The sequence below is a fragment of the Neoarius graeffei genome, chromosome 23 (assembly GCF_027579695.1).
Source record: "Neoarius graeffei isolate fNeoGra1 chromosome 23, fNeoGra1.pri, whole genome shotgun sequence".
Classification (NCBI taxonomy): Eukaryota; Metazoa; Chordata; class Actinopteri; order Siluriformes; family Ariidae; genus Neoarius; species Neoarius graeffei.
Genome location: NC_083591.1, coordinates 22,326,790 through 22,549,289, shown reverse-complemented (window position 1 = coordinate 22,549,289; position 222,500 = coordinate 22,326,790). Strand labels below are relative to the sequence as shown.

At 43.0% G+C, this 222,500-nt stretch overlaps 3 protein-coding genes across 3 annotated transcripts in view; all 3 read left to right on the top strand.

Moving 5' to 3' along the window:
* The window catches only part of esyt2a (extended synaptotagmin-like protein 2a), a 138,961-nt gene extending 127,953 nt beyond the window's left edge, over window positions 1-11,008 (top strand). Inside the window, exons 19-22 of the mRNA XM_060905937.1 lie at window positions 7,901-8,032; window positions 8,135-8,240; window positions 9,405-9,454; window positions 9,542-11,008. Coding sequence (XP_060761920.1) covers window positions 7,901-8,032; window positions 8,135-8,240; window positions 9,405-9,454; window positions 9,542-9,584 — 331 coding nt within the window. The 3' untranslated portion in view covers window positions 9,585-11,008. The remainder of the gene's footprint in view (window positions 1-7,900; window positions 8,033-8,134; window positions 8,241-9,404; window positions 9,455-9,541) is intronic.
* Window positions 11,009-35,071: 24,063 nt separating this feature from the next.
* Window positions 35,072-171,246, top strand: slco5a1b (solute carrier organic anion transporter family member 5A1b). Its single transcript, XM_060905291.1, has 23 exons — window positions 35,072-35,244; window positions 53,157-53,207; window positions 76,310-76,423; window positions 77,452-77,542; window positions 102,442-102,553; window positions 105,504-105,828; window positions 106,258-106,569; window positions 106,675-106,718; window positions 118,915-119,237; window positions 119,326-119,412; window positions 121,469-121,548; window positions 121,644-121,708; window positions 123,830-124,042; window positions 124,488-124,685; window positions 125,085-125,232; window positions 125,482-125,555; window positions 127,430-127,507; window positions 128,148-128,267; window positions 128,734-128,900; window positions 142,914-142,967; window positions 143,078-143,142; window positions 170,488-170,561; window positions 170,634-171,246. The coding sequence occupies exons 1-23, from the start codon at window positions 35,157-35,159 to the stop codon at window positions 170,700-170,702; spliced, it is 2,952 nt and encodes a 983-aa protein (XP_060761274.1). The 5' UTR covers window positions 35,072-35,156; the 3' UTR covers window positions 170,703-171,246.
* A 27,476-nt stretch (window positions 171,247-198,722) lies between these two features.
* lactb2 (lactamase, beta 2) lies at window positions 198,723-218,331 on the top strand. The gene is made up of 8 exons (XM_060905936.1): window positions 198,723-198,791; window positions 198,915-199,230; window positions 199,506-199,669; window positions 211,631-211,751; window positions 211,874-212,052; window positions 214,163-214,311; window positions 214,405-214,492; window positions 214,629-218,331. Exons 2-8 carry the CDS (start codon window positions 199,109-199,111, stop codon window positions 214,661-214,663), a joined length of 858 nt encoding a protein of 285 aa, XP_060761919.1. The 5' UTR covers window positions 198,723-198,791; window positions 198,915-199,108; the 3' UTR covers window positions 214,664-218,331.
* Window positions 218,332-222,500: the final 4,169 nt, after the last annotated feature.

The following is a 222,500-nucleotide window of genomic DNA, read 5'->3' as shown; positions in this document are numbered from 1 at the left end:
TATTTTACAAGGTTTGGAAGTCAAAGATTGCTGCATACTCTTTTTATGAGTAACAGGACTAAAAGTAACAGGACTGAGTTTTTAGCCTAGGATTAGCTAATACATGGAATTAAGCCACATGGCGTCATCGCTAATAGCATGATCACACTTGGCACATTCTAGTGATTTACCAAAAATCTGTATTTTTAAAATAAACATCATCTAAGAAATAATTTAAGTAACAGGACAGTATGTTGACATTTAACTTTGATAAGGTCAAAAATCATCAAATATACAGAAAAGTAAATGAGAGAACTAACTTTTGGTCTTCCCATGGCCTTCAGAAGACACAACTGATGTAACTTCCTGTTGAGCATGTGATTTATGGAATGTTCCAAATTTGTCAGATGGGGTAATATATTTAGGTAACAGGACTGAGTGAAAACCCAGGGACACGACTAAAATGTGTATTTTAACCAAGATATTGTGGATTTCTTATGAAAAAAATATATTTAAACCATGGATGGGATATGGAGTCACACAACAGTGCAAAAGAAGTACTGTTTCTGAAGGATTTTAATCATAATATTTCATAGTTAAGTATAAAGTTAGAGTGCAGGGACAGGTAACACGTGCTATTTTTCAGTGTTTTAGGTAGTTTTTATTAATCAATTTATCAATTATATGTCTTAAATTTGAAATCAGATCAATGTGCAAGACATTCTGCGTAATGAAGTGTATTTTAAAGTGCATTATGTGCATTTATACATATAATTTTCTAAGGATGGAAATGGCACCGATTCCGTGGAATGGCTCTTCTATTAAACAAATTTCCAGTGCAAATACTTGCATGAAATGTTGAACAGACATTGGTATTAATGTAGTAAAACTACACAGATAAAGAAACTAGCGCATTCAAAGTGCTGGGCATCAATATCCAATTACCATATTTTTAGCTTCAAATAATAATTCGGTGTATATATATTTCTGTTGGATATGCATCTGATTGCTGGTGTCACGTGCCAATCAGTCTGAGAAAACAAATCTAGCACTAGGGTATGTTGGAGCTACCAATTGCAAATTTTTTCATCATTATAAAACTGCTTCTAAAAAGGTTTATGTTCTTCAATGTGTCATGGTATGAAAAAAAAATAAACTCAACACTGAGCAAATTATTTCTTAGGTCCTAAACAAGCTACAATTATATGCTTGAGTCCAATGTAAATGTGTAAAGTTGTGCAAGAAAATTGATTATCCTGGCACAGAATGCCAATTTAATCAAAGGCTACTGATACTACATCAGGAGAAAGATTGTGTGCCCACTTAGATTTTTCATCCTTTCAGTATATACTTTCAAAAAATACAACATTTGTATTAAAATGGGACAATGTGTTTTTCAACAGTGCTGTTGCACTGTTGATACCCAGCATTATGGACACACTCAAATCATATCATCAATCCATAAAAACATTGCATGCAATACACAGGAAAAAAGTATTGAGCATGCGAACTGAAACTTATTTAATACTTTGTGGAAAAGTCTTGCAATGACGGCTTCAAGATGCTTCCTGTATTGAAAAAAATGAATCTTTCATGGTGTTCTGGGGGGATTTTGGCTCGTTCTTCTACACCAAGCCTTTAAATGAAAAGATGACTCATGATCTTCAGTTCATTCTCCACATTTTATATTGGGTTTAAGTGTGGTGACTGACTGGGCCATTCCAACACCTTTATTTTCTTTCTATGGAACCAACTGAGAGTCTCCTTTGCAGTGTATTTTGGATCATTGGCCTGCTGCAAGGTCCACTAAAGTCTCAAGCTCATCCTAGTGGATGGCAACAGATTCTTGTCAAGAATTTTCTAGCACATGACCCCATTCATTTTTCCTTTGGTAATTTGGATTCTGCTGGTACCATGAGAAGTGTGTGTGTGTGTGTGTGTGTGGGGGGGGGGGGGGGGTCTGTCTCAGAAACTGGGTACTGTGGGGGTACCCCACTAAAATATTCAGTCAGTAAACTATACAGTTTTGAATGGTGATGTTGGTTTTAATTTGAAATAAAATGATGAAAGAAATAATACAGATAAAACTAAATCTTTGATGTGAATATTCAGAATTTGGCAAAAATTCTGCAAATTTGTGGAAAAATGGCAGCTTGATCTGGGACATAAATGGTTGACTATATCGCATTCCCTTAAGGTTGTAGTCCACTGAAAAGTCTACAGTTATCACTAATTGTATTTTAAGTTGTAACTTTTATACACCTAAGGATTGGTGCGCTCACAGAATAATCGGAACTGTAATAAAACATCATGCAAAATATTTGATCACCGTTGTAACTCCATTTTCCGCAGACCCAAAACCAATACGATCGTGTGTTTTGATTGAAACAGAAAGTCTCAGGGTCAAGGTCACTACCTCACCAAAAGTAATAACTTAAAATCACTACACCATATAAAAATTTAGTTATAAATCTGCGATTTTGTTTTTTTAAAACAAAAGCTGAAAGTTAGGTATAGAATGTTTCTTACAGAATATGTTACAATGGTAGCTGGTCTTGTATGAATTTCTGAGCTATAAAATGAGTTGTGGTCTATTTTTTACCGTAGCGTGTTTTGTGTTCGGGGAAGGACACACTAACAATTTGCATGTGTAGAATGGAATTTTCCACTCCAACAGTTAGAAGTTGATTGTGAATCCATTTGCGGTCTTTGTTACACGAGTGATCTGTTCAGACGTTATCACTGAAAAGGTGAGTTTTGACAGTTTTATTTTGCAGTGTAAGGCAACAGAATATTTCTTTTTCATCTTGCTTTCATATTTCGTAGTGTTTACATACTTTTGGCCAATATTTTGCAAATATGGTCAATTTAGATCGAACTTTTGATAGAATCTATGGCCAGTCATTTTGCCCCGCCTCGTGCTCCGTCCGGTGTGGTAGTGATGTCCCGTTGCTCGCGTGCCGCAGCAGAAACCCATGTGACCTTCAGCCGGTACAGTCGTTGTTCTTTTACCACCGCCGTTATTCTCATCTTTCCGGCGTGTTCTTGATTTTTCCATTGTGTCCTATTTCGCCATATCAAATACCCAAAATGTATCATATTATTCATATTTAAATGAATAATCAATTCAGTCATCATAACTTGCCATTTTTAACCCAAGCAATCATCTCATCTCATTATCTCTAGCCGCTTTATCCTGTTTTACAGGGTCGTAGGCAAGCTGGAGCCTATCCCAGCTGACTATGGGCGAAAGGCGGGGTACACCCTGGACAAGTCGCCAGGTCATCACAGGGCTGACAGATAGACACAGACAACCATTCACACTCACACCTACGGTCAATTTAGAGTCACCAGTTAACCTAACCTACGTACATGTCTTTGGACTGTGGGGGGAAACGGGAGCACCCGGAGGAAACCCACGCGGACACGGGGAGAACATGCAAACTCCTCACAGAAAGGCCCTCGCCGGCCACGGGGCTCGAACCCGGACCTTCTTGCTGTGAGGCAACAGCGCTAACCACTACACCACCGTGCCCCCCCCCCCCCCCCCCCCCCCCAGCAATCAAAAAGAGGAAGTTTATTCAATATTTTCACTCATCTGTGAAGGAGGGGCTTTAATTCTTCATGCTGTAGTTATTGTATATGTAAATCAATTTTACAAAAGCATTTGAATTGTAATCAAAAAAATTTTCCACAGTGGAGGCCAGATAAAGCAAGATACTATCTTTATTCTTATTAAACATAAAAGAAACATTGAGTTTTAGGTAAATGCAAAAAAAAAAGGAAAATTAGAAAATGTATTTTTTGACCATGATGTCCCAAATGAGAGACCAGTTTCTGAGATGAACCAACATGTGTGTGTTTGTTTCGTCTGAGCCCATTACATTCTCCCAGTAATCTACAGGCTTCTCCAATAGCAAACTTTAACATGCCTTTTCTTCAGTAATGGAGTCTTCTGTGGAGATTGAGAATGGAGACTGTGGCTGTTGTGTGCATTGCCTATTATTTTCCCCGTGATTGCTATACCCACTGCTTCCAGCTCTTCCTAAAGCTCTCTTCAGGTGACCCTTAGCTCTTGAGCTACTCTTCTGACTGACCATTCAGAAATCTTGCGAGGAGCTCCTGCACGTGGCCTGTTGATGTTTGAGTGATGTTCCTTATGCTTGCAGATAATGGTCATGATAGTGTTTTACTGGAACATTTAGGAGTTGAGAAATCCACTAGTAACCAGTGCCATTGCTATGCTGCTCAACTGAGGGGTTTCTTGTATGACGGCTTGGTGTCAAATGATTACTTGTATTCAGAGGTGGGTTCCGATTTGCAAAGAGTGGAAGTACTAACCTACCAACATGCACTAACCCAGCTGATTCTAATTAATACAGGTAGGAGAAATAATTTGTGCAATTTGCTGGGTTTCTTACTGTTTTCAGTACTTTTTTTCTTGTGACGTTCCACTTTATTGCATATAACTTTTTTTTATGGATGCAAATATTAAAATTTTTTCTGGGTTGTTTTATTGCATTAATACCAATATCTGTTCAAGACTTCATGTGAATAGCAGCATCGGAAATATGTCTCATCTCATTATCTCTAGCCGCTTTATCCTGTTCTACAGGGTCGCAGGCAAGCTGGAGCTTATCCCAGCTGACTACGGGTGAAAGGCGGGGTACACCCTGGACAAGTCACCAGGTCATCACAGGGCTGACGCATAGACACAGACAACCATTCACACTCACACCTACAGTCAATTTAGAGTCACCAGTTAACCTAACCTACATGTCTTTGGACTGTGGGGGAAACCGGAGCACCCGGAGGAAACCCAAGCGGACACGGGGAGAACATGCAAACTCTGCACAGAAAGGCCCTCGCCGGCCACGGGGCTCGAACCCGGACCTTCTTGCTGTGAGGCGACAGTGCTAACCACTACACCACCGTGCCGCTTTGGAAATATGTATAATATAAAAATAGTTGATGTGTTGAATACTCATCCCCCCTGTAAATGCATGGTGCTGGGTATGAAGATGTGCTACAGAAACTGCAATGATTCATTTTTGAAGTTACTGGACTTCAGCCACTTTTTTACACACCTATATGGCCAAAGTTTGTGGACTCCTGAACATCTCACCCACATGTGGGCCTTCCCAAACCTGTTGCCAAAAACTGGAAGCACACAGTTGTATAGAATGCTGTAGCTTTACAATTTCCCTTCACTGGAATTAAGAGGCCCAAATCTGTTCCAGCATGAGAGCCTGTGTGCACATAGTGAGCTCTATGAAGACAGGGTTTGCCAAAGTCGGAGTGGAAGAACTCGAGTGGTCTGCACAGATCCTTGACCTCAACTCCACTGAACATTTTTTAAAATAAAGCGGATTCCCAACTGAGCCCCGGGCTTCCTCACCTGACCTCAGTGCCCGACCTCACAAATACTTTTGTGGCTGAATGAGCAAAAATCCCCACAGCCCAACTCCAAAGTCGAGTGGACAGTCTTCCTAGAAGAGAGGAGGTTATTATAACAGCAAAGGAGGAATAAATCTGGAATAGGATGTTCAAGAAGCATACATGAGTGTGATAGGTGTCCACAAATGTTTAGCCATCGAGTATCCATTTGTTATATATTGTTAAGTAGTCTGTACAGTCCAGTGGAATACTTTGTGTCCATCTGCTGATGACCCTTACTATATGCAAATCGCATGTGCGTGCACGCACACGCGTGCATGCACACAGAGCCTTAAACTTTCTTGCACCAAAATACACAAACTTATGGTCTGTACACATTCAAACAAACGAGTTTATTCCTGGTGAGGAAGTTGCAGTGTGGACAAATTAACTTGTAACCTGATTCAGCTAATCAGGATCATGTAAATGTATTAGAGCCACATGTTGGAATGCAACCCTAATCAACACGTTTCTTTAGTGGGTTGGAGAATGTCCATGGGTAGGGTTAGACATTATGCTCTATGTATGTACGTACAGTGGTGCTTGAAAGTTTGCGAACCCTTTAGAATTTTCTATATTTCTGCATAAATATGACCTAAATTTTCACACAAGTCCTAAAAGTAGATCAAGAGAATCCAGTTAAACAAATGAGACGAAAATATTATATTTGGTCATTTATTTATTGAGGAAAATGATCCAATATTACATATCTGTGAGTGGCAAATGTATGTGAACCTTTGCTTTCAGTATAGCCTAGGTCACAACCGGACGTACGATTTTTTTGGCCATACAATTTTTGGCGTTTCCCAAATTGCTGCGTTTTTTTTTTTGTTGTTGTTGTTGTTCGTGGAGAAAGACGCACGTTGGCCGTAAGTTTGTCTTGCAACCTGAAAAAAACGTAAGCGCCCGTAGAGTTTGTTTGACATGACAAAGAACCTCTGCGGCCAGTCTATGGCTTGAAAATCAGCACGTCACACGCGCGCCCTCCGTGCGTTTCTTGCGTTTTTTGCACGTAGACCGGCCGTGGGAGCACGTACGGCCGGTTGTGACCGAAGCATATCTGGTGTAACCCCCTTGTGCAGCAATAACTGCAACTAAACGTTTCCAGTAACTGTTGATCAATCCTGCACACCAGCTTGGAGGAATTTTAGCCCATTCCTCCATACAGAATAGCTTCAACTCTGGGATGTTGGTGGGTTTCCTCACATAAACTAATTGCTTCAGGTCCTTCCACAACATTTCGATTGGATTAAGGTCAGGACTTTGACTTGGCCATTCCAAAACATTTAACTTTATTCTTCTTTAACCATTCTTTGGTAGAATGACTTGTGTGCTTAGGGTCGTTGTCTTGCTGCATGGCCCACCTTCTCTTGAGATTCAGTTCATGGACAAATGTCCTGACATTTTCCTTTAGAATTCGCTGGTATAATTCAGAATTCGTTGTTCCATCAATGATGGCAAGCCGTCCTGGCCCAGATGCAGCAAAACAGGCACAAACCATGATACTACCACCACCATGTTTCACAGATGGGATAAGGTTCTTATGCTGGAATGCAGTGTTTCCCTTTCTCCAAACAACGCTTCTCATTTAAACCAAAAAGTTCTATTTTGGTCTCATCCATCCACAAAACATTTTTCCAATAGCCTTCTGGCTTGTCCACATGAACTTTAGCAAACTGCAGACGAGCAGCAATATTCTTTTTGGAGAGCAGTGGCTTTCTCCTTGCAACCCTGCCATGCACACCATTGTTGTTCAGTGTTCTGATGGTGGACTCATTGACATTTAGCCAATGTGAGTGAGGCCTTCAGTTGCTTAGAAGTTACCCTGGGGTCCTTTGTGACCTCGCCAACTATTACACGCCTTTCTCTTGGCGTGATCTTTGTTGGTTGACCACTCCTGGGGAGGGTAACAATGGTCTTGAATTTCCTTCATTTGTACACAATCTGTCTGACTGTGGATTGGTGGAGTCCAAACTCTTTAGAGATGGTTTTGTAACCTTTTCCAGCCTGATGAGCATCAACAATGCTTTTTCTGAGGATCTCAGAAATCTCCTTTGTTCGTGCTACGATACACTTCCACAAACGTGTTGTGAAGATCAGACTTTGATAGATCCCTGTTCTTTACATAAAACAGGGTGCCCAGTCACACCTGATTTGTCATCCCATTGATTGAAAACACCTGACTCTAATTTCACCTTCAAATTCACTGCTAATCCTAGAGGTTCACATACTTTTGCCACTCACAGATATGTAATATTAGATCATTTTCCTCAATAAATAAATCACCAAGTATAATACTTTTGTCTCATTTGTTTAACTGGGTTCTCTTTATCTACTTTTAGGACTTGTGTGAAAATCTGATGATGTTTGAGGACATTTATGCAGAAATATAGAAAATTCTAAAGGGTTCACAAACTTTCAAGCCCCACTCTGTCTGTGGTGTGTGTGTTTTATTTATTTTACCATTTTGTTTGTTTGTCTGTAGGAATCTGATATCATTCACAGACAGCGGTTCTGACCCATATGTGCGTCTGTATCTGCTCCCGGATAAGCGGCGATCTGGACGTCGAAAAACGCACACAATCAAGAAAAACCTCAACCCAGTCTACGACCAAACGTTAGCTGGTTATTTATTTCCTCCCTTTCATCCTCTTTTCATTTCCTTCTCCGTTTTTTATAATTGCTAATCAATTTTGAAACCATGTGTGTATTTGTGTAGCTTTGAGTTCAGTGTGTCACTGGTGGAGCTGCACAGGAGAACTTTGGATGTAGCAGTGAAAAATGGAGGAGGACTTCTGTTTAAACACAAGGGTCTTCTGGGCAAGGTGAGAGAGAAGAAAACAGATATTACATGATGTACCTTTTCAGCAGTTTCTTTTTTTCCTCCAGAAAAATCTTGTGAAAATGAAATAAAACCCCTCATCTCTTAAAGATAGACTGCCTTTCAGATTTTTCAAGTGTAGGTCATAAAAAGCTTTTTTTTTCCCTGACACCCAATTATTTTTGTTTAGTGGACCGAAAGCTACTGAATTCAAAGCAGATTTTCAATTTTATTAGTTTTTTTTAATAGAACAATTCATGAAATTTAGGGCCATGTGGCCCTAAACAACACCCCCCCCCCCCCCCCCCCCCCCCGCCCCCCGCTTCACCATGACCCAATCCAAGATATGTCATCATGCATCACGTGGTGGGCTTTCCCTGTTCGCGCAAGGCATTGTGGGATACAAATTTGAAACCAGAGAGAAAGATGGAGGACGTGAGTGTGCAAATGAAGCGTGAAAGACCGATTACAGTAATGGTAAGCGAGAAGCAAAGAAGTTATGTTGCGAAGGAAAGGAAACGCAGTACCAAACTAATAAATATCAGCAGTCAGTGAGCACTTGGGTGTGATCAGCTGTTTATTTAGCGACAGAATGATGCAACTGTTGGTGCACGGTCAAGGTAAACCTGTAGATGGCAGTAATACAACACTGCATGCCAGCTGCCGTAAAACCCAGGAAAAGAAGGTAAACCAGCGCATGCGCACACCGGACTTTCTCTGTCTGCTTGACTGTGCAAAGTGAGCGATTTCATGCACATTATATGCTAAGGAATCCCCTCAAATTAAATAACTTCCCAGCCACAGAATGGTCTTGGGGTTTTTTTGTGTGTTTTGAGATATTGCAGAAATAAACATGTATATAACAATGACCAAATTTCAGAGGGAACTAAATTTCACAGATTTTATGAAATCAAAAGGCCATTTAACTTTAAATAGTGAATACCTTTTTTTTTTTTTTATAAATGTTTGCAATAGTAGAAGGCTGTTGAATTAGATTGCAAAAAATAAGTCACAAAGGGACAGAGTAAATGTTGAGCAAAGCACTAAGACATAGAAATGCATTGGTTATTTATAAGCATTAAAATTGTTTTAAAAAATTAGCAGTCGATATGTAGCTATTATTTACTTATTCCTCTAGAGTTTACCTGAGATTTTTTGCATGTCTCAGGTGATCGTGGATTTGACATCCGAGGACACATCAAAGAGCTGGACCCAATGGTGAGATATTCTTGTATTTTTGTATGTGCAAACCTGAAAAGCGGAATTGACCCTGTGACTTTTAAAAATCACTTTTCTTTTTGGTAGGTATGAACTGAGTGAGGATGGACTGAAAAAACCATCTGTTTAATTGGAACACTTGGTTTCCTTCTGCTGGCCAAAAATCAAGACTTCCTGCATAGAGTCCCTGCACAGACTACAAATGTCAGCCATGTTTAAGTGCTATTTTGGTGGATGGACATTTATATATAATGTACAATATTCATTTTAAGATTTTTTTTTTTAAATTTAGATGACCTTCCAATAATGCTTTAGATCTGATTTAACATGCAGCTGCTGAGGTTGCTTTATGGTCTCATCTTTTAATTTGTACAATAGAAGGGTGTGTGTGTGTGTGTGTAAAGATTTAGTGATGGAAAATGAAAATTTACAAGTCAAATAAACATACATAATGACAATTTTATCAGAAGTCACAGCTGTGTGTGTGTGTGTGTGTGTGTGTGTGTGTGTGAGAGAGAGAGAAATTTTTATTTTTTAAATATATTTTCATGGATAAATATGCTTAATTCTAAACTAATTATGTACCTATCCCGTGTCCTAGTATGGCATATGATGCACTTGCAAATGTTTGTGTGCACTGGGTTTGGGGAGACCGATGGGGAATTTACATGTTACACAGGATTGTTTGGTTTTCTTTTTTTTTTTTTTTTTTGGGGGGGGGGTTACTTTTTTTAAAATAAATATTTACCATGATGTGTATTTGCTCACTTGCAAATGCCTTTAGAAAATACTTTTAAGGCTGTATAGATGCAAACCAAAGCGTAGTCTCTCCTGCTGGTTACTGCAGTCCCTTTAAATCCTCTGAACTGAGTTTTGTAGCAGACAGGGACACCTTCTAATTTTTTGTTTTTATCAACACAGGGGTTCATCATTAAGAATTACTATGTAGAGTGAAGTAGTAGCAAAATGCTGTTGAAAGGCTCCTTTGTGATGAGCTTTCAGGGGTGTGTGTATATATGTGTATGTATGTGTGTGTATATAGTGTGTGTTTATTTATATATATATATATATATATATATATATATATATATATATATATATATAATTTCATGTGCCTTAGCTCTGCTTGGGTGTATTGGTGGCAACTGCATGTCCCTGCAAATTTGTAACATCACATGTATTCATGAAGTAAATATTGTTGCAAATCCATATTGTTAATAATTAAGTAGGCTATAAATTGGGTACCACTAGAGGTCATCTGATGCATGGTTTGATGGACAAATAATGCACACTCTCTCCCAGTATGTAGGCAAAATGACACTTAATCAGACCTAAACTGAAAGCTACAAGATCAGGAGCAGGGCCATTTTGCCGATTTCATGATATTATTTATACCCACCCCATCTATTACTAGTCACAGAATTATTCGAACGCATTAACAGTTAATTGGAATGCTAACAGTAATTCGCCCAACATTAGCCAGATTCTCCAGACAAGTGGCTCTTACAGCATTATTCAGAATCTGAAACTCAATAAACTTAAAACCATTGTAAACTCTTGGCTTGTCTTTTATTCTTATTTATTAGTCATCTTTTAGTGGAGTACTGTTTTATAGGTGGTTGATTAACCTAGTAGTTTACAGGCAGCTGACTGACACGTCACCTAAAGATGCACTTTCTGCACTTGTGACTCACTCTGGATGGTCGCACCCTAAAGACTGCACTACCCAAGCTCAATTATCCGCCCTTTCATCAGTCAATAATCTATCCATTTATCTATACCACTTATCTGTCAAGTTTCTGGAGGAAGCTGGAGTCATTCCCAGCTCACTTGTGGAAAGAGGTGGGGTACACACTGGGCAGGTTGCTAGTCCATCACATGGCTAATACAGAGATGAACAATTTACACCTATTCCATATGTACAGGGGTTCTATAAGAAACTTCACGAAGTGGACAGTCACAAGATTCAGAAACCATGACCCCATACACAATCCAATGTGCTCAAACCCGTGCTTTAAATTAGCTATATCCAAATGTACAATATTTACAAACCACTGAGACGGCAGGATGGCCAGAGGCTGTCAGGCAGAAGGCGTTAGCTCGAGCCTCACTAGCCTTGGCATTTTGTGGGGCCTGTGATGGCTCTAGGCAATGCCTTGTGCCTGAGCACACGGTGGCAGCAGACAACATTTGCCGCAGGGATGAAAGGGTTAAGCTAGCCCACCAGGCTCAAGGATAACTGGAAATGAGTGGGATAATGCATGGGCCAAAGCTAAAAGAACTAATGAGGTTAAGCACTGGGTAGATTAATAGGGCATTAAGAAATGGATGCACTCGGCTGATTAAAAAAAATTCAAAAAGTGAGCACTACCTTCATTTACAACCCCGATTCCAAAAAAGTTGGGACAAAGTACAAATTGTAAATAAAAACGGAATGCAATAATTTACAAATCTCAAAAACTGATATATTCACAATAGAACATAGACAACATATCAAATGTCGAAAGTGAGACATTTTGAAATTTCATGACAGCAACACATCTCAAAAAAGTTAGGACAGGGGCAATAAGAGGCTGGAAAAGTTACAGGTACAAAAAAGGAACAGCTGGAGGACCAAATTGCAACTCATTAGGTCAATTGGCAATAGGTCATTAACATGACTGGGTATAAAAAGAGCATCTTGGAGTGGCAACGGCTCTCAGAAGTAAAGATGGGAAGAGGATCACCAATCCCGTTAATTCTGCCCCGACAAATAGTGGAGCAATATCAGAAAGGAGTTCGACAGTGTAAAATTGCAAAGAGTTTGAACATATCGTCTACAGTGCATAATATCAAAAGATTCAGAGAATGTGGAAGAATCTCTGTGCGTAAGGGTCAAGGCGGGAAAACCATACTGAGTGCCCGTGATCTTCGGGCCCTTAGACGGCACTGCATCTCATACAGGCATGCTTCTGTATTGGAAATCACAAAATGGGCTCCGGAATATTTCCAGAGAACATTATCTGTGAACACAATTCACCGTGCCATCCACCGTTGCCAGCTAAAACTCTATAGTTCAAAGAAGAAGCCATATCTAAACATGATCCAGAAGCGCAGATGTCTTCTCTGGGCCAAGGCTCATTTAAAATGGACTGTGGCAAAGTGGAAAACTGTTCTATAGTCAGACGAATCAAAATGTGAAGTTCTTTATGGAAATCAGGGATGCCGTGTCATTCGGACTAAAGAGGAGAAGGATGACCCAACTTGTTATCAGCGCTCAGTTCAGAAGCCTGCATCTCTGATGGTATGGGGTTGCATTAGTGCGTGTGGCATGGGCAGCTTATGCATCTGGAAAGACACCATCAATGCTGAAAGGTATATCCAGGTTCTAGAGCAACATATGCTCCCATCCAGACGACGTCTCTTTCAGGGAAGACCTTGCATTTTCCAACATGACAATGCCAAACCACATACTGCATCAATTACAGCATCACGGCTGCGTAGAAGAAGGGTCCGGGTACTGAACTGGCCAGCCTGCAGTCCAGATCTTTCACCCATAGAAAACATTTGGTGCATCATAAAACGGAAGATACGACAAAAAAGACCTAAGACAGTTGAGCAACTAGAATCCTACATTAGACAAGAATGGGTTAACATTCCTATCCCTAAACTTGAGCAACTTGTCTCCTCAGTCCCCAGACGTTTACAGACTGTTGTAAAGAGAAAAGGGGCTGTCTCACAGTGGTAAACATGGCCTTGTCCCAACTTTTTTGAGATGTGGTCTTGTCATGAAATTTAAAATCACCTAATTTTTCTCTTTAAATGATACATTTTCTCAGTTTAAACATTTGATATGTCATCTATGTTCTATTCTGAATAAAATATGCAATTTTGAAACTTCCACATCATTGCATTCGATTTTTATTTACAATTTGTACTTTGTCCCAACTTTTTTGGAATTGGGGTTGTAATAGATCAAAATCTAAATGACCTGAGAAAATTCTGAAAGTTGGTCAGATCAGCAGGAGATGTGGTGCCGCCTAATGTCTGTGAAGATTCTCAGTCATCCAGGTCATAGTAACTGTGGGTGGTAAAAGAGAGCAACTGGACTTGCTTGAAGATTCTTGAAGATGTTTCACCTCTCATCCGAAAGGCTTCTTCAGTTCTGTCTGACTAGTAGGGAGTATCAGGTATTTATCCACTCATGGATGAAAAGCTCATCTAAGGTGTCGTTGAGTCATCCTGTTGGTGTGGGTCAATGGGGGCTGGATGTGAATGGCCTTGAGAGTCGTTAGGGTGATCAATGGATTGCCCGTTAAGATGATCAATGGAATGCTGATTCTCTCTGTCCTCTTGTGAGTCACTGAAAACCGCTGGGTTTTGGTGTGCATTCAGTTGTCTGGGAAGTGTGCCAAGGACTGCATTGTAGGTGGCTGATAAATGATGTCTTAGACCCCCACCTCTGTTCGGTGATGGCCGTTCCAGGTTGACAAAAATGGCTTCTTTAACTCCTCGCTCATACCAACGATCCTCTCTGGCTAAAATGCGTACATTGCAATCCTGAAATGAGTGTCCTTTGTTGTTAAGATGAAGGTAGACAGCAGAGTCCTGGCCTGAGGAACTGGCTCTCCTGTGTTGAGCCATACGCCTGTGGAGCGGTTGTTTATTTTCCCCAATATGCGAGTCCGTGCATTCCTCACTGCACTGAATTGCATACACTACATTGTCCTGTTTGTGTTTGGGTATTCTGTCCTTAGGGTGGACCAGTTTCTGCTTCAGGGTGTTACTGGGTCTGAAATGTACCGGAATGTTGTGTTTGTAGAAGATCCTCCTGAGTTTCTCAGCTAGACCAGAAATGTAGGGAATGACAATGTTCTTGCGTTTGTTCCTGTTATCCTCCTTGTCTGTTATGTTCCTTTTTCTACTCTTGAAGAAAGACCAGTTGGGATACCCGCAGTTCTGACGTGCTTTCTTGATGTGATTCTGCTCCTTCTCTTTTCCCTCTACCGTTGTAGGGATGTTCTGAGCCCTGTGTTGCAAGGTCCTAATGTCCCCCAATTTGTGTTCCAGTGGGTGGTGAGAGTTGAAGAGTAGGTACTGGTCTGTGTGTGTGGGTTTCCGGTAGACCTCAATGCTAAGGCTTCTGTCTTGTCTAATGCGTACATCACAATCCAAGAAGGCTAGATTATTCCCAATGACGTCCTCCCGAGTGAAATTGATGTTGATATCCACTGCATTGATGTGCTTAGAGAAGGCTTCCACTTCATGGGTTTTGATTTTAACCCAGGTGTCATCCACATATCTGAACCAGTGGCTGGGAGCAACTCCTGAAAAAGTGGTCAAAGCTTTATGTTCCACTTCCTCCATGTAAAGATTGGCCACAATAGGGGACACCGGTGAGCCCATGGCGCACCATGCTTCTGTCTGTAGAAACTTTCATTAAACTGGAAATAAGTGGTAGTCAGGCAGAGGTCAAGCAAGGTGCAAATCTGGTCCGTGGTGAGGTTTGCTCTATCCAGTAAGGTATTGTCTTGAAGGAGTCATTGTCTAACAGACTCAACTACTTCTGTGGTGGGAATGCAGGTGAAAAGAGAAGTGACATCGTAAGAAACCATGGTTTCATCTAAGTCTAGTTTGAGGTCTGCAACTTTAGTAGCAAAATCTTGGGAGTTTTTGACGTGATGTAGCGTATTCCCAACAAGAGGAGCCAGGATAGTGGCTAGGTGTTTGGCAATGTTATAGGTGACCGAGTTTATACTACTGATGATAGGTCTGAGTGGAGCTCCTTCCTTGCGAATCTTGGGGAGTCCGTATATGAGAGGAATGGCTTCCCCAGGGTACAATCTGTAGTACAGAGATCGGTTGATGGCTTGGTCCTTTTCTAGTTGTTGCAGGCAGCTAACAACTTTCTTTTTGTAACAACTGGTGGGGTCCCGCCTTAAGGTTTCATACGTGGTTGTGTCGCTGAGGAGACTGGTCATCTTTGAGTGGTAGTCCGCTGTGTTTAGCACCACTGTGCATCTCCCTTTGTCAGCAGGAAGGATGGTGATGTTCCGGTCTCTTTGAAGCAATGTAAGAGCCCTCCTTTCTTGGCTGGTGAGGTTGGAGGGGGGTGCTTTTGCACTGGACAGAGCAGACTGAAGATATAAGTTAGACTGAAGATATAACTTAGACTGAAGATATCAGCTGCTCTGTCCACTGCAAAAGCACCCCCCTCCAACCTCACCAGCCAAGAAAGGAGGGCTCTTACATTGCTTCAAAGAGACTCCAGGGGGTCAAAGGGGTCACAGTGTTGAGTCTAGGACCAAGGCAGAACTGTAGGGGCTCTAGCACAAGCTCTGAGTCTCTAGGCCCCACTCAAAAATTGGAGATACTACAATCTTTAGAAAGCTTACCCTTCCTCACCTGGGTTGCTTTGATGGCCACCACCATACCTTTAAGGGTCAATGAAGCCTTCCCCCTGTCTAAATGATCCCGCAGAAACAGCAGGATTTCCCAAGATCCACATGTGTGTGGGTCTGTTTGGTTTGCCTCCCACCATAACTCAAACACCTGCCAATGGTATGAGCATGCCTCTCTCTTAGATGGGGCCTGTGCCCCTTGGAGGGTTTGTATCACCATACATGGCAGACCCATAACTAAGGGCTTGTCCTTTCAGGGACCAAGCCCAAAGCCAAAACCATTGGGGAAAAGGTAAAACAGAGCTCTCCAGACTGGGAGTTCCCATTGTGCTCCACATAACAATGGAATGTCTGAAAACCAAGCCATGTGAGGCCAGATTGAGACCATCAGGACTAGCCGCACTTCCCCTGCCTGAATCCTCTGCAGGAGGGGCGGAAGAAGACCAAAAGGGGAAATGAATAGGGAAGGCTTTTGGGCCACTGGTGGGTGATGCTGTCTATACTGAGAGGAGGGTTTTTCCATTCCAGGGAGGACAGGGAGCAGTGGCTCAACTCACTGGAGACAAACAGGTCCATGGATGCTGTCAAGTCAGCTTATTTGTATAGTGTTTTTAACAGTAGACATTGTCACAAAGCAGTTTTACAGAAAAATAAGACTTTTAAACATATGAACTAATAATTTTATCCCTAATAAATGTATTTAGCCCTAATGAGCAAGCCTGAGATGATAGTGGCAAGGAAAAACTCTCTCAGACAACATGAGGAAGAAACCTTGAGAGGAACCAGACTCAAAAGGGAACCCATCCTCATTTGGATGATAATGGATAGCAGGATTTTATAAATAACTTGCTTCTATGCATTTGGCCTATATAGTCACAGTGCAATTGTATAACTGGAAAGTTCATTAAAGTTTTTAATATGAAGTCTGTTTCGTTGAAGTTATCAACTGTTCATTGATTGAGATTTGAGTGCAAGACTGTTCATGACAACTGCAGTCCTGAAGTTATGATGGCAATTGTAGCCCTAAGTCACTGTAGCAAAACTGTAAGCATCCAGAGCCATCTTCTAAGTATGTCTTTCAACTGTCCATATGGGGCCATCCTCCACAGGAGCAATGTGATTAGAACTCTAGCCATCAGGATGGGTCAGGCAGGTCCAAAGAGCAGGAGAGGCCAGCATCACTGGTATCTCAGGATTGACATGTAACTTAAGAGAAACAGAAAGCACAGATTGTTGGGTATGCCCATTGTCACCTAATAGTTAAGAACAGTATACGTTGTGCACTGAGTGCAAGCAGGGACTCTGGCAAGACCAATTATGACAGCATAACTAAAAGGAAGAGCCAGAAGGTAACACAGACATGAGGGTGCCCTGGGATATAAAGCAACCAGCCACTCCACCGTCAACAAACCTGAATGAGAGTGGGGAGTGGGGGGAAGTTGGGGGTGGGGGGGGCATGCATACATCCTGGTGTACCAAATACTCTATACTCAAGAACCCTCCACATCTGCTCCTCAACCTAATAAAAAGCTATTGACAAAAAGCTTGACTCAATAAATACAGTTGTGGTTAGAAGTTTACATACAGTGACATGAATGTCATCTTGGATATGAATGTCATGGCAATATTTGGGCTTTCAGTAATTTCTTTGAACTGTTCTTTTTCTGTGGCAGAATGTGCAGCATACATCTTTAATAATAAAAAAACCACTAGGAATTTGGTGCACAAGTTTTAATTTTCTTTGGGTTTTCTGAAATCAACACAGGGTCAAAAATATACATACAGCACACCTAATATTTGGGTAAAATATCTCTTCGTAAGATTCATCTTGACCAAACATTTTTGTTTACCACGAACAAGCTTCTGGCAAAATTCTGGTTGGATATTTCATGACTCTTCATGGTAGAATTGGTAGAGTTCAATTAAATTTGTTTTTTTTTTCTTGGCATGGACGCAACTTATAAGCATGGTCCATATATTTTCAATAGGGTTGAAGTCAGGACTTGTTTTAAGCTTAGCCTGCTTTATCCTCCACAACCAGCTCTAATGCATGTTTGGGTTCATTGTCATGTTGTAACTCTCAAGTCCCAAGTCATGTTCAAGTTTCTGATGGTTTATGCTGAAGAAGTCTGAGGTAGGCCTCCTTCTTCATTATTCCATCCACTTTGTGCAATGAACCAGTTCCACTGGCAGCAAAACAGCCCCAGAGCATGATGATGATCCTACCAACACCACCAGCTGGTACTGTCCCTCTGTACATGGTGGTCATTGTGGCCAAACAACTCAATCTTTGTCTCATCTGACCATACAGCTATCCTCCAGAAGGCTTTTTCTTTGTCCATGTGGTCAGCTTCAAACTTTAGTTAAGCTTGAAGGTGTCAATTTTGGAGCAGGGGTTATTTCTTGGATAGCAGCCTCTTAGTCCATGGTGATCTGAACTGTAGACCGTGATCCATCAGCTTCCAGTTCATGGAAGGGCTGTGCCATGGTGGTTCCCAGGTTGTTCCTGACCATCCAAACCAATTTCCTTTCAGCTGAGGGTGACAGTTTGGGTTTTCTTGAAGCAAAGTGGCTTGGCAAAGTTGACTACACCTCACAATAACTTTCATACAATTGTTTGAACTGATCTTGGAATTTGCAGTTGTTTAGAAATGACTCCAAGAGACATTCCAGAGTTGTGTATATCTGTGATCGTCTTTCTCAGATCTGCAGTGAGCTCCTTGGACTTTCCCAATTTACTGTGTGTTGGTCAATCCATTGAGTGCTGTAAACAAACCCTTTTTATGAAGACACAGAGAAGCTACCAGCTGTAGTCAATCATAATCACTAACAGGAATTTAAGAGACCTTGGCCTTGGCAAGATAAGAGACATTTTGGAAGTTTCATCACCTCTGAATTAACAATCTAAGTGAGCATATGTAAATTTTTGACCTTCTATGTATAATTTTTCAATGTACAATTCAAAGAAATTACTGAAAGCCCAAATATTGCCATGACATTCATGTCACTGTATGTAAACTTCTGACCTCAACTGTATATTTTCAGCCTCGATTTATACACTGGGACTGTGTCTGAGACTCAAACATGACTTCGAAGGCTGTTCCATAACTGTGGGGTTTTGTAAGAAGAGATCATCTCTGTGCTCTACTATATGAGGTACCAACAAATAGCCTGATTCTTTTGATCTAAGTTGGCAAGGCGGGTCATAAAAGACCAGAAGTTTGCTCAGGTACTGTGGCACAAGACCATTCAGTGCCCTAACCCTAGTAGTATTTTACACTCAAAGTGAAATTTGATTGAGAGCCAATGCAGTGTGGATAAGATAGGGGGGATGTGGTCATCTCTTCTTGTTCTAGTACAGACTCTTGCTGGTGCATTTTGGACTAGCTGGAGCTTGTTTATGCACCTATTGGAACATCCAAACAGTAAGGCAGTACCTCTAGGTTAGGATTATGTAACCTAGAGGTAACGAAGTCTCATCTCATCTCATTATCTCTCGCCGCTTTATCCTGTTCTACAGGGTTGCAGGCAAGCTGGAGCCTATCCCAGCTGACTACGGGCGAAAGGCGGGGTACACCCTGGACAAGTCGCCAGGTCATCACAGGGCTGACACATAGATACAGACAACCATTCACACACCTATGGTCAATTTAGAGTCACCAGTTAACCTAACCTGCATGTCTTTGGACTGTGGGGGAAACGGGAGCACCCGGAGGAAACCCACACGGACACGGGGAGAACATGCAAACTCTGCACAGAAAGGCCCTCGCCGGCCACGGGGCTCGAACCCGGACCTTCTTGCTGTGAGGCGACAGCGCTAACCACTATGCCACCGTGCCACCCGGTAACAAAGTCATGAGTTTTTCTGCATCACGTAGTGACATTATATTTCTCATCTTAGCAACAGCAACGATCTTTATTATCCTTATTAGCGCTATTTATATTTTTTAAATATATATTTTTCATAAGTTTTAATAAAATTGACTGAGGGCACTGGCAACTTGAAAGAACCCTGGATGGCTAAAAATGCCAGGTTGTCAGCTTTCAGGAAAGTGTTTGCTATCTAAGGTCAGACATTTACACACTCCCTCCATAAAACACAAAAATGACACATACCAGATAACAATCAAATAAGCTTTGCAAAACAGTGGTATTATCCGAATGTGTATTCATATAAAGAATTAACTAGTTGCTGTTAAAGTTTTGTTTTAGTTTTTATTTAAACAGAGAAAATGATAGGCACTTGATATCAACACTGATACCATTCCAGACTATAGGGCCTTGAAAATGAGTGTAAAATTTTCCATAATTTGTTCTTACTTTAGGAAGATAGTACGACTGTTTTGCAGCATGTCTTGTGTTATAGGTGTAAATCTTATCCACTTTAGTGAAAAAAGTTTGGAATGCAGAAGGTAACAATTGATTATGAGATTTATATATGAAAATGGCAATGAGGAAGGTGACTAGATCATGAAATTTAATTATTTCTATAGACTTGAATAGAGAGCTAGAATGTTGGTCAGAACTAGAAAATATAATCACATGGATGGCTTTTTTTTCCTCTCAAAATCAATATTGGATTAACTGTGGACTCCAGTTAGACCGTATATCATGAAAGGATAAATTAAGGCATAATACAAACTTAACAAAATGTCCTGATTAACATAGTAACAGATCTTGCTTAAGATTCCAATACCTCTTTTAATCTTCTTCACAACATAACGAACATGTTTTTTCCAGCTTAAGTTAGAATCTATCTTTAGGCCTAAATCTCATCTCATTCATCTCATTATCTCTAGCCGCTTTATCCTGTTCTACAGGGTCGCAGGCAAGCCGGAGCCTATCCCAGCTGACTACGGGCGAAAGGCGGGGTACACCCTGGACAAGTCGCCAGGTCATCACAGGGCTGACACATAGACACAGACAACCATTCACACCTATGGTCAATTTAGAGTCACCAGTTAACCTAACCTGCATGTCTTTGGGGGAAACCGGAGCACCCGGAGGAAACCCATGCGGACATGGGGAGAACATGCAAACTCCGCACAGAAAGGCTCTCGCCGGCCACGGGACTCGAACCCAGACCTTCTTGCTGTGAGGCGACAGCGCTAACCACTATACCACTGTGCCGCCCTAGGCCTAAATATTTGATAAAATACACTCTTTTTAATTGCTTGCCATGAATTTTGAGTTTAAAATTGATATTGTCTATTTTCTTTTGTGGATGGAAAATTACATAGTTTGACTTGTCTCCATTAAGAGATAATGTATTTGCACAAAGTCAGGTGTGAACATTTCTTAACTCACAGTTAATGGTAACTTCAAGTTCTTTGATACAATTGTGTTCACAGAATAAATTGGAATCATCAGCGAATAAATGAAAATCAAAGAAATTAAAGCTGTTATGAAAGTCATTAATATATAATAAGAAAAGCAATGGTCCGAGGGGGTGGTGCGGTGGCGTGGTGGTTGGCGCTGTTGCCTCACAGCAAGAAGGTCCGGGTTCGGGCCCTGTGGCCGGCAAGGGCCTTTCTGTGCAGAGTTTGCATGTTCTCCCCGTGTCCGCGTGAGTTTCCTCCGGGTGCTCCGGTTTCCCCCACAGTCCAAGACATGCAGGTTAGGTTAACTGGTGACTCTAAATTGACCGTAGGTGTGAATGTGAGTGTGAATGGTTGTCTGTGTCTATGTGTCAGCCCTGTGATGACTTGGCGACTTGTCCAGGGTGTACCCCGCCTTTCGCCCGTAGTTAGCTGGGATAGGCTCCAGCTTGCCTGCGACCCTGTAGAAGGATAAAGCAGCTAGAGATAATGAGATGAGATGAGATGAATGGTCCGAGGACTGATCCCTGTGGAGCCCCACATGATACGTTACACTGCGATGATTGTTACTGAATTCATGGTTACAACTTGACGTCGATTGCTGAGATATGAAATAAACCACTAGTTATACCCCTAGTGTTCCAATTTCTTTAACAGAATTCCAAAATTAACAGTATCAAATGCTTTGCTGAAATCTAGGAAAATTCCACAGTAGTAGTTTTGATTATCAATTGCACTCTGTATTTTATCATTATAAAAAAGGACTGCGTGATCTGTACTGTGACCAGATTGAAAACCAAATTGCTTGTTAAAAAATAGATTATTCTTGTCTAGAAAATTGATTATTATACATAAGTAGTTCTAAAATCTTATTGAAAATTGACAATAAAGAAATTGGCCAATAATTAGATAGGCAAGTTTGAGAACCCTTTTTGTAAACTGGAATAATATTGACTAGTTTGAAATCATCAGGTACAATACCACTTGAAAATGAGGTGCTGAAAAAAATCTCTAATGGTTTAGAAATCACAGATTTGAGATGTTAAAGTACATGAATAGAGATGCTAAAGAGGCCAACAGCCTTTCCACTTTTTAAATTAGAAATTTCATCTTCTATTTTACAACTTCTTGTAGGAAAGATATAAAGGCTATTGCATAATGGCCTATGCAAGTATTCTACATGGTTTCTATTAACTATTGGAATTTCAGTTTCTAGAACTTTACCAACATTAGCAAAATAATTGTTAAATACATCAGCAATGTGCTTGGAGTCAGAAAGTTCATTGTTATTTTCTACAATTTTGATCAATTTGTGGTTTGTTGTGGGCTTAAAATGTATAATTTCTCTAATTCCTTTCCATAATTTTTTTTCCATTGCTAACATTTTTTAGAAAACATTGTCTATAATAATTATTTTTGCTTATCCTTAGTGAATGGATTGATTTGTTTATTTACACTTTAAATTTGCTATGGTAATAAATGGATTTGGTCTTAATACATTTTTATAGAAATATTTTTTTTAACTTGTATACAGTAGACTTTCTAAGTGCAGGGGTTATCCAGGATTTAGATTTCAGTTTAAACTCTCTCCTTGATAACTGCTTAACTGGTATATGCCTACGATACTGGAAACTTTAGAATTAAATGGACTCAACGTAGAACTAGGATCAGAATCAGATGAAAAAACTTTCTTCCAATCTACTGACTGAATTTCACTAAGAGCCTGCTGCTCAAGAATAGAATAATCTCGTTTGTAAAATTTCACAATAGATGGTAGTGAAGAAAATTTGTTAAAAATTAAGAAATTTGCTAAGTGATCTATGAGATAATACACAACATTGCCACTTAATGCTCTAAAGAATTGAAAAATATATTATCAGAGTGGCTGAATGGTCTGTAATTCTTGTTGGTTGTAGCATTTGAGGTTGAAAAATGGATGATCCAAGAATATTAAGAAAATCATCAGTTTCTTTGTGAGATTCTACTTACAAGAGGTCTAAATTAAAATTGCCCATGACTGCACAGAATTTACCATGATGCTTCATTGCTTTGGTTGTTATGCTAAGATATTCTAAGAATTCATTCAAATCTCCATTTGGGTGCCTATACATTACTCCACAAATTAGATTGGGATGGTCAATATTTTGTACTTCAATCCATAAAGCTTCAAAATGATCCGTAGTTGTAAATTCTGACAGCACTGTAAAATTTAAGTTATTAAAAACATAAAACCCTACACCCCCAGCATTAGACTTAGTAGGCTGTGATATAAAGGAATAGCCAGATAAATCTGTGTTAATTATTGGTAACTGGTCTACTTTGATTTTTGTTTCAGTTACCCCAATCAGAGAAAATTGATAATATAGCTCTGAAAGCATGTGAATAAAGTTATCAAAATCTGCAGAGAGACTTCTAATATTACAGGTACTTAAGGAGAATGATTGTCCATTCTTTGAGCTTTCAATTAGATCATAATTGCTATGAAAGTCATGAAAATGAAAAGTTGTGAAAAGTCATAAATCAGCATCAAGCTCAGTCAGGTGAGGAATATTAACCTCAGAAAAGACTGAGATAGTTCAATGGCCTTGGCAGAGTTTTGTGAGGCATTACTATCACAAACAAAGCACTTTGAACAGGTTGACATTAGCTAAACATGAGAGTTTAATATTGCATGAGTTACTTATCCACTCTGATGGCTCCAGTGCTTTTGAGTTCTTCAAGAGTAGCCTTGCTCTTGACCTGAATAACTGGTGAATTCTTATCTTCATGTAGGAAGATTTTGCTGTTGTACATCCAGACGTATTTGAATTCCAGGTGCTTCTTGACAGCAAGGTAGTCTTTGTAGAGTTCATGATTGAACTCTGTGAGGCTCTGCCAGGTATATGTTGTTGTTATCTGAGTATCTGAGATCAAGAGTTGTTTTGTCTCCTAGGTACCTTCTCATCCCATACAATCGTTCTTTCACACTTCGCCTTGTAAACTTCACAATAACTGGTGGTGAGCTACCATTTTTTCCCTCAAACTATTTGCTTTGAGGCAGGTGGTGGCTGACTAAAATGTCTTGGTCCATGATATCTACATCTACTAATTTGCTGACCATTTGATCTATAATATCAGTGTTTTCCTGTGATGGAGCAGCAGGTAGCGGAATCCCCCTCAATTCAAGACATTCCCTACATTGCCTCCCTAGTTCGAGCAGTCATAGTAAAGCAGTTTATGCAGGAGGCAGGGTCCTCCTGCCCTGCCATGATGGGGCTACAGCCCAGGCAGGACACAGAGACTGGGAGGAAGGTTCACATTCCAGCAGGCCAATGACCCTGTACTGTTAAAGCTATACTGGAGTGGTTTAAAGGGAAACATTTAAATGTCTTGGAATAACCTAGTCAAAGTCCAGACCTCAATCCATTTGAGAATCTGTGGCATAACTTAAAGATTACTATACACCAATGCAACCCATCTAACTTGAAGGAGTTGGAGCAGTTTTGCCTTGAGGAATGGGCAAAAATCCCAGTGGCTAGATGTGCTAAGCTAATAGAGACATACCCCAAGAGACTTGCAGCTGTAATTGCAGCAAAAGGTGGCTCTATGAAGTATTGATTTTGGAGGGGTGAATACCTATGCACACTCCAGATTTCTGTTTTTTCATCTTAATTATTGTTTGTGTTACAATTAAAAAAAACCAATTTGCACCTTTAAAGTGATAGGCATGTTGTGTAAATCACCCCCCCCCCCCCCCCAAAAAAAAATCCATTTTAATTCCGGCTTGTAATGCAACAAAACAGGACATACACCAAGGGGGATGAGTACTTTTGCAAGACACTGTATATTAGGCAGCAAGTGAACATTCAGTTCTCCATGTTGATGTGGTGGAAGCAGGAAAAACGGGCAAGTGTAAGGATTTCAGCAACTTTGACAAGGGCCAAATCATGATGGCTAGATGACTAGGTCAGAGTATCTCCAAAAGGGTCGGTATTGTAGGGTGTTTTTGGTTTGCAGTGGGTAGTACCTAAAGTGGTCCAAAGAAGGACAACCAGTGAACTGGTGACAGGGTCATGGGCACCCAAGGCTCAATGATGCATGTGGGGAGTGAAGGTTAGCCTGTCTGGTCCATTCCTACAGAAGAGCTACTGTAGCACAAATTGCTGAAAAAGTTAATGCTAGCTATGATAGAAAGGTGTCAGAAAATACAGTGCATCACAGCTTGCTGTGTATGGGGCTGTGTAGCTGCCATTCAGAGTGCCCATGCTGATAGCTGTCCACTGCTGAAAGCACCTACAGTAGGCCCATGAGCATCAGAACTGGACCATTCAGTAATGGAAGAAGGTGGCCTGGTCTGAATCATGTTTTGTTTTATATAGGGTGACCAGATTTACCTAGTCTGAAACCGGGACACTTTTGCGCGCGACTATACTCGTGCACACACACCTTTTTTTTACGTAAACGTGACACTCAGAGAGGTGCTCTTATCATTTTGTTGAAGCTCACATTTATCAACATCTCACATGAAATAAAACAAACAGGCATTTTGTTATCTAGTAGCATAGTGGTATACAGATCAGTTAAATTATGGTCAGACAACAGATTTTGTAATGGCTGAGAATAGGCCAGGCTATGTCCATAGGCCAAATTTAAACTGATTGATTTCACCTGTGTGTGAGAACACCAAGAAGAATGCATATGCACATGTAGGCTATATCTCTAAAATTGTATGCACTATAGCATGAACTTAAAAAGTAGATATGTGACCTCAACATAGCCTAGGTCAGAATCAACCTTACTAACCATTCCCCACAACTGAATGAATAAAGCAAGAAGATGTGTACAAAAGTGAACACTTTAATGGAAGGTGCAACAAGCTGTTCAACACATCAATATGGCCATGTCTGTGAAGATTCTCAATCATCCAGGTCATAGTAAACTGTGGGTAGTAGAAATGGGCAACTGGACTTGCTTGAAGATTCTTGAAAACGTTTCACCTCTCGTCCAAAAGGCTTCCTCAGTTCTGTCTGACTAATAGGGAGTATCAGATATTTATCCTCTCCTGAATCAGAATCAGAATTCTGATGACCAGCTCATCTAAGGTGTCACTGAGGCATCATGTTGGTGTGGGTCACTGGAGGCTGGGTGTGAACGGCGAGTCATTAGGGTGATCAAAGGATTGTCCGTTAGGGTGATCAATGGCAATCTGACTCTCTCTGTCCTCCTGTGAGTCACTGAAAACAGCTGGGTCCTGGCACACACACAGCCGTCTGGGAAGAGTGTCCAATACCGCCTTGTAGATGGTTGACAAATGATGTCTTAGACCCCCACCTCTGTTCAGTGATGGCTGTTCCAGGTTGACAAATTGGCTTCTTTAACTCCTCGCTCATACCAACGATCCTCTCTGGCTAAAATGCATACATTACAATCCTGAAATGAGTGTCCTTTGTTGTTAAGATGAATGTAGACAGCCGAGTCCTGGCCTGAGGAGCTGGCTCTCCTGTGTTGGGCCAAGCGCCTGTATAGCGGTTGTTTGGTCTCACCAATATACGAATCCGTGCAAGTCTCACTGCACTGAATTGTATACACTACGTTGTCCTGTTTGTGTCTGGGTATTCTGTCCTTAGGGTGGACCAGTTTCTGCTTCAGGGTGTTACTGGGTCTGAAATGTACCGGAATGTTGTGTTTGTAGAAGATCCTCCTGAGTTTCTCAGCTAGACCAGAAATGTAGGGAATGACAATGTTCTTGCGTTTGTTCCTGTTATCATCCTTGTCAGTTATGTTCCTTTTTATGCTCTTTAGGAAAGCCCAGTTGGGATAAACGCAATTCTGAAGTGCTTTCTTGATATGATTCTGCTCCTTCACTTTTCCCTCTAATGTTGTAAGAATGTTCTGAGCTCTGTGTTGCAAGGTCCTAATGACCCCCAATTTATGTTCCAGTCAGTGGTGAGAGTCGAAAAGTAGGTACTGGTCTGTGTGTGTGGGTTTCCGGTAGACCTCGATACTAAGGCTTCTGTCTTGTCTAATGTGTACATCACAATCCAAGAAGGCTAGATTATTCCCACTGACATCCTCCCGAGTGAAGTTGATGTTGCTATCCACTGCATTGATGTGTTTCGAGAAAGCTTCCACCTCCTGGATTTTGATTTTAACCCAGGTATCATCCACGTATCTAAACCAATGGCTGGGAGCAACTCCTGCAAAAGTGGTCAAAGCTATATGTTCCACTTCCTCCATGTATAAATTGGCCACAATAGGGGACACTGGTGATCCCATGGTGCATCCATGCTTCTGTCTGTAGAAACTTTCATTAAACTGGAAATAAGTGGTAGTCAGGCAGAGGTCAAGCAGGGTGCAAATCTGATCCGTGGTGAGTTTCGTTCTATCCAGTAAGGAGCTATCCTGAAGGAGTCGTTTTCTTACAGATTTGACTGCTTCTGTGGTGGGAATGCAGGTGAACAGAGAAGTGACATCGTAGGAAACCATGGTTTCATCTGAATCTAGTTTGAGGTCTGCAACTTTAGGAGCAAAATCTTGGGAATTTTTGACATGATATGGTGTATTCCCAACCAGAGGAGCCAAGATGGTGGCTAGGTGTTTAGCAATGTTATATGTGACCAAGTTTATACTGCTGATAATAGGTCTGAGAGGAGCTCCTTCTTTGTGAATCTTGGGGAGTCCGTATATGAGAGGCACGGCTTCCCCAGGGTACAATCTGTAGTAAAGAGATCGGTTGATGGCTTGGTCCTTTTCTAGTTGTTGCAAACAGCTAACAACTTTCCTTTTGTAACCACTTGTGGGGTCCCTCCTCAATGTTTCATAAGTGGTTGTATCACTGAGGAGACTGGTCATCCTGGAGTGGTAGTCCGCTGTATTTAGCACCACTGTGCATCTCCCTTTGTCAGCAGGAAGGATGGTGATGTTCCGGTCTCTTTGAAGCACTGTAAGAGCCCTCCTTTCTTGGCTGGTGAGGTTGGAGAGGGGTGCTTTTGCACTGGATAGAGCAGCTGATATCTTCAGTCTAAGTTGTTCTGACTCCGTGTTGGTCAGGTTGTTGTTCCTGATGGCTGTCTCTGTGGCTGTGATGAGTTCTACTACCGGTATCTGCTCAGGTGAAACTGCAAAGTTAAGACCCTTGGATAAGACATCTCTTTCTGGTTGGGTGAGTACCCTGTTGGATAAGTTCTTCACCCATTTCTCTTCTATGTCTGGTGGTATAGCCTGGTCAGATTTCTTCCTCCAAGACAGCCCTTCTGTCTTGTCGGAGGAGGTGGTTTTAGACAGCAATTTTTGAAATTTGCGCATCTGTCGTTCCTTACCTTTGGTGTGTTGTGAAAGCTGTGCCTTCTCAGTGAGATCAGAGACTCGTTCCAAAACTTCACTGGGAAGAAGGGCTGTCAACTCCTCAAACCTCAGCTTAGTCTTGTTCTGGAGAGCATCGATGGTGAAATGTACTTGTCTCACTCTCTCATTGAGAAGCTGCTTCTGGGCTTTCTGCAGGATTATCTCAGCTCTGTGTCCTTTAACCGTTGAAAATAGGCGTAGGCTAGTGGGGATAATGTTGGATTGTCGGCATCTCAGGTTAAAACGCAGGTGGTTTCTGTAGTCTGCCAGTTTTCTGGAACACTTCTCATACTCCCGCACCAGTCGAAGGGTTCTCATCCCAAAATGCATGGAAACATGTCTGTGAAGATTCTCAATCATCCAGGTCATAGTAAACTGTGGGTGGTAGAAATGGGCAACTGGACTTGCTTGAAGATTCTTGAAAACGTTTCACCTCTCGTCCAAAAGGCTTCCTCAGTTCTGTCTGACTAATAGGAAGTGACCTATTATCAGCAGTATAAACTCGGTCACATATAACATTGCTAAACACCTAGCCACCATCTTGGCTCCTCTGGTTGGGAATACACCATATCATGTCAAAAATTCCCAAGATTTTGCTTCTAAAGTTGCAGACCTCAAACTAGATTCAGATGAAACCATGGTTTCCTACGATGTCACTTCTCTGTTCACCTGCATTCCCACCACAGAAGCAGTCGAATCTGTAAGAAAACGACTCCTTCAGGATAGCTCCTTACTGGATAGAACGAAACTCACCACAGATCAGATTTGCACCCTGCTTGACCTCTGCCTGACTACCACTTATTTCCAGTTTAATGAAAGTTTCTACAGACAGAAGCATGGATGCACCATGGGATCACCAGTGTCCCCTATTGTGGCCAATTTATACATGGAGGAAGTGGAACATATAGCTTTGACCACTTTTGCAGGAGTTGCTCCCAGCCATTGGTTTAGATACGTGGATGATACCTGGGTTAAAATCAAAATCCAGGAGGTGGAAGCTTTCTCGAAACACATCAATGCAGTGGATAGCAACATCAACTTCACTCGGGAGGATGTCAGTGGGAATAATCTAGCCTTCTTGGATTGTGATGTACACATTAGACAAGACAGAAGCCTTAGTATCGAGGTCTACCGGAAACCCACACACACAGACCAGTACCTACTTTTCGACTCTCACCACTGACTGGAACATAAATTGGGGGTCATTAGGACCTTGCAACACAGGGCTCAGAACATTCCTACATTCCTTAGAGGGAAAAGAGAAGGAGCAGAATCATATCAAGAAAGCACTTCAGAATTGCGTTTATCCCAACTGGGCTTTCCTAAAGAGCATAAAAAGGAACATAACTGACAAGGATGATAACAGGAACAAACGCAAGAACATTGTCATTCCCTACATTTCTGGTCTATCTGAGAAACTCAGGAGGATCTTCTACAAACACAACATTCCGGTACATTTCAGACCCAGTAACACCCTGAAGCAGAAACTGGTCCACCCTAAGGACAGAATACCCAGACACAAACAGGACAACATAGTGTATGCAATTCAGTGCAGTGAGAATTGCACGGATTCGTATATTGGTGAGACCAAACAACTGCTATACAGGCGCTTGGCCCAACACAGGAGAGCCAGCTCCTCAGGCCAGGACTCGGCTGTCTACATTCATCTTAACAATAAAGGACACTCATTTCAGGATTGTAATGTACGCATTTTAGCTAGAGAGGATCGTTGGTATGAGCAAGGAGTTAAAGAAGCCATTTTTGTCAACCTGGAACAGCCATCACTGAACAGAGGTGGGGGTCTAAGACATCATTTGTCAACCATCTACAAGGCGGTATTGGACACTCTTCCCAGATGGCTGTGTGTACGCCAGGACCCAGCTGTTTTCAGTGACTCACAGGAGGACAGAGAGAGTCAGATTGCCATTGATCACCCTAACGAACAATCCTTTGATCACCCTAATGACTCGCCATTCACACCCAGCCTCCAGTGACCCACACCAACATGATGCCTCAGTGACACCTTAGATGAGCTGGTCATCAGAATTCTGATTCTGATTCAGGAGAGGATAAATATCTGATACTCCCTATTAGTCAGACAGAACTGAGGAAGCCTTTTGGACGAGAGGTGAAACATTTTCAAGAATCTTCAAGCAAGTCCAGTTGCCCATTTCTACCACCCACAGATCAATATGGCCAAACTGTCAGAATGGTATGTTAAACAAACAAAAAAGAGACAAGTGATTTGAGAATATACACTCAAACAAAACAGCAATAAAGGAGAAGAGGGGCGACAGCCCGAGGAAAGCCCCCACAGGAGTGCACATCATTTGCAACATAGGCTACCCAACTCAGTACAAGAACAAAGCACAGGAACAAAGCTAAGGCGACTGTCAATCCACCCACCCTAAACAAAATGCATTAGCCCTGCCTCAACCAACCGCTTGTGTTTAGCCGTTTTAATGTGATCCTGTATATCGGCGTTACCATCGTGGGCTACGGAGAAGGAACACTTACAGTGTGTGCAGTAGGCTTCGTGCTCATTGTTCTGCACCTCTCGGAGGAAGGGGTAGGTGCCCTGTAAATCTTTGGAAAAGGTACATTTTCTTTTCGGCATAATTGCTGCGGCATTACTGCTGCTAGCTGCTAGACAAAGAACATTCACGCCAGTTGATGTTTATTTTATTGTTGCATGGCAACACGTTCTGTTGTCTGGAATAACGTGGCTAAATAAACACCCATGCCACAGGGCCAGGGGCAGTAACCAGGAAAGTTTGCGATTCCTGTCAAGTCATCAAAATAGTAAATGCAGACATTTCTCCACTAATGATTCCCACGCTGCTCAGTTGCAAACATCGCGAGTGGCAAAAACCGGGACATATCCGTGTCCCGACAAACTTTTGTCGGGACTTGGGACACACAACCCCAAATCGGGACTGTCCCGGTAAAACCGGGACGTCTGGTCACCCTAGTTTTACATCATGTGAACAGCCAGTCTTGCTTAATCAGGGAAGATCCTTCAGACCAAGTACACCCCTTCATGGCAACAATATTCCCTAGTGGCAATGGCCTCTATCAGCAGGATAATGCTCCCTGCCACACTGCAAAAAAGTATCCAGGAATGGTTTGAGGAACATGACAAAGATTTCAAGGGAGGGAGGGAGAGAGTGAGCTTGTCTCACTTTCTTTTATATTTTTAAGAAGAAAGAAAAAGCCTTTATTTGTTACATGCACACTTCAAGCACAGTGAAATTCATCCTCTGCATTTAACCCATCTGAAGCAGTGAACACACACAGCAGTGGGCAGCCACAACAGAGCACCTGGGGAGCAGTCAGGGGTCAGGTACCTTGCTCAAGGGCACCTCAGCCCAAGGCCACCCCACATCAACCTAACTGCATGTCTTTGGATTGCAGGGGAAACCGGAGCACCTGGAGGAAACCCACACAGACAACATGCAAATTCCACACAGAAAGGCCCTCTCCGGCCGTTGGGTTCAAACCTGTAACCTTCTTGCTTTGAGGCAACCATGCTAACCACTACCAGTGTTGCCAGATTGGGCGGTTTCAAGTGCATTTTGGCGGGTTTTGAACATATTTTGGGCTGGAAAACGTCAGCAGTATCTGGCAACACTGACCACTACACCACCGTGCCTCATTGGGGTCCAAAGGCCCTCACAAGGATAGAAATATTTCACCGTTTTGACCTTATGGGGGGGCGGCACAGTGGTGTAGCGCTGTCGCCTCATAGCAAGAAGGTCCGGGTTTGAGCCCCGTGTCCGCGTGGGTTTCCTCCGGGTGCTCCGGTTTCCCCCACAGTCCAAAGACATGCAGGTTAGGTTAACTGGTGACTCTAATGCCGCTTTTCCACTACAAATGCGGCTGAGTCAGGCTGAGCCGTGCCGTGCTGAGTTGGGCTGAGTGGGGCTGTTGGAGTTGCATTTCGACTACAACCGCGCTGAACCGTGCTGGCTGGAAGTGGGTGGACACATTGGGTGGAGTTAGCGAAAGTGGGTGGACGTCAGGTGATGTCGTTAAGCAGCGCAAACAGTGACATCAGTGAGCTTTTAAGCGGTAGTCTCACGACCCGAATAGTAAACAATAAACATGGAGGACATGGAGTCGTTAGTGTTGCTGGTCTTGGTGCTGTGGCTTGTTGTCACCGACAACGCGGACAGATACTGGCAAGAGCGTATAGATGAGGCGAGGCGCATAAGGCTTCAGAAATTCTCGTAATTCGTAATTATTCTCCTTCCGGGTTTGCGGTGTTTACAGATCCCAGCGCGCTCGCGGGGCGTGTGTGGGCATGTGAGGACACTCCTCCTCACCAATCAGTGCACAGGGGAGTGTCTGCTCACGCCCCCAGCCTCACTTGGCTCGCTTTGGCTCGCTTCATCCCCACTCCAAAACGGTGCGAGTTTTAGGGGCTAAGCAGGGCTGAAGCGAGCTGAGTCGTGCTGGTTTTTGGTAGTCGAAACGCGAGCCGTGTCGGGCTGAAGTGAGCTGAAGCGAGCTGAAGTGAGCTGAAAAAGGGTAGTGGAAAAGGGCCAAAAATTGACCGTAGGTGTGAATGTGAGTGTGAATGGTTGTCTGTGTCTATGTGTCAGCCCTGTGATGACCTGGCGACTTGTCCAGGGTGTACCCCGCCTTTTGCCCGTAGTCAGCTGGGATAGGCTCCAGCTTGCCTGCGACCCTGTAGGACAGGATAAAGCGGCTAGAGATAATGAGATGAGATGAGACCTTATGAGGGACATTTGGCTGGACTCCTTGAGGAAACTTTTTTTTTAAACTAACTAACGAATTTAACTTCCTTCCTTCCTTCCTTCCTTCCTTCCTTCCTTCCTTCCTTTCAGAAACTGCAGGTTTTATTTAAAAAAAATCATCAACCTAACTGCATGTCTTTGGATTGCAGGGGAAACCGGAGCACCTGGAGGAAACCCACACAGACAACATGCAAATTCCACACAGAAAGGCCCTCTCCGGCCGTTGGGTTCAAACCTGTAACCTTCTTGCTTTGAGGCAACCATGCTAACCACTACCAGTGTTGCCAGATTGGGCGGTTTCAAGTGCATTTTGGCGGGTTTTGAACATATTTTGGGCTGGAAAACGTCAGCAGTATCTGGCAACACTGACCACTACACCACCGTGCCTCATTGGGGTCCAAAGGCCCTCACAAGGATAGAAATATTTCACCGTTTTGACCTTATGGGGGGGCGGCACAGTGGTGTAGCGCTGTCGCCTCATAGCAAGAAGGTCCGGGTTTGAGCCCCGTGTCCGCGTGGGTTTCCTCCGGGTGCTCCGGTTTCCCCCACAGTCCAAAGACATGCAGGTTAGGTTAACTGGTGACTCTAATGCCGCTTTTCCACTACAAATGCGGCTGAGTCAGGCTGAGCCGTGCCGTGCTGAGTTGGGCTGAGTGGGGCTGTTGGAGTTGCATTTCGACTACAACCGCGCTGAACCGTGCTGGCTGGAAGTGGGTGGACACATTGGGTGGAGTTAGCGAAAGTGGGTGGACGTCAGGTGATGTCGTTAAGCAGCGCAAACAGTGACATCAGTGAGCTTTTAAGCGGTAGTCTCACGACCCGAATAGTAAACAATAAACATGGAGGACATGGAGTCGTTAGTGTTGCTGGTCTTGGTGCTGTGGCTTGTTGTCACCGACAACGCGGACAGATACTGGCAAGAGCGTATAGATGAGGCGAGGCGCATAAGGCTTCAGAAATTCTCGTAATTCGTAATTATTCTCCTTCCGGGTTTGCGGTGTTTACAGATCCCAGCGCGCTCGCGGGGCGTGTGTGGGCATGTGAGGACACTCCTCCTCACCAATCAGTGCACAGGGGAGTGTCTGCTCACGCCCCCAGCCTCACTCGGCTCGCTTTGGCTCGCTTCATCCCCACTCCAAAACGGTGCGAGTTTTAGGGGCTAAGCAGGGCTGAAGCGAGCTGAGTCGTGCTGGTTTTTGGTAGTCGAAACGCGAGCCGTGTCAGGCTGAAGTGAGCTGAAGCGAGCTGAAGTGAGCTGAAAAAGGGTAGTGGAAAAGGGCCAAAAATTGACCGTAGGTGTGAATGTGAGTGTGAATGGTTGTCTGTGTCTATGTGTCAGCCCTGTGATGACCTGGCGACTTGTCCAGGGTGTACCCCGCCTTTTGCCCGTAGTCAGCTGGGATAGGCTCCAGCTTGCCTGCGACCCTGTAGGACAGGATAAAGCGGCTAGAGATAATGAGATGAGATGAGACCTTATGAGGGACATTTGGCTGGACTCCTTGAGGAAACTTTTTTTTTAAACTAACTAACGAATTTAACTTCCTTCCTTCCTTCCTTCCTTCCTTCCTTCCTTCCTTTCAGAAACTGCAGGTTTTATTTAAAAAAAATCTAAAAGAGCCAGAGTTTGAGGGATAGGCACAGCATTAGCTGCATTTTTGGAATTATGTCAATAATTCTCTCTCGCGCGCGTGTATGAGACAGATGGAGAGAAGGTGTTTGACGTCACTGTGAGTCAGGGAGGACTGCAGGAAGCGCGCTGACAGGGTTTACGTCGCCTCTTCGTCCCTCCTTCTCGTACGTCAATCGCTCCATCATTTCTCCCTTCACTGCACATCATTCTGGAAGAAAAAAATACATATATAGGCCTAAATATATACTGAAAACCAGCGAAATGGCTTTTTAGCGCGCGGGTCATGGATGTATGAGAGAAGGAATGGATCCTCTGTACCTGCTTCTGTCTCTTCTCGCTTTCCAAGCGCATCTCATCGCCGGGGCCGACAGCACATTCGGTGGGTGTGCGTATGTCTTCAGAGGAAAGGAGCAAAGGAAAAAAAAAGAGTATTTCAGGGTTTACCGGTCACTGGATAATATTGATTATATTTTCTTGGACAAATAGGCTAAATTTAGCATCGTCGTGCGTTTCTTATTCTAGATGAATCTACACTTGTACAGGCTACGTGTTTAATAACAGCGCTGTATGGTGAAGCTAAATCAGTGCAGACTTCAAGGGAAATGTTCTGCATGTGTTCTGTATGCATATATCTCGACAATAACCTGCTGTTAACGTGTTCAGCCAGCTTTATTATCAGTAATGTAGAACAGTAACGATAGATGAGGCTATTGGTTCATTATGCTGCCGTGTAGAATTTTTATTCACTCTCCGTCATTATGGAGAAGAAAGCACGATGCAACACACATTCAGCTGATTAAAAGCGATTTAGGAGACGCTGCGTAAAAAAAAAAATGAGAAGTGATTCAAATGCAAAACGTACTTTACATGTAGCGGAAGAAAAGTGCACGGCTGGGCCTGTGTGCTACACGCAAGCTCACATCCACACACAGGTACTCATACTAAGACCAGGCCTTGTGTCTTGCGCGTGATCTCGCGCTGTTGTTTATGTCTGTATGTAAATCATAGTGGTGTCTATAATATAGTGGTATCATAAGGTTCAACACGGCAAAATCCCTTTCAGATAAAGGTACTAAATGGGAAGTCTTTTTTTTGATGGAGAGAAGTGTGTGTATACGTGTGTGAGCAAAAGATTCAGACTGGAGCTGTTCTAAAGGTTACTCCATTCCGTGACCATAGCAACCGCTTTGCGCATCTTTAATTCATGGAAACGGCCTGTGATAGAAGGTGGGCGCTTGTTTCCCCAAATAGCCTTCTTGTGTCTTCCGTTTAGGCCACATGTCAATAAACGTTGAGGAGCTCTCAGTCACAAGATGTTCAGCAATCAGGACAGTGAAATCCTTACTAAATAAGCTAGTTACAGGGGCGGATGTCCTGCCCAGGACATTCAATGAACAGTGAATATACCCAGGTAAACTGAAGGAATGTAAGTGGTCACTTAAGACAGAGTTTAATACTGAGATAACTATAAACAAAGACTGCAAGAGTTGCATGGTTATAATACAAGGTCAGTAACTGCAATCTGAGCTCCTGAGTCTAATAGACTGTACTATCCAGCCGCTGTTGTAAAAATCAAAGTGAGGCTCACCCCCAAAACGGCACGTGCACCATGTACATAGACAGGGTACAATAAGTACAGGGATACCCTTTGAATACGGGCAGTAGCCAGACAGCCGACATGTGTGTACGCAGTAAACCTGCTGCAGCATCTTATCATTTTGGCTTGTGAACATGCGTGGTAACAATACCATAAACATAAAAGGATGGCACACACCCTTTATATTTAGTCTACAGTGCAGTCCGGGTATGTTATTATAGTGTGGGGAATAAGGAATTTTAAGCAGACTGTTACAGGACAGACAAGTCTGAATTGTTGTCTGTCTGTCCAAATTTCAGCCTGTCCAAATGATGGGCCAAAGGCCCAGAACAATGTGGCCGGGGGTCCGGGGCCTGCCTTCTGTCCCCAGAAGCTGAAGGGCTTTCGATGCCTGGAGATGGCTTCTCAGCTATTTCCAGACACATTTTTGTGATCTTCAAAGGCCAAATTACACTAGGTATTAGTTGCTAATTACACGTACAAATTGAATATAATTTACAAGAAAATGTCAGAAGATTCAAGAAAAACGTGCTTAAAGTTATACCCAAGAAAACAGTAGCACACACAGGTCAGTTCCATGTCGAGAAAAAAGTATGGGGTCAAGGATGTTCCAGTTGGTTACAACTTACTGGTACTCATATATAGGTACTATAATGACATTCATGAAACATTGTGTCAACAATGACTATTTTTATACTATGTTCATAATAAGTCTATAAGAAATGCACGGTAGTAATTAACAATACAACTATTCTTACGTAATAGAGTTAAAATTTTGAGGACGAGATTCCAAGTAACTTTGTAACAAAATGCCTTTTAAAATGACTCAAAACTAGACATGGTGATATCATTTGGCATTCAGATTGAAATCTGCTGGACTAGAATTTAGAAAACAGAAACCAATCGAAACCGAAAGAGTGAAAGTGATTATCCTGGCTTTACCATGTGAATAGTCTTTTATGAATGTGTAAGTGAGGGCTCAGTGCTCTGACTCCAGTGTGAGTGAGTAAGGTGATAAGTTTTATGTTTCATCTAATTTTAGGTAATTTTAAAAATATAATATTATTTGGCAGTGGGAACATAGGAAAGTGTAAAGTAGAAAGTTTCTGTCAATATGTTTACCATGCTTGTATGATAAAAACTTGCGAGATATTTATCTAAATACATGATTCTAAACCTGCTGAGCTTCGCCGGAGAAGCTCTCGACCCCAGAGGGTTAAAATACGATGGAAAAAATGCTTTGTCATGGTCCAAAGCCTGTAGTAGTCTATTTTCTTTCAATGTTTTCTGGGTAAACATGCCCAGCTGATAACAGTGTCGCGTGGTGTCATGCCAGAATGCACTCCTACTCGCTGATGAGAGGCGACTTGTCATTCATCGAGAATGTCTGCGATTGGCCAATCACAGACCATGTTACAACATAATGTATTCGCTAAGTGTAACGTTTGGAAGAAAATTAGAAGTAGATTAGACCCATATCTTTTTCATGGCCATCCAGTTTGATGCTTTTGAAATACAGATGGACACATTCGAAGGATTTTTTATCGGCCATCTGGTCCGATGCTTTTGAAATACAGATGGACAAATGCAAAAATTACTGGTCGATGTCCGCCGGTCCGGCCTTATTTCTCACACAGTTATTATGTTGATGCACGAAGTTCCCATGCCTTGTTAAAATCCAACAGGACTCACCCACCTTGCTTTTCACTGCATTCGTGTCACAAGTGAAAAAACCTAAGCTAGGACCTACTATTAAATACAAATTTATACCATAAACTCTTCAGCTCAATCCCACATAATGATTTATTTTGTTTATTTTTAAAAAATCTTATTAATTAAAAAAAAACTGCAGGCATATCTTGGTATCTGCAATGCTAAAACAATTTTTTATTGGGGGCGTGCCAGGAGCCCCCCTCCCCCCTTAAATCCGTGCCAGAGCACACCTTTTAAAACCAAGTGTTGAAAGCATGAAATCTGCTACAGGCATGTGTTCAAACACACAGCTTTTACTTAGCTCTCTCACAGAGACCTGTTACTGTAATCTTTAATTTTATACTTTTTTAGGGGCTTTTGCTGACTTAAAATACATCTCATAGTCAGTTTTATTTGAAAAGCTGTCTTCATTTTATGATCAAATTAATAAAATAACACCTGGAAGTTGGTGAATTGGTAATCAGCCCATATTTTCCCCAAATGTTTCACAATTCCATTCATCTTTGCATACAAATCATTTTCCAACATATTATCAGTTCAGTTCTGAATTTATTCTAAAAGCACAAAATGATCATACAACAACTCAACTCATATCATCTCATTATCTGTAGCCACTTTATCGTGTTCTACAGGGTCGCAGGCAAGCTGGAGCCTATCCCAGCTGACTACAGGTGAAAGGCAGGGTACACCCTGGACAAGTCGCCAGGTCATCACAGGGCTGACACATAGACACAGACAACCATTCACACCTACGGTCAATTTAGAGTCACCAGTTAACCGAACCTGCATGTCATTGGACTGTGAGGGAAACTGGAGCACCCGGAGGAAACCCACACGGACACGTGGAGAACATAATCTCCGCACAGAAAGGCCCTCGCCGGCCACGGGGCTCGAACCCGGACCTTCTTGCTGTGAGGCGATAGCGCTAACCACTACACCACCGTGCCGCCCCATACAACAACTTATAATAATAATATTAATAATAATAATAATAAGCGGCGGGGCGGCACAGTGGTGTAGTGGTTAGCGCTATCGCCTCACAGCAAGAAGGTCCGGGTTCGAGCCCTGTGGCCGGCGAGGGCCTTTCTGTGCGGAGTTTGCATGTTCTCCCCATGTCCGCGTGGGTTTCCTCCGGGTGCTCCGGTTTCCCCCACAGTCCAAAGACATGCAGGTTAGGTTAATTGACCGTAGGTGTGAATGTGAGTGTGAATGGTTGTCTGTGTCTATGTGTCAGCCCTGTGATGACCTGGCGACTTGTCCAGGGTGTACCCCGCCTTTCGCCCGTAGTCAGCTGGGATAGGCTCCAGCTTGCCTGCGACCCTGTAGAACAGGATAAAGCAGCTACAGATAATGAGATGAGATAAGATAATAAGCGGCATGGTGGTGTAGTGGTTAGCACTGTTGCCTCACAGCAAGAAGGTTCTGGATTCGAGCCCAGTCGCCGACGGGGGCCTTTCTGTGTGGAGTTTGCATATTCCCCCCGTGTCTGCGTGGGTTTCCTCTGGCTGCTCTGGTTTCCCCTACAGTCCAAAGACATGCAGGTTAGGCTAATTGGTGGCTCTAAATTGCCCATAGGTGTGAATGTGAGTGTGAATTGTTGTTTGTCTCTGTGTGTCAGCCCTGCGATGATCTGGCAACTTGTTCAGGGTGTACCCCACCTCTTGCCCATAGTCAGCTGGGATAAGCTCCGGCCTGCCCGTGACCCTTCACAGGATAAGCGGTTACGGAAAAGGGATGAATGGATAATAATAATAATAATAATAATGTCACTGCACCTGCTTGCATTCAAGACTCCACTTCCCAGCCTTCAAATATGGTTGCCACGGACTACAACAACCATTCTGCACCTCATTGCTCACAGTCTCCTCTGTTCTAATCACACACACCTGTACTCTATCAGTTCAGTTATACAGCCACAGTATAGAAGGACATTCAGTGCACTCACTCATTGTGAAGTATATGCTCAGTTCCTTGTGTCTGATTTTACCAAGTCTTTATTATTATGCTGCCTATTCTGGTTTATGACTTTGTGTTTTTGGAATTTACCTTTTGATATTACCTCTGACATCCTGTTTGTGCCTCACCTGACTATTACCTGTTTTCCTGACTCTGCTTTCTGCCTCATGGTTTGGATTTGTCTGCCAGTTTCCTGAATAAACTCTCTTTCAGCTTTTACATCTGTCTGTCACCTGCAATCCTGACATCATCATTATTATTATTATTATTATTATTATTATTTATTGCTGTTTTTAAACAGTTTTTTGAGGCATGTGGGTGGTAAAAGAGAGCAACTGGACTTGCTTGAAGATTCTTGAAGACGTTTCACCTCTCATCCGAAAGGCTTCTTCAGTTCTGTCTGACTAGTAGGGAGTATCAGGTATTTATCCTCTCATGGATGAAAAGCTCATCTAAGGTGTCGTTGAGTCATCCTGTTGGTGTGGGTCAATGGGGGCTGGATGTGAATGGCCTCGAGAGTCGTTTGGGTGATCAATGGATTGCCCGTTAAGGTGATCAATGGAATGCTGATTCTCTCTGTCCTCTTGTGAGTCACTGAAAACAGCTGGGTTTTGGTGTGCATTCAGTTGTCTGGGAAGTGTGCCAAGGACTGCATTGTAGGTGGCTGATAAATGGACCCCCACCTCTGTTCAGTGATGGCCGTTCCAGGTTGACAAAAATGGCTTCTTTAACTCCTCGCTCATACCAACGATCCTCTCTGGCTAAAATGCGTACGTTGCAATCCTGAAATGAGTGTCCTTTGTTGTTAAGATGAAGGTAGACAGCAGAGTCTATGAAACGTCTTCAAGAATCTTCAAGCAAGTCCAGTAGCCCTCTTTTACCACCCACAGTTACTATGAGCTGGATGACTGAGAATCTTCACAGACTTTTTTGAGGCATGTAACTTATCCTTCAAATCACAATTTCAGCAAACATAGCCTTCTAATATCATACAGGCTTCTGTTTTAACTGGTTTGATGTTAGAAGGTTTACTCCAAGTGAACTAATATTACTATACTGACCTCGGATCAGTTATACACAGCTATAGCTTTATGCATTGTAACTTGGATTCATACAAAACAACTAAGTCAAATGTTTTTTGTTGAGCAACAGTGGGTTATTCCATGTTTTTTGCAGATAACCTTTTTTTGTTTATACCTGTATTTACTTCAAAAACCACACACTATACACCAGTGATGTATAATTCAAACATATATGAATGCCTACATATTCTAGATATATTAAGGTCTGGTTATATATTTATATTACAAATGAACTTTAAATGAAAGTACATGCAAGTAATTTTAATTTTGAGGTAGTTTATTTGGTTCATTTGATTCAAATCTAAATAGGTTGTATTTTCTCTAATCATTAGACTCAGAGTTGCTGACAGGTACTAAATTTGTTTAATTTAAATCAAGAACATGAGTTCAAAGTGCAGGCTCTGAAACTATTTACATCCAAATCAGGTGAATGGTGTACACACACATCCTCCAGAAAGTATTCCCCCCCCCGCAAATACTGCTGTCTAATACACAATCCCAATTCCAAAAATGTTGGGACAATGTGTAAACTGTAAATAAAAACAGAATGCAATAATTTGAAAATCATGGAAGCCCTATATTTTATTGAAAATAGTACAAAGACAACATATCAAATGTTGAAACTGAGCAATTTCATTGTTTTTTTGAAAAAATATATATGCTAATTTTGAAGTTGATCAGAGTAACACATTTAAAAAAAAAGTTGGGACAAAGGCATGTTTACCACTATGTTGCATCCCTCTACTTTTAACAACACTCTGTAAATGTTTGGGAACTGGGGAGAGAAATTGCTGTACTTTTGAAACTGAAATGTTGTGCCAATCTTGCTTGATATACAAGTTCAGTTGCTCAGCATTTCAGGGTTTCCTTTGTCATATACAGTGGTGCTTGAAAGTTTGTGAACCCTTTAGAATGTTCTATATCTCTGCATAAATATGACCTAAAACATCATCAGATTTTCACACAAGTCCTAAAAGTAGATAAAGAGAACCCAATTAAACAAATGAGACAAAATTATTATACTTGGTCATTTATTTATTGAGAAAAATGATCCAATATCACATATCTGTGAGTGGCAAAAGTGTGTGAACCTTTGCTTTCAGTATCTGGTGTGACCCCCTTGTGCAGCAATAACTGCAACTAAACGTTTCCACTAATGCCGCTTTTCCACTACAAACGCGGCTGAGCCGTGCCGTGCCGAGTCGAGCTGAGTCGAGCTGAGCGGGGCTGTTGGAGTTGCATTTCGACTACAACCGCGCTGAACCGTGCTGGCTGGAAGTGGGTGGACACATTGGGTGGAGTTAGCGAAAGTGGGCGGACGTCAGGTGATGTCGTTAAGCAGCGCAAACAGTGACATCAGTGACAGTGGCGGAACAAGTCAGAGCCGGGCCGGGGGCGGGGCAAATGACCGGGCCCTTTATTAAAGCTTATCATAACATCATTTTAGGCTACAAAATGTCCGCAACTGCGGTGTTTACCAATTTCAACACTACCGGGTGCAACTATATGTTATTTAGTACATCAAGTCCTTCAAACGAACATGTAACTCAGAAACAAAAAACATTAGGATACTGTACATGGCTCATAATAAAACATCAATAGCCTATACTGCGCACATTATCTGAAGGGCATACGAATGAGCGCTCAGAGGCTGCAACGGTGACAGGAAGAGTCAGAAATAAAAGGAGGGCGGTGCAAACCTCACTGAATGCACTGTGTTTACCAATTTCAACACTACGGGGTGCAACGATGTTATTTTGTACATTAAGTCCTTCAAACGAACATGTAACTCAGAAACAAAAAAACATTCGGCGACATACTGTACATGGCTCATAATAAAACATCAATAGCCTACTGCGCGCATTATTTGAAGGGCATACGACGAGCCTTGCGCTCCGCGAACTCGTCCACGATGCTCTGTATGTCACTGATTCAGTGAGCTTTTAAGCGGTAGTCTCACGACCCGAATAGTAAACAATAAACATGGAGGACATGGAGTCGTTAGTGTTGCTGGTCTTGGTGCTGTGGCTTGTTGTCACCTACAACGCGGACAGATACTGGCAAGAGCGTATAGATGAGCCGAGGCACATAAGGCTTCAGAAATTCTCGTAATTCGTAATTATTCTCCTTCCGGGTTTGCGGTGTTTACAGATCCCAGCGCGCTCGCGGGGCGTGTGTGGGCATGTGAGGACACTCCTCCTCACCAATCAGTGCACAGGGGAGTGTCTGCTCACGCCCCCAACCTCACTCGGCACGGCTTGGCTCGCTTCAGCCCCACTCCAAAACGGTGCGAGTTTTAGGGGCTAAGCAGGGCTGAAACGAGCTGAGTCGTGCTGGTTTTTGGTAGTCGAAACACGAGCCGTGTCGGGCTGAAGTGAGCTGAAGCGAGCTGAAGTGAGCTGAAAAAGGGTAGTGGAAAAGGGCCATAAGTGTTGATCAGTCCTGCACACCGGCTTGGAGGAATTTTAGCCCATTCCTCCGTACAGAACAGCTTCAACTCTGGGATGTTGGTGGGTTTCCTCACATGAACTGCTCACTTCAGGTCCTTCCACAACATTTCAATTGGATTAAGGTCAGGACTTTGACTTGGCCATTCCAAAACATTAACTTTATTCTTTTTTAACCATTCTTTGGTAGAACGACTTGTGTGCTTAGGGTCGTTGTCTTGCTGCATAACCCACCTTCTCTTGAAATTCAGTTCATGGACAGATGTCCTGACATTTTCCTGTAGAATTCGCTGGTATAATTGAGAATTCATTGTTCCATCAATGATGGCAAGCCGTCCTGGCCCAGAAGCAGCAAAATAGGCCCAAACCATGATACTACCACCACCATGTTTCACAGGTGGGATAAGGTTCTTATGCTGGAATGCAGTGTTTTCCTTTCTCCAAACATTTCAACCAAAAAGTTCTATTTTGGTCTCATCTGTCCACAAAACATTTTTCCAATAGCCTTCTGGCTTGTCCACATGATCTTTAGCAAACTACAGATGAGCAGCAATGTTCTTTTTGGAGAGCAGTGGCTTTCTCCTTGCAACCCTGCCATGCACATCATTGTTGTTCAGTGTTCTTCTGATGGTGGACTCATGAACATTAATGGCCCTTTTTCAGCTCGCTTCAGCTCACTTCAGCCCGACACGGCTCGCGTTTCGACTATCTCAAAACAGCACGACTCAGCTCGCTTCAGCCCTGCTTAGCACCCAAAACTCGCACGGTTTTGGAGTGGGGCTGAAGCGAGCCAAACCGAGCTGAGTGAGGCTAGGGGCGTGAGCAGACACTCCCCTGTGCACTGATTGGTGAGGAGGAGTGTCCTCACATGCCCACACATGCCCCGCGAGCACACTGGGATCTGTAAACTGGGGATCTGTAATTATGAATTACGAGAATTCACACTGGGATCTGTAATTATGAATTACGAGAATTTCTGGAGCCTTATGCGCCTCGCCTCATCTATACGCTCTTGCCAGTATCTGTTGGCATTGTCGGTGACAACAAGCCACAGTACCAAGACCAGCAACACTAACGACTCCATGTCCTCCATGTTTATTGTTTACTATCCGGGTCATGAGACTACCGCTTAAAAGATCACTGATGTCACTGTTTGCGCCGCTTAACGACATCACGTGACGTCCACCCACTTTCGCTAACTCCACCCAATGTGTCCACCCACTTCCAGCCAGCACGGTTCAGCGCGGTGGTAGTCGAAATGCAACTCCAATAGCCCCGCTCAGCTCGACTCAGCCCAACTCAGCACGGCACGGCTCAGCCCGACTCAGCCGCGTTAGTAGTGGAAAAGCGGCATAACATAACCAATGTGAAAGAGGCCTTCAATTGCTTAGAAGTTACCCTGGGGTCCTTTGTGACCTCACCGACTATTACATGTCTTGCTCTTGGAGTGATCTTTGTTGGTTGACCACTCCTGGGGAGGGTAACAATGGTCTTGAATTCCCTCCATTTGTACAGTCTGTCTGACTGTGGATTGGTGGAGTCCAAACTCTTTAGAGATGGTTTTGTAACCTTTTCCAGCCTGATGAGCAGCAACAACGCTTTTCTGAGGTTCTCAGAAATCTCCTTTGTTTGTGCCATGATACACTTCCACAAACATGTGTTGTGAAGATCAGACTTTGATAGATCCCTGTTGTTTAAATTAAACAGGGTGCCCACTCACACCTGATTGTCATCCCATTGATTGAAAACACCTGACTCTAATTTCACCTTCAAATTAACTGCTAATCCTAGAGGTTCACATACTTTTGCCACTCACAGATATGTAATATTGGATCAATAAATAAATGACCAAGTATAATATTTTTGTCTCATTTGTTTAACTGGGTTCTCTTTATTTACTTTACGACTTGTGTGAAAATCTGATGGTGTTTTAGGTCATATTTATGCAGAAATATAGAAAATTCTAATGCACTGAAAGTTTTCAATGGGAGACAGGTCTGGACTACAGGCAGGCCAGTTCAGCACCCAGACTCTTTTACTATGGAGCCATGCAGTTGTAATATGTACAGAATGCGGTTTGGCATTGTCTTGCTGAAATAAGGAAGGCCTTCTCTGAAAAAGATGTTGTCTGAATGGCAGCATGAGGAGAGGGACCATATGGCTTGTGCAGTGCACAGTTCAAAAGCCAGCATCTGTGATGGTATGAGGGTGCATTAGTGCACATGGCATGGGTAGCTTATACATCTGGGAAGGCATCATTAATACTGAGTGGTATATACAAATTTCAGAGCAATATGCTGCCATCCAGACAAAATATTTTTCAGGGAAGGCCTTCCTTATTTCAGCAAGACAATGCTAAACCGCTTTTTGTATATATTAAAACTGCATGGCTCCGTAGTAAAAGAGTCTGGGTGCTAAACTGGCCTGTCTGCAGTCCAGACCTGTCTCCCATTTAAAACATTTGGTGCATTATGAAACACAAAATATGATAAAGGAGACCCAAAACTGTTGAGCAGCTGAAATTGTATATCAGGCAAGAATGGGACAACATTTCTCTTTCAGAACTACAGCAATCCTCCTCAGTTCCCAAACTTTTACAGAGTGTTGTTAAAAGTAGAGGTGATGCAACGCAGTGGTAAACAGTGCATCAGTGGTAACCCTGTCCCAACTTTTTTGAAATGTGTTGCTGACATCAAATTCAAAATGAGCATGTATTTTTCAAAAAACAATAACATTTCTCAGTGTCAACATTTGATATGTTGTCTTTGTACTATTTTTAATGAAATATAGAGTTTCCATGATTTGCAAATTATTGCATTCTGTTTTTATTTACAGTTTACACAGCATCCCAACATTTTTTGGAATTGGGGTTGTATATTCCATGCCTTGACAGGTGCCACTGTAATGAGATAATCAGTGTTATTCACATCACCTGTCAGTGGTCATAATGTTATGACTGATCAGTGTATAATAATCAGCATTAATGATGCCTTCCCAGATGTGCAAGCTACCCATGCCATGTGCACTAATGCACCCCATACCATCACAAATGCTAGCTTTTCAACTGTGCACTGATAACAAACCCGATGGTCCCTCTCCCCTTTAGCCTGGAGGACGCAGTGTCCATGATTTCCAAAAATAATTTCAAATTTTGATTTGTCAGACCACAAGACAGTTTTCCACTTTGCCTCAGTCCATCATAAATTAACTCAGGCCCAGGGACAGTAGCGGTGTTTCTGGATATTATTTATACAGTGTATGGTTTTAACTCGCAATTGTGGATGCAGTAATGAACTGTTTTCACAGACGATGGTTTGCGAAAGTGTTCCTGAGCCCATGCAGTGATATTCACTACAGAATTGTGTCTGTTTTTAATGCAGTGTCACCTGAGGTACCAAAGATCGATGTTGATTTTCAGCCTTGTCCCTTGCATACAGATCTTTCTCTGGATTCTCATTCAATATCATTCAATTAATGATTTTATGATGCTGTGATCCCCAAATTCTCTGCAATTTTACATTGAGGAATGTTATTCTTAAACTGTTGCACTATTTGCCTGCATATCTGTGAAGATTCTCAATCATCCAGGTCATAGTAAACTGTGGGTGGTAGAAAAGGGCAACTGGACTTGCTTGAAGATTCTTGAAAACGTTTCACCTCTCGTCCAAAAGGCTTCCTCAGTTCTGTCTGACTAATAGGGAGTATCAGATATTTATCCTCTCCTGTGATGGCCGTTCCAGGTTTACAAAAATGGCTTCTTTGACTCCTCGCTCATACCAACGATCCTCTCTGGCTAAAATGCGTACATCACAATCCCAAAATGAGTGTCCTTCATTGTTAAGATGAATGTAGACAGCCGAGTCCTGGCCTGAGGAGCTGGCTCTCCTGTGTTGGGCCAAGCGCCTGTATAGCGGTTGCTTCGTCTCCCCAATATACGAATTTGTGCAATTCTCACTGCACTGAATTGCATACACTACGTTGTCCTGTTTGTGTCTGGGTATTCTGTCCAGAGGAGCCAAGATTGTGGCTAGGTGTTTAGCAATGTTATATGTGACCGAGTTTATACTGCTGATAATAGGTCTGAGAGGAGCTCCTTCTTTGTGAATCTTGGGGAGTCCGTATATGAGAGGCACGGCTTCCCCAGGGTACAATCTGTAGTAAAGAGCTCGGTTGATGGCTTGGTCCTTTTCTAGTTGTTGCAAGCAGATAACAACTTTCTTTTTGTAACCACTTGTGGGGTCCCTCCTCAATGTTTCATAAGTGGTTGTATCACTGAGGAGACTGGTCATCCTGGAGTGGTAGTCCGCTGTGTTTAGCACCACTGTGCATCTCCCTTTGTCAGCAGGAAGGATGGTGATGTTCCGGTCTCTTTGAAGTACTGTAAGAGCCCTCCTTCTACAAACACAACATTCCAGTACATTTCAGACCCAATAACACCCTGAAGCAGAAACTGGTCCACCCTAAGGACAGAATACCCAGACACAAACAGGACAACGTAGTGTATGCAATTCAGTGCAGTGAGAATTGCACAAATTCGTATATTGGGGAGACGAAGCAACCGCTATACAGGCGCTTGGCCCAACACAGGAGAGCCAGCTCCTCAGGCCAGGACTCGGCTGTCTACATTCATCTTAACAATGAAGGACACTCATTTTGGGATTGTGATGTACGCATTTTAGCCAGAGAGGATCGTTGGTATGAGCGAGGAGTCAAAGAAGCCATTTTTGTAAACCTGGAACGGCCATCACTGAACAGAGGTGGGGGTCTAAGACATCATTTGTCAACCATCTACAAGGTGGTCTTGGACACTCTTCCCAGACGGCTGGGTGTACGCCAGGACCCAGCTGTTTTCGGGGACTCGCAGGAGGACAGAGAGAGTCAGATTGCCATTGATCACCCTAACGGGCAATCCTTTGATCACCCTAATGACTCGCCATTCACACCCAGCCTCCAGCGACCCACACCAACATGATGCCTCAGTGACACCTTAGATGAGCTGGTCATCAGAATTCTGATTCTGATTCTGAGCCAGGAGAGGATAAATATCTGATACTCCCTATTAGTCAGACAGAACTGAGGAAGCCTTTTGGACGAGAGGTGAAACGTTTTCAAGAATCTTCAAGCAAGTCCAGTTGCCCTTTTCTACCACCCACAATTTGCCTGCATAGTTTTTCACAGAGTGATGAACCCCTACCCATCTTTACTTTTGAGAGACTCAGCCTCTTTGGGATGCTCTCCCAGTCATGTTATTGACCTGTTGCCAGTTAACTTAATTAGTTGTTTTCTTTTTTCTTTTTTAAACATTACACAACTTTTCCAATCTTTTGTGGCCCCTGTCCCAACTTTTCTGAAACCTTGCTGGCACTAAATTCAAAAGGATATATTTTTCACAAAAAAAGTAATTTTTTTTTTCAAACTTTCAACATTTGATATGTTGTCTTTTTCCTTTTTGCAATGAAATATAGGGCTTACATGATTTGCAAATTCATGACATTCTGTTTTTATTTTATTCGTTTCTGTACATTTTACACAGTGTCCCAACTTTTTAGGAAATGGGGTTATATGTATACAGAAAATGTTTGGATGGTTTGTTGAAATTGAAACTGAAAACAATTATATTGTATATAATCTTTGACCTGTATTACATTCAAAACAACACAGCAGCACATTATTTGATATTTTACCTCATTAATTTAATTGTTTTTTCAAAATAAACACATTTCAATTTTGATTTTTGTAACACATTTAAAAAAGAGTTGGGATGGTAAAGCATTCACCACTATAATGTTGCCATTCCTTCTCACAACACTTAAAAGATGTTTAGGGACAGAAGGCACCAAGTAATGAAGTGTTTCAGGTGTTATTTTGTTCCATTCATCTTGTAAACAGGTCTTAAAGTGTGCAACAGTACAGGGATGTCATTGTCATATTTTTCTTTTTAAAATTCACCATACATTCTTTATTGGGGACAGAGGGGACAGGCAACCTCTTGTTCTGCAGCCATGCCTTTGTAATGTGTGCAGAATGTGCAATGTCTTGTTGAAATATCCCTGGAAAAGATGTTGTCTTGACAGCAGCATATGTTGCACCAAAACCTCAATGTACTTTTCTGCATTAATGCTGGCATCACAGATGTGTAAGTTACCTTTGCCAAGTTCACTGGCATAACCTCATAATGTGACAGACCTTGGCTTTTGGACTTGTTGCTGGTAACAGTCTGGATGATGATTTTTGATTTGGTCCAGAGCACACTGTCTATTTCTTGCAAAAAAGGCATGGAATACTGTTTCATCTGACCACAATAAATGTTTCCATTGTGTGATGGTCCATTCCAGATGTCTCTGAGCCCAAAGAAGTTGATAGCACTTCTGTCATAGTTAACATAAGGCTTCCTTTTTGCACAGTAAAGTCTTAACTGGCATTTGTGGCTGTAACTCTGCATTGTAGTGCTTGACAAAGGTTTGCCAAAGTAATCCTGAGCCCATGTGGTTATATGAGCTATAATAATAATCTGGATCCTTCAGTGTTAAATAATTACAGGCCAATGTCAAATCTACCATTTATCGGGAAAATCCTGGAAAAAATTAAATAATCTGGATCCTTCAGTGTTAAATAATTACAGGCCAATATCAAATCTACCATTTATCGGGAAAATCCTGGAAAAAATTGTCTTCAATCAATTAACTGCCTTCTTGATATCAAACAGCCGTTTTGATAATTTTCAGTCAGGATTTCGTGCCAATCATTGCACTGAAACAGCGCTGATTAAAGTTATAAATGACATACGTCTTAATACTGATGCAGGCAAAACATCGGTCCTGGTATTACTGGACCTCAGTGCAGCTTTTGATACTGTTGATCACAACATACTGCTATATCGACTTGAACACTGGGTTGGATTGACTGGTAAAGTTATCAATTGGTTAAAATCATACTTAAAAGATAGAAGCTTCTTTGTTACCCTGGGAAATTGTTCCTCAACGTCAATGCCCTTGACCTGTGGTGTCCCCCAGGGGTCGATTCTTGGACCATTACTTTTCAACCTTTATATGCTCCCACTTGGGCAAATTATCAATAAAAATTCAATTTTGTATCACTGCTATGCAGATGATACCCAAATTTATTTTGCTCTATCACCAAATGATTATGCCCCCCTTGAATGTCTCTACCAGTGTATCGATCAAATCAATAGCTGGATGTCACAAAATTTTCTTCAGCTGAACACAGATAAAACAGAAATAATTCTATTTGGAAAAAAAGATGAAAGACTCAGGATTACCACTATTCTTGACACAAAAGGGATTAAAACTAAAGAAATGGTTAAAAATCTTGGTGTTTTCATTGACAGCGAGCTAAACTTTGACAGTCACATGAAAGCAATCACTAAAATGGCATTTTATCACCTAAAAAACATTTCCAAACTATGTCAAAACATGATCTGGAAAAACTAATACATGCCTTCATCTCTAGTAGGGTTGATTACTGCAATGGCCTTTTCACAGGCCTGCCAAAAAAGACCATTAAACGACTTCAGCTGGTTCAAAATGCAGCGGCGAGGGTTCTCACACGAACAAAAAGAACAGAGCACATTACTCCAATTCTAAGGTCCCTTCACTGGCTTCCAGTAAGCTACAGAATTGACTTTAAAGCATTGCTGCTGGTGTACAAATCTCTAAATGGTACAGGGCCCAATTACCTCTCTGATATGTTGCAGCGGCCTAACCCAATCAGATCTACCAGATCGCAACAGAAAAATTTACTATTAAAACCAGTTGTTAAAACAAAGTGTGGTGAAGCAGCTTTTAGCTACTATGCAGTGCAGCTATGGAACCAACTGCCAGAGGACATTAAAAATGCTCCTGCTGTTGGCAGCTTCAAATCTAGGTTAAAGACCAAGCTGTTTTCAGATGCTTTCTGTTAAATAATTAATATTTTACATTTTTTATAATCTTTTTCTCTGCATGTTTTAAATTTATTTTAACTTTATTCTATTTTATTCTGCTAGGTTTTTTTTTTCTCTTTCTCTTTCTTTTTCTCCTTTTTCTTTTTGGCATTTTAATATTTTATTAAAATATTCTACTATTTTAATAGTAGAATAGTTCTACTATTGTTTAATTCTTATTATTTTCTTTTAATTCTTTTAATTCTTTTAATTAATTATTTTAGAATAAAGATAAAATGATTTTATGTAATTTTATTTCTCTATTGTTTACTGTTTTTGTTTTTACTTCTGTAAAGCACATTGAACTGCCATTGTGTATGAAATGTGCTATATAAATAAACTTGCCTTGCCTTGCCTATAATGAAGGACGGTTTCCGTTTAGGCTTGTGCCCTTTCCCTTTACACACTGAAATTCCTTCAGATTCCTTGAATCATTTAAGGACATTAGGCACTGTAGAGGGTGAAATACCCAAATCCCTTCCTATATTTCTTTGAGCAACATTGTTTTTAAACATTTCAATAATTTTCTCATGCATTTGTTGACAACCTGGAGATCCTTGTCTCATCTTTGCTCCTCAAAGACTAGGCATTTCCTGGATAGTGATTTTATACCAAATCATGATTACAATCACCTGTTGATATCACCTGTTTCAAATCAGATAATTATTTAATTGTTATACCTCATTAATAGCCCTAAATTGCTCCGTCCCAACTTTTTTGGAATGTATTGCAGGCCTGAAATGCTGGAATGGGTGTATATATACAGTTCAATTTTTACAATACTCAAACCAGCCTGTCTGGTCACAGTTAAAGTCACAGAGATCTTTTTTTTTCCATTCTGATGATTAATGTGAACACTACCTGAAACTTTGTATCTGCATGATTTACTGCACTGTGCTGCTGCTACACAATTGAATGATTGGATAACTGCATAAATAAGCAGGTGTACAGGTGTTCCTATTAAACTGGATGGTGAGTGTATGTACATGTAGGCATAGTGTTTGTGTGATCCATTCAGACTCTTAGCAGCATATAATGAAACACAAACTTTGCATTAGAACGTTACAAAAATAAACATGGATATGTGTTCAGTGGTATGACTCAAAACTGGATGTGTCTGAAGCACCAGGCTTTTCTAAGCTTTCTAAGCATTTGTGTGTGTGTGTGTGTGTGTGTGTGTGTGTGTGTGTATACACGCTTGTGCTCACATACAGCTGTATGTTTGCAGTATTAGCATTGTATTGTACACATACCCATCTCTTTTTACTCTTACATTACTTCACTTTAAGGACTGTGTGTTTTTCCAGTTACATACTGATTATGAGTATGCTACTCTTGATCTTTCTGCACAAAAATCAGTCTCTTTTGTAATGACTAAGAGTGCTTGCAAAGAAAATAGAAAACATTTTACTGTCTGACTGGTTTGTTTTATGTAATAATGAGGTCATGTTGTTGATTTAATGTTATTTTTGTACCATCTATGGTTCAGATACCCAACCAATAATACACAATAAAATGCTTTAAATTTTAAATTTTACTCTCTTCTTTCATCAGGTTGCCTGTTTGAGGAGCATCTTTGTATGAACTATGAGATTTGTGTCAATGGTAAGCCACATACACTTACATACATGAAATAGGAAAGGACTCACTCTAATCAGACAGGATGCTTCCACCCCAGTCTCTGCTATAGATCAGTGATACAGATCCGAACAAAGACACCTTATACTTTTCATTGAGTTTTATATGAATATGTATATCATTTTATTAGATATAATTACCTCACACTTTCACTCATTGGCTATTCACAGGTACATCAAACCATACAGAAGTAAGTGAAAAAAAAATTAAAGCGTGTTCCCAATAGCCACTGATCAAACCATAGAAAGTCATAATCTTTGCATGTTATATTGCTTAGCAGCCAAAGCTTACTGTTAATATACTAAATTGTGTAGCAGAAGAATATTATGTAAGGAATAACACACTCCACACCATGTGGTTATAAGAAAATAATCAATGCCAGGGTGGTGTAATGCCATTGCCACCCCAAATGTAATTATTTTCATATAACCACACAGAGTATGTTGTTCTGCTTATGCCACAGTGATTTGTCAATTATGAAAATGTTTCTTTTAAAAAATGCAGCAGTGCTGTGGTCAAAGAATAATTATTAATAATAATATATTCAGTATATGATCATTAATATATTGAATATTTTAGCATATTGGGCGGCACGGTGGTGCAGTGGTTAGCGCTGTCGCCTCACAGCAAGAAGGTCCTGGGTTCAAGCCCCGGGGCCGGCGAGGGCCTTTCTGTGTGGAGTTTGCATGTTCTCCCCGTGTCCGCGTGGGTTTCCTCCGGGTGCTCCGGTTTCCCCCACAGTCCAAAGACATGCAGGTTAGGTTGACTGGTGACTCTGAATTGACCGTAGGTGTGAATGTGAGTGTGAATGGTTGTCTGTGTCTATGTGTCAGCCCTGTGATGACCTGGCGACTTGTCCAGGGTGTACCCCGCCTTTCGCCCATAGTCAGCTGGGATAGGCTCCAGCTTGCCTGCGACCCTGTAGAAGGATAAAGCGGCTAGAGATAATGAGAATGAGATGAGATTTTAGCATATTGTTTTGACACAGTTTTACAAACGCAGTCAGCCACATGCCAAAGAACACTGTGATAAAAATCCATGACCTTATGGTTCAAGAAGCACCTCTGAGATCAAAAGGTTGCTGGTTTGATTCCCTAGACCAGCAAGAATGGTTGAAGTGCTCTTGAGCAAGGCACCTAACCCCAGGCTGCTCTGGGTATACTGTATGTCACTCTGGATAAGAGTGTCTTGTAAATGCCAGTAATGTAATAAAAATTAGTGTTATACATGCCCTAAAGTGGTTTATTGCTTTATTAGGTAAAATATGGAGGCGATTATAGGAAATCATGTCCGCTGATTAGTTGAGAAATTCTGACTATTTCTCAATAATCACCTCAAGCGACTTGGCGAAATGACAGGCAATCGCTTCATCACCATAAGTGAGGAAGAATGACAAATTATGAAAGAAATTGCTGTTCCTAAAAGCACTAACGATGTTTTGAAGTTTGGTCTAAAACTATTCAAAGATAAGGTGGAACTGTGATTTATTTTATCTGTTTCAAAACAAAGTATTTTATGTGAGTCAGCATAGATAAGTGATACAAGTCTGTGCCACACCTTTGTTACATTTGTATGCTGCTTTTGAAGTTTGAAATAAATTATTTTTAAAATACAATTAATTGTATTATTTTTTAATAATCACCTGTGTATTTATACTAAAACAATTATCTGCCTCAGGTTCAGTGAATCAGTGAATAATAACTTCGACTCTGTCTCGGTTATTATTCACCAATATTCACCTCACCTTCAGTTAATTATTATTTTTAAAAACCATGAAATTCAGCTCATGAAGGCCGTAGTAATTAGCAGACAATTTGAATCAGATGTGTTAAATGAGGGAGAAAGCTGAACTCTGCAGTTATACACCTTGTCAGAATGCAGCCACTTACAGATGCAGGCACAGGGGAGACTGGGGTCATGCAAACTGTTGGAAGTATCCAAATTGGTGTTCAGGAAGCGATGTCAGTAGACTAGTGTGGGTCAGGTGATCAACAAACAGGGCAGCGTAGAACGAGCGAAAAGACGAGGTTGAGATGAAACGGAAACAAGGTCAATAAACTGGAAAGGCTATCAGAAATCAAACAGCTCGGTATGAGTGGGAAAGAACACCAAATGATACTTCGCAACAGGCTGTTGGAGAATGAGGCTTATACTGTATGGGTGAGTGGTTGACTGTGACATGACCTGCAGATGGTATGATTAATCATCAGGTGACAGAGGGTGCTGTGGTTCTTGAGTGTTGTAGTTCAGAGAGGCCATGTTTGAATGCCACTCTGACCTTGTGTTCTCTGCGCCATTACTGACAGAACACCCCCCCGGAGGTTCCTTTGGGAGCTATTGATTTTCTGGGCCGTCCCCTTCCTCTGGGTGCTAGCTTGTCTGGGTGTAGGCTGTGGAATTCTTGTGTGAGTAGCGGGTCTAGTATGTCCTTGTGGTTTACCCAGCTATGTTCTTCTGGGCTGTAGCCCTCCCAATCTACCAGGTATTCCAGCTGATCTTGCCTGCAGCAAGAGTTTAAAATCTTCTTTACCTGGTAGATGGGCTCTTCTTCAGAGTCCGGGGGGGGGGGGGGGGGGGGGGTCTTGTGTGTGTGTGTGTGTGTGTGTGGCTAGGGGACCCTGTATGGCAGGCTTCAGGCAGGATACTTGAAATGTTGGTGCCATTCTGTTGTATGGTGGGAGTTCCAGTTTATATGAGACTCCATTGATTCTGCGTTTCACCTTGTAAGGGCCGATGTAGCGTGCTTGTAATTTCTTACAAGTGTTCAGTTATCTGAGGTCCTTTGTGGAGACCCATACCCGATCTCCTGGGGAGTATTCTGGGTTCTTGCCTCTATGTTTGTCTGCATAGTGTTTGTACTTGGTATTTACTTGTTCCAGTCTCTGATGTACTTCCTCCCACACTTGTTGACTTTTCTTAAACCATGTATCTACTGCTGGTAGTTGAGAAAGTGTGTTGTCCCATGGAAACGGGGGGGGGGGGGGGGGTTGGTAGTCGAGCATGCAGTGGAACAGTGTTAATTGTGTGGCAGAGTGCTTGAGAGAGTTCTGTGCATATTCGGCCCATGGAAGAAACTGTGTCCAGTTCCTTTGATTTTTCATGCAGAAGATACATAGAAAACATCCGATTTCTTGATTTGTGTGCTCCACCTGCCCATTAGATTGTGGATGATATTCAGACGTAAGACTTACAGATACGCCGAGTCTGTACATAAAATGGGTCCATAATCGGGAGATGAATTTGGGACCCTGGAATTTTTGGTATTAGGAATACCAAAATATCGGAATACATGGTTGAACAACAGTTTGGCTGTTTGGAAGGCTGTACAGTGGTGCTTGAAAGTTTGTGAACCCTTTAGAATTTTCTATATTTCTGCATAAATATGACCTTAAACATCATCAGATTTTCACACAAGTCCTAAAAATAGTGTCATGGTCCTACCTGTGGGTTGCCTCTCTTCAGGTAACATCTCCACTCCTCTCCACTCCACTCAGCATTACCGGCCACGCCCGCATACACTTCCTCTTATTAACTCTCAGTGGCTGTCATTGGCTGTTGCCTATCACCTGCTCCTCCTCTGTGTGTATTTAAGCTGCTGTCCTCCCAAGCTTCAGTGTCAGATCGTCTTCTAGGCATCGACTCCGTCAACTCTTCAGTCCTGGTAACCTGACCCTGCATTTCTGTCCCTTATCTTGCTACCTGATCTGTGACTCTGTGTTCCAGCCTGTTCCCTACTCCTGCCTGTTGTGCTGTCCTGTCTGTCTGCTGAGGGACTGCCTGAACACCTAGTGCCGTCAGCTTACAGCCTCCCTACTCTGACAACACCTGATCCTGTCTGATCTCTGAAGCTAAGCAGGGTCGAGCCTGGTCAGTGCTTGGATGGGAGACCGTAGACATCACCACCATGCTCCTGCCAGCTATCCCTGCCTCTCAGTCCTCCTGCCACTGAACTTTGCACATCCTCCCAACTCCCTTTCCCCTGTTATCAATAAAACTCAACATTTAACTTGTGCTCTTGGGTCCTCGTCTGTTTCCCCTGACAGAACGATCTGACCAGCATGGTGATTGAGCCTGGAGTGTACTGAGGGAGAAATAAAAGGGATGGCCGGTGACATTGCATCTCTGCTTCAGCTTAACCAGCAGCAACAACTATTTCAACAACATCAGCTAACCCAGGTCCTGCAAGTTCTCACCACTCCATCTGTTCATGTTCCACCTGCTCTGGCTCCCGGTGACCCGGAACTGAAGATCGGTAATCTGGAACATTTCAATGGTGACCCAAACCAGGTCTGGCCATTCCTGACCAGCTGCTGTATCCAGTTCTCTCTGCAGCCCAGGACCTTCTCGACGGAGGGAGCCAAGGTGGGGTATGTCATCACTCACCTGACCGGCCAGGCTTGGTGGTGGGGGACAGCTGAATTTGACCGGCAGACCCCGGCTTGTGCCTCCTTCAGTGCCTTCGCCGAGGAGATGTTAAAGGTGTTCGACCTGGGCTCATCACGAGCACTGATGAGTATCCATCAGGGCAACTGGATGGTGGCAGACTACTCCATTGACTTCCGCAACATGGCGGCGCTGGTGGACGCCTTCCTCCACAGTTTGGCGGACTACGTCAAGGACGAGCTCATTTCCCATGAGCAACCCCCGACACTCGATGAGGCCATTGCCATCACCGTATCCAGAGCCGCAGACGAGAGAAGGGGCATCCTAGTCAACCTGCCACCTGCACTCGGGGTGAGTCTTCCGCTGCCCAGTTCCCGCCTGTCATGCCCCAAAGCCGACATAATCAGTCTGAGCCCATGGAGATCGGCCGTGCCTCCCTCACCCCCGAGGAGCGACAGCACCACCTAACCTCCATCCATAAACCCCTGCTTCAGCTTCCCAACACCGCTTGTGCCCTGGCCGCCCTGGTGGACTCTGGAGCCGAAGCTAACATCATGGACACAGAGCTCGCACGGCAGCTGGATGTGGGGTGCCACCATCTTACTCCACCCGTTCCTGTACGAGCACTGGGTGGACATCATCTCGGCACAGTTACACACATCACAGCCCCCGTGACAATGCTGCTGTCAGGAAACCACCAGGAGTCCATCCAATTCCACCTCCTACATTCACCCGGCCAACCACTCATCCTAGGGTACCCGTGGCTCCATCTACACAACCCCCAACTCGACTGGGAGACTGGCACCATATGAGAGTGGGGAAGGGGCTGCCATCAGACCTGCTTGAAGGGAGCTGTCCTGCCAACCAACCAGGAGACCACCAGCTCCACCCCTGACATATCCAAGTTTCCTGTCAGCTATCACCACCTGAGGGAGGTGTTCAACAAGTCCAAGGCCATGTTGTTGACCCCACACCAACCATACGACTGTGCCATCAACCTCCTGCCAGGCACTGCACCCCCTAAGGGCCGTCTCTACTCCCTGTCAGCCCCGGAGAGAAAGGCCATGGAGGACTACATAAACGACTCTCTGGCTGCCGGCCTAATCCGTCCATCGTCCTCTCCTGCCGGAGCTGGATTTTTCTTCGTGGGGAAGAAGGATGGTTCTCTTCGCCCATGCATAGATTACCGGAGCTTGAACGACATTACGGTTAAGAACCACTACCCTCTGCCACTACTCTCCTCCGCCTTTGAACTACTGCAAGGGGCCACAGTGTTCACCAAGCTAGATCTCCGGAACGCTTACCATCTGGTGCGAGTGAGAGAAGGCGACGAGTGGAAGACTGCGTTCAACACCCCGATGGGACACTATGAATATCTGATCATGCCATTCCGTCTCACCAATGCCCCAGCAGTGTTCCAGGCGCTGGTAAACGACATCCTCAGAGACATGCTCAACAAGTTCATTTTCATTTACTTGGACAACATTTTGATCTTCTCTAAAACCCTGTCTGAACACACCCATCATGTCCAGTTGGTCCTGCGCCGCCTGCTTGAGAATTCGTTGTTTGTGAAAGCCGAGAAGTGCGAGTTCCACTCTCAGTCTGTCTCGTTCCCAGGATATGTGGTGACCGAGGGCAGCGTACAAATGGACCCTGCGAAGGTATTGGCAGTGATGTCATGGCCGGTCCCAGAGAGCCGTAAGAAGCTGCAGCAGTTCCTGGGGTTCGCCAACTTCTATAGGAGGTTCATCTGGAGCTACAGCACCGTGGCAGCCCCACTCACCGCACTGACCAGCATCAAACAGCCCTTCCAATGGACAGCAGCAGCTGACAAAGCCTTCGAAACCCTCAAGGCCCGCTTCACTTCAGCTCCCATCCTCCGGATGCTTGACGCCGAGCGGCAGTTTGTGGTGGAGGTAGATGCTTCAGATGTGGGAGTCGGGGCTGTGCTTTCCCAGTGGGCAGCTAAGGATGGAAAAATGCACCCCTGCGCCTTCTACTCCCAAAGATTGACCCCAGCAGAGAGCAATTACGACATTGGCAATTGCGAGCTACTGGCGGTCAAGCTCGCCCTCGAGGAGTGGTGCCACTGGTTGGAGGGGTCTAAGGTTCCATTTGTGGTCTGGACAGACCACAAAAACCTGGAATATATCCGGACAGCCAGGAGGCTAAACTCCCGCCAGCGCCGGTGGTCACTGTTCTTCACCTGCTTCAACTTTGTCCTTTCCTACCGTCCTGGCTCCCGCAACATCAAACCGGATGCACTCTCCTGGATGTTTCAGAGGGATGAGGCTTCCAAGGAGGAATTAACACCCATCCTCCCAAGCCCCTGTGTCGTTGCTGCCCTGACCTGGAACATCGAGGAGCAGGTTCGAGAGGCCATCAGGGACCAGCCAGGCCCCAGCGCTTGCCCCTCCAACCGTCTCTACGTCCCAGCTGACCTGAGGTCTCAGGTGATTCAATGGGGACACGACTCCCGCCTGGCCTGTCACCCCGGGGTCACATGCTCCCTCCATCTGCTGTCTCAGTGATTCTGGTGGCCGTCGATGAGGAGGGACATCCAGGATTTTGTAAGAGCCTGCCCCACTTGCAACCAGCACAAGTCCCCCAGGCAGCCCCCAGCCGGGTTACTCCAGCCCCTGCTAGTACCCATGTGTCCCTGGTCCCATGTCTCCCTGGACTTTGTTACTGGTCTGCCTCCATCAGAAGGTAATATGGTCATCCTCACCATCGTGGACCGCTTCAGTAAGATGACCCACTTTGTGCCTCTCCCAAAACTGCCAACTGCTAAGGAGACTGCCCGGGTCGTCTTAGAACACGTCTTTTGGGTCCACGGCCTGCCCAGGGATATCATTTCCGACCGGGGCCCACAGTTCTCTGCCAGTTTCTGGAGGGAATTCTGCCACCTCCTCGGGGCCACTGCCAGTCTGTCGTCCGGGTTTCACCCACAGTCAAATGGCCAAACTGAGCGCATGAATCAGGAACTGGAGAAGGCACTTAGGTGTGTGGCTTCGCGCAACCCCCACGCCTGGGCTCAACATCTGCTCTGGGTGGAATATGCCCACAACTCCCTCACCAGCTCTGCCACCGGACTCTCCCCCTTCCAGTGTGTGTATGGGTATCAACCACCTCTGTTTACCAGCCAGGAGGGAGAAGCCACCTGCCCGTCTGCTCTCGCCTACGCCCGCCGCTGCCGCCGCACGTGGGCCCAGGCCTGCACCACACTCCTGAAGTCCAGTACCAGCTATGCTATTGGGGCTAACCGGCAGAGGACCCCTGCACCCGTTTACCATGTTGGCCAGAAGGTATGGTTGTCGGCTCGAGACCTACCATGACGGGTGGAGTCACGCAAATTGGTGCCTCGCTACATCAGACCCTTTCCCGTACAGAAGGTCATCAGTCCCACGGCAGTTCGGCTGCTGCTGCCCAAGACCATGAGGATACATCCCACCTTCCACGTCTCCAAACTCAAGCCGGTGCACAAAAGCCCCCTGGTCCCGGCAACACCGCCGCCTCCTCCTCCACGCTTCATTGATGGTGGACCAGTCTACACGGTCCGGCGACTGCTCCGCTCGCGATGAAGGGGTAGGGGCATCCAATACTTGGTAGACTGGGAGGGTTATGGTCCTGAGGAGAGGGCATGGGTCCCTGCTGGAAGGATTCTGGATCCAGCCCTCATCGCCAACTTCCATTGACTACACCCTGACCAGCCCTCCATCCGACGGGGTCGATGTAGGGGTTCTCACCGTGCGGATCCCTTTACAGACCCTGCCCCTGCTCCAGTGCCTGAGCCTGACACTGAACCGAATCCTGGGCAGGGGCCCTTGGATGACGAGTCTTCCGACAGTGAAGATGGTGCAGAGGCTATGGACACTGACCGGTCAGAGGAATTCTGACCCTCTACCGGGATTCCCCCTCCTCCCTCCCGTCTTGGTGGATCTGTGGCTAGGGACTTCTGGAGCCATCCCTTGGGGGGGGGGGGGTTCTGTCATGGTCCTACCTGTGGGTTTCCTCTCTTCAGGTAACATCTCCACTCCTCTCCACTCCACTCAGCATTACCGGCCACGCCCGCATACACTTCCTCTTATTAACTCTCAATGGCTGTCATTGGCTGTTGCCTATCACCTGCTCCTCCTCTGTGTGTATTTAAGCTGCTGTCCTCCCAAGCTTCAGTGTCAGATCGTCTTCTAGGCGTCGACTCCGTCAACTCTTCAGTCCTGGTAACCTGACCCTGCATTTCTGTCCCTTATCTTGCTACCTGATCTGTGACTCTGTGTTCCAGCCTGTTCCCTACTCCTGCCTGTTGTGCTGTCCTGTCTGTCTGCTGAGGGACTGCTCGCTGGGAGACTGCCTGAACACCTAGTGCCATCAGCTTACAGCCTCCCTACTCTGACAACACCTGATCCTGTCTGATCTCTGAAGCTAAGCAAGGTCAAGCCTGGTCAGTGCTTGGATGGGAGACAGCAGACATCACCACCATGCTCCCACCAGCCATCCCTGCCTCTCTGTCCTCCTGCCACTGAACTTCACACACGCACATCCTCCCTTTCCCCTGTTATCAATAAAACTCAACATTTAACTTGCGCTCTTGGGTCCTCGTCTGTTTCCCCTGACAAATAGATAAAGAGAACCCAGTTAAACAAATGAAACAAAAATATTATACTTGGTCATTTATCTATTGATGAAAATGCTCCAATATTACATACCTGTGAGTGGCAAAAGTACGTGAACTTCCAGGATTAGCAGTTAATTTGAAGGTGAAATTAGAGTCAGGTGTTTTCAATCAGTTGGGATGACAATCAGGTGTGAGTGGGCTCCCTGTTTTATTTAAAGAACAGGGATTGACCAAAGTCTGATCTTCACAACACATGTTTGTGGAAGTGTATCATGGCATGAAGAAAGGAGATTTCTGCGGACCTCAGAAAAAGCGTTGTTGATGCTCATCAGACTGGAAAAGGTTACAAAACCATCTCTAAAGAGTTTGGACTCCACCAATCCACAGTCAGACAGACTGTGTACAAATGGAGTAAATTCAAGACCATTGTTACCCTCCCCAGGAGTGGTCAACCAACAACGATCACTCCAAGAGTAAGGTGTGTAATAGTTGGCAAGGTCACAAAGGACCCCAAGGTAACTTCTAAGCAACTGAAGGCCTTTCTCACATTGGCTAATGTTCATGAGTCCACCATCAGGAGAACACTGAACAACAATGAAAAGCATGGCAGGGTTGCAAGGAGAAAGCCACTGCTCTCCAAAAAGAACATTGCTGCTCTCCTGCAGTTTGCTAAAGATCATGTGGACAAGCCAGAAGGCTATTGGAAAACTGTTCTGTGGATGGATGAGACTAAAAATAGAATTTTGGTTTAAATGAGACGCATTTTGTTTGGAGAAAGGAAACCACTGCATTCCAGCATAAGAACCTTATCCCATCTGTGAAACATGGTGGTGGTAGTATCATGGTTTGGGCCTGTTTTACTGCATCTGGGCCAGGACTGCTTGCCATCATTGATGGAACAATGAATTCTGAATTATACCAGCGAATTCTAAAGGAAAATGTCAGGACATCTGTCCATGAACTGAATCTCAAGAGAAGGTGGGTCATACAGCAAGACAATGACCCTAAGGACACAAGTTGTTCTACCAAAGAATGGTTAAAGAAGAATAAAGTTAATGTTTTGGAATGGCCAAGTCAAAGTCCTGACCTTAATCCAATCAAAATGTTGTGGAAGGACCTGAAGCGAGCAGTTTATGTGAGGAAACCCACCAACATCCCAGAGTTGAAGCTGTTTTGCACGGAGGAATGGGCTAAAATTCCTCCAAGCTGGTGTGCAGGACTGGTCAACAGTTACCGGAAACGTTTAGTTGCAGTTACTGCTGCACAAGGGGGTCACACCAGATACTGAAAGCAAATGTTCACATACTTTTGCCACTCACAGATATGTAATATTGGATCATTTTCTTCACTAAATAAATGACCAAGTATAATATTTTTGTCTCATTTGTTTAACTGGGTTCTCTTTATCTACTTTTAGGACTTGTGTGAAAATCTGATGATGTTTTAGGTCATATTTATGCAGAAATATAGAAAATTCTAAAGGGTTCACAAACTTTCAAGCACCACTGTAGGTAGACCCAGTAAAGGGGTAAGTTGGAGCGCTTTGGATGGACAGTCTATGACTACCATGATGACAGTGTTGCCTTGAGAGGGTGGTAAATTGGTGATGAAGTCTATTGCTACATGTGACCAGGGTCTCTGAGGCACTGGGAGAGGGCATAACTTTCCTGCAGGTGGGGTGCGTGGTACCTTGGCTTAGGCACACTGCAAACACGGGGACACGAAATGGTTTATGCTGGACAACATGTTTTCCCACCAGTATTTATTCTTTATTAGCTGATAAGTGTGGTGACAGCCAGGGTCACCTGTGGAGGGTGAGGAATGGACCCAGGTGATGAGTCTACCCCTGATCTCCGGTGAGACATAGAGGAGTCCAGGGGGGCAGTTTTCAGGTGGGTTCTGGGTCTGAGACCGTTGAATGGCCTTATCGATGTCCCAGGAGATAGCCTGTACTGTAAAATTGTAAAAAGCTGTGTGACACTCAGCAGGTAGGATGGGCATGGGTTCAGAGCTGTGGAGTGAGGCATTGTGAATACGAGACAGAGTGTCTGCCTTGGTATTCTTGGAGCCAGCGAGGTAAGATATGGTAAACTGAAATCATGTGAAGAATAGGGCCCACCTGGCTTGGCATGGGTTCAGTCATTTGGTGGTCTTCAGATATTCTAAGTTCTTGTGGTCTGTGAGAATTGTAAAAGGCTGTGTGGCACCCTCCAGCCAGTGTCTCCTGTCCTCAAGTTCCAGGTTGATGGCTAAGATTTCATGGTTCCCGATGTCGTAGTTTCTTTCGGCTGGTGTGAGTTTTTTTTTTTAGAAAAGAAGGCTACTGGGTGTAGCTTGCTCTTTCCCCCATGACGCTGTGACAAAACCCCTCCTATGTCTGTCTCAGAAGTATCAACCTTCACAATGAATGGTTTGGTGGGATCTGGATGTTGTAGAATGGAGGCAGAGGTAAAAGTTGACTTGAGCTTTTTGAATGCTTCGTCTGCTGCTGGATTCCACTTGAGCCGACGTGGTCCATTTTTTAGCAGGGAGATCAACGGGCTGGCAATTGTGCTGAAACCTCTGATGAAGTGTCTATAAAAATTGGCAAAGCTGAGGAAGCATTGTAGTTCTTTGACTGACGTGGGGGTTGGCCATGATGCGACTGTGGCAACTTTAGATTGGTCCATGCTTACTCCCTCAGAGTTGATTACATAGCCCAAGAATGAGATTTAATTAACGTGTGTAGAATCAGACCAGGTGGGTGGAGCACAGAAGCACGGCAGGCCAGAACTGAGTTCTCAAAAACCCCTTTTATTTTAGCTTTTCAGCTTTTACATTTACACACACCAGCACACACAAGAGCTCTGGTTGGGGGAGAGCTCCCTTTCTCTGCTCTCTCTCTCTCCTTTTATAGGGCGCGGTCACTGGGGAAGACACACAAACACAGGTTAATTCCCATCAGGTGCAGTGATTCTACCACTTACCTTCCCTGATTTTGCCCTCCATTCACAGACCTACGCTTGACCATGCCCCTGCTGCCACATACCCCCACCTCCCGTCTTAGGCCAGGGAGCTGTCTGGCCTGCAGCCGACTCCCCCCCATTGACAGGAGAGGAAATCCGCCACGACCATCTGTGCCCTCGGCCTGTGGACCACCTCGAATTTAAACGGCTGGAGTGCCAGATACCAATGGGTGATCCACGCGTTGGCATCCTTCATGCGGTGGAGCCACTGCAGGGGCGCATGGTCCGAACAGAGGGTGAAAGGGCGCCCCAGCAGGTAGTAGCGGAGGGCGAGGACTGCCCACTTGATGGCGAGACATTCCTTTTCTATTGTGCTGTACCTGCCTTTGCGCACCAACAGCTTTCTGCTGATGTACAGCATGGGACGTTCCATACCCTCCACCTCCTGGGACAGAACAGCCCTCTGTCCGATGTGTCTGTCTGCAAAATAAAGGGGAGAGAAAAGTCAGGGGAGTGTAACAGTGGCCCCCACACACAGTGCAGCCTTTACCTCAGAGAAAGCCTGCTGGCATTGCTCCGTCCACTGGACCGGATCTGGTGCTCCCTTTTTAGTGAGATCAGTCAGCGGGCTGGTGACATCCAAATAATTAGGTATAAACCTATGATAGTAGCCAGCCAGCCCCAGGAACTGTCTCACCCCCTTTTTGGTCTTGGGCCTCGGGCAGGCCGCATTCGCTGCTGTCTTATTAATTTGGGGATGCACCTGCCCATTGCCCAAGTGGAAACCCAGATACCATACTTCTACCCACCCAACCCACTTGCCTCAGTGACCTAAGGACGGCCCTTAGGTGTTCTAAGTGCCGTGGCCAGTCGTTACTGTAAATAATAATATTGTCTAAGTAGGCGGCTGCGTAGGTGTCGTGGGGGTGGAGGACCCTGTCCATAAGCCGCTGGAACGTAGTGGGCACCCCAAACAGCCCAAAAGGAAGTGTGACGAACTTGTGTAAGCTAAACGGTGTGGAAAAGGCTGTTTTCTCTCAGGATAGAGGAGTCAAGGGGATCTGCCAATATCCCTTTGTCAAATCCAGTGTCGAATAAAAACGAGCTGTGCCTAGTCGATCGAGCAACTCGTCAATACGAGGCATTGGGTACGCATCAAATTTAGACACTGCGTTGACTTTTCTATAGTCCATACAGAACCGGACTGACCCGTCGGCCTTGGGAACCAAGACCACCGGGCTGCTGCAGTCACTGTGGGACTCCTTGACGATGCCCATTTCGAGCATGGCCTCGAGTTCTTCCCGAAGCACCTTTTTTTTGTGTTCGGGCAGTCTGTAAGGGTGGCTGCGCACTACTACCCCCGGGGGCATCTCAATGTGATGTTCTATGATGTGGGTGCGGCCAGGCCAGGGTGAGAACATGTCAGAAAATTCTGTCTGCAACTGGATGACCTCTGTGAGCTGGGTCGGGGAGAGGTGGTCTCCACAGGGGACCGGAGTGGTGGGCGATGTCAATTTTCCTTTTTGGACCTCCGGCCCCAGCTCTGCCTTCTCCAGAACCACTGACACCAACACCACGGGGACCTCCTCATTCCAGTGTTTTAGCAGATTGAGGTGGTAAATCTGTAATGCCCCGCCTGTGTCCGTTCGCCTCACCTCATAGTCGACGTCCCCGACTTGCCGTGTGACCTCAAAGGGTTCTTGCTACCTGGTGATCAATTTGGAGCTTGATGTGGGCAACAACACGAGTACTTTATCTCCCGGCATGAATTCCCTAAGGCGCTTGCCCCTGTCGTACAGGTGGACTTGACGTTCTTGGGCCTGCCGCTAATTCTCCTGGGTTAGGTGCATGAGTGTGTGGAGTTTGGCACGCAGGTCGATAACATATTGAATTTCATTTTTACTGGTTGAAGGTCCCTCCTCCCAGTTTTCACGTAGCACATCCAGAATGCCACGCAGCTTACGCCTGTATAGTAATTCGAATGGGGAGAACCCCATGGAGGCTTGCAGGACCTCTCGCACTGCGAATAACAGGGGCTCGAGCCATTTATCCCAGTTGCGTGCGTCTTCGATTACAAATTTTCTAATTATATTCTTGAGGATGCGATTAAACCGTTCGACTAAGCCATCCATTTGTGGGTGATAAATGCTGGTGCGGATAGGCTTAATTCCCAGTAACCCATACAGTTCACACAGTGTGCGTGACATAAACATCGTGCCTTGATCAGTCAGAATCTCTTTGGGGATTCTGACTCAGGAGATGACGTGGAAGAGCGCTTCTGCAATACTATGTGCTGAGATATTGTGAAGAGGCACTGCTTCCGGATATCGCGTTGCATAGTCCACTGAGGATATCCACGAGGATATTGCTAAAATAAAGCGATATCCTCGTGCTGACCGATCTAATGGCCCGACGAGATCCATCCCAATTCTTTCGAATGGGGTCTCGATTAATGGCAGAGAGCGCAAATGTGCTTTTGGAATGGCTGCAGGATTTACTAACTGGCATTCGCGGCATGCCGTACGCCACCTATAGACATTGCTGCAAATCCCTGGCCAATAGAACCGGGCCATTATTTGGGCTAGTGTAACCTACTTCAGCTCACACTATTAAGAGTAACCGCTGGAGGTTACAGATGCCTACACCACTATATGTTTACCTTTTGGACCAGCACATCAAAAGATTAGGCTCACTTCTGGAGAAAGGGGTATCAGAAATTGCATTGAGTAGAAGAGCAAAAACGCACACAACTCACAGGTAAGTTTTATGTGTATTGTATTAACACATAAACAAACAACAACAAAAATAATAATAATAAAATTAGAATGTCCTTCAGTGCATGAAAGGTCACAATATCATTCCAGAAATGAAATATATAGATCAACCGGGTGGATAACAAAATCACAGTTCTTATCTCCAATTTGGTTGGCTCGCCACAACTGCTGGAAGCTACCTCCACCTCTACAGTATGGAAGTGATCACAGCAGAAGAATCCATGCGCTGCTCCCGGGTTTACAGAAGAAGGAAAACCATAAAAAAGAAGAGACACACAAAAAAACCCGGCCAGAGATCAAAATCCTGTACACACATACAGTGGCACTACGATCACAGCTCACGCCAATCTAGCTTCCAACCGATTTCTTTTAGTGTCCTTTGCAAAAAAACAAACAAACTCCTCACTCAGCCAGCGGGCAAAATAATTTTTATGCTGTTGACTCTTACAATGACAGCAAAAGGAAGGTAAAATGTCGAAGTTTCAAGTGCTCAGTGAGCAGAATCTGCCGCGAATGTCAGCAAGCAGCCACCTCCAGAGAGGAAAACTAACAGCGTAAAGTCACTGGCGGCTTCTGATTGGCTCAGCTTGCGCATGTGAACTCCACATGTCACCCATGTCTTTATCCCATGAAAGAAGAGCACATTCGTCACTTTTGAGCTAAAATGAAGTGCATATGAATAAACCTGTGTGTGTTTATTCCTTTTTGGATTTATAGATCTACAACCCTGATTCCAAAAAAGTTGGGACAACGTACAAATTGTAAATAAAAACGGAATGCAATAATTTACAAATATCAAAAACTGATATTGTATTCACAATAGAACATAGACAACATATCAAATGTCAAAAGTGAGACATTTTGAAATTTGATGCCAAATATTGGCTCATTTGAAATTTCCTGACAGCAACACATCTCAAAAAAGTTGGGATGGGGCAATAAGAGGCTGGAAAAGTTAAAGGTACAAAAAAGGAACAGCTGGAGGACCAAATTGCAACTCATTAGGTCAATTGGCAATAGGTCATTAACATGACTGGGTATAAAAAGAGCATCTTGGAGTGGCAGCAACTCTCAGAAGTAAAGATGGGAAGAGAATCACCAATCCCCCGAATTCTGTGCCGACAAATAGTGGAGCAATATCAGAAAGGAGTTCAAAAGTGTAAAATTGCAAAGAGTTTGAACATATCATCATCTACAGTGCATAGCGTATAGTGAACACAGCTGGGAAGATCATCAATGCACCCCTCCCCTCCCTGCAAGACATATACACCACCCGCCTCACCCGCAAAGCTCTCACAATCGTGAGAGATGAGACTCACCCAGCACACAACCTGTTTAGCCTCCTGCCCTCTGGAAAGAGGTACAGGAGCCTACGGTCCAGAACCACCAGACTCACCAACAGCTTGATCCACCAGGCTGTCAGGATGTTGAACTCCCTCCCCTCTCTCCCATCACTGACAACTCCACCCACCAGACAGCCAAGAAGTTAGGATCTTGCCCCGCCCGCATGGGAAAGACTCTGACTCAGGAAACCCCCCCCCCATACACACACACACACGCACACACACACACACACACACATACATGGAAAGACTCGAACTCAGGAAAGACTCTGACTATGGAACTGCACTATGTGACTTTTGCACCTTTACCTGCACTACCTCACTTTTTTTTTTACACACCATACACTGTTTCTTGTTGCTGCTACCCTCCACGGAAAAGACTTCTCATTTGCACCTTTACCTGCACTACCTCACTTTTTTTACACACCATACACTGTTTCTTGTTGCTGCTGCCCTCCACGGAAAAGACTTCTTATTTGCACCTTTACCTGCACTACCTCACTTTTTTTACACACCATACAATGTTTCTTGTTGCTGCTGCCCTCCACAGAAAAGACTTCTCTATGGAACTACACATGTGACTTTGCACCTTACCTGAACTATCTCATAAGAACTGCCTTGGGCCCTGCAATATAACAACTTACCATATGCTGCTTCTGAATGCTGCTACACATTATTAACACATTATTATTTAACACATTATTCTACATAATGCTGCTACTGTGATAACCTCAACTGGACTGCCCTGGACTGTGCTGTACTGTACTGTGTGTCTTGTATACTAGTCTTGTTCTTATCTTCCTGTCTTTAGCCTAGATTATTTTTCTAAATGTTAAATGTCTCAAATTTTTTTTTAAATCATTATTTATTATTACTTATTGCTTGTTACACTGTTATTGGTCCTGTCTTGCGCTTTAATGTTTGTCTTGTTAATGTCAGTCCTATGTTTGTCTATGTCTTTACATGGGATAGAGAGAAACATAATTTCAATTTCCTTGTATGACCTGCACATATGAAGAAACTGACAATAAAGCTGACTTGAACTTGAATAATATCATCACAAGATTCAGAGAATCTGGAAGAATCTCTGTGCGTAAGGGTCAAGGCTGGAAAACCATACTGGGTGCCCGTGATCTTCGGGCCCTTAGACGGCACTGCATCACATATAGGCATGCTTCTGTATTGGAAATCACAAAATGGGCTCAGGAATATTTCCAGAGAACATTATCTGTGAACACAATTCACCGTGCCATCTGCCGTTGCCAGCTAAAACTCTATAGTTCAAAGAAGAAGCCATATCTAAACATGATCCAGAAGCGCAGACGTCTTCTCTGGGCCAAGGCTCATTTAAAATGGACTGTGGCAAAGTGGAAAACTGTTCTGTGGTCAGACGAATCAAAATTTGAAGTTCTTTATGGAAATCAGGGACGCTGTGTCATTCAGACTAAAGAGGAGAAGGACGACCCAAGTTGTTATCAACACTCAGTTCAGAAGCCTGCATCTCTGATGGTATGGGGTTGCATTAGTGCGTGTGGCATGGGCAGCTTACACATCTGGAAAGACACCATCAATGCTGAAAGGTATATCCAGGTTCTAGAGCAACATATGCTCCCATTCAGACGACGTCTCTTTCAGGGAAGGCCTTGCATTTTCCAACATGGCAATACCAAACCACATACTGCATCAATTACAGCATCATGGCTGCGTAGAAGAAGGGTCTGGGTACTGAACTGGCCAGCCTGCAGTTCAGATCTTTCACCCATAGAAAACATTTGGTGCATCATAAAACGGAAGATACGACAAAAAAGACCTCAGACAGTTGAGCAACTAGAATCCTACATTAGACAAGAATGGGTTAACATTCCTATCCCTAAACTTGAGCAACTTGTCTCCTCAGTCCCCAGACGTTTACAGACTGTTGTAAAGAGAAAAGGGGATGTCTCACAGTGGTAAACATGGTCTTGTCCCAACTTTTTTGAGATGTGTTGCTGTCATGAAATTTAAAATCACCTAATTTTTCTATTTAAATGGTACATTTTCTCAGTTTAAACATTTGATGTCATCTATGTTCTATTCTGAATAAAATATGAATTTTGAAACTTCCACATCATTGCATTCCGTTTTTATTTACAATTTGTATTTTGTCCCAACTTTTTTGGAATCGGGGTTGTATTTAATATATTTTTGTCATAAATTCTATTTATCCATGTGTCATGAACTGTGTGAATATATTTATTTTGCAAATAATCTATGGTCAACTAAACTAATGACTAGGATGCAGTGAGCAGGGCTACCCCAGGTGTCTGGCCATAGGATTAAAGTGAGCCGCCTGGAATATAAATTCCCGGCAGCTCTTTGGGATTAAAAGCTGTGTTATTGGTTCCTTAGTCTGAGTGTCCTGCGTCACTCGATATAATCTATCCTTAATAATGGAAAAACGGGGAAAATAGTGTGGCATTTGGCTGGAGAGTTTGACCATCGATTACTCTCACTTGGTCAAACGCATGCCACAGAGTCTCGTCTCGTGACTGCTCTAACAGGAAATCCACAAGGGAATCCCCGAGAGAGGGAGGAGGAGCAGGCTGCTCCTCACTCTGACATGGTGATGACTTAGACGGCTCTGTGATAGCTGCTCCCGCCAATGCCACTCCGGGACCTCCCCTCACTAAACTATGGCAGGCCCCACTCTTCACTAAATGCATCATTAATTCCCTAAATCCCAGCCAATCAGTTCCCAGAATTATCGAATGGATAAGGTGAGGATTAACTGCCGCCTTTACTCTAAATTTTTCCACTTGAAATAGAATGTGGACCGACACTAAAGGGTAGTTTTGAACATCCCTGTGCACACACAACACCTTCACCAATTGTGCTCTTCCCAATGCCTCATCTTGCACCAGGCTTTGGTGGATTGAGGTCTGATTACAGCCGGAGTCCACCAAAGCCTGATACGTATCCCCTTGGATACTCACCAGTATGCGATACACTCTGGCCCGATCGAGGGCAGTCCCTGGCATGTTGGGGATCCGGACCACCGCGCCCACCTCCATCGCTGAGCACTGATGCTGGAGGTGCCCCAGTTCCCTGCAGCACCAGCATACCGGCCCAGGCTCTCCCTCTGCACCGGTGTTCCGGACATCACTCACCTGAGGGGGGGAAGACATAGACAAGGAAGTAGGAAATGGTAGGGTACCGCAGGTGTGGTGGGCCGGCTGGGGTGGAGCCGGCCCCTGCCTCCACGGTGGGGGAATGGGGCAAGGATGAGGAGCAGAGAGAGAGAGAAGTGAGGGGAGAAGAGGAGACACGCTGTCCTGCCGTCGGAACGGCCACCATATGGTCCTCTGCCAGCTCGATGGCCTGATCCAGCGATGCCGGGCGATGGCACTGGACCCACTCCGCTGTTCCTTCTGGAAGTTGGGTGATCGATTGTTCCAGCGCCACCAGGTCGACGATTCCCTCAGCGTCGTGGTTGTCGGCCCTCAGCCACCTCCGGCAGGCGTCCCGGAGTTGCTGGTCAAATGCGAACGGCCGGCCGACCTCCTCTAGGTGCAGCGTGCGGAAGCGCTGCCGTTGCTGTTCCGGGGTGTGACCCACACGTTGGAGGACGGCCCTGTGGAGGTCCACGTAGACCAGCCAGCTGTCGACGGGGAGCTGTAGCATGGCCAGCTGTGCCTCGCCCGTTAGCAGGGGGAGGAGGCGCACCATGCGCTGTTCCACCGGCCAACCCCAAGCCTCTGCTGCCTGCTCAAAAAGAGCGAGGAAGGCTTCAGGGTCATCATGCTCACCCATCTTCGTTAGAGTGAGGTGGGGAGGGTCTGCGACAGTGGTGATCGTGGACCCCGCCGACGCGAGCAGGTGCTGGAACGCCTGGTGAGCTTCCTGCTGCGCCAGCACCAGGGCTTCGAAACGTTGTTCCTGCTCCTTCCGGAGGGTGATCAGCGCCTGGTGCTGGCTCTGTTGGGCCATGGCGAGGGCATGGATCAGGTCCTTGAAGGGGGAGGACTTCATGGGACTATTCCCTTCTGTACTCCTTCCCGGGTTTCAGCACCACTGTAGAATCAGACCAGGTGGGTAGAGCACAGAAGCATGGCAGACCAGAACTGAGTTCTCAAAAACCCCTTTTGTTTTAGCTTTTCAGCTTTTACATTTACATGCACCAGCACTCACCACAAGAGTTCTGGTTGGGGAGAGCTCCCTTTCTCTGCTCTCACTCTCCTTTTATAGGGCGCAGTCACTGGGGAAGACACACAAACCCAGGTTAATTCACATCAGGTGCAGTGATTCTACCACTTACCTTCCCTGGCTCTGCCCTCCATTCACAGACCAACGCTTGACCATGCCCCCGCTGCCACAACATGGAATTCACATTTTTCAGCTGTGGCGAAGAGGTGATTCTCAAGCAGATGGGTAAACACAGACCTGACATGAGTCTGATGACTGTCCATATCTGGGGAGTAGATCAGGATATCATCTATATAGGCTATGACAAATCTCCCCAGCATGTCCCTCAATATATCATTAATCAGACACTGAAAATAACTTGGCACTGAAGAAAATCCATAAGGCATCGCCAGATACTCAAAGTGGCCTGTTGTGGTGCTGAACGCCATTTTCCACTCATTCCCCTCCCTGATGCAGACCAGGTTGTATGCACTGTGGAGGTCTAATTTAGAAAAGACCTTTGCGGATCTTAGCTGTTCTAGGACAGATGGTACGAGTGGCAATGGGTAAGCATATTTTACAGGGATCTGCTTGAGTCCTCTGTAATCGATGCATGACCTGCGGCCCTCTCCTTTCTTCTCCACAAAGAAGAATCTGGTGGATACAGGGGATGGGGATAGTCTAATATAACCCTGTTTCAGGGCCTACTGAACATACTCCTCCATTGCAGAGTGTTCCTTTTGGGAAAGCAGGTAGATTCTGCCACAAGGTGGCATTGTGCCTGGGAGGAGGTCTATGGCACAATTGTATGGGTGGTGAGGAGGTAGATCACATGCCTTACCCTGGCTGAAGACTTCCCTAAGCTCAAGATAGCAGGTGGGAACATTGTCTAAGGAGTCAGGCATGGGGCTCTCCACAGAAGTGGAAGAGACCGAGACTTGAGGAAGATGGAGACAGTTCTGAAGACAGGCCGTTGGCCATTGCAAAATGTCTTTTTTTTGCCAGGAGATAAGTGGGTCGTGGTGCTGAAGCCAGGGGTATTCAAGAACTATGTCATGCTGAGCGGCTTAAGTGATGAGTAGAAAAATGTGTTCTGTGTGCGGGGCCCCCAGCTGTATTTGGAAAGGAGTTGTACATGCTGTTATGAGTCCATCTCCGATTGGGCCCTTTTGATGGATCTTACTTTCAGCGATCCTGGCAAGGTTTTAATCTCACAGTGCCCAGGTTAAATTTCTTGGCGACTGTGTAGTTGATGAGATTCCCTTCCACCCCTGAGTCTATGAGTGCAGAGAGAACATGTGTAGTGTCTGGTAGTTTCAAGAACAGCGGTAATTTAAGAGAGCAATTCATGGAGTTAAAAGCAGGACTCACCAGGCTGGGAGATTTGTTCTTGAGACACATCGGAGCTCCCCTGGGTGGATGGACTGGCCATTGGGTGATAACGTGACTGGACTCATCACAATAAAAGCATAACCCCTCTCTCCTCCTCCTCCTCTCTCGCTCTGATCGCTGCAACTTAGTGCAAGATACTTCCATGGGTGAAGATTCACCTATGACCTGAAGAGAAGGGTTGGAAGATGGCAGAGTTGGATGGTTGGCAATGAGATTATCTAAGCAAATGGCAAGGTTGATGAGGGCATTGAGGGACAAGTGTTCATCACGACATGCCCATTTGCTTAATACCTCAGCTTGTAGTCCTTGGCGAAATGTGGCTTTGAGTTCTGGTTTGTTCCATCCACTGCTGGTAGCAAGTGTGCGGAAGTCCAGAGCGTAAGCAGCTACTCTGTGGTCCCTCTGTTTTATGGAGAGGAGAGTCTCACCGATCTCAATTCCCTTGGGCTTATGATCAAACATTCTCTTGAACAACTCTAAGAAATGGCTGTAAGAGGTAGTGGGCTCGCCTCTGTGCTCCCACACTGCACATGCCCACTTAAGTGCCTTGTCTGTGAGGAAGGAGATAAACTTGGCAATCTTCTGATCTTCAGAGATTCCAGAAAGTGAGGTGAAATACAGGGAGCATTGGAGGAGAAATCCTCTGCATTGAGAAACCTTGCCCTAAAATTTTTCTGGTAGCAGAATGAGTGGCTGTGGGAGGAGTGGGGACATGTGATGGGAGGGTCTGCGTCACAACAGCAGCAAGCTGAGCCATCCTGGTGTTTAGGTTGCACAGCATCTGCTAATCTTCCCCAAACAGGCATTATTGCACGTTGAGAACAGTTTGCTTTGCCTCCTCTGCGGCATCCATGCTGTGGCAAAGTATCCTGACAGAATGCAGGCACTTACAGATGCAGGAGACTGGGGTTGTGCAAACTGTCAGAGGTATCCAAATTGGCATGCAGGAAGCAATGTCAGTAAACTAGCGTGGGTCAGGCGATCAACAAACAGGGCAGCATAGAACGAGCGAAAAGACGAGGTCAAGACGAAACGGAAACTAGGTCAAGAAACTGGAAAAGCTATCAGAAATCAAACGGCTTGATATGAGTGGGAAAGAACACCAAATGATACCTCGCAATGGGCTGGTTGGAGAGTAGGGCTTATATAGGTGAGTGGTTGATTGTGACATGATCTGCAGGTGGTGAGATTAATAGTCAGGTGACAGAGGGTGCCGTGGTTCTTGGGTGTTGTAGTTCAAAGCGGCCATGTTTGGATGACGCTCTGACCTTGTGTTCTCTGTGCTGTTACTGACACACCTATCCAGGACAGAAGTCTGACTTCATCTTAATCAGGATTTAGATGATGTGCCTACACAGTATGTTATGCATGCCATATTCCTAACCAGTGTCTGCAAAACCACTTCACTTTTTGGCAGGTTGTTGTGCATTCATACATGACATTCATTGTTTTGCAGATGGCATGTTTGGCCATTGTCAGACGATGATGGGAGAGGATGTATACACATATGATATCACACCAGCAACCCTACAGAAATTTCGTACAGTACTCCTGAAACTTTCACTTCGAGGTATGTACCAGCTCAATGACTACTCTCATGATATGCAGTCATATGATAAGGTGTCAGTGTGCCCAAGAGAATGAGATAAAGATCCTTTCACATGCTCCTCCACCTATCTTGGAATCTTGCTGACTGATAGCTGACTAATAATCATCCCTTATTCTTTCTTGAAGACAATTCTGTATTATAGCTTATTAGAACACTATTACTCTGGACTTTCTTGAGTGCATTCACCTAGGGTACAGGAGATTTAAAAAAATGACCCATAGGCCAATTAATTCCTTTTAAATAATGCATTAAAATTTCCCATGTGGGAAGTCCCAAGAGGTGCAACAGAAACGTGTTTGCTCTATTGTTGGGAGATTGTGATTTGTAATCCCTAATGGTGCCACACCCATTTGTGGTTGGGAGTCCAAGAAAGCATAACTGGCCCTAGTCTCTGGATGTTAAGAATGACAGTATTCTCTCTTCTGACAATTAGAGCAACACTAACCAATTCTAGGAGTTTGTGAGCTTATGTATACAGAGTAGGGCTTCCTCAGAGTGTTTGGCTGCCATGTGAGGTAACCTAAACAGCACTTTGAAGAGGTGGTGGCTGGCTTTATGTCCCTCAGAGAAGGAAGCATGTGCTAGCCTTCACCCTCTTATGGCTGGTAGCTGTCTTATGATGGGGGAGAGCAAGTGGGTGGCAGTGATTAAAACTGGGAGAAAAATTAGGTAATTAAAAAAAAAAATCCAATTAAAAAAAAATCCAATGTGCAAGTACATTCATTTCAACTATTCCATCAGGCAGATTATGTTCCAGAATGTTGATAGTGATAAAGATTTGAGTGTAGTATTCTCTTTAAGTTCAATTTTAGTCAATATTAACACATATTTATACACCAGAGCTAATGTTCAAGTGATTCCCTGGGCCAGAATGAAGAGGAATACTTAAGAGAAAACAGAATTCACAAAGGGAACATATTACATTGAGCAGTAAGATTAAAATAAAGCATTTATATGTCATAACTATGTGGCCTATTATGCTCCCCCAGGCCTGTCATGGGAAGATGACATCACTCAGCAGGTCCTGTCTAAAGAATTTTCTAAATTACAAAGGATCCCTCTCTCATTGCATGACTCAAGGTAGTGCACTCACACAAACAAAAATAAAAAGTTAAATGACAAGCAAACCGAGAAACTGTTGGGGCTTCTGGTAAAAGGAAGTTGTCAGCAGCATATATCAAGCCAAAAATATTGTGTATATTCATTCACTTCTGCTTAAATGTTGAAGACTTGCCAGTGTTGTACAGTGGTGTTTGAAAGTTTGTGAACCCTTTAGAATTTTCCATATTTCTGCATAAATATGACCTAAAACATCATCAGATTTTCACACAAGTCCTAAAAGTAGATAAAGAGAACCCAGCTAAACAAATGAGACAAAAATATTATTATATATTATACTTGGTCATTTATTTATTGAGGAAAATGATCCAATATTACATATCTGTGAGTGGCAAAAGTATGTGAACCTTTAGGATTAGCAGTTAATTTGAAGGTGAAATTAGAGTCAGGTGTTTTCAATCAATGGGATAACAATCAAGTGTGAGTGGGCACCCTGAACAGGGATCTATCAAAGTCTAATCTTCACAACACATGTTTGTGGAAGTGTATCATGGCACAAACAAAGGAGATTTTTGAGGACCTCAGAAAAAGCGTTGTTGATGCTCATCAGACTGGAAAAGGTTACAAAACCATCTCTAAAGAATTTGGACTCCACCAATCCACAGTCAGACAGATTGTGTACAAATGGAGGAAATTCAAGACCATTGTTACCCTCCCCAGGAGTGGTCGACCAACAAAGATCACTCCAAGAGCAAGGCATGTAATAGTCAGCAAGGTCACAAAGGATCCCAGGGTAACTTCTAAGCAACTGAAGGCCTCACTCACATTGGTTATGTTAATATTCATGAGTCCACCATCAGAAGAACAGTGAACAACAATGGTGTGCATGGCAGGGTTGCAAGGAGAAAGCCATTGCTCTCCAAAAAGAATATTGCTGCTCGTCTGCAGTTTGCTAAAGATCCCGTGGACAAGCCAGAAGACTATTGGAAAAATGTTTTGTGGACAGATGAGACCAAAATAGAACTTTTTGGTTTAAATGAGAGGCATTATGTTTGTAGAAAGGAAAACACTGCATTCCAGAGTAAGAACCTTATCCCATCTGTGAAACATGGTGGTGGTAGTATCATGGTTTGTGCCTGTTTTGCTGTATCTGGGCCAGGATGGCTTGCCATCATTGATGGAACAATTAATTCTGAATTGTACCAGTGAATTCTAAAGGAAAATGTCAGGACATCTGTCCATGAACTGAATCTCAAGAGAAGGTGGGTCATGCAGCAAGACAACGACCCTAAGCACACAAGTCGTTCTACCAAAGAATGGTTAAAGAAGAATAAAGTTAATGTTTTGGAATGACCAAGTCAAAGTCCTGACCTTAATCCAATCTAAATGTTGTGGAAGGACCTGAAGCAAGCAGTTCATGTGAGGAAACCCACCAACATCCCAGAGTTGAAGATGTTCTGTATGGAGGAATGGGCTAAAATTCCTCTAAGCCGGTGTGCAGGACTGATCAACAGTTATCGGAAATGTTTAGTTCAGGGGTGTCCAAACTTTTTGCAAAGAGGGCCAGATTTGGTGAGGTGAAAATGTGTGGGGGCCGACCATTCAGCCTGACATTCTTTGAACCATTAACATTAAATGTAAATGAACTATTTAATGAAATTTTTATTGCAAATGGCATACTTTTCATTTCTTCACATAGAAAACAAATAAATCTCAACAAGTTTTTACCAAAATCACTTTGCCTTTCATATTTGAAGACTACATAAAATGAAGAAAAAGTCTGACTTGAAAAAAAACTTTCGGGAAGATTAAACATATCTAGGTTCATTTGAAACATTACATATTATTCACTATTAAATGCTCATTGTAAACTTCTAAATTCAAAACATGTGAACAGGAAAATAACACTAACAGTTATTTTATTCAGAAGTACATTGAGAAAAACATTGAGGGCCATATGAATCCGTTTATCACTCGTTCTTTCGTTTTTCAATTGACAATCAAAAATCAAAAAACGAAAATATGTTATTTGATTTTGAATCGGATATCAAAAATGAAAAAGGCTGTGTTTTTCATTATTTCAATTTTAGACTCGGATCAAAAATACGTAATGGAAAAACGTGCTGCTAGACCGAATTTGGATTTAATATTTAATTTGTCGGGTTTACGAGACCCGGTTTATTTGTCAATTGAAAAACGAAAGAACAAATGATATACGGATTGAAAAGACTCCATGCATATTCAAAACTGTGGTTTTGATCATCACAAAAAATATCAATTCACTGAGATTTTAGAATGTATTCACCTCAGAAGACTAAACAAATAACTTGCCTGCACTAATGTAAAGGGTGAAGGCCAATTTATGCTGACAACCCAGTCCTCGCAGATAGCGTCGCAGACAGTGTCTGCGTAGCCCCCCCCACCTTCGCAGACGCTCTGCGCGCACCTCCCAAAAATTGTGACCACCGCAGAAGCCTCGCAGACAGCGCCGCAGACAAGAGGGCTCTGATTGGTCCACTCTACATCCGCTGTACACGCACTTCCGCTTCCCTACTTTCCCGGTTTGTTTTATTTTCACGACCGGCATTTTTAAAAACACGAGCGAAGATGGAGCAGCATGAAGAGCAGTTGATTGAGGAAGTACGTACATCTATACGACTCCAGTTCTAGTCATTATAAAAAAAAAAAGTTCTAGTCATTATAAGTAACCGGAGGATAAACACTCCACTAACCACACCCACCAACTACTCCTAGCGACTTCGCGCCCCCTTGCGTTGTGCCGGTTAATAACATCGTGCACGCCTATTACTCCTGCTCAACAATAAATTACAACTGTCTGCGAAAAGCTATCTGCGAAAGCCTTGTTGCACGAGCATGCAGAGGCCTTGATACTGAGATCTCGACTGCAGTAAATAGGCCAGGTCTGGCTCAAAGACAGTGCTTTTGATGCGCAAGATGTCATGCAGGTGAGAGTCACTTAATCTTGTCCTCACGTGGTTCTTGTTAAGGTTCATAACCGAGAACGGCTTCTTGCACAAGTATGTCAAGCCAAACAAGCTCAGCATTTTCTTAGCAAATGTTCGAATCTCTTGGAACCTGCCTTTATCCAGCTGGCAGTAAAAGTTGACAAGAGGGAGCTGTTGGTGCCGACTGTGACACTCGGCATCACACTGCAGCTCAATGAGCTCCAGCTGCAGGTGGTCTGGAGCATTATCAGGAACCACGGAGAAAGGAGAGGGAAAAAGTGTGATCTCCTTTTCAATAGCTGCAAAATCCTGAAAGCGCTGTTGAAACTCCTCAGCCAGAGATGAGATGTCTGCTGCATACCTCCTCATTTGCGCACTGATATTGTTCTCTGGAAAACTGGTCATTATTTCCTGCAGCAATGGGAAATGTGTGGTATTGGGTTGTGTTTGTGACAGGTGCCTTTGGAAAAGTTGCAGCTTGGTCCCAAAGGCTTTGATATGTGAATACAGTTGGCTTACCACTTCATTTTTCCCCTGAAGGCTCGTGTTCAGCACGTTCAGATGTCGTGCTATGTCAACTAAAAATCCAAAATCAGCCAGCCAAACAAAATCAGATAGTTCTGGCATCGGTTATCCCTTTTTTGCCAAGAATTGTCCGATTTCTTTCCTAAGAGAGTAGAAGCACTGCAGTGCAGACCCCAACTGAGCCATCTTGCATCGTTGTGATACACAACATCTCTGTATTCAGCTTGGATGTTGAGTAGAAACTATTGAAACTGGCGGTGGCACAGGGCTCTGGAGCGAATATAATTAATAGCCTTTATCACTGGTTTCATAACATGATCATATTTCAGATGTTTGGCACAGAGAACTTGTTGGTGAATAATACAGTGGAGTTTTATAGCTTTGCCTCCTTCTTCGCTGACTTTGTTACAGACTAGGGTTGATAATCCACTTCGCTCGCCAGCCATGGCAGGTGCGCCATCTGTAATAATCCCAGTGACTTTATTCCACGGTAGTTTCATGTCATCTACGGCAGAACAAACAGAAACAAATAAATTTGTTCCTCTTGTTTGGTCCTTAAGGCTCTGGAGGTCAAGTAGCTCTTCACTCACGCTCATTTCATTGTCCACTCCTCTCAAAAAAATCAGTAACTGAGCAGTGCCAAATGCATCTGTGCTTTCGTCGCAGGCTAACGAAAAAAAGTCAAACTCCACTCCTTTTGCCTCTGTCTCTTAATATCAGATGAAACATTTTCAATTCTCTGTACCACAGTGTTACGAGCCAGGCAAACATTGGCAAACTTTTGCTTCTTCTCAGGACAAATTTTCTCCACCATTTTCATCACGCAGTCTTTGATAAATTCACCCTTAGTAAAAGGTTTGCAGTGTTTGGCAATCAGCGTTGCCACCTCGTAGCTCGCCTTTGTGGCATTTTCATTTGACTCGTGGGTTCTTGTGAAAAAGCACTGCTGTGCCATTAAAACAGCTTCCAGTTGCTTCAATTTTTCACCACGTTCGTTCCCAGTTAGCTTGTCATAGTTAGCATGTTTCGTCTGGTAGTGCCTCTTGATATTGAATTCTTTGAAAACAGCCACAGTCTCTTGGCAAATTAGGCAGACACAGTTGTTTCGTATTTCAGTGAAAAAATATTCCAATTTCCACTTGTCCTGGAAGCGGTGGCCCTCGCTGTCGACTTTCCTTTTTTTAGTTACAGTCGCCATTTTAGAAATGGGCTGGAAAGCCAGTCAAAGATAGTCTAATTTTCTCCAACTTCAGAAAATAAAGGGCGTATCTAATCCAGTGGGTGTGACTGGGCGGAATCGTTGATTTCCAATTAATTACAATTAATCTTCTGGCTAGCAAGGTAGCAAAAGCAAGTACATCCTTTTTGGACTTAGAAAGGGAAGGGGGGGGGGGCAACCCCAAACAGTGCACTCAGAGAATTTGGTTTTATTTTTTCCCCAACTACCTCTGACAGGGTATTAAAAATCTCATCCCAATAATTATGTAGAGATGGACAATGCCAGAACATATGTATAAGGTTTGCAGGAGATTGCTGACACCTATCACAAGTTGGAATTACACCATCATAAATTTTAGCCAGTCGAGCCTTAGTGTAATAGGTAGAGTGTACAACTTTACACTGAATAAGATTGTGTCTAGCGCAAATAGAAGATTTATGTACCCATCTCGGCGGCACGGTAGTGTAGTGGTTAGCACTGTCGCCTCACAGCAAGAAGGTCCTGGGTTCGAGCCCCGGGGCCGGCGAGGGCCTTTCTGTGTGGAGTTTGCATGTTCTCCCTGTGTCCGCGTGGGTTTCCTCCGGGTGCTCCGGTTTCCCCCACAGTCCAAAGACATGCAGGTTAGGTTAACTGGTGACTCTAAATTGACCGTAGGTGTGAATGTGAGTGTGAATGGTTGTCTGTGTCTATGTGTCAGCCCTGTGATGACCTGGCGACTTGTCCAGGGTGTACCCCGCCTTTCGCCCGTAGTCAGCTGGGATAGGCTCCAGCTTGCCTGCGACCCTGTAGAAGGATAAAGCGGCTAGAGATAATGAGATGAGATGAGATGTACCCATCTCAAAATCTCTGTCCAGACTTCCTCTGATATCTCCACCCCCAGGTCCTCCTCCCAGAGTGACTTTATTAAGCCTAGGAGCTCTGAACGTAAAAGACTAATTTGATTATAGATATATGAGATAGAGCCTTTAAGAGTAGGAATTGGCATCAGGAAGCCATCCAAAGCAGAGTCAGAGGGTAAATTAGGAAAGCTAGGGAATGTGCCCTGAACAAAACTGCGGACTTGTAAATATCTAAAGAAGTGCTGCTTAGGAAGTGAGAATTTAACTAAAAGTTGCTGAAAAGAAGCAAAAACATTATCAATATACAGGTCTTTGAAGTTATGAATACCAAGATTCATCCACCTTAAGAAAACACTGTCTATGAGGGAAGGAGGAAAAGCATGGTTAGCCGCTAGTGGTGCATAAATAGAGTATGTCTGTAGACCAAAGTGGCGCTTAAACTGGACCCAAATCCTAAGTGAGGCCTTAACAATCACATTCTTGGTGTAGGGAAAAGTGGAGGAGTGGATAGGGGAGTGCACTAGGTCTTTCAAAGTCACTGGTTTTGCTGAACTTGCCTCCATAACCAGCCATGCTGGGGGAGGATCAAAAGCCTCATATTGAAGCCAGTGCTTAAGAATCCTGATATTGGTGGCCCAATAATAGAACCTAAAATTTGGCAGGGCCAGCCCTCCCAGTGGCTTTGGCCTTTGCAAATATTGTTTGCACAGCCTAGGAACCTTCTGGTTCCAGATAAATTCAGAGATCAGGCTATCTAGTTTATGGAAAAAAGACTGAGGGAGGAAGAGTGGTATGCACTGGAACAGGTAGGAGAGTCTTGGGAGTACGTTCATTTTAACAGAGTTGACATGTGCAATCAAAGACATATTAAGCAGAGACCATCGTTCAAAGTCTTTCTGGATTCGGGTCAATAGGGGGGCAAAGTTAGCTTTGTAGAGGTCTTCAGATTTGTGTGTAAGATAAATACCAAGATATACAAAACTATGTTGAGCAACTTTAAAGGGAAAGTTTTCCAGGGGATACTTCTTAGCAGCGGGGTTAATGGGAAATATCTCGCTTTTGTTTAAATTTAATTTATATCCAGAAATTTGACCAAATGAATGAAAAGTGGCAAGAGCAGCGGGAACTGAGACAGGCAGATTGGAAACATATAAAAGTAGGTCATCTGCATAAAGGGAAACTCTCAGCTGAATATCATTTCTAAATATGCCTGTAATAAGGTGGTTGGACCGAAGGGCTATCGAGAGAGGTTCAATAGCGATTGCGAATTAGAGACGACAATTCCCTTGTGGGAAATTGTGAGAGTGATGCAGTGCGCGTAGCAGTCAAAGTTGCAGGAGCTGAGCTGTACTGTGTGACTGTGTGACTTGCCATGAAGCTACAAGCCTGTGTCTCTCTGAGAGGGAGCAGCTCCTCCCTCCTGTGTGTGTGTGAGAGCGAGCATCCCCTCCCCCACCCACGCGCTGCGAGCAGAGACACAGAGAAGCACACAAAAAGGGCAGTTTTTCCTCAGAGGGCACCCTCCAAACAATGGGGATATACACGAAAACGGAAGGAGATATTCACAAAATTCTTTCACATTGAGTGCCAGAAGGGTCTCCTGAACACATTGATGTAAATTTTTGTCTGTAGTGTAAAAAATGGGGACACTAGAGCGAGTTAAAAACAAGTGACTTTTCTGCCATGTTTATAATGGGAGTCTATTGGGAAGCGCGCCTGTCCTCTCCTTACTTTCAGGCTTCTCATTCAAAAACTGTAAATCCTATCGTGTAGGTAGACACATTGTGTGAATCAGGACAAGTGTGGCTACTACTTTTGAGAAAATTATGTGTGTAGAGTGAGAATTGTGGCTGAAATCACAGTTTGAATGAGAAAGTTTGAGCTTTTTTTTCAGGCTGCCTACACTCTAAATTCCTGAGCTCCACTGGTGTGTAACGCAATAGACACCCATTATAAAGCCTGATTTTCTCCAGGTACCCACATGGTGTTTGAGCTGGGACTGATCCAAAAGTATAGAACCTAGCAAAAAAGTTGAATGCCAGATCCACACAGGAGAAGTTTGTCTACGTTTTAAAGTTTGAATCATGTCTCTAGGTGAAAGCATGCCAGAGCAGCGGATGTTCGAAAGAGTGCTATTTTTTCAATTAATTCCATAGAAAATGAATGGGAAATTTTGCGTGATTTTTTCGCGACTACATCGCGAAAAAAATCATACTTTGATGAACAAAGTAATAGCATAGCGAGTCCGATCGAGCCGCATGTTTTGATATATTGTTTGTCTGTGTGCAATGTACGGTTATTGGGTTATTCGAAATCGAAATTTCTAGGTACTCCTCTCCTTCTATAATAAGAAGAAGAAACACACAGAAGAACAATAGTTATGCGTGCCTAGGCACTGCATGACTAATTATGCGTGCCTAGGCACTGCATCACTAATAATAAGGGATCAAAGGGCAACCCTGTCTAGTAGAGCGATATAGGCGAAAATATTCTGAGTGGATATTATTCGTCCTGATTGAGGCTTGTGGGGCTGAATAAAGCAACTTAATCCATGAAATAAAACTATTCTTCAAACCAAATTTCTCCAAGACATAGAAGAGGTAATCCCACTCAACTCTGTCAAATGCATTTTCGGCGTCTAATGATATCGCAGCTTCGTGGGTGTCAGAAGAGGAGACATTGTAAAGTACATTGAACAAACGTCTAAGGTTAGAGAAGGAGTGCCTATTTCAAATGAACCCCAAGGAAACGATGGAAGGGAGGATGGATTACAGACGTAATGCTAATAGTTTGGATAACAATTTAAAATCAACATTCAATAAACTTATTGGACGATAAGAGGTGCAGGCTAACAGGTCCTTGCCTTTTTTTAGGAGAGGGGAAATGGAGGCTTGATTGAGAGTTTGGGGAAGGTGGCCAGATTCAAATGATTCATTGAACATATCCAATAACAAAGGGGCAAGCTTGTGCCAAAACTTTTTGAAAAATTTGGAAGGAAAGCCATCTGGCCCAGGGCTTTTCCCATTTTGCAGAGATGATGAAGCCGTATTAAGTTCAGTGATAGTAATTGGCCCCTCTAACTCTTCCGCAGCTGGTTGATCGAGTGAGGGAATGTCCAAATTTTCAAAGAAACTATCAAAATCAGAAGTGATATCTTGATTCAAGATGGCGGTGCGCTTAGATGCAGTGGCTAACGGCTCTCCCCTTCAGTGTGTTTTTTTACATTTTTTGTATGTTTGTTTGTGGACTTTGTGTATTTTCACTTTGGCGGTACACCACTACAGTTGCCAGGGCCTCGTAGATATTGGCTACTGACATAAGATTGCCATTTTGAGGGAATTTCAATTCAGCCACAACATCCCAGATGAGCTAGCAAGACCACCGGATTCTCCGTGGTTTGTTGTCGGGTCTGGGAAGCGGCGTAGGCGAAGGAGGGAGAGGAACCAGAAGTGAGGTCGCAGGTCCGGCCTCCTGCTAAGGCTAAGGAACCAACTGCACAAGCCACCCCTGCCAAGCCTATATCTCACCAACGCCAGATCTCTCACCCACAAGATGGAGGATCTGGAACTACAACTTGGGGGAAATTGCTACATTTGAGACTGCTGTGCCCTCATTATTACAGAGACCTGGCTGAACCTAAAGATCCCTGATGCTAGCGTGCAGCTAGTTGGCCACTCCCTGCACCACTGGGATAGGACTGAGGACTCCGGCAAAAGTAGAGGTGGGGGGGCTCTGTATTTATGTGCATGAGGACTGGTGCAACAACAGCAGTATTATAGTGAAGCACTGCTCTCCCAACATTGAGTACATGTCTGTAAGATGTTGGCCTTATTTTCTCCCGAGAGACATAACCATAGTGATTGTCACCGCTGTTTACATCCCGCCAGATGCTAACGCTAGTGCGGCGCTCTCTCTCCTGCTGAACGCCATCAATGAACAGCAGTGGGTCCACCCTGATGGCATTCACATTATAGCTGGAGATTTTAATAAGACCAATCTTAAGACTGTACTCCCGAAGTTTCACCAGCACGTGAGGTGCTCAACAAGAGGGGAAAGTACTCTTGATCGTGTGTACTCCAACATCAAACACGGTTACAGAGCCATGCCTCTCCCCCACCTTGGACAGTCAGACCATCTTTCCCTGCTGCTCATCCCTGCATACATCCCCCTCAGATGCAGATCCAGGCCCACCACAAAGACTGTAACAACTTGGCCTGAGAATGCACTCAGCGAACTCCAGGACTGCCTTCAACACACAGACTGGGACCTATTTGAACATCAGGACCTGGAAACGTTCACAGAGACAGTTTTGGACTACATCAGGTTCTGTATGGGAACTGTATCTGTGGACAAAACCATCCAGGTTTTTCCAAATCAGAAACCCTGGATGACCAGCCAGGTTCGCTCACTCCTCAAGGCCCGCAACACTGCCTTCAGGTCAGGTGACAGAGTCCTTTACAGCATGACTCGAGCTGACCTGAAGAAAGGGATTAAAAAAGCCAAAGCGGACTATAAGAGGAAGATAGAGTCCCATCTCGCTAGCAACAGACCACGAGAGGTGTGGCAGAGCATACAGAACATCACCAACTTCAGAGGCGGTGATATGACATCAGGAGTCCCGAGTAAGTTGCTGGCAGAGGAGCTCAATTGCTTCTTTGCTCGCTTCGAATCTCCGCAGTGACACTCACTTGCTCTAGCCCTGCCCCCACCCCCATCAGATCCCAGCACCCCTCCACTCATTGTAGAAGAGCAGGAGGTGAGGCGTGTACTCCAGGCAGTGAATCCCAGGAAGGCTGCCGGTTCAGATGGAGTACGTGGCAAGGTGCTCAGAGCATGTGCCCACCAGCTGTCCTACATCCTCTGCAGGATCTTCAACCTCTCGCTGGCCCAAGCAGTCATCCCTACCTGTCTGAAGTCAGCCATAATAATTCCCATCCCAAAACAGTCAACCACAACCAGCCTCAATGACTACTGCCCTGTTGCTCTCACCCCGGTAATTATGAAGTGCTTTGAGAGACTGGTTCTCCAGCACATCAAAGACTGTCTCCCCTCCACACTTGACTCCCACCAGTTCGCATACCGGGCGAACAGATCTACGGAGGACGCCATCGCCATAGCTCTGCATGCTGTGTTGAGCCACCTGGAACAGCAGCAGAGCTATGCAAGAATGCTCTTCGTAGACTACAGCTTGGCATTTAATACGATCATCCCGGACACTATGATCACAAAGCTGGACATTTTAGGCCTCCCCCCTCTCATATGCACCTGCATTAAGGACTTTTTGACCAACAGGCCCCAGACTGTGAGACTTGGCCCCCACCTTTCCTCCACACGTACACTGAGCACCGGTTCACCACAGGGCTGCATGCTGAGCCCCCTCCTATACTGTCTCTACACCCAGGGCTCGAAATTCGTATATTTTTTCACCAGCAAGCCAGACTAGTTACCTTCCAAAGTAACTAGCCAAACAGAAAATCAACTAGCCAAAATTTGTTCATGTATGAATTTTACTTCTGTCAAAAATAACACAAAAGAGAGTAGTTACCATTGTTCATGACTAATGTGCATTTATTTCAAGTATTTTGATACTGTTGTTAAATACATAAATGAGAACAACACAGAGCACCATAATATAATATCAACAAATAATGATATATTGGACTTTTTTCCCCATCAGCGGGGGGGGGGGGGGGGGGGGGGGGCAAAGGAGATCATTGTGAACTTCAGGAGGAAGAAAAGTGACCATCTCCCTGTGGCAGCAGGGGCGTGGTCAAGCGCCGGTCTGTGACAGGAGGGTGGAGTTGGGGAAGGTAAGTGGCAGAATCGCTTCACCTGAGTGTAATTAACCTGTGTTTGTGTGTGTGTTCTCCCCAGTAAAATGCGCCCTATTTAAGGAGGGAGAGTGAGAGCGGAGGGGAGCTCGCCAAGAGGAGATTCACGAGTGTGTGTGTGAATCTCAGTGTGTTGTGTGTATGCCCGACTGAAAAGTGCGGGAATAAAAGCGCACTATTTAATCCTGATCTCTGTCCTGCTGTCTTCTGTGCTCCACCCACACGGTAAACTCGCTACACTCCCCCTCTACATCAACAGCGAGTGTGTGGAGAGGGTTCATGATTTCAGATTCCTGGGAGTCCAGATCTCTGACGACCTCTCCTGGACAATCAACATCTCAGCTGTTATAAAGAAGGCTCAGCAGCGTGTACACTTCCTGAGAGTCCTCAGGAAGAACAACCTAGACCAGAAGCTGCTGCTGGCTTTCTACCGCTCCTCCATTGAAAGCTTGCTGACATACTGCTTGTCCACCTGGTACGGGAGCTGCACTGCTGCAGACAGAGGGAGGCATCAGAGGACAGTCACAGCAGCGCAGAGGATTGTCGGCTGCCCTCTCCCCTCCCTGACGGACACATAAACCACCTGGTGCATCAGCAGAGCTCGGAGCATCATCAAGGACAATTCACATCCTGCCTCCTAGCTGTTTGAGCTGCTTCCTTCTGGGAGGCGCTACAGATGTATTAAAACAAGGACAACCAGAATGAAAAACAACTTCTTCCCAAGAGCCATGACCATACTGAACTCTGAGAGGAAACAAGACCAGCCACGAATATAATGCAAAACATTTGTCACTGCTGCTCTCACATAGTCTGGCTAATGCAACTTCAAAGCTCTGCGAGCATTGGTCTGGCATAGATATTAAGCCCAACCATTTCGCAAAGCGCGTGGTTGACCCACCTCCCTGAAATGCCTCAGTTTGCTACTGGTCGAAGCCAGAAAAGGCTGTGACGATGTTAGGGTTTTGCTGGGATTCAAACCTGGTTCACTGGTGTGATAATCCAACAAACCCCCACTAGGCCACCAGGGGAATGACTCAAGTGCAGAGGCATGAGGCGGAAGTAGAAAGATATCAAAAACAGTTTATTTACACTATGTACAATCTAAGGGAAAAAACAAAAAGAATAATCCAAAGCTCAGAAGATAAACCAAAAATAAAAATATCCAAAAGGTACAAAGTCCAAAATCCAAATAAGAAAAAAGGCAAAAACTCAAATGCTCAGAAGATCAAAAAGGTCAAAAACAAAATCCACAAAGTCCAAAAGAAAGAAGCAAAAACCAAGAATACAAAGACACAGGCAAGGTAGATGAGACAGAGGGAACTAGCACTAACAGCATAACATAGGAAAAAGACTCCGTGACAAGGGAACACACAGAGGGGTATTTATACACAAACTAATTAAGGACAGGGCTGGGCAGGAAACAGGCAATAAGACAAAAACAAAACACAGAACACAGTGGTGACCTCTAGAGGTCCAACACTGTCCAATTCCTAACAGGACCCCCCCCCCCCCCCCCCCAGGAGCGTCTCCTGACGTTCCCAGGACGATCAGGATGGGCCGAATGGAAGTCCCGACAAAGTTCTTTATTGAGTATGTCCCGAGCTGGGACCCAGCAGCGCTCCTCAGGGCCATAGCCCTCCCAGTCCACAAGATATTGGAGGCCCCCGCGAACCCGGCGGGAGTCCAGCAGGCGGCGCACGGTGAACACAGTCTGACCCTGGAAGATGCGGGGGGGCGGGGGGTTCCTAGGGGCAGGGGCATACGTGGACGTCAGTACGGGCCGCAACAGGGAAACATGGAATGTGGGGTTGATCCTTAGCGTACGTGGTAACTGGAGCCGGTAGGAGACAGGGTTAACTCTGCGTACAACCTTGAAGGGGCCAATGTAGCGAGGAGCAAGCTTGCGGTTCTCCACCCACAGCGGAAGGTCCTTGGTGGATAGCCAAACCTGCTGCCCAGGGCGGAAAGTGTGGGCAGGTCTCCTATGGCGGTTGGCCTGAGTCTGGTTGGTACTGGAGGTCTGGATGAGTGTCCTCCTGACCTTGCTCCAGGTCTTGCGACACCGTCTCACATAATGGTTGACCGAGGGCACCCCAGCGTCCTCCTCCTGGTCCGGGAACAGAGGTGGCTGGAACCTGAATTGGCACTGGAACGGCGACAGCTTGGTGGCCGATGACTGCAGGGTGTTGTGGGCGTACTCTGCCCATGGCAGCCAGGTGCTCCACGATGTCGGGTTATCCATAGCCAGGCCTCGCAGGGTGGTTTCCAGGTCCTGGTTGAGCCTCTCCATCTGGCCGTTGGACTGGGGGTGGAACCCAGAGGAGAGGCTGGCAGTGGCCCCGATGCTCTTGCAGAAGCCATGCCATACTCGGGAGGAGAACTGGGGCCCCCGGTCAGAGACAATGTCCTGAGGGAGACCAAAAACTCGGAAGACATGAGTGAACAACAATTTAGCAGTGTCAAGGGCAGAGGGGAGTTTGCACAGTGGAATAAAGCGGCAGGCCTTGGAGAATCTGTCCACTATGGCCAATATGACAGTGTTACCTTGAGACTCAGGGAGACCCGTGATGAAGTCGACCACCACGTGGGACCAGGGATGCCGGGGAATAGGCAGAGGATGCAGGAGACCCTGGGGACACTGTCGCGGGTTCTTGGTTCTGGTGCAGACCTCACAGGACAGGATGAATAACCTCACTTCCTTCTCCATGTTAGGCCACCAGAAGCGTCTTTTCAGGAAGTCCAGGGTCCTCCGAGCTCCCGGGTGGGCGGTGAGAGGGGAAGAGTGACCCCACTGGAGAACCTTGGCCCGGACTTGACGAGGGACGTACAGGAGGCCCGGTGGCCCTGTCCCAGGATCAGGGTCCCGGCATTGAGCTTGTCGAACGGTCTCCTCAATACCCCAGCGGACAGGAGCCACAATCCGGGATATAGGGATGATAGGCCCGACTTCACTCTCCCTGTTAGTGTCAGAGAACAGCCTGGACAGTGCGTCAGGTTTGGTGTTCTTGGAGCCGGGGCGGTACGATAGGATGAAGTCAAACCAACTGAAAAACAGGGCCCACCTAGCCTGTCGTGGGTTCAGTCTCTTGGCTTGCTGGAGGTACTCCAGGTTCTTGTGGTCCGTCCAAACCAGGAATGGATGTTGCGCTCCCTCCAGCCAGTGCCTCCACTCCTCAAGGGCCAGTTTGACCGCTAGCAGTTCTCGATCCCCCACATCGTACCGGGACTCCGCAGGACTCAGGCGGTGGGAGAAGTAAGCGCAGGGGTGCAGCTTTCCTTCCGAACGTTGAGAGAGCACCGCGCCGACACCACTGTTTGAGGCGTCCACCTCCACGATGAATGGTTGGGAGGTGTCCGGGAGGACCAGAATGGGTGCCGTGCAGAAGCGGTCCTTGAGGTCTTTGAACGCCTTTTCTGCCTGAGGAGACCAGACATAAGATCCACTTGTCCCTTTGGTGAGGTCCGACATGGGTGCTGCTACAGAACTAAAGTTCCTGATAAATTTGCGGTAGAAGTTAGCAAATCCTAAGAACCGCTGAACCTCTTTGATGGACTTGGGAGTGGGCCAGTCCCGGACGGCCAGGGTCTTGGCTGGGTCCATTTGGAGTCGGCCTGTCCGTACAATAAAACCCAGAAAGGAGACCTCGGGAACATGAAATTCGCATTTCTGGGCCTTGGCGAACAGATTGTTCTGTAGCAGCCTCTGGAGAACCTGGCGGACATGGTGGCGGTGCTCCTGCATGGTCTTGGAAAAGATAAGGATGTCGTCGAGGTAGACAAAAATGTACAGGTTAATCATGTCCCTCAAGACATCGTTGATTAGGGCCTGAAAAACAGCTTGTGCGTTGGTGAGTCCGAAGGGCATCACCTGGTATTCGTAGTGCCCAGATGGGGTGTTGAAGGCAGTCTTCCACTCGTCTCCCTGTCGGATACGGATGAGGTGGTATGCGTTCCGTAGGTCCAACTTGGTGAAGATGGTGGTGCCTTGGAGCAGGTCGAATGCTGTGGACATCAGCGGAAGGGGATATCGGTTGTGCACAGTGATCTTGTTCAGGCCCCTGTAGTCAATACATGGTTGGAGCCCCCCATCCTTCTTGCCGACAAAGAAGAAGCCGGCACCAGCGGGTGAGGTGGAGGGTCGAATGAACCCAGAGACCAGGGCGTCTTTGAGGTATTCCTCCATGGCCTTGCATTCTGGCTGAGAGAGGGAAAACAGTCTGCCACCAGGAGGGGTAGTCCCAGGGAGCAAGTCGATGGCACAGTCGTAGGCACGGTGCGGAGGAAGAATGGCAGCCCTGCTCTTGCTGAAAACTTCCTTAAGATCCCAGTACTCTGTGGGAACTTGAGATAACTTGGTGAGATCAGGAGGCTCGGCAGGAGACACAGGAGAGCTAGAGAGCAGACAAGAGGCATAGCAAGCAGGACCCCACTCCACAACCTGGCTAGTGACCCAGTCTATACGAGGGTTGTGGCGGGTAAGCCAAGGGAGACCTAGAATAACTGGGAACTCAGGTGAAGGAATCAGGTGCAGGGATATTTCTTCCTTGTGACCTTGAGACTGGAGGAAGACTGGAGAAGTTACTTGGGTGACTCTTCCATCACCTAACGCTTGGCCATCCAGAGCAGACACAGACAGTGGGACTTCAAGAGGTGCAGTTGGGACATTGATACTTTGGGCGAAGTGAATATCCATAAAGTTTCCAGCCGCCCCTGAGTCTAACAACGCTTGACAAGAGTGGACGGACTCACCCCAGGAGATGGAGACCGGGATGTAGATTCCTTGGCCAGGGAGTCCGGGAGAGAGGGTAGGCCCCATCACAACCCTCCCTCGGCTGGACGGGGCGGTCCTTTTCCCGAGAGTTCAGGACATGATGCTCGGAAGTGACCAGGCTTGCCACAGTAGATGCAGCACTTGTCCCTCCTTCTGCGCTCCCTCTCAGATGCGGAGAGGCAAGTACGGCCCACTTGCATGGGTTCTGGACAGTCACTGGAGGAGGTAGACGGGCTCCAGGTAGAGGCAGGGATGCCGGGGAGGCTCAGTACTTGGCGGCGTTCTCTCATCCTGTTGTCCAGACGAGTAGAATGTGAGATCAGTGTTTCGAGGTCACTTGTGCATCCGATAGAAGCCAGACTGTCTTTGATGGGGTCAGACAGACCATGGTGGAAGGCTGACACCAGGGCAGTCTCGTTCCATCCACTTACTGCTGCGAGCGTCCGGAACGAGATGGCGTAGTCTGCGATGCTTCCCCCTTGCCAGATGGACATGAGCTTTCTGGCTGCATCTTTACTGATGTCTGCTTGATCGAAGACACGCAGCATCTCCTCAGTAAACAGCTGGAAATCAGAGCACTCAGGTCCCTGTCTCTGCCAGATAGCAGTAGCCCAGGCTCGCGCCTTACCAGCTAACAAGGTTATCACAAAGGCAATCTTGCGGCGATCCGTAGTGTAGGTGGTAGGCTGAAGCTCAAAGGTGAGTTGACACTGGGTAAGGAACTCTCGACACTCACTGTGCTTGCCATCATACCTCTGTGGTGCAGGAAGGCTGGGTTCACGAGGTGAAGAAGGCAGCATGGCAGGAGGCACTGGAGCAGGAGCAGAATCAGGCAGAGGAGATGGGGGCAGAGAAGTCAGCTGTGCCAGGGTTCTCCCAATCTGCTGAAGCAGTACTTCGTGGTGAGCAAGGGTCTCACGTTGGCTTGCGAGAGTCCGTCCATGAGTGTCCATGGTGGATCCAAGGCGTGTTAACGCAGCCATCATTCCCTGAAGATTGGCTGGGTAGACAGATGAAGAAGCCTCTGCTGAGTCGGTCATGACGGAGTCTTTCTGTTAGGGTTTTGCTGGGATTTGAACCTGGTTCACTGGTGTGATAATCCAGCAAACCCCCACTAGGCCACCAGGGGAATGACTCAAATGCAGAGGCGTGAGGTGGAAGTAGAAAGGTATCAAAAACAGTTTATTTACACTATGTACAATCTAAGGGAAAAAACAAAAAGAATAATCCAAAGCTCAGAAGATAAACCAAAAATAAAAATATCCAAAACGTACAAAGTCCAAAACCCAAATAAGAAAAAAGGCAAAAACTCAAACGCTCAGAAGATCAAAAAGGTCGAAAACAAAATCCACAAAGTCCAAAAGAAAGAAGCAAAAACCAAGAATACAAAGACATAGGCAAGGTACATGGGACAGAGGGAACTAGCACTAACAGCATGACATAGGAAAAAGACTCCGTGACAAGGGAACAAACAGAGGGGTATTTATACACAAACTAATTAAGGACAGGGCGGGGCAGGAAACAGGCAATAAGACAAAAACAAAACACAGAACACAGTGGTGACCTCTAGAGGCCCAAAACTCTCCAATTCCTAACAGACAAAGCTTAAACCAATCACATCACGCTTTCCTCTGATGTATGTGACGTGACGGAAACTGGGGGCTAACTGGTAGATTAAACTCTTACCGAAGCCGGTCGGGAGCAAGGCGAAAATGTCCTTCCTTTCAATAAATACCTCCAGGGCTGCTCTTTGCTCCATTTTCAATGAGAACTTCCCGTTGAATGCTTTCAATACAGCATCTCCCATTGTGTCAAAGGCTTGCCGCTGCTCCATGTTCGTAATGTTTCTAGTGAATGAAGCGCTTCCGGCATAGATTCTGTAAACAATCTATGGCTTCCGGTCGCAGTTCTACTACGTCACTGCCTTGAACATGCCTCTACCCAGGGCCATTGGAGATGCTCAAAGTTGATTGGCTCCCAATTTTTCAGGAGCTTGGAAGAGCTGGAGATAGCTTGCCTTGCCAGACTAAGTTTGCAACAGCCCCCCGTGTTGCATCACACTTAGGATGGGCGGGCCCAGGCTAGCTCTCACATTCTGTGCAATACAAATTATTTATTATTTATTCTGTACATAGCTCATTCATATTCATACTTGGATATAAGACACTTTTATACTCATTTTTATACTTATTTCAATTTTTGTAATGTTTATTTGTTAGGATTTAGGGTTTTTTATTTTATTTTATTTTTTATTTTTATTTTATTTTTATACTTACTTTTTTGCACTGGAAAGGGAGAAGCTCTCCAATCTCGTTATACAATTGATTGTAAAATGACAATAAAGGGCATTCTATTCTATTCTATTTTATTGATCAGATGAATAGAGAGACATAAAATTCCTTAAACACATTATTAATTTCCATGGGTTCAGTGGTGATACGCGAATTAGTCTGAATTTGAGGGATATGGTGAGATGTAGATGCCTGACGTAATTAGTGTGCTAACAATTTACTAGCCTTATCTCCATGCTCATAGAATTGGGACCTCATTTGTAGGATAAGTTCAGTGGTACGGTGTGTCGTTAGGGCATCGAATTCTGACTGTAGACAGAGGCACTCTTTATATAGCACTGGAGTTTTGTAAGTAGCGTACAACCTGTTGAGTTCAGATATGCGTTGCGTCAGCTTAGTTAATTTCTCCCTCCTGAGTTTCTTCTCATATCCTGCGTAGGAGATTATCTTCCCCCTGATGTATGTCTTTAAGGCCTCCCAAAGTACTGAGGCAGAAACATCGGGTGTTTTATTCAAGCTCACAAAGAAGTCAATTTGTTGTGAGACAAAGTTAACAAAATCCTCATTGAAAAGGAGTGTATTAAGACGCCATGGTGCACGCTTATTAAAGCTCTTAATGCAAATATCCATAGAAATAGGGGCATGATCGGAAATAACAATAGCATCATATTTACAATTAGATACCAATGAGAGAAATCTATTATCAACCAAAAAATAGTCAGTGCGGGTGAAAGTGTGATGGACATGAGAGAAAAATGAATATTTCCTCTTAGAAGGGTTATAAAAGCGCCAGACGTCGGTGACAGCAAATTCCTCCATAAAGGACTGGATTACCTTAGCCGATTTCGATGGAGTGCAAGCTCTGAGGGAGGAACGGTCCAGCTGAGGGTCAAGCCAGCAATTAAAGTCTCCACCTAGTATTAAGTGGTGTGATGACAAATCAGGGAGAGTTAGAAAAAGGTGTTTAAAGAAAGCATCATCGTCAAAATTGGGAGCATAAATATTAGCCAAGACCACCCGGGTGTTATGAATCTGACCAGCAACTATAACAAATCTACCGTTAGGGTCAGAGATAGTACTCGAATGCACAAAGGGAACAGATTTATGTAACAAGATAGCTGCACCCCTAGATTTGCCTTGAAATGAGGAATGGTAAGCCTGACCTACCCATCCCCTCCTCAGTTTAGAGTGGTCTGAGACCTTGAGGAGAGTCTCTTGCAAAAAAATTACATGGGCCCCAAGATGGTAAAGATGGTGCAGTATCTTACTTCGTTTTATAGGATTATTGAGCCCTTTGCAGTTAAAACTCGTGAATCTAATGTCACACCCACTGGATGATGTTGTTACATTAGATGGGCTCATGGCTAGGTAACAATAGTATTATGTAATAGTGATGATCTGAAGCAAAACTGAAAGCAAAAACTTGACTGATGTAAAACAAAAAGAAAGAAAGAAAAACAGAAACAAACATAACACACACATACCTTTCCCTTCCCACCCACACGAACTTTAGCAGAAGCATCCCCCCAAACGAGATGCGCGCAAAGTACCCCCTTAAGCAACCTCTTATAACCCCCCTGTCACACCTCTTATAGTTCTGAAGAAAGCCTATACCAAACACCTAATGAACTACAACTACTTAGGCGTTGGAAATGTGACATGAAGTTACGTCAATGAAATTACACTGTAATAAATGTACTAAGAATTAAGCCAGGTAGCTAAAGCTGACTATTAAGTCGATACATAAAACAATCTTATCGAACAATAATGTGAAGAAAAGAGACAAAAAAAACTTGCAGCATCGCACAATCAATTGTGATAAATCAAAAGGGCACCTACGGTGCTACAGTTTTTACCTGAGGTATTCCTGTATTCCAATCAAATAGCCACCATAAGCCAAGTTAGGGAGAATCGAGAAAGCAAGGAGTAAACAAGAAAACAAAATCAGTGTCACCTCAGAACTGTAGCTCACTGAACACATTAAAAAACCAAGGCAACCCTGGTGAGGAGCAAATGTAGTCCTCAAGGCCAGCAGCAATAACAGCAAAACAGCAAGTTAACATGCCAGCTAAATAGTGTCTGGGGTGACTCCCTTTTTAATATTCTTTTCAATGAAGTTCAGCGCCAATGTCGGATCCTCAAACCTGTGGGTCTGTCCACTGGGCAGAGTGATGCGTAGCATTGCCGGGTAAAGAAGACCAAACCTGACATTCAGGCAGGAATGGAGCTCCTTTTTTACTGCAGCAAAGGCGGCCCACTTTTTAGCCACCGCCGGGGTGAAGTCAGGGAAGATCGATATCCTCCTGCCCATGTAGGAAAGAGGGGAAGCTTCTCTGGCTCGGCGCAGAATTTGGTTCCGGGCTTGAAACAGGCTCACCCAAATAATGAGTGGACGAGGAGGCTCACCATCCTTAGGCTTGGCACGTAGAGTGCGATGAGCCCGGTCCACCATAGGTTTATTGTCAAGACCGAGTATGTCTTGTAGGAGCTGGGCCGTGAACTCGGTGGGACAAGGACCCTCTGTACCCTCAGGCAGGCCCACTAGGCGAACATTATTCCACCTTGAACGACTCTCCAGGTCCTCGCACTTCTTTGACAGGGAGTCAACAGTGGTGGTTAGCTTGCTAACATTAGCTCGGAGGTCGGATAGCTCCCTGTCGTTAGCATTCGCCGAGCGCTCGAGGTCCGCGATTGCTTTGCCATATGAAGTAAGTCTGTTCTCAAAGGGTTCCAAAGCCGCCACAATCTCTCTTTTAACTGCTGCCAAGATGGTGATTTCAAACTTACTGAGGATGTCCGAGCGCATTTCATCCATCATCTCCCTCATGTTCAACAACAAGGTGGCATTAGCATCTAGCTGATCTGGGGATTGTGGTTGAGGTGATAGCCAGGACTTGCCGCGGCCTGCTTTAGTAGCATCGCCTCTCCCACGGCTTGCCATCATAGAGTGCCCACAAGCGAAAAAAGTTTACATAAAGTGAAAGGCTGCAATAATAGAGCTTAACGCTGGCAAAACAAATAAAAAGTGTAATATAAAAGTGTAAAAAAAAGCCACATTCCAGCGGAGCCTGTGCGAAACACGTCCTACATCTACCTCACTCCCACAGCGCCCCCCAAAATAGCTTTTTTTGTATGCGTGTATTTTATATTATTATTGATTTTATCACACAGGCTGTGGGCTGGTGGAAATTTGAACAGGGGCTGCAATTGGCCCCCAGGCCGGACTTTGGACATGCCTAGTTTAGTTTCAGTTATTGCTGCACAAGGGGGTCACACCAGATACTGAAAGCAAAGGTTCACATACTTTTGCCACTCACAGATATGTAATATTGGATCATTTTCCTCAATAAATAAATGACCAAGTATAATATTTTTGTCTTATTTGTTTAACTGGTTTCTCTTTATCTACTTTTAGGACTTGTGTGAAATCTGATGATGTTTTAGGTCATATTTATGCAGAAATATAGAAAATTCTAAAGGGTTCACAAACTTTCAAGCATCACTGTAGATTTTTGTTGTAGCTTTTTTTTCAGTGGAGAGCAGGAATTTATTTAACTAACTAACTAACTAACTAACTAACTAACTAACTAACTAACTAACTAACTAACTAACTAATAAATAAATAAATAAATAAGCCACTGTTTGGTTGCTGCAAGAACTTGGAACAGAGCTTGGACTTTCCATGACTGTGTCAACACCAAAATATATGTTGGAGTACAAACATATAGCATCTTATATTATATAGACACAAGTGTTTTATTGGGAAATACGCCACTCGTATTTTTCATACGTACTTCAACCGGGACATGGAGAACGGCAACCATGACATATTTCTCTATATGTCTCTCATGAGGAAATTGATGAATTGTTTTGATAAATTTGGGTACATTTTGTTTGTGAATTTGTCTGTATAATAAAAAGAAAACCACACGTTGGTTTGAAGATATGAAGTTTATCTTCTCGTGTTGAAAAACTCGCATTTTTCATATGAAATACATCGTGGATCTGAGTGACATATTTTACGGTATTTCACTCCGATGACATCACTCCCAGTGTTTTCCCGCTGACTGGACGCACATTGTCAAAATAGCGAACTAGTTCAAAATTAAAATTATTTTAATTAACTTGCATATTTTTGGGGATGTGTCCATATAATATAAAGAATATTACACGGTGGTGCAAAGATATGAAGTTTATCTTCTTGTGTTGAAAAATATATCACTTGTTTGCTTTGCTCATATATACATTCACCATTCAAACATAAATTTCATATCTTCACACAACCGTGCAATATCCTCTATGTATACACACTTAAGTATATGGCCAAATGTTTGTGTAAACCTGAGTGTGGCAGGGGGGGCATGGACTAGCGTCAGTTTGTGAATGGAGGGCGGGGCCAGGGAAGGTGAGTGGCAAAGTCAATGCACCTGTTGTGTGTGTGCGTGCAATATCCTCTATGTATACACACTTAAGTATATGGCCAAATGTTTGTGTAAACCTGAGTGTGGCAGGGGGGGCATGGACTAGCGTCAGTTTGTGAATGGAGGGCGGGGCCAGGGAAGGTGAGTGGCAAAGTCAATGCACCTGTTGTGTGTGTGTGTGTGTGTTGTTGCAGTGACGGAAGATAGAAAAGGAGGGAGAGAGCAGAGAGAGGAGAGCTCTTCCGACCAGAACATGAGTGTGTGCGTGTGTGACAGTGTGTGAGCAGTGAGTGAAGCTGAAAAGCAGCACGATAAGAAAAAATAAAGTGTGTGTGAACATCAGCTCCTGCCTGCCATGCTTCTGTACTCCACCCACATCAGGGACTTATTACACTGACCATCACACCTACATCTGCTTTTTGAACATCCCATTCCAGTTTTAGTCCTCCCTTTGCTGTTTTAATAACCTCCACTCTTCTGTGAAGTCTTTCCACTAGATTTTGACGCATAGCTGTTGGAATTTGCCCATTCAACCACAAGAGTATTAGTGAGGTCAGGCACTGAGAGTGTAGTCGGTATTTCAGTTCATCCTAAAGATGTTCAGTGGGATTGAGGTCAGGGCTCTGTGCAGGCTACTTGAGTTCTTCCATTCCAACTTTGGCTAACCATGCCTTCATGGAGCTCACTTTGTGCCAGTGTTGTAGTTGAGTCACTAAACCTCAAGTCTGTGTCCAGTCTTGAGTCCCCAGTGTTCAAGTCCGAGTCAAGTCCAAGCCATTAAAGAAAATTTCAAGTAGAGTCCGAGTCAAGTCCACTATTGATCCAAGTCAAGTCCGAGAATAAGACTCCAACTGCACCATTTGATGGTGGCTGTTGCTGCTTTTATGTGACAGCTACTGTGTGGGACTAAAGTTACTGCTTGACTGCCCCATTTTAGTTAATAGGCTACAGATAAAAAGCTTGTTTATTGCTCAGCAAGCCCCGCTATCAACAGGGCAAATAACTTAAGAGAGGGTTAACACTAGCTAGTTCATCGGTCAGCAAGCAAGCCCCGCTATCAACAGAGCAAGAACATAGCGTATCACTTACTTCTCTGGGTACAGTCTTGCCAAATGATAATTGAAGTTCGAGGTTGTCCCTGTCATCTCCTCGATAGTTCTTCTACATATGGAACACATCGCAATGCATTTTTTTCCCACTGCACAAGAAGTCTGTATGAGCAAAGCAGACAATCCTAGGAGCATTCTCTCCAGGCATTTTAGCACCATTAACGTTAGTTTGTTCCTGAACATGACATATGAATGTGCATTCTCTAGCACAAAATTAGTATAAAAATTAATGTAGATATAAATATCTTATGCCAAATTATTATGGCATATTACAAAAAATAAAGAAAAAATCAGATTCCTTGTCTCCAATTTACAAGTCTGAATGCAGTTAATGTACAAGTCTGAGTCCAAGTCAAATCATGAGTCCTTAAAATTAGGGCACGCGTTGGACTTAAGTCTGAGTCCTGGACTCGAGCACTACAAGCCTGCTTTGTGCACAGGCATTGTTATGATGGAACTTAGCCCCTTAGTTCCAGTGATAGGAAATTGTAATGCTACAGCAAAGACATTGTATACAATTGTGTGCTTCCAACTTTGTGGTAACAGTTTGGGGAAAACCCAATTATGTGTTTGATGGCCAACTGTCCACAAACATTTGGCTATGCTAACTTTTGTGTTTATGCCAATCTTAGTTTTTATGAGATATGCTGTTTGGGTTGGCAATTATCTCTGGTTAGCATACAATTCAAAGATTATTGAATATGGAGGAAGTCTTCACTACACTGCAAAGCCTTCCCTTTTGCTATAATTTCTTCTTCCACTCTGTAGCTTGCTGTGGGTTTCAGTTTTCAACTCAGCTGCTTCTGGTAGCCATAGGTTTTTTCCTGATTAGCATTTGTGATGAGTGCTAATCATCTGATCCTACTCTTGAGCACATCAGCAGCAGCCAAATACAAATGGCATTATTATTTCAAGGCTGATAATTCTAAAATGATCCTTACTATGCAGAAAAACAGCTACTGTGGAAGATGAAAGACTGAAGCCATTGGAAGAGAAACTTAGCAAAAATTTGCAGAAGTATCTGCTGAACCTGAGTCTGCTGCCTAAACTAGTTGGTCAGGTAAGGCACTTCTTTATTTTTGTATTATTGCTGTCTTGCAGTACTTCATTTAGGGAGCAAATGTTCTTACAATGATAAACTGTGCACTACTCAAACATAATTCAACACCTATTGTTTGCTAAGTGGGTGCACACATGTAGGACTGTTAGTGTCTGTCCAGTTCCTGGCATAGCAGTATATGCAGTCCATATACAGTACGGTACTTCACATGCATATGATGAACTATGACTGCAACTAATGATTATCATTATATAAGTCCTTATACAAATAAAATGTAATTGATGTGAAATTGAATTGAGTAATATTGTGTAAATTAATTGACTAATCTGTTTCTTGAGCAAGAAATGTACTAAATACCAAAAATATGTAATTAAAAATATTTCTTCTCCACTTTTTTTTTTTCAAATCAGACACAGAAGTTAACAAGGTCACAGTATACTGTACCTTTTTCTTGGTTCTGCACTTTTTTTTTTTTTTTGCAAATCTATGTCAGTGTGTTAGAGAGACTAATAATTTTAAAAACTGGGAGAGGGTCTTACCTCCATTTCAAGTAAAGGCCAATATCTAATGACTGTTTTGCTAATAAACAATAACAAAAATTCCAGCATTTTAGTGGTGACTCTTAGTTTCCAATGCCTGGGATCAGGGAATTTTTGACATCCACTCCCATCTCATCTCATCTCATTATCTCTAGCCGCTTTATCCTTCTACAGGGTCGCAGGCAAGCTGGAGCCTATCCCAGCTGACTACGGGCGAAAGGCGGGGTACACCCTGGACAAGTCGCCAGGTCATCACAGGGCTGACACATAGACACAGACAACCATTCACACTCACACCTATGGTCAATTTAGAGTCACCAGTTAACCTAACCTGCATGTCTTTGGACTGTGGGGGAAACCGGAGCACCCGGAGGAAACCCACGCGGACATGGGGAGAACATGCAAACTCCACACAGAAAGGCCCTCGCCGGCCCCGGGGCTCGAACCCAGGACCTTCTTGCTGTGAGGCGACAGCGCTAACCACTACACCACCGTGCCGCCCTCCACTCCCATGTGAAATGTTATTAACTGAAATAAGATGTTAACTTGATATTTTTTATAAATGAAATTATATATATATAAAGAAAACAATGTAATGCTACAATAACCTTACTTACAGTGTCTTGCAAAAATATTCATCCCCCTTGGTGTTTGTCCTTTTTTGTCACATTGCAAGTTGGAATTAAAATTTATTTGGGGGGGTTAACACCATTTGATTTACACAACATGCCTACCACTTTAAAGGTGCAAATTTATTTATTTTTCTGTGACACAAGCAATAATTAAGATGAAACCCCCCCCCCCCGAAATCTGGAGTGTGCATAGGTATTCACCCCCTTTCATTTGAAACCCCTAAATAAGAGTTGCTCCAACCAATTCACTTCATAAGTCACATAATTAGTTGATTAAGATCTACCTTTGTGCAATCAAAGTGTCACATGATCTGTCACATGATGTCTGTATAAATCAACCTGTTCTGGAAGGACCCTGACTCTGCAACACTCCTAAGCAAGCAACATGAAAATCAAGGAGCACTCCAAACAGGCCAGTGACAAAGTTGTGGAGAAGTATAGATGATGGTTGGGTGATTAAAAAAATCCCAAACTTTGAATATCCCATGGAGCACCATTAAATCCATTATAGCAAAATGGAAAGAATATGGCACCACTATAAACCTGACGAGAGAAGGCCGCCCACCAAAACTTACAGACCGGGCAATGAGGGCATTAATCAGAGATGCAACAAAGACACTACAGATAACACTGAACGAGCTGCAAAGATCCACAGTGGAGATAGGAGTATCTGTCCATAGGACCACTTTAAGCCATACACTCCCTAGAGTGGGGCTTTATGGAAGAGTAGCCAGAAAAAAAAGCCATTGCTTAAACAAAAAATTAAGAAAACAAGTTTGGAGTTTGCCCAACAGCATGTGGCAGACTCCCCAAACACATGGAAGAAGATTCTCTGGTCAGATGCCACTAAAATTGAACTTTTTGCCCATCATGTGATGGTGCAAAACCCAACACTTCCCATCCCCCTGAGAACACCATTCCTACAGTGAAGCATGGTGGTGGCAGTATCATGTTGTGGGGATGTTTTTCATCTACAGGGACAGGAAAGCTGGTCAGTATTGAAGGAAAGATTGATGGCACGAAATACAGGGCAATTCTGGAGAAAAACTTATTTGAGTCAGCCAGAGGTTTGAGACTAGGACAAAGGTTCACATTTCAGCAGGGCAATGACCCGAAACATATTGCTAAAGCTGCACTGGAGTGGTTTAAAGGGAAACCTTTAAATGTCTTGGAATGGCCTTGTCAAAGCCCAGACCTCAATCCAATTGAGAATCTGTGGTAAAACTTGAAGATTGCTGTACACCAATGCAACCCATCTAATGTGAAGGAGTTGGAGCACGTTTGTCTTGAGGAATGGGCAAAAATCCCAGTGGCTAAATGCAAGAGACTTGTAGCTGTAATTGTAGCAAAAGGTAGCTCAACAAATATTGACTTTGGGGGGTGACTACCTGTGCACACTCCAGATTTCTGTTTTTTCATCTTAATTATTGTGTCACAATTAAAACAACAACAATAATTTGCATCTTTAAAGCTGTAAGCATGTTGTGTAAATCAAATGGTGCTTACCCCCTAAAATCCATTTTAATTCCAGCTTGTAACGTGACAAAACAGGACAAGCACCAAGGGGGATGAATACTTTTACAAGACACTGTATACCACCTAATGGCAATGAATCTAAGTCTTAAGGTTATCTCAAACCCATGTGTCTTTTTGTGTGTGCATCCATTTTTGTCTCTGATATGTATGAAGAAATAGCTTTTTGGAAACTTTGTTAAAATTAAGTGTAAGTTATTACTAGCATACTTATCAAGTATTTTTTTATTTATTGGTTGTGTACAGGGCACCAAAACAAAGTCTTCTCTGCCACCAGCATATTATCATTCTGGAAAACCAAACAGTAAACTCAGCTCAATCCCACCTGAGTTCACCCCAGATTCACCCTATCAGTCAGCTTCGTTCCCTGACCTTACTCATTATCAGAGTGACACTGTGTACAACACACAACAACAGCAGGATGGTTCAGACTTCCCTATTACTGACCTAAAACAGTCTGTGTCTCAAAAAATGGCATCTGTGCAGAGAGTTAGACCAAAGCTAGAACCAGTAATCCCAAAGGGTGGATCCTCACAGTTGCTTGTCAAAGAACCCCTGACTCCAGTAGATGGTATGATCTGTTTCTTCTATATGTACTATAGCAATTAATTTTAGTTTTAGAAGTGTATAATTTTGCAAATGCCATATAATTATATGTAGAAAATTGTTGTCAGAGAAAGAAATGATTAACTGATTCAGTGTAATTTCACCTGATACAAAGAACTCTTTCATTGTTTTGTAATTTGCATGACTAATAGATAAGGTCATATCAGTACTCATAATTGAACTGAATTATCCTTTACATGCTGGATAAGAATATATATATATATATATATATATATATATATATATATATATATATATATATATGTGTGTGTGTGTGTGTAGAGTTAAAAAAAAAAAACAAGATATATTGGTTTACCTCAAATTTAACTTAAATACTGCACCTGAATATTCCTTGTTTTGACAACTATGTGTCTGTTGGTTTTACTGTTCACAGAGACCTTTATCCGAAATGTTCTACGCAATGTAGGAAGGCACAGTGTAGATGTGGAGAGTTTAAGTGCAGCAGATCTGGACCAGCTGGCTTCTCTCATAGCTGATGCTCTGCAGGTAGCGGAGAAACAAGCAGGAAAAGGATACAAACCCAGAGCCCTGCAAACTGAAGAACGGGAAACTGGAGAACTGCCATCTGATGATCAGCAGCCAGGAGTAGAAACATGGGATGAAAATACCTCAGAATCAGTCAGACAACTAAGTGAAGAAACTTCACCAAACGGTCAAATATTTGACACCATGTCATCTGTGTTGGGTAAATCTCTTGGGTGTTTTAAAGGAATTTAAATGTAGTGTGTATAATGTTTTTAATATATTAATTTATGAATATATATCATGTTGCGCTTCTCATTCTGTGCAGCGGGACAAAACAGGAAGGAGGAGAGATCGAATGCAGACCATAAGGTATTTATGTTTACCTGTCTTTGCTATCACTTTTTATACACTCAGTATTCAAATTGTGAAGAGTTTGGGTTATTAAGTTACTCTATATGTACAAAAGTATGTGAACACCTGGCCATCACACCCATTGGTGGTTATTTTCCAAACTTTTGCCACAAAGTTGGAAGCAGACAATTGTATAGAATGTCTGTTTTTGTATGCTGTAGCATACAATTTCCCTTGAAATGGTTTGCCAAGGATGGAGTGGAAGGCTACTCAGGTAGCCTGCAAAGATCCCTGACCGCAAATCCACATCAGTGCCTGATTCAGTGACTACGTTTACATGCACATCCAAATCGAGCTGCTGTCGGTAATCGAGCTGAAGGTCCCAGCAGGGTGTCAGAGAAATCCAATCCTACATGCACACAATGAAATCGGGCTATTGTGTGAGGTGCATTGTGCACCCGAGCCACAGGTGGCGCAACACGCCCCATTGTGTTGGTACACTTCTGGTTGTCGTCATGAAGAAGAGCTATTCAAGAGTGTAAACAAAGTTATCAGTTCCGTGTTCTCCATTGCGCGTTTTTCTCCCGTCCATGAATTTTAATATATTCAACTCCTTAAGCTGAATGAGCATGAACTCTGTCTCCTCATTGCTCCAGAAGTGCACGTTTCTGCTTGCCTGTGGCAGTGGAAGCGTGGTCAAGCGCCGGTCTGTGACAGGAGGGCGGAGCCAGGGAAGGTGAGTGGCAGAATCACTTCACCTGTAATTAACCTGTGTTTGTGTGTCTTCCCAGTAACCGCGCCCTATTTAAGGAGGCAGAGGGAGAGCAGAGGGGACAGCTCATCCCGGGACTAGAACACAGCGCGTGCGCGTGCGTGTGTGTGTGTGCACGCGCGCGCACTTTTCTCAAGAATAAAAGTAGGCTGTTAAACTGAAAAGTCTGACAATAAAAAGCCTATTAGTACCAGAAGCTTTGTCCTGCCGTCCTCTGTGCTCCACCCACACTTCAGAGAGCTTTACATCGCCATTTTCTCTTCTTCGTTTGTTCCTCCTGACCTCTTCTGCTGCTCGCTACTACTGTTGTCATGCCAACCGAGGCTGTTGTGTTTCCCGCTTGTGGTCTCGTCACTCGCCACTTCCGGAAGTAGCTCGACAACTAGCTCGATAGGGTATACATGCACAAAGTAGCTCGGCAGAAATTGCATAAACTAGGTCGTGTAGCTCGATTCCGAGAAATCAAGTTCAGTTCAATTTCAGCCGAATTAAGGTGTATACATGGCATTTTGAACTTCGATTTCAGTCGAGCAACGTCAGAAATTCGATTCTCTCTATGTGCATGTAAACGTAGTGACTAATGCTCTTGTGGCTGAATAGGCAACCCCCCACCCCCCCACTGCAAAATCTATTAGAAAGCTATCCCAGAAGAGTGAAGGCTACTATAACAGCAAAGAGGGATTAAATCTGGAATGGGTTGTTCAAAAAGCACATATGGATGTGATGATCAGGTGTCTACAAACTTTTGACAACAACCCCGAGTCCAAAAAAGTTGGGACAAAGTACAAATTGTAAATAAAAATGGAATGCAATGATGTGGAAGTTTCAAAATTCCATATTTTATTCAGAATAGAACATAGATGACATATCAAATGTTTAAACTGAGAAAATGTATCATTTAAAGAGAAAAATTAGGTGATTTTAAATTTCAAGACAAGACCACATCTCAAAAAAGTTGGGACAAGGCCATGTTTACCACTGTGAGACATCCCCTTTTCTCTTTACAACAGTCTGTAAACGTCTGGGGACTGAGGAGACAAGTTGCTCAAGTTTAGGGATAGGAATGTTAACCCATTCTTGTCTAATGTAGGATTCTAGTTGCTCAACTGTCTTAGGTCTTTTTTGTCGTATCTTCCGTTTTATGATGCGCCAAATGTTTTCTATGGGTGAAAGATCTGGACTGCAGGCTGGCCAGTTCAGTATCCGGACCCTTCTTCTACGCAGCCATGATGCTGTAATTGATGCAGTATGTGGTTTGGCATTGTCATGTTGGAAAATGCAAGGTCTTCCCTGAAAGAGACGTCGTCTGGATGGGAGCATATGTTGCTCTAGAACCTGGATATACCTTTCAGCATTGATGGTGTCTTTCCAGATGTGTAAGCTGCCCATGCCACATGCACTAATGCAACCCCATACCATCAGAGATGCAGGCTTCTGAACTGAGCGCTGATAACAACTCGGGTTGTCCTTCTCCTCTTTAGTCCGAATGACACGGCGTCCCTGATTTCCATAAAGAACTTCAAATTTTGATTCGTCTGACCACGGAACAGTTTTCCACTTTGCCACAGTCCATTTAAAATGAGCCTTGGCCCAGAGAAGATGTCTGCGCTTCTGGATCATGTTTAGATATGGCTTCTTCTTTGAACTATAGAGTTTTAGCTGGCAACTGCGGATGGCACGGTGAATTGTGTTCACAGATAATGTTCTCTGGAAATATTCCTGAGCCCATTTTGTGATTTCCAATACAGAAGCATGCCTGTATGTGATGCAGTGCCGTCTAAGGGCCCGAAGATCACGGGCACCCAGTATGGTTTTCCGGCCTTGACCCTTACGCACAGAGATTCTTCCAGATTCTCTGAATCTTTTGATGATATTATGCACTGTAGATGATGATATGTTCAAACTCTTTGCAATTTTACACTGTCGAACTCTGTTCTGATATTGCTCCACTATTTGTTGGCGCAGAATTAGGGGGATTGGTGATCCTCTTCCCATCTTTACTTCTGAGAGCCGCTGCCACTCCAAGATGCTCTTTTTATACCCAGTCATGTTAATGACCTATTGCCAATTGACCTAATGAGTTGCAATTTGGTCCTCCAGCTGTTCCTTTTTTGTACCTTTAACTTTTCAAGCCTCTTATTGCCCCTGTCCCAACTTTTTTGAGATGTGTTGCTGTCATGAAATTTCTAATGAGCCAATATTTAGCATGAAATTTCAAAATGTCTCACTTTTGACATTTGATATGTTGTCTATTTTCTATTGTGTATACAATATCAGTTTTTGAGATTTGTAAATTATTGCATTCCGTTTTTATTTACAATTTGTACTTTGTCCCAACTTTTTTGGAATCGGGGTTGTATATAATTGCAGTAAACCCTGATCTGGGTAGAGTACTGAAGCACGGCAGGCAGGAGATGTTCACACACACTTTATTTTCAATACTTTCACTTTTCAGCTTCATTCATTCACACACTCACTTGCTACTGACACACACACGTGTTCTGGTCAGGAGAGCTCTCTTCTCTTCGCTCTCTCCTTCCTTTCTACCCTCCATCATTACTGCAACAAACACACACACACACACAATATTAATTGACAACAGGTACATTGGCTTTGCTACTCACCTTCCATGACCCTGCCCTCCATTCACAAACCGACGCTTGGCTATGCCTCCGCTGCCACATACCCACGACGCCCGACTCAGACTGGGGAGCCGTCTGGCCTGCAGTGGACCGGATCTAGTGCTCCCTTTTTAGTGAGATCAGTCAGCAGGCTGATGATGTCCAAATAATTAGGTACGAACCTACGATAGTAGCCAGCCAGCCCAATTGCACACTTTTTTGGGTTAGCTGTGAGACCCACATGCCTCAGCAACTCTAGGACAGCCCTAAGGTGTTCAAGGTGCCATGGCCAATCATTGCTATACACAATAATGTCACTGAGGTACGCTGCCGCATAGGCAGAGTGGGGATGGAGGATCTTGTGCACGAGCCGCTGGAACGTAGTGGGAGCCCCAAACAACCCAAAAGGAAGCATGACAAACTGGTGTATTCCAAATTATGTGGAAAAGGCTGTTTTCTCTCGGGATAGAGGAGTCAAGGGGATCTGCCAATATCCTTTCATTAAATCCAGTGTTGAATGAAAGTGAGCAGCACCTAACCGATCGAGCAACTCATCAATGCGAGGCATTGGGTATGCATCAAATTTAGACACCGTGTTGATTTTCTATAGTCTACACAGAACTGGACTGACCCATCAGTCTTTGATACCAGGACCACCGAGCTGCTCCAGTCACTGTGTGACTCCTTGATTATGCCCATTTCGAGCATGGCCTTGAGTTCATCCCAAACCACCTTTTTTTGTGTTCAGGTAAGTGGTAAGGGCGGCTATGCACTACCACTCCCGGGGACATTTCAGTGTGGCGTTCTGTGAGGTGGGTGTGGCCGGGAAGGGATGAGAACATCAGAAAATTCCTCTCACAACTTGGCAACCTCTGTGAGTTGGGCCGGTGAGAGGTGGTCTTCACAAGGGACCAGAGCGGTTTGAGTTGTTGCTTTGGTTGTTTTTACCTCCGGCCCCAGCTCCACATTCTCCGGAACTACCAATGCCAATGTCACAGAGACCCCCTTGTTCCAATGTTTTAATAGGTTGAGGTGGTATATTTGCAGAACCCTGCCCCTATCCATTTGCCTCACTTCATAGTCAACACCCCTGATTTACCATGTGACCTTGAAGGGCCCTTGCCACTTGGCGACTAATTTGGTGCTCGACGTGGGCAGTAACATGAGTACTTTGTTTCCTGGAGTGAACTCCCTAAGGCATGCACCCCTGTCATACACCCAGGCTTGACAATCTTGTGCCTGCCACAAATTCTCCTGGGTTAAGTGCATGAGGGTGTGGAGCTTTGCATGCAGGTAGAGAACATATTGAATTTCGTTTTTACTAGTTGAAGGTCCCTCCTCCCAGTTTTCCTGCAGTACGTCCAAAATGTTGCGTGGCTTTTGCCCATATAATAATTCAAACAGTGAAAACCCCATGGAGGCTTGCGGGACCTCTCGTACTGTAAATAACCCCTTCGGACACATGGAAAAATGCAATGGAACTTCATGTGTACAATTGTACACATTATGTCTGAAAGGGATAACAGGGGCTTGAGCCTTTTATCACGATTATGTGCATCTTCACTTCCAAATTTCTGAATTAAAATTTTAAGTGTCTGATTAAATCGCTCTACTAAGCCATCCACTTGTGGGTGATAGATGCTGGTGTGGATAGATTTCATTCCCAGTAACTGATACAGTTCACGCAGTGTGAATGACATAAATGTAGTGCCTTGATCTGTCAGGATTTCTTTTGGAATCCCAACCCAGGAGATAACACGGAAGAATGCTTCCACAATACTGCATGTGGAGATATTGTGGAGAGGCACTGCTTCCAGATATTGCATTGCATAGTCCACCAAAACTAAAATAAAGTGATATCCTCGTGCTGACTGATCTAATGGCCCAAAGAGTTCCATACTAATTCTCTCGAAGGGGGTCTCGTTTAGAGGGAGAGTGCACAAAGGTGCTTTTGGAGTAGCCGCGGGATTTACTAATTGGTATTCGCAGCATGCTGCACACCACCGATGAACATCCCCACAAATCCCTGGCCAATAGAACCGGGCCATTATTTGGGCTAGTGTTTTATCCTGTCCTAAGTGTCCGGCCATGGAATTAAAGTGAGTCACATGGAACACTAGTTCCCTATGAACACTATGGCTCGGCTCTTAGGGGTTAAAAACTGTGTTAACTGTTCACTGGTTTGAGTGTCCTGCATCACTCGATACAGCCTATCCTGAATAAAAGCAAAATATGGGAAGGCATGTGCTGCATTTGGCTGGAGAGTTTGACCATCAATTACTCTCACTTGGTCAAATGCATGAAGCAGGGTCTCATCTTGTGACTGCTCTAATGGGAAATCCTCAAGGGAATTCCTGAGAGAAGGCGGAGGGGAGAGCTGCTCCTCACTCCTTGCATTGCCCTGATGTGGTGCTGATGTAGACGGCTCTGTGACAGCTTCCCCAGTCAATGCCACATCGGGATCTCCCCGTGACGCATTATTGCAGGAACCCACCCACTACTATATGTTCCATTAATCCTCTGAACCCTGGCCAGTCAGTCCCCAAAATCAGCGGGTGGGTAAGACGTGGATTAACCGCTGCCTTTAAGCTATAGTTTTCTCCCCAAAATAGAATGTGGATGGACACTAATGGATAATTGTAAACATCCCCATGCACACACAAAACTTTCACCACTTGTGCTCTGCCCAGTGCCTCACTTTGCACCAGGCTTTGGTGGATTGAAGTCTGATTACAGCTGGAATCCACCAATGCGTAATATGTATCCCCTTGAACACTCACCAGTATATGATACGCTCCGGCCCGATCGGGGGTGGTCTCTGGCATGTCGGGGATCTGGACCACAGCTCCCACCTCCATCATGGAACACTGACCCTGGAGATGCCCAGGCTCCCCACAGTGCCAGCATACCAGCCCAAGCTTCACCTCTGCACCAGTGTTATGGGTATCACTCACCTGGAGGGGAGAAGACACAGACACAGAAGGAGAAGACAGGAGGACACCACAGGTGCGGTGGGCCAGCTGGGGGGAGCCGGCCCCCATCTCTGTGGTGGGAGAATGGGGCGGGGACAGGAAGAGGAGAGAGGGGAAGGAGAAGGAGAGAGAAAAAGAGAAGAGGCAACACGTCTGCCTGCTGCTGGAACCGCCGCCAGATGGTCCTCCACCAACTCAATGGCTTAATCCAGCGACACTGGGCAATGGCACTGGACCCACTCCACTGTTCCTTCTGGAAGATGCACGATGAACTGCTCCAGTGTCACCAGATCGATGATTCCCTTGGCGTTGCGGTTGTCCGCCCTCAGCCACCGCCAGCAGGCACCCCGGAGCTGTTGGCCAAATGCAAACAGTCGGCCAACCTCTTCCAATGTCAGCGTCCGGAAGCACTAACACTGTAGGATGGCTCACTTCAGGTCTCCGTACACAAGCTGGCTGTCAGCATGGGGAGCTACGCCTCGCCAGTCAGTAGTGGAAATAGGCACGCTGCCTACTTAAACTGCAGCATAGTTGAGCTCTCTCGAACATGACTGGAGTCCACCTGTGGCAAATTCAGTTGATTGGACATAAGGGAGAAAAGCACAGACCTGTGTGCAGAAGGTCCTGCACACAGGACGGGTATGTTAGACCAAAAACCAAGCCATGGAGGCCAAAGAACTCATCATAGACCTCTGTGATCAATGTCTCAAAACATAGATCTAAGCAAGGGCATAAACCATTGCTAAAGCTTTTAATGTTCCCAGGAGCACAGTGAGCTCCTTCATTGTTAAAAGGAAAAACTTCGGAACCACTAGCACTCTTACTTGAGCTGTCTATCTGGCTTAGTAACCAAGCTACAACCCCGATTCCAAAAAAGTTGGGACAAAGTCTCGTTTCATCTCATCTCATTACCTCTAGCCGCTTTATGCTGTTCTACAGGGTCACAGGCAAGCTGGAGCCTAGCCCAGCTGACAACGGGCGAAAGGCGGGGTACACCCTGGACAAGTTGCCAGGTCATCACAGGACTGACACATAGACAATCATTCACACTCATGGTCAATTTAGAGTCACCTGTTAACCTAGCCTGCATGTCTTTGGACTGTGGGGGAAACCGGAGCACCCGGAGGAAACCCACGCGGACGTGGGGAGAACATGCAAACTCCGCACAGAAAGGCCCTCGCCAGCCACGGGGCTCGAACCCGGACCTTCTTGCTGTGAGGCGACAGCGCTAACCACTACACCACCGTGCCGGTTGGGACCAAATACAAATTGTAAATAAAAACAGAATGCAATAATTTACAAATCTCAAAAACTGATATTGTATTCACAATAGAACATAGACAACATATCAAATGTCGAAAGTGAGACATTTTGAAATTTCATGCCAAATATTGGCTCATTTGAGATTTCATGATGGCAGCACAGTGGTGCAGTGGTTAGCGCTGTCGCCTCACAGCAAGAAGGTCCGGGTTCGAGCCCCGTGGCCGGCGAGGGCCTTTCTGTGTGGAGTTTGCATGTTCTCCCTGTATCCACGTGGGTTTCCTCCGGGTGCTCCGGTTTCCCCCACAGTCCAAAGACATGCAGGTTAGGTTAACTGGTGACTCTAAATTGACCGTAGGTGTAAATGTGAGTGTGAATGGGTGTCTAGGTGTCAGCCCTGTGATGACCTGGTGACTTTACCCCGCCTTTCGCCCGTAGTCAGCTGGGATAGGCTCCAGCTTGCCTGCGACCCTGTAGAACAGGATAAAGCGGCTAGAGATAATGAGATGAGATGAGATGAGATTTCATGACAGCAACACATCTCAAAAAAGTTGGGACAGGGGCAATAAGAGGCTGGAAAAGTTAAAGGTACAAAAAAGGAACAGCTGGAGGACCAAATTGCAACTCATTAGGTCAATTGGCAATAGGTCATTAACATGACTGGGTATAAAAAGAGCATCTTGGAGTGGCAGCGGCTCTCAGAAGTAAAGATGGGAAGAGGATCACCAATCCCCCTAATTCTGCGCCGACAAATAGTGGAGCAATATCAGAACGGAGTTCAACAGTGTAAAATTGCAAAGAGTTTGAACATATCATCATCTACAGTGCATAATATCATCAAAAGATTCAGAGAATCTGGAAGAATCTCTGTGCGTAAGGGTCAAGACCGGAAAACCATACTGGGTGCCCGTGATCTTCGGGCCCTTAGACGGCACTGCATCACATACAGGCATGCTTCTGTAGTGGAAATCACAAAATAGGCTCAGGAATATTTCCAGAGAACATTATCTGTGAACACAATTCATCGTGCCATCCGCCGTTGCCAGCTAAAACTCTATAGTTCAAAGAAGAAGCCATATCTAAACATGATCCAGAAGCGCAGACGTCTTCTCTGGGCCAAGGCTCATTTAAAATGGACTGTGGCAAAGTGGAAAACTGTTCCGTGGTCAGACGAATCAAAATTTCTCAAAAGACTTTCTCCGTTTTTTCATTGATAAAGTGACTTCTGCTAGAGCACTTATTTCTCCCCCTGGTATTGATCCCTCAGTCTCTGCTCCGTGCTCTGTGTTCTTTGAGACGTTTGAGCCTGTAACCCTGTCTTTTGTGAAGAAGATTGTTGATCACTTGAAGCCCTCAGGTTCTCCAGCGGATACTGTTCCTCCTCGACTTTTTAAGGAGGTTCTTTCAACTATTGGACCATCATTTACTGCTGTTATAAACAGTAGTCTATCATCTGGAGTGGTGCCAGCTCAATTTAAACATGCTGTTGTGCAACCGTTGTTAAAGAAACCTGGTCTAGATCCTGCTGTTGTGGCTAATTTCAGACCTATTTCTAAATTGTCTTTCCTATCTAAAATCTTGGAAAAGATTGTTTATTGTCAGCTCATGGACTTTATAAATGGACAGAACATTATAGAGTCTTTCCAATCTGGTTTTAAAATATTACACAGCACCGAATCAGCACTGCTAAGAGTTTTTAATGATATCTTTTTAGCTACTGACTCTGGCCATAGTGTTGTCCTTGTGCTCCTTGACTTGACAGCAGCCTTCGACACAGTAGACCATGACATCCTCATTGCTCGTCTGGAGCAGTGGGTGGGTGTCAGAGGCACAGCACTACAATGGTTCAGGTCATATTTAACGCAGCGGTCTTTCTGTGTTAGCTTTGCTGATCATGTATCCTCCACTGTTCCTTTATTACATGGGGTTCCGCAGGGTTCTGTGCTTGACCCTCTTTTATTTTCTCTTTATCTACTCCCACTTGGCTCAATTCTTAGGAAGCATGGTATTTCTTTTCATTGCTATGCTGATGACAGTCAGATTTATGTACCTCTTAAGAAGTCAGAATCCTACAGTATTAAGCCTCTGTTAGACTGTCTGGAAAACATCAAGGCTTGGATGTCTCTAAACTTCTTAAAGTTTAATGAAAAAAAGACAGAAGTTATGGTTTTTAGTGGCTCTGCTGTGTCCCCCCTGGTTGACCTAGGCTACCTGGAACAGTTTTGTAGGCCAATCATTAATAACCTGGGGGTTAAGGTGGACACTGACCTCAAATTTGACACCCAGATAAAAGCTTTGGTGAAGTCCAGCTTTTTCCAGTTAAGGCAGCTGGCTAAAATCAAACCAGTTCTTCAGAGGCGGCATTTTGAAACAGTAATCCACGCCTTTGTGACTACCCAGCTGGACTACTGTAACGCCTTATATATGGGAGTTAGTGAGTCCTCCATTGCCCGTTTGCAATTAGTGCAAAATGCTGCCGCTCGCCTCTTAACAAACACCAGAAAGTATGACCACATTACACCTATTCTGGCCTCACTGCACTGGTTACCTGTTCATTTTAGGATTCATTTTAAAATACTTTTGTTTGCTTTTAAAGCTTTAAATGGCCTTGCCCCACCATACCTCTCTGAGCTGCTACAACCCTACATTCCCAGCCGTTCTCTTAGGTCAGCTGACCAGTTGCTTTTGGCTGTACCCCGAACTAGGTTAAAAAACAGAGGAGAACGTGCCTTTGCTGTAGCAGCCCCAAAATTGTGGAATGCTTTGCCACTCCACATTAGACAAGCCCCATCTTTGTCTCTTTTTAAAACTATGATAAAAACCCACCTTTTTCATTTGGCCTTTGGATACTGGATGGTGTGTTGATGTGATGTAGAAGTGTTGGGTGGGTTATGAGTTTTTACTTATTTTATACTTATTTTACTGTTTTTACTTATTTTATACTTATTTTACTTATTGCTGATTTTATTCATTTATTTATTTTTGTCTACTGTTTACTGTTGTGGTGTACAGCACTTTGGAAACCCTGTGTTTGTTAAAATTGTGCTATATAAATAAAGTGGATTGGATTGGATTGAAAATGTGAAGTTCTTTATGGAAATCAGGGACGCCGTGTCATTCGGACTAAAGAGGAGAAGGACAACCCGAGTTGTTATCAGCGCTCAGTTCAGAAGCCTGCATCTCTGATGGTATGGGGTTGCATTAGTGCGTGTGGCATGGGCAGCTTACACATCTGGAAAGACACCATCAATGCTGAAAGGTATATCCAGGTTCTAGAGCAACATATGCTCCCATCCAGACGACGTCTCTTTCAGGGAAGACCTTGCATTTTCCAACATGACAATGCCAAACCACATACTGCATCAATTACAGCATCATGGCTGCGTAGAAGAAGGGTCCGGGTACTGAACTGGCCAGCCTGCAGTCCAGATCTTTCACCCATAGAAAACATTTGGTGCATCATAAAATGGAAGATATGACAAAAAAGACCTAAGACAGTTGAGCAACTAGAATCCTACATTAGACAAGAATGGGTTAACATTCCTATCCCTAAACTTGAGCAACTTGTCTCCTCAGTCCCCAGACGTTTACAGACTGTTGTAAAGAGAAAAGGGGATGTCTCATAGTGGTAAACATGGCCTTGTCCCAACTTTTTTGAGATGTGTTGCTGTCATGAAATTTAAAATCACCTAATTTTTCTCTTTAAATGATACATTTTCTCAATTTAAACATTTGATATGTCATCTATGTTCTATTCTGAATAAAATATGGAATTTTGAAACTTCCACATCATTGCATTCCATTTTTGTTTACAATTTGTACTTTGTCACAACTTTTTTGTAATCGGGGTTGTAGAAGGGCCTTGATCATGGAGGTGACCAAGAACCCAATGGCCACTCTAACAGACCTCCATCAGAGTGAGAGAAACTAGGGTCCAACTCCAGGTGTGCAAAGCTTGTACTGACTGGCCCGAGAAGACTGTACTTTCATTAATGCCATAATTGCAGGGAGACCCTTTAACAGAACTTTCCAGGTTGATTTTTGTTTCCATTATGCCCATGCAGTTGATACTTGAGGTTAGTTTTCCTGAAGTTTCCTTTTGCCTGATCTTTATGGTATTATATACGTCCTTGTCCTCTGATCTAAAGTCAGAGATCTTGGCCCCAGAGAGGGCCCATAGAGAGTTGTTGGTTGAAAAAAGATTTCATTGTTGTTTTCAGCACTCTTGCTTGTTTGCGTAAAGGTATAAGTCTTGTTGATAGAGCACAGACCTGCAGTTGAAATTTAAGAAAAGTTTTTGAGGTTTACATTGTTAAAATTGCAAGCAAAAATAAAAATGCCATTTTTATATTTATGGATGTCATGTCTAATCTGGACATAAGGAGAAATGTAGACAGCAGTAATGGCTGTCCACCAAGTGTTAATATAAGCATAAAGTTTGCCACCACCATTTCAGCCTCTGAAATGCGAATTCCAGGTTGAAGGAAGACATTGAAAACTACTATTCATTGCACTATTTTTGACAGTAAGGAAGTAATATTTGAATGTATTCTCTAATTGTTTATATTGGCTCTTTTCTGTCTTTACAGGAAGTAGAATTGTTGGGGAAGTTGCTCGAGTATCTGGATAAGACCTCCCCCTCAGAACCAAGCCGACCTGTAAAGGGGCAGGGCATATCTGTGGAGAGAGTACACAGCAGGACAACCCAGTTGGATGTAAAAGTACAGAAGAAGGCCATGGAACAGGTGGAGGAGGTGGAGGGCTGGGTGGAGGCTGCTGCTCTAGCACCCTCTTCTGTTCTAGAGAAAGATATCACCCCGCTGCACCAAAATATGAAAGTGCAGGATTTGCAACTTGATGTACAGCCCAACAGTAACAATGATGTTTATGGCTACATCATTACAGATACTGAGTAAGTCTCAAACACACACACACACACACACACAAAGACAAACTGATGAATTGCTTCCTTTTTTTCTCACTCTGTTTTTCTCCATTAGTTCTCTTATCACTGATCAGGGTTTGCACCTGATGGAGCTGTTGTGTCGCAAAGCAAAGATCCAGATGACTGATTTCCTTGAGCTTTCGTGAGTCCTCTGTGTGTGTGTGTGTGTGTGTGTGTGTGTGTGTGTGTGTGTGCGCGCGCGTGTGTGTGCGCGCGCATTTGTGTGTCGATATGAACTGCAGAAACCCCAGTGATGCATTTTCACTTTCAGTGTTGAATAGAGAATGGGCAACTATGATACACCTTTTCACATCTTTCAGCCGTGGCTTAAATTGTTCCCTCACCAGCTTCTCTTTTTTTCTCTTGAAGTAAATGAGAAAACAGTTTGTCTTGTTACTGAGAAACTGGAAAGGGTTAACTCCTCTGTCCTGAAGACTCAAGTCTCGCAGATGAACTATAAAGATAAATAGTTAAAAAGTGCACGTTGTTGTTCATTAATCAAAAAAAGGTAATCATTCACATCGTAAGAGGAATACTATGTCCAGCTGACAAACTCAAAAACTACTCAAAATACTTTTCTTTCTTTCTTTCTTTCTTTCTTTCTTTCTTTTTCTTTCTTTCTTTCTTTCTTTCTTTCTTTCTTTCTTTCTTTCTTTCTTTCTTCTCCTCATTATTATTATTATTATTATTATTATTATTATTATTATTATTATGCTAGGGTCTGTGTACTATGTTAATTCAATTTTCTATTTTTAAATCTGAAATCATCTCATCTCATCTCATTATCTCTAGCCGCTCTATCAAAATGTCTCTGTTTGGTTTTTTTATTCAAAAGAATAAATACAACAACCATTAAAGGCTTTACTTTGTTTTTGGTAAGCATTATTGAAAATAACAAATATGTTACACGATTCATTTTCACTTTTTAATTACAAATTCTTTTTATTTTTCAAATGTTTATTTTAATGAGATCTGTTATGACTTGCTTGAAGGATGAGCAGCACCCCTGACCTTCAGGATTCCTTTAACTGCAACTGCAGCAGCTGCAGCTGTTAACAACAACAACAACAATAATAATAATAATAATAATAATAATAATAATAATAATACCACCTAAATAAATACAGAATTAAAACAAACTTTAAAATGGAAAATTTTGAGTACACTGGGGAAAAAAAAAACCCAAAAGATTATTTGACTCAGTACTTATAAAATTCAGTAGCTTCTACTTAAAACACTTGAGGGCTTGATTTAATTAATGTAAAGTAGTCTGAGCAATGTAGAAGTATTATTATTTTCTGAACTTCCATCCATTATCCATCCGCTTACCCATCAGGGTCACGGGGAAGCTGGAGCCAATCCCAGCTGATTTCGGGCGAGAGGCAGAGTACACCCTGGGCAGGTCCCCAGTCTATTGCAGGGCTAACATGGAGATGAACAACACTCACATTCATACCTACGGGCAATTTAAAGCAGCCAGTTGACCTAATCCACGTCTTTGGACTGTGGGAGGAAACCAGAGCACCCAGAGGAAATCTACACAGGCACAGGGAAAACATGCAAACTCTGAACAGAAAGGCCCCAGTCGGCCACAAGTTCCAAACCCAGTACCATCTTGCTATGAGGCAACAATGCTAAACCATTGCACCCCTGTGCTGTCAGAGCAAACTGTTGAATGAAATAATAATTGTGAATTATTGCAATGTCCAATCAAATTAATCCAATTTATTTTTCAAATCCAGTTCCACTGTTTTTCTTCAAAGCAGGAAAGCTGAAATATTACACTCCATTTGTGATAAGCTTTCCACGCAGGTCGTGATAATGGTTATGGCAATTGATAATATAGCCATTACACTGTGTTTTTAAATTTGGATAATATAAACACCACTGCAATGCTACCTCCATTAATATTATTACTTGCTCTCTACCATAGATTCCATGCCCTAAAGTCCCACAAAGCCCTGTGTTGCTCAATTTGGCTGATGTCACAATCCCATTCTTTATTTTTTGTGTACACATACACTACGGTTTTACCTTAGACAGACATAAGGTTTGCATTTTATGTCTGTCTTCTGTAAACTTGTTAGTCATTTATCAAATGTCCTACTAAAAGCTCCTTATTACATCCACATGCATAACACCAGTAACCCCATTACACAATCCTACATCTTTCATTTTCTGCATGTTAATGTGTGCAGTGTTGTTGGTCCAGCTGTGACATTCCAGGTCCGCGCTAATGATCAGAATATCACCACAGCTGCCATTGTCAGTGTGGCTGGTAAGAGTTTTACGCATGCAAACATGTACACTTTTTGTCACTCTCCAATAAAGTACTTATGTCAAGATTGACACTTTTGCTGTGGGTGTAATCAGTTAGTCAGAAGGCTGCACTGGAGAAGGAGGCTGGAGTCACCATTTTGGAGGCTGGAGTTACTGATGTAAGAAATTCAATTTCTCACTCTGTCATTTATGCACTCTGCTTCTTAAAGTAAGACACATTTGTAAATGATATATTGGTAGATAAATTATACTATATAGCTAACGTTTGTGGACACCTGACCATCACATCAACCTGGCCCTCCCAGTATTCCCAATGTATTTGTGCAGTGGATCTTTAAAGATTTACCTTCACTTGAACTTTAAATATGTTGTAAAGGATCACCACCTTAACATGATTGGGTAGCTTGTGTGTCTCGGCGACCTCTAGAGGTATGCAAGAGCTATGTCTCGTGGTAAGGTCACCCAAGCTGGACAGATCAAAGGATAGAGGCCAGATGAAGTACAATCCACTGACCCTCCAGATTGGGGGTTGGGCACAGGGCTAACAACCCAGTCCCATAAAAAAGCCTTGAAACAGCAACAGAGAAAATTAACACTACTGTGTGGGATGGGCTTTTAGAGTCCTCGAAAGATATTCAGAAGAATGGCAGTATTACACAATGGAAGGAAGCTACTGGCAGAAAGATGGAAGTCCTGAACACCAAATACAAGACCAGGATCAGTTTCCAGAATGTGCAAACCATGTATAAGACAAGGAAACTGTAACATCTGAAATGAGACACGACAATCTGCATGTTCTTGGTATCAGTGGGAGCAGCTGGAAACCATCAGGTAGGCATTAGACCAACACAGGGGAGACAGTACTTTACTCAGGAAGGGATGACAACCAACATCATGAAGGGGTAGCTATCCTGCTGAAGAAAGGAAATGGAAAAATGTCTAGTGGAATGGAAACCTATGAGAGGGAAGCATATCAACACCACCATCATCCAGTGCTACGCTCCAAAAAATGATCATGATGAAGAAACAAAAGCTGCATTCTATGAATAACTGCAAGCTGAGTTAGAAGGGACACCATGACACACCTTGAAAATTGTAATGGGTGACCTAAATGCAAAAGTTGGAAATAACACAAACTATGAAAGCGCGATGAGGTGTGAGGGCTTCCAAAAAATGAACAACAGCAGAAAATGGCGGTTTGTATTACCTATGACCTCATCATTGGAGGAAACTCTTCCCACACTGTGACATCCAAAAGATGACCTTTTGTTCCCCCAGTGGAAGAGACAGTAACCAGATCGACCACCTGATGGTTAATGGCACATGGAGACAATCACTCCTGAATGTCCAAGAGAGGCAGAGAGCTGATATCAGCAGTGACCACCACCACCTGGTAACAGCAGCACTAAAAGTCAAACTGAGGAGAATAGAGCAAAGAGCAACAGGACACTTGTGAAATTCCTCTCTGCATTTAACCCATGCACACATACATACCTAGAATAGTGGGCAGCCATTCTAACAGCACCCAGGGAGCAGTTGGGAGCTAGGTGCCTCACTCAAGGCCATCCCATATTAACCTAACCACATGTCTTTGAACTGCAGGGGAAACTGGAGCACCCAGAGGAACATGCAAACTCCACACAGAAAGGCCCCCACCAGTCGCTGGGCTCGAACCCAGAACTTTCTCACTGTGAGGCGACTAACCACTTACACCACTGTGCCACCCAAAGGAGACGACACCACACATAAGCAGATCTAGACAAAGTCAACAAGTGGGAACAAATCAGAGTAGCATATTATAAAAGCAGTGAAGCCTCTCTGGGAACAACACACATAAGAAAAAGAAGGAATGGATTACAACTGACACCTGGCAATCCATTAAGAACAGGCAAGTTCTGAAGAAAATGGTCATAGAAGCCATGGCTGAGAGGCTACAGGACAGATATAAAATGCAGTACAGAGAATCAGACCAAAAAGACAAGAGGGCTTACATAGAAAACCTTGTAAAATAGGCAGAAAATGCAGCCAGAAGAGGTTAGCAAGGGAACTTATACAAAACCACCAACAAATTTTGCAGAAAATACCATAAAACCATCGATATGCTGTTGGAATGGGATGTTCAACAAACATATATGGGTATGATGGTCAGGTATCCTCCTACTTTTTGCCATATAGTGTATATCTGAGGCTGATGTGAGTAGCCTGTATATCAAAATAAATATTCTCATACTCAATCAGCTGGAATCTCCAATTATGTCTTTCTCTCTTTGTGTCTGTAGAAGACTAAGTTGAGTCAAATTCCTACTAAGTACAGCCACTCTGAGTCTATGAAGTTCCTCATCCTTACAGTAATATCCATCGTATGCATCATCGTTGTCCTGCTGATCTCTAGCATCATCTACTGTCTGCGCCATCGATCACATCACAAACTCAAAGAGAAACTCACCAACCTCAGCACAGACCCTGCTACTGAAGCCACAGCTACCTACCAGGTACAATATATAGTACCAGTCAAAAGTTTGGACATACTTACAGTAATGAGAAAGTATATCCAAACCTTTGACTGGTACTGTATAATAGCTATATAAAAGCTATAATATTAGGTTCAAGCTTGTGCCCACCTTCTTTTTCAAAGAGAAAGGTTTCATTTTTGTCATCCACATCAGATTATTTGCTCTTAATAAATGGCTTAAAATTGATTATTGGACAAAGCACAACAACGATCTTAAGACAAATATCCAGAATGGTATGAAGAAGCAAGGCTATGACTGTTTTCCTAGACTGTAGATTAATTACAAAATACAAGAAATATAGAAATATTGGACAGATAGCTGTATTATTGACTGCTAGTGTGTGTGTTTGAGACAGACTCTTTTCATCTCCTGCATTCTTTTATTATTTTCATCTTTCGTCTGTTTTACTCCTCCATATTTGCAGGAGTTGTGTCGGCAGCGGATGGCTGTGAAGCCCCCAGTGGAAAGGGCGGAGCTTCGACAGTCCTCCCGCATTAACAGTGTGTCTTCCCAGCTGAGTGATGGACCAATCCTTAGCCCTTCTGCCCGCACGAGCACTTCCTCCTGGAGTGAAGAACCTGCCCACACAAACATGGACATTTCCACTGGACATATGATACTGGTAACCACATAGACATACCAAAACTATTGGCACAGCAAAGCCAATTCTTCTGCTTTTGCTATACACCGAATACATTTTGGTTTGAGATCAAAACGTGAATATAAGACAATGTATCGTATTTTCAGCTTTAAGTTCCTGATCATAAAAGCACATACAATGTTGCAGATTCCCGACGCTCAACCACACTCTCGCTGCCACAGACATAGAAAAAGACTAGTGTAGAGTTGACAAAACACATTACCACAATTATGCAACATATGGAAAATAATCAAATTGAGTAGTAAACAGCTAGAGATGGACTGAGTGAAGATTATATAAAAAGAATGTCCTATTGTACCACCTAACATCTGTCTTTTTTGTCTGCCTCTGTTTTTCTCCATCTCTTCTTTTGCTTCACAGTCATATATGGAGGATCACCTGAAGAATAAGAACCGTTTAGAGAAGGAGTGGGAAGCTCTGTGTGCATATCAGGCAGAACCAAACACCTGTAGTGTTGGACAGAGAGACTCCAATGCCAAGAAGAATCGTACCACCACTATCATACCTTGTGAGCATTTGCCTTTATATACACATAGGCTCTCTTTTCATGGCAATTATATAAAACTGTTCCAGTTTTTTTAAGAAAATAAGCAATATTACAGACAGCATAGATTGCTCTCATATGTAATTATGATACACTTTGTTTCACATTTAATGGACAAGTTAATCCATTAATCTGTTTTCAAAGAACATATTTTAAGCACCAGAAAACTGAACTAAAAACTAATCGACATTTGTGTGTATACACGTGTTTCAGATGATCATTCTAGGATTTGCCTGAAAGTGGAGAACAGCCAAGGCAACTCAGAATACATCAATGCTAGTCCTATTGTAAGCACATACTATAAACTTACACATACAGTGGTGCTTGAAAGTTTGTGAACCCTTTGGAATTTTCTATATTTCTGCATAAATATGGCCTAAAACATCATCAGATTTTCACATGAGTCCTAAAGGTAGATAAAGAGAACCCAGTTAAACAAATGAGACAAAAATATTATACTTGGTCATTTATTTATTGAGGAAAATGATCCAATATTACATATCTGTGAGTGGCAAAAGTATGTGAACCTTTGCTTTCAGTATCTGGTGTGACCCCCTTGTGCAGCAATAACTGCAACTAAACATTTCCGGTAACTGTTGATCAGTCCTGCACACTGGCTTGGAGGAATTTTAGCCCATTCCTCCGTACAGAACAGCTTCAACTCTGGGATGTTGGTGGGTTTCCTCACATGAACTGCTCGCTTCAGGTCCTTCCACAACATTTCGATTGGATTAAGGTCAGGACTTTGACTTGGCCATTCCAAAACATTAACTTTATTCTTCCTTAACCATTCTTTGGTAGAACGACTTGTGTGCTTAGGGTTGTTGTCTTGCTGCATGACCCACCTTCTCTTGAGATTCAGCTCATGGACAGATGTCCTGACATTTTCCTTTAGAATTTGCTGGTATAATTAAGAATTCATTGTTCCATCAATGATGGCAAGCCGTCCTGGCCCAGATGCAGCAAAACAGGCCCTACCACCATCTTTCACAGATGGGATAAGGTTCTTATGCTGGAATGCATTGTTTTCTTTTCTCCAAACATAACATCTCATTTAAACCAAAAAGTTCTATTTTGGTCTCATCCATCCACAAAACATTTTCCCAATAGCCTTCTGGCTTGTCCACCTGATCTTTAGCAAACTGCAGATGAGCAGCAATGTTCTTTTTGGAGAGCAGTGGCTTTCTTCTTGCAACCCTCCCATGCACACCATTGTTGTTCAGTGTTCTCCTGATGGTGGACTCATGAACATTAACATTAGCCAATGTGAGAGAGGCCTTCAGTTGCTTAGAAGTTACCCTGGGGTCCTTTGTGACCTCGCCAACTATTACACGCATTGGTCTTGGAGTGATCTTTGTTGGTCGACCACTCCTGGGGAGGGTAACAATGGTCTTGAATTTCCTCCATTTGTACACAATCTGTCTGACTGTGGATTGGTGGAGTCCAAACTCTTTAGAGATGGTTTTGTAACCTTTTTCAGCTTGATGAGCATCAACAACGCTTTTTCTGAGGTCCTCAGAAATCTCCTTTTGTTCGTGCCATGATACACTTCCACAAACATGTGTTGTGAAGATTAGACTTTGATAGATTCCTGTTCTTTAAATAAAACAGGGTGCCCACTCACACCTGATTGTCATCCCATTGATTGAAGACACCTGACTCTAATTTCACCTTCAAATTAACTGCTAATCCTAGAGGTTCACATACTTTTGCCACTCACAGATATGTAATATTGGATCATTTTCCTCAATAAATAAATGATAAAGTATAATATTTTTGTCTCATTTGTTTAACTGGGTTCTCTTTGTCTACTTTTAGAAAATTCTAAAGGGTTCACAAACTTTCAAGCACCACTGTACTCCATTTCTTACTATAATTCACTCTGGACTCCTGTTACAATACGCATTATACAATATATCCATGTTTTGAATTTTTTTTTTGAATTTATTTTTTTATTTCGAACATGTATAAAAATGTATGTAACTATTTGTACATACAAAAGAAAGAAAATGAAAAAAGTGTCAAAAAAAGAATAAATAAAATAACCAAGAGCTAATACATTACAATACACCGCACATTGTTCGAAAAAGGAGTGGGAAGAAGTACAATACTGCTATAAGAGATATCATGGTGATTGTGTGATGGTGTGTTTTTCTCTCAGATGGATCACGACCCCAGGAACCCAGCTTACATCGCCACTCAGGGACCTCTGCCCTCGACAGTTTCTGACTTCTGGCAGGTGTGTGTGTGTGTGTGTGTGTGTGTGTGTGTGTGTGTGTGTGTGTGTGTGTGTGTGTGTGTGTGTTTAAACAGTGTGGAAAATTGCCAGTGTGCATGAATCCTGTGTGTGTTTGAGAAATTAATGTGATGGTGATACACAATAAATAATCAAATCAAAATTGCACCTCAAGCCTTTAAATACCCAGAAGACATCACTGGGTCCAGACCTACAAACAATTTTCTTAATAAGGCCACAACAAGCCTTATTTATTTATTATCCACATTTTAATGGATAAAATGTGGAGTTCTAAAAGTTTATATGTTTTAATGTGTGTCATATTTGACACAGAAAGCATCAGAAGAGCCATATAGTGTCATTTCAGAGTTGGTTAAAAAAATGTTAGAAGAACCATTTTGCCTCTCAACATGACATTATACGTATAGTGCTCTTGCTGTTTAATTTGGTAATTACCTTCACCTGCTGATTTTGACATTCTGTAAATCTGAATGCTATTCTATTAATCATGTTGTATTAATTTGCATTTGTATACACATTCCGCAATGTGTTATTTCTTTATCAATTTTAAACCAGGCATGCATTGCTATTTACTTTACACTGAGCTTTACATCTGTGTGAGTAATATGTGTGTTTTGTGTAGATGGTGTGGGAAAGCGGGTGTGTGGTGATCGTCATGCTAACTCCTCTAGCAGAAAGTGGAGTTAAGCAGTGTTACCACTACTGGCCAGATGAGGGCTCCAACCTCTACCATATATATGAGGTACCAAAGAAAAGAAACTATACAACATATATACACACTGCTGAGAACACACACACACACACACACACACACACACACACACACACTTTCACTGTCATCTGAAATTCACATAGTTGAGACAGAACTGTCACTAGATGTCAGGTGGTGACGTGCCTTATCAGCTGATTTTACGTTACGGAGGCGTGAACGTCCCGCCCAATTTGACAGGTAGTTCACGCCTCCTGCTGTCAGGTCGCTCCCCCAGGACGGCGCTCCAGGTGTGCGACAGTGCATATGCTCCCTCATCCCGGTTTATCGTCCTTTGTGCTCGCTTGCGTATCTCCACTGCCTCTAAAATCCAACGCTGGTATCTATTAAAAATACTTAAATAGTCAGACATAATGAATTTCCACTACATAATAAGAATATATAGTGTTTGTTTTTTGGAGTATGTGTTTTATCCTGGTGTGCATGTATGTCTCTGTAGGTTAACCTGGTGTCAGAACATGTGTGGTGTGAGGATTTCCTGGTTCGTAGTTTTTACTTGAAGAACATGCAGACCAATGAAAGTCGCACAGTCACCCAGTTCCATTACCACACCTGGCTCAACCAGCATACACCCGAGACCAGCCAGACTCTGCTCGACTTCCGCAGGTACACATGAGCACTGTGTGTGTGTGTGTGTGTGTGTGTGTGTGTGTGTGCACATATACATCTACATGTTTTTGTACTGTTTCATTTATTGAAATAAAAGGAACTTTGATGACACCACCACTTTATCTATTTTTGCTTATGTTACTCCAACTGTTTGTATAACTGTTAGTTGTAACTACATTGTTATTGTCTCCCTGTTATCGTCTCATTCACTTTCTTACTGTCATTCTCCTGCTCATTCAATCAATCTCTGTACCTCTGCCACTATTAGTTAATGCTAGACAGCCTTTCGATTTCATAAAATCGGTTAAATTTAGTTCCCTCTGAAATTTGGTCATTGTGATATATGTTTATTTCTGTAATATCTCAAAAAAAAAAAAAAAAAACAACCCCAGGCTATTCTGTGGCTGGGAAGTTATTTAATTTGAGGGGATTCTCTAGCAATTAATATGTGTGAAATTGCTTGCTTCGTGCAGTCAAGCAGACAGAGGAAGTCCAGTGTGTGCATGCGCAGGTTTACCTGCTTCTTCTTCTTCTTTTGGGTTTTACGGCAGCTGGCATCCACAGTGTTGCATTACTGCCATCTACAGGTTTACCTTGACTGTGCATTGACAGTTACATCATTCTGTCGCTAAACAAACAGCTGATCACACCGAGGTGCTCGCTGACCGCCGATATTTTTTAGTTTGGTCCTGTGTTTCCTTTCCTTTGCAACATAAAATTTTTTCTTCTCACTTTTCGTTACTGTAGTCAGTCTTTCATGTTTCATTCACACACACATGTCCTCTATTTTTCTCTCCTGTTTCAAATTTGTATCCCACAATGCCTTGCGCAAATGGGGAAAGCCCACCATGTGATGTATGATGTAATATCTTGAATTGGGTCATGGTGAAGCAGGAAAAAATAGTGGAGAATTTAGGGCCACGTGGCCTCATTAATTGTTCTATTTTTTAAAAAACCTAATGAAATTGGAAGTCTGTGATTCGAATTCAGTAGCTTTTGGTCGACTAAACAAAAATAATTGAGTGTCAGAGAAAATTCTTTTTATGACCTACACTTGAAAAATCTGAAAGGCAGTCTACCGTACCTTTAATTTTAGGGAGCTTTACTGGACTAAATATTAAGGCTACATTTATATGCTCAAAACTTGATTTAAGAACAATGAAAAATAGAAACCCCAGGAAATAGTACACTGTAAGTATACAAACTGTGTTCAGTTGTATATAATTTAAAATTGTAGAATGAATGTTATAAAGATTGTCTATCAACAGGTTGGATGAGTTTGCTCTTTTATGAGCCAAAATATTTGTACTTCCCAGTCTTGCTGGATCTGTATGTTAAGGCATGTATTTTCTTAATTAACAAGTGCTTCAATCCACACCAGTTGTGTTAGATGAGCATCGAACTTGAGCATGAGTGTTGTGCTTGTTGCAAGTTTCCCCTTTGAATGCATCTTCCAGTTCCCATAGGGATGAGTGCCATGTGTCTTTGTTTTTGTTTTGGTTCCTTCTCCTTTATTTTTTCTGTTTTTCTCTGATAAGTCTGTGTATTTATAGTCTTGCAAAATGCTTCGTGTATTACTAATACTTATTTTCAGTTTCTGTGTTCCAATGACCTAGAGCTGCCAACATCTAAGATTTAGTTATATCTATATGATTTTGATCCCTTGTTGCTGCAGTATGGTCCCCTTCAAGAGTCAGCTGTCCCAGTGACATAAAAAAGCTGCAGCAAAAATGCACACATATAGCTTTTTACATCTTAGTCCAGGACAAAGTCATTAAAGCAAACTAGCAGCACCAAAATGCCCTATGTTGATCTTGAGCGCTGGTCTTGTGGTCCTGTATGATACAGGGCAACGCCTGGTACATCACTTAAAAGAGTCCATCTTCCAGGCCACAGGGCCCCTCCCAGTCACTATGTAGTTTGGAGTTGCACCCTTTGCACCACTGACCATGTATGCCTGGTTGAACTACATACACATGATGGCTGGTTTCCTACACACAAAGGCTGAAGCTGTGAGCAGCCTCCTCACTCAGTGTGGTTTGTACCTCTCTTGTTGCTCTCACATAGACTTCAACTATTTGCAGCAGTGGTCATGCTCTCTCACCGCCTCTCACCCAGCATCATCACACTGGTGTAGCTCCTCCTGCTGAGGCTGGACACTTGCATTTAGTTTACCATCTCCAGTTTCTGTGGTCTCCCTGACTACCCTTGGCACTTTTGTTCAGCTCCTCCAAATTGGGGGGGTTCCCTGCAGAGGGTTCAAGTGCAGCCATCTACTCTTCCATGTGCTCCTCTCTCCTGGCCTCTGGAGTTTCCCCTCTCTTCTCTGGCACTGCATGTTCAGATCCTCATGGGGGTCTCTTCCACCTCCTTGCTCCACTGAGTCTGTCCCTGGTCCTCCTGTACCTCCTGGCCAATGCCCACCTCAAGGTACTAGACAGCTTGCGGACGTTCAGCTTGGAGGTTTAGGAACCCCAGTGTTTGGGCACTTCAGGAGCCATGCCTTAAAGTTTGGGGTGGAGGGGGGGAGGTTATGTCCCATGAATTTCCCATCTCAGTGCATACTGTCAAATCAAATCAAATCAAGTTTATTTGTATAGCGCTTTTAACAATAAACATTGTCACAAAGCAGCTTTACAGAATTTGAACGACTTAAAACATGAGCTAATTTTATCCCTAATCTATCCCCAATAAGCAAGCCTGTGGCGATGGTGGCAAGGAAAAACTCCCTCAGACGACATGAGGAAGAAACCTCGAGAGCAACCAGACTCAAAAGGGAACCCATCCTCATTTGGGCAACAACAGACAGCCTGACTATAATATTAACAGTTTTAACAGGTATAACCCTCAACTGTCCTCATGGGGCCGTCCTTCACAGGAGTGGGGCGATAAAACTCCGACCAGACACAGGGCACCAGGATGGATCAAGCAGGTCCGAGGGGCAGAAGAGGCCAGCATCTCAATCCCAGGATCAACATGTAACTCAGAGGGACAGATTGGGGGGGGGGGGGGAAGAGAGAGAGAAAGAAAACACAGGTTGTTAGGTATGCCCTAAAAATGACAAGTATTAAATCTGTGTGGTAGGCTCGCAGAGACGAGAGTCTTTACATCAGGCATAACACACAACAATGGCATGTTAATATGGTAAAAAATATCATGACCTGCTCTGGCTGGATGCTTGATTGGGTGATGGGAGCACACTCCTCAGCAATGATGAGATGCAGATGGGACCCTTAGGGCTGGCCAAGACAATTCAGTTACATTTCACCGGGTCTGGGACATGTGACAGAATGTCTGACGGCCGATTCCCTGCAGGCTACGATAGCCAGTCGAGGTCACCACCCTCTCCACCAAAAGATTTCCTGTTGACTCCATGTAACTCAGAGGGACAGATTTGGGGTGGGGGGGAGGGAAAGAAAACACAGGTTGTTAGGTATGCCCAATGTCACTTGAATAAGTAGGAGCAGTATACATATTGCACTGAGTACAAGCAAGGACTCCGGCAACTAACTATGACAGCATAACTAAAAGGAGAGAGCCAGAAGGTAACACAGGCATGAGGGAGCCCCGGGACATAAAGCAGCCAGCCACTACACCGTCAACAAACTCGAGTGAGCAAGTGAGTGGGGACTGACAGCATCCATACATCCCAGTTTACCAAAACACTCTATGTCTGAGGAGCCTCCAGATCTACTCCTTTACCTCATAAACACCATTAACAAAAGGCTTCACTAAACAGATATGTTTTCAGCCTAGACTTAAATGCTGAGACTGTGTCTGATTCCCGAACATTACTTGGAAGGCTGTTCCATAACTGTGGGGCTTTGTAAGAAAAGGCTCTGCCCCCTGATGTAGCCTTCACTATACGAGGTACCAGCAGATAGCCTGCACCTTTTGATCTAAGTAGGCGTGGCGGGTCATAGAGGAGCAGAAGTTCACTCAGGTACTGTGGTGCGAGATCATTTAGTGCTTTAAAGGTCAATCTTATAATCAATACGAAATTTGATTGGGAGCCAATGCAGTGTGGATAAGACAGGCGTGATGTGGTCATATTTTCTAGTTCTAGTAAGGACTCTTGCTGCTGCATTTTGAACTAACTGGAACTTGTTTATGCACTTATTGGAACATCCAGACAGTAAGGCATTACAATAATCCAACCTGGAGGTAACGAAAGCATGGACTAGTTTTTCTGCATCATGCAATGACATTAAATTTCTTATCTTTGCAATATTTCTGAGATGAAAGAAAGCTATCTGGGTGATGTTATCAATGTGAGTTTTGAATGAAAGACTGGGGTCAATAATCACTCTGAGGTCTTTTACTGCTGCACGTGAAGAAACAGAAAGGCCATCCAGAGTCACTGTGTAATCAGAAAACTTACTTCTAGCTGTATGTGGTCCTAGCACAAGTACTTCAGTCTTGTCAGAGTTAAGCAGAAGGAAATTAATAAGCATCCAGTGTCTAATGTCCTTAACACATTCCTCAATTCTATTAAGCTGGTGTCTCTCATCAGGTTTTGCAGAGACATACAACTGTGTGTCATCAGGATAACAGTGGAAACTAATACAATGTTTACAAATAATATCACCCAGAGGTAACATATATAGAGAAAAAAGCAGTGGACCCAAGACAGAACCTTGTGGAACACCAAAGTTTACCTCAGTACGTCTAGAAATATCACCATTTATATCAACATACTGATAACGATCAGTTAGATAAGACCTGAGCCAGGAGAGGGCCATTCCCTTAACTCCCACAACATTTTCTAGTCTATCCAGAAGAATGGAATGATCAATGGTATCAAATGCTGCACTAAGGTCAAGCAACACAAGTAGCGAGACACAGCCCTGATCAGACGCCAACAGTAGGTCGTTTACTACTTTAACCAGTGCTGTCTCTGTGCTATGATGAGGTCTAAATCCTGACTGATACATTTCATGGATGTTATTCCTATGTAAATATGAGCATAACTGCTGTGCCACAGCTTTTTCAAGGATCTTGGAGATAAAGGGGAGGTTTGATATTGGCCGATAATTGGACAGCTGACAGGGATCAAGGTCAGGTTTTTTAATCAGGGGTTTGATAACTGCTAGTTTAAAGGATTTGGGTACATAGCCAATCATAAAAGAATAATTTATTATTTTTAGAAGCGGTTCAATTACTCCAGGCATTATCTGTTTGAATAGATGTGTCGGTAAGGGATCTAGTATGCAAGTTGAGGCTTTTGATGTAGAGATTAATGAAAGTAATTCAGTTTCTTTTAGGGGAGTAAAACATTCTAACTGATGATCTGATACAGTTATATTGTTAACTACAAGGTCACTTTCATTGTCTAACCTTAAATTAGTAGTTTGAATTTTTTGTCGGATATTCTCAATTTTGTCATTAAAAAAATTCATGAAGTCGTTGCTACTACATACTGCAGGTGTGCATGTGTTGATAGTGGACTTATTCCTGGTTAATTTTGCTACAGTATTAAATAGGAATCTAGGATTATTTTTGTTATCTTCTATTAGGGAGGAGAAATATGTTGATCTCGCAGCACTAAGAGCTTTTCTATACTTCAGGAAGCTCTCCTTCCAAGCTAATTTGAACACTACCAATTTTGTTTGACGCCATTTACGTTCCAATTTTCGAGTGGTCTGTTTTAATGTGCGAGTGTCATCATTATACCAGGGTGCTAATTTTTTGTCTCTGACCATTTTCCTTTTTAGAGGAGCTACATTATCTGAAGTATGGCGGAATGTTGACTCTAAGCATTCAGTTGCCTGATCAAGTTCTGCAGGGGCTGACAGTGACCCAATCAAAGTTGACAGCTCTGGGAGATCATTTATAAAGCTCTGTGCAGTAGTTGACGTGAAAGTACGTTTAATACAGTAGCATGGTGAGGTGCATATATTATTACTCAGACATATTTTGAATGAGATGAGACAATGATCTGAGATAACTTCAGACTGTGGAAGTATGACTATATTGTCTACGTTTAATCTTAGATCAAGGGTGTGACCACCATTATGGGTCGGTCCTATGACATTCTGCTTAATCCCGACTGAATCTAAGATGGACACAAACGCTGTTTTTAAAGGGTCTTCTGGGTTATCGAAGTGAATATTAAAATCTCCGACAACTAAAGCTTTGTCTAAGGAAATAACCAGATCTGAGATACAATCTGCAAATTCAGAAAGAAACTCAGAATATGGCCCTGGGGGCCTGTAAATAATAAGCAATGGAATTAACTGGGTAGACTTATTTTTCGAGGCTACATACATTATATGAGTATGAAGAACTTCAAATGTATTAAATTTATAACCAGGTTTTTGTGTTACACCTAGATAATCGTTATAAATAACCGCGACGCCTCCTCCTCTGCCAGTTAGACGAGGCTGGTGTATATAACTGTATCCAGGAGGACTCGCTTCATTTAATGCTATATATTCATTTGGCTTAATCCATGTTTCTGTTAAACACAGTACATTAAACTCCTGATCAGTAATGAGTTCATTAACCATTAGCGCTTTAGATGTAAGAGATCTAATATTTAATAGCCCCACCTTTAGATCAAAGGTGCTGGCAGCAGCTGTACAGTCAGTATGATCTAATTTTATATTGATTAGGTTACTGGAACAAACTCTCTGAAAATTTCTACCTTTTTGTTGAGCTTGGGGAACAGACACAGTCTCGATGTAGTGGACCCTGAGTCCCGACTCTGTGCAGCTAGCAGACAGTCGGTTTAGCCTGTTCGTCTGCTCCCTGGCCTTGGCTCTGGATTGTCAGAAATTAACTAGGCCTGTTCTGAGACTATGACCTATGCTGCAGGAAATGAGAGCAGCACCTTCCCGAGTGGGATGGATACTGTCCCGCCCTAACAGGCCAGCAGTGCCCTCAAAATTAGCCCAATTATCTATAAAGCCCACACTGTTTTCAGAGCACCACCTGGACAGCCAGCAGTTCAGCGACCATAACCTGCTGTAAGCTACATCGCCACGCCGCATTGGGATGGGGCCAGAGCATACTACAGCATCGGACATCGCCTTCGCTAATTTAAACACCTCTACAAAGTTACTCTTAGTAACCTCAGCCTGACGAAGGCGTATATCATTAGCTCCTGCATGGATAACTATCTTTGAGAACCTGTGCTTGCCTAGGACCCTAAGATTACCTGCTATGTCCGGCGCCCTGGCTCCCGGTATACACCTGACTAAAGCTGCTGGTGCCCCTAAAGGCTGAGCTAATTTCACGTGCCGTATGATAGAGTCCCCTATAACCAGAGCTCTTTCAGGTTTCTCAGTGGGTGCATCACTAAGGAGAGCAAACCTGTTCGACACGTGACGCGGAGAGGAGTGGTGCTCCCGTGGGCGAGCCTCAGCGGTAGCTTTGGCTCTACGCTTATGCCGCCGAGCCGTCACCCATTCGCCCCGCTGTAAGGGCTCTAATGCCGGAGTTGGGGGATTGCTAACTCCACTTAGGGCGTCCAGACTTTCCCTAACAGAAACTACACTGTTCTCACGCTCACTAACCTGCTCTAAAGCCTGGACACGCGCTTCTAGCACTGTAATCTTCTCCGTCAGAGAGCTAACTAATCTGCACTTATCACAAGTAAAGCTAATAAAGCTATCGCTAGTGACGGAGGAAGAATGACTAAACATCCTGCACTCAGCACACTGAACAGGCTGAAGGTGTTCCATGATGAAAAGATTCACGTACCTTAAATGAAGATCTGTTGATATTAAAGCAGATCAGATGTGGATGGCCTCCGCTTGTGGACTTTACACAGGAGGAGAGAAAAAGAAAGCTTCCGGTCTCGGCGTTCTTCCGAAAAAAGAAAGAGAAAAAAACGGGGAAAAAAACGGAAAAAGGAAAGCGAAAGTGAAAAGTACAAAAATGAAAGCGACAGTACAATAAAAATGAAGAGGATACTGGAAATTTATTTGTAGAAAAAAAGTTAAAAAAGGATTAGTAATTAACGCCGGCACTCGCGGGAAAAAGGACTCGGCGCGAACAACCCAGGAAGCAGGAAGTGCCTGTGGCTCTCTGCATGTATCATGTCCCCTTGAGCAAACAGCACTTTTGTTTTGTGTTTTGTTTTTATTCACTGCCCTTGTGCTTCTTTGTTTACACTTACAGATTAATTTTCCTTTGAAATTTTTCTGGCATCTACTCCGTCCTGTTCACCTTTGATTTGCTTGATTCCATTTAAGCGCTGATGTTTCAGTTTTTCCGTGTTTAGTTTTATGATGCTTGTGTCAATAAGTTCTGAGCCTTGTTTCTTTGTTGTACTTTAGTTCTGTGTTTTATGTATTCTACTCTGATTTCCCAGTTTTGACTTGTGCTAGTTTTTCTTGTTTTAATCATGGATTACTTTTGTGTTGTGGTGTCTGTCTGTACTCTGACTCCTGCCTGGAATTGGACACTGATTTCTGGTTTGCCCTAAATAAAATTTACACTGATTTCACTCACTTCCATCCTGCTTGATCTCCATACCACATGTTACAGAGGGTGATGGTCTTTTTGGTCAGTAAAAAATCGAAGAGTTGATTATTAAGGAGCTACCACACCAGACTTTATTTGTATTGTTTGGATCTGAAAAGAAGAAAAATATCTCCAAGTCTCTAATATCACACCTGCTAGAACCAGAATATTTTGACAGTGGCAGATGATCAGTTATGGCTCTTTTTCACTGCATGGTACCAACTTGACTCGACTCTACTTGTTTTTTTGGTTTTTCATTGGGCCAAAGTTGTGGATAATTCATGGTAACTGTTACAATTTTGGTATAACCTTTATCAAGGTTCCAAGCAAGCTGAGGCAAAACCAAATGGTGACATGAAAACACAGTAGACTGCTGATTGCTCAGAGAGAATCGTATCACTGCATCATCTGTGCACAACAGGCTGCACGGGATATCCTGAACAAACCCTCCATTTTTAAATAGCATTATATTTATTTATTATACTTTACTGATTGTATGTTTGTTTTCACCTCTCACATGCATGTTTGTGTGTGTGCACAAAACGGTGTTAGGGCAAGCTGAAGTTGCCACAATTCGTCATGTTTCTAACACATTTAGTTAGACCAAAAAAAAAACTGCGTAAAAAGCTGCATCCAAACAGTCAGGATATAATGGTAATGACAAAGTGGCATCAGTTTACAAGCAGCAGAAAAGCCATGTGTACTATCTGAGCAGGTGGGTGGAGCACAGAAGCACGGCAGGCCAGAACTGAGTTCTTAAAAACTCTTTTATTCTTTGCTTTTCAGTGTTAAACATTCACTCTCCCAGTCTAACACACACACCAGTGTTCTGGTTGGGGAGAGCTCCCTTCCTCTGCTCTCCCTCTTCTCTTATAGGGCGCGGTCACTGGGGAAGACACACAAACACAGGTTAATTCCCATCAGGTACAGCGATTCTACCACTTACCTTCCCTGACTCCGCCCTCCATTCACAGACCGATGCTTGACCACGCCCCCGCTGCCACACCATGCTATACAGTGGTGCTTGAAAGTTTGTGAACCCTTTAGAATTTTCTATATTTCTGCATAAACATGACCTAAAACATCATCAGATTTTCACACAAGTCCTAAAAGTAGACAAAGAAAACCCAGTTAAACAAATGAGACAAAAATATTATACTTGGTCATTTATTTATTGAGGAAAATGATCCAATATTACATATCTGTGAGTGGCAAAAGTATGTGAACCTTTGCTTTCAGTATCTGGTGTGACTCCCTTGTGCAGCAATAACTGCAACTAAACGTTTCTGTTAACTGTTGATCAGTCCTGCACACAGGCTTGGAGGAATTTTAGCCCATTCCTCCGTACAGAACAGCTTCAACTCTGGGATGCTGGTGGGATTCCTCATATGACCTGCTCGCTTCAGGTCCTTCCACAACATTTCGATTGGATTAAGGTCAGGACTTTGACTTGGCCATTCCAAAACATTAACTTTATTCTTCTTTAACCATTCTTTGGTAGAATGACTTGTGTGCTTAGGGTCGTTGTCTTGCTTTATGACCCACCTTCTCTTGAGATTCAGTTCATGGACAGATGTCCTGACATTTTCCTTTAGAATTTGCTGGTATAATTCAGAATTCATTGTTCCATCAATGATGGCAAGCCGTCCTGGCCCAGATGCAGCAAAACAGGCCCAAACCATGATACTACCACCACCATGTTTCACAGATAGGATAAGGCAAGTCAAGTTTATTTTTATAGTGCTTTTAACAATACATTGTCGCAAAGCAGCTTTACAGAATTTAAATGACTTTAAACATGATCTAATTTTATCCCTAATCTATCCCCATTGAGCAAGTCTGTGGCAAAAGTGGCAAGGAAAAACTCCCTCAGACGACATGAGGAAGAAACCTCAAGAGGAACCAGACTCAGAAGGGAACCCAACCTCATTTGGGTGATAACAGACAACATGATTATAACATTTTTACTGGTTTTAACATAATCTCAGTTTCGTTGATGTTATAACTCTTCATTAATGGAAACATGAGTGCAAAACTGTTCATGACAACTGCAGTCTTAAAGTTAGCAAGTCAACTGTAGTCCTCAGCCATAAAAGCATTACTGTAAGTGTCCAGAGCATCTTCCAAGTGTGACTTTCAACATAATGTTCTTATGGTGGAATGCAGTGTTTTCTTTTCTCCAAACATAACGCTTCTCATTTAAACCAAAAAGTTCTATTTTGGTCTCATCTGTCCACAAAACATTTTTCCAATAGCCTTCTGGCTTGTCCACGTGATCTTTAGCAAACTGCAGACGAGCAGCAATGTTCTTTTTAGAGAGCAGTGGCTTTCTCCTTGCAACCCTCCCATGCACACCATTGTTGTTCAGTGTTCTCCTGATGGTGGACTCATGAACATTAACATTAGCCAATGTGAGAGAGGCCTTCAGTTGCTTAGAAGTTACCCTGGGGTCCTTTGTGACCTTGCCAACTATTACACGCATTGGTCTTGGAGTGATCTTTGTTGGTCGACCACTCCTGGGGAGGGTAACAATGGTCTTGAATTTCCTCCATTTGTACACAATCTGTCTGACTGTGGATTGGTGGAGTCCAAACTCTTTAGAGATGGTTTTGTAACCTTTTCCAACCTGATGAGCATCAACAACACTTTTTCTGAGGTCCTCAGAAATCTCCTTTGTTCGTGCCATGATACACTTCCACAAACATGTATTGTGAAGATCAGACTTTGATAGATCCCTGTTCTTTAAATAAAACAGGGTGCCCACTCACACCTGATTGTCATCCCATTGATTGAAAACACCTGACTCTAATTTCACCTTCAAATTAACTGCTAATCCTAGAGGTTCACATACTTTTGGCACTCACAGATATGTAATATTGGATCATTTTCTTCAATAAATAAATTACCAAGTATGCAAGACAATTTTTGTCTCATTTGTTTAACTGGGTTCTCTTTATCTACTTTCATGACTTGTGTGAAAATCTGCTGATGTTTTAGGTCATATTTATGCAGAAATATAGAAAATTCTAAAGGGTTCACAAACTTTCAAGCACCACTATACTGTATATGGTGTAATTGTTAGAGCACTGGACTTTCACTTGGCAAATGCAAGTTTGTGTCCCTGCTTGGCATGTTTTATTTGGGGAAAGTTGTGCTGCAGGTAATTCATTGAAAATTCTGGTAGGTAGCATTGTCATGGCATCCACAAAACCCAGATTCATCCATCAGACTGCCAGACAGTGAAGTGTGATTCATCACACCAGAGACAACATTTCCACTGCTCTCCAGTGGCAGCATGCTTTACACCACCGTAGCCAATGTTTGGCATTGGACATATTGATCTTAGGCTTATATGCAGGTGCTCAGCCATGACAACCCATCATGAAACTCCAGACACACAGCTCTTGTGCTGATGTTACTTCCAGAGGCAATTTGAAACTCTGTAGTGAGTGATGCACAGAAGATAAGTGGTTTTTATGAGCTATACACTTGGTGGCCCCAGTCTGTGAGTTTGCATGGTCTAGCAGTTGACAGGGGCAGATCTAGCAGGGCAGAAATTTCATGAACAGAACTGGTGGCAAAAGTGACATCCTATGACAGTGCCATGTTTAATGGTGCTGACTGCAAAGTTGAATTCTGGGCAAAATCTTCTCTTTTGGGCTCTTGGAGTTTTGAGATATTTCAGTCCTGCACACACTGTGTATCCTATGTGTCACTGTTTTGCAGAGATAAAATGTGTCCCGTATTTTACGATTCCAGAGATTGAAGAAGTAAGTGAGCACCAATATCATGTGACTACTGTGGGGTGTGTTTGACCTACTTTTAACCAAAACAAGTTGGCATGAGCAAACACGGCGGACTCCACTCTCCTGCCAGCTAAAAAACAGCGGAAAAGAAAAGGAATGCCTGCCTAATGAGTGCAACTGAAAGATAGAGCAAGATTAGATGATGTCATTTTTCTGGACAGACAACTAAATCATTCTTCCTAGTGCATAGCTATCTTAGCCTTAGAATGCATGGGCTCAACTCCACAGGAGCCAGTATGGAGATATACACCTAATGTTTTGAGCTTACAGAGAAAGAAAAGATAACACAAAAGCAGTAACAGAGAAAAGATATATGTCATTTGTTTCACGGATCTATTTGCAAATGTAAACCACAAATCACACCTCTGTTACTCAAAACTCTCCGAGGTCGATGCAGAGTCACAATGTTTCCTGCGCATCACCATCTTGGTGTGACCCAGTTCCATAGTTATGCTAATTACTTAAAGCTCCTTGCATTCTGCTGTTTCCCTAAGGTCATACTGTTTACCTCAAGAGGGAGGAAAACAGTCCCAAAATGAAGAAAAGGGACATTCAGCACATCAAAATGATCACATCTTATCCGCATGATATTGTTTTTGCAAGACATAGGAAAATGCTATGCACAATAAAAAAAAAATTGAAAATTTCAGATGACTTTGCAGTCAGCACCTTTAAAGTCAGTGAGCTCTTCAATACAGCCTATTTGACTGCCAGTGTTCATCTATGGAGATTAAACAGTTAGAAGGTGTGTCCACATACTTTTAGCCATATAATGTATGTTTGGCACGAGGATGAGACCTTGTCACCCAAAGAATACTACTGTATATCCATAGTGAACAGTGGTGGTGGCAGCATCATGATATGGGGCTGCTTCTCTTCAGCTGGGACTGTAGTTCTAGTCAAATTTGAGTCAATCATGGATAGTTCCGAAATACCAATCTATTTTGATCTAAAACATGCAGATCTCATTTAGACAGCTGAAGATGAAGAAAATGTCACCTTCCAACATAATAATGACCCAAAGCACAAACCAAATCAACACAGAAATGGCTTCAGAAGAAGCTGTTAATACACACACACAACCCCCCCCCCCCCCCCAAAAAAAAAAACAAAAAAAACAAAAACGCATCAGTATGTGGAGGGCTCCTTCTATCTTCTCTCTATTTTTTACTTTTATTTAATCCCTTGCCATCTCCCTCTCTCTGTTTCATTGTTTGAACGGTTGCCAGTGTCATTTTTGTGCTAATGCAGCTTGTGCACTCTGACTCCAGTTGCATAGTCACAAAAGTGATCACTGACAGCCGTTACTCCACATCCTAGTGCACCTTGGGATATCCCTGCTTTCCTTACCTCCATGAGCACTGTTCTGGTCTCTGCTGCTCTTGTTCTACTCTATCCTTTTTCCTTACCCACTAAACTTGGGGGAGTATGTTTTCTGTCTCTGTATGTCACTTTTTGATTTCTGTCCTACTTTGCACCTTTTGTGTAGTCCTTATATCACAGCATTTTGCCTACATGACTGAAACTCTCAGTTGCTAATGGAGCTCATGAACTATAATATCCTAACTATGATGAACTGTGTGTGTATGTGTCTGTGTGTGTGCACATGTGCATGCATGTTTGTGTGTATGTACACACATGCACACTTTGCTGAATATACTGAAATCTGTAAAATATTCATAATATCACCAAAATAAGCCCTAAATATTTGACACATGGTGTGCTTTTTTCACAGAAAAGTAAATAAATGCTACAGAGGAAGGTCCTGCCCCATCATAGTTCACTGCAGGCAAGTATATTAAACAATAATCAGGAACATAAGGATGCTGCAATTAAATAATAATCAGTCATTCAGTTAGTCATTCAGTCAGTCTCTCTTTCTCCCTCTCTCTCTCTCAGTGATGGAGCAGGGAGGACTGGGACATACATACTGATTGATATGGTTCTGAATAAGATGGCTAAAGGTAGGTGTACAATAACTTTATGATCTCTATAAAACTCTCTCATACATACGAATTTCTTAAATAAACCCTGTTCTCCTTGCTTTTACTAGCTATGTGATTTGTGTTGTAAAAACACTGTACTTATATGTATGATAACTACACTGCAACCCCACTATAATGAAATCTTTTACTATGAACTGTCACATATAACAAACTAAGTTTGTGTCCCCCACCTTTAATGACAATGATTTGGAGTCTTCAAAAAACAAACAAACAAAAAAAAACCCCACACTCACTGAGCCATGCATTCCTCTTCCCACCAGAGACAAACAATAAGCGATCAAGTCCACCATCAAGTTAACAACGTGTTAACGCCATAAAACAAAGTCCTAACTAGCCTCAATTAGTTGTTGATCACTAACAAGTATGGTAATCATTGACTTCAAAAAATCCCTTAAAAGGACTTTATTTTACAAGCTAAATGTAGTTTTACTCGAGTCTTTACTCCGTAAGCATTGTTGTCGTGTCTACTTTTAAACATAAGGTACTCTCCATCTGTCAGAAAATGCAGGCGATAGATGGATGTAATCACTGGAAGAGTTTTATTTAAAAACATGCTGGCAAACAGATCCAAATCAGTGATCAAAAATCAGAGTTGAGAAACAGGCAATGGTTGAGCGAGGCACAGACAGGATATCAAAGGTGGAGACAAAGGCATAATCCAAAATACAAAACAGAGTCGGAAACCAGAATATCAACACAGTGCTACGAAAGGCTTGGGAACATGAGATACAAAGTACAACACATTGCAGTATACTTTACAAAGTCTGTGTGTCGTGAGAGTCCTTATAAGCGCGCACTATGATTGCACACTAATCCGGAGCAGGTGCATAGTACTTAGTCCTAATGGCGCTGCATGCATGCAAGTGAGCAGCAGTTCAAGGTGTGCTGCTGTGCATGTGTGGACGTGACACTGTCGAAGATAAACTTCATATCCTGGACTGTTGAAAACATGGTGAGAAAGCAGCAATCTTTTCTAAAGAATGTGGTATCCCGAAAAATTCAATTTGAACTTTTAATGTAAAAGAACAAGAGCTCCAATAATTTGTCCATAACTGCAATCAACATGATGGTTTGAAAAGAAAGAAGATGCAGCAAGCAGATGATGGCGAGTGTGACGTATTTCCTTAAGAGTGCCTTATTTCTATTAGTTAAGAGTGACTTATTTCCTTTATTTTGTAAATCTGTAAACGAATTAAGCGAAAATGTAAATTAAACACAGTTGGTCTTATTTTATGTAAGAGTGAGTGTTTGGCATGACAAATGGGTCGTTTTCAGTATTGTGAACTTTTTGGTATAATGAACTATTTGGTCCCCCAAGGAGTTCGTTATAGTGGGGTTGCAGTCTATTTCTGTCTTTAGGTTTTGTATTTTTAGGACCTTGGTTAATAGTGAAAGCAATATACAGATTCCATTCCATAATACAAGGTCAGTTTTACTTACAAAATGAACCATAATCAACTCTAGAATAATTGGCATCCTGCATTAAAATGAAGTTATTTAGAAATAATAGTATCTTTTGTCATTTTTATTCAAATGTGACACCTGTTCTGCCCTCACTTAATAATGACTACAGTTAGACAAATGCAAACGTGTCACATATCTTGAATTTTAAGGATATTCTCCTTTAAACAGTGGTCCACTAGGAACTCAGTAAAGCTAGCATGCAAAATCTCTCTCTCTCTCTCTCTGTGTATATATATATAAATAATACAATATATATAATGAAATTTATTATATAATATATATATATAATAAAAACACACACACACACACACACAGATTCATATATACACAGGATGGCAAACATTGACTTACGAATTCAATTGCCTGGACTATATTCGACAAGTAATAAATAGTGCACAATACATAAACATAAAAACCAGCAAAGCACTTAAAAACAACACATGATATGCAAACAAATTAAACCTTCTATACAGGATGTATAAGGATGCATTATGTAGTGAAAGTTCATTATGTCTACCTATTGAAACTATTCTTTAAATTTGTTTCTTAAGACAAGGATTTTTTAAGATGTTACCTTGACAGTTTCGGCGATAAACTTCCGCCTTCTTCAAAACAGTCACCAGATGTCGAGTGGTGACATGCCTTATCAGCTGATGTTACTCTAAGGAGGCGTGAACGTCCCGCCCAATTTGACAGGTAGTTCACGCCTCCTGCTGTCAGGTCGCTCCTCCAGGACGGCGCTCCAGGTGTGTGACAGCGCGTACGCTCCCTCATCCCGGTTCATCGTTCTCTGCGCACGCTTTCGTATCTCCACTGCCTCCAAAATCCAATGCTGGAATCTATTTTCTTCAGCGCGAATGACTCTGGCCTCTTCCCAATTCATTATATGATTTTGCCGTTTACAGTGGTCTGAAATGGCTGATTTTAAGTTTTCTTGGTGTGCTTTTTCTTTTTCGGATCTTGTGAGTCTTTTTGTTGTTTCTTTTTCACATTCTATTTGGTGTTCTTTTTTGCGAGTATGGAAGCATCTGCCCGTTTCGCCAATATAAACTTTATTACATGAACGGCAAGGGATTTCATATATGACGTTGCATTTATTGTCCAGTTGTATTTTATCTTTGGGGTGAACTAGCAGCTGTCGGAGGTTTTTGTATGGTTTGACCGGGGTGTTGATGTGGTATTTCTTCATGGATCGTTGGATGCGTTCTGTAACTCCTTTTATGTATGGTAGTGTGACAAAGCCTCGGTTTGTTTTTTCTGTGTTTTTCAAAAACTCAAAACAACTGGCGAAAGAACTAAAGGAAATCAAGATTAAAAAGGATGAAATTTTCGTATCACATGACGTCATATCCCTCTTTACAAAAACACCGGTCACAAACACTCTCAACATAGTAGAAAACCGGTTAAAAGCAGACAGAACCCTGAAAAAACGTACAAAACTTACAGCACAGGACATAACAAAACTATTACATTTCATTTCCACTTCCACATATTTCCAATTCAGAGGCACAATTTACAGACAAAAAGAGGGATTTGCAATGGGGGACCCGCTATCTGCCACTCTATGCAACTTTTTTATGGAGGATCTGGAAACCCGAGCCATAGAAACAGCACCGGATGACTGCAAACCTATCTTCTGGAAAAGATACGTTGATGACATTCTTGAAATAACCAAAACAGGTCACACACAACAATTCACGGATCATCTAAACTCCATAGACAAGACAGGCAACATCAAATTCACACACGAAGAGGAAACGGACAAGACAATAACTTTTCTGGATCTAAAAATACACCACACAGAAGAAGGGAACATTAAAATCACAACATACAGAAAACCTACACATACCGACCAATATCTACTCTGGACATCTGAACATCCCATCGCACACAAAATGTCAGTAATCAGAACATTATACGACCGAACACAGAACATCACGGAGGAGAAAGACAGACAGGAGGAGGAACAACACATCCAACAGGCTTTAAAAAACTGCCAATATCCACCGTGGGCAATTCAAAAAGGGAAATTACAGACACAAACAAAGGAAAAAAACAAACAAACAAACAAGGAAAAACACAGAAAAAACAAACCGAGGCTTTGTCACACTACCATACATAAAAGGAGTTACAGAACGCATCCAACGATCCATGAAGAAATACCACATCAACACCCCAGTCAAACCATACAAAAACCTCCGGCAGCTGCTAGTTCACCCCAAAGATAAAATACAACTGGACAATAAATGCAACGTCATATATGAAATCCCTTGCCGTTCATGTAATAAAGTTTATATTGGCGAAACGGGCAGATGCTTCCATACTCGCAAAAAAGAACACCAAATAGAATGTGAAAAAGAAACAACAAAAAGACTCACAAGATCCGAAAAAGAAAAAGCACACCAAGAAAACTTAAAATCAGCCATTTCAGACCACTGTAAACGGCAAAATCATATAATGAATTGGGGAGAGGCCAGAGTCATTCGCGCTGAAGAAAATAGATTCCAGCATTGGATTTTGGAGGCAGTGGAGATACGAAAGCGTGCGCAGAGAACGATGAACCGGGATGAGGGAGCATACGCGCTGTCACACACCTGGAGCGCTGTCCTGGAGGAGCGACCTGACAGCAGGAGGCGTGAACTACCTGTCAAATTGGGTGGGACATTCACGCTTCCTTAGAGTAACATCAGCTGATAAGGCACGTCACCACTCGACATCTGGTGACTGTTTTGAAGAAGGCGGAAGTTTATCGCCGAAACTGTCAAGGTAACATCTTAAAAAATCCTTGTCTTAAGAAACGAATTTAAGGATGCATTCCTGAATCCTGTGCAGCTGTATGTGCAATTTCCTGTTATTCTGCTGTCAGTGGAAATGAATGAAAATGAAATGAAAATTATATTTCTTTATGGCAAGGAGTATAACTATTACCCAGGCTTTCTTAATAAATAATACTTAAAATTTATTCAAATAATTTGTCAGTAAAATAGCTCTCAGTTTTAGTCTCACTTGTTGCTTTTGACCTGTTACCTTGGAGTATAAATAAAGTATAAGGCTGCACAAGTAGTGGAAAACGCTTTGCTTTTATGTAAATTAATATCTCACTCGGCATAAATGAAGGTTAAATGTGTGTTCATTTGGTTAAGTAAATATCTCATTTTATAATGACTTCAATTTATAAGGTTAGTGTACTAGTGTGATGCAGCTGTGACAAACCAGATGCTCGCGCAGGGCCGGCTCTAGGTCTTTGGCTGCCCTAGGCGAGATTGAGTTTTGCCCCCCCCCCAAAAAAACCCCCTCTAATAACATCTAAATAACACTTTAATCTAATCACTCTATTCTATTACTATTAAACAATGTACGGTGCATGGACAATAAACAAAAAGTCATTTTTATCTTTTTCATTATTGTTATTATTGTTATTATTATTCACATAAAGTGTCACAAAGTAAAATGACCACACAAATTCAATACATATCTCCATATAATGGGCAAAAACTCTTCCGCACCCTGTTCAAAGTGTAGTGCATGGACAATAAACAAGAAATTATTTTTAGTTTCTTTTTTGCTATTAAAAGTTAAGTCATCTCTGAAGAATTAACAAATTAAATGAATAAAAAATTCTACAATTCTAAATTGTGCAAACTTAAGCACCCTGTTAGGACATCAATGGGCTGTATTTTCAAACAAAAGTGCTATTATGGGTACTTTGTTATTGAAGTAACATTACAATGGGACTCATCTGGTCTTCCTAATGGCAAATTCCTTGATAATATCATCAAATTATATTTCTCTTGAGATCTCTTGGATGATACTCATTAGAGCAAGCCCATTCAGTCGTTCTTGACTCATTGTTGACCTTAAGTATGTCTTCAGCAGTTTTAATTTTGAAAAGCTTCTTTCAGCAGAAGCTACTGTCACAGGTAGTGTAACAGCAGAGGTAAGGAGCGCGTATTTCTACATCCCCAGCCGCATCAGAGGTGTTGTAAAAAAAGGTTTTCAACCTTTCATGAGCCAGGGCGCACTTTTTTCAATGAAAAAATCTCAAGGCACATCACCAATAGAAAATGTTGACTGAAACTAAAACGCTGTTGCCAATATTTACAATATACAGTCATTTTATAATTTTCCACGGTACACTTGGTGATCTCTCACGGCACACTAGTGTTCCGCGGTACTAGAGTTCGGCAGCACAGTGGTTGAAAACACTGTACACCACTGATGCACTTGGTAACATCTCCATTCAATAACTCCATCCCTCTTTTTGGTGGGGTTTTGGTCGCCCTTGGTGCCCCTGGGCACACTTTGCGCTCTAGGCAATTGCCGGCGCTGGTAAAGAGAACACATCTGAGTGCTTGTGTTTCCCTGCAGTCTTGACGCACTGAGATTGTTTCTTGTTTTCAACTCGTTTATTATATTTTCCTTCAGGAAGCTCTTTGCAACATGGTTGCTTGAATGAGCTGCTAAACTGTCATTTTAATGAGAACACAGATCAACAAAGCAACTTTGTTTTATTAAAAAAAAAAAAACGTGCCAGGCATCATTGGAATATCTCGCTGCGAAACGTGTTCGGTGCATAAAAGACCTTTACTTCAGCCCAGACTGCTCAACGACACCGACAGACTGCTCCAAGTGCAGCCATATTCAAAACAAGCAACAGATCTATGTTAGTTATCTACGTTATGCAAAAACACTCTTTAGCCAACAACACTTAGGCTATTACATGGCCAAAACAGAGAATAGCCGCGGATGCGCACTTGAGCGCTTATTGTTTCATGATTAACAACCACCACCCCACCCCACCCCGCTTTTTTTGACAAATCGCACCCTGATTACATGCTTTGCTGTACAATTAAATTAGGCTAAGACATTATAATGCTGACTCGTTTTCAGAATAGTGGAAGTCATAATTTTTCTCCCCCCGTTTCTGCGCCCCTGGATGGATGCAGCGCCCTTAGCATTTGCCTATATTGCCTATGCCACGGGCCGGCTCTGTGCTCGCGGATGTAAAATCAAAACAAGGCTTGAATGAGAGAAGGACAATCCAAAATCAATGTACAAAAGCCAAGCCAGGTCAAAACTGAGAAATCCAAAACAGTAACAGGGGCTAGACAAATCGTGGTCAAAGAACAGGCAATAGTCGAAAAACCGGGAGTCAAGAGAAACGGGCAATCAGAACACAAGGGCTAGGCAAATCGTAGTCAGAAAAACAGACAATAATTGAGAAACTGGGAATCAAGAGAGACTGGCAATCAAAACACAAGGGCTAGGCAAAACAGGAAAAAAACGGAAGGTAAAAAGGGTCATACACAGAGAGACAATCGATATAAGAACGCTCAGTAGGCTTATGAGAAGTGAAGACAATACTGCGCAAAGGACAAGACAGACAAAGGGGTATAAATACAGACACAAACAAAAGATACAGGTGATGGTGATTAGAATTCATGTGAACCACTTCTATGAAGTGGTTCCAGATTGGCTGACGGAGTACATGTGATATTAGCTGGTGAGTGAGGGGGATTATGGGAAATGGAGTCCTGAGGGTTGAGGCAGATGGAGGGTGAGCCCAGAAGCGTGACAGTCCAAGGAGGTCGAGGGATGAGGATGACCATGACGACCATCACCCACGCTGCTGGGAACACTCCTGAGCTAGCCATCAGAACTGCCGCAGTGCTGGACAGAGGCCCATCACCGCAGACGACCTCTGGAACTGCTGTTGCGCAGACTGCCGGGAGGGCTGGACACATGGAGCCTGGGACGGCCCCTAGGCCGAGGCACGGGCTTCTCTGGATGACGCTGATGGAACTCCTCCACCAACCCCGGGTCCAGGACGGCTTGTGCAGGAACCCAGCTATGCTCCTCGGACCCATAGCCCTCCCAGTCCACTAGGTACTGCAGAGTCCCACCTCTCCTTCTGGAGTCCAGCAACCGATGGACAGCATACACCGGGGTGCCTTCCACGTACACTGGAGGTGGGGGTGCGACATCGGGTGTGGCCTCATCCAGTGGACCTGAGACAACAGGTTTCAGGAGAGATACATGAAACAAGTTGTAAACACGGTAATGCACAGGCACATCTACTTTGTAAATAACCTCATTGATTCTCTGAAGAATCTTAAACAGCCCAATGTACTTGGGCAGTAATTTTCTACTTCCCTCAGGAAACCTGAAGTCCCAGGTCGACAGCCACACTCTGTCCCCAGGGAGGTAGGTAGGTGTGTCAGCTCTATGATGATCCACCTGTCTCTTGTGTCGGCGGAGAGCGTTCTCGATGTGCTGGTGTGTCTGTTCCTAAACCTGCTCACTCTGTTGCATCCAACTGTCAATGGCAGGGTTGTCAGAGGGCATGGCAGGCCATGGCATTAAGGGGGGTTGATAATCCAGCATACATTGGAATGGTGTCAAACCCATAGCAGAGCTAATCAACAAATTTTGCGCCATTTCTGCCCAGGGCAAATATTTTGACCAGTTGGCTTGATTATCATGACAATAAATTCTCAAAAACTTTCCTAGTTCTTGGTTGACTCTTTCGCATTGACCATTAGACTGGGGATGGTACCTGAAGGTGAGACTCACGTTAACTCCCAGTCTCTCAAAGAATGCTGACCATACATGAGAGGTGAACTGAGGCCCTCAATCTGATACTATATCCTCAGAAATACCAAATATACAGAACACATAGTTGAAAAGGGCTTCAGCTGTCTGAAAGGCTGTAGGTAGGCTAACAAAGGGGATAAATCTAACTCCTCGTGAGAACCTATCAACAATGGACAGAATGACTGTGTAGTTCTGTGAGGGGGGGGCAAGTCAATAACAAAGTCTACCGCTACATGTCACCATGGACGAGAAGGGACAGGCAAGGGCATAAGTTTACTGGCAGGGAAAGTTTTGGGTGTTTTGCATTTGGACCAGGTGGTACACGAGGAGACAAACCTATGGATATCTAATAGCATGTCCTCCCACCAATATCTGCCAGACAATAACTGGTGAGTATGTGTCTCTCCCAGGTGGCCAGAAATTAAAGAGGAGTGGGCCCACATAATTAATTTTTCCCTGCATTGAATAGGCACATACTTCCTTCCCACAGGGCAAGATTCAGGGGCAGGAGTGACTGTTAATTCTGTCATGCTCCGCCCTGGACATCCACTCTGGAGATTACAGTTCTCCCACGTCAGCGCCGATCCGGATCTGGGATGGGAATTCCATCCTGCCTGCTTCCCTGTTCAGCGAGTGCTCACCTGAACTCACTTCCTGGTTTTTCACCACTGCATATTTAAAGGCCGTTCTCAGACTCTGACTTTGCCAGAACATCTCATTTGCTACTCTACCCATTTCTGTGCCTCTATTGTGTCTCATGGTTTTTTGCTCTCGCTATTTTTCTGGTTCATGGTTTTTTGCACTAAGCGTTTTTGTCTTTGCCTGTCTTGTGTTTTTGTCAAGTTTTTTTGTCTCTTTTTATCCAGATTATTTTTGCCATTTGTATTTTGTCTTGTTTGTTTACCTTTTGCCACACCCGTTTTCCCTTGGATTAAATCACCTTATTTATTGGATTACTATCTGTGTTCTGCTTTTGGATCCTTATCTCACCACACCTCCACCACCCCAACAGTATGTTCTGGCCAACATGGATCCAGTGGAAGTCACCCATCTGAGAACGGCCATCCAGCAACAAGGGACTCTCCTCAGGACCCACCAGCAAGACCTCCAACAGATTACCCAGAACCTCGCCACCCTGTCCAACTCACTCAACCTCCTCACCACACAGATGCAGCACTATCAAGCCGTGCCTACCCCTGCCCAGCCGTCTCCAACTTCAGCTCCTGCCACTGCTTTTCTCCGCGAGCCGAGACTCCCAGCGCCTCAGCCCTATGATGGAGAGCCAGGTAGTTGCAGATCGTTCTTATCTCAATGCTCATTGATCATGGAGCTGCAACCTCTGACCTTCCCCAAAGAATGCTCCTGGGTGGCATATATCATCACGCTCCTCACTGGCAAGGCCAGGGAGTAGGGGACAGTGGTCTGGGACGCTGACGCTCCCTTTTGCTCCTGTTTCAAAGATTTCTCCGAACAGATGAGGCGAACATTTGACCGTTCTCTGTCCAGCTGGGAGGCAGCTAGGGTCATGGAGCTGCGGCAGGGGTCCCGGTCTACCTCGGACTACAGCATCGAGTTCTGGACGTTGGTGGCATCATGCAGTTGGAACGAGAGCTCCCTGGTTGACACGCTCCTGCATGGCTTGTCCAACACCATTAAGGATGAGCTGGTATCGTGGGACCTGCCGTCGAACCTCTTCAGTCTCATGGACCTCACCAACCGCATCGACGCCCGGATCCAGCAACGGAGAAGAGAGAAGACCCACCCCAGCTTCACCTCCTCTCCACCTCCCGCCTCATCCGTCGAACCCATGCAGGTAGACCGGGTATGGGTGTCAGCAGAGGAACGACAATGCCGGTGGAGCACAGGGGCCTGCTTCTACTGCGGTCAACGAGGACGCATCTGCCGAGCCTGCCTGCTAAAAGGATGAGCCCACCAGTGAATAGAGGGGCCTTGGTGGGCAACGCTCGGACCAGCCCCCCGCTGATCATCCGTTACTTCCTGTCATCATCATCCATGACAACCAGCATCACCATCTCCATGCCCTCGTCGACTCAGGGCGGACAGGAACCTGATCTGCTCCACCACCGCCAAGCGTCTGAGAATCCCGCTACACGCCCTCGACATCTCACTGTCCTGACACTCAATGGCACTGGCTTGACCACCATCACCCACCTTACCACCCCACGCACCCTGAGGATTTCCGGTAACCACTCAGAAATCATCCAACTCCACGTCATGAACGACCCCCATGTACCCATCATCCTAGGATTACCCTGGTTAACGCAGCACAACCCCCACCTTAACTGGGCCGACAACACCATCCTAGGCTGGAGCCATTCCTGCCTAGCTTCCTGCCTGAACTCCGCTCTGCCTCCCACCAAACCACTGCAGCCTTCAGCCAGCGAGTTTCCCGACCTCTCTCACGTGCCTCCGGAATATCTGGACTTAAGACTCGTGTTCAGCAAGACCCAAGCAGTGTCCCTCCCTCCTCACAGACCCTATGACTGTGGAATCGACCTCCTGCCCGGGACGGTGCCACCCAAAGGGCAACTCTACTCTCTCTCCTGTCGAAAGGCAAGCCATGGAGAAGTACATCTCTGAGTCTCTGGCAGCTGGGATCATCCGCCCTTCCTCCTCCCCAGCAGGGGCAGGATTCTTCTTCGTGGAAAAGAAGGACAAGTTGCTCTGCCCCTGCATTGACTATCGAGGTCTCAAAGCCATCACGGTCAAGAACCGCTACCCACTACTGCTCATGACCATGGCCTTTGAACTGCTTCAGGGAGCCAAGATATTTACTAAGTTGGATTTACACAATGCCTACCATCTCGTGAGGATCAGGGAGGGGGACAAGTGCAAGACGGCCTTTAACACCACCACGGGCCACTACGAGTACCTCATGGTCCCTTTCAGCCTGATCAACGCGCCTGCAGTCTTCCAGGCACTCATCACTGATGTCTTAAGGGATTTTCTTAACATCTTCATCTTTGTGTACCTGGATGACATCCTGATCTTCTCTCGCTCCCTGGAGGAACACTGGGGCCACGTCCGGCAGATCCTCCCATGCCTGCTAGAGAATAAATTGTTTGTCAAGGCGGAGAAGAGCGAATTCCACCAGAGCTCTGTGTCATTTCTGGGGTTCATCATCTCCCCGGCTAGGATCCAGATGGACCCCCTCAAGCTTGAGGCAGTCGCTGACTGGCCTACCCCATCCTCATGATGAGAGTTCCAGCGTTTCCTGAGCTTCACCAATTTCTTCAGGTGCCTCATCTGTGACTTCAGCACGGTGGCCGGACCTCTCATGGCATTAACCTCGATTAAGACCCCGTTCAAATGGGAGGAGGAAGCAGAGAAAGCCTTCTCCATGCTCAAGTGCAAGTTCACCACAGCACCCATTCTCACCATACCTGATCCGACCAAACAGTTCATCGTGGAGGTCGACGCTTCCGAGTCCAGGGTCAGAGCCATTCTCTCCCAGAGGGTCAATGATAACAAGGTCCACCCCCCGCTCCTTCTTCTCTCACCAGCTGTCCCCTGCTGAATGAAATTACAACATTGGTGACAGAGAGGTCAAGCTAGCCTTGGAGAAGTGGAGGCACTGGCTCAAGGGGTCGGAGCTCCCCTTCCTTGTCTGGACTAACCACAAAAACCTAGAATACCTCAAGTCTGCCAAATACCTTAATTCACGGCAAGCCCAATGGTTTCTCTTCTTCTCCCGGTTCCAATTCACGCTCTCGTACCGCCCAGGCTCCAAGAACGGTAAACCCGACGCCCTGTCCAGGATATTCTCTGCCCATCAGGAGGAGTCTAGTATGCCCAAAACAATCCTCCCTCCAAGCTGTCTGGTGGGGGCCGCCCTACTTGAGGTAGAGACATTAGTGCAGAAGGCCCTGGAGCAAGACCCCAGAGAAGGTAACTCAAACAACATACCACCTAACCATCTGTTTGTTCCCTGTTCTGTGCGAACCCAGGTGCTGCAGTGGGGTCATGGGTCCAAGTTGGCTTGTCACCTGGGAGCTGCTCGAACCCTGGCGCTCATCCAACAGTGCTTCTGGTGGCCCTCCATCAAGGAAGATGTCCAGGAGTTTGTGGCAGCCTGCGACACATGTGCCCGGAACAAGACAGCCAATCGACCCCCTGCCAGCTTGCTAAGACTGCTCCCGACTCTTTACCGACCCTGGTCTCACATCACCCTGGACTTCGTCACAGGACTCCCCAACTCAGGTGGCAACACATGCATCCTCACAGTTATTGACCGTTTCTCCAAGACAGTCCATTTCATCCCTCTGCCCAAGCTTCCCACAGCTAAAGAAACCACCGAATTACTCATCCTTAACATTTTCCGTCTACACGGACTCCCCACTGACATCGTCTCCGACCGGGGTCCTCAGTTCACTGCGCAGTTCTGGAGGGTCTTCTGCAAACTCATTGGGGCAACCTATAGTCTCTTCTCAGGTTTTCATCCTCAAACCAACGGCCAGGTGGAACGGGCCAATCAGGATTTGGAGGTGGCACTCAGGTGCATGGCGTCCAGGGATGCTGGTTCTTGGAGTAAGTATTTACCTTGGGTTGAGTATGCTCACAACACTCTCCCTTCATCTGCCACAGGTCTCTCACCCTTCCAGTGTTCCCTAGCACCAGAAGTCCCAGCATTTTTCTGTCTACCTAGAAGACCCACATAGGGGCCATTTGGCCCGACCGCTTTTCCCCAATACACTAATCACTCATTTTGTTATGGTAATGAGGCTGTTAGTGGCAGTTTGTGGGGTGAGGAGGTCACATTTCACACACTTCACACTTCAGTGGTGAAGTCATGGTGGCTACTTCTGTGTGAATGTGAGAATGAGGAATAAAAACACATTCTATTCTAAAATGTGAACATGTGAATGTCCCATGTGACCATAACGACTCATGTGACTGCAACAAGACAATTGTTTGATGGATAAATACCTCAGTGCACATGGACTATCGCTTCAGTTCCCTCAAGAATTTTGTGGTGAAAGAAGCTCCTCTCCAAGGAACGAAGATGCAGAGATTCAACATTCAACAGCTTCTGTGTGAATGTGAGAATGAGGAATAAAAACACATTCTATTCTAAAATGTGAACATGTGAATGTCCCATGTGACCATAACGACTCATGTGACTGCAACCAGACAATTGTTTGATGGATAAATACCTCAGTGCACATGGACTATCGCTTCAGTTCCCTCAAGAATTTTGTGGTGAAAGAAGCTCCTCTCCAAGGAATGAAGATGCAGAGATTCAACATTCAACAGGCATTGTAAGATTTCATTTCTAAGCTGTAAGGTAACTAACAGCCACATTTCCATAACAAAATGAATGTCTACAGGGAGGACTTGGGGCCAATTGGCCCTCTTGTGGGTTTTCTAGGTAAAAAGGCCAAATGGCCCCTGTCTGGGACTTCCAGTGCTAGGTTACCAACCACCACTCTTCCCCAACCAAGAGGAGGAGGTTGCTGTACCCTCAGCCCAGACCTTCATACGCTGCTGCAGGAGGACATGGGCATTGGCCCGGAGAAGCAGTGTTGTATAAAGTACTGGGAAATCACACTCAAGTAAAAGTATTGGTACCCTTCAAAAAAATGACCTTGGTAAAAGTCAAAGTCACTGACTGAAATGTTACTTGAGTTAAAGTCTTAAAGTATCTAACATTTCTTGCACTTAAGTATGACAAGTAATACAAAAATAAATGTACTCAAGTAATGTAATTAAAAGTACATGTAAAAGTAAACAAGCAAAGGCAATCTGAATTTGTAATATTTTTAATATTTTGGTAAACTGAAGGTAATTTGTCACCAATGGTTCATGACAAGCAATTACACTGCTGAAAATAGAGGTGCACATACAACCATTATAAACAAGAAAAAAATAAATTGGGAGAAAAATGAAGCTGCCTATCTGGCATCTGAAGATGGAGACCACAGTTTTGACACTTTTTTCTCATTTTTTTCCTTTGTTTTTTAAACTAAGAGAAAGTACTGAAAATTAGGCATACATCACACCATTAAGAAAAAAAACATAAAAAAAAGCTGCTACTGTTATTGCACTTTATAAACTATGGAGGTGTATACATGACCAATTGCTGTCATAATAATCAAAAGAAAAAAGTAATTTCGAGAAAACTGAAGCTTATCTGGCATCCGAAGAGGGTGACCACAGTTTGAAACCTTTTTTTGAAAAATAAAATAGTACGGCCAGGGGTGCTCATCATCAGGTTCCTCTTCATTTGTAGCCGAAGTAGCTGCTGTTTCCGTCTCCTCTTCCATCAGGGCTGTTGATTGCGAAGCTAGCTTTCTGCTTACTGCGTGAAGCCAACAGGTGCAGCCTATTGGTTGTCATGCGCAAGTGGTGAACAAGCCCAGGCATGTCCTGACTTCGTTGCAGTCAGTGGGGTCAAAACACGTTTTTTTTTCTTTCTTTTTTTGTAACGAGTAACTAAACAGCTCTTTGAAAATGTATCGGAGTAAAAGTATGCAATTAAGTTAAAAAATATAGTGAAGTAAAAGTGAAAGTTCTCAAAAATTTGAAAACTCAAGTAAAGTACAAAATCTCCCAAAATGTACTTAAGTACAGTAGTGAAGTATTTTTACTTCATTACTATACAACACTGCGGAGAAGACTCATTTGCTCTGCCCTAGCATCCAAGAGGCAGGCCGACAAACGCCGCTCTAAGGCACCCACCTACTGGGTGGGGCAGCATGTCATGCTCTCCACGCGCCATCTGCCATTCAGAACCATCTCCTGTAAGCTGGCCCCCAGATATCTAGGACCCTTCCTCATCAGCAAGGTAATCAATCCATGTTCCGTCAGACTGGCATTACCATTCACCATGCAACGTATTCACCCCACTTTCCACGTCTCACAGCTTAAACCTCTGGTCTCTGGTTCTTTGTTCTGGTCTCTGGTTCTCGGGACTGAGATATATATGTGAAAGGGCATCTGCTTTAGTATTATGGGAACTGGGACAATAAGTAATGGAAAAATTAAATAGTGAGAAAAATAAGGAACACCGGGCCTGACGGGAGTTAAGCCATTTAACTGACCGTAAATATTCAAGGTTTTTGTGATCTGTTAAAACTAGGAATGGATGTGTAGCTCCCTCTAGCCAATGGCACCATTCCTCAAAAGCTAGCTTCATGGCCAGCAATTTTCTATCTTCTATACCATAATTGCGTTTAGCAGGGGTTAATTTATGGGAGTAGAAGGCTATCAGATGTAATTTACAGGGATCACTGATGCGCTGGGACAACACAGCTCCAGTGCCTACCTCAGAGGTGTCCACTTCTGCTACGAAAGGCTGTGTGGAATAGGGATGCTTCAGAACAGGAGCTGAGGTGAAAGCTACCTTGAGGGTTTTGAACGCTTCCTGTGCCTTGGGGTTCCATGATAGTTTTCTGGCATTTCCCTTCAATAAGGTGGTAAGGCTACTCACTCAATCAGAGGAGAAAGCTATGGAGGAGTATATTCAGGAGGTTTTAGAGCAGGGTTTCATCCATCCAGGGTTTCATCAATAAGGCTGCTATGCTACTGAAATTATGAATAAATCAGCAATAGAAATTAACGAACCCAAGAAATCGCTGAAGTTCCTTTATGGAAGTGGGGATGGGCCAGTTAGCTACCTTCCAGTCATCCATCACAACACCCTCCAGACTGATGACATAACCTCGGAACAAAGTAGAAGGGAGATGAAATTCACACGTCTCTCCTTTGCCATATAACTGATTGTCAAGCACACGCGTAAGGACAGAACAAACATGTCAAACATGAGTTTCGAGATTGGGGGAATAAATCAGGGTCTCATCAGTGCAGACAATAACATAATGACCCTGAAAACATCGTTTATGAATGCTTGGAATACAGACGGAGCATTTTGCAACCCAAAGGGCATTACTAAGTACTCATAGTGCCCCCTCGTGGTAAGGAATGCAGTTTTCCATTCATCACCTTCCTTTATGCGGATTAAATTGTATGTGCTTCTTAAGTCAAGTTTTTGTGAAAATGGATGCTCCATGACGTTGTTCTAGTGCTATGGGAACCAAAGGTAAAGGGTAAGAATAGGGTTTAGTGATTTGATTAAGCCCATGATAATCAATGCAGGGCCAAAGCCCCCCATCCTTCTTATTGACAAAAAAGAACCCTGCAGCTGTGGGACATGTAGAAGGATGGATGAAACCCTGCTCTAAAACCTCCTGAATATACTCCTCCACAGCTTTCTCCTCTGATTGAGTGGATACATTCTAGATTTAGGTGGAATAGCATTGTCTATCAACTCAAGGAGTCATATTCTTTGTGAAGAGGATGTTTAGTAGCAATTTTCTTATTAAACACCTCTAGCAGATCGCTGTATTCGGGGGTAATGGAGACTGTGACATTAGGGCTTTCAATAGTAGTTGATGATACCACAACTGTGGGGAATGCTAGACAAGTGTCATAACAGTAACAAGACCAAGAGAATATTTCTTTATCAGACCAAGATATCACTGGGTTATGTTTTCTAAGCCAAGGAAAACCTAAAATGATAGCATACTCAGAAGAATTTAATACAAAGAAACAAATCTCCTCTGAATATAGAGCACTGACAGTCACACTGATAGGTTTTGTGAGCCGGTTAACAAGTCCCTCTCCAACAGGATCCCCATCAACAACAGTCAGTCTCAGCGGTGTTTCCAGTGGCTCCACAGGAATCTGGAGTTGCTCCACCAGCTCAGCGTGAATAAAGTCCCCTTCAGCTCCAGAATCAATTCACGCTGAAAACACAGAAATAGACTGCAGGCAGTTAACTGTCACGGGTAGGAGAAAGGACTTTGAGACCAACCCCCTAGTGGGTGTACTCACCACATTAGCGTGTGGAGTAGACTCCATGCGCTTTCCCGGGGTTGGCGCCGGAGTTTTGTGTCGACAGATTTGACAGTCATGTAGAACGTGACCGACAGTTCCTCAATAGAGACACAAACCATCATGGAGACATCGGTGCCTTTCTTCCACAGACAAATGAACTGCATCACACTGCATAGGTTCCGGGTATTCTGGATCCTCACGAGTCCGGGTCATTGGTGGATATGAGCAGCGAGGGGTCAGTGCAGCAGATGGAGCCGTAGGAGATTTACATGGACCTCTCCTGTGTTTCAGTTGGTCTACGTGAATGGCCAATGAAATCAGCTTTTCTAGTGAAAGACTGTCGTCCTTACAAGCCATTTCAGCTAGGATGTCAGAGTTCAGTCTGTTGCAAAATGTCACTAATAATGCAGGCTCATTCCAACCACTCCCAGCCGCAAGAGTGCGAAATTCCAAAGCGTAACCAGAACCTGAGCGATTACCCTGACGTAGTCGGGTGAGTAGTTCCCCTTGAGAACGGCCTTCATTGGCATGATCAAAAACTGCTTTAAATTCTCTAACGAAGTGATCATAAGTGTTGGATTGGACTGTGGGCCAAACTACGATAACCCAATCTAATGCTTTGCCTGTAAGACGAGATAGCACAAAAGAAATTGTAGGTGCATTTGGTAATTATTAAGTGATCTCATTAAATCAGTCTCATTAAATTTGAAGGTTAATAATTAAAATGAATCAGTCTCATTTGAATCGTTTGAAGTGAATCACTCAAGTGAATCGAATCAGTGAATCATTCAAAGTGAATCATACCATTAATCCTGGTGCTTAATAATAAATTACCAAACAGCTAAATTATGGTATATTCCAAATTATTATTGATCACTTACCATATTACATAACTTATATGCACCTTTTTGAATTCTTTGAGAGATTGGGGACTTCAGATATTTATTGGAACACAAATAAAACACAGTTTGTTCAATAAATGAATTTATTATAACAAAGATAAAAAATGAATAATAGCAGATTAAATATATACAGGGAGGTGTGTGTATATATATATATATATATATATATATATATATATATATATATATATATATATATATATATGTGTGTGTGTGTGTGAGAGAGACTATAAAGTTTGGAATGTTATCTGTGAAAGGGAGAGCCAGGGTGTGTGTGTGTGTGTGTGTGTGTGTGTGTGTGTGTGTGTGTGTGTGTGTGAGGGGGGCTATAAAGTTTGGAATGTTATCTGAAGTGTTGGGGGGAAGGGGAGTCCCCTCGTGTTTTGCCTTGAGACAAAGGAATTCCACCTACTTTATAGCATTATCAAATTCACTGAAATCTTGATGCGGTCAAGATGTATAATAAGAGAACTAAATATGTTAGTAGTAAAGAAAAGCATGCACAGCCTATCTATTAAAAACAATTGAGAGAACATAGAACAAAATAAATCAACACATTTTAACAGTGTAACAATAAACCTGGGTTTAAATTCACACTATTTCAATAAAAGCTAAATTCCTAAGACTGATCTTTATTATGCCCAAATGCCAAAACCTTACTCAATATTCTTTAGCCAGATATGAAGAGATATTCGCCGTTGTAGAGCACGTGAGTCGATTCCGTGAGTCGATTCCGTGGACAGAGAATTCTTGGTCCGAACTTCAGCGTTCGTGAGGAGAAGTCTCTGATCAAACAAGGTGCACAGCGCTTCAATCAGGAGGAATTCTGGTCGCTCCTAATTACAAATTAAAACTGTGTTTGGGCGGCAGTCGTGACGTCACTTCTAATACGAATGAACCGGTTGTAACTCAGGTTGAGTTTAAAGATCGCACGACTCTGGAGTTTACCTTGGCCAAGGGTAAGAAAGAAATCGCGCTAAATCGTGGATCTTGCAAGAAAGGAAGAAAAAAGAAAAGACGTCTTTATCTGGTTTGCCCGAAAAGAGCAATCTCTCTGTGTCCAGACTCCTTGGAGTCCAGGCGGAAAGAGAGAGAGAGCTAGGAGTGTCCTTGTGGTTCATGCCCTCCTGGGGGATGACGTAGATGATCCCGCCCCGGCGTGACGCAGGTCAACGCAGAAGTGGGCTGATGGGAAATGTAGTTTCTTAGTGGAATGTACTTACAGTCCCCCTTTTGGTCTCAGGGGTATGATGGAGTCATAGCACTGAGAGCACAGTACCGTACAGTCCACATGTCCATAGTCCTTGAAGAAGCCTTGCTCTGCACAGTCCATGGTGTCCTGCGAAAACTGTGTAAACTCATGAGTTCCAGTAAGACAGTTGGAGGCAGAGGCATTTTGGGCATATACTCACTATAGGCATTTTGGGCATATAATCACTCTAGCTAACTAGGTCAAAATCACATCTAAAAGAAAAAATTAAACATTGAACATGAAACATGTAGTGTTTAATTTCTTATGCAAAAAAAACAAGAAAAGAAATGAAGGAAGGAAAGAAGTATTAGTGTTTGGGTTGGCAAACCGAATCTTCTGGGAAGGTGATAGCAGTGGGTGGTCTGGCCAGAAAGCGTGCGCTACTGCTGCTAAAGCTGTCAGGGACGCAGACCATCTATCCAGCTTGGCATGTAGTGGTATGTATGGGTTGCCTGGGCAGACCCAGTGGATGTCTTTAGTGGAGGTGCACATCTCTAAGTCTTGTGGATTCACAAAAATGAGGATAGCACTGCCAAGACTATATGCCAGGTGTATTTGCGATGAATACACACTAGTAATAATAGCGGATTTTAGTATTTTCTCTACCATGTTATACCGAAGGGTTATTACTTTATTGGGTTGTTAGGTCTGACTGGGAATGTTGTGTATGCTTATGGGTGAGTGATGCGTACAAGCTAGGTGGACAGGCTGGGCCTAGCTATTGTCCACCCCCTTTTGGAGTGAGGACTGTTCAAAAGGATTGATTCAATTATTATGGACCCATCGATATGAGAGTGTTTGATTAGGTCTGGATGTCCTAATGTGATACGCGATGGGGAACGGTTTTCCCACGATCGAAAGGTCTCGACCAGGGTGGTAGGAACTTCTCTGAGATTCAGGCATAGTAGGCCTTGTGTCCTTCTACTCTCGAATCGAGATTCTTTTGGGCACCTGTAAAGGTTGACTGTAGGTGGCGTCGTAGGTTGGCGACATGTTGATGTGCGGTATATGCAATTGCGACGCTCATGGCCTCTGGTTTGTATAGGAGATGCGGGGGGAGAACCGTCTCTCGCCCAGTCATCATCCCAAAGGGTGTGACTTCAGTGGCGCACTGAGGGGTGGACCGAATGGCCCTTAGCACCAAGGGAAGTTTCACATCCCAAATTTTACCATGGTTTGTGACATACTTTCGCAGCATGCTCACAATGGTTTGAATGGCTCGTTCAGCCTGACCAGAGAATTGAGGGTGGTACGTGATATGGAATTTCGCCTCAACACCTAACATGTTCCACAGCGCAGCCATTACACCAGCAGTGAAATGGGTGCCTGTGTCTGAGTCGATGGATAGAGGGAGGTTTTTCAAAGAATTGTGGCCACTAGGGGGAGTCGCGATGTCAGGTGTTTCGACACCAGACTCGGTGTGCAAAGACATGAACTGAAGTTCATCGGAAATTTGATCTCGCGTGGCGCTTGGTTGATCGGTGTTCGCACTAATCTCGTCGCAACGGGTTTGTGCATCTTTTGTGGGATCCAATGACGGTGGGGTTTTGTTTTGTGTGAAGCTGACTAAGTTTATGTTGCAGGGCTTGGTTGGGATTGGGTCGCCTTGTGAGAGCCGTGTGTCTGAGAAATGGTGGTGAAGACTTTAGCGCACGTGAGAGGCGCGTTTGTGTGTTTGCCTTAGCCACCAGGGGGGGCCCTACATCCTGACCCTCGTCTGCTGTTTCAGAGGGATCTCTTTCCCCCTTTTACGAGATATACCCGTGGTTCCTGGCCTAGTCATGCCAGCGAATAGCTTGTCATTTTTCTTGGGCTCTTTTATCTTATCTGTTGAGGGGTCTGACCTCTTTTGTAACGGTTCTTCAATCTCAGCCAACTGGGCTTTCAAAGAGTCCAGCTCTGAGTGGATCTTACCAGGTTGGTCTGAGTCACTGTGTCGGTCATCTCTACTCTTACGTTTAGAGCTACGGTCGGAACGCTCCTGCCGTTTCTGGCCAGAGCGGGGATGACGGTCTTGCTGCCAACCGTTTTGTTCCTTGTGACCCTTTTCATGTGATGGGTGGTTGCCACAGTCACTGTGGACTTGCCCTCGGTCCCTCCTAGCCTTACTTTGCCGATTTTTCCATTCACGCTGGTGATGGCTCGGCAAGGGGCGGTTCGGACCGGGATTTCTCCGGGGGGGTCCCCCTTTTGGAGCTTCACCTCCTTCTAAGGCTAGCGGGGGCTCGTCTGCATCCTGGAGCCTAAGGACTCTGGGTTCATCATTGTTTCCGTTTGCAGTTTTGACAATGGTCTCCCAGGTCATTTGGGCTAGTTGCCTAGTTTCCCTCATCGAATAGCGACCTCGTCGACACGTCAGTGTGACTTGAGTCCGCACACTTGGGTGGAGGTTATGCAAGAAGAGAGATTTGAAACCTCTATCTTCTTCCAAGCCTGGTGCGCTACTACCCTGGAAATAGGCAGTACGTAGCCGTCTATAATATTCATGAGGCGCCTCAGACCGTTTTTGTTTGATTTGTATAACACACAATGTCGCGGAGGTTTCATCCGTGTATGGTGCATATTCTTCCCTCATGTAATTGCGAAGTTTCGAGTAACTATCGCGAATGTTTGGGGGTAGTGTCTCTAAAAGGGCACAAACGCTGCTACTGGAGGTCTTCCAGATTAGTTTGAGTTTTTCTCGCATTGTGGCATTCGGCAGGTCCGTCAGGCATCGGTCAATTTCTCGCAAATAATCATTTACATTTGTTCTTTGATTGTCGGGATCGAATTGTTCGACATCTTTGGCAAGTAGGTCAATTTGCCTTAAGTGAAGGGTTTGGTGCATGTCCTTGTGCAACCTTCTTGGCTCTTCTGAGCACTCACTATCTAAGCTACTCTGGTGTTGCTCCCGTTTCGCACTAGATTCATAGCCTGATTCATCCGAAGATTGATCAGGGATACTGTAGCACACTGACCTGGGTGTGCTATGGTCCTAGGCTCGGGATGAGCACAGTACAGCTCCACCCTGGCTAAATGACGAAGTCATGTAGCGAGTTGGAGTTTGGCAGGGTGTCTGGTTCTTGACCAGATCATCTACGGTGTCCGGTTCGGACGCCTCTTCCCGCTCTGAACTTTGGCGTATTGTCGGGGGTCTTTCACGCCCCTCGCGCTCTTCCTGGGGGGTCTGCTCCTCGGCAGCCCTCTTGGCAGCCATTTCGGCTTTCTCTAGCCGTTCGGCGCAATCATCAAGGGAGGTCTTCAAGAGCTCACACTCCCTATGTAAATCATTATTATTGGCTGCCAGCTCGGCGTTGCTGGTGGTCAGCCTTTCAACCTCTCCGCGGAGGTGTCTGATTTCTGAATCAGCATCTCAGAAGTATGACAGGAATAGCTTACCTAGTGCCGCTTGGACACTAATAGTTGTTTCTGTTGGATCTCTCATATGTTCATTCGAGTTATCTATGTTGTTTTGGCATTCACTCTTACTCGTGTTCCTAATGTTTGCCTTTTCGGAGGCAGAGCAGTGAATGAGGTCTGCGATGACCTCGAGGAAAGACACGTCTTGAGTGTTGTCTTCAAATTTTGAGACACGAGGGGATGCCATTTGGCTTAGGCTGGATACTAGATAAGTAATTAATCAATTAGTTAATTATTAATTAATTGTTATTAATTAACATTAACTATGTAATTAATTAATTAAGGTTTGTTTGTAAATGCTCTCTTATCCTAAGTTATGAATAGGTTATGAGTATTGGTGATATGGTTATCACGCTACTGTTAACCGTTTTAACACACCTGGGAATATACCTTAGCAGCTGATGAATCAAACTGGTAGTTTATTTGTTGTTGCAACAATATTCAAGAAGTCAACAAACCAATCGCCTCACACGGGGCACCAATTTAACTGTAGGTGCATTTGGTAATTATTAAGTGATCTCATTAAATCAGTCTCATTAAATTTGAAGGTTAATAATTAAAATGAATCAGTCTCATTTGAATCGTTTGAAGTGAATCACTCAAGTGAATCGAATCAGTGAATCATTCAAAGTGAATCATACCATTAATCTTGGTGCTTAATAATAAATTACCACACAGCTAAATTATGGTATATTCCAAATTATTATTGATCACTTACCATATTACATAACTTACATGCACCTTTTTGAATTCTTTGAGAGATTGGGGACTTCAGATATTTATTGGAACACAAATAAAACACAGTTTGTTCAATAAATGAATTTATTATAACAAAGATAAAAAATGAATAATAGCAGATTAAATATATACAGGGAGGTGTGTGTGTATATATATATATATATATATATATATATATATATATATATATATATATATATATATATATGTGTGTGTATGTGTGAGAGAGACTATAAAGTTTGGAATGTTATCTGTGAAAGGGAGAGCCAGAGTTGTGTGTGTGTGTGTGTGTGTGTGTGTGTGTGTGTGTGTGTGTGTGTGTATGTGTGTGTGTGTGTGTGAGGGGGGCTATAAAGTTTGGAATGTTATCTGAGGTGTTGGGGGGAAGGGGAGTTCCCTCGTGTTTTGCCTTGAGACAAAGGAATTCCACCTACTTTATAACATTATCAAATTCACTGAAATCTTGATGCGGTCAAGATGTATAATAAGAGAACTAAATATGTTAGTAGTAAAGAAAAGCATGCACAGCCTATCTATTAAAAACAATTGAGAGAACATAGAACAAAATAAATCAACACATTTTAACAGTGTAACAATAAACCTGGGTTTAAATTCACACTATTTCAATAAAAGCTAAATTCCTAAGACTGATCTTTATTATGCCCAAATGCCAAAACCTTACTCAATATTCTTTAGCCAGATATGAAGAGATATTCGCCGTTGTAGAGCACGTGAGTCGATTCCGTGAGTCGATTCCGTGGACAGAGAATTCTTGGTCTGAACTTCAGCGTTCGTGAGGAGAAGTCTCTGATCAAACAAGGTGCACAGCGCTTCAATCAGGAGGAATTCTGGTCGCTCCTAATTACAAATTAAAACTGTGTTTGGACGGCAGTCGTGACGTCACTTCTAATACGAATGAACCGGTTGTAACTCAGGTTGAGTTTAAAGATCGCGCGACTCTGGAGTTTACCTTGGCCAAGGGTAAGAAGAAATCGCGCTAAATCGTGGATCTTGCAAGAAAGGAAGAAAAAAGAAAAGACGTCTTTATCTGGTTTGCCCGAAAAGAGCAATCTCTCTGTGTCCAGACTCCTTGGAGTCCAGGCGGAAAGAGAGAGAGCTAGGAGTGTCCTTGTGGTTCATGCCCTCCTGGGGGATGACGTAGATGATCCCGCCCTGGAGTGACGCAGGTCAACGCGGAAGTGGGCTGATGGGAAATGTAGTTTCTTAGTGGAATGTACCTACAAAATACAAGCCTTGTCTGAGCTCGGAGGGAAATTAGCAAAAAATACAGGAAATTGTAACAAAAACCCTTTACACTGATTAGGCATGCCACTTAACTTATCCGGTTTGCTGACAACAAACAAACTGGTAACAGCTGTGGAGGGAGCAGCTTGGTTGGAAATCACAGAAGAGCCAGGGGAGCTGAGTAGTTGGAGTTGTGTGGTGATTTCCCTCATGCTTTCTGCTGCTCACCTTGCTGTTGCGTGAGAGTATGGATGGACTGAGTCACGGAGTCAAAATGCTGGTGTTGTCCAAGCATCTGACCTTGGCTGCTAATTGCTACCTGTAGCTCCATGTAATCCGCCATCTGCATGTTGGCGCAGTATTCTGTGATGTGACTGTGACAAACCAGACACTCGTGGATGTAAAATGAAAACAAGGCTTTAATGAGAGAAGGACAATCCAAAATCAATGTACAAAAGCCAGGCCAGGTCAAAACTGAGAAATCCAAAACAGTAACAGGGGCTAGACAAATCGTGGTCAAAGAACAGGCAATAGTCGAAAAACCGGGAGTCAAGCGATACAAGCAATCAGAACACAAGGGCTAGGCAAATCGTAGTCAGAAAAACAGGCAGTAATTGAGAAACCGGGAATCAAGAAAGACGGGCTGTCAAAACACAAGGGCTAGGCAAAACGGGGAAAAAACGGAAGGCAAAAAGGGTCATACACAGAGAGACAATCGATATAAGAACGCTCAGTAGGCTTACGAGAATTGAAGACAATACTACGCAAAGGACAAGACAGACAAAGGGGTATAAATACAGACACAAACAAAAGGTACAGATGATGGTGATTAGAATTCAGGTGAACCACTTGACTAACGGAGTACATGTGATATTAGCTGGTGAGTGAGGGGGATTATGGGAAATGGAGTCCTGAGGGTTGAGGCAGACGGAGGGTGAGCCCAGAAGTGTGACAAACAGATTTCAGAGACTGAACTTTGAATCAAATGTTAGATCGGTATACTCTGACTCTCAGTATTCTAATACTTGATTTACTAGGTTTATTATTTCTATTATTAGGCCCACTTTACACGGGGACGGTATAAAACAAAAACGCAAAAGTCCGTTTTTGTTCTCACTTTTTTCCGCGTCTACACGACCGTTTTCAAGGAGGAAATCTGCGTCTATACGGTGACGCATAAATGTCTCCGCTATGTCTGCACGCATGCGCAACGTCTTCTGTCTTGTCTGATCTGCACCGCTGTTCTGTCAAGTTATCCTACCAAGCCTACTACGCATGCGCGAAATCCAGGAGGGTAGGAAAATTCAACAGTAGTTTTGTCCCACCGATCAGCTGGGCTGATAGAAAATCGGTGAGAATTTCACACATTTGCCGATTTTTATGTTTTGTGCGTATTGGTCGAGTCTTTGGCTGAGTCAAATAATTTGTAATGACTTGTTTTAAATAATAAAACGGTCTGTATGAGAACTTGCTAGGATAACTTTACAGAACACCGGTCCGGCTGAGGTACTGTAGTGCTCGAGGGAGGAGCAGGAGCAAACCGAAACTCTTTTAATCTGCCTTTATTAAGTAACACTCACTCTTGTTTCGGTGAAGAAGAGAAAAGGCAGTGTCCATCTCAGCAAAATAAACCCGTTCGGCTGCTAGTTTTGTTTTCAGTCTCGGGTTTATGGTTTCACGAGCGGCTTGAATAGGCGGCGCGCGCGTGCACGCACACGCGTGCGTGTGTAACTTGGCGACACCAAACTGAGGAGCTCCAGCCGGGCGGGTGAGCAGGAAAACACATCTACTGCATTAAAACACAGAGCAGCTTGAAGGTCTGTTGGATCGGGTGTAATCAGACATGCACTTACTTTTTTTTTTTGGATAGGACAGTGTAGAGAGACAGGAAATGAGTGGGAGAAAGAGACAGGGAGGGATCGAGAAATGACCTCGGGTCGGAACCGAACCTGGGTCCCCGGATTTTATGGTATGATGCCTTAGCCATCTGAGCCACGACACCCCCACTTACTTTCTTACTTCCCGGGCTGGCATGTACAGTATATGACACATGTATGACGTAAACGCGTACCCGACGTGAGCAGATCCGAGCAGAGTTTCGCATATTGGGTAGTTTAGACGGATACGCAATGGGGGCCGTTTTTAAACTTATCCACTCTGGAAGGCGTTTTCAATTTTATCCGTTTTTCAGCCTCGGAAACGCCGTCCCCGTGTAAACGAAAGGCACTTCTGATAAAATATTTAGTCGTTTTTACCCGACAGCGTCCTCGTGTAAACGGGCCCTTAGATTATATATATATATTTTTATTATAAAGACAAGGTTTATCGCTTAAATTTCAGCAGTTCAATAAAATACATCTACCTATCAATATCTATCTTAAACGTACTAGGTTACACTTGCACTTGGATGTAGATGGAAATGCTGGCATAATGTTTGAGAAACTTGTGCTGCCTTGTGTAGTGCTTTCCTATACATAATAACAAGATAGATTACGTGTACATAGTAGCAGGATAGATTAAGTCTCTTTACCATGTAATAATGTGGGAGATTGGGTGGTACTATCTCTCTCCACAATGATATAGGAGAAATATCTCTCCCCACAACATGAGGCTTACCACCTTTTTATGAAGGAACCTATTCCAAATGGATTTTGTATCTCTTGTTTTACTATGTGTTCTCAGCATTGTAGAGAGATATACGTATATATTTTTTAATTAATGACCACGTTGTCTTGTTTGAGGTGTGTGTGTGCATGTGTGTGCTGAATACAGCAGCACATCACAGTACCCAGGTCCTAGCCATTGAAGTGAGGTGTATGTTGATATGCATTTGATCTCTCTGTTTCTTTGTAGGTGCTAAAGAGATTGATATTGCTGCTACACTGGAACATCTAAGAGATCAGAGACCTGGCATGGTTCAAACCAAGGTACCCATGCACGCAAAGGCATACATACAACATCATACATAGTCATTCTAACCACTCTTTTCTCTGTCTCAGGAGCAGTTTGAATTTGCATTGACTGCAGTAGCAGAAGAGGTGAATGCTGTCCTCAAATCCCTTCCTTAGTGAGAAATCAAGAAACAAGAGACATCCCCTCTCCCTCTCCTTCTTATTTTCTTCCTTATTCTCTGGCTCATTCTCTTTATTTGGGTAGTGTATATAAAGTTAGAACGCTAATCTTTTCCCCCTTTTTGATGTTTACTGGTCTTGCAGTGCAGACATTTGACTGATATTAAAAAGATGTTATATGTTATACAGTATGTTATATGATGTTAATCATATAGCTTTAGATTTTTGCCCACATATAAATGTGCACTTCATTTTTGGCAACTCTTAAATCTCTGGTGGCCGGTGGCCCATGTTTAATCATTGTCAAATGTAATATTGTGAAAAGCTGCCAATAGCTTGTTTCCAGTGCTGAAAAGGGCATTTAATACATCTGCATCTACAGTTATGCTACAATAACAATAACAAGTGAAGGTGTTTATTAACAGTATAATATACAGCCATGGAAAGTGCTCTTGAAGCTGTATTTTGTAAAGGCTCAAATGCTTGCAAATGTAGCTCTGTTTTAAAGGAATAAATTCATTATCAAGTTCTGCAAAGACAATTCTATTTCACCCCTCCTCACTATCAGAGGCACTAACTGCATACCCTCTTTTGTGCATGTGCACACCTGCCAAGACCTTCCATCAAAGTCACAAAGTGCTCTATAATGCACTATTTGCAATACATCCTGCTATCTTCTTAACAGCTTATGACAACAGTTAGTCCTACAGGCAACCTCCAAAGGACAGTAGCAGTACTCACTTTCTCCCCCACTGGGTTGGATTCTCTCTTGGTGTCATTTCCTTCATGCATTTCATAAGCCTTGCCACCTAGCCTGTGAATACTTGCTGTTAGTGTGGGTGAGAGGTTCTCCCTTCCCATACAGTCTGCTTTGATCCTAAGCTGAAGTTATCTGGACTGCTAACATGCATAGCAGATCTGGAGTCATTTCCATGTTTGAGATCTATACAGGCAGCCCCATCTCCCCTGATGGCCAGAGGGATCAGGATGCTGCCATAATTTGATCCTCTTCATCCCACTAAGGAGCAGGCCATTCAGGACACATCCACCATCCTGAGAACATAGTGGTGCTCTGTGTCATGGTGAATTCTAAAGAGAGATGGTGTGCAGCAGTGCTGGAGGCCCTTAAGACCCTTCTTTACAAGCCAATGCAAAATTCCAAAACAAAATTGAAAAATCTAAAAAGTTTTTGCTATGGATCAGTTCTCTGAGGTGACATTGGGGCTAAACCCACATTTTCTGCTCAAAGTCATCTCAACCAATCAACTTTGTGGTGTTCATTACACATCCTACAGTACTATTTACCCTAAAAAACAGCCAACTGATACTCAGAGCATGTTATTAAAAAGATTATATATGTTTGGATATAGGGCGGCATGGTGGTGTAGTGGTTAGCGCTGTCGCCTCACAGCACAGCAAGAAGGTCCGGGTTCAAGCCCCGTGGCCGGCGAGGGCCTTTCTGTGCGGAATTTGCATGTTCTCCCCGTGTCCGCATGGGTTTCCTCTGGGTGCTCCGGTTTCCCCCACAGTCCAAAGACATGCAGGTTAGGTTAACTGGTGACTCTAAATTGACCATAGGTGTGAATGTGAGTGTGAATGGTTGTCTGTGTCTATGTGTCAGCCCTGTGATGACCTGGCGACTTGTCCAGGGTGTACCCCGCCTTTCGCCCGTAGTCAGCTGGGATAGGCTCCACTATCATATGCAGCAATAGATAGTGCCCTTAAAGACCATTTGTTCATCTGAGGAAAAACATGAAGGTGTGGGGCTTCCTTATCTAAAAAGAAATTGGACAATGGGGTGGTGTACATCATCAGCAGGGCCGATGGACTGGCTGGTTCTACGAACGTCAGATAACTACCAGGGTTCCTTGTCGTTTGGAACCAGCATCAAGAAACTTTTCAAGAAGGTTCCAAGACATGACAATAACAGTGAATAACAGTGACAATTGTTTAAAATACTGCATCATGTTTCAATTTATAACTCTATTGCAAGTTGTGTGTGTGTTGGGGGTGCTTTCAAAGAACCATAGTTTAATAAGCAACTAGTTCAGTTCATGTACTGACACTGAGAATGGTCTATATATGGTGCTGGTACACGTATATTAGGTGCAGCAATATTGCTGGAGTTTATGAAAGACCTTTACAGTGGATATAAAGAGTGTACTGTACACACCCTGTTAAAATTATAGGTTTTTCTGATGTAAAAAAAAAATGAGGCCATGATAAATAATTTCAAAACATTTCCCACCTTTAATGTGACGTATAACCTGTACAATTCAATTGAAAAACAAATCTGCTAGGGGGAAAAACATAAAAAATAAAAAGGGTACAATAAGCTGGTTGCATAAGTGTGCACACTCTTAAACTAATACTTTACTGAAGCACCTTTCGATTTAATTACAGTATTCAGTCTTTTGGGGTACACACCTGCCATCAATTAAAATGACTCTGATTAACCCCAAATAAAATTCAGCTGTCCTAGTAGGAGTTTCCTGACATTTACTCAGTTGCATCTTCCAGCAAAAGCCATGGTTCGCAGAGAGCTTACAAAGCATCAAAGGGATTTCATTGTTGAAAGGTATTAGTCAGGAGAAGGGTACAAAAAATTTCCATGGTATTAGATATAACATGGAGCACAGTGAAGACAGTCATCAAGAAGTGGAGAAAATATGGGACAACAGTGACATTACCGAAAACTGGACGTCCCTCCAAAAGTGATGAAAAGACAAGAAGAAAACTGGACAGGGAGGCTGCCAAGAGGCCTACAGCAACACTGAAGGAGCTGCAGGAATTTCTGGCAAGTACTGGTTGTGTATATAATAATAATAATAATAGGGGCGGCACGGTGGTGTAGTGGTTAGCGCTGTCGCCTCACAGCAAGAAGGTCCGGGTTCGAGCCCCGTGGCTGGCGAGGGCCTTTCTGTGCGGAGATTGCATGTTCTCCCCGTGTCCGCGTGGGTTTCCTCCGGGTGCTCTGGTTTCCCCCACAGTCCAAAGACATGCAGGTTAGGTTAACTGGTGACTCTAAATTGACCGTAGGTGTGAATGCCCCTCCCATTCACTCAAAGTGAATGGGAGGGAGCAGTGCACTTGGTGAGTTCCAAAGTGAATGGTTGTCTGTGTCTATGTGTCAGCCCTGTGATGACCTGGTGACTTGTCCAGGGTGTACCCCGCCCTTCACCCGTAGTCAGCTGGGATAGGCTCCAGCTTGCCTGCGACCCTGTAGAACAGGATAAAGCGGCTAGAGATAATGAGATGAGATGAATGAGATAATAATAATAATAATAATAATAATGATAATAATTTCAATTTATATAGCGCCTTTCACAAACCCAAGGACGCTTTACACAGGAGTTACCTGTGTGAGCTAAAGAGGAAAGTTTTCAAGTTAGCTTTGAAGGAAGAGAGAGTGGAACAGTCATGAAGCAATTGTGGTAATGAGTTCCAAAGTTTAGGAGCAGCAACACTGAATGATCTGCCACCCATAGATACCAGTTTAAAACATGGGACAGTCAGAAGTCCACAGACAAAAGATCTGAGGGAGCGGGAGGGACAGTACAAATGAATTAGCTCACAGAGATAGAAAGGGGTGAAACCATGAAGAGCTTTATAGGTTAAAAGCAAGATTTTGTATTTTTTCCGAGGGATAACTGGCAACCAATGCAGTTGCTGTAAAACAGGAATAATGTGAGCAGTGCGCTTGGTGAGTGTGAGGACCCTGCTGAGTTTTGGATGTACTGCAGGCAATTGAGCAATGTGGCAGGGAGACCATAAAAGAGAGAATTGCAATAGTCAAGACGAGAAAAGATTGACCAACATTTTGTCATCAGTTTCCAAGAGAAGAGGGCAGAGACGTGAAATATTGCAGAGGTGAAAGAAAGCATTCTTAGTAATGAGTTTAAAATGGGGCTCAAACATAAGGGTGGAGTCAAAGAGAACTCCAAGGTTTTTTATAACTTGGAAACCTTGTTTGTTATCACTTGGAATACATGTGACAGCAATCTCCCATATTCTACATATGTCTGGACTATGGGGTAGGGTCACAAGATGGAAGCCTTTTCTTGCCAAGAAAAACATCCAGGCCTGGCTAAATTTTGAAAAAAAAAAAAAACATCAACTCTCCCAAAAGAATGTGGGAAAATGTGTTATGGTCTGATGAAACCAAGGTTGAACTTTTTGGCCACAATTAAAAAAAAATGTTTGGCGCAAAAACAACACAGCACATCACCAAAAGAACACCATACCCACGGTGAAGCATGGTGGTGGCAGCATCATGTTTTGGGGTTGTTTTTCTTCAGCTGGAACAGGGGCTTTAGTCAAGGTGGAGGGAATTATGAACAGTTCTAAATACAAGTCAATTTTGGCCCAAAACCTTCAGGTGTCTGCTAGAAAGATGAAGATGAAGAGGAATTTCATCTTTCAGCACGACAATGACCCCAAGCAAACATTGAAATCAACAAAGAATGGCTTCACCAAAAGAAAATTTAAGTTTTGGAATGGCCCAGCCAGAGCCCAGACCTGAATCCAAGTGAAAATCTGTGGGGTGACCTGAAGAGGGCTGTGCACAAGAGATGCCCTTGCAACCTGACAGATTTGGAGCACTTTTGCAAGGAAGAGTGAACAAATATTGCCAAGTCTAGTTGCAGCAGGCTGATAGACTCCTACCCAAAAAGACTGAATGCTGTAATTAAATGAAAAGGTGCTTCAACAAAGTATTAGTTTCAGTGTGTGCACTTATGCAACCAGCTTATTGTACAATTTTTATTTTTTGTTTTTCCCCCTAACAGATTTTTTTTTTTAAATTGAATTGTATAGGTCACATTAATGGTGGGAAAAGTTTTGAAATGATTTATTGTGGTCTCATTTTTTTTTTTACATCAGAAAAACCTATAATTTTAACGGGGTGTGTACACTTTTTATATCCATTGTATGTCACTGCTTGGCTGAAAGTCTAGTAATCACAAAAATATCCAGTTAAATGCAGTCCTCTGATCTGAAACTGATAACAATTGACATAGATAATATGTGGAAAATGACTGTTTAGTCTCAAACTGTACACTCAAAAGTTGGACCAACATGGTAGGTGTGTAGTAAAGCAAACAATAATTGTATAGTGGTTGGCTGTACACTTGAAACACTTGCACCAGCCCTACACACACTAACCTGCCTCCAAGTCAGTGTCAGAACTGTATTCAGAACAGTACACCACCCAAATAATATCTGGTCAGTGGTGGTCCCATGCTGGTACCAATGGATAGGTTGAGTGAAGCTTACAAAGTGTGCATAGCAACAGATGGTCTGCAGTCAGCAGAACCAAGTACACTTATAACCAAGTATACCTTCTAAAATTACCAAAGTGTGGATACTGAGTCACTTTTTCTTATATTACGTGGTCTTAGGACTTGCTTGATATAATTAAATTGTATTAGGTGCTGTGATGGTATATGGCAGACTGCAGAGGTTTGGCAAGTAAAAGATGTACTACCCTGTTCTGCTAGAGTAATCATTACATCTCTTTATTTTGATTCTGATTATTGTATATACAACCAGAATTATATTATAATCTATTTTGCTCTCTCAGCAAATGAAATGCTGCAGTCTTGTGAATAAAGTTTAACTGTATGTGCAATATTGATACATTTTCTGTGTCCTTCTTAGTGCTTGGAGTGCTTAAAACACTTGCTTTTCTTGGTGTTTTTCTTCTACTTATTTTTCCATTTCTTCTTCCCCAAAGCAAATTGTGCTAAACATGTACAGTGGTGCTTGAAAGTCTGTGAACCCTTTAGAATTTTCTATATTTTTGTCACACTGTCTGTTGAGCAGGGGCAGCATTTCCAGGCTCTGCTTGAGGCCCAGGCAGAGGACCAGCAGGTGAGCCTGCTCTGGGTGTGTGTGCGTGTGTTCACTGCTTCAGATGGGTGAAATGCAGAGGATGAATTTCACTGTGCTTGAAGTGTGCATGTGACAAATAAAGATTTCTTCTTCTTCTAGTCCAAAGACATGCAGGTTGGGCTAATTGGTAGCTCTAAATTGACCGTAGGTGTGAATGGTTGTTTGTCTCTGTGTGTTAGCCCTGTGATGACCTGGCGACTTGTCCAGGGTGTACCCCGCCTCTTGCCCATAGTCAGCTGGGATAGGCTCCAGCTTGCCTGCAACCCTGTACAGGATAAGTGGCTACAGATAATGGATGGATTATTTACAGGCCTCCAGGGTCATATTCTGAATTTGCAGATTTCATCTCAGACCTGGTTATTTCCTTAGACAAAGCTTTAGTTGTCGGAGATTTTAATATTCACTTTGATAACCCTGAAGATCCTCTGAAAACAGTGTTCGTGTCCATTTTAGATTCAGTAGGGGTTAATCAGAATGTCATAGGACCTACCCACAGTGGTGGTCAAACTCTCAATCTAATACTAACATTTGGGTTAAATATAGAAAAGGTGTCAGATCACGGAATCCAGGGACACATGTCGGCCCGGGGGCATTTTGAGTTATTGACAGATTCAGAAAGTACAGTTTCTAAGCTTTCCAATGATGCCTTCCATGTGGAGATCTGACAATATTTGAAGAATGTGTGGCCTTTTGAAAGTGCATACCTCTTAAAACAGGAAAGGGAGAAAATCGCCCTCAAAGTTTTCCTTCTCAGTTACTCTGGGTGCAGGGAGGGCACATAATGGTGCTCATTTGCATGACATTAAGGAAAGCCCTACCCCCTACTAGCTAGCATTATGCTACTTTCATGTAAACAAAGATCACCACGTCAATTTTCCTTCCATGCAAAGTATGCCCAAAACAATTATGAAGTACAAAAATAAGTCCTAAAGTATACTTTAACGTTTTGTGGTTGAAAAATTACTCACACTGTAAGAAAGAAAGATAGCACGATGATAACACAACTAACACAATGCTAGTTTCATGTAACCAAATCACAACACTCTCCGTTACATGCAAAAATAACCACACAACCTTAGATTAATAAACTTACCCCATCAGAAAGAGAAACGTCGCCTTGCACACATCAATGCCTCCGATGGAATATGTAGTCCTAGAACACTTCCTTTTGGTTGGGTTTTTTTTGCTAGAAATGGTCATCTCTGATGTAACTACTATGCGTCTGTTTGCTTCGAGGTGTTTCAGCTCCTCTGCAATTTGTTTAGCTTGCTCCATATTCATTCAATAGTGAAATTACATGCCTGTATGCAGCTTAAGTAGCCACGAGCTCAGCTCGTATCATACAGCTGATTGGCGAAAAAACCCCAAAAGACTTAAATCGTCACATGAATGGCCCATATGGTAATTTACCCACACCCCCCAGCAGGCTATAGTCCTGACAAAAATGAGACAATTTGCAACAAAAAATGTATGCTTTTCCAACAAAACAATCTATTATCTGTAATACTGATTACATTCTTCAAGATCTCAACTTGCACATTATGGAAAAAAACGAAAATCACAAATTTCGAAAAAAATGCTTCTTTTGCGATTTTCTCGGATTCGTTTCGGCCGACATGTGTCCCTGGATTCCGTGAGGTGAAGTTACCTCAGATCATTATCTCATCTTATTCAAAATATGTCTGAGCAATAATATATGCACCTCACCATGCTACTGTAATAACCATACATTCACATCAACTACTGCACAGAGTTTTATAAATAATCTCCCAGAGTTATCAACTTTGATTGGATCACTGTCAGCCCCTGCAGAACTTGATCAGGCAACTGAATGCTTAGTCAAGTCAAGTCAAGTCAAGTTTATTTGTATAGCGCTTTTAACAATAAACATTGTTGCAAAGCAGCTTTATGTTCTGCTATACTTTAGATAATGTAGCTCCGCTTAAAAGAAAAATGATTAGAGGGGAAAAAATTAGCACCCTGGTACAACGATTATACTCGCACTTTAAAACAGACCACTCCATACATGTCAACCTTTGGTCAATCAAACCTGTATAACCAACCTCCAAAATCCTTATTTCCCTTATAAAATCCTTATAAGATGCAAATTAAAATAATTTACCTAAAATTTGAATGATAATTAACAATGATATATCCCAGTTACTTTTTATTCAATATTAATAACAATAAACCTTCAGAATGAATACAAAGCTCCAATGTTTGACAAAAACACAAAGTGTCACTCTAATGTTCTGAATTGTACTCCATGACAGCTTTTTTAGGACTCTGCACCAATACCTTACTAGGCTGCATGTCACAGCAAGTGTCTGTGTTGATCTTACACTGCAGTAGGCCAGGTCAGTGTGTCTGCATTCAGGTTCTTTCTGCTCTCTGTGTGTATCTTCCTGACTTGAGAGAAAACTCTCTCACAGTCAGCCAAGGGCGCAGATGGCACTGGGGATGGGGGGGACATGTCCCCCCCAGATTTATAGTGACCCCTATCTATCCCTCCCACCGTCCCTACGTAAGGCGCCAAACATAGATAGAAAAAGTGAGGGTTAATGTTCCGTTAGTTAGACTAACTTACATTGCAGCACAAAGTTGAAATGGCAGCAGCAGTAGCCTTGTCTGTGATCAATCCACATTACACTGATTCAAGAAGGGGAAAGGCTGGAGCAGATCCTTGCAGAGTTGTGAAAGCAAGGTGTTCAATTTTCCACGTAATTCTCGGTTAATAACATTGCACAGCTCATCCATTTGGTGTTTCTGCTACGACTAATGGTGCGTTCAGTTGTACTCCTAAGTTGGAAGTTTGAAGTCGGAAAAGCACTGAAATCTAGCATCTACCAGCATAAACATTGGGGTTTTCGTTTCATTTCATTAACTGTCCATTTTTTTCGAATTCCATGTTCCATGATGTCCCAGTTTTTAAACTGGGAAGCGGCGGAGAGATGTTTTTGGGACCTATTGAGTCTGCTTCGAGACGGTAAATTTGCTTGGCTGCAGAGGGAATTTTTTTTTCTATCAATTTTGTTTATTGGAAAAAATACTTTTTATTTTTATTTGTGTGAATCTGTTGTTCAAGTGTTTATACTTCTGTTTTCATACACATTTTATGTTTCTAATCATTTACATGAAGGCACGAGTGTGAATCATTTCAATTTTATTTTTTTATTAATTTTTGGACATTTCCCTTTTTGTTAGAAGTTACAGTTAAAGTTTCTGTGATGAGATTCTTCATCCTGCTGAGATCAGCAAATGTTTAAATAAAACATGCAGAAGACATGAAGTTTTGGAGCGTGATTAACCTATCAGACAAATAACAATTTGATCATGTATGGCTAGTGTTGACCAGGTAGGCCTTTGTCTACCAATGTTCATTCAGCTAGAAAACTCACAATTCTTTTTTTTATTAATATTTTTATTAGAATTTTTTTTCATACAAACAAGAACAAGACATTACACAATTCAAAAAATAAAATAAAAATAATTGATAAATAAATAACGAAGTTCTATTGTGTAATAATTAAATATTAAAGCTGCACAGTACAAATAAAACCAAAAGGAAAAAAAATCTAAAATAAATAAAAAAAGGGAGAGAGAGGGTCTGTCAGTTAGGGGGCAGAGACTGGAGAGAGTGGAAGAATGTAAGAAAGGGAAGCCACTTGTTATAAAATTTAGCAGAGTTACCGTTCACTGAATATCTGATCTTTTCCAACTTTAGAAAAGACATGACGTCATTGAGCCACTGACGACTCAAGGGAGCTTTAGTCGACTTCCAGTGGAGTAGAAGGTGGCGTCTTGCCAGTAAGGAAGTAAAAGCTAAAATATCCAATTGATGAGAGGTAAACCGGTTATGGTCCTCTGGGAGCCCGAATATGGCAACATGGGGGGAGACTTTTATGGTCACTGATAGTATTTTAGACATGGTATCAAAATAATTCAACCAGAAGCAAGAGAGTAGCGGACAAGAGTAGAACATATGGGTTAAATTGCAGGATGAGGCATGACATTTGTCGCATTTGTCAGCAATACTGGGATAGATTTGAGACAATTGAGCTTTGGAAAAATGGACTCTAAACAGCACTTTAAACTGTATAAGTGTGAGACGAGCACAGGATGAGCTTGTGTGAATTTTTTTAAAGAGCAGTGTCCCACCAGTCATCCACCAAGTTTAGATCCAGTTCATCTTCCCAGGCAGTCGTAACTTTAGTAACTGGTGAGCAATCAAAAGAAAGAAGTTAGTTATAAACTTTAGAAATAAATGATTTTTGAAGTGGATCGCGGTTTACAAACACCTCCCAGTGTAGAGCAGGCGGTAAGGAAGGAAAAACTGGAAACAAAGCTTTAGCGCAGTGTCTAATTTGAAAGTATCGAAAGAGATGAGAAGGTGGGTGATGAAATTCTTTTGAGAGATCTATAAAGCTGCGAAAAATACCCTCCTTGTAAAGGTCTTTAAAACATTTCAGGCCTTTATTATGCCATGCAAGAAAGGTTGAATCTGTAAGCGGAGGTTGAAATAAATGATTCTTCAGTAAAGGAGCTAATGTAGATGCTGACTTAAATTTGAAGTGCTTCCTAAACTGATACCAAATTTTAAGTGTGGAGAGAACCACTTGATTATTTGTAAAGCCAGAGGGGTTAGATGGAATAGAAGAGGTAAGTAAAGCAGGTAAGGAGGATGAAACACATGACTGTGCCTCCAAGTAGCACCATGGCAGATTGGTAGATTTGAACCAAAATGAAATTTTATGAATATGTGCCGCCCAATAATACAGTTGGAAATTCGGAAGTGTCAATCCACCATTGAATTTACATCTCTGAAGTATGGATTTACAGATCCTGGGAGCCTTTCCACACCATAAGAAATCAGAAATAGTTTGATCAATTGTTTTAAAAAACTGCTTTGGCAGGAAAAGTGGGAGACAATGGAACAAAAATAGAAATTTAGGCAAGATGTTCATTTTAACTGCATGAATTCTTCCAATTAACAAGAGAGGCAAGCTTCTCCATCTTTGGAAGTCAGATTTAATTTTAGACATTAAAGGTAAAAATTAGCAGAAAAAAGTGACTTTAACGTTCTGGTAACGCTGATCCCAAGATACCTAAAGCCAGACAGATTCATCTTAAAAGGGACATCTGACTGTGTAAGCTGTGATGCTGAAGCATTAATAGGATAGCATTCACTTTTAGAGATATTCACTTTATAGCCTGAGAATGATCCAAATCTCTGGAAAGCAGATAAAATTGTGGGAATGGAAAGGACAGGATCTGAGACATATAACAATAAATCATCAGCATAAAGTGACAACTTAAATTCTGTGCCCAATCGTGAGATCCCTCTAAAAGTTGAGGAGGACCTCAGAAAGATTGACAAGGGCTCTATAGCTAGTGCAAACAATAGAGGAGATAGGGGACACCCCTGTCTGGTACCACGGGTTAGAGTAAAAAAACTGGATTGGATGCCATTAGTGGAGATGCTTGCTTGTGGAGATGTATAAAGGAGGCGTATCCATGAAATGAACCCATTTCCCAGTCCAAATTTCTTTAGTACAGTAAATAAATGGTCCCATTCAACCCTGTCGAAAGCTTTTTCTGCATCAACCGAGATTACTACTTCGGGTGTTGTTGTGGTAGTTTTAGAATAAATAATATTTAGGAGTGTGCGGACATTAAAAAATAACTGCTGCCCCTTAACAAATCCAGTTTGCTCATGTGAGACAATAGTTGGTACAATGTTTTCCAGGCGACAGGCCAAAGCAAAACTCACAATTCTAATGTATATTGAAGCTTCAGTACACATATGCATTTACACAAAATGGAATCATTTGCTGACAGCTCAGTCCCCCCAGTTCAAAAATCCTATCTGCGCCCCTGCAGTCAGCATTACTGTGGGGTAAACAGAGCACTGCCTAACTTGAACTAAAACACCCACTACCTTGTGTTTTCTGTCTTTTCCAGTTGTTGGCATATCAGTTTTTGAGCGCGCAAATACTGTCATCAGTGGCTGATTTTGCCTTTGGCTTGCATTCCGCTGATGTAGTTTCGATTTGAAATGTTCTTTCACATCATACACTCCCGATGCTGGAACTTCGATGTCACGCACACACAGTGTACAGTGTGCGTATTCTTCGTTTTTGGAGGCTGCCGGTTGGATTATGCCATTGAAAAGGTCATTCCATTCAGGGAGAAACCTACCGCTGTATTGTGTTTTGAATTTCTTTGCTGGAGTGCCCATTCAGAATTTTTTCAGTCGCTACTGAAAGTCGCTCAGGTGGAAATACACTTTTCAAACAAAATGTTACTTCACGGTTGGCGGGATTCTCGCAATGCAGTGTGCGCATGATCAGAAGTGGAACGAAGTCTCGCTACCACAAGATAACGCACGATTTCATAAGACTCTTTACTGGCTGTCTGTGCTTTCTGTGGTGTACAGTACATTTGTAAATGTTATGCGCTCTTTTATCATCGTGGGAATTGATTATAGCTCTAAATAAATATTGAAGTTTTTTTAAAGAATCCATATAACTTTATTTGTATGCCCGTATACTACGTTTATTGAATCAAATCCGTATAAAATATGGACATTCCATATAGGTTGACATGTATGTATGTACATTGAATGTCTTGAAGAGAAGCTCAGATTGCAGTTGCTAAAATAGTAATAATTTATTCATATAAGGTGTTTTGTGGTCAGTGTACTGTACTGTGTCATGTGGTAATGCATTATATGACAATGCAACTTTCATAAATTAACATATATCATATATTTTTTCACATATACCTGCAGCTCTGACAATATCATTTCCAGTGATGAATAAAATTGTTTTGAAAGTTCTTACTTTAAAACATATTTTTGATATGGTAATTTTCTTAAAGAGATTTCATTTACAACATGTCTCTGACAGCTCAAAATGCATCTCCGGGTATTTAAAAACTGCAGAGCTTCCAGGGGCCTCTGGCGGCCCCCAGACGCCCGGCCTTACTGGGTTGACGCCTCCCCCCTTCCCATTTTCCTGGATCTGCCCATATACACTGTATAAGAGAAAAACTGAAATAATCTCCATAAAAATAATTATAGTTGTAAAAGAGCCATTCAAAAAAAATCAGAAACTGGACTGGAAAAGGGAAAAAAAAAAACAATAACAGTGAAGGAGAGCACTATAAAGTAGGCATATCAGATGCTCGCTAGCCGTGCTGTGAAAATTGTGCACGCAGATGCTCATCTGAGTTTCCACATCTGTCATTGCTTAACTCTTGAATATTTTCTATCATGAATACTATCATTAAAAAGCTTATAATTTCTGCTTTCCAAAGACATTTATCTCATTGAGATCTGTTCAGTACTTTGGGAGTAACAGTAGGTTGAAGTTGGTACAAGAGAGTGTACTCTCTGTTCGTGTGACATCAGGAAACTGCCGGTCATGGGAAAGCAGTCAAGCTCTCTTCTGATTGGTTTCTGACTGGATTACTCGTGAATATCAATCAGATACTGCCTACTGGGATGTTCTCTAGCTCTCACTGTTTCTGAGGAAGTATTCAGCAAAATTTTCCGTCTGCTAGTTTTGATGTTATGCTTCATGGGAGACTTTGAAGTGAGTTTTCATAGCTTTACCTACTTATTTTTTCAAATCAAACTGATTCATGTAAATAAATAACTATTTTAGAATTTAACTGTAGTTGTTTTGATGAAAAATTGAGATCTTAGTGGTCGGAATGAGATTTAAAAAAAACAGAAGTCAGAAACGTGAGTGTCAATTTCAATTCAATCAATTGGAATTCTTTATTGGATGTGGCTCACAGTTTTTTCGAGGTTAGCCTTGAAAGATGTGAATATTAATCGAAATAATCATTTATATTCTTTCATATAAACACTAGTAGGCCCTACTTAGACATACAAAGTCCTACAGAGCACAAAGAGGGTATTAAAAATATTCTTTTATTACTTTTTTATTTTGATAGAGAACGGTAGATGTGAATAACATCCAATGCTTATTTATGCATATTTTATAATTAACACTGATTTCTCCTTCTTTGTGATGTATATGGGACGAGGGACGGGGCCACCGGGCCTCCTGTACGTCCCTCGTCAAGCCCGGGCCAAGGTTCTCCAGTGGGGTCACTCTTCCCCTCTCACCGCCCACCCGGGAGCTCGGAGGACCCTGGACTTCCTGAAAAGACGCTTCTGGTGGCCTAACATGGAGAAGGAAGTGAGGTCATTCGTCCTGTCCTGTGAGGTCTGCACCAGAACCAAGAACCCACGACAGCGTCCCCAGGGTCTCCTGCATCCTCTGCCTATTCCAGCGTCCCTGGTCCCACGTGGCGGTCGACTTCATCACGGGTCTCCCTGAGTCTCAAGGTAACATTGTCATATTGGTCATAGTGGACAGATTCTCCAAGGCCTGCCGCTTCATTCCACTGTGCAAACTCCCCTCTGCCCTTGACACTGCTAAATTGTTGTTCATTCATGTCTTCCGAGTTTTTGGTCTCCCTCAGGACATCGTCTCTGACCGGGGGCCCCAGTTCTCCTCCCGAGTATGGCACAGCTTCTGCAAGAGCATCGGGGCCACTGCCAGCCTCTCCTCTGGGTTCCACCCCCAGTCCAACGGCCAGACGGAGAGGCTCAACCAGGACCTGGAAACCACCCTGCGAGGCCTGGCTATGGATAACCCGACATCGTGGAGCACCTGGCTGCCATGGGCAGAGTATGCCCACAACACCCTGCAGTCATCAGCCACCAAGCTGTCGCCGTTCCAGTGCCAATTCGGGTTCCAGCCACCTCTGTTCCCGGACCAGGAGGAGGACGCTGGGGTGCCCTCGGTCAACCATTACGTGAGACGGTGTCACAAGACCTGGAGCAAGGTCAGGAGGACACTCATCCAGACCTCCAGTACCAACCAGACTCAGGCCAACTGCCATAGGAGACCTCCCCACACTTTCCGCCCTGGGCAGAAGGTTTGGCTGTCCACCAAGGACCTTCCACTGCAGGTGGAGAACCGCAAGCTTGCTCCTCGCTACATTGGCCCCTTCAAGTTCAAATCAAAATCAAATCAAGTTTATTTGTACAGCGCTTTTAACAATAAACATTGTCGCAAAGCAGCTTTACAGAATTTGAACGACTTAAAAGATGAGCTAATTTTATCCCTAATCTATCCCCAATGAGCAAGCCTGTGGCGACGGTGGCAAGGAAAAACTCCCTCAGACGACATGAGGAAGAAATCTCGAGAGGAACCAGACTCAAAAGGGAACCCATCCTCATTTGGGCAACAACAGACAGCCTGACTATAATATTAACAGTTTTAACAGGTATAACCCTCAACTGTCCTCATGGGGCCGTCCTTCACAGGAGTGGGGCGATAAAACTCCGACCAGACACAGGGCACCAGGATGGATCAAGCAGGTCCGAGGGGCAGAAGAGGCCAGCATCTCAATCCCAGGATCAACATGTAACTCAGAGGGACAGATGGGGGGGGGGAAGAGAGAGAGAGAGAAAACATGTTGTTAGGTATGCCCTAAAAATGACAAGTATTAAATCTGTGTGGTAGGCTCGCAGAGACGAGAGTCTTTACATCAGGCATGACACACAATGGCATGTTAATATGGTAAAAAAATATATCATGACCTGCTCTGGCTGGATGCTTGATTGGGTGATGGGAGCACACTCCTCAGCAATGATGAGATGCAGATGGGACCCTTAGGCCTGGCCAAGACAATTCAGTTACATTTCACCGGGTCTGGGACATGCGACAGAATGTCTGACGGCCGATTCCCTGCAGGCTACGATAGCCAGTCGAGGTCCCCACCGTCTCCACCAAAAGATTTCCTGTTGACTCCATGTAACTCAGAGGGACAGATTTGGAGTGGGGGGGGAGAGAAAGAAAACACAGGTGGTTAGGTATGCCCAATGTCACCTGAATAAGTAGGAACAGTATACATATTGCACCGAGTACAAGCAGGGACTCCGGCAACTAACTATGACAGCATAACTAAAAGGAGAGAGCCAGAAGGTAACACAGGCATGAGGGAGCCCCGGGACATAAAGCAGCCAGCCACTGCACCGTCAACAAACTCGAGTGAGCAAGCGAGTGGGGACTGACAGCATCCATACATCCCAGTTTACCAAAACACTCTATGTCTGAGGACCCTCCAGATCTACTCCTTTACCTCATAAACACCATTAATAAAAGGCTTGACTAAACAGATATGTTTTCAGCCTAGACTTAAATGCTGAGACTGTGTCTGATTCCCGAACATTACTTGGAAGGCTGTTCCATAACAGTGGGGCTTTGTAAGAAAAGGCTCTGCCCCCTGATGTAGCCTTCACTATACGAGGTACCAGCAGATAGCCTGCACCTTTTGATCTAAGTAGGCGTGGCGGGTCATAGAGGAGCAGAAGTTCACTCAGGTACTGTGGTGCGAGACCATTTAGTGCTTTAAAGGTCAATAGTAGTATTTTATAATCAATACGAAATTTGATTGGGAGCCAATGCAGTGTGGATAAGACAGGCGTGATGTGGTCATATTTTCTAGTTCTAGTAAGGACTCTTGCTGCGGCATTTTGAACTAACTGGAGCTTGTTTATGCACTTATTGGAACATCCAGACAGTAAGGCATTACAATAATCCAACCTGGAGGTAACGAAAGCATGGACTAGTTTTTCTGCATCATGCAATGACATTAAATTTCTTATCTTTGCAATATTTCTGAGATGAAAGAAAGCTATCCGGGTGATGTTATCAATGTGAGTTTCGAATGAAAGACTGGGGTCAATAATCACTCCGAGGTCTTTTACTGCTGCACGTGAAGAAACAGAAAGGCCATCCAGAGTTACTGTGTAATCAGAAAACTTACTTCTAGCTGTATGTGGTCCTAGCACAAGTACTTCAGTCTTGTCAGAGTTAAGCAGAAGGAAATTTATAAGCATCCAGTGTCTAATGTCCTTCACACATTCCTCAATTCTATTAAGCTGGTGTCTCTCATCAGGTTTTGCAGAGACATACAACTGTGTGTCATCAGCATAACAGTGGAAACTAATACAATGTTTACGAATAATATCGCCCAGAGGTAACATATATAGAGAAAAAAGCAGTGGACCCAAGACAGAACCTTGTGGAACACCAAACTTTACCTCGGTACGTCTAGAAATATCACCATTTATATCAACATACTGATAACGATCAGTTAGATAAGACCTGAGCCAGGAGAGGGCCATTCCCTTAACTCCCACAACATTTTCTAGTCTATCCAGAAGAATGGAATGATCAATGGTATCAAATGCTGCACTAAGGTCAAGCAACACAAGTAGCGAGACACAGCCCTGATCAGACGCCAACAGTAGGTCGTTTACTACTTTAACCAGTGCTGTCTCTGTGCTATGATGAGGTCTAAATCCTGACTGATACATTTCATGGATGTTATTCCTATGTAAATATGAGCATAACTGCTGTGCCACAGCTTTTTCAAGGATCTTGGAGATAAAGGGGAGGTTTGATATTGGCCGATAATTGGACAGCTGACAGGGATCAAGGTCAGGTTTTTTAATCAGGGGTTTGATAACTGCTAGTTTAAAGGATTTGGGTACATAGCCAATCATAAGAGAAGAATTTATTATTTTTAGAAGCGGTTAAATTACTCCAGGCATTATCTGTTTGAATAGATGTGTCGGTAAGGGATCTAGTATGCAAGTTGAGGCTTTTGATGTAGAGATTAATGAAAGTAATTCAGTTTCTTTTAGGGGAGTAAAACATTCTAACTGATGATCTGATACAGTTATATTGTTAACTACGAGGTCACTTTCATTGTCTAACCTTAAATTAGTAGTTTGAATTTTTTGTCGGATATTCTCAATTTTGTCATTAAAAAAATTCATGAAGTCGTTGCTACTACATACTGCAGGTGTGCATCTGTCTATAGTGGACTTATTCCTGGTTAATTTTGCTACAGTATTAAATAGGAATCTAGGATTATTTTTGTTATCTTCTATTAGGGAGGAGAGATATGTTGATCTCGCAGCACTAAGAGCTTTTCTATACTTCAGGAAGCTCTCCTTCCACGCCAATTTGAACACTACCAATTTTGTTTGACGCCATTTACGTTCCAATTTTCGAGTGGTCTGTTTTAAAGTGCGAGTGTCATCATTATACCAGGGTGCTAATTTTTTGTCTCTGACCATTTTCCTTTTTAGAGGAGCTACATTATCTAAAGTATGGCGGAATGTTGACTCTAAGCATTCAGTTGCCTGATCGAGTTCTGCAGGGGCTGACAGTGACCCAGTCAAAGTTGACAGCTCTGGGAGATCATTTATAAAGCTCTGTGCAGTAGTTGACGTGAAAGTACGTTTAATACAGTAGCGTGGTGAGGTGCATATATTATTACTCAGACATATTTTGAATGAGATGAGACAATGATCTGAGATAACTTCAGACTGTGGAAGTATGACTATATTGTCTACGTTTAATCTGAATGTTAGTATTAGATCAAGGGTGTGACCACCATTATGGGTCGGTCCTATGACATTCTGCTTAATCCCGACTGAATCTAAGATGGACACAAACGCTGTTTTTAAAGGGTCTTCTGGGTTATCAAAGTGAATATTAAAATCTCCGACAACTAAAGCTTTGTCTAAGGAAATAACCAAATCTGAGATAAAATCTGCAAATTCAGAAAGAAACTCAGAATATGGCCCCGGTGGCCTGTAAATAATAAGCAATGGAATTAACTGGGTAGACTTATTTTTCGAGGCTACATACATTATATGAGTATGAAGAACTTCAAATGTATTAAATTTATAACCAGGTTTGTGTGTTACACCTAGATAATTGTTATAAATAACCGCGACGCCTCCTCCTCTGCCAGTTAGACGAGGCTGGTGTATATAACTGTATCCAGGAGGACTCGCTTCATTTAATGCTATATATTCATTTGGCTTAATCCATGTTTCTGTTAAACACAGTACATTAAACTCCTGATCAGTAATGAGTTCATTAACCATTAGCACTTTAGATGTAAGAGATCTAATATTTAATAGCCCAACCTTTAGATCAAAGGTGCTGGCAGCAGCTGTACAGTCAGTCTGATCTAATTTTATATTGATTAGGTTACTGGAACAAACTCTCTGAAAATTTCTACCTTTTTGTTGAGCTCGGGGAACAGACACAGTCTCGATGTAGTGGGCCCTGAGTGACGACTCCGTGCAGCTAGCAGACAGTCGGTTTAGCCTGTTCGTCTGCTCCCTGGCCTTGGCTCTGGATTGTCAGAAATTAACTAGGCCTGTTCTGAGACTATGACCTATGCTGCAGGAAATGAGAGCAGCACCTTCCCGAGTGGGATGGATACCGTCCCGCCCTAACAGGCCAGCAGTGCCCTCAAAATTAGCCCAATTATCTATAAAGCCCACACTGTTTTCAGAGCACCACCTGGACAGCCAGCAGTTCAGCGACCATAACCTGCTGTAAGCTACATCACCACGCCGCATTGGGATGGGGCCAGAGCATACTACAGCATCGGACATCGCCTTCGCTAATTTAAACACCTCTACAAAGTTACTATTAGTAACCTCAGACTGACGAAGGCGTATATCATTAGCTCCTGCATGGATAACTATCTTTGAGAACCTATGCTTGCCTAGGACCCTAAGATTACCTGCTATGTCCGGCGCCCTGGCTCCCGGAATACACCTGACTAAAGCTGCTGGTGCCCCTAAAGGCTGAGCTAATTTCACGTGCCGTATGATAGAGTCCCCTATAACCAGAGCTCTTTCAGGTTTCTCAGTGGGTGCATCACTAAGGAGAGCAAACCTGTTCGACACGTGACGCGGAGAGGAGTGGTGCTCCCGTGGGCGAGCCTCAGCGGTAGCTTTGGCTCTACGCTTATGCCGCCGAGCCGTCACCCATTCGCCCCGCTGTAAGGGCTCTAATGCCGGAGTTGGGGGATTGCTAACTCCACCTAGGGCGTCCAGACTTTCCCTAACAGAAACTACACTGTTCTCACGCTCACTAACCTGCTCTAAAGCCTGGACACGCGCTTCTAGCACTGAAATCTTCTCCGTCAGAGAGCTAACTAATCTGCACTTATCACAAGTAAAGCTAATAGAGCTATCGCTAGTGACGGAGGAAGAATGACTAAACATCCTGCACTCAGCACACTGAACAGGCTGAAGGTGTGCCATGATGAAAAGATTCACGTACCTTAAATGAAGATCTGTTGATATTAAAGCAGATCAGATGGCCTCCGCTTGTGGACTTTACACAGGAGGAGAGAAAAAGAAAGCTTCCGGTCTCGGCGTTCTTCCGAAAAAAGAAAGAGAAAAAACCGGAAAAAAAACCGGAAAAAGGAAAGCGAAAGTGAAAAGTACAAAAATGAAAGCGACAGTATAATCAAGGTTGTATGCAGAGTTAACCCTGTCTCCTACCGGCTCCAGTTACCACGTACGCTAAGGATCAACCCCACATTCCATGTTTCCCTGTTGCGGCCCGTACTGACGTCCACGTATGCCCCTGCCCCTAGGAACCCCCCGCCCCCCCGCATCTTCCAGGGTCAGACTGTGTTCACCGTGCGCCGCCTGCTGGACTCCCGCCGGGTTCGCGGGGGCCTCCAATATCTTGTGGACTGGGAGGGCTATGGCCCTGAGGAGTGCTGCTGGGTCCCAGCTCGGGACATACTCGATAAAGAACTTTGTCGGGACTTCCATTCGGCCCATCCTGATCGTCCTGGGAACGTCAGGAGACGCTCCTAGAGGGGGGGTCCTGTTAGGACTGGGACTGTTTTGGCCTCTAGAGGCCACTGTTATTTCCTTTTCTGGTCATGTTTGTTTTGGGCCTCTAGAGGTCACCACTGTTCTGTGTTTTTTTGTCTTATTGCCTGTTTCCTGCCCCACCCTGTCCTTAATTAGTTTGTGTATTTATACCCCTGAGTTCAGTCCTCTTGTCACGGAGTCTTTGTGCTGTTATGTTTAGCTCCAGTTACCTCTGTTCCGTGTTCCTTGCCTTTGTCTTTTTGGTTTTGCACTTTGCTTTTCTTTTTGGACTTTGTATTTACTGTCTTTTGGATCTTCTGAGCGTTGGTATTTTTGCATTTTCTTTTCTAGTTTTTTGGCTTTTGTATTTGACTTTGACCTTTTGGATATTTTATTTTTCCCTTCATCTTCTGAGCATTTTTTTGGATTATTTTTTTGGGACTGTAAATATTGTAAATAAACTTTTTGATACTTTTCTACTTCCGCCTCACGCCTCTGCACTGGTGGCCTAGTGGGGGGTTGCTGGATTATCACACCAGCGAACCAGGTTCAAATCCCAGCAAAACCCTAACAAGAATCTGGTCTTCCCAGGCAGTCTTCTGTCCCAGTATGAACCAGCTCTTTGAGATGTACTGTATGGGTGCTGCGCCAATCTCCGTTTCGATAGCCCTTGGCCTCTCGCCTATACAGCTAGGGTTACAGTGTGTGTGTGTGTGTGAGGGGGGGTTAGTCCTCTGGTAACTACGAGAGTATTAATAGCGCTGTTGCTCAAGGACACTGCACTAGTTCAAGGTCTGAGATTAAGAAGGGAATACGTCAGGGCTGTAGCAGCTCACCACGTCTGTTCATAATGGTTGCAGAGATGTTAGCTATATTGATTAAAAACAAGAATGTTGAAAGGTTAAATGTGACAGAACAACAAATAATACTAAGTAAGTTGGCAGATGACAAGTTTATTTTTAAAAAATGAAAATCAAATTCCCCTAGCTCTACAATCTGTTAATTTGTTTTCTAAAGCATCAGGCCTACAATTGAATTTAGACAAATGTGAAATATCATTACATGAATGCCCCCTGCAGTCATTGTATGGTATAAAAATTAAGAAAGAAGTGAAATACTTGTTGATTGTTATCTCTAGGGATAAAGTCTCATCTCATTATCTCTAGCTGCTTTATCCTGTTCTACAGGGTCGCAGGCAAGCTGGAGCCTATCCCAGCTGACTATGGGCAAAAGGCAGGGTACACCCTGGACAAGTTGCCAGGTCATCACAGGGCTGACACATAGACACAGACAACCATTCACACCTACGGTCAATTTAGAGTCACCAGTTAACCTAACCTGCATGTCTTTGGACTGTGGGGGAAACCGGAGCACCCGGAGGAAACCCATGCGGACATGGGGAGAACATGCAAACTCCGCACAGAAAGGCCCTCGCCGGCCACGGGGCTCAAACCCGGACCTTCTTGCTGTGAGGCAACAACGCTAACCACTGCACCATCATGCCACCCTCTAGGGATAAAGTAATAAAATAAGAATATCTGTAATAACTTAGAAAAATGTAAGTCAATTCTAAACAGGTGGCTGCAGAGGGACATCACAATTTTTGGAAGAGTAATGCTTTCCAAGACGGACAGTTTATCTAGACTCATTTACCCAGCGTCCTCCTTACCCATATTGCCAAAGATGATCAAAACTATAAATGATATTAACTTTAAGTTTATTTGGAGAAATAAATGTCATTATATAAAAAAGAGTGATATGGTTAAATGTTATGAGGATGGAGGTGCAAATGTAATCGATTTTTATATCGTGAATGGCAAACTGAAATGGCTGAAGTCCTTTAGGTTGAACCAACACTCCTTCTGGTTCATTGTTCCCAACTTAGTTTTTCAAAAGATGGGTGGAATAGACTTTCTATTGCCTTGTGATTTTGAATGTAATTTATTGCCAGTTAAACTCTAAGCTTTTCATCAGCGAGTACTCCTCTATTGGAAGCTAATTTACAAACATAACTTCACACCATGGGCGGCACGGTGGTGTAGTGGTTTGCGCTGTCGCCTCACAGCAAGAAGGTCCGGGTTCGAGCCCCGTGGCCGGCGAGGGCCTTTCTGTGTGGAGTTTGCTTGTTCTCCCCGTGTCCACGTGGGTTTCCTCCGGGTGCTCCGGTTTCCCCCACAGTCCAAAGACATGCAGGTTAGGTTAACTGGTGACTCTAAATTGACCGTAGGTGTGAATGTGAGTGTGAATGGTTGTCTGTGTCTGTGTGTCAGCCCTGTGATGACCTGGTGACTTGTCCAGGGTGTACCCCGCCTTTCGCCCATAGTCAGCTGGGATAGGCTCCAGCTTGCCTGCGACCCTGTAGAAGGATAAAGTGGCTAGAGATAATGAGATGAATGAACTTCACACCAGATAACACACCTGTTTGGAATAATACATATATTCTGTTAAAAACGAAATCAGTGTTCATAGAGGAATGGAAATGTAAAGGGATCTGGGCTGTAGCCCATTTCATGGATGATAGCGGAAATTTGTTACAGCATGAAGAATTTTGCCAGAAGTTCCGGCTCCAGTGCACTGTTAAGAATTACAATAGAATGATAAAAGCCATACCCATCTCTCTCAAATCAATGGTAAAAGAATGGATGTTTGTGACAGTTTGTGTAGGTGGGTGGAGCACAGAAGGACAGCAGGACAGAACTGAGTTCACAAAACTGGCTTTTATTCAGCTTTTCAGCCTATACACACTCTCTCACACACACCCAGACACACATCAGTCATCTGGTTGAGGAGAGAGCTCCCTCTGCTCTCGCTCTCTCTCCTTAAATAGGGCGCGGTCACTGGGAAGACACACAAACACATTAATTAACGACAGGTGTAGTGATTCTGCCACTTACCTTCCCTGACTCTGCCCTCCTGTCACAGACCGATGCTTGACCACGCCCCCGCTGCCACAATGTTAAATTCAAATAGTTCTCCTGGACTGAGACAGCTCTGCATAGGCGTTAATTTATGTGATTCTAAATGTACAAACAAATTCATAAGTAACAGTTTGTTAAACTGCTTTCCCAACCCAGTGAAAATAAATCATATTCTAAAAGAATTTGAAGCATGACAAGTTAAGAGAATACGGAAATTATATATTTTGTTCCCCCCCAGGTGAACTTCAAAATTCTTAATTAATGAGATTTATCCAACAAACGAATTCTTAAGATTGAGATTTAACTTCGATGCCAACAACTGTGTTTTCTGTGAAAGGGAAACTGAAAGTTTAGAACATCTGTTTTTCCACTGTGATTCAGTATCCTGTTTCTGGAATGAGATGTGGAGGTGGCTCCAGTCCAAAGGAATTTAACTGTCACCATTCACAGAGAAAAATGTCAAGTTTGGTATTTTTACTACAAATTGTAACCTGTATTTTATGATCAATAATTTATTGCTGCTGTGCAAATTTTTCATCCACAAATGTAGGTTTTTCAAAACTAAACCCTGCTTAAATAATATGAAGAATGAGTTGAAGTTACTGAGGAAGTCCCTGTCAATATAAAATGAGAAAAAGCTTCAAATTTATTTTCTCTATTTGATAAGTATAATTTAATTGACTCTACTTAAGGTAAGATGAGCCCTGTCTTCCTTATGTATTTTGTTTTCATTATGTTAAAGTTTGTTTTATTTATTTATTTATGTTGCATTTGTGTTTTGTATTTGTCTCCCATGCTCAACCAGGCCTGTTGTTATGGTTGCAGTGTTTGTAAGTGCCTTGTTTTGGAAGGCTTACTCTTATAATAAAGGTTTATTTAAACAAAACAACACACATTCAAAAAAAAAAAACCCCAAAAAACGTATATTGTGCACTCAAAGTACCCCACAATGCATCATGAAAAGTAGTGTACAACCGATGGTCACTCGCCAAACAAGATATCCCATCATGCATTGCGGTTGCGCTGAAAGAAATAAAATCAAAAGCCTCCAACTTCTTCTTCTTTTATTGGCTGCTCCCGATTAGGGGTCGCCACAGCGGATCTTTCGTCTCCATTGCTCCCTGTCTTCAGCATCCTTCTCTACCACACCTGCCACTTTCATGTCCTCTCTCACCACATCCATGCATCTCCTCTTTGGCCTTCCTCATTTTCATTTGCCTAGCAGCTCCATCCTCAACATTCTCCCTCCCACATGCTCTGCATCTCTTCTCAGGATGTGCCCAAACCATCTCAGTCTCATCTCTCTTAGCTTAATTCCCAAGCTCTCTACATGTGCTCTCCCTCTGATGTGCTTGTTCCTTATCCTGTCCAACCTTGTCACTCCCATCACAAACCTTAACATCCTCAACTCCGCCACCTCCAATTTTGCCTCCTGTCTCTTCGTTAAGGGTACAGTCTCCAATCCATACATCACAGCTGGTCTCACTACTGTCTTATACAGTACATCTTACCTTTCACTTTTGCTGGGACTTTCCTATCACAAATGACTCCCGAAATCCTTCTCCAACTGCTCCACCCTGCCTGCACTCTCTTTCTCATCTCACTATCACAGCCCCCATTTTCCTGCACAGTTGACCCCAGGTACTTGAATTCACCAACTTTCTTTATGTCTACTCCTTGCATCTTCACGACACTCATCCCCATTCTCATTGATGCACATGTATTCTGTTTTGCTACTGCTCACCTTCATTCCTCTTCGTTCCAATGCATACCTCCATCTCTCCAAACCCAACTCAACCTCCTTTCTACTTTCACCACATATCACAATATCATCCACAAACATCATGTTCCATGGCGACTCTTGCTTCACTTCATCCATCAAGCTATGCATCACTATGGCAAACAAAAAAGGACTCAAAGCAGATCCTTGATGGAGTCCCACCTTCACCTTGAACCGTTCAGTTGTTCCAACTGCACACCTCACTGCTGTTTCACTGTTCTCATACATGTCTTGCACCACTCTAATATACTTCTCATTCACACCACTCTAATATACTTCTCATTCACTCCACTCTAATATACTTCTCATTCACTCCACTCTTTCTCATACAATACCATAACTGGTCTCTCGGCACTCTATCGTATGCCTTCTCCAGGTCTACAAACACACAATGTAGCTTTCTCTGGCCTTCTCTGTACTTCTCCATTAACATTCTTAAAGCAAAAATTGCATCCGATGTGCTCTTCCTTGGCATAAACCCGTACTGCTGTTCACAGATTGCTACCTCTCTTCTCAATCTCGCCTCCAATACCCTTTCCCATAGCTCCATGGTGTAGCTCATCAATTTTATTCCTCTGTAATTACTGCAGCTCTGTACATCTCCCTTATTTTTGTATATTGGGACTAGCACACTCTCCATTCATTTGGCATTTTCTCATTCTCTAGGATCTTATTACACAATCTTGTTAGGAACTCCACAGCCGTCTCACCCAAACATCTCCAAGCCTCAATCGGGATACCATCTGGTCCGACTGCATTCTCAGTCTTCATTCTTTTCATGGCTACCCTCACCTCATCCTTACTAACCAACTCTGCTTCCTGATTTGCCGTCTCCAATGAATCTGACCTTTTCTCTCTTGGATTCTCCTCATTTAATAAATCCTCAAAGTACCCCTTCCACCTTCTTAATGCACTCTCTCTGTTTGTCAGCACATTTCCATTTACATCTTTCATCACTCTTACCTGCTGTACATTCCTCACTTCCCTGTTTCTCTGCCTAGCTAGTCTGTACAGGTCTTTCTCTCCTTCTTTGGTCTCCAGTCTTTCATACAACTCCTGGTATGCATCTGCTTTCACTTTCGCTACCGTTCTTTTTGCCTTCTGTCTCGTCTCTCTGTATAACTGCCTGCTTTCCTCATCTCTCTGATCGTCCCAATTCTTCTTTGCTAGCCTATTCTCTTTTATAATTTTCTGCATTTCTTTGTTCCACCACCATGTCTCCTTGTCATCCTTCCTCCTTCCCGATGACCACCCTAGCACCTTCCTTGCTGCCTCTCTTACTAGTACAGCAGTAGTATTCCAATCTTCTGGTAAACTTCCATGACCACTCAATGCTCGTCTCATTTCTTCCCTAAACTCCTTCTGATGTTCAACCTCTTTTAGTTTCCACCACTTAATCTTTGGCTCCACTATTTCGTGCTGCCTCTTTTTCACTTTCAAGCTCATCCTGCACACCACCACTTAATGTTGTCTAGCTACACTCTCCCCTGCCATCACTTTACAGTCTCCAATCTCCTTCAGGTTACCCCTTCTGCAGAGTATGTAGTCCACTTGTGTAGATCTTCCTCCACTCTTAAACGTCACCCTGTGCTGCTCTTTCTTCTTGAAGTATGTATTGACTATTGCCAAATTCATCCTCTTTGAAAAATCAACCACCATTTGCCCTTCCACATTTCTCTCTCTTACACCATATCTGCCCATCACGTTCTCATCTCCTCTGTTTCCCTCGCCAACGTGTCCGTTGAAATCTGCTCCTATCAGCACGCCCTCCTCCCTCGGTATACTTTCTCCCACTTCATCCATCTTTTCCCAGAAAGACTCTTTCTCTTCATTCTCACATCCAACCTGTGGGGCGTACGCACACACAACATTGATTACCACTCTATCTGACACCCTCTTCATATCAATCACACTGTTGACCAACTCTCCCCTCAAAACAATACCAACACCATTTCCCTTTCCATTGACTCCATAATAAAACAACTTGCATCCATCTCCAATGTTCTTGGCCTTGCTTCCTTTCCACCTCATCTCCTGCACACACAAAATATCCAACTTCCTTCTTTCCATCATACCTGCTAACTCTCTCGTTCTGCCAGTCAATGTTCCCATATTCAGTGTTCCTACCCTCAATTCTAAGCTCCTTCCCTTCCATCTTTCACGCTCTCTCCTAACATGCCTCCCCCCTCCCTTTCTCCTTCTCCGTTTTGGCGCAACAGTAGCACACTTTCCACCGTCACCCTGTTGACCAACAGTACCAGAGGCGGTCGTTGTTAACCCGGGCCCCGACCGATCTGGTATGGTATTTCTCTTTTCATTCCGCATGTTAGATTTGGCACAGTTTTACGCCGGATGCCCTTCCTGACGCAACCCTCTTCAATTTACCCGGGCTTGGGACCGGCACCAAGAGTACGCTTATGCACCCCCAGTGGCTGGATTAAAAGCCTCCAACTTAATTTAATAAAAGTCAGCGACAAAGAAGAAAGGATTGAGCCTTGATTTTAAATAACTGAAAGATGCAGCAGACACAAAGTACTTTGTATTTATTAATGTGGGAAATCAATACATATGCATAATATGTACTTATCACAAAAATGCATGTATTTAGTATTTTGAAAACCCACCAGCCGACTGATCCGACACGTTATAATTGTGCGACAGTAATGACGTAAATAAAGGCGCGACGGAGTAGTGTCCAAAAGCGTTTTTTCGTTTTATCAATGACCTCGCTATATAGTTCTCAAAAAGTAATTCCCCATATAGTGAGTAGTGAACGATTTCCAACACAAGTTATTTTTTATTATTATTATTATTATTATTATTATTATTATTATTATTATTATTATTATTATTATTTTCAATTTACCGACGAGCTCACTCTATAGTCCTCTATATAGAATTCCCAAGATAGGGAGTAGCGAATGATTTTGGTCACAGGGTTTAAGTCTGAAGTGCAAGTCAAAGTCAGGTGTGGACGGTATTGGGTACGTGCAAAATTCGACGGCGTCTTGTAAAATAAGACTTAAAATCGAGTAACTGGGTTCTTTAAAAAAACTGTATTGGTCTTTTTCATGAGAAAATGTCCGCTATGATTCCTCGCATCGAGCAGCTTTCCTGCAGAGTTGTGCGCGTCCTGGGCTGTAATCCCGGGCCGATGACACTACAGGGAACCAACACGTACTTGGTGGGGACTGGGAAAAGGTACTAGACTAGTTATACCTATGCAAAATTATTGGTAAATATTCAGCCATTCTGTTCTTAGTAACGAATGGAACCTTTATACACAAGGGATGAATTTCTCAATATATTAATCAGTCATCTTGTTATTGGCATTATTAACACTGAAATCAGTGAACAGTACTTTTCAGTCAATCAATATAATTTGACATTATAAAATGTTTGGGTTTTTTTTCCCCTCCATACGTTGTGCATTTAGTTCTGTGTGATTGTCTATCTGTTGTATGGGGGTATGTCAGGCGTGTGTTAATAGACACTGGGGAACCTTCTGTTCCTGAGTACATCTCTAATCTGAAGCAAGCTCTGTGCCAGAGCAAGTCCTCCATCCAGGAGATACTTGTCACACACTGGCACCATGACCACACAGGAGGAATAGCTGACATCCTTACAAATATACACTCAGGTCAGTGCATACAGATCATCTTGTATTCAGATTGTAATCTAAGACATGGATATTTTATAGCATCACATATACCTTACTGTCTCTATAATCTAAGTGCACTTTCATTTTCATATTGTGTGCATAACAAAAGCTAGTTTCTTTAGGTTCTGTACAGTGGTGCTTGAAAGTTTGTGAACCCTTTAGAATTTTAAATATTTCTGCATAAATATGACTTAAAACATCAAATTTTCACACAAGTCCTAAAAGTAGATAAAGAGAACCCAGTTAAATTAGACAAAAATATTATACTTGGTCATTTATTTACAGGCCTTTCAATTACATAATTTGGGCTACACCCTGTATTTCTGAATTTGGGCTTTTTCTGTCGTGATACAGGGTAATTTGGGCTTTTCTGCATGCCCAAAGTGCTGTTTTCCCAGTGCTCTGTGTTTTAAACCTGCTGTTGCTTTTTTTAAGCTCCAAAGTTATGAATAAATGAAGAAATCTATGAATGTTAATTTTGCCTTTATTGCAAAATGTCTACAGCATTAATCCCTCTTGATGTACATGACAAAAATCATGAGATAGAATACAGTTAGTTAGTATGTAAAAGATGTGTTGGGGCCTGAGGAGAGCCTGGAGGAAAGGAGCCTGTGAATGAAAAAGCCAGTTATGCACTGTTGCCATCAAATGCCGCTTTTCCACTACAAACGCGTCTGAGTTGGGCTGAGCCGTGCCGTGCTGAGTCGAGCTGAGCGGGGCTGTTGGAGTTGTATTTCGACTACAACCGCGCTGAACCGTGCTGGCTGGAAGTGGGTGGACACATTGGGTGGAGTTAGCGAAAGTGGGTGGACGTCACGTGATGTCGTTAAGCAGCGCAAACAGTGACATCAGTGACCTTTTAAGCGGTAGTCTCACGACCTGAATAGTAAACAATAAACATGGAGTCGTTAGTGTTGCTGGTCTTGGTTCTGTGGCTTGTTGTCACCGACAACGCCAACAGATACTGGCAAGAGCGTATAGATGAGGCGAGGCGCATAAGGCTTCATAATTCTCGTAATTCGTAATTCTTCTTCTTCCGGGTTTACGGTGTTTACAGATCCCAGCATGCTCGCGGGGCGTGTGTGGGCATGTGAGGACACTCCTCCTCACCAATCAGTGCACAGGGGAGTGTCTGCTCACGCCCCCAGCCTCACTCGGCACGGTTTGGCTCGCTTCAGCCCCACTCCAAAGCGGTGCGAGTTTTAGGGGCTAAGCAGGGCTGAAGCGAGCGGAGTCGTGCTGTTTTTTGGTAGTCGAAACGCGAGCCGTGTCGGGCTGAAGTGAACTGAAGCGAGCTGAAGTGAGCTGAAAAAGGGTAGTGGAAAAGGGCCAAAAGAGACATACCTGTAGCAGACCTGTGACACAAAAGGTTTTTCAGTCACATCACAAAAATTGGCAGTGCAATTCACAGTATGTTGTCAGGTAAAAGATCTTAGTTTAAATGAAAGGCCAATGTCTAAGACTATCATCAACAAGAGGACCAAGCTCCAAGTCACTGATTCCACCCACTCTTAGGGGTCATCCATAACTTTCATCATTATCACGAGCGTACAAACTGTACGTGGGGGGGAGGGGGTTAATGACCAGGCGTGCACTTTTTAAAAATGAAAAAATGATGATCCGCCAATGTGCGAATCGGCGGCCGCCATGTTAAAAATTTCACGCCACATTGGTGTTGCCAGCTCTACACGCTTTCTTTCTTCAATACAACAACAATGGCTGACCCAGATTTTGACCGCATTTATAAATTTGTGAAGAGCAGAAATACCGCTATTCATAAGACTCCTTCAAACGAGTATGAGCAGTTTTTAAACATTTATTGTTTCCTGCATTCATCTGAGAGGAGGCAGTTAGGGCAGGACAGGCTGCTTGGAAAGAATAAAAAACGAACGTTTCAAAGCCAAAAGGCAACAGCTCCCCTTAAAAAGACAGTTTCTAATTTTCAAAAATCAGACCCTCCAGGATGTTGCGATTTGCAAATTCAACCAATCCCCGCAAACTCAGGGCGGTGTTGCAATTATATCCAATCACCGAAACTTTCCCACAAATTTGACCAATCGTTGGCGTCGTCTTGAGGTGACGTCGACAAACTACCTTCCGCCTTACTTCCATGTATACGTTCAAGAGAAGCAGCACGTGCGAGTCAGTGTTTATATAGGCTTAAATTCTGTTACTGAAAGTGTGTTGTGTTTACAGTGAAGGACTGTATGCACTTTATTTTTTTTTACTTAATACAAGAAATTAATGGATGCCAACATTTTTACCAAAATGGTATTTTATTTTCCATTGTTTAGGCAGCTTCAGCATCATACTGTGAGATTCTGTTCAAATTGTTTTTTTTTTTTTCTTCGATGAAGCCTGAGCCATTTATTTTATTAGTTTATGATTATTGTTTAATTTAGTCTTCAGGAGAGACTGCCTGCACACAGTACTAGTATTAATAGTTTTTTTTTTTCTTACATGAAAGCTGAGGCATTTATATTATGTTTTAAGGTAACTTCATGTTGTGCTGTGAGGTTCTATGCACTTTAACTTTTGAACCAACAGGTGCATTTGGATAAGTAAAGCCTATTTTTCTGCATTTTTGTAGTCCTGGTAATCTTTTACATTGGTAAAGTTGTTTATAGGACCATTTCTCAATGTCTTTGTTTTTTTAATCAATAGTTTTTCAGTAATAACTTAATATTTAACATATCACTCAATTTTAAATCACAAAAAGAAAATCGCAACAATTCCTCACAACTTTCACTTCCTCCCGCAATGTAATCGCAACAAAAACCTAAAAAACGCCGCAACTTTCATCGCAATTTTTTGGAAACCCCCCCGCAACATCAGACATTTTAGCCTGCAACAATCACAAAAAAGGCCCGCGGAATCCTGGGGGGACTGTAAAATGAATCGCCTGCTTTCTATGAAAACTCTGGACCCGTCTTGTGTCTTCTTTTCTTCTCTTGTGAATCTTTGTATTGTCCTGTCATCCGATTTTAATAAAAAGTAATACAAGACATGGTTTTATTTTGAATTCCTATAGAGATCTTGCAGTCACGTGACCGGAAAGTACACAGCCGCCATCTTGTCGGTAAAAACACAGCTGAATACTGCTGCACTCGTGTACAGAATGGATCAATTTCAACCGACGGACTACACGGCTCATTTTTCCAATGAACAGATAACTAGATATATGTCTAAAATAAACGATCTACAGATTAGTGACCCTTATGGCTTACCGGACGGAGTTTTCACGACCGGATTTTGAACTGCCAGCGGAATACCCAGACGTGTATAATTACCTCATTAACTTTCCCTCGCTGTTCAGTGGTGAAGCACTGCATGCTTATAAATCTCTGGACAGTTATCTTTACAGAAATTCAGGATTTGTCAGCGACTCAGATGTGGCATCTTGTAAACAAGAATCCTCATTGGACGGGTAAGTCACTTAAGTATCGAGTATAGCACTGACCAGCCGATTATAGAATAGAATAAGGTAATTCCAGCTGTAATTCCAAATCGTCCGTTTTGTTTACCATGGATCTGGCGTTGGAGAGGTAAAGGCTTAGCAGTGGAGGTTTGAGTAGCTGTTTTCTGAGCCTAGTCAACAGGCCGGCTCTGCAGCCTCGCTTTTGCTTCCGCTCCCGGCGCCGCCTCCTTCGCTTTGCTTCCGATAACAATCCACGGAGACCCCGCTGGTCTCGCTATCTCATCCGGAATGTTGTGCATGCGATGGAAATCGCTACAAACCGTCATTTTCTGCTGGAAACCAATGTCCAGTAAGTCCATACAGTTGTAGTGGATATTGAAGTCCGGTACAGACGAACAACACGCAAAAATACACACAAAAAACATAAAAAACGTGCACAGGTAGGGAGAGCTTGTAGCCGTAGCCGTTGTAGTAGAATTGTATATAGTAGGGTTTCCAGAAGAAAAGGTAGAAGTAAAAGCAGAAGTAGAACCAGAAGTAGAAGGCGGAAATATGGCGTTTGACCGACACGATGGCGTCTGTCACAATCTGGATCGGCTGTGACGTCACATGCAAGTGCTCCATTCCACGTAGATCTATCATTTTTTTGGTCTGCTAATGTACACTTTTGGGGGGAGGGAGGGGGGTTGCTCAAAAGTCTACTCTTTGTAGACTCGTGATAATGATGAAAATTATGGATGACCCCTTACATAACTGCATGTATTTAAGATGCAAGCTGTATCTTAAATACACACGGTTGTGCCCTGAATAGCTCTCTCTTTTATTCAATCTTTTACCTGATTTAAATCACATGACACAAGGTATCAGACAGAGATTGCAGTTGAGGTCAGAGAGTGCGGCTATTTTTAGGTTTTTAAATGATACAGGAATTATAAGGAGAATTTGGCACAATAGGGTAGTAAACATTCTGGTTCACACTCCAGTCCAGAAGGTGGTGGTAATGCACCTAAAAGCTGTTTGCCAACTGCCATAAGACAATATAAAAGTAGAAAGAAGAGTTACCTAATGTGGAAATCCTGCTCTGGTCATTGGTACGCGAGTCTCGCTCCTCCATGAAATCATGCTGTGCCGATCGCCGTTGATGGAGAATTTGTGCTCTCCACGAGGTTTACGGCTAGTTCGACAAACCTGGAACAACATGGGAATGGTGCGGATTTCATGTCCGTTACGAGAAATACATGCTAATTCTCGCTTATTTTGGTGTTTTTAAAGAAGAAAGTCAAGACATTAGATTTTATGCAGCCAAGTTTATTTAATCAACATTTCGGGTTTTTTTTTTTTTTTTTTTTACTTTTGGTAGAATATTTTTTGGGCGCTTGATCTTAATTTGGGCGCCTACGACATTATCCGTCGCAGGTTTCATGTAATTGAAAGGCCTGATTTATTGAGGAAAATGATCCAATATTAGATATCTGTGAGTGACAAAAGTATGTGAACCTTTTGGTTTCAGTATCTGGTGTGACACCCTTGTGTAGCAATAACTGCAACTAAAAGTGTCTGGTAACTGTTGATCAGTCCTGCACACCAGCTTGGAGGAATTTTAGCCCATTCCTCCGTACAGAACAGCTTCAACTCTGGGATGTTGGTGGGTTTCCTCACATGAACTGCTCACTTCAGGTCCTTCCACAACATTTCAATTGGATTAAGGTCAGGACTTTGACTTGGCCATTCCAAAACATTAACTTTATTCTTCTTTAACCATTCTTTGGTAGAACAACTTGTGTGCTTAGGGTCGTTGTCTTGCTGAATGACCCACCTTCTCTTGAGATTCAGTTCCTGGACAGATGCCCTGACATTTTCCTTTAGAATTTTCTGGTATAATTCAGAATTCATTGTTCCATCAATGATGGAAAGCTGTCCTGGCCCAGATGCAGCAAAACAGGCCAAAACCATGATACTACCACCACCATGTTTCACAGATGGGATAAGGTTCTAATGCTGGAATGCAGTGTTTTCCTTTCTCCAAACATAACGCTAATCATTTTAAACCAAAAAGTTCTATTTGGTCTCATCCATCCACAAAACATTTTTCCAATAGCCTTCTAGCTTGTCCACGTGATCTTTAGCAAACTGTAGATGAGCGGCAGTGTTCTTTTTGGAGAACAGTGGCTTTCTCCTTGCAACCCTGCCATGCACACCATTGTTGTTCAGTGTTCTCCTGCTGGTGGATTCATGTACGTTAACATTAGCCAATGTGAGAGAGGCCTTCAGTTGCTTAGAAGTTACCCTGGGGTCCTTTGCTACCTTGCCGACTATTACATACCTTGCTCTTGGAGTGATCTTTGTTGGTCGACCACTCCTGGGGAGGGTAACAATGGTCTTGAATTTCCTCCATTTGTACACAGTCTGTCGGACTGGTTTGGTGAAGTCCAAACGCTTCAGAGATGCTTTTGTAACCTTTTCCAGCCTGATGAGCATCAACAACGCTTTTTCTGAGGTCCTCAGAAATCTCCTTTGTTTGTGTCATGATGCACTTCCACAAGCATGTATTGTGAAGATCAGACTTTGGTAGATCCCTGTTCTTTAAATAGGGATCTACCACAGTGGCACGGTGGTGTAGTGGTTAGCATGGTCGCCTCACAGCAAGAAGGTTCTGGGTTCAAGCCCAGTGGCTGACAGGGGGCCTTTCTGTGTGGAGTTTGCATGTTCTCCCCGTGTCTGCATGGGTTTCCTCCGGGTGCTCCGGTTTCTCCCACAGTCCAAAGACATGCAGTTAGGTTGACGTGGGGTGGCCTTGGGCTGAGGTGCCCTTGAGCAAGGTACTGAACCCCTGACTGCTCCCCGGGCGCTCTGGGCTGCCCACTGCTCTGGGTGTGTGCGCGCGTGTGTTCACTGCTTCAGATGGGTTAAATGCAGAGGATGAATTTCACTGTGCTTGAAGTGTGCATGTGATGAATAAAGGTTTCTTCTAAATAAAACGGGGTGCCCACTCACCTGATTGCCATCCCATTGATTGAAACCACCTGACTAATTTCACCTTCAAATTGACTGCTAATCCTAGAGGTTCACATACTTTTGCCACTCACAGATATGTAATATTGGATCGTTTTCCTCAATAAATAAATGACCAAGTATAATATTTTTGTCTCATTTGTTTAACTGGGTTTTCTTTATCTACTTTTAGGACTTGTGTGAAAATCTGATGTTTTAGGTCATATTTGGGTAACTCCGCCCCAAATCACCAGATTTAGAAAAATGTTTGCCACTGACCATCTCAGATTTGCTTCATACTTTCTGGAAATATTGTCAGTGTGCCCAATAAATAGTGTACAAAAATTTTAGGCTTATACCTTCATTAGTTTCTGAGATATAGGGGCTTTAAAAAAGGGGTGTGGCCCCAATTTCACTGTTGAAATGCGTGCTACAGAAAACAGACCTAACTTCCATAAGTCATTACTTTTAAACTATTCATGCACAATACATGAAATTTTCAAGGATTGTTCTTCAATTCCAGATGCCTTTAAATACTATAATAGAAATTCAGAGTTCAATATTTGCCAAGTTATGGCTTGCTGAAAATCATAAAAAAATGTGCTTTGGAGCAACTTTGATGCCCCATATCTCCACATTAAAGCATACCAGATCTTTCAAATTTTCTTATTTATTACTCATGTTCTAGTACTCTTTAGGCAGCTAGGTATGTGTTCAAAAGAAATCAAACTTTCTGATTTATTATGCTTTAAAAACAAAAAAATATATTTTGCGCCTATAATTCAAATGCATATTACAAATGTATGACAAGGTCTACCATAAAAACAATTATCCCACTGAAAAGAGCTTTTTTTGCTTAGGAAATGCACAAAATAAGAAATTGGTACCCCAAACCAAACTATATTAAGGTATCAAGTATGGCATGTTTTATGATAGAAGGAAATGCTATTTTAAGGCATACTTGGATGCATCCAGAGATGAATAAAAACTGAAAAACCACAAAATTTATGATTTTTATCACTATCCCTTAGAAGTACATATTTACTTCTCATGGTAAATCATCCTGTGATGGTATTGGAGGCACTGTAAAGCGGTCAGCAGCTCAAGCTAGCTTACAGGCAGTCATGAGTGATCACATACTAACCCCATCTGATCTGTTTTTGTGGGCAGAAAAGCATATCAAGACCATCCATTTCATCTGGGTTGGTACAGGGGAAGTTATGGAGAGTGGAAAAGCATTGGAGACAAGATTTTCAAGGTCAGCTACTATTCCTGGAACAAGAGACAACCACTCATTTGTTCCAATCATGTCCAACCAGCTGCAGGTCAGCAGGGTGTCAGGTGGTCCTCGCTTCATTGTGGACATGAGTGGGAATCGGCCACAAGTAATGCATAAAACCCCTGTTAAATCAGCAGTCTCTCTGGCAGATAAAATTCCTGGTAAATATGTTGTATGTTTGTATGACAGACAGTGGTGGATAGGCAACATTTGTGCATTATCAGAGGAGGAACAAGATGTACAAGTAACATTTATGCATCCTCATGGTCCCTCTCAAACTTACAGCTGGCCCAGGAGAGAGGATAACTGTTGGGTCCCTCTGGTACATGTCATGAAAATCATTGATGCGTCACTTACATCAACTGGCAGGCAGTATAAACTTCCATCTTATGTGGAAAAGCAAATCAATACACTGTTTAAGCTCTTCAAATAAAGTATTTTAAGGTTGTTATTTTTCCTACACTGTAGGTTTATAATTGTATTGTAATGTGCCTTAAAACAGCATTTCCGTCTATCATAAAACATGCCGTACTTGATACCTTAATATTTATAGTTTGGTTAAGGGTACCAACTTCATATTTTGTGCATTTGCTAATCAGGACAAGCTCTTTCCAGTGGTATAATTGTTTTTATGGTAGACATTGTCATACATTTGCAATATGCATTTGAATTATAGATGCAAAATTTTTTTTTTTTTTTAAAGCCTAATAAATCAAAGTTTGATTTCTTTTGAACACATACCTAGACGCCACCTAGCGAAAGACTTGGATCAGGTTTTACTCGCTTGGGACGCTACAAACGGGGCGGCGTAAATACATGAACGGGTCCGACGTATATTCAATATGGCGGCAGTCAAAACAAATTCATCCGATGCTGAAATCTGTTGAATATCCAGATAATTATGTTGGAAGTTGCATATTTGTGCAAGATTTTCGATATTGAGACCATGAAGTCAAGTAATACCAGTCCCCCCAGGATTTCGCAGGCCTTTTTTGTGATTGTTGTGGGCTAAAATGTCTGATGTTGCGGGGGGGGTTCCAAAAAATTGCGATGAAAGTTGCGGTGTTTTTTAGGTTTTAGTTGCGATTACATTGTGGGAGGAAGTGAAAGTTGCGAGAAATTGTTGCGATTTTCTCTTTTTGTGATTAAAATTGAGTGATATGTTAAATATTAAGTTATTACTGAAAAACTATTGATTAAAAAATAAAGACACTGAGAAATGGTCCTATAAACAACTTTACCAATATAAAAGATTACCAGGACTACAAAAATGCAGAAAAATAGGCTTTACTGATCCAAATGCACCTGTTGGTTCAAAAGTTAAAGTGTGTAGAACCTCACAGCACACCATGAAGTTACCTTAAAATATAATAGAAATGCCTCAGCTTTCATGTAAGAAAAAAAGCTATTAATACTACTGTGTGCAGGCAGTCCCTCCTGAAGACTAAATTAAACAGTAATTATAAACTAATAAAATAAATGGCTCAGGCTTCATAGAAGAAAAAGAAAAAACAATTTGAACAGAATCTCACAGTATGATGCTGAAGCTGCCTAAACAATGGAAAATAAAATACCATTTTGGCAAAAATGTTGGCATCCATTAATTTCTTGTATTAAGTAAAAAAAAATAAAGTGCACACAATCCTTCACTGTAAACATAACACACTATCAGTAACAGAATTTAAGCCTATATAAACACTGACTCGCACATGCTGCTTCTCTTGAACGGAAACACGGAAGTAAGCAGTATTGCCAGATACTGCTGACGTTTTCCAGCCCAAAATATGTTCAAAACCCGCCAAAATGCACTTGAAACCCTCCAACTGGGCGGGAAACCGCCCAATCTGGCAACACTGGAAGTAAGGCGGAAGGTAGTTTGTCGATGTCACCTCAAGACGACGCCAACGATTGATCAAATTTGCGGGAAAGTTGCGGTGATCGGATATAATTGCAACACCGCCCTGAATTTGCGGGGATTGGCTGAATTTGCGTTGAAGTTGCAAATCGCAACATCTCGAAATCCTGGAGGGTCTGTAATATGCCACGAAACATTCCAAATAGGGTATAAAATGCTCACGTCCATATTGGCCCCTGCCCCTCTCGACAATGCGTTCGTTAATCGAAATAGTGTGTCTTAGACGCAGGCGTGCCAACAATCTGAGTCTCTGTTGGTGCCTGCTGAGAAGAAAACAGCCACCTTTTCAATTAAGGTCATAGTGTTCCTCACTATTGGGACATCTGTACATCCGTGGACCACGACGAGATTCAAGGCATGGCTACGACAATGAGTATAAAGGGCTCGTGGTTGAAGCTCTTTGATCTTTTTCTGAACTCATTCAGCCCTTCCACTCATGTTGCTGGCACCATTGTACCCTTGGCCCCGCAGAAAAGAGACATGAAGCTCCCATTTCTCTAACTGTTCAATGATGGCTTGTGTGATGGATGCAGAATCCTGCTTAAGAAGTGGACAGAATCCAAGAAAATCCTCGTTTATCTCAAAATCATCAGATACATAAATCACTTTTCAAACTGATTGACAAAAAAAGTTAAATAAAATACTATTGATTTCCCTTGATCAATGATGACATGCAAAAAAAGTATTGGGGGGACACTTTTCATTATTATTTTCTTTGTGAAGCATTTTGAATGCTTTGGACATGCAGCATATCTCAATAGGACGTGATATGGATATGATTGATAAGGTAAGATTATCTACATCTGCATTTGAAGATCCTGTCCTGAATAGGGGCATATAACCGTCTACTTCACTCACAATGAGGCCATCAGTAGATGGGGAAACATGGTAGCAGGCTATGCTAGTTCAGGGTAAATTCATAGATGAGCAGGCATCCCTGCGCAGGGCTGACTAAACGGGCTTGTTCGACTTAACTCCCACCCACTCCCAGCCAGCTAAGTCGAACAAGCCCGTTTAGTCAGCCCTGCGCAGGGCTGCCTGTGACAACGTAGTTTTGAATGTTTCTCGAAATGCTAACTAAAATGTAATAGGCAATGACAATGAAACGTTTCCCCTTGGAAAGTTGGCATGACACCGCTGAACGGTCTGCCACTGCACTGACAATATTTTCTCACCTTCCCTCCTTCTATTTCCCTGCTCTACTGTTGGCTGTCCAAACCTTAATTTAGTTTGTTGCAATTTTTTCATTTTGCACTCGGGTAAAGCTCTATAATGCGATGTGACTATTAGCCTACGTTAGGTTAGGTAGGCATATGTGATAGAGTTTAGACTACACCCTGCCTGCTTTATCCAAAACCCAACTTCCCTGGCCGACACTAGTATAGGCTACGTCGCGTAACACTGCGTTAGACGTGGCAACGATAGAGGCTGAGAGATTTCAGATGACATTAGACTGAATTTTATTGGGGGGAAATACAGATGACATGTGGATGTGGACGCTGCGTTTTACATTGATCACTGCTCGTAGACCAATTTGAAATTTCTGAAAAAAATACAGAGGACATGACCTCGGTGTCCTCAATGGTAGTTATGGCCATGAATATGAGTAATAAATAAGAAAATTTGAAAGCTCTGGTGTGCTTTAATGTGGAGATATGGGGCGTCAAAGTTGCTCCAAAGCATGATAGAAGACTTTTTTTATTTTTTTATTTTCAGCAAGCCATAACTTGGCAAATATTGAACTGTGAACTTTCTATTATAGTATTTAAAGGCATCTGGCATTGAAGAACAACCCTTGAAAATTTCATGTATCTTGCATGAATAGTTTAAAAGTAATGACTTATGGAAGTTAGGTCCGTTTTCTGGAGCACGTTTTAACAGTGAAATTGGGGCCACGCCCCTTTTTTAAAGCCCCTATATCTCAGAAACTAATGAAGGTACAAGCCTAAAATTTTGTACAGTATTTATTGTGCACACTGACAATATTTCCAGAAAGTATGAAGCAAATCTGAGATGGTCAGTGGCAAGGCCTCTGGTGATTTCACATGGATTGACCCATTTATGCAGAAATATAGAAAATTCTAAAGGGTTCACAAACTTTCAAGCACCACTCTAGATTTGCATTTGATTTTTTTTTTTGTAAAGCCCCATTTTGACACACTCAATTGTACAAACAGGCAGTAGACGATGCACCTAGTTTTTAATTTTTAACCCTTTGCTAGAATGTGTGGGGTTCTTGACAATAATGCATACAGCTCATAATTTTCATAAACATTAAAAAAATGAATGTGGTTCACATTGATGAGTCTTCATTGTGTGTGTGTGTGTGGTGGTTAGATTTGCAGGTGAGTAAACTCCCTCGTTCTCCCCCGCAGCCAGAGTTAATTGGAGATGAGAAGAGGAAATACACATACCTTAAGAATGGTGATATTATCAAGACCGAGGGAGCCACGTTACGGTGAGTATGTCCCATAAGTGAAAGAGTGTACACTATGCTGGTAGTGAGTGTGTTTGCACTTGTATAATCACCTGATTATTATGTACAAGATGGCTACATGTTTAACTCGTGTATATGTGCAGGGTCTTGTTCACCCCAGGGCACACTGATGACCACATGGCTCTGTATCTGGAGGAGGAGGGAGCGGTGTTCTCTGGAGACTGCATTCTGGGGGAAGGGACAGCTGTGTTTGAGGATCTATATGATTACATGCTCTCATTGCAGACACTGCTGGACATCAATGCAGACATCATCTACCCAGGTGTGTGTGTGCTTGCTTTACCAGCTATCGTGAAGATGAAGCATTAACACAGTTGGTATAATGCATTAAGAACTACGCTGTCTTTACATTCTAATCGCTATAACTAAAAATAGATTATCTCTGCTCTGTACTCTGCATCTAAAACTTCAGTTCAGTTTTATTTGTATAGTGCTTTTGCAATAGACATTGCAAAAGACATTGTCATACAGTGGTGCTTGAAAGTTTGTAAACCCTTCAGAATTTTCTATATTTCTGCATAAATATGACCTGAAACAACATCAGATATTCACACAAGTCCTAAAAGTAGATAAAGAGAACCCTGTTAAACAAATGAGGCAAAAATATTGTACTTGGTCATTTATTTATTGAGGAAAATTATCCAATATTACATAACTGTGAGTGGCAAAAGTATGTGAACATTTGCTTTCAGTATCTGGTGTGCTTTCAGTATCTGGTGTGACCCCCCCCCCCCGTGCAGCAATAACTGCAACTAAATGTTTCTGGTAACTGTTTATCAGTCCTGCACACCAGCTTGGAGGAATTTTAGCCCATTCCTCTGTACAGAACAGCTTCAACTCTGGGATGTTGGTGGGTTTCCTCACATGAACTGCTTGCTTCAGGTCCTTCCACAGCAAAACAGGCCCAAACCATGATACTACCACCACCATGTTTCACAGATGGGATAAGGTTCTTATGCTGGAATGCAGTGTTTTCCTTTTTCCAAACAACGCCTCATTTAAACTAAAAAAGTTCTATTTGGTCTCATCCGTCCACAAAACATTTTTCCAGTAGCTTTCTGGCTTGTCCACGTGATCTTTAGCAAACTGCAGACGAGCAGCAATGTTCTTTTTGGAGAGCAGTGGCTTTCCCCTTGCAACCCTGCCATGCACACCATTTGTTGTTCAGTGTTCTGATGGTGGACTCATGAACATTAACATTAGCCAATGTGAGAGAGGCCTTCAGTTGCTTAGAAGTTACCGTGGGGTACTTTGTGACCTCGCCGACTATTATACGCCTTGCTCTTAGTGATCTTTGTCGGTCGACCACTCCTAGGGAGGGAAACAATGGTCTTGAATTTCCTCCATTTGTACACAGTCTGTCTGACTGTGGACTGGTGGAGTCCAAACTCTCTAGAGATGCTTTTGTAACCTTTTCCAGCCTTATGAGCATCAACAACGCTTTTTCTGAGGTCTTCAGAAATCTCCTTTGATCGTGCCATGATACGCTTCCAAAAACTTGTGTTGTGAAGATCAGACTTTGGTTGATCCCTGTTCTTTAAATAAAACAGGGTGCCCACTCACACCTGATTGTCATCCCATTGATTGAAAACACCTAACACTAATTTCACCTTCAAATTAACTGCTAATCCTATAGGTTCACATACTTTTGCCACTCAGATATGTAATATTGGGTCATTTTCCTCAATAAATAAATGAGCAATTACAGTATAATATTTTTCTCATTTGTTTAACTGTATTCTCTTTATCTACTTTTAAGACTTTGTGAAAATCTGATGTGTTAGGTCATATTTATGCAGAAATATAGAAAAGTCTAAAGGGTTTACAAACTTTCAAGCACCACTGTAAATCTCTGTTCACAGCAGGGCCATGCAGAAACCTTTAGAGGGGCAGTTACTCAAATTTTAAAAAGCGGCACATGGACAAGATGTTAAAACACTATCTACAGTATACTATCTACAGCAACCAATATTCAAAGAGAATGTAAAGTGGAATCTTGTATCAAACTACATCATACTTTATGGTTACACCTTAGAGTTTGGCATTTAACAAAATGTATTATTGTAATTATTATTTAACATGTAACACTACAGGCCTAAATATAATGTGATGATGAGCAAACAGTGGACTGCTTTGAAACATAACTTAAACTTGCCATCTCTCAACAACATTGAGTAGTTGGCTCTGTATGAATTGTGCAAATGGCTCACTTATGTCATGTCACATCAGATATTATAACATTTCAGACTTTAAATTAAAACTGGCAGTTATGGAGAACCAGATATTACTTACTTTCCTGGAAAAGGGGCAGGCATAACCCTACAAACCCTGGACACCACCCCCACTTGACTTGTGTGGTCTCTGTCCATCAGGTCATGGTCCTGTGGTGTTAAGTGCATGCACTAAGATCCAGGACTACATCACCCATCGTTCTGCCCGAGAGCAGCAGATCCTCTCCGTGCTGAGAGACAACCCTGGGGATGCCTTCAGTTCATCTGCCCTGGTTAAACTGGTGTACAAGGTGTTGTAGTGTCTGCTGATTGATGTCGTTTCATCATGTTGCTTTGGATTAGTGCTCCTTATATATTTTGTATGTTTTGATTTTCTTTATTAGGATACCCCTATACACTTGCATAGAGCTGCAGAGATCAACCTGGTTCATCACTTAAAAAAACTACAGAAGGAGGGATCAGTCTGCTTGGGTAAGATCCATGTGTATATAATTTTATATTAATAATGAATAATCATTGAACTTTTATTTGCTCAAATTAATTTATGGTTAGTTTCTCAGTTTTGTCAATGCACATTTTTTGTGTTTGCATTTCTGCATACCTACAGTTGGAGATTCAGAAAAGTGGAAGAGCAACTTGTGACTACCACCATAATGAACATTCACACTTAAATATTGTAGAAGAATTAAGATGCATGTACCACAAATGTAGCATTACATTGTATATATTTCCTAGAGTTGCAGTGATTTTATTTGATACTTAATTCAAATTATTTGACAATTTTTATGAGCACTTTTAAACTTACAACTATCCTTGAGTGACTTTATTGCCAGACTGTTCTACCATCTTAACATAGTGTAGCACCAGTAAAATCATTTTCCTCACAGCACTCAATATCAACTACACCTAAGTAGCTACTGTCAAATGAAAACATGAGAGAAAATCACGAGGTTGGTGAAACTGTGAAAATATCTAAGGTTTGGGTAGCATTCAACCAACAAATTAGCCTGGCATAGCAACACATTTTGTATGAGTGAGTTCATTGAAGAGGAAACATGCTGCTGCTGTCATCCATGAGAGCTTCATCGGTTGAGCTGACTAACATTAACTAAATGAATGATAAGTGATTATTAAAAGAACATGGGGATGAATTAATAAGGATCATATTTGTACTAAATTCCATGCTAAATTCTGTTCTCAGGAAGTTAGTGTATGTGATTACTTGTGTGAAGATCATTTTTGCCACCTTTAGAGATTTAAACAAACAAAGAAGCTTGAATAGCAACACATATTTAATTTATAGGGACTGTTTTAATTATATCAGCTATTTTGCCTCTTCCAATGTGGTTACAGTGTTGAAAGCAATCACATTATAGGGAAGAAGAAAATATTATTTGATAAATTTGTGAATTAATTCAGATGGTCATTGTAAATGGATAATCAAGTTGTAATCATCATTTTTACATATTTATATAGAATTATCACCAGAGAATCTGATTAGATTTTGTAATTGACCCAAGGAGGGTTAAGGTTATAAAAAAAAAAAAGTCAGGCATAGTCTTTCTTCAATAGCTTCCTTCCTGTTTGTTATTCAGAGATGTTACTTGCACAGTCGTGCTTAGAAACTAAAGGTTATCTATGATTTTTGCAATTGCTCCCACCCTTTCTCTGTTCAACTGAGAGTCTCGTTAGCATGATATCTCAAGATTGCTTTGTTGAATGTTGAATATATTTTTTTCTTCAATAGCTGCATTCCTGTTTGAAGTTTAGTTTAAGGGAAAAATCGCAGAAGCAAAAGAGTAATTACAGAGGTAATCTTTTTGAAAATTGTATTTTAATTTGATTCTCATTACTTGCATTTGTAATATTTGTTTACATTTTAATAATATTTTGCTTCTGAATTTTATTTGAATCTTTTGGCACAAAATGAGTTCCAAATCTCAGACCCTTACAGAGTCTGGTACAATTTATCAATAAACGTGGCCAAAGAAAGATGCTGTTTGACTGACCTGGCATATATGATCAACCACACATGTTTTCCTGTAACTGTCATGGAAAAACTCTAACTCTCCAAGCAAAAAATGATTCAAAGTCCCTGAGGTTGCAGAAAGGTTTAGACTTTTATTAAATCAAATAATGAAAGCCGTGTTCGGTCTGCATGTGAACTGACACTCAGAATTACAGTGTTCTCATTTTATACTGTCTCAAAGGAAAACAGTGTATACAAATAATTCCATTGGTTAATGTGTCATGTCATACCACTTCAACATTTTTCTATTGGGCAGTATATCCCACACCTCTCATGTTTTGCCTCAACTGAGCCAAACTTTCCATATGAATGGTCAATTCAGAAAGAATCAAAACATACAATAAGGAGTGGTATGCTGAATAATGCAGCATTCATGATTCACAATGGCTCTGATCAGATCAAGTTTAAGGCCAGTACAGGCCCAGGTGTGAGCTAGCACAACACTCGTGTCCTTGGCGTCAAGGGCGCAGATGGCACTGGGGACGGGGGGGACATGTCCCCCCCAGATTTATAGTGACCCCTATCTGTCCCCCCCCACCCACCGTCCCTATGTAAGGCGCCAAACATAGGTAGAAAAAGTGAGGATTAATGTTCCGTTAGTTAGGCTAACTTACATTGCAGCACAAAGTTGAAATGGCAGCAGCAGTAGCCTTGTCAGTGATCAAAACACATTACACCGATTCAAGAAGGGGAAAGGCTGGAGCAGATCCTTGCAGAGTTGCGAAAGCAAGGTGTTCAATTTTCCATGTAATTCTCGGTTAATAACACTGCACAGCTGATCCATTTGATAGCAACGGTGTTTCTGCTACGACTAATGGTGCGTTCAGTTGTACTCGTAAGTTGGAAGTTTGAAGTCGGAAAGGCATTGAAATCTAGCATCTACCAGCATAAATGTTGGGGTTTTCGTTTCATTTCATTAACTGTCCATTTTTTTTTTAATTCCATGTTCCATGATGTCCCAGTTTTTAAACTGGGAAGCGGCGGAGAGATGTTTTTAGGACCTATTGACAGTCCCCCCAGGATTCCGCGGGCCTTTTTTGTGATTGTTGCGGGCTAAAATGTCTGATGTTGCGGGGGGGGGTTTCCAAAAAATTGCGATGAAAGTTGCGGTGTCTTTTAGGTTTTTGTTGCGATTACATTGCGGGAGGAAGTGAAAGTTGCGAGAAATTGCTGTGATTTTCTCTTTCTGTGATTAAAATTGAGTGATATGTTAAATACTAAGTTATTACTGAAAAACTATTGATTAAAAAAACAAAGACACTGAGAAATGGTCCTATAAACAACTTTACCAATATAAAAGATTACCAGGACTACAAAAATGCAGAAAAATAGGCTTTACTGATCCAAATGCACCTGTTGGTTCAAAAGGTAAAGTAGAACCTCACAGCACAACATGAAGTTACCTTAAAATATAATATAAATGCCTCAGCTTTCATGTAAGAAAAAAAAAACCTATTAATACTAGTACTGTGTGCAGGCAGTCTCTCCTGAAGACTAAATTAAACAATAATTATAAACTAATAAAATAAATGGCTCAGGCTTCATAGAAGAAAAAAAAAGCAATTTGAACAGAATCTCACAGTATGATGCTGAAGCTGCCTAAACAATGGAAAATAAAATACCATTTTGGCAAAAATGTTGGCATCCATTAATTTCTTGTATTAAGTAAAAAAATAATGTAAAGCGCACACAATGTTGCCAGATACTGCTGACGTTTTCCGGAACAAAATATGTTCAAAACCTGCCAAAATGCACTCAAAACCTCCCATTTGGGAGGTAAACCGCCCAATCTGGCAACACTGCTCGCTAGTTTGTCGACGTCACCTCAAGATGACGCCAACGATTGGTCAAATTTGCGGGAAAGTTGCGGTGATTGGATATAATTGCAACACCGCCCTGAATTTGCGGGGATTGGTTGAATTTGCGTTGAAGTTGCAAATCGCAACATCGCGAAATCCTGGAGGGTCTGATTGAGTCTGCTTCTAGACGGTAAATTTGTTTGGCTGCAGAGGGAAATTTTTTTTCTATCTATTTTGTTTATTGAAAAAAAAAACTTTTTATTTTTGTGTGAATCTGTTGTTCAAGTGTTTATACTTCTGTTTTCATACGCATTTTATGTTTCTAATCATTTACATGAAGGCACGAGTGTGAATCATTTCAATTTTATTTTATTCATTTTTGGACATTCCCTTTTTGTTAGAAGTTACAGTTAAAGTTTCTGTGATGAGATTCTTCATCCTGCTGTGATCAGCAAATGTTTAAATAAAACCTGCAGAAGACATCTAGTTTTGGAGCGTGATTAACATACCAGACAAATAACAATTTGATCATGTATGGCTAGTGTTGACCAGGTAGGCCTTTGTCTACCAATGTTCATTCAGTTAGAAAACTCACATTCTAATGTATATTGAAGCTTCAGTACATGCATACATCGAATCATTTGCTGACAGCTCAGTCCCCCCCAGTTCAAAAATCCTATCTGTGCCCCTGGTCTTATCCACACTGCATTGGCTCCCAGTCAAATTTCGTATTGATTATAAAATACTATGATTGACCTTTAAAGCACTAAATGGTCTTGCACCACAGTACCTGAGTATTCAGGTCCTCTATGACCTGCCATGCCTACTTGGATCAAAAGGTGCAGGCTATTTGCTGGTACCTCATATAGTGAAGGCTACATCAGGGGGCAGAGCCTTTTCTTACAAAGCCCCACAGTTATGGAACAGCCTTCCAAGTAATGTTCGGGAATCGGACACAGTTACAGCATTTAAGTCTCGGCTGAAAACGTATCTGTTTAGTTAAGCCTTTTGTTAATGGTGTTTATGAGGTAAAGGTATAGATCTGGAGGGTCCTCAGACAGAGTGTTTTGGTAAACTGGGATGTATGGATGCTGTCAGTCCCCACTCGCTTGCTCATTCGAGTTTGTTGACGGTGCAGTGGCTGGCTGCTTTATGTCCCGGGGCTCCCTGACCTGTCTGGTGAATTCTTTGGTCTTCATGATGCTGTTTGTTCTTCAGTGTTCTCTAACAAACCACTGAGGCCTTCACAGAATAAGTGTATTTATGCTGAGAGTAAACAGTAGGACTCTATTAACTAATTAGATGACTTCTGAAGGCAATTGATTGCACTGGATTGTATTTATAGGTATCAGAGTACAGGGGGCTGAATACTAATGCACACCACATTTTTCAGATTTTTATTTGTTTAAAATTTTGAAGACCATTTATCATTTTCGTTTCACTTCACACTTATGTGCTACTCTGTGTTGGTCTATCACATAAAATCTCAATAAAAATCTTTTAAGTTCGTGGTTGTAAGGTGGAAAAATGTGAAAAAGTTCAAGGGTGTAGGTGCATTTGGTAATTATTAAGTGATCTCATTAAATCAGTCTCATTAAATTTGAAGGTTAATAATTAAAATGAATCAGTCTCATTTGAATCGTCTGAAGTGAATCACTCAAGTGAATCACTCAAGTGAATCGAATCAGTGAATCATTCAAAGTGAATCATACCATTAATCCTGGTGCTTAATAACAAATTACCAAACAGCTAGATTATGGTATATTCCAAATTATTATTGATCACTTACCATATTACATAACTTATATGCACCTTTTTGAATTCTTTGAGAGATTGGGGACTTCAGATATTTATTGGAACAAATAAAACACAGTTTGTTCAATAAATGAATTTATTATAACAAAGATAAAATTGGATAATCAATATATACAAGCAGTGAGGTGTGTAGGTGTGTGTGAGAGAGGAGGCCTAGCTTGGTTGCTAGCTGAGACAAAGGAATTTTATCTAAGTAGAACAAAAGTATTAGCTCTATTGCTAATGTGTGCTTGTGTGTGTGGTCTGTGTGTATGGAAGGCCCTAGATTAGCTTTGTGTGGCTAATTTGTGCTTGTTAAAGGCCCTATGGCCTAGCTAAGCACGTGGTAGGCCTAGATTAGCTTGTGGCTAAGCTAAGATAAAGGGAAGCTGGCTAAGGTGTATTTGTGAGTGGTCACATGGCATTACATTCACACTTTCAATAAAAGCAAATTCCTAAGACTAGCTTAATTATGCCCAAATATATTTTACTCAATATCTTGCCTCTAGCAAGGTTCTGAGATGTTCGCCGTTGTAGAGCTTCACTGTTGTAGAGCACGTGAGTCGATTCCGTGGATAGAGAACTTTTCTTGATCCGATGCGTCGTGGCTTGTGATGAGAAGGAAAGTCTCTGATTAAAATTAATGTGCACAGCGCTTCAATCAGGAGGAATTCTGGTCGCTCCTAATTATAAATTAAAACTGCGTTTGGGCGGCAGTCGTGACGTCACTTCTAATACGAATGAACCGGTTGTAACTCACTGAGTTTAAAATCGCGCAATCTTAGAGTCTACCGTGGCCAAGGGTAAGAAAGAAAAGCGTGAAACTCTGATTCTTGCAAAAAAGAAAAGACGTCTTTATCTGGTTTTCTGGTCTCTTTATGCGTCCAGAGTGCTTGGAATCCGGACACCAGCGAGAAAGAGCGGAGCATCCCTCTTTCTCTTATGCCTTCAGAAAGGACGTGGTGGTGATCCCGCCCCGGCGTGACGTAGGTCAACGCGGAAGTGGGCTGATGGGAAATGTAGTTTCTAAAGAGAAATCGGACTGTACCTACAAGGGGTATGAATACTTTTTCAAGCAGGGGCGATTTCTCAGAGACAGCAAGGGAAGCCGAGCTTCCCCAAAAATTCTCTCCCCAAACTGCGGCATCTACGACGTTGAATTCTCATTAAAACAATAACTTGCATAACATAATATATGCCCAAGATTGTATTTATGTTCATAACTATCCTGTAACTTATTTGAGTGATGTCTGACGAACTTGCAGTTTGCTACGAGAATCACCTTTGCTGCCAGGCTGTAACCAGCGTTGCCAGATACTGCTGACGTTTTCCAGCCAAAATATGTTTAAAACCCGCCAAAATGCACTTAAAACCGCCCAATCTGGCAACACTGGCTGTAACCTTTCTTATTTCAATGGGCTCTATGCGCTGGCAGCCGGGTATCCGTTGCAGTCTATGAGAGGGCTCTGAACAGCCAATTTCGGCTAGTTGTTATTGGTTAAAATCGACAAAATCGTCACTTCCAGGGAAGCCGGGCTTCTCTGGGACTAAACGAGACAGTGGGAGGGACAAGAAGCCGGGCTGATGAAGGATTATTGGAGGTAGTGTTTGAAAGACATGAGGAGGGCGGGCTCTGTACTTCGGCGTCGGCGAGGAACACGGAAGTATGATCAGTGAGTCCCCAGCGGATGTCGAGAAAGTGTAGTCGTGTGCCAAAGTGCTGTCTGACTTTCTTTTCATATAAACTTTTCTTCTCATTGATGTCTCTGTACATTACTCTGTAAATAAATGTAAATATTACTCTTTGTGCTCTGTTAACTTTCATCCATTCTATCAGTTTGATCATTTGCGAATTCACTTGTTTATTTCATTTGTAGTTCAATCTGGTTGTAGGCTAGCTTGAGCCTTATTGGGATCTGCAGTGCTAGCTGCTAACAGAAATTGGTGAAGTCTCTGGAAAGCACAACCAGCTAGTATGACAGGGTCACAGACCATTTTCTGGAAAAGGAGTGGAGGGCAGAATTTGTGTATAAATAGTGTGCATCATATAATGTTCATGAATCTGAAGTGTGTATATTGTTCAGTAATGTTAAGAGAATGGTGGGCTCTGTGTTTATAGGTTATACCTGGGTATAATATTCAAGGTTCTGTGTGTTGCATAGCCTACCTGGTTATGAATTTCCAGACTGTGTTGCAGAAGATGTTCAAGGATGTGTTTCACAGCTGGGTGTTGTGTTAAAGACTCTGTGTTGCATATCAGGGTATGATGTTCAAGGCTCTTTGTTGAGTAGCCAGTGATTTTTGGATGTTTGATATTTTTGATTAAGGATATGAGGCACTAGCCTGGCAAGCCAGACTATAACATGAAATGTACAAGCAAAAATACTTTCTGCCACTAGGTAGGGTTGTCTAGTTCACTATGCTAATGGGGCACACCTTTCTATGCTTTGATATCCGGCCTACAGGTTTTACGATGAATGCGTAAAATGGGCTTCCCCTGTTTTAAAAATCAGCAGCCGCCACTGTTTTCAAGGCACTGTACATTGCATCAGCCATACTCAACAGGAAGTGAGTCATAAATTTATACATAATACATTTAATGATTAGAGAATGTGATTATTATGACATCTCAACGCCCAATATGCCTGTCTGGTATAGCGCCACCAACTGGCCAAGGAAAGAATAGGTTTTGAATGTGTGTTTTGACACATGATGAATTTTAACATGCTCCTCCTAGACGGTTCATGAGATTCATGTGAAATTTGTTATACGTGATGCCAAGATGTTGTTGATATTAAATTGTGAAGGGATTTTTGATATCTTGTAATATGTTGAAATGGCCTTCTGATTTTAATAT

Coding starts and splice junctions, on each gene's coding strand:
- slco5a1b (XM_060905291.1), top strand. CDS start 35,157: ATGAGAGAAGGAATGGATCCTCTGTACCTGCTTCTGTCTCTTCTCGCT. Junction 76,424..77,451: donor CCTGAAACTTTCACTTCGAG/GTATGTACCAGC, acceptor ATGCTCCCCCAG/GCCTGTCATGGGAAGATGAC. Junction 125,233..125,481: donor TACCACCACTATCATACCTT/GTGAGCATTTGC, acceptor CACGTGTTTCAG/ATGATCATTCTAGGATTTGC.
- lactb2 (XM_060905936.1), top strand. CDS start 199,109: ATGTCCGCTATGATTCCTCGCATCGAGCAGCTTTCCTGCAGAGTTGTG. Junction 211,752..211,873: donor ACCGAGGGAGCCACGTTACG/GTGAGTATGTCC, acceptor GTATATGTGCAG/GGTCTTGTTCACCCCAGGGC. Junction 212,053..214,162: donor TGCAGACATCATCTACCCAG/GTGTGTGTGTGC, acceptor TCTGTCCATCAG/GTCATGGTCCTGTGGTGTTA.